Here is a 288,358-nt window from a genome sequence, read left to right as displayed (position 1 = left end):
ACTGTGCCATTAAGTTGGCAATTAATAAATATATGTTGATTGATTGATGACTACAGATACACAATAATCTGCTGGCCCTTGGACTTCTTGGTTGCCATTACGAGCATGTCCATCAATCACAATTTCTACCCAAGGTAGAGGATCCTGTCTAACTACCCAAGAGAAGGCAATTCTGCATCTCCCTCCACCTCACCTCATAGTCTGGGATCTTATGCAATATGAGGGAAAGAAAGGGATAAGCATTTATTAAACACCTATTATACCAAGCATTTTAGAAATATTATCTCATTAGCTAATATTAAAAAAAAAAACTCCCTAATTTTATGCCATTACTGACTCATACTTATTTGTCAAGACTTTCAGACCTCTGACTCTCTCTCTGTCACTGTTCCACAAAATCAATCCTGTCCAGTCTTGCATTTGTATAAGTTGTTTTTTCTACTTAAGGAAATTATCTGGCACTATCTATCTCTACTCAGTCTTGTTTCTAAATGCCTAATTCTTCAAGGTCATGCTTGCCAAGGTCATGTTTGAATTTGAATGTAATTCTCTAAAAAAATAGTCACTCTGTTCAATTTGTTGTCACCAACAAATTTATGGGCCTCTTTCATTAGCCAGATTATCATTTAAAAAGGGAAGGAGAAAAAGAAGGAAAATAATAATAAAAATAAAATAATTAACCCTCACTTTCTTAATCTCTAACCTCTTTACCTCTATTCAATATTTTTCTATTTAAAGGTAAAGAATTGTAGGGATTGGAAATGGTGCCAGTTTAAATTAGGCAGGCTCTTGAATTTTTAATTTTTTTTTCAATTAACAAGAATTTATTTTTTCTCTCCACCTCCATAGCACTATAAACAACAATAACATCTGATATGTGTTACTAGGGCTATCCTCCTGCATGTAGCATGGGAATGTCATTGGGGGTGTCAAAAAGAAGCCGAATGATTTTCAGGTTTTAATGTAATTTCTTGACCTTATAATTATGGAATTAGCTACAATATTTCTTGGGATTTTCCTTTTGGGATTTCTTTTAGGAGGTGATTGATGGATTCTTTCAATGATTATTTTGCTCTCTGGTTCTAGTATATCATGGTTATTTTTTTTTGATGATTTCTTTAAAAAATGCTGTTCAGGATCTGTTTTTCTGATCATGGCTTTCAGGTATTCCAACAATTTTTAAGTTGTTTTTCCTGAATCTATTTTCCAGATTGGTTGCTTTTCCAATGAGGTATTTTACCTTTTTTCTATTTTTCCGACCTTTCCTACAATCCTTCTAAGCTACTATGAATTGGAAAATTGTTTCATTTCATCTCTTTGTAGGCACTATTTTTCCATATTCTGTTCAGAGACTTGATTTCTTGTTGTTTCTGATGGAAACTGGGTAGAGCTAAAGGCTTCTCTCCACTTTCTTGGCTCTTTCCCTTTAATGTAATTTTGAATGATTTTTCATTATTGGAGGAAAGACTGACATAAAATTTTATATCCAGGTCTTTACTCCTTTCCCATCAAATACCAGTTCCACAATGAACACATAGAGAAGAATCAAGAAACCCAAATGGGGAGAAAAATAGAAATATTAGAAATAATATGTAGGAGACAATACACAGTAAAGGAATTTCTTCTATTGGAAGTGAGGTAATTTAATTCAACTTGAGAGAGTCCTAGGTCTCCCCCAAAGTTAATCAAAACTTTGGAAGTTCACCCAAGTTTCTCACGTAGCAAGCTGAGGACAGGGACCTAATGGAAGCTGCCAGCTCCTCTAATTTTGTCTTCTTCCCAGTCTTATTCACCCTTCAGCAAGTTGAAATGAGGTTGTCATCTTCTATCTTCTCTTTGGAACTATAAACCAAAAGTACCTGAAGCAATTGAAGCATCTAAAGCATAAAGAACCCAAAGAAGAGAACATTGTACACAGTAACATGATTATGTGATGGACAACTTTGATGGACTTAGCTCTTTTCAACAATGTGGTGATTTAAGCCAATTCCAATAGAGTTGTGATGGAAAATGTCATCCACAGAGAGAGAATTAAGGAGACTGAATGTGGATTGAAGTGTTATGGGCCAGAACTTGAAACAAGGTACTAAGTGGAATTGAGGAGACAATGATTAAATCTAGTTTAGCATTGATTTGATCTTACAAGAAATAATGATGTCCTAGTGATATAATGATTGGTGTATACTCAAAATGGAACATATAAGGAGGAGCTGTCAGGGCCAGGAAGGACAAGCGCACTAGAAGCTCAGAGCCTCAGCCAGGATTCAGTCAAGGAGATTCACAAGCCAGAGAAGGCAGCTTAAGCTCTCGGAACCAAGACTACAGAAGGCCTCTAAGAAAAGCTAGCTGAGCCCCAAGTGAAGGAGACAAGACTTTGAAGGAGACAATAAAGATTTGGAGTTTAACTCCTGGCTGCATTTGGGGTGATTACACTGAACTGAAACTAAGGCTGCCTCCAGAAGCCCCCCAAGAAACCTGCTCCCAGAGAACATTATATTTTAGAGAAAAACATTACATTTAAGCATAGCATTTTTACCTTTGTTATTGTTGTTATTCTGTTTTTTTGAAAATCACAGCTTTTTAATCTGCTTAAACCCAATGGCAGAAAAAAACAAAGAGGGCAAAGGCCCCCTCCCTCAAGAATTTTGTTAAGAAAACAGGTCTTTGGTATCCTTTAATTGGAGAAATAAAGTTTCCTGCCCACCCCTCTACCTTCACAATGAAAATATTCCATAAAAGTAAAATTTGCATACATATGCATGACTCCCCCCCCCCCATATACACACACCAATCCCCTCATGCCTCCATATACACAAAGGATCATTTCTATTTCTGAATTTTGTAAAAAGAAAAAATATATAAAAAATCCAAACAGTGGCAAATACATGAGATGACAAAACCCAGTTACGCTTACAATGTCAGTTAACTCATAATTTTAAAAAGGGGGTAAGGAGGAGTTTTTCTAATTGGCATTAGGAGTTTTATTATTTTAAGCTGGCAAAGGCCTGGTTATAAAATAAATCCAACTGAATATTTTGCTGAATCACCAAAGTATGCAAAAGAATTCATGAGGTGCACAGAAAATGGAAAAGGGTGGTTCACTTTCTGGGATCAACATAGAACATTTGAAATTCCCTTCACTGAATCCCTTCCTGGCCTGGCTTGTTTGTCCTTCCCTGCTCTAATCTAAAAAGAGAATCTTCTGATGAAAGGGAATATGAGCAGCATTAACAACAGCAGAGACAGCTCTAAATTAAGTGGAAGGAAACCAGAGCTGCTGCTGCAGTCAACAGCTACAGGACAGTCTGTCTTAGTGGCTCGAATTTTTTGTTTTTTGTTTGCTTGTTTGTTTTTCTTTCTTGGGGCTTCTTCCCTTTTGATCTGATTTTTCTTGTACAACATGACAAATATGTTTGTTATGAAAATATGTTTTTTAAAAAAGAGTTACCTGAAGAGACTGAAAGCTTAAAAAAATCATAAGCTCTTCTCTCTCATGTTTTATCACGTAAACATAGGGCACTGATCCTGTACCAAGGGACTTTGGGACTGTAGTTACATATGAAATATGCATACAAACAAAACATATTCCTGTATTGGCCATGTAAAAAATGTGTGTCTCTTTCTGCATATTGAGTCCATCCTCTCTCTGGAAAAAGATGGGTAGCATTCTTCACCATTAGTCTTCTGAAATTGTGGTTAGTTGTTGCATATATCAGAGTTCTTAAGTCTTTCAAAATAGTTTATCTTTATATTATTTCTCTTCCTGTATAAATTGTCCCCCTGAATATATTCACTTCACTCTGCATCAGTTCATGCAAATTTTTCCAGGTTTCTTCCTTGGGAACCAACACATTCATCATTTCTTAAGGCACATTGATATTCCATTCCATTGGTATATCATAATTTGTTTATCCATTTTTCAGCTGATAGACACCATTTTAGATTCTAATTACTTTTCTTCTTTCATTGATCAGTTGGAGATAGAGTTAAACAAATAGAATAAAATAAAATAAAATAGAAATATTTAAGTGAAGAAAGAAAGAAAAATCCCTGTAACAAATATGCATAGTAAAGCAAAACAGATTTACAAATGAACCCTTGAATTTGTAGAGAATTATCTTAAAAAGAAATTCTGGCATAAGGGTTGGACTATCCCTCCAAAGTAAGCCAAGGAAAATTCATGCTTCTAGGTGATAAGTGTTGTGGCTGAAATTAGGGTAAACTAAGACACAAAAATCTGAGCATGTTCAATTTATTAGCAAAGTATGGATTTAGCAAATAATAGGATCTCAGCTTCTCCAGCAAAGCTAAGATTCTGAATGAAGGGAAGAGCTCTCTTTTATAGTTTTGGAAACACAGAATATAGGAAGGTTAGTATCATAGATGGAAGAAAAGATTATTAGATGGAAATTAGAAATAAGTGCTAACAACAACTTCTTCCTTTCCTCCTATGATTAAAAAGTGTTCATTGTTTGAGTCCAGCTGCATCTACAAGGTGTTCTAGAGATAGCAACCCAGGCTTCTTTGACTAATAAACCAGATATCCTTGAAGTATAGTTTGGTGGTGTAAAGATACTAGACTAGACTTTCTGGTTCTATTTGCTTCTTTCAATAGTAACAGATTTTCTTGACACAAGAATTGAATAATGATTAATAGGAGAACTAGATTTCTAAATTTAACTCATCACAGGTCAGATAATTTCTGAACAAAGTTCAGATTGTCCAAAGAATCATGACAGGCAGTTGCAGGACAAAATCAATTAACTATAAATTAAAAGTCACAGAATCAATTTGATTATTTTACTAACCAGGTCCTAACTATGGCTGGAATAATTAGAGAAGTGCAAAAAGTGAATGGCATCCATCACACTAATAAGAAAAAAACCCATGTTCCTTCTCATGAGAAAGCTTATTCCTTCAGAAACTTAAAGCAACTCTTCTTTTCAAGAAAAAAGCAACAACAAAAACAACCATGAATTTTCTAACATTAACTATTCTCCCATTCACCTCTACTTTGGATTCACTCAGTTTATTTCCTTTTCATCTTTATACTATTCATCTCTTCATCTGCATCCTCTCACCTAGTGATTTCATCCATAGAATGAAAGAAATGGAATAAACCTTGGAGGTCATCTTAGAGGTCTATCATTTTACAGATCTCTGATGCCAGTTTCTCAGGTCTAGAATGAAAAGGGATCTTAGAAGTCACCTAGATCTACTTTTCATTTTATTAATAAGGAAGCTGAGATCTAAGAATATTCGGTGATCTTCCCAACTTCTCACAAGAAATAAGTATCAGAGATAGTGCTCTTTCCATTGAAAACTGAGTACTCATCATCACCATCATCATCAATTGATTCCCTGCCAAAATATTTCTCTTTTCATTCACTTTTTTTTGTTTTTTTTCCCTCTCGTGGTTTTCCCCTTTTGTTCTGATTTTTTTTCTCCCAACAAGATTCATGAAGAAATGTGTATTTTAAAAATTAATATACATGTATAACAAGAAAAAACAAAACAATTAATTTAAAATATATTTCTCTTTTCTCAACTACCACTACCATCCTAGATCAGTAAGTGAACTTGCCTGGACTATTGCAATATCCTTACCTCTAGTCTGTCCCTTCTCCCATCTATCCATCACTACTAGTGAAATAATCTTCCACATGCATAGATTTAATCATATCATTCTCCTACCAAAAAGTCTTCAAGGGTTCTCAGTACTTTGAGAATAAACTGTTTAGCCTGACATTCAAAGCACTCCATGATCTGGCACCAGTACTCTTTCTAGCTTTATTTCACACTAATTTTCTTAAGCTTTTGTTATTTGGGATTTTTTTTCTCTATCACAAATGTCATTTATTAATGAAATTAAAAGCACGATCACCAGGGATGGTCACTATGGGGAGAAAAGGGGTAGAACAGGGCTCAAACTCTGATGAAGGGGAGTCACATTAGTCTTTTTGAAAGGCACCTGAGTAGAATGTGGACAGAGCATTTAGCCTAGAATTTGCAAGCCTTAGATACTTACTAAGCAACCCTGGACAAGTCATTTAATCTGTCTGCCTCAGTTTCCTAGATTGTAAAATGGAGAACCTCATAGGGTTGTTGTGAGGATTAAATAAGATAATATTTGTAAAGTGTTTAACTTAGTGTCTGGCACATAGTAGGTGCTTAATAAATGCTTCTTTTCTTTCTTTATCCTTGTATCCTTTCTTTATGTTTGGGTTAAACTATTCTAATGCTGTCCAGCCCTCTTTGCCTTCGTGTCATTATCTCAAGGCTTAGAATGAATCCCATCCTTTGTAACCCCTCTCTTCTTTCAAGATACAAGTCAAATATTATCTCTTCCAAGAAGCCTTCCCTGATTCCCCCAGTTAGAAATCATCTTTTCTCTCCTCAGCTTTTATATTATATTTATATTATATCACTCTGCTTGGACCTCTTCTATTTATTCAATCATACTTTATAACTATCTGAGGAGGTATCAAATCCTTTCTACTACATTGCAAATTCTTGAAAGCAAAGTCTCTGATACATATTTTTTTCTGAAATTTTAAATTTTTATTCACATGGTTCTACTTTTGTAAAACCTTCATTCCCCAATATATCCTACTTTCTTCCTTTCCCCAGGGAGTCATTCTTTGCAACAAAGAATTTTTTTTAAAAGACCTAAAAAAGAGCATTCTAAAAAACCTGAATCGACATATCATATGCAATGTTGTAGACCCATAGTCTTCCACCAAACTTGATCATTATTACACAGTACAAGGATTTTTTTTTCTTCCCATCCTTTTCTCAGTATTTCTTATTCATTTAATCCTTGTGGTTTAGTAATAGGTCCCTAGGTGGCGCAGTAGATATATCACTGTGCCTGAGAACAGTCTAAACCTAGCCTCAAACACTTACTAGCTGTGTGACTTTGGTCAACTCATTTAACCTGTTTGCCTCAGTTTTCCAATCTATAAAATGGGGATAATAATAGTTCCTATCTCCAAGGGTTATTATGAGGAACAAATGAGATGATAATTTTACAGGGCTTAGTACAGTCTCTATAGTACAGTAAGTGCTATATAAATGTTAGTATTTATTATTATACCACTATATTTATATACCTTGGTTTTTTAAAGACACTTTTCCTTTCATTTTATTTCTTGATTTATTTCTTGATTCTTATAAATGACATTTGTGATAGACAAAAAAATCCCAAACAACAAAAGCCTAAGAAAATGAGTGTGAAATAAAGCTGGAAAGGGTACTGGGTGCCAGATCATGGGGTGCTTTGAATGCCAGGCTAAATAGTTTATTCTCAAATTTCTTGATATTTCAATGATAAAAGAAATCATTGTGATTTTTCCCTTTTTTCTGATTTTTCTTTCACAACATGACTAATACAGAAATATGTTTAAAATAATTGTATATATCAGATTGCTTGCTGTCTTGGGGAGGGGGAGGTGAGATAGAGAGAAAAGAAAATTTGGATTCAAGATCTTACAAAAATGACTTGAAAACTATCTTTAGATGTAATTGGAAAAATAAAATGCTATTGAATGAAAAATAATAATAAAACCTGACTACAGGTAATAAAAATTGTACTGCATGTAATAGGCATTTAATAAATGTTTGTTAAACCAAAAGGAATAGACTCTATTTTGCTTTTTTCATCTACATAATGACAATACCTAAAAGCTAATCACAATATAGAGCAGGTAGGCCCAGTGGAGAGAACAATGGGCCTAGAAGACCTGAGTTTGAATTTGGTCTTGGATACTTAATATCTGTGTGACTTTGGGCAAATCACTTAAGCCTGTTTGCCTATTTCCTCATCTGTAAAATGGACTGAAGAAGGAAATGGGAGATCACTGTAGTATTTTTGCCAAGAAAATCCCAAAGGGGTCTCGAAAAGTTGGACCCAACTGAAAAGAAAGAACACCACTAACAACAAATCATAGTATTTTTTGCTCCTTCCTTACCTTGAAAAGCTGGTATATGATGAATGAAATGTTACTAGGGTGAAGTTTTGTGAGCATCTAGGTGAAAAACAGCTAACTAAATGATACAATGAGTAGAATACTGAGCCTGGAGTTGGGAAAGTCTGTGTTCAAATATAGTCTCAGATATTTATTAACTGTGTAATTCTGAATAAGTTCCTTAGCCTCTATTTTCCTCAGTTCCCCCAACAATATAATGGGAATAATAATAGCATCTGCCTGTTGTGAAGATCAAATGAGGAAATGTTTGTAAAGCTCTTAATACAATGCCTGGCACATAACAGATGTTTAATGAATTCTTGTCTCTTCTCTCCCTTGGATAAATCACTTTGTCCTCCTGTTCATCCTCTAGTTCCTTCTCCTAGAAAATAATCTCGAAGGCTCTCTTAAAGTCTGGTTCTTGGTCAATAGGAAGATAGTTATTCCTATTGTAGCATAACTTTCCACATCACGATTTTGATGTATTGTGGGTCAGCATTAGAAAAAAATGGAAATTTGGGAGTTTTGTAGAAACCGCAGATGTCATGTGAAGGGCAGCAGATGACACAGAAAAAAAAATTTTTTTTCATTTAACACTGACCAACACATAGCCTGTGACCAAATACTAAACCAAATTTTACAGTAAGTTACTGTGAACGCCCCATAATAGAAAAAGGAAAGTAAAATCAGACCTTTTCTGATATGAAGAGAAAGTCAAAAATTTTTGCATGGTTTTTCCAGGATGCCATGTTCCTAACCCCCACAATGTGGAAATGATAATTACATAAGAGTGAGTGACAGAGAGGCTGCAGATTTCTGGTTATAGGACATCGGAAGGGTTGGCTGTAATTTCAGGATCGAGGTCAGAAAAGATTAGTGATCGCTAGAGTGAATCTGGTTTTTGATCTGAGATATGGCTCAAACCTCACAATGTCATTTCCCCCAAACAGCCCTGTACATCAAGAGCTGTGACTTGCAAGTAGCCAAAAACAATGAGGAACATCATACCAACCAGAGCAGTTCCAGTCGCCTCATTGTCCGCAGAGGACAGCCCTTCACCATCATCCTCCACCTGCTCTACCCACAGGCTCGAGGATTCTTTAAGGTTTTAAAGAAGGTTGCCCTTGTGGCTGAAACAGGTAAGTAATCTTGTCCGAAGCTGAACACATTTCCCAAGAGGCTGTGAAATATTGCCCTTTATTGTCATTTAGAGGCAGCTAGTTGGTGCAATAGATAGAGTATTGGTCTTGTAATAAGGAAGACCTTGAGTTCAAATCTAGACTCGGATATTAGCTCTGTGACTCTAGACAGAAGAAAACGGCAAACCACTCCAGGATTTTTGCCAAGAAAACCCCAAATGGGGTCATGAAAAGTGAGACATGACCGAAATGGCTGTAACTTCCTGACTCAAAGCCCAATACTGTACTCTGTGCTATGTATTATACCTCTCATAGCGATAGTAAAATAAATTAAGACATTCTCAAGTTTTTATAGCCCTTATTATCTGGGTTTGCTCTATCAGCACTGATATGAAAACATATTTTTATTTTATTTTATTTTTTATTTATGTATTTTAAATTTATTTTTAAATAATAACTTTTTATTTTCAAAATATATGCAAAAATAGTTTTCAACATTTATCCTTGCAAAATCTTTTGTTCCAGAATTTTCTCCCTTCCTTCCCCCCATCTCCTCCTCTAGACAGCAAGTAATCCAATATATGTTAAACATGAGCAAATCTTCTATACATATTTCCACATTTATCAAGATATATATTTTTTAAGCAGACCTGATGTAGTGAAGAAACTTCCACTACCAAAATGGATCGAGAATTGCTCTAAAAAAAAAGTCTGTGAGAGCTGCCTGGAAAGCCTAAGAGATAATTTGTTCAAAGTCAAAGAGTGACACTGATTCTGGCTCTCTACTCACTTTGATTGTGGTTTTCTACTCACTTTATTATGCTGCCTGGCCAATGGGAAGATTTTTTCTTTTCTTCTGGTCCAGTTTTAACAAAATAATAATTGTAAAGGGCCTGGGACAGAGGAAGTCCTAAATAACTATCAACTATTATTATTGCTATTATTATATGTACATAAATATATATTATATATTATTATAAGCTTGTAAGCATCCCACCTGAGGATTTTTAGAGGCAATCAGGATTAATTTAAGTCTTGCCCAGAGTCACACAGCTCATAAGTGTCTAAGGTCACATTTGAACTCAAGTCTTCCTAACTCCAGAGCCAAAGCCTATCCATCGCACCATCTAGTTGCTCTGTATATTTAATATTTGTAAATATAAGTATATTTGAACACACATCTCTCTGCGCCTCACGTCCCCAGGATTCACGCTCCTAAACTTTTTATCACTGTGTTCTTCTCGCTCTGGGTTACCACCAAAGTTACCGAGTGCCAGACTGAGCATTTTATGTCACTTCAGGAAAGCAGCCTTCCGTGACAAACAGGACAAAAATCAAATTCCCAGTCACCAGCCAAGGTAACCCTAAATGCTGGAGTGCGACCATAGAAGACAGAGACTTAGAGACCTGGACCATATCGGTGACCACACCTGCTGACGCCATCATTGGTCACTACTCCCTCCTGCTTCAGCTCTCCCAAAAGACTCAGTTCCCCCTGGGCCACTTCACACTACTCTTTAATCCCTGGGAACGAGGTAAGTTCTAACAGGGCATTGGGATATGGGCCCAGAGGACTTGCTCCTGGTCCACAGGCTACCAGGTAGCACCGGAGATGGAGGCCTAGGTCTGAAATCAGAAAGCCCTGAGTTCATTAGCTAAATGACCCTGGTCTCTTAATCTGTCTGCTTCAGTTTCTTTATGAGACAAATGGAGATGATAATAGCATTTGTATTCCAGAGTTGGTCTTAGTTCCCTCAATGGTAAAATGGAGCTAAAACATAATAACAACTATTTCTCAATTATTTATCCTGGAGATAAAAATGAGATAATATTTGTAAAGTGCTAAGGCACTGGGTCTGGCACATAGTAGGCACTTAATAAATACTTGTTGCCTTCTTTCCTAATCTCTGTTCTCAAGTAATTTGTATTCTATTGAAGAGACATGAAGAAATCTTATTCAGTTCTGTCAGATATGTCTGACTCTTCATAGCTTCAGTTGGGATTTTCTTAGTAAAGATACTGGATCAGTCTGCCATTTTCTTCTCTAGCTCATTTTACAGATGAGGAAACTGAGGCAACAGGGTAACAGGGAAAAGTGACTTGCCCAGGGTCACACAGCCAGTTACTGTCTGAGGATGGATTTGAACTCAGGTTTTCCTGATTCTGGGTCTCCACTAGGCCATTTAGCTACCCCTTGAACAAATCTAAGTATATACATAATAATCAGAATAGATACAATATAAATGTGAGTCAGTTAGGAAGGGCACAACTACTTGGCAGGATCAGGAAGGTCAAACACATTGGATTGTTAGGATCTGCCTCCAGGAGTTTTTTCCTGTCTGCAATTGGAAGTGTGTGTTTGGGTGTCAGCATTTTATTAATTTTTCTATCTGCAATGTAATTAAGATAATTGCTTTCAAAAATGCATTATAGATTCCAGAGACATATAAACTTCTTTTGGGTACTGAATCATAAGTCATCTGTCTTCATTAACTTATGGATGTTTGGAATGGCATCTTGACCTCAGCAGGAAAATTTAATCAAGATAATACACAAAGGGGTTTCTTGATTTTAAGCCCAGAACATTAAAAAAAAAAAAAAAAAAAAAAAAGACTCATAGTCCATACTGAAAGGATGCCGCTATGTGGCTAAAATGAGTTTCTACAATGATATATCACGATCTTTTTTTCTGGAGGATCCCAGATTTCAGGAGCACTTTCAAACCTTGACTTGAGGTTATTCTGAGAGTTGTTAGGCTATCTTTATAGAAGATACCTAGAATGAAGGGACTGAAGACATGGGTCTAGAAAGGAGTTAGAGACTCTGGGCAACTAGAAATCAGTTTGAGGAAATGTTTTATACTGCCCTAGTTCAGAACTTCTTGGCAAATAGAATAGCTACCTTAATAAACACCCATATATTTTTCTTAAGTTCTCCAACCTATCCTTTCAGGTTGGAAGACCTGGAACTCAGAGTAGAAGAAATATGTGTTCTAGATCAAATTAGAACCTCCTGAGTAAAAGAACTCTGGCTCTCATTTCTCTCCTACCTCAAAGGCATATACATTCCTTTTCCCCTCCCTCCTTCCTTCTAGTCATCCTAGGGCAGGAGAAGAATATAATGAGTTTCTCAGGATCCTACTCAGGTACTATTCTTTTTCCCCTGAAAAACTTTTGTATCACAATCTTTCACAACAAAGAAAACAGGAAGGAAGAAGGGAAGGAAGGAAAAGAAAAAAATAAGAAAGAATAGTCCCTGATTTCAATGAGGGGGATGATAGGTAATACAAGATAAATAAATACAGAGGGGATGAAAGGACATCTCAGAAGAAATGGCACCAGTAGCTAAAGGGATGCAGGAGAGGTCCTTGAGGAGATAGATGCTCCTTGAACTGAAGTGTTAAGGAAACAAAGGATTCTAAAAGTCAAAGGTTGAGAGTGAGCACTCAAGACATGGGGAGCAACTGGTGCAAATTAGATGGAGTATTATGTTCTAGAAAAAACAAGCAGGTCAATATTGCTAGACATTAGAATATGTGAAAGAAATATAATGTAAGAAATCAGAAAGTCTGGAAGGACCCAAGTTGTGAAGAACTTTATATGCCAAATAAAGGAATTCATATTTGATCTTAGAGGGAAATGGGAACCACTGAAGCTTGCAGGAAGCAGGGAGATGACATGATCGGACCTACACTTAGAAAATAAATGAAATAGGGATTATAGATAAACAAAAAAAAAGAAAAGAAACTTTTTTTGAATGCACAGAAGCAAGTCAATCAGTCAACCAAGATATATTTATTATTACTTTGTCAGGCACTGTGCTAAGTGCTAGCATACAAAAAGAAGTAAAAAATAGTTCCAGTCCTCAAATAGCTTATGGTCTAATTGGGGAGATAACATGAAAACAAATAAATACAAAGCAAGCTATTTACAAGATTAACAGGAAATAATTAACAGAGGAAAGGCACTGGAAGTAAGATAGGTTGAAAAGGGCTTCCTGGAGAAAAGTGAGATTTTAGTTGGGACTTAAAGGAAGCCAGAGAGGTCAGTAGTAAGACTAGAGGAGGGAGAATGTGCTTTGTATTCACCTCAGGCACTGGGGACAGCCAGAGAAAATGTCTAGACCTGAGGGATGGAATGTCTTATTTTTGGAATAATCCGAACAGAAGGAAGGCCAGAAAGAATTGCAGAAAAGTAGGATCGTTTTCAAAGTTACAAATTAAATAATAGTGATATACAATTTCATGAACAATCTCCTTTTTCTATTCTTCTGTGTATGAGGAGTGCCAATTTTATTTGGTGTTTTTAAGTTCAGAATTTTAAAAAAACTTTAAATAACAGAGATGGTGGAATAAGGAGAGATGAGGTAGAAAGATCCATTAGAAGACTATTGAAATAGTCTGGCTAAGAATTAATAAGGGTCTAAAAGCTGTGATGATAACTGTGTGAGGGGAAATGAGACATAATTAAAAGAGATGTGTTTATATAGAGAGATTTTTAAAGATTTTTTGGGGAAGGATTTTTGAGAAAATTTCTTACTTAGTACAAGTGTACATCAATCAAAAACAGATTCTATAAAATGAAAATATAACTTTAAACAATCTTTCTAAAGATAGAGATATTTACCTATTCCAATAAATAGGACCAAATTAGGTAACAAATCATTACTTTTCCCAGGATCATGTTGGGTTTACATGACACAAAATCAGGTGGCCTACCAGCTTTAAATCCCAAATATGAGGATGAAAAAAAAGGGATAAAAAAGATATGGCCAGATTATACTATACTCACCAAAAAGATAATGGATATCTTGTATATCTCTTTTTTATATCCTTCCCATTTCTTTCAATCCTGTCAAGTCACTTGGTAAGAGTCCAGTTAAAATTATCTTTTTCTTTACTGTCTTGTGTACCTAGTATTATTAGGTCAAAGAATATGCATGAATTTATAGCCCAACGGGCACAGATCATATCTTTTGATTATTTATCAATTGGGACATGGCTCTTATTTTTTATAAATTTGTGTCAGTTCTCTCTCTGTTTGAGAAGTAACCCTTATCAGAGAAACTTGCTTTGAAATTCTTTTTTACAATTTCTATTGCTAACTATATTTCCCCTCATTTCTTTCTCTCTTCTTTCACCCTGTTCCTCCTCAAACGTGTTTTGCTACTGATCGTTCCCTTCTTCAAAAAGAGCTGTCTTTTCACCCTCCCCCCTTCTCATATCCCATTCCCCTCCTATTATCTTGTAGGGTAAGATAGATTTCTATACTTCTATTGAGTAGGTAAGTTATTTCCTCCTTGAGCCAATTCTGATGAGAGTTATGGTTCACTCATTCACCCTTTACTCCCTTCTTCCCCTCCACTGTTAAAGCTTTTTCTTGCAAAAGTATCCATTTTCAAGAATCAAGAAAGTCCTGCTCTATTAATAATAGAAAGATGCAAAGTCCATTGCTGTCCTTTTTTCCTGAGATCTACTATTTTAACTGTAGTTAAAAGAATTAAAAGAAAGTAGGTATGGGAATGAAGAGATATTATTTTCTCTTCTCTCCAAATCCTCAGAAGGTGTAAACTTTTAATTATGATGTTAGAAGCTTTATAACATCCTTAGCATCTTCCCCTGCTCTCTGTCAAAGAAAGGAGACCCACATAGCCTGGTTATTGTGGATAAAAGTGGTCATTGAATGGTAAGAGTGAGTGTTCTCCTTTTCCCCAGGGCTGGAAAGACCTCTACTGACACTGGTTTTTTTCCCCTGAGCACATAGAGGTCATGGCATTGAGAATAACTCTGGGAATCCCATGAGCTTTGATCTTGCTCACTTACCTTTCTAGAGGATGCAGTATTCCTGGAGAATGAGGCACAACGCAGAGAATATTTGCTGAACCAGAATGGCCTCATCTACCTGGGCACATCCGAATGCATCCAACCTCAGCCTTGGGACTTTGGCCAGGTACAGGGACTCAGGGTAGGATGGATGGGGCATTGGGTTGCAAATCTCAGTGTCCATTTCAGAGATGGAAGTTCCAATTTCCTTGGCCTTATGGGACTTTAAAAAAAAGTCTTTCAAACAAAATATATAAACGATTGCAAAAATTACAAATATAGAGGTACTGTAATATAGAAATACAAACACACAGAGATATGTATGCTTATGGATGTGTATCCATACATCTACATGGGCTCTTAGGGAGTGCTGAAATAGAATGAGTATCTCAGTAGGTCATCCTTTTCCTCTGAATTAATGGACAAACATCTGTGAGAGCATGAAGAAGGAGGAAGAAGAACAGGACCTGGGGAGAGTTCTTAATTGGTAAGAGAGGGAGAAGAAGAGAGAAGAGAGGAAAAAGATTCTGGAGAAGGGTCAAGTGAAAGATACTTCAGATTTGGAGTCTATTTTACAAATGACTCACTTAAGGATCATTTAAGACCTTGACATATCTTCCTGTATTGCACTTACAGTTTGATACCAATGTTATTGATCTCAGCCTGAGGTTACAGGAAGTCGATAAGGAAGTCGATCAGTGGAATAATCCTGTACATGTGGCTCGGGTACTGGGAGTCTTGGTAAGTGAATGGTATGGAGAAGTACTCTGTATGTGTGTCTGTTTATCTGTCTGTGTATGTCTATTTCTACGTCTCTATTTAGAGGCTCCATTTGTATAATTACAAAATAAATATATAGTACTTAGATAAGGGAAGGCACTAGTAGTTGTGGAATGGGGGAGTGATAACAGGGAAGATCAGAAAATGTTTCACGTAAAAAAAGATGGTAGTAAGCTTTGTATCTCACTTTACAGGGCTCTATATACAGTAGGCATTTAATAAATGTTGATGATTCACCTTGGAAATAAGGGGGAAAAAAACAATCCGGTTTTAAGTTCCTAGTTTTTAATCCCACAACCTTTTAATCCATTTTTCTCCTAAAGGTCAGGGCACTTGCAAAGTGTCTGTCTTTGATATTTGCTATTTACGTATTTATAATGATTTGATTTTTAAATTGTACTTAAGAGTCTAAGAGGTCAGGGTTATCTATAATAGCATTTCTTATAGATTCTCCTGGTGCTTTCCTCAGTCTATCAAAAACCCATTGAGAAGAATGACATTTTTCATGAGTAAATCTGATCACCTCAATGAAGGGATGGATCAGGGAAGAAAGGACACAGAAAGGACACAGAAGTGGCTTGTTATAAAACAGGAGAGGAGAAAGAAGAAGGGGAAGAAGCAGAACAGAGATGAAGAGAGAGGAAAAAAGAGGAAAGACTGAGAAGAGAGGGGGAAAGGTGAAGAGAAAAAATGAGGAAAAAAAGAGAAAAATTAAAGCAGTTTTTAGAGGGCACCTAAACTTGCAAGGACCTTTTCAAATATCACTTCCATATGGCTCAGGATCTTTCCCACTGAGGTGCCCTAGGAGATCCATATTAACATCTCATTCTCTTTTCCAATTCCCCAACAGCTAAATAACAGAAAGGAGAAGAGTATTCTAACTACACGTGAAACACAGGATTCAGAGGATGAGAAATTTTTGTATAAACGCCGAGGGAGCTTGCCCATCCTCTGGCACTGGCTCACTGGCCAAGGGAGGCAGGTGCCCGCTGGGCAGGCCTGGGTATTGGCAGCTGTCACCTGCTCAGGTAAAAGTCACTTCCTATGCCTATCTCCCAGAACTTTTTAGCTTCACTGCTTTTCTATGCTTTGAAAGAAATACTCTTCCCTTCTCTTCACAATATTATGTCTTCCTTTGAACACATTGAAACATTACCTTAACCCTACTGTTCCTCAAGGTTCATTTTATTTGAATTTTCCCTATGTCTCTACCTATGAAGATGCATGGATCCATATGTCCATAGGCATACATATCTAAGTATATATATATATATATATGTGTGTGTGTGTGTGTGTGTGTGTGTGTGTGAATGTATTTAAGTACCTATAAGTATCTATATTATGTTACAGTGCCTCTATATTTATTATTTTTGCATTCTTTAAATACCATATTTTTAAAATTTTTAAAAGGCTTTAAAAACATTTATTTTTTTGTTATTACATTTTGAATTCCAAGTTGTCTCCCTCCTTCTCAACATTGCATTAAAGGCCAAAATAGATGGATAAATATAAATACACACACACATACACACACACACACACATATATATGTATATATATATATATATATATATATATTTCCATCAATGTCTAGAAGTAGATTGCATTTTCCTTCATAAATCCTTTGTATTTGATTGATTTGAATGTTTATATTACTCAGAATAAGAGCAGCTAGAGTCCAGAAGATTCATCTTCATGAGTTCAAATCAACCTCATACTTACTAGTTGTGTAACCCTGGGCAAGTCATTTAACTCTGTTTACCTCATTTTCCTCATATGCAAAATGAGCTGCAAAAGGAAATGGAAAACTCCAATATCTTTGCCAAGAAAATCCCCAAATGAGGTCACAAAGAGTCAGACATGACTGAAATAACTAAACAATGGCAAATTAGCTTATCATTTACAGTTGCTCTTGGAATAATATTGTTGTTACTATATAAACATTCTCTTGGTTCTTGTTGTTTCATTCTACATTATTTCATTCAAGTCTTTCCATTTTTTTAAACTATGGTGAATAATTTTACTAATTATTAAATTATATATATATATATACATATCTATATATGTATGACTTTCTAAGGCAGATTAATTACAAAATCAGTGATGGTTATAATAACATAATTTAAAATCAGTGTCCCCAATATCAGCATTGTCACATTATCCATAGACCTCCAATTCTTCTATTTAAAATTTTTTATGGACCAAATTCAGATATAGCCACCAAAATATATTTATCTTACTGATCCAGCCTAAAATTCTACTCATTTTTTAAGCAAGACAATATAAAGTAGAAGGAACATATATAAGTAAAATCCACAGCTAAGTCTAACCCCCATTTTAGTTAATGTCACCAATCTTTATTACTGTGTCTTTTCAAAAAGCAATTTAACAAATAAAAAGAAGTAAATTGGTTTCTCTTATACCTTATAAGAAACTTTCCAGTATAGCATGACTTAAAAACAGGTCCCAAAATAGGAGAAGGGAAAATAAATTACACAGATAATGTATGAAGCAGAAAATGATGTGCTAGAGCTAAAATGCACCATCCATTAGAGATCAACTGATCCAACTCCCTTATTTGACAGATAAAATAATTGATATCTAAAGAGGAGAAGCAAATTTTTTATGCTACATATTATTCTAGCTTCTAATTATAGGATGTAGGCTTTCTTACTCTAGGGCCAATTCTTTTTTTTTTTTTTTTTAATTATAGTTTTTTATTTACAAGTTATATGCATGGGTAATTTTACAGCATTGACAACTGCCAAACCTTTTGTTCCAATTTTTCCCCTCCTTTCCCCTATCCCCTCCTCCCAATGGCAGGCTGACCAATACATGTTAAGTATGTTAAAGCATATATGTCCTAACAGTTATTTTGCTGTGCAAAAAGAATTAGACTCTGAAATATTGTACAATTAGCCTGTGAAGGAAATCAAAAATACAGGCGGACAAAAATAGAGGGATTGGGAATTCTGTGTAATAGTTCTTAGACATCTTCCAGAGTTCTTTCCCAGGATGTAGCTGGTTCAGTTCCTTACTGCTCCATTGGAACTGATTTGGTTCATCTCATTGATGAGGATGGCCAACAGGTCCATCAGAATTGATCATCATATAGTATTGTTGTTGAAGTATATAATGATCTCCTGGTCCTGCTCATTTCACTTAGCATCAGTTCATGTAAGTCTCTCCAGGCCTTTCTGAAATCATCCTGCTGGTCATTTCTTACATAATATTCCATAATATTCATATACCACAATTTATTCAGCCATTCTCCAATTTATGGGCATCCACTCAGTTTCCAGTTTCTGGCCACTACAAAGATATCTGCCACAAACATTCGTGCACATACAGGTCCCTTTCCTCATATTTTTCTAAAACCAACCTGCTTGTCAATTCTTATAACACAATAGTATTCTAGCATTACTATACGCCACAAACTTGTTTAGCTCTTCCCCAACTGAAGGGCATCCCCTCAAATTCTAGTTCTTTGCTACCACAAAAAGAGTTGCTATAAAAAATTTAGAATATATAGGATTTTTTTCCTTTTCACTGATCACTTTGAGAAACAGACCTAATAGTAGTATTGCTATATCAAAGGATATATGCAGTTTTATAACTCTTGGGGCATAATTCCTTATTTCAAAGCCTTATATGTTCTTTTATTAAGTGTTACTTTTGCTCAATTAGTATTGGAATTTCTTGAAGGTGGGGACTATATCTTTTTCTTCCATTGTGATTTCCATACTATTTACTATGGTGCTCTGTACAGATGTAGAGTGTAATAAATATTCTTCACTATGCTGTCATAGGCCCAGACTTATCCACTGTCTCCTTCTCCTATACAGTGCTAAGGTCCCTAGGTATTCCTGCCCGCGTTATCACAATCTATGATTCAGCCCAGGACACAAAAGGAGCTTTGACTGTAAATGAATATTATGATCAGAATGGGCTTCCCACCGGAGAGCACAAAGGAAGCCGAATCTGGTGAGGAAACCCCAGAGTGGAAGGGTAGGATATGGGATAGAGACTGATTTAAGCTGAAGGGGTACATACAAATAAACAGAACATCCAGAGCCATCTATACCACCTCCTCTCATCATCATTATTATCGTGAGAGGGAGTGTCCACAGACACATATTCAAGGGGTAGAGGCAAATGAGACAACCACCCATGTGGTAGCCAGTCAGCAAGCCCTTATTAAGTGCTTACTGTGTAGTAGGGACTATGTTTAAGTGCCGGGGATACAAAGAAAGGCAAAAACAAGATGTCTAAAAACAACCAATCTCCAGCCTCCTTCCTGAATTTGTACAGCAATCCTGCTACATTCGATTTCTTCTTTATTAAAGGTATATTTTGATGACTGAAGATATATATATATATATATATATATATATAAGGATATTAGGATATAATATGATATAAAGAAAATTCTGGGTTCTCAAAGGCCAGGGCATAAAGACCAAAAGCTCCGATAGGTCCTACAAAACTGCAAAAGCCTTGTATTTATTATGTAGACATCAACCTAAGTTCAGAAAGTTCATTTCCAAAAAGTTGGCCACCAGGTGCTTACTCTTTTTATTAAGAAAAAGAACAAGAAGAACAAGAACAAGAATGAGAAGGAGATGGAGAAGATAGAAGAGGAAATGAAGAAGAAGAATAAGAAAGAGAAGGAGAGGAGGAAAAGAGGAGAGGAAGGAGAAGTAGGAAGAAGAAAAAGAAGAGGAGGAGAAGGAGGAAGAAGCAGAGGAGAAGAAGGAGGAGATGGAGGAAGATAAGCAAGAAGAGGAGTGGAGGAGGGGGATGAGGAGGGGGATGGGGAGTGGGAGGAGGAGGAGGGAGAGGAGAAGAAGAGAGAAGGTGATGATGATGATGATCAATCTCCTGAGGTTTAGCAAAACTTGGATCTACATTGGTGGATAGAATACTCTGACTGACAAAATCAGGGCTTACTTCAATATTGAAGCTTCCTTAATCTAAAACCTTTTTAAGCACTCCTTCTCCACTTCAGTTTTTCCCTTTTCCTATTCATAGCATCTTCCAAGTTTCAACTGAATGTTGGATGGCAAGACCTGATCTACCCCCAGGTTACGGAGGATGGCAGATTGTGGACTCAAGCCTTCAGAAAGAAGGTGGAGCTAATGGTAAGAATGGAAATCTAGTGAAGAATGAGGAAGGGATACAGGGAATAAGACCCGGTGAAATTATCTGTGAAGTCCTTGATTTCTTGGGCCACCATCTTGAGAATTCTTATAATCTACTGTGTGGCACATCACCTCTTGATCAGAGCAAAAAAGTTGGTGTTTCTCATTAGCCCTACCCCCAAAGGTTTATAATGATCTTCATTTGACCTTCCCTAAAACCTCCAATTTCAGAAACTCTATTCTCAATTCTCACCCTGATCCTGGGAGAGAAAAAATGATGGCCAGAAACCAAGACTGGAGGGGAAAGAGGAACAGGATATGGGGAAAGTCAAGGAGACTTCTGTTACTTTGGGGAAGCTCTTGTCATTGGGTTGGGAGGGGACAGAAATTTTCTCTAACCTGACCCATTTTTCTTTCAGTCTTTTTGACATGTGACCTAGTTCCAGTTAAGGCAATCAAGGAAGGGGTTCTGGAGCTGAGCCCAGGGGCACCAGCCCTTTTTGCCTCACTCAATGCTTCCTGTGCAGTCTGGTTGAGGCACGAGGATGGGACAGTGGTTCGAGCTGATGCAAGTCCCAAATACGTAGGCAACAACATCAGTACCAAGGGGGTCGGAGGGGATCGTTGTGAAGACATCACCCAAAATTACAAATACCATGAAGGTACAAAGCCAGGAAAGGAAGGACCAAGACTTTGCTGAGATCCCACATTGTCTTTGAGGGGAAATATTAGAGGGAATCTTTGTAATGACATAATGCTTCAAGGTTTGCAAAGAGTTTTATATATATATTATCTCCTTTAATCTGAAAAAAAAAGGAATAGGATGAAAGGCAGTTATAAATTGAATTTCTAGTGTAGTAGCACAGAGGATAGAGTGCTAGGTCTGGAATACCAAAGTTCAAATCCAGCCTCAGACACTTCCTTGCTGTGTGAACCTGGGCAAGTCACTTAGTTCTGTTCGCCTCCGTTTCCTCAACTAAAAAATGAGCTGGAAAAGGAAATGGCAAACCACTCCAGTATCTTTGCCAAGAAAAGAGTCAGATGTGTCTGAAACAACTAAACAATAATGACCATAAAAAAATGGAGGTATTCTCTGGAAGGAATGAAGCTACTTTCAGTGTAACTTTCTCTCCCATCCTGAGAAACATGCTTTAAACATGAATGATCTAATTGCTTTACCATTTATAAAGAGTTTTCCTTCCAGACTTGATAAGGAAACTGAAATGATGTACCAGTAGTCATATAGTGAACTCTTATACTAGGCACCCTAATGGTAACTATGCTGGTGTTCTATGAAGATGTACTGAATCTTAAAAAATACTCTAAGGAAAAACTAGGAACAATGGGCAGAAACTATAGGGAGGTAGATATCAGCACAACTTAAGATTAAACTTTCTAATAATTATAGCTATTTCAAAATAGAATGAGTTGCTTTAAAAGGCAGAGAGAGTTGTCACTTTGAGAAGTCTTCAGAAAAAGGCTTCAAGTAGATGACTACTTGTTGGCAATGTAAGGGGAAACATCATTCAGGGTTAGAGAAGAACAAATGGCTTCTGGAGTCTACTTCAATGGACAATTTTGTGATATTTATGATATTTAAAAGGCCATTCTTTGACTTAGAAAGCTACATTCTAGATCCTCAATGTGAACCACTTTGATTGGCCTGCCTTTATTATATCAAACAGTAGCACTCTGAAGAAGAGCCTTTGTAACACTAGAGTCTGAACAGATTTAAAACCTCAAAGTCTCAATTCACATCTTTTACTCAACAACAACTGTTTTTCCATTGGAAGGCATCTAGGATGATATAAGAACATCTAATCCAGTGGTTATCAACTTGGGGTCTGTGGACTAGTAAGATTTCTATTAATTAGCAGATTTGTAAAGGTCCCCAAATTTGAATAAAAGAAAAAATATTTTGACAATTATATTTCAATATAATTGTTTTCTTCTATAATCCTATATATTTTATTTTATGCATTTAAAAACATTATTCTGAGAACTGGCTCATAGTCTTCACTAGGTTGCCAAAGGTTAGCTATCACACACACACACACACACACACACACACACACACACACACACACGTTAAGAACTCCTGATCCAACCTCTAAAGATTGAGAAGTGAGTTTTCTATATTTTTCATCTTTTAGGATCACCACAAAAAGAGGAATTATTGGAGAAAGTCTGGAGAGAGAGTGCTGAACCTGGACAGGCCAATGGGTTCCCCTTTAGTCCTGAGACATGGGGTCCTCTACACATGCTACTGCATTCCTCCAGCTCCATGCCTTTGGATGGAGATGTTGAGTTGTCAGTGACATTCTTTAATTACACTAATGAGGAGAAGACTGTGGAGCTGGTAATAGGGATCCTAGCCATGGACTACAATGGAATCACCATTACCCAGCTCTACAAAAAGAATTTATTACTTACAATTCAAGAAAATGAAGGTAAAACACAATCCCATACTGCTCAAGCACAATGTCCTTTGGCTTCCCTTGCAATAGGAGCAAAAGCCTCAGAAAAAGTTTTGGCAGGTCATTGAAATCCTGGTCAGATAGCTCTGTTTTCGCCTATTTAGCTGGCTACTTCCACAGAAGAAACTTAAACATAACCTCAATTACCCCCAAAGAATCACCACATTCAGTCCCAATCAAGCTGAGGGAGCTCACTTCAATAATTTTATTAGGCTAACAGCAATTTAATCATCTTGTAGCTGTGCATCTTTTTTAAAAGGGTCTTCCTCCAACTTTTCACTCTCTTCCTTTGATCTCTACTCCTCTTGTATTTCAGTTAGGACCATCAATACCAGCCTGCCTTCCTCCCATTTTGTGCAAAGCTCTCCTGAGATCAATATCCTGAGACTGACAGCTGTGGCAACCCATACAGATTCTGAGATTAGCTACTTTGCTCAACGGGACATGGTCATCTGTAAACCACAGCTCACCATCGAGGTTAGGCGTTATTCCTTACTTAAATTACTGACCTGAATTACTTTCCTGAATTACCTGAATTATTCTCTTCCATCAAATCATAGACCTACATCAGGAGATAGCACGTGGCTCTTTCAGGGAAAAGCAGAATGAGCAGAGTGCTTCAGAGTCATTTACTCTAATAGTTAAGAGACCCTATTTACAAGCAGGTTTTCCTGCTATATTCATGAGATATTTATGTTATCTCCCAGAGAGAGCGCCATCTTACCATCTAAACTCTAGACTTCTATCTTCATCAATTGTGAAGGTTTTCTTTTTTAAAAATTTCTTTCATTTTCAAGTCCAAGTTCTCTCCCTCCCAGCCATAAAGGTAAGAAAAATGTATCATGCGAAATAATTTCCCTCATTACCTAGTTACTTAGGAAGGAAGAAAAGAAAGGAGGGAGGGAAGGAGGGAAGGAGGGAAGGAGGGAGGGAAGGAAGGAAGGAAGGAAGGAAGGAAGGAAGGAAGGAAGGAAGGAAGGAAGGAAGGAAGGAAGTTAGTTTCAATCTGTATTCTAAGTCCATCAGTTTTCTATCAGGATGTGGATAACAGGGTGGGAAGGAAGCATGTTTCATCTTTAGTGAAAGTCATCTTCAGTTATAGACAACAGATGCTGGTCCTGTGCCGATTTCTTGTCTCCTTGCATGGTCTCTGCCCTTGAGCTCAGGCTGGGATCAGGGTTCAGACTGTAACTGAGGCTGAAGCTGGGAGGGTATATGGAGGCTGAGAGCATTGCATCAATGTGGAGAAGGAGTAACTTGAGTTCTCTCTAGTTCTTTACTTACAGTCACTGCCTTGTGACTTGTCCCTGACACTTGCCAAGCCTGCCCTCGGTGGGTGTGACAGGTTCTCTTTCTCCCCACAGGTGCCAGAGAAGGTAAGGCTGTATGAACCAGTCACAGTCTACATCTATGTTCAGAATAAGTTGGACTCACCCATGGAAGATTGTATGATCACAATGTTTGGAAGAGGACTCATTTACAGAGAGAGGGTCTACAGGTAAAAGGCTGCTAAGAGAAGGGTGACTGTCTTTTTCTTCCAGCTAATCAAAAACAATCAAGTCTCCAAGAGCAAGAGGAGATTTAGGACTGGTTACCAATAGGTATGACTCATGAGAATATAGCCCAAATATCTTCCAGTTATTTTATTCTTTAATTTTCTTGTTCATTCATTCCTTATCTATGTTTCTTTAAATGTTGAGTATCCCTACCTCACCCTAGTTTTGGAGGGATACACACTTAGCAGCATGGGAGCTTTGCTCTGTTCCACCTCCGCCTTAGGCAGACTCATCCCTCCTTAGGCAATCCAGTGCCCCCACTCCCCCCTCCCCACCCCCACCCCCACCCCCGCTTCTGGGGGCTTACCATATTAATGCTGAACTTGGTACAGAGCAGGCCCATGCCAACAGGCTGGGCCTTTCACTTTCTCTTTTACTGGAAAGTAAACTTGATGTTCCAGGTCACAAATAGGACCCAGCACATCTCCATAGATATACTTTGGACTTAGATGAGGCCATCTTGCTTGTGCCCTCACTCCGCCTTCTTCCCCATTGCAAGAAAGTCGTCAAGGGCTATTACTGTTGGTGTGAGAAGGGAGATGGGGGCCAGTGTTTTGACATTGAGATTGGTGGGGGATAACACAATATCATTGTTCCATGAAAACAAGAGTTTGGTTTCAGCAAGTGAACACTACATAGCAGAATTTTTTAAACTAAAACTAAAACGTAAGAATTTAAGAACAGCATGGGGGGCAGTTAGGAGCTGGCCTCAAGAACAGAAGGACCCGAGTTTAAAACCAGGTGTAAACTGACCATATGACCCTGGCTTGAACACTTAAAACATTCAATGCTCCAAGAGACTCTCTAATTTCAGGGAAGGTGTTGATTTCTCTCAGTAGAAAGAAAAATGAAATCATAGGTCTGAATCAAAAACAAATAACTGACATCATAGATCATTTTAAGGATGGATAAAACAATCTGTATTTCTGTCTCATTTGAACGTTCCCACAATTCTCTGAGGTACTAAGCCATAGTGAAAAAACAGATAGCCAGGAAGATCTGGGTTCAATGGGCATGTCACTTAACCCCTCTGTGTCCTAGTCGAGGCAACTCTTTCTAACTGCAAGTTGTAGAGATGTCACCCTCTCTCTTTTATATATGTATGTGTAGAGAGAAGTGGGGAAAGACAGAATCGTCAGAGACAGAGTAACAAAGAGAGATCCTCCAAAGCAGGCTGAATTGAAAGAATTTATTAAGCATCTACTATATAGCAGACACTGTGCTAAACGCTTTACAAATCTCATTTGGTCTTCATAACAATCCAGAGAGGTAGGTCCTATTATCCCCATTTTATAGTTGAGGAAACTAAGATGGACAGAAATTAAGTGATTGGCCTGTAGCTGGAAAGTATCTAAGCATGAATTTGAATTCAGATCTCTGATTCCCAAATTTTCCCAGTTTGACTAGCTACCTAAGAAAAATCAGTCTAAAAAAAAGCAACCTACTTTTTTGCTTAATTGCTATTCTTGTAAATTTCAGATTAGGTTCTGTCTGGCCTGGAGACTCTCTCTACCACCAGATCCAGTTTACTCCAACCCAGATAGGGCTCCAAAGACTCACTGTGGAAGTGGATTGCAATATGTTCCAGAATCTAATAGGTTACAAGAGTATCAATGTGGTAACGCCTCTATCTCCAGCTTAAGTTTGCAAGATGGATCTTTCTGCCTCTAATTATCCACAGGCCCAGAATCCCGAGCTAGAGATAAGCATTGAGGAGAGAGACACATTGCTTAAAATAAAGTCTAACATATCAAATTCTCAAATGTCTGAATGTCATTTCAGAGTGGGAAGGAAGATGCTTCTTTCAACTCAAATCACTCCTAACCCTACAGTACAAAGAGAATAGACCCAATAGGGATGAATATAGGAGACCAAACTACATGTAGACACTGAACACAGCACTAATTAGCTATTTTCTTATATATTTTTAACCTGGTGCTTTACAACTTTCAAAACAAAGATAATATTAATAATGACAGCTAGCATTTATGTTACATTTACTATGTTAAGGCACTATGTTAAGCACTTTACTATCATTATCATTCTCAATCTTCCTGAGAGAAGAGGAGAAAGGAAGATAAAGGAGAGGAAAGGGGGGAAGAGGAAAGAGGTATTGGAGGAGAGATTCAAATCGGTCAATTTTACACATTTGGCAAAACAAATACATCTCAAGGAATATTTTAAATTACCATCCCCAAACTAGATTGGGTGCTAATTTACCCATGTATCACTATTGCTCTTGACCATTATCACAAACAATACATATAAATTGTATGCAAAGTAATAACATTCATACTGTACTTTTTAAAGTGCTTTAAACATACTTTTTTGTCTAGCAAGAAGTCTATGAGGTGGATGCTCTTTATCATCTCCATTTTCCAGATGGGAAGACAGGCTCAGGAAAGTTGACTTTGCCAGGGTCACTTTGGGTTCCACAGTTACCGTCTAGTACATAGAACTAAGAAAAGTAGAAATAATCAAATGTATAGGAAATGGACCATGGAGAAGCCATAAAGGACATGATTGTTTACATTCGTTCAGCGTTCTGACAATGCATCTTCATTTCTTTTTCTGAACTTTATTCTTCTTGCTTGAACTTAGTTCTTGAAAAGGACTATCCTTACCTAAAAGCAGGTAGGTGCTGCAGTAGATAAAGTGCCAGGCCTGGAGTCAGGAAGACCTTAATTCAAATTTGGCCTCAACACTTATTAGCTGTGTGACATCACTGGGGAAATCACTTAGCCCTGTTGGCCTCAGTTTCCTCATCTGTAAAATGAGCTGGGGAAGGAAATGACAAACCACTCCAGGATCTCTGCCAAGCAGAGTCCAAGTGGGATCCAAAGAGTTGGACATGACTGAACTCACTGAACTACTCTTATCTAAACTTGTTGAGAATACTAAAAGGCCTTAAGCAACCTTTTAAATAAAAAGAGAAATTTTAAGTAATGTTGAGCTTTAACACCTTAAAACCACACTAAGACTTTTGAAACACCCTGTCAATACATACCTGTCAATGTTTCATATTTAAATTTTTCCCTGGGTTTGTTAACAAGTCAAAATAGCAGATTGGTTTACAGTATGAAAACATAAAGGGATGGAGTGGAAGCTGTAAGGAGTTTTTCCAAGACATAAAGCAATGCTGCTGAAATCACTCCATGTTTACCTCTCAAGAAAATGCAATAAACAAAGATTCAAATTTACACATAGAAGCTTCCAAGTCCCTCTCGTACATTCCAAAGTTTTTGGTTTACAAACATTTGGCCTACAATCATATGGAGCAGTTTTCTATAATAGAGCAGATTGTAATACTAATGGTTACAATTCTCCCTTACTTTCAAGTTCACAAGGTACACTGTATATATACTGTCATTAAACCCTGTGAGGCAGACCCTGCCAAGCAGTTACCCCATTTTCTAAGGAGACCAGCTCAGATGGTGTTGAGTAACTCATTTCTGGTATTAGGGATTGAAAGAATGAGAGACAAAAGCACTTCATGAAATCTCTGTTCAACAAAGCAGACCCAGCTCCAGCCAACTAATTGTCAGCCTTGACACAGCAAAGTTCCAGAGTGGCAAAAGAATCCTAGCCATCTACTGTAATGTCAAGTTCTGTCCCAAAGCCTGGCAATAGGGAGAAGTCCTTGGTTCTCTAAGGCTACAGCCAGAAGAACACAGGCTCTGACATCGAAGTTAGTCCTGGCTCAGAAAATGACTGTTGTCCAAAGACTAGCCAAGCTAAGTTTGGAAAAAACACACACTTTCTTTTTTGGGGCTGGGGATACAAAGCAGGGGTGTAGAGGCAGTACACCAGAGTACAGAAGGGTCGCCATCTGCATCAGCAAATGAAGTACACATGCACATCAAGTCCTAGGTCTTCTGTGGCACTAGTTACAGTGAATGGTGGCTCCATTAAGAGCTCAATACAGCAGAGCAATTGAAGTGCTTTGGATAAAGGTGTCAGCGTGCTCTGATTTTACATGGAAGAAAAATATAAACTCCTTGGAAGCAAGGACCTGCTTCATCTTTTTTTTAATCTGTATTCTCAGGGCCTAGAATAGCGCTTGGCATACAGCAGGCACTTAATAAATACTTGTTGACTGATGTTATAGGAGAACTGCCATTACAAACCCAGTGTCACCTCCAGAAACAAGCAAAACCATTTTATTGTATATAAAGAATATACAGGATAAAGCTCTTCAGGAATCCAAGTGGCATAAGTAGGAGCACATATAATCATCTTTTGTTTCTGTCCATAAAAAGTATCTCACTCAATGGCTTGCACACATTTAAGAGTTTTGGTTACTCAATGGCTTTTTGGACACAGCCTTCCGTGAGCACAGTCTACAGTTCTCCTGATCCTGGAGGCTTGCTGGCTCCCCCATAACAGCTGACATCAGAGCCTGGTTGGGGCACCATGAGAGAAAAAAGGCTCAAAGTTCACCCTGGGTAAGGTTCTTGATTTTATCCATATTGTGATCAATGGCACTCGAGAGAAACTGGATCCAGTTTTCTTCTTCATGGGGACACACATGACTGGCCCTGAAGAGTGTGGAGAGAGGAAGAAATTGAATTCATAGTAGTTTTAAGGGATAGCCTACCCTTAAATAACCTTTCCTAAACACTTTTTTGGGGAAGCAAAACGCCAAATAGGCTCACAATAGCACAGCTTTTATGCACAGTTCAAGCCTACCATTAACTGTTCACAGAAATTAAAGATATGTAGTTGAAAGAAGATGGCTTCAAACCCTCCCACATATTCTAAGAGGGTTTTGGAAATTCATACTTACTTTGTGATTTCAAGAACCTTTTTTAGCACAGATGCAAGTTTTGCAGCCTGTAAATGAAAAGCAGAGAAACAGTTCATTCTCTCAGCAGAAAAGAAAAGTAGAGTGAAGGGAGATATATATATATATAGGAGTGAGTCAAGTCACAAAGGGTCAGCCTTGCTTCATCTTAGGTCCCCAATTCGGTACAGCCAGGAATACATGCACGGCTGTCAGGTGAGGTGACTAGTATTCTCTCATTTTTCCATTAACACACAGAATTTTCACAAGCACCAATAGCAAGGTAACATGATATGACCACATATAACAAATTCTATACATTTTAAAGCTACTAAAGAATTAGAAGAAAATTAAGAAATAAGCAGGTACAAAGATTTTTTAAATTATATGAAAATTTTAAAATAATTCAACATTTGTAAAGTAATTTTGTGAACTTAAGATAATGACAATTTCACTCTTCTAACAATAGCCATTAGCAACTATAATTATGTGTGTGGAGAGAACAAGAAAACTCAATTCTTCCTTCCATTTTTAGAAATATAGTCAAAATATAGCTTTTGAAAATCTTAGCTTATAGCTTAGAATTTATCAGAAATTCTCTTTCAGAGTACTTTATTTCTCTTCAGAATATTTATTTCTGTCTAGTCAAGTAAAAAATAGATGACCAAGTGCCAAAAGAGCCAATGCTTATGAATGTTCCTGAAGCAGCATGCAATTCAAACTCTTTCCCCTCTCCTAACTGGCCTCCTGAATACAATAAAGCTTTTTGGAAAGGCCAGGATTATTTTAAATGCAGACTTTGCTGTCTCTAGTACTTTTTTGAAAATGACTTTTGTAATTTTCTTTTTAATTGAGAACTTAATGATCATTTACAAACATTAACATTTTAACGTACAAAGAATAAAATAAGGATTATATAAAAAACTGTAACTTGTTATGTAGTATGTTTTTTTTTCTTGACCAATAATCAAGTTGGGTTTATGAAAAAGAAATCTGCACTCAATTTGTTAACAGTTTTCTTTTCAATTTTCAAACTGGAAACCTATGCTGGGAGGAGCTACTGATACCTGCTAGTCATGAACCAACACCCTGCCCCTTTGATAAAACCCTACAGAGAATAGCTGTTCCTCCAGCATAAATACTTACATTGAGTCGCACAGACATCCGATTCAAAGGTGGATACATGCTCAAAGCCAACTCATCCACACTAGATGCAGAAAAAAAGAAGAGGAATCATTAAGGGCAAAACTGAAAACATAGGGACAAGCCCCAAAGGGTGACTGGTAAACAAACCCTCTTACAATAGCTTAGTCAGGAGGCTTTTCCTCTCAATCTCTTGACTCTTATCTAAAAACACAAACATATGAGAATTCTTTCAGAACTCCCAGTAAGATGCAACTAAGCTCAAAACAAATATCAAACATATAGTATGTGCCAGCAATCTATTTGTATATGAATGTAAATGAAATATTTCATTTGCATTTTAGAGGAAAAGTGTTTGATTCACTACAGAAATGGGAGATGACATTCCAAGCAGAATCCAGGGTGCTAATGTTTCCCTAAATCAAATTACATTCATATATTCATTCAACAAATATCTATTACACTCAGGAAAGGAAGATGGGTGAAGACCACTGACCTATAACTTCAATAATACAGGGCAAATGGAGGCTGATGCGGGAGTTGCCCCAAACACACAAACATAAGTGACTTGTGGAGGGCCACAAAGCTAATACATATCATAGTGAGCTATATGTATTCAGTTCTTCATGATTCCAAGGCCAGCGTTCTACCCATTAAGCCAAACTGTCTATTAGGGAGATGGATACACAAATGACTGCAAAATTCATAAAGATTTAAACTTAGTGCTAAAACAGCATTTCTCAAATCAGTTTAGTTATAGAAGACTCTTTGTTTCCTTAGTTATTGCCAGGTGATGAGGCACTTATGTGATATGCTGAAAAAAACACTGAAGACATTGCAGTACAATAAAGATATTAGTATATTAACAGAATTTATAAATGATGGTTCCAGGAATCCAGAATATTCTCAGGATAAAAAGGAGTTGGAGAAATTCAAAGAGGGAAACTAAGACTATTTTGAAACACTGTTATGTGTAATCAATGTTTTTCTGATATATACAAAATTTCCTCTTTAAAACCATCAAGATTTCCCCACAGCACATTGATTCACAATATTTGAAATGACAAAAATCCTTGGAACAATCTGGAAAATGCCATATTATGGGAGTTCAGAGGAAGGAAAGGATCTGTTTTGGGAAAGAGAGGGAAAAAGAGATTCTGAGAAAGTTTCATAGAAGAATAGAAGTCTGAGTAGGCCAAGAAGGCAAAGTGACAGGTTAGAGTCTTTTAGGGAATAAGAACAGCACAAACAAAAGCAAGGGGATGTAGTTTGCAGATTTAAAAACCAGCAAATAGCTGAATTTAAGCTAGAGTCTAATTTGTGTTAAGAAGATTGGCACAGAGAGAGTGAAGAGATGGAGAGGATAATAGAAGATGAATAAGTCAATTATCTCAAGCTGAAGACTTACCTAGGGCTGATTTCATTGGAAATGTCTACAATGTCATCTAGCTGGGCAACCTGATCCACCACAATTGTCTTCCCATGGGTTTCCACCGAAGACCTTACTTTCTTGAGACAAGCTTTAGAGGCTTTCATCAGTCCCATACATGGGGCTAAGAGCTGCTGGTCTTCTTCTGACCAATATGTGTCCCTATTACCCCGAGATCCCAATTCATCATCTTCCAAGATGTCACTGTAAGGATCTCCATTGTCCCCCTGTGCCTGGAAGACAATATTTTTAAATTTGGACACCCAACTATCATATTAAATTTAAATTTTCAGAGGAAAAAGCACCTGGTTCTCTTGGTTCAACCCACCCACAGAGAGCCAAACTTATCTCTAGTCATTATCAAAATAAACAAACAAAAAAAAACCCCCAAACTCCTCAAACTGCTGTCTACTCTATGATGTCACAAATTTAACCAATTATGCTATTGTCAAATTCACAAACTAAGTTTCAGTAAATGACCTAGTAGAAAAAGTACTAGATCAAAATTCTGGCTTTACCATTCACTAGCTACACAACTCTAGGCATCTCATTTAATCTTTCTGCGCCTCGGTTTCTTGATCCATGAAATGGGTATAGTTATGTTATTTATCTTTTTATTAAAAAAAAAATTATTGTGAGGATCAAATGAGATAATGAAGTACTATTAACCTGTTGTTATAATTAGTGATAAGGAAATTAGGTCATAAATTAAGCAAACACAGATAACATAGGCAACAGAATGAAAACAGGATTAAGATTAATTCAGTTAATGTTTAGGAAATAGCCTCACTTTGAAGCTATATGATTTACATTCATCTATTAACCACAAGGTTATTTTCCAATGACTTGGCAGGGATGCTGAACCCCCTTACCTGCTCCATTTCCTCAAGTGCATCCTTCACTACCCTCAGATATGAAGCCAGCATTAAAAGGGTTGCTGCTTTGTTATCTATGACCAGAATTAAGAGAAACCCAAATTAGAGGAACAACCCAATGAATTATCATCTTATTAAGGACAACCAGTGATAATTTCTCCAATTGTAGCAGCTATAAGGAGAGGATAAATGGTTCAGTGTCATTAACTGGTCAGTGACAATACCATGTTTGAAAGCTTGGTGCTCTTAACTCTCCTTTCTCTCGCTTCTTATAAGGTACCAGGTAACATGATTTTCCACACCTTTCCCTTAATCTCTAGCCCTACCTTGGTTACTCTAGTTGTCATTTAGTCATATCCAATTTGTGTCTAACTCTTCGTATCTAGTAAAAATCCAGTGGATTGAGGCAAATGGGTTAAGTGCCCAGAGTCACACAGCTAGTTAAGCATCTGAGACAGGATTTGAATTTGGGTCTTCTTGACTCCAGGCCCGGTACGCTTACATCTCATGAGTCACCCAAGCTTATCACTTCACTAGTCTAATAACAGATCTCCCCCTCCCCAATTTTGTCCTTCATACTGCCGCTAGCATCATCTTTCTTAGGCTTAGATCTGGTTTTGTCTTTTCCGACTCAACAATCCTCTGTAGCTCATTAATACAAATGGGATGAATGCCAAACTCTGCCCTTGGCATTCTCAGACTTAAGACTATTTGGTACCAGCCTCTCCTTTCTAGTCTTCTCCCACAATGCTTCTCTGCACACAATCTCCACTAGCTAAACTGAACTGTTTGCCGTCTGTCCCTTTTCACAGCCCTTGCTTTCCTGTTTCTCTTCTTTTTTTCTTGTTATTCAACTATGCTGGGAACACCTTCCCTGCCCTCCTTTGCATATAAATTCCTGTCCCTTCTTTAAAGCCCATCTCAAATGCCATCTTCTCTGGGAAAATTTCCCTAATCTCCCAGCCCTCTTCACTTTGTTTCTCTTATGTGCTTGTCATATTAATATGGGGATGTTAGATGTATCTCATGTCATTAATTATAATTCTAAATTCTAAGAAGACTAGAGTCCTGTTTTGTGTAATCTTTAACTTTTCCTCAGAATCAAATAAAAAAGTTTATACATAGTAGCTATTTAACAAAAGATTATTGAATTTGAATATAAAACTCTTTTGACTGATAAATACTTTTTTTGATATCAAAATAAAGGTCTTTCTCATCCCCAAGAAGAGCTGAAATGTTTAAAGAAAGACACATTTGAAAACCACTTGTTTTAGCCGAATGTCCCATCAGAAACATTTATTCTATTTAATGGCTATTTCAGCAGTGCTCCTGACATCATCAATGAGTAAAACTAAGTACATGTAACCCTAATCCTCAACAAATATAAAAATTCCCTAATGAAATCTGAATAGAAGGGAGAAGGTACTTTGGGGCAAGAAGAAAGGAAATGATAATTGAGAAGACAGATATAATACCAATTTTCCTTTTTCTAATTTTTGCAGTGATGGCTAATTATTTAAAATTCTAATACTTGTTTTAAATCTGGGATACATTAGGAATGCTACAGAAATGGAAGTGATATGTAAAAAGTAAAAATTCCCTCTCATACAGCTGAAAACAATCAACACACTCACCTTTTGGTAGGTGAGACACCTGGTCACAGGTTTCCCAGATACTGCCAGTTGATATGAGATACTCATGTGATATGCTTTAGAGAAAAAACAATGAGGATATCAATAATTCTAATCCTATCTTCTAAAAAGCATCCTTCCTGCCTGTCCCATCCTGATGCCCAAAAGGAGACTCACAGGGTTTTCATTCCTCCCCAAGTGACAACCAGAACCAGGTCATTACCATTGAGGTCGAGCTTTAACAATCACCTCCGCAAGCTGGGCCATTCCCTCCACTACATCCACAACAGTATCTCGAACCATTTTTCGCAATGTGATACCTGCAACCAAAACCAAGCTTTAAGCATCCTGGAGGTCTTTCAGGGAGAAATCATTTTCCTCTACATGAAAGTCTACATGCTGCAAGATACTGGGCAGTACCTATGCTGCCCATATGGCATGCCTTGTCCTTTCTACTATTCATCAATCTTCATTAATTTGGTATTTTTCTGTTTATAGAAGTGGTAGTGTTGTGTCCAAAAGGAGATCTGGCAAAAGAATCTTAAAAGAGTTTTTACTCATTCATTCAAAAATTTTATCTTGAGTAGGCAAAGCAGGTTACCTTGGTCTTTGGGAAGCCAGTAGTATGCAGAAACCTCTGCCAACACAGCATTCTGGATACTTTCACAGAGTATTCTGCAGTCCTACAAAAAAGAGATCCATTCCGAAATGAAAAATTAAAAGTGATATGATGAAAAAAAGAGCAAAGGTTCACATTAACTTCACAGTCATTTAACAAGCATTTACTGATCACCTATCATATACTAAGGTTTGGACATTGGACACCCATTCACCCCCATAGACAAAATATCTTGTATGGAAAAGAAATTGTTAACACCATTCCTGAATGCTGGTGCCTACTCTGGACTGCACATACCAAATTCTGAATGGCACATTAAACTTAAATCTGAAGATGACTAGAATGGACCTAATATTTCTTTTGTCTAATTTCCCACAATGAGTCTTCGGTGATTTCCTCTTCTTAATTCTATACTACACACACTTAATTCAGGGCAATAATTCTTTCACATTAGCACCCAGTGCATACTAAGTTTGCTAATCAGAGTAAAATATTTAATTCTTTCTCCCCTCCTCCATTTACTTAACATATTATATTGCATTTCAAGAACACATACCAAATCTATTTTGTAAGCTCCTACAAGTAAAGCAATTCAAATGAAAGAAGTTATAAACTTCTAGAAACTTATATATTAAAACAAATAATGATTAGAATACAAGCCAGTGCAGCAGCGTGTATGCACACACACACCCTCGCACTGTATATGGAGATGTGACATTAGAACAGACTGTCAACAAAATCCTATTTTTAATTTCCACCCCAAAATGAAGAAAAGCACTGCCATGAGTATCTAGGGAAAATAACATTATATTGTCTTTAGGATTTTACCAGTACACCATAAAGGGTTTTCTAAAAGAATAGCTAATTTTTTGGGGGGAAACCCAACTACTACTACCTTGTATTTATAGTCTGCTTTTTTCCCAAAGAACTTAAGTACTTTCATGGACATCATCTCAACTTACCCCTGGTATGACTGGAACATACATACAAGCTCATCATGATGTGCAGGGGAGGTGAAAGTGGAAAAAACCCATATTGTTTCTTGACATTAGTGTATAAAAATTTGCTTTCGTGGAAATGAAAAAGAGGGGAAAGGCAGGGAAAACTTGTGGGTAACCTTACCCCAGAATTTGGTACTTGGCTCTGGCACTCTGCTATCTTTGGTTTTAGAGAAAAGAACTGAAAGCAATGGGTGAAAGCAGAGGCTGAGTGGGCACAGCACCAGAACCACCCACGACAGACCCACCTCTGGGGAAGGCAGGGGAGGTCTTGCGAAGGCCAGGCTCAGCTTCGTGGCTTCCTGGGACACCACCAGGGCCCTCTGCCCTAGGGGAAAGAAAGGGTCAATGGAGTGGGGGCAGCGCGGAAAGAGCAACTGGCGCCGATAAGGCCGCATTAGTTGGGGCTGCTCCCCGGCCGATAACCCCGTAGGCACCCCATCCTCTAGCACTATCAGGACACATTTCTCATCCCTGGGACGCTCCCATCAAAACAGACGCTCCGCTCCACCCCAGACACCGGGGAGAAGGACCAGACTCGGTTTCCCCGCCGGTCGGTGGGTCTGTCAGTGTCGCGGGGATGAACGATCGGCAAGGGGATCTTCCCGATTCCAGAGGCGGGGCTCCCCAAACGTCAGGGGAGAATCTCACTCACCGAGCTTGTCCCAAAATCTGTGGGCATCGAACACCTCCGTGGTCTCCCTGGCCTCGCCATCTGCGGGGACACGGGGCAGGCCGTGAGAGAGGGAGGGAAACGAAGACCCTTCCCTCTTCACTCCAGCCCCGGCTCCCTCCCGTCGCGGAAGCGACCCCACTCCCGGCCCGCGTCCTCACCCCGCACCCGCGGCAGTAAGGAGCGCAGCGTCTCGATGAGCCTCCGCAGCTGCGCCATGGGGTCCTCTGGGCTCGGTCCCGCCGCCCCAAGATCCATCGCGTCGAGCTCCGAGACACCAGCAGCCACACAGTCGACGTTCGGGGAGAACGCCTTCAACTTCCGGAAGCCAAATGCTGGATTTCCGGCGGCTCTCTGCCCGCTTCCGGCAACAGATTGAGAAGGCGGCACTGCTGCGGGCCGTGGGAAGGCAGTCCGCCCCCTGCCGGGCGTGTCTGGGGCGCCAGGTGACCAATGTTTGCACTCCCTCCCCTTTTGCCTCCCGCCCCCTGGCCGAAATACTGCTCTGGACCTCAAACACTTTATCCATTTATTTGATTAGTTTAAAACAACCCCACCACTGGAGGCAGAGACGCTACAAAACCTGAAATTCAATCAAACCATCAACAATCCACGTGGGGCGAGCGCCAGGCAGGAGGCCGGGTCCTAGATTCGGGGGTCCGGAGTCCGGCACCACCTTCCAACAAGCCTCCAATACGGGAAGCGCCCTCCCCATGGGGCATTTTCATTCCACCAAGTTCAATTCGTCCCTTTGCTTCAGTGGGGAATAAGCAGCAAGAATCGGCAATCACAGCGTTAATTAGGGGCCGATTTTTGAAGGTTCATTCAGAGAGGCAGCATGTAGCCCACCAAATGCGGCTCAAGGCTCCAAGCATCAGGGCCAACCGACCTTCTCATCCGCTTCGGACGCAGCTCCTCCGGGCGGCCTCCCCAGAGGGCAGCTGGGACCCCAAAGCGCCGGCGGGGGCGGCGTCAGTAGAGGGCCCAAGCTCTTCGCCGCTGCACTTCGGTCATTGGCTCTGGGAGCTCATAAAGTTTTTGAGTTCCACTGAGAAGGGTCTGAGTTCACTGGGGTTCAGGATCCACGCCCAACGAACAAGAATCGGGATAAACAGCGTCAACCAGGCATACATGGGGGAGAAGAGAAGGGCCACGGTGCCATAGGCCTTCCCGAGCAAATAACAGCTACCAATTTGGCATGCATAGAATAGCAGCATGAGGATATGGACAGGTAGAACCTTGTGGTATCTTCCCTTGAAGTGAGAGGAAAAGATGTAACCCTGGCACCGCAGCAATAAGGTCCAGCACAGATAGATCAAAAGGGGTATATTAAAAAGCAATATCTAGGAAAGGAAACATAACAATTGTCAGCACATGGCAAATCGCTGATAAGGGTGGAATTTAGCCAATATATGAATTCAAAACCAACTCTCTATGGGCACCTCCTCTTATTTGAAAGAATTTTCATTGAGGATGGAGCCCTGGCCTTCACCATGCTTACTCTGCCACCAAGGAGTCTTTACACCTTGTGCAAGCCACCCAAATGTACCGAGTCCGAGTTTCTTCATCAATAAAAGAGGAATATTATTAATCCTGCCTACTTTTCAAGGTTGGTGACTTATCAAAGGAGATTTAGGGACCGGTGCTTTGTGAACTAGAAAATTCTTTCAAACAAGATTTTATTTTCATCATCATGTTTCATGAAATATCTGAAATCATCAAGGCAACTAAACCAAGATAATTTTCATTCATCCAACAGTACATATTCTAAGCAGCAAGGAATGTATATTAGAATTGAGAGAATTTAAATGCCTGCTATGCGCAAGGTACTGTGCCAGGTTCGATACAGGATAAAAAAATAAAATTCTCAAAAGCTCTCAAGGAGTTTGCATTCTCCTGAGAAAGGTGGATAAAGAGAGACCTTGTTTAGGAGGGGGCAATCCCTCAAGTAATCTCTCTTCACTTCTATGTGGTGGATGAGCTTAGGTATGTTAAAAGAAAGTACAAAAAGCAAGTCAGAGGAAGAAAAGTTCCTCTGCTTTCAGGATAATTTTTCTGGATAAGCTTTATATGTTGCTTGGTGTTTGGCTTCAGCAACTTTCATAAGCATTTATGTTTGAATATCTAGTGGCTCTTATTATCTAAGAGCCATTAGATCTCTTTTTCTTATTCAATAACCAGTAAAGAGAATACAGAAAAAGGGAAGTTAATAATGCAACTAAAGAACCAGTAATTCACTGTTCTGTAAGAAATGACCAACAGGATGATTTCAGAAAGGCCTGGAGAGACTTACACGAACTGATGCTGAGTGAAATGAGCAGGACCAGGAGATCATTATATACTTCAACAACAATACTAGATGATGACCAGTCCTGATGGATCAGGCCATCCTCAGCAACAAGATCAACCAAATCATTTCTAATGGAGCAGTAATGAACTGAACTAACTATACCCAGAAAAAGAACTCTGGGAGATGACTAAAAACCATTACATTGAATTCCCAGTCCCTATATTTATGCACACCTGCATCTTTGATTTCCTTCACAAGCTAATTGTACAATAATTCAGAGTCTGATTCTTTTTGTACAGCAAAATAATGTTGTGGTCATGTATACTTATTGTGTATCTAAGTTATATTTTAATATATTTAACATCTACTGGTCATCCTGCCATTTAGGGGAGGGGGTGGGGGGGGGGTAAGAGGTGAAAAATTGGAACAAGAGGTTTGGCAATTGTTAATGCTGTAAAGTTACCCATGTATATATATCCCTGTAAATTAAAGGCTATTAAAAAAAAAAAAAAAAAAAAAAAAAAAAAAGAACCAGTAATTCTTGATCTGTGGTAAATGCTTTCTTCTCTGGAGCATATGTATCTTTTCTGTTTGTTTTTTTGCTGAAGCAATCGGTGTTAAATGTCTGAGACCACATTTGAGCTCGGGTCCTCCTGACTTCAGGGCTGGTGCTCTATCCACTTCACCACCTAGCTGCCCCACATGTGTTATCTTTAAATACTTTCTTTATAGATGTAAAGCTTCACTCTGAGTAAATGAAAATGCTATAATGATCCCAGACAACAGATAATGAGATATACTTCTGTTTTCAGAGAGGTAGAGGACAACAAAAAAAAAAAAATGGAAAAAATGGAATATTTGCATACATCACCAGCCATAGTCACTATAATGGGTTTGAGTTTTTGCATTTTGGGGGTTTTGTAGTTTGGTTTGGTTTTGAGGATTTTTGCTAAACTATTTCCCCTTGTTACAAGAGAGTTGTATTCTGGACTAGCATGGTAGAGTATATCCAAGACTTTTAGGCATGTAAAAACAAAAGATTCTAATAAGTTATTTTAAAATAATTGTGAAAATAATTACACATCATAAATAGGTGCTCCATAAATGTTGCAGGTTTTCAGCACAATATAACCCATATTCAACCACTAACCTCAATGTAACTTCTATCTCACAGATTTCCAAATAAAATTTAACTTTTATAATTTCTCAATTTAAACATATGCATAAATTATGTTTCTTAGTCTAAACATATAGTACCTTCTTTTCAGTGATAGTGGCACCGGACTAAATAAGGAAGCAATTGAGAGAATTAAGCAGAACTAAGGATAGAGGATTATGCCCAGGATCAGAAGACCTGAGTTCAAATCTCATCTCAACCGTTTACTAAGTGAACCCTGCACAAATCATTTAACCTCTCTCAGTTTCCCCAACTATAAAATGGGCATTAGAACAGCACCTAATTTGAAAGGTTGTTGTGAGGATCAAGTGAAATATCAGTCAAGTATATAGCATAGTGCCTGGCACATAGTAGGTTCATAATAAATGTTCATTCTTTTTTCCTGGCAAAGTAGTTGGGTTTTTTTTTTGTTGTTGTTGTTTTTTTTGGGGGGCCAAGAGGAATCTTTGCACATTGAATGTTAAACTGACAATATTACAAAAAGAGTTGGAGATTTATACAAAGGCAATTTGTCATTAAGAACACCCACACTTATTGTGAGTTCAAGATCTGATATGTTTTGAAGTCAGTACACATGTGTAATAGACAAGTTTTATTTGCTTTACTATGTGGGGTAAGTAAAATTTATATTAAAGATTTTTTTTCTTTATTTGCTGTTTGCAATATAACATCCATAATTTTGGGGCACACCTAGCAAAACTCACAACACATCCTTTGAGAAACATTTAATTACAATAATGTAAAAGCAATCACAACAAAAAAGAAATTAAACACTATATAATTATAATCATCAAGCATGAAGAAAGGAGAAAGTGTGCCTCCCTTCCTTCTTTATAGAAGTAGGGGACAATATTCTGTAAAAGTAGGGGATATACTACTAGATTCAACTGATATATCAATTAGTTTTGTAAAACTGATTCTTTTTCTTCTTATTTATTGTTTCTAATAGGTAGGGTTATTAGCTAGGCAGAGGAGGAGAGAGGAAATTTAGAAATGAAGATCACAGAAATAATATTTTAAGTTCTTTTTAAAGAAAACATTAAATAAATATGTAGGTCAAGTATTATTATGACCATAATTTCACTTGCCTATCTAAAAATTAAATTTTGTGAATAAAAAAAGAGGTCATTGAAGAGGGCCAGCATGCTATAAGAAGTAAATACCCTCATAACAATCTGATGACGGGGACTGATGAAAAAAGAAGATGAATTACATCTTGGGATGTTATTGGTCAAGGAGAATAGAGAAAATTTAGTATTATAAGATTCTATCAACTCTCCTCAAGAGTAAAAGAACAGAGTCTTTGCTTATGCACACCCAACTGTGACCTCATACATCATCTTATCCACCAATGGGGGCTTTTAAGAAAGTTAAGGTGCTTCCTTCTTGTTACATAAGCTATGCCAGAATGAATATACATGGGTAACTTCAGCTAGATTCAGGCTATAAAGTTTAAATCCAGTACTGGCTTCTGCAAATAATTGTTTTTCAGATCTTTCTAGCTGGCATGTTTTTCGGTGAAAGTTTCAGTCAGTATCATTATTAACCTAATGTTTTCATTCTTGGATGTATTATTCTTTTTTTTCTGAGCAGTAATAAGTTTGGGCTACATTTTGTTCAAAAGGGAAAATATTCTCTGTATGTCTTCCTCACCATTTGTCTTATATATAATAAAGTCAGAAATCTCATAAATATGTCAAATTATGTCTCATTTTAATCCCAGCTCCAATTTACAGTACTTATTATTCTAGTTTTTTCTTTTATATTAAAAATCATATCTTTTATTGGAAGAAAATTTTTTCATGGAAAAATGATTCCTAAATTTTAACCCATGACTCTTACCTGAATAATTCCAATTATAAATGTCATACTGCCTTGAAAGAATTTCCCATCAACAAATATCCCAAAGGAAAAGCAGCAGCCCATTTTACCATCAACAATTTCACCAATAAACCACGGTCCTGAAAAGGACAATAGATAGGAAGGAAGAAGAATAAGTGACATTCAGTTACTCCTAAATATCATTTAGATGAACAACGAAGAAAAGAAACAACAGATTCCTATATTGAAGTAATTTATCAATCAGCTGTCTAGATCCAGAAGGACCATGGACTCATTCATTATTAGATCTCAGACTAGCATATCTGTGAGGTGATATGAAACATTTTGTGACTTCTTTTCCCATATGACTCTTTAATTTAATGCTTTCTTTTAGGTGGCTAACTTCTTCAGTTCGTAGCTACCCCTAAATATGCTCTGTATGCTTCAGACTTATTATTTTCCAGGAAAAATTTTTTTTGAATAATGAGCTTAATATGATAATCATTTATCTAATTTACCTTATAGCTCACTTATCTAATATTAAAGAGGTCTCTATGATCCATCTTAAATAGTGGTTCATGATCCTATATGGGGTCTCGCAACTAGATATGGAGATAGTGAAATTATGATTTATTATTAGTAAATATTTGATATATATTTATTTTATAGACCTGTATGTCTGGGGTCACAAAAAAGTTTCTTAGATGATTAGGGGGTCACAAATAGAAAAAAATTTAGATGCTCTGTTCTATAGGATAATTGCTGAACTTTCCAGATTGGTTAAATTTGCCCCATAAGTACAAAAATAACTTATTTGTTAAAATAAATATTTCTGAAATACATTGAATTAGTTATTATAAATTAATCTTTTTGATGACTATTTTTATGTATTTCTATTATAGCATAATATTTTCAAGTTTTATTGATGCAGGTGGAGCTCATCTTTTTCTTTCATGTAATTCCCCAAAAATGTTTTTTTTCTAGTGGATGGCAATTCTATTTGCTTTTTGTTAGTTGTTTTTTTTTCCTCTCTATATTCTGCCTTGTATCTTCCCATGAGCCTCAAAAGGGCTAAAGGAAAATAAGTTCTCGTTATCTCTTTAGTTATCTAGTTATCTCTAGTTACCTCTTTAGTTATCTCTTTAGTCTTCACATAGTCTTCTCAAGAAGAAAACATTAGTAATGGAAAGTAATACCTGCTGGCTAGGAAAAGTAGCTTTTTCAAAAGCACATATAATCTCTGCAGATTTACTTTTGTGTAATCTCCAGTGGAAATATCTTACCCTAAAAAAAGTTTGTCTTTTTATTTCCTAGCTTTGACAAAAGGAATAATTTGTAGATAACATTCTCTATCTTTATATTGTTTCTTCCTCCTTTTCTTTAGTTTCTTTTCATATCCTTAGCTCTAAATAATCAGATTTGCTTCTCAGTGTTGATGTGAAAAAGGGACCTGGACAATGTCATCCCTCCCATTCATTCTTTTGAGAAATTCAGAGTGGAAGAGTTTGCCCCCAGAAAGGTTTTCCTAATGGATACTTTATATGGCTCTTACACATGATAGGGCCATACACTAAACAATTTTTTTAACCATACCTACTTTCTTCTTCTCATGTCGAAGCAGAAGAGGAAACAAGTTGCAAAGTAAAAAAAAAGTTTGCAAAAATTGCAAATTGTATCACATAGTAGGCACTTTGTATGTGTATGTGTGTGTGTGTGTATGTATATATATTTGTGAAATGTATTAATCTGTTTTTGAAAATAGTCACCAAGCAACGTGGCAGACCTAAGTGGGACTTGAAGAATTATTTTGTTCACACACAATGACTTTTTTAAAGCCCTGAAAAGGGTAGTAATTCCAGTGCCTCCCTATTACTGTCAGTATCAAATATGAAGTCTTGTTTGCCTTTTAAAACCCTTCACCACTTGTCCTCTTCCAATCTTTCCAATCTTATTATATTTGACTCCCCATCATCTACATACAGTCCAGCAGCTTTTCTGGCACACTTGTAGTTCCAAAGGTACTTCACACCTTTACTCTGGCAGGCTCCCAGTCCTGAAATATTCTCTGCTACTTTTCTTTCACCTCTTAACCTCATTGGGTTCCTTTAAGACAGCTCAAATCCTGTTTTCTATAGGCCTTGACTTAACTGGCCTGCTCAGCTGTTAGTACTTTTCCCTCTAAGATTTTTCCTCTACTTTATACACAGTATTTATGGGTTGACTTCTCTATTAGAATATAAACTCCTTGAGAGTAGGGACCATGTTTTTTGCCTTTCTTTTCATTCCCAACAGATAGTGCAGTGCCTGGGATATAGTAAGAGCTTAATAAATGCTTGTTGACTGATTACTTAAAAGATAATTTACAGGATTTCATTTTATTGACCTCAGTTTCTTATTATCTGGGCTTGTTGTTTAGATGGTACCCATAGGTCAATATAAAGCTTATTTGCTGTTTGGATTTTACACAAATCAGTTCTTAGACTGTTCGTTCAATATCCTTAATATGCCTTAAGGTCAAGTGTCCTAAACATTTTAGGCAATAAGTAAGTAGTGCAATGAATAAAGTACTGGACCTGTAGTCCAGAAAAATCTCAGTTCAAATCCAGCTTTAGACACTCACTAGCTGTGGGGCAAAAGGCAAGTCACTTAATCTCTTTTGTCTCAGTTTCCTCATATATAAAATGAACATAATAATAGCAACGACCTCCTAGGATTGTTGGGAGGACCAAATGAGATAATATTTGTAAAATACTTAGCTTAGAGCCTCTTGGCAGCCAGTAGGCACTATGTAAATACTAGCTACTGCTATTATTACTATTAGGGAACAGCCCATATACTAAGACCATTATCCCAGGAAATGGCTTGTAAAGATAAACATATATGACTTATTAAACTTTATAATAGGCAATTGTTAATGCTGTAAAGTTACCCATGCATATATCCTGTAAATAAAAGGCTATTAAATAAAAAAATAAATAAACTTTATAATAGATGTTGAGAATTTTACTTAAATACCTTTTCCATCATAATCTGTATAAGCATATTGAAAATTTTTCTAAAACTTCTGGTATACTAGTAGGCTACTTACCCAAAGCTGTATAGGAATTCAGAAACAATAAAATATAGTAAAAGATGTCCGTTTTGCTCAAGATATGAAAGGAAAATGAGGTCATATTTACAAATCCTGGAGTTCCTAAACAGAGTAATTTGAAAAATCCAGTAAAAATGAAGCTTAATTCAATTTCTTTAAAAATCTCTTCTAAAACACAGGTGTTAAATTCAAATAGAAATGGATCTCTGCAAATTGCATATTGGTTTAGAAAAACACAAGTTAACTTTATTTCTGTGATGTATTTTTGTTTTGTTAAACATTTCTCAGTTATGTTCTAATTTGATTTGGGCAAGTTTGATATCTCTGTTCTAGAAGAATATAGTCTCTAAAGATTTCTGCTCTGTATTTTTGTTTTAATAAGATCATCAAATGTGTCATGAAATACTTCTTGTTGCCTCTGGAAATGTAAAAGAATCCACTTCAATCACTCCTTTATTTCCCTACCCAAGTGTGAGCCATCCTTTCATTTTTTTGCATTATGGTTTCAATTGTAGTGATTATATCAAGATTGAGATGATTTAGTCATTCCAGTAGTTATGTGTCCTCAGTCAATGGACAAGGCCCTCACATTTCAGAAGACCAATATAGCTAAGTTAATATTTATAGACAGTCTAAAAAGTGTGTGATTCTTAGTACATTTTTATATTTTCTTCCACCACTGTGACACCATTACTACAAAGACATGGAAGGGAGAAGCACAGGGTTGAGGGCAATCTTATATTATTCTTTACCAAGTAAAGCACTACATAAGCAGTATGAAGGATATCAACCAGAAACTAAACCTATCATGTCCTACGAGCGAGGATAACCAAAGGGCAACTCTCATGCTCTATTGGTATTCCTGCAATGTCAAGGGATCTACAGGAAGACCCGAGAACACTGTTCAGAGTCCTATGTAGGATTTCTGGCAGGGCAAGAAACTAAATTCTACTCGGCAAATAATAGGGAGATACTAAAGATTTGTGAAGAGAAGATTGATATGTCATATCTATGTATAAAAAAGATAAGTTGGGTAATGTGACAAGTGAAAAGGGGAAAGAAGAAATGGAAAAGTATTTAGGCTTAAAAAAGGAATTTCTAGCAATTTCAATGACCTCTTTTTAATTAACACAACAAAACTTTTAACAATTGTTCTTGATCTTTAGTTGAAAAGAACAAGTCTTACATAAAATTTTTCAGGAGTAGGCTAATTAAAAGGCTTAAAGACTGCATAGCAGTACTTCTCATCCCTTAGTGACATCAATTAGTTACTCATTCACCTAGATGAGGTTTGCAAACAAAGCGGGCTCACTACTAAAGAAATGAAATATCAGTATCAGTTAGGAGCATATTTATAACTGGAAAAAAATTTGAAAAGTCATACAACCACTGCTTCATTTTACAGATGAGGAAACTGAAATGTTAAGATTACACAATCTTTAAAAAAATTTTTTTTATTAAGTGCATTTTAATAAATTGGTTTTATTTGTTATCAAATGGTTTTTATTTTGATTGTGCCTGTCTACTAATGGGTTTTGATACACAAAAATGAAGAATTTTTCCCTTTGATCAAATGTGATGACTTGCTTATAAAAATATAAGCATGTAGAGGATTGGCAGATTAGACTTTTCCTGAATAACCAGTTAACTTTGCAAATATAGCAATTAGGCTCAATTAAGGAAGCATTTATTATACAGCTATCAAGTGAAAAGTACTATTCTAGCTCTGGAGGTAAAAGATTAAAAAAAACTCCAAAACCCTTGCCCCCCAAAAGCTTACATTCTCCTGGAATGAAACAATATGTAAAGAGATAATATAAATATACTTAAAATGAAGAAAATCATTTATTAAAAATCAGACTTGAACAAATGGAAAGAATGACTCAAGACATCAAGAATCAGTCAAGCAAAACCAAAAAAAAAAGAAAAGCAAAAATTGATCTAATTAAAAGAGATAAGGAAGGACACTATATCTTGCTAACGGGTAGCATAGATAATGAAGCTATATCCATATATGCACCAAGTGGTATAGCATCTAAATTCCTAAAAGAGAAGTTAATAGAGCTGCAAGAAGAAATAGACAGCAAAACTATAATGGGGGAGATCTCAACCTTGCACTTTCAGAATTAGATAAATCAAACCCCAAAACAAATAAGAAAGACGTTAAAGAGGTAAACAGAATATTAGAAAAGTTAGGTATGATAGATCTTTGGAGAAAACTGAATGGATCCAGAAAGGAGTACATTTTCTTCTCAGCAGTTCATGGAACCTATACAAAAACTGACCATATATTAGAACATAAAGACTTCAAATTCAAATGCAGAAAGGCAGAAATAGTAAATGCATTCTTTTCAGATCATGATGCAATAAAAACTACATTCAGCAAAAAGCTAGGGGAAAATAGACCAAAAAGTAATTGGAAACTAAATAATCTCATCCTAAAGAATGAATGGGTGAAACAGCAAAGCACAGACACAATAATTTCATCCAAGAGAATGAAAATAATAAGACAACATACCAAAATTTGTGGGATGCAGCCAAAGCGGTAATAAGGGGAAATTTTATATCTCTAGAGACTTACTTGAATAAAATAGAGAAAGAGAAAATCAATGAATTGGGCTTGCAACTTAAAAAGCTAGAAAAAGAGCAAATTAATACTAAACTTGAAATTCTTAAATTAAAAGAAATTAATAAAATTTTAAGTAAAAAAAACTATTGAATTAATAAAATTAAGAGTTGGTTTTATGAAAAAACTAACAAAACAGATAAACCTTTGGTAAATTTAATTAGAAAAAGTTAAGAGGAAAATCAAATTGTTAGCCTTAAAAATGAAAAGGGAGAACTCGCCACTAATGAAGAAGAAATTAGAGCAATAATTAGGAATTACTTTGCCCAACTTTATGCCAATAAATTTGATAACCTAAGTGAAATGGATGACTACCTTCAAAAATATAGGCTGCCTAGGTTAACAGAAGAGGAAGTAAATTGCTTAAATAGTCCCATTTTAGAAAAAGAAATAGAACAAGCTATTAATCAACTCCCTAAGAAAAAAATCCCCAGGACCAGATGGATTTACATGTGAATTCTACCACACATTTAAAGAACAATTAACTCCAAGGTTATATAAACTATTTGAAAAAATAGGGAAATTCCTTTTATGACACAAATATGGTACTGATATGTAAACCAGGTAGGTTGAAAACAGAGAAAAAAAATTATAGACCAATCTCCCTAATGAATATTGATGCAAAAATTTTAAATAAAATATTAGCAAAAAGATTACAGAAAATCATCCCAAGGATAATACATCATTATCAAGTAGGATTTATACCAGGAATGCAGGGCTGGTTCAATATTAGGAAAACTATTAGCATAACTGACTATATCAATAACCAAATTAACAAAAACCATATGATTATCTCAATAGATGCAGAAAAAGCATTTGATAAAATCCAACATCCATTCCTATTAAAAACACTTGAGAGTATAGGAATAAATGGACTTTTCCTTAAAATAGTCAGTAGCATCTATTTAAAACCGTCAATAAGCAGCATATGTAATGGGGATAAACTATAACCATTGCCAATAAGATCAGGAGTGAAACAAGGTTGCCCACTATCACCATTACTATTCAATATCATATTAGAAATGCTAGCTTCAGCAATAAGAGTTGAGAAAGAGATTAAAGAATTAAGAGTAGGTAATGAGAAAATCAAATTATCACTCTTTGCAGATGATATGATGGAATACTTAGAGGCCCCAGAGATTCTACTAAAAAGCTATTAGAAATAATCCACACCTTTAGCAAAGTTGCAGAATACAAAATAAACCCACATAAATCACCAGCATTCAGATGACAATACTACCTCCTAAACTTCTATTTATTTAGTGGTATACTAATCAGACTCCCAAAAAACTATTTTAATGACCTAGGGGAAAAAAAATTTATCTGGAAGAACAAAAGGTCAAGACTTTCAAGGGAACTAATGAAAAAAAAAACAAATGAAGGTGGCCTACCTGTATCAGATCTAAAACTATATTATAAAGCAGCACTCACCAAAACCATTTGGTACTGGCTAAGAAACAGACTTGTTGATCAGTGGACTAGGTTAGGTTCACAGGACAAAATAGTCAATAACTATAATAATCTAATGTTTGACAAACCCAAAGACCCCAGCTTTTGGGATAAGAATTCACTGTTTGACAAAAGCTGCTGGGAAAACTGGAAATCAGTATGGCAGAAATTAGGCATTGACCCATACTTAACACCATACACCAAGATAAGGTCAAAATGGGTTCATGATCTAGGCATAAAGAATGAGATTATAAATAAATTAGAGGAACATAGGATAGCTTACCTCTCAGACTTCTTCAGGAAGAAGGAATTTGTGACCAAAAAAGAACTAAAGATCATTATTGATCACCAAATAGAAAATTTTGATTATATCAAATTAAAAAGGTTTTGCACAAACAAAACTAATGCAAACAAGATTAGAAGGGAAGCAATAAACTGGGAAAACATTTTTACAGTCAAAAGTTCTGATAAAGGCCTCATTTCCAAAATATATAGAGAATTGACTCTATAAGAAATCAAGCCATTCTCCAATTGATAAATAGCCAAAGGATATGAACAGACAACTTTCAGATAAAAAAATGGAAACTATTTCTAGCCATATGAAAAGATGCTCCAAATCATTATTAATCAGAGAAATGCAAATTAAAGCAACTCTGAGACTACACATCTCTCAGATTGGCTAGGATGACAGGAAAAGATAATGATGAATGTTGGAGGGAATGTGGGAAAACTGGGACACTGATACAATGTTGGTGGAACTGTGAACAGATCCAACCATTCTGGAGAGCAATTTGGAACTATGTTCAAAAAGTTATCAAACTGTACATACCCTTTGATCCAACAGTGTTACTACTGGGCTTATATCCCAAAGAGATCTTAAAGAAGGGAAAGGGACCTGTGTGTGCAAAAATGTTAGTGGCAGCCCTTTTTGTAGTGGCTAGAAACTGGAAATTGAATGGATGTCTATCAAGTGAAGAATGGCTGAATAAATTGTGGTGCATGAATGTTATGGAATATTATTGTTTTATAAGAAATGAACAGCAGGATAAATACAGAAAGGCTTGGAGATTTATACATGAACTGATGCTAAATGAAATGAGCAGAACCAGGAGATTGTTATACACTTCAACAATAATAGCATATGATGATCAATTCTGATGGACATGAATTTCTTCAACAATGAGAAGATCCAAATCAGTTACAATTGATCTGTAATGAACAGAACCAGCTACACCCAGAGAAAGAACACTGGGAAATGAGTATGGACCACAACATGACATTTCCACTCTTTGTTGTTTGCCTGAATTTTTGTTTTTTTTCTCAGGTTCTTTTTACCTTCTTTCTAAATCCTATCTTTTTTGTGCAGCAAGATAACTGTATAAATATGTGTACATATATTGTATTTAATATATACTTTAACATATTTAACATGTATGGGACTACCTGCCATCTAGGGGATGGGTGGAGGGAAGGAGGGGAAAAGTTGGAACAGAAGTTTTTGCAAGGTTCAATGCTGAAAAATTACCCATGCATATGTTTTGTATATAAAAAGTTATAATAAATAAATAGTGTATAAAAAGTATTTCAAGTGTATATGGAGCATAATAAAAACTAGGATGAAGAATGACTTCATTTAAGTAGTAATGCTTGAGCTTTTAACAGATCAATATATACTGAGAGGCATAAAGTTTAGAAAGGAGAAACACTCCAAGAATAGTGAAAACCTATTATGAGGGTACAGAGGTAGGAGATGGAATGTTATTTACAGAAATTCAGCAAAAAATCAGTTTGGCAAGAACAGAAAATACATGAGAAAGATTAATGTGAAATCAGTCTAGAATAGAGATCATTACTGATCACAAAATAGAAAATTTCGACTATACCAAACTGAAAAGTTTTTGTACAAACAAAACCAATGCAGACAAGATTAGAAGGGAAGCAATAAACTGGGAAAATATTTTTACAGTCAAAGGTTCTGATAAAGGCCTCATTTCCAAAATATATAGAGAATTAACTCTAATTTATAAAAAATCAAGCCATTCTCCAATTGAAAAATGGTCAAAGGATATGAACAGACAATTCTCAGATGAAGAAATTGAAACTATTTCTAGTCATATGAAAAGATGCTCCAAGTCATTATTAATCAGAGAAATGCAAATTAAGACAACTCTAAGATACCACTACACACCTGTCAGATTGGCTAAGATGACAGGAAAAAATAATGATGATTGTTGGAGGGGATGCGGGAAAACTGGGACATTGATGCATTGTTGGTGGAGTTGTGAACGAATCCAACCATTTTGGAGAGTAGTTTGGAACTATGCTCAAAAAGTTATCAAACTGTGCATACCCTTTGATTCAGCAGTGTTACTACTGGGCTTATATCCCAAAGAGATTATAAAGAAGGGAAAGGGACCTGTATGTGCACGAATGTTTGTGGCAGCCCGCTTTATAGTGGCTAGAAACTGGAAACTGAGCGGATGCCCATCAGTTGGAGAATGGCTGAATAAATTGTGGTATATGAATATTATAGAATATTATTGTTCTGTAAGAAATGACCAACAGGATGATTTCAGAAAGGCCTGGAGAGACTTACACGAACTGATGCTGAGTGAAATGAGCAGGACCAGGAATCATTATATACTTCAACAACAATACTATATGATGACCAGTTCTGATGGACCTGGCCATCCTCAGCAATGAGATCAACCACATCATTTCCAATGGAGAAGTAATGAATTGAACCAGCTACGCCCAGAGAAAGAACTCTGGGAGATGACTAAAAACCATTACATTGAATTCCCAATCCCTATATTTATGCCCACCTGCATTTTTGATTTCCTTCACAAGCTAATTGTACAATATTTCAGAGTCTGATTCTTTTTGTACAGCAAAATAACGGTTTGGTCATGTATACTTATTGTGTATCTAATTAATATTTTAATATATTTAACATTTACTGGTCATCCTGCCATCTGGGGGAAGGGGTGGGGGGTAAGAGGTGAAAAATTGGAACGAGGTTTGGCAATTGTTAATGCTGTAAACTTACCCATACATATAACCTGTAAATAAAAGGCTATTAAATAAAATAAATAAATAAATAAAAAATCAAAATCAAAATCAAAAGAAAAAAAAAAAAAGAAAAAAAAGAAATCAGTCTAGAATGATGACCTGGAGCAAGATTGTAGAAGACTTTAAATGCTAGAAGTTTATGTTTTTTTCCTGGAAATAGTAAGCCACTGAAACTTCTGGAGTAGAGGAATTACATGATTAGAAGTGTGCTTCAGAAATATCAACTTAACAGCTGACTAAAGAATAGCTTGGAGAGGAGGGACACTGAAAACAGGGAAACCAATTTTCAGACTATTACAGTAGTTCAAGTGATAGAAAAAGGCATGAACTAAGCTGGTGCGTATGTGAGTAAAGAGGCAAGAATAAACAGGAGAGGTGAAAAAAGATATATAGGAAAAAATCAACATACTTTGGCAATGTAATCAAGTCATTTTTTCAAAAACAGTTTACCTAATATTTACATTAAATAATTTTAGTTAAGTTGGATTTTAAAAATTGTTATGATTCTATAATCTTTAAATTGTGGCTCTATTGCCAGCAAACAAAAAAACTGGAAAACTTTCCTCAAGGCAAAGTGTTTTATAATAAGATAGCAGTTAAAAGGAAAAAACTAAAACTCTTAAGGGCTCATACCAAGATAGAATATATTAAAATTTATTATTTTATAATACAGTTAGCATTAAATTTACTTATTTGTAAAATAGAGATAATAATAGCACCCACTTCATGTAGATATGTAAAGTTCTTGACAAATCCTACCATGTTATGTGTTAATTTTTTTAATGATCATTTTTCATTTAAACAAGTATTTAAAAATAAAGGCTTCTTGGTGCCAAAATTTTATAGTTTTGTAAAAGAAGAAGTAAATCTTACCTTTCAGTTCTAATTTCTTGCTGTATCTGAATATAATGAGAAGGAGTTGTGGGGTCATTACAATCAGAACAAAAATGATTCGGGCCTACAAAAAAGCGTATTATTAATATTTATTACTTATGTTCTATAAATTCAAATTGGGGCAGATACATATTTTTAATATTTCAAATGGAAAGAGCACCTTTTTTATAACTAAAGAAATTAGCATAGTCAGAAAAAAAACATCCTCCCATCACAAGAAAAATTTCAATAAGTTTCAATATTAAAATTTATAATACTTCAATCCTTTTCAGGACTAACCCACTATGAAGTACTCTCTCCCTCTTCATAACATCTTCCCTTTAATGGCATTTCCGCCTTCAAATATATAACTTTGGTTAATCTGCTAAACTCCTCTAAATATTTAACCTGCCAGTCAACAGCATACTTAGGCTTCATGGTATATTTCTTTAATGGATTCTTCCAAATCCTTTCCTTGGAAACCTTATTCTTCTCCCAAATCTATTTCATATCTACCATTTCTGATGCCTATTTTATCCCTTTATTTTATCTGTAACTCTTGACTTTCAATAGGGGAGAGGCATTAGAGATGGGCATGTAATGTGATATAGTCTATGCTCTACTATACAATATAGTGTGGCGGTATAGTTTATGCTATTCAATGGTTCATTTAATTTAAATGACTATTAAAAAGTTAAAAGTAGGGAGTAAATTTAAGGAAAAATCAGTGAGGCATATAAATAAAAAGTAGCAATAAAACTTATGCAGTTAATCGATTTTCTATTGTTATTCTATTCCCAATTACAAAGCTCACAAAGTAGTTCACTTTAAGCTGGATTAAGAGAGTTTGGAGTTTTTGTTTTATTTTTCTTTAAATGAGATTCCTTGAAAGCAAATAATATGTATATTTGAGGTAGAGACAATATTTATGTCAACAAATATATACTTAAAAATTGATTACTTAACTGATCTGGAGTCTGCATATACAATACAAAAAACTTCAATATTAAAAATCCTTCATCTAAGCCAATACTACCTAAAATTCCTAGAATTTATGACACTTAAAACCAGGAAACATTATCATTACACTCAGCATTTGTGAAGATAAATAGTCCTGCATAGTTTGTAGGGTGCTTTCACATTTATTCTACTTGACTGTCACAATTCCATTGTGTTTATTCCAAGCATTCCTTGTCAGTTTGTCTATTTCAAATTTAAAGCATTGTCAGAGTATTTTATTCACTCTTATTTAAGATAAGTTTTCTTCTTTTATGTCATCTTTCCAATTTCACTGGTATAATAGTGACCTTTTTTAGATACTTAAAATTAAGTTGCAAAATTCTTCATCATTATAAACAGACATACATAAAAACATACGACACATTTGATTGAATATACCTACCACAATATAGTGATCAGTTAGGAGAATGAACGATTGCATAAAATTAAATTTAGTATGAATGTTTCCTTTTATAGAAAATTTGTGCTCAACATTTTTAAACCTTCCAGTGGAATCCTAGATAAAAAAAAAAAATAGATCACCTTTCACACATTTAGCATACTTTAAAATGCATTAAAATATATATAAGAAATTTTCTCACATAAGCAGTAATAGTTTTCACTGAATCTCTTAAGTTTCTTCTTTTATTCCTTTATCTTTTTTGAAACAAATTCAAACAGTGGTTCCTATATTGTGTGCTACTTAATTTCTAGCTTAAATTTTATTGTTTAAAAATTTAGTGGGAATATCTTTAAAACAGGCATGAAAATAGCTTCTGATTTAGTAAAAGGAAGTAGTCTAAAGATCTAGAACCTACTATGTTTCCAGGAACACTGCAGGCATTCAATTAATGTTAAAAGAATGAACTGTTCATGTATGGATATACAAAGGTATGAAGAGGTAAAATTCAGTTTTGAATACTACATTAAGTTTTAACTTATCAATACTTTATGTCAAAAGGTGGGGATTCTTCCATTGTTGTTTCAAAGGGCTAATAACCTTATTACACATGATTTCATATATCCTTGAATAAGGATATATAAGCAAAGTAGACAAAAGTCTCTTTTTTGTGTCAACTTAAAAAAATTTTTTTTAAACAGTATTACTTTAACATCTTTTTCTTTTTAAATTCTAAATTCCAAATTCTCTTTTTTTTTTCTTTCTCATTCCAACCCCTCCTATCCCATTGATAAGGCAGGCTGTATCATGTTAAATATGTTTCCACATTAGTCATATCACCAAAAAAGCAAGAAAAATAAAGAATGTAAGAAAACCATGCTTCAATTTGCAATGAATTCATCAGTTTTTTTCTCTGGCAGTAGGTAGCATTTTTCATCATGATTTCTTTTGTATTATTTTAGGTCAATATTATACTAAGTCACAATTGATCACAAATACATTATTATTACTGTTTTCAATAATCTCCTGATTCTGCTCACTTTGTTTTGCATCAATTCATAAGTCTTGCCAAGTGTTTCTGAAACCATCCCTCTCAAATTTCTTATGGTAAAATAGTATTCCATCATAATCATACAGATTGATAGTGCTACATGGTTATGTATGCATGTATATATGTAATAATCCATTCTTGATGTGAATAGGTTTTCAAAACTACAAGCCCTCCTCTCCATCTGTGTCTCTTCCTCCTCTGCACCTCATTTGTATAATACAATTAATATTTTTACCTTTTCCTAGACATTTTGCTTTTTAAAGGCCATATCCTACTCAACTCTGCCCCAATCTTTCTTAAACAGATGGTATACATTTCCATGTAAAAAAACAATTTGTACATGTTAAGTTCCTTGACATTAATCTTTGATATTGGCTCTTATATGTTAAATTTTCCATTAAGTTCAGGTTTGGTTGAGACAAAATCCTGAAAATCTGCTAATTCATTGAATGTCTACTTTTTTCCATTCATCATGGATAATTTTGCTAGATATGATATTTTTGGGCACAGGCTTATTAGTTCTTTTGATTGCTGGCATATGATTCCAGAATTTATGGTCTTTTATTGCGGCTGCTAACTGTTAAAAAATTCTAATTGTAGCAAGTTTAAATTTTTTTTTGCTTGTTTGTTTAATTGTAAAATTTTCTCTTTGATTTAGGGGTTTTGAAATTTGGTGATAATATTCTTATGTGTTTTTTCAGAAAGGATATCTCTGAGGTGTTGATCAGTGGATTATTTCTATTTCTACTTTCCCCTCAATGTTCTATCAGTCCAGGACAATTTTCTTGGATTATTTCTTGCATTATTGAGTCAATTCTTTTTTTGGACAATTTCAGATTGTCCAATTATTCTTATATTTTCTCTTCTTGATCTGTTCTCTAAATTTGTTGTTTTTCTTATGTTTCAAATTCTGTTCTATTTTTTCATTCTTTATATTTTGTCTTGTTATTTCTGGGTCTCTTATAGCTTCACTTGTCCAATTCTAATTTTCAAAGAATTATTTTCTTCTCTAAGACTCTGTATCTCTTTTTCTAATTGGGTAACTTAAAAAAAAATAAGAAGTACTAGTGTAAGCACTTCTAATCCTGTGGTTGGGAGATGGATGGTGCTTCTAGCTTCACTTGGGCTCTCCCCTCTGACCTGGTACCACAAACCAAAAGCTCCACCCTCCCGCAGAGTCCCTGCCCACTGCTTCTGTACTCACGTGGTGTCCTGGTCCTTTTGGCCCAGGGCTCTATCTGGGCAGGAGTGCTGGGCCTGGCATTTTTAATCAGACTCTTGACTTCCCAGCCTGTCTAGAAGGTATAAGTTCCAAACCCAACTAGTCCCAGGGCTTCTGAAGGCCATTTTGGTAGAGATAGCCTGGAAGTGTTTGCCCTACACACTAATTAATCCCCAGATTGAGGTCTTTCTTTGGGTCTTCTTGGGTAGATTCCAAGAGGGTCAGATCCCTGTTATGCACCTTGAGGTGCAAATTTGCTGTTTGTGGGGGAAATCTGGAGACCCTGAAATTTACTGACCTACTCTACCATCTTTCCAGAATCCTCCTCAAGAGTTGTTTTAATTGGCATTTTTCTAATCAGTAATGATTTAGAGCATTTTTTCATATGCTATACATAGCTTTAATTTTTTCTCCTGAAAACTTCTGTTAATATCCCTTGACAATTTACCAAATGAAGAATATTTTTTAAAATAAATTTAATTCAGGTCTCTATATATCTAAGAAAAGAGACTTTTATCAATTTAATTTTTCTATATTATTTCATTGTTATTGGTACTTTTCAGCAAAATATAGTTTCCCTATCTCTTTTAATTAGGTGTATTTTTACTTTTGCTTTTTCTGAAAGCATGATTACTTTGTTATTATTCAGTTTTGTCAGCTGTGTCCAAATCTCCACGACACAATTTAGGATTTTCTTGGAAAAGCTATTGGAGGAAGCCAAGACAACCAGGGTTAAGTGACTTGCCCAGGATCACACAGCTACTGAGTGTCTGGGATTACACTGGAACCCGTGAAAATGAGTCTTCCTGATTCCAAGCCGGGCACTCTATTTGTTATGTCACTTACCTATATAATGACTACTACCTTTGCCTTTTTTATTTTAGCTGAAGCATAGCAGATTCTGCTTAAGCCTTTTTATTTTTTTTTCCTCAAAAGTAGTTTATTTTTTCCAAATAAATGTAAAGATAGATTTTTTTTACTTGCCCACTTTTTCCTAAATAATATATTTTTTCAAATACACATAAAAATAATTTTTAGCATTTTAAGTTTTGTATACCAAAATTTTCTCTTTCCATTAGGTAGCAAGCAATCTTCTATAGGTTAAAAATGTACAATCCTCTTTAACACATTTCCATATGTCATGTTGTACAAGAAAAATCAGACTAAAACAGAAAAAACACTAGAAAGAAAAAGCAAGCAAACAAAAAACCCAAAAAGAATCAGTCTCCACAGTTCTCTCTCTGGATGTGGATGGCATTTTCCATCTCAAGTCTTTTGGAATTGTCTTGGATTATCACAATACTAAGAAGAGCTAAAGTCTGTCATAATTGACCATCACATAATCTTGCCAGCACTTTAATTTAAATCTCTGTATGTGTTTCTGTTTCAAGAGTATCTCTTTTGGATTCTGGTTTCTAATTGATTCTGCTGTGTGATTATTTTATGAATGAGCACATCACATTCACAGTTATAATTATTTATTGTATTTCCCTTTATCCTATTTTCTTCTCTTATCTTTCTCTTTTTATCCTGTCCCTCCTCAAAAGTTTGACCACTGCCTCCCTTTAATCTACCCTCTTTTTTGTCACCTCCCTCCACCATTCCTTGTCTCCTCACTTTCCAATTTCCCTACTAGGTAAGATAGATCTCTTTACCCAATTGAGTATGTATAAATATTTATCCCACTTTGAAATATGAGAATGAGGCTCAAGCGTTGCCAACCACCAACATTCCTTTCCCCCCTTTACCTTGTGCACATTTTCTGTGAGAAAATCTTCTCCATTCTATTTCTCCTTTTCCCCTTCTCCTAGTGCATACCTCTATCATAGGCCTTCATTTTTTAAAGAAACATCTCAACATAAATGATTCACAGGTTTACCCTGTCTATATAAAGTCCTTCTAAATATCCCTCTAAATGATAAAGTTCTCAGAAATTGCATGTATCATCTTTCCATATAAGAATCTAAACAGTTTAATTTTATTGAGTCTCTTATGAATACTCTTTCATGTTTACCTTTTTAGATTTCTCTTGAGTCTTTTACTAGAATGCCAAATTTTCTATTCAGCTCTGGTCTTTTCATCAAGATTTTTTTTTTTTTTTTTTTTTGCTGAGGCATTTGGGGTTAAGTGACTTGCCCAGGGTCACACAGCTAAGGAAGTATTAAGTATCTGAGGCTGGATTTGAACTCAGGTCTTCCTGACTTCAGGGCCAGCACTCTTATCCATTGTACCATTTAACTGCCCTAAGAATCCTTAAAGAATTCTTAAAAATTCTTTTTTTTTTCATTAAATATCCCTCCCCTCACCCCCAAAGGATTATACTGTTTTGCTGGGTAGATTATTCTTGGGTGTAATCCTAGCTCCCTAGCCTTCCAGAATATCTTATTATAAACCTTCAATTCCTTTAACATGGAAAATGTTAAAATCCCGTGTGATCCTCTTTGTAGTTCCCAGATATCTGAATTGTTTTTTTATGGCTGTTTGCAATATTTTCTCCTTGACCTTGAAATTCTAGAATTTTACTATAATATTCCTGGGAGTTTTCATTTTGAGGTCTCTTTCAGGAAGTGATCAGTGCATTCTTTCCATTTCTATTTTACTCTCTGGTTTAAGATACTGGGGCAGTTTTCCTTTATGATTTCTTGAAATATGATATCTAGGCTCCTTTTTGATCATGGCTTTCAGATAATTTTCATAATTTTCTTATATCATTCTCATTTGTTTTCCCAATTTTTCCTCTACTATACTTCTCTCTTTAACTCTTTCAATAATTCTTGTTGAACTTGTATCCAGTTAGCACTTTTCTTTAAGGCTTTGGTTGTAAGACTTTACAAATTGTTGTCTTCTTCTACACTTGTGTCTTGTCTTCCCTGCCTTTATGATAAGTTTTTTTATGGTTAAGTTCTTTTTTGCTGTTTTTTGCTTATCTTCTTAGCCCATTTCTTGACTTTGAACTTTATGGTAAATTTTAGATTTACTCACCTCAGGGAGAAGGGTTACTGTCCCAAGGTTTAAGCATTTTCATGTTGTTATTTTCAGAGTTAATTCTGGGGGGTCTTCAATTTCTCAGTGCCTCCACAGTGGGATGATTCAGATCCTGTCTTTGCCTAGGAGGGGCCCTACTCCTCTGCAGCCACAAACACAGATACTCTTCCCTGACTTAGAACTGTGGCCAAGATCCCTGATCCTTTGTGACTTATCACAAGCCTAGAGCTGGGATTTGGGAAAGGAGGATGGGCAAGAGAGTGGCCAGCCAAGAATCCCCTGTAATCTCTTTCTGATGAATTGCCTGACCCCCTTAGTAACTGAGAACTCCCCAAACTGCTGCTGCTGCCACTGTTACTCTGCTTCCAGGACCCACCCGGTGCCGTTGTCATACTCGGGCTGGCTCCCCCTTCATGGCATGGACCTCACTTGCTGACCTCCCAAGTTATTTTAAGCTAAAAAAATCCCATTCCAACCCCTTGCTAGTTTTGCTACTCTACAATCTGATCTAAGGTATTATTTTAAAGCTGTTTGAAAGGGAATGTTGCAAGATCCAGCTGCATTGTTGCCTGAACTCTACCTCTTGGCAATAAGCTTTCAACGCTGGCAAACTCAAACTGAGTCACTGAGAAGGGATTGTGAGAAACAAGAGCCTGGTAGGATGGGTCAGGGAGATGGTGGTGTAATGATCAATGTTCTGGGGCTCCTGGATGTCTATCTTTTGTCTGAGTACATACATATCTGAAAGTTCTGGAGTCGTCCTTAAATATGGGTACTATGCAACTCAAGAACCAAGACAGACTCACTACTGTGAAGAGTACTACATACATGTTGAAGATTTCTGTTCCAAGTTCAGCATCAAATTTTGCTGACAGTATGAATTTTCTCATCCCTTAGCATTCCAGGGGAACCACCAGGATAAGATAATTATCATAGCAACCCTTAGTTAATTAAAAATTAGCCTTTTAGAACCCTTGAAGATCTGAAACAGTTTTGAGACCACCAAATAAGTCTCTCAAAAAAGTAGTAATAAAAAACGAGAACTTAGACAAACAACAATGGAATCCACTGTACCTTCTGAAGAATTACTCTAATAAATCAACGTGATATACCATTAGAGTTTAGTTATATTAATTAACCAATTAAAATAGTTAACAAATTGCGAGGCAAAAAAACAAACCCAGGAATATATGAACACAATCATAAAACACTTTTCATACAAATAAGATCTGAACTGAAAAAATAATAATTAGCAGGCTAAGCTAATTTAATAAAAAGATCAATTCTCTCCAAATTAATTTATTCAGTACCATACTAATAAAACTAACAAAAAATAAATTAATAAAGCTAGGAAAAAATAACAAAACTCATCAGGAAGGACAAAAGGGCAAGAATATCAAGGGAATTAATGCAAAAAGAATATAAAGGAAAATGGTCTAGCCATAATTCGATCTCAAATGACAATTCAAAATGGTAATCATCAAACTAATTTGGTATTGACTAAGAAACAGAGTGGTGGATTACTGGAATACATTAGGTACATAATACACAGTAGGTAATGACCATAGTAATCTAGTATTTGAAAATATGGTAATCTCAGTTTTAAGGACAAGAGCTTACTATGGGATTGCAACTGCTAGGAAAATTGAAAAGCAGTTTGGCAGAAAGTAGGCAAACATCAACATCTCACCATATAACAAGATAAGATCAAAACAGATACGTGATTTTGACATAAAGAATGATACCATAAGCAAATTAGGGGAGCATGAAATAGTTTACCTGTCAAGTCTGTGGAGAAAGGAAGAATTTATGGCCAAACAAGATATAGAGAACATTATGAAATGCAAAATGGATTATTTTAATTACATTAAATTGAAAAAGTTTCACACAAACAAAACCATGAAGACTAGAAGGAAAGGAGAAAACTATGGGAAGAGGGATTTATAGAAAGTGTCTCTCATAAAGGTCCCATTCTCAAATATATAAAGAATTGAGTCAAATTTACAAAAATGAGTCATTCCTCAATTAATAAATGATCAAAACATATGATCAGTTTTTAGATGAATAAATCAAAGCTACTTACAATCATATAAAAAATGTTCTAAATCACTATTTTTTTTTTTTTGAAAAGCAAGTGTAGCCACATAAATGATACTTTATTTTGCTTACCAGTCATGAGTATTAAAGGATTCTTTGCCAGCAATTAGATGTTTTATTGCATGGTTATTTATATGAAAGAATAGAAATATAGCATTGATAAAATACTAAACAAAATTGAAACAGCTTATTTTTTATGGGGCTTTACACAACATTGTCTCATTTTAGCCAAACAACCATCATGGTTCTATAGAAATAAATATTCTCCATTTTAAAAGGAGTTACCTGGGGTTTAAGATGTTTTTCCTTCTTTTCTTTCTCACAATGTCAACATCACTTTTGATTTACAGACTTTGTATTGCATATATAAGATGTACATGTTCAAGAAGGTGTAAATATTCATAGAAAATATATTAGATGTCTTAAATTCTTCAGAGTACATTCATAATTGCATAATGATGCTAGCATAGTGTGATGATTACTTTGTGATTACATGTTCATTGACAGAGCCTCAGAGTGCATCTAGACATTGACTTTCTTCAGAAAGCCTTCCCCCCCTTTTTTCTGAAAATACTCTCTTTCTATAAATATTCCTAGAATTCTTTTCTTGAATATTTCCTTGGCCCCACTACATTTCCTATGCTATTTGTTAGTGCAGGTATCAGTCCATTAAAAAAAAAATTATCATCTCCCTGAGGGAAGACTCTTACTTTTCATCATCTTGTTCTCCTCCCCCTCCTCCTCCCCTTCCTCCTTATTCTCTTCCTCCTCCACCTTCTCCTCTTCTTCATCCTACTTCTCCTCTTCTTCCTCCTCCTCTTCTCTCTCCTTCCCTCCCTCCCTCCTTCCTTCTCCCTTTTTTTCCTCTCTCTCTCATTCTTTCTCTCTGTTTCTCTGCCTCTTTCTCACTCTCTGTTTCTCTCTCTGTCTCTGTCTCTGTCTCTCTCTCTCTCTTCACCCTTCCTCTTCTCTCCTCTTCCCTCTCCTCCCCTTTCTTCTTCCCTTTCTCTGTACTTTCCTCTCACTGGCCAATAATTCTCAAGAAATTTATTCTTGTTAGTTTTTTCCCCTTTTCAGTACATAATCTCTAAGTATTTCATTTATTTTTTTTTTCACAATTTCTGCCACCATCTAAATCACTATTAATTAGAAAAACATAAATGAAAACAACTGGGTCAAAATCCTGGGTGTCAATCTCTGGACATGGAGGAGCAGGCCAGAGTTTTTTGCCCAAGTAGAGCAGGGCAAAGAGGAAGAACTGACAACTTACATGGCCTTAGAAGTATCTTTAAATACAGTTGCACAAGCCCCTAAAGCTTAGGATAATGCACCCTCCACCTTGGAAACAGAACCTCACTTTGACAGAGTTAAAAGTAAAGAAACAGAATGGAAAAAAACACCAAAAAAAATTTTATGACCATAGGAACTTACTACGGTCACAAGGAAGAGCAAAATACAACTCAGAAGAAGATTTTAAAAAGTCCAATCTCCAATATCCAAAAATGCCAAGGAAAATATGAATGGGTGTAATAACATGGAAGGACTCAAAAAGGATTTTAAAAATAATATGAGAGAGATGAAAGAAAAATTGGGAAGAGAAATGAAAGCAATGCAAGAAAATCATGTAAAAGTACTCAACAGGTACCTAAGAAAATAATACCTTAAAAAACAGAATAGGTCAGATGAAAAAAAGTCAATGTGGAGAACAATGACTTAAAAAGTAGAATTGGCTAAATGGAAAAAGAGGCACAAAAATTTAAAGAAGGAAAAAAAAACTCCTTAAAAAGTAGAACTGGCTGCAACCAATATTAGAAGGGAAGCAGAAAACTGGGGAAGAAATTTTATAGCCAGTGGTTAGAGTTGTGAAATGATCCAACCATTCTGGAGAGCAATTTGGAACTATCCCTAAAGGGCTATCAAACTGTGCATACCCTTTGATCCAGCAGTATTACTGCTGGGCTTATATCCCAAAGAGATCTTAAAGGAGGGAATGGAACCCACATGTGCAAAAATGTTTATGGCAGCCTTCTTTGTAGTGGCAAGAAACTGGAAACTGAATAGATACCCCTCAACTGGAGAATAGCTGAATAAGTTATGATATATGAATGTAATGAAATATTATTGTTCTATAAGAAATGATCAGCAGGATGATTTCAGAAAGCCCTGGAGAGACTTACATGAATGATGCTAAGTGAAATAAACAGAACATTGTAGGAAAACAATGTAAGATTATGTGATAATTAATTGTGATGGACTTTGCTCTTTTCTACCATAAGGTTATCCAATACAATTCCAATGAACTTGTGATGCCATCTGCATCCAGAGAAAGATATGGGGACTGAATATGGTTCAAATAAAGAATAATATTTTCACTTTTGTTATTGTTTGTTTGTTTGTTTGTTTTCCTTTCTCTTCTTCTTTCCCTTTTGATCTGATTATTATTGTGCAGCATGATGAATATGGAAATATGTTTAGAAGAACTGTATATGTGAAACCTATATTGGATTGCTTGCTATCTTGGAGAAGAGGAAGGGAGGGAGTGTGGAAAAAACTTGAACAAATGGTTTTACAAAGGTGAATGTTAAAAACTAACTTTGCATGAATTTAGAAAAATAAAGTACTATTTTAAAAAATAGGCCAACTGAAAAAGAGCAACATTTCATGGAAGAAAATAATTTCTTAATGAGAAATCAAGAAACAATAAAATGGAGCCAAAAGTATGAAAAAATAGAAGCCAACACGAAATATTTTATTGGGAAAACAAATGACATGGAAATTAGATCCAGGAGAGAGAATTTTAAAACTATTGAACGATTGGCTAACATGATAGGAAAAGATGATGATAAATGTTGGAAAGAATGTGGAAAAACTGGGACACTAATACATTGTTGGTGGAGTTGTAAAATGATCCAAGCATTCTGAAAAGCAATTTGGAACTATGTCCAAAGAGCTACAAAATGTTATATATCCTTTGATCCAATAATGCTACTACCTCATCTGTAAGGAAATCATAAAGGAGGGAAAAGATCTACATGTACAAAAATATTTTTAACAGCTCTTTTTTATGATGGCAAAGAACTAGAAAATGAGTAGATGCTCATCAATTGGGGAATGTTTGAATAAGGTATAGTATTTGAAAGTAATGGAATATTATTAGTCTATAAAAATGATAAGCTGATTTTAAAATGTTTAATAACTTTTTATTTTTTAAAATACATGTAATGATAGTTTTCAACATTCACCCCTGCAAAACTTTGTATTCCAAATTTTTCTCCCTCCCTCTGCCAGACAGCAAGCAATTCAACATAAGTTAAACATGTTTAAGTCTTCTAAATATTTCCACATTTATCATGCTGCATAAGAAAAATTAGATTAAAAAGAAAAAAATAAGAAAGACAAGAACAAGCAAGCACACAACAATAAAAAAAGGTGAAAATACTATGTTGTGATCCATATTCAGTCCCCATCATCTTCTCTGGATGTATATGGCTCTCTCTATCACAAGTCTATTGGAACTGGTCTGAATGATCTCATTGTTGAAAAGATCCACATCCATCACAGCTGATCATCACATAATGTTCTTATTGCTGTGTACAATGTCCTCTTGAGTCTGCTCACTTTTATTTAGCATCAGTTCATGAAGGTCTCTTCAGGCCTCTCTGAAATCATCCTGCTGATAATTTCTTATCAGAACAATATTCCATAACATTCATATCTGCATTTCTCTAATCATTTGAAGCAGTTTTTTCACATGACTTGAAATGCTTTCAATTTCCTTGTCTGAATATTGTCTATTCAGATCCTTTAATCACTTATCAATTGGAGGATGGCTGAATGAGCTAATTTTTAAAAGGCCTTGAAATATCTATACAAACTGATGCTGATCAAAACAAGCAGAACCAGGAATACAATTGTACATAGTAACAGCAAAATTGTGTAATGATCAACTATGAAAGACTTGGTTCTTCTCAGTAGTTCAGTGGTCCAAGGCAATCCCAATAAACTGTGGATAGAAAATACCATCTACATCCAGAGAAAGAACTATGGAGACTGAAATGTAAATCAACACATACTATGTTTACTTCTTTTTTCTTTTTTTCCTCTTGTGGTTTTTCTTTTTTTCTCTGATTTTTCTCTCTCAACATGATTCATAAAGAAATATTTATTTTTAAAATTAATGTACATGTATAACCAGAAAAAAAATTTAATAAGTAAAAATTTTAAAAAGTATTAAACTACCTGAATGACATGAACTAAAAAAGAGCCCAGTTATCTTTCAAGAAATTATCAGCAAAGAAAACTGACCTAATATTCTTAAACTAGAGGGTGAAATAGAAATTGAAAGAATCCATCAATCATCTCCTGAAAGAGATCTCAAAATGAAAACTCTTAGGAATATTGTAGTCAAATTCCAGACTTCTTAAGTCAAGAAGAGAATATTACAAGCAGCCAGAAAGAAACAATTCAAGTAGAATGGAACCACAGTCAAAATAACACAAGATTTAGCAGTTTCTATATTAAATTTTAAGAGGGCTTAGAATATGAATTCTTTATTCTGAAGGACAAAGGAGTTGGGATTACAGCCAAGAATCACCTACCCAGCAAAACAGCATAATCCTTCAAGGGAAAAAAATGGATAGTTAATGAAATAGATGACTTTCAAGCATTCTTGATGAAAGGACCAGATTTGAATAGAAAATATGACTTTCAAATACAAGATTCAAAGGAAGCATAAAAAAATTAAACAGCATAACAGATTTAATAAGATTAAACTGTTTACATTCCTACATGGGAAGATGATACTTGTAACTCATGAAAACTTGCTCATTAATAGAGCAGTTATTAGTATATACAGACAGAGGACACAGATAGGGATTGAATATGAAGGGATAATATCTAAAACAATAAAATTAATGGGTAAGAAAGAGGAATGCACTGGGAAAAAGAGAAGGGGAGGTGTAAAATGGGGTAAATTATCTCACATATAAGGCAAGAAGAAACTTCTAAAGCAGAAGGGAAATTGGGGGAGATCTGAAGAGGAGTGAGTGATCCTTATTCCACTCATTAGAACTGGCTCAAAGAGGGAATAACATAAAAGTGTGATAGAAGAGAAGGCAGATTGGGGGAGGAAGTAGTCAGAAGCAAAACACTTTTGAGGGGGAACAGGGTAAAAGAAAGAGAGAGAGAGAAATAAAAGGAAAGAGAGGAAGAGAGATGAGGAAGAATAAGATAGAGAAATACATTCAGCAATCATAATTGAAAAAAAATTTGAAGCAACTTTCTCTGATGTAGGCAAGTATTTCTTATTTCTTAAGTATGTAGAGAACTGAATCAAATTTATACAAATGGGAGTCATTTCCCAATTGATAAATGAAGAAGAGATATCAACAGTTTTTAAATGAATAAAAGCTATCTCTAGCCATATGACAAAGTGTTCTGAATTGTTAATGATTGAAAGAATGCAAATTGAAACAATTAGGAGGTACTACTTTATGCATATTAGACTGGCTAATAGGACAGAAAAAGAGAATGACAAATGTTGAAGGGGATGTGGGGAAAATGAGACATTAATGCATTGTTGGTGAAGGTATGAACTGATAACCATTCTTGAGAATAATTTGAGGACTTCCGGCGAAGATGGTAGAGAGGAGGCACACAGCTGTGTAAGCTCCACATTTTCTCTCAGAATCCATCTCATTACAAGCCTCTGAATTAATGCCTGACTGGAAAAAAAACCCACAAACAGTTACCAAGAGAAGACATCCTTAAGATTTGCCAGGAAAGGTCTGTTTTTGCTCGAGGGCGGGACGGTTTTAGATCGGGCACAGGCTGAGGGCAGCAGCAGCAAGAGCTGGACAGGCAGCTCATAGATGAGCAGACCGGAGGGAGTTGGGGTGTGATCTCAGCCATCTCTGCGGGGAGAGCTTCACTACAGGATTGGATACTTTGCTCTGGCAGCAAGTCAGTAGCCCAGCAGAGAAGCTAAAAGCACGGGGGTGGGGAGGGGAGGGTGGGGGTGGTGGTGGTGAAGAATACAACCCCAAACAGCTGGAGTTCCTTGAGACCGGCCACCCCTCCCCCACAGCGTCTCAGCACGCTCTCAGAGTCTCAGAGCGAAGGCACAGCACAGTCCTGGTAGTGCCTCGCTGCTGCCCCCTCAGTCTGTAGAGGAAACTTGGTAACACCACCCAGCCCCTCCCCCTAAAAAGCAGACTCCATTTGTGGGGTTTTTTTTCCTTTTTTTTCTTTGCTAGTTTGTCTCTGATTCTTCTCTGACAAAATGAGCAAAAAGTTAAAAAGGACTTTAACGATTGACAGCTTTTATACAGACAGAGAACAGACTCTAAACCCTGAGGATACTAAAAACAGATTATCTTCAGGTGAATCCCCACAGGAGGAGATCATCTGTTCCTCAGCACAGATGAATCTCATAGAAGAAATTAAAAAGGCTCTCACAAGAGAGCTAGAAGAAAAACGGAAAAAGGAGAGGGAGGCTTGGCAAGAGAGACTGGAGAAGTCATTCCACTCATTTAACGACAGAGTGGATAAAGAAAACAAATCCTTGAAAAATAGGATTAGTGAACTGGAAACAGAAAATAGCTCTCTAAAGAATAAAATTGGCGAAATGGAAAAACATTCCATAGAGAACAAATTGGACAATTAGAAAAAAATATAAAAAAAGTCAGTGAAGAAAACACTTCATTGAAAATAAGAATAGAACAAATAGAATTGAATGATTCGAGGAGACAAGAAGAATCAGTCAAGCAAGACCAAAAAAACCAAACAATGGAGAAAAATGTGAAATATCTTCTGGGGAAAACAACAGACCTGGAAAACAGGTCTAGGAGAGACAATCTGAGAATCATTGGGCTCCCCAGAAAAAACAATGAAAAAAAAGAGCCTGGACACTTTTTCCGGAAATTATCAAAGGGAACTGGGAAGCTAGAAACAGAGGGTAAAATAGAATTGCAAGGATTCCCCGACCCCACTGAAAGGGATCCAAAAAAAACAGCAAAAATATAGTGGCCAAAATGCCAAACCCTCAAACAGAAAAAAATATTCCAAGCGGCTAGAAAAACCCAATTAAATATAGAGGGCCAAAGGATCACCCAAGATCTAGCACATCCACATTAAAAAGTCAAGGGCCTGGAAATGAATTTCAAGGCAGATCCAGTATGCAACAAAAAATAACTTACCCAGCCAGAATGAGCATCTTTTCAGGAAGAAGATGGTCAAACAAATAAGTGAATTTACCTATTTTGGGTGAAAAACCGAACTTAACAAGGTTTGATCTGCAAATAAGAACCCAAGAAAAACCTAAAAAGGTAAAAAGAAATCTTGGGAACTATATTTCCTGCTGTAAAGATTTAAAAAATACATGTACCTTTTATACCTTGTTTAAAAAATGGAAAGGACATTGTATGAAAAAGGGTAAAGTGGGGGACATATCTCCGAGGCAAAGGAAACCTATTATATCTGAGAAAGAAAAGAGGGGATGAATATAGTGGGATTTTACTGCCAAAGAATTGACTTTAAGAAAAAAATGTTAGACATATTCAATATATGGTGAAATTCTCCCATCTCATTGAAAGGTGAGAAGGAAAAGTGAAAAGGGAAGGAATAAAAAGCAGAAGGAATACAGAAACTGAGGGGGAAAGGAAGAACGGGAGGAACCTAAGGTGGGGGAGGAGGTATACAAAAGGAGGGTGTGAGAAGCAAGGGGCTCAAAATTTAATACAAAGGGGGGGTGGGGGAAAGAAGGGAGAAAAAGCATAAATAGGGGTTAACAAGATGGCAAGAATCAAATTGGTAATTTTAACCATAAATGTGAACGGGTAAACCCCCCATAAAGGAAATATCAGGGAATGGATTAAAACCAGAATCCTACAATATTTGTTTACAGGAAACACACCTGAACAGGGAGATACATGCAGAATAAATAAAAGGATGGAGCAAAATCTATTGTTAGGTGAAGTAAAAGAGGGGAGCCATCCTGATCCAGATCAACAAAACAAAAAATTATCTAATTAAAAGAAAGGAAGGCATTATATCTTGCCCAAAGGGGAAAAATAAGCAATATCAATTTTATACATATATCCAAGTTTAGCATCTAAATGCTTAAAAGAAAATTAAGAGAACTGCAAGAAGAAATAGATAGCAAACATAATAGTGGGAACCTCAACCTGCCCTCAGAATTAGAAACCCAATCCAAAATAAATAAGAAAAAGTCAAAGAGGTAAACAGAATACTAGAAAAGTTAGATATGATAGACCCTGAGAAACAAAATGGAGACAAGAAAGGAGTAACTTTCTTTTCAGGTTCATGGAACCTATCAAAAATAGACCTATATGACATAAAAACCCCAAACTCAAAATGCAGTAAGGCAGAAATAGGAATGCATCCTTTTCAGACCAATGCAATAAAAAATTACACTCAACAAAAAAGGGGAAATGAAAAAAATAATTGAAACTAAATAATCTCATAAAAGAATATTGGGTAAAAGCCAATCATAACATAAAATCTTTACCAAAAAATGACAATAATGAGACATCATATCAAAATGTGGGATGCAGCCAAAGCGGTAATAAAAATTTTAATTCTAGAGGCTTCTTGCATAAAGTAGAGAAAAGAAGGTCAACAAATTGGGCTTACAACTAAAATCTAAAAAGGAACAAATTAAAACCCCCAGTCAAACACTAAACTTGAAATTCTAAAAAAAAGGAGAGATCAATAAAAGGTAAAAAAAAACTATTGAATTAATTAATAAAAACCAAGAGTTGGTCTTATGAAAAACCAACAAAAATAGGCAAACCCTTAGTAAATCTGATTAAAAAAGGAAAGAGGAAAATCAAATTGTTAGTCTTAAAATGAAAAGGGAGAACTACTAATGAAGAGGGAAATTAAAATAATTAGGAATTACTTTCCCAACTTTATGGTAAATTCAACAACAAATGAAATGGAAGAATACCTTCAAAAAAAGCCCAAATTAAGAGAGGAAGAAGTAAAATCCTAAAAGTCCCATCTTAGAAAAAGAAATAAAAAGTATTAACCAACTCCCTAAGAAAAAATCCCCAGGACCAGATGGATTTAATGGAATTCACCAAACATTTAAAGAACAATTAACCCTTAATTATATAAACTATTTGAAAAATAGGGACTGAAGGACCACAAACTCCTTTTAACACAGACATGGTACTGATACCCAAACCAGGTAGACTGAAAAACAGGAAAAGAAAATTATAGACCAACTTCTAATGAATATCGATTCTAAAATCTTAAAAAAATATTAGCAAAAAGATTACAGAAAATCATCCACAGGATAATACACTATGATCAAGTAGGATTTATACCAGGAATGCAGGGCTGGTTCAATATTAGAAAAATATTAGATAATTGACTATATCAATAACAAACAACAAAACCATATGATCATCTCAATAGATGCAGAAAAAAGCTTTGATAAAATCCAACATCCATTCCTAATAAAAACACTTGAGAGTATGGAATAAAATGGACTTTTTCTTAAAAAAATAGACACATATTTAAAAACCATCAGTAAGCATCATATGCAATGGGGAAAACTGGAATCTTTCCCAGTAAGATCTGGAGGAAGGTTGCCCACTGTCACCATTATTATTCAATATTGTATTAGAAACTAGCCTTGGCAATAAGAGTCGAGAAAAATTAAAGGAATTAGAATAGGCAGTGAAAAAACTATCACTCTTTGCAGATGAATGATGGTATACTTAAGAACCCTAGAGATTCTACAAAAAGCTATTAGAAATAATCTATAACTTTAAAAGTTGGGGTTATAAAATAAACCCCAAAATCCTCAGCATTTTTATACATCACCAACAAAATCCAACAAAGAGATACAAAAAGAAATTCCATTCAGAATAACTTCAAGCATAAAATATTAATCTATCTACCAAAGGAAAGTCAGGAATTAATGAGCTAAATTACAAAAACTTTCCAAAAAATAAAGTCAGATTAAAACAATTGAAAAATATCAATCCCTGGATAGGCCGAAAGAAAATAAAAAGATGACAATATCCAACAATCTATTTATTTAGCATACCAATCAGACTTCCAAGAAAATATTTTAATGATCTAGAAAAAATAACAACAAAATTCAATGGAATAATAAAAGGTCAAGAATCCAAAAAGAATTAATGAAAAAAAAATCAAATGAAGGTGGCCTAGCTTACGATCTAAAACTATATTATAAAGAGCAGTCACCAAAACCATTTGGATTGGCTAAGAAATAGATTGTTGATCAGGGAACAGGTTAGGTTACAAGACAGTAGTATATAGCAATTTTGGACAAACCCAAAAAATCCTCACTTTTGGGATAAGAATTTTTTTGACAAAAACTGCTGGGATAACTGGTTATATGGAGAAATTAGGCTGGACCCAACTTAACACCAATACCAAGATAAGATAAAATGGGTCCAGATTTAGACATAAAGAAGAGATTATAAACAAATTGAGGAACATAGGATAGTTTATCTTCGACTTGTGGAAGAGGAAGAAATTTGGACTAAAAAACAGAGACCATTATTGATCACAAAATAGAAAATTTTGTTACATCAAATTAAAAAGCTTCTGTACAAACAAAACTAATTAAAAAGATTAGAAGGGAAGCAAAAACTAAAAATTTCACAGTTAAAGGTTCTGATAAAGGCCCATTTCCAAAATATAGAGAAACTGACTAATTTATAAGAAACCAAGCCATTCTCCAATTGATAAATGGTCAAAGGATATGAAAATTTTCAGATGATGAAATTGAAATCATTACCATATAGAAAAGAGTGCTCCAAATCATTATTAATCAGAGAAATGAAAATTAAGACAACTCTGAGATACCACTACACCCTTCGATTGGCCAAGATGACAGGAAAAAAATGATGAGTGTTGAGGGGTGCGGGAAAACTAACTGATACATTTGGGGGAGCTGTGGAAAATCCAACCATTCTGGGAACCAATCTGAATTATGCCCAAAAAGTTAGCAACTTGTACCCTTTGATCCACAGTGTTTTGGGCTTTATACCCCAAGGGATACTAAAGAAGGAAAGGACCTGTATGTGCCAAATTTGTAGCCCTGTTTGTAGTGGTTGGAACGGAAACTGAGTGGATGCCCATCAATTGGAGAATGGTTTAAATTGTGGTATATGAATGTTATGGAATATTATTGTTCTGTGAAATGACCAGCAAGATGAATAAAGAGAAGTTGGAGAATTTGAACTGATGCAAGTGAAATGAGCAGAACCAAAGACTATATCTAACAACGATACTGTATGAAGATGTAATCTGATGGAAGTGGATTTCTTTGCAAAGAGACCTAATTCGTTTCAATTGATCAATGATGGACAGAAGCATACACCCAAAGCAAAAACACTGGGAAATGAATGTAAATGTTTATTTTTGTTTTTTTCCCGGTTATTTCTACCTTCTGAATCCAATTCTCCCTGTGCAAAAAAACTGTTTGATCTGCCACATACATTGTATCTAGGATATACTAGGATATATTCAACATATATAGGGATTTGCCATCTAGGGAGGGGGTGGGGGTGGAGGGAAAAACGAACAGAAGTGAGTGCAAGGGATAATGTTGTAAAAAAAATTACCCTGACATGGATTCTGTCAAAAAAAAGTTACTATAATTAAAAAAAAAAAAAAAAAAAGAGAATAATTTGAAACTATGCCTAAAGGGCTACGAAATCATACTGACCTAGCAATGGCACTATTAGGCATATATAAGAAATGATGAACAGGATGCTCTCAGATAAACCTGGAAAAACTACTTGAACTAATGCAAAATGAAATTACTATGTATAAAGAAACAGCAATTGTAAGATGATCAGCTATTAATAACTTAGCTCTTTCTTTTTTTTTTTTTTGCTGAGGCAATTGGGGTTAAATGACTTGCCCAGGGTCACACAGCTAGGAAGTATTAAGTATCTGAAGCCAGATTTGAAGCCAGGTTCTCCTGAGTTCAGTGCTGGTGGTCTGTCCACTGTGCCACCTAACTGCCCCTGACTTAGCTATTTCAGTACAATGATACAAGACAATTCTGAAGGATTTAACAATGAAAAATGCTATCCATACCCAGAGAAAGAACTTATGGTGTCTCAATATAGATTAAAGCATACTTTTTTAAGCGTTATTTTTCTTAAAATTTTTTGGTCTGTTTTCTTTCATAAAATGACTAATATGGAAATGTTTTATATGATTATACATGTAAAACTATATTAAACTGCTTTTCTCCTCAATGATGGGCATGGGGAAGGGAGAAGGGAGAAAAGTTAGAACTCAAAGTTTTAAAAATAAGTGTTAAAAATTGTTTTTAAGTGCAATTAAGGAAATAGATACCAAATAAAATTTTTTAAAGTTCAGTTGCTTAGCCTTCACTTCACTTTTATGAATGGAAAATGGCCAAAAAGTAAGTTTATTTCAAAGAGTTTTTGAAGAAATCAAACTTGTAGGAGAATGACATATATATTCAGCTCAATGACCCACACCATCTGTAGCTATAGCTATTGCAACAAAATAAAAACAAAAAATGTATATTATGTTGAATGTCACCTCTATGAGACAAAGCTCTTTTATTCTCAGTATGTTCTGAGAAAACAAGAAAAAACAATACTATCTATCATAAAGACATGCATTAAAAATTGTTTCAAAGAGCTGAAGGTCAAAGTACTGAGAGTATTTATTTATTTAATTTTTATCCAAACAGTCCTTTCCTAATGATGCCAGATAACTGAGACTTACTGTATTATATTCTGGGTGCACCCTGTCAGATTGGCTAAGATGACAGGAAAAAATAATGATGAATGTTGGAGGGAATGTGGGAAAACTGGGACACTGATGCATTGTTGGTGGAGTTGTGAACAAATCCAACCATTCTGGAAAGCAATCTGGAATTATGCCCAAAAAGTTATCAAACTGTGTATACCCTTTGATCCAGCAGTGCTACTACTGGCTTATACCCCAAAGAGATTATAAAGAAGGGAAAGGGACCTGTATGTGCCAAAATGTTTGTGGCAGCCCTGTTTGTAGTGGCTAGAAACTGGAAAATGAATGGATGCCCATCAATTGGAGAATCATTGGGTAAATTGTGGTATATGAATGTTATGGAATCTTATTGTTCTGTAAGAAATGACCAACAAGATGATAAAGTGAGGCTTGGAGAGACTTACATGAACTGATGCTAAGTGAAATGAGCAGAACCAGGAGATCATTATATACTTCAACAACGATACTGTATGAGGATGTATTCTGATGGAAATGGATTTCTTCAACAAAAAGATCTAATTCAGTTCCAATTGATCAATGATGGACAGAAGCAGCTACACCCAAAGAAAGAACACTGGGACAAACTATCTGCATTTTTGTTTTTCTTCCTGGGTTATTTTTACCTTCTGAATCCAATTCTTCCTGTGCAACAAGAAAACTGTTCGGTTCTGCACACACATATTGTATCTAGGATATACTGTGACATATTTAACATATATAGGACTGCTTGCCATCTGAGGGAGGGGGTCGAGGGAGGGAGGGGAAAAGTCAGAACAGAAGTGAGTGCAAGGGATAATGTTGTAAAAAGTTACCCAGGCATGAGTTCTGTCAATAAAAAGTTATAATTATTAAAAAAAAAATTTAAATTAAATTTTAAAAATATTCTGGGTGCACTATAGATTTTTTTTGGTGGTATCTATCATTTACCGAGCTGTTTTTATAAGAAAATGTGTTCTGAGTTTCAGATGGCCATCTTAAAAACAAAGTTTATGAACTCATTCACCAATCAGAGATTGCCTATTATTGAATCTTTTAAATGATTGCTAACTTCTAGAGTCTACTAATTCAAAATTATTACTAGCAGTCACCCAAAAGGTAGATAGGATGTTATTAGGACTGTTCATCAGTGATATAATAACCATGATCTGGAAAAACATTTCTAAAAGAAAAAGAATTGTAACCAGTGATTTTCCAAGAAAATTCTTTTCTTATTTTTTCTATCTCTTTTATTTGCTCCTTTTCTAACACATCCCCTATCCCATCTGTCTATTCATTTCTAGTTTAGATTGCAAAGAGATGAGAAAGGTATCTTTAGATTACAAAAAATTTCCACAAAGCAAAACCTTCTCTGATTTCCTCTTTTTTTCCCCCAGTATTCAGTTTAGAGCTGACTAAAAGTTACCATAGAAGCATCTTCTTAAAATGTTTTAAAATGCAAAAAATAAAAAAATAAATAAATAAAATGCATAGGGTTATAAAGAAAATACTATTGCACTAAAATATAATTATCAAAGTATTTTTAAAAAACAAGTTAGACAAGGATGCAAGACAATTCCAAAAGACCCATTAAAAAAATGCTATTCACCTCCAGAGAGAGCACTAATGAATTCTGAGTACTGAATGAAGTATACTTCTTTTACTTTATTTTTCTTGGAGGAGGGGGAAGAGAAAAAAGGGATGTATTTTTTTTTGCAATATGACTAACATAGAAATATCTTTTGCATAACTTTACATATGTAATCATTATTTTATTGTTTGCTTTTTCAACGAGTGGGGGAAGGGATAAGAGAAAAAGAATTTATAATTCAAGATTTTTGAAAATGAATGTTAAATTTTCCATCTTGTAATTAGGAATTATGTAACAAAGGAAGTAAAAATATCTTTTTAAAAACCCCACAAAATACAAGTTCATGGACGCCCAAGTTAAGCCTCTAGTTTTTCCCGTGTGTTTCTCTTCAAGACAAAATGAACATGATATATAAAAAGACTGATGATAAAATAATTTTTCCCCCTTTAATGAGAAAATTTCCAAAGTATACTTAAAAGTAGATTCAGTCCAAACTACTAGCTTAAGCATGTTTATGGTGCAAATTAAGAAAAAACAAAGACCTTACCTGAACATTTACCTCTATCTTACTGTATTCTTCACTATAGTTTCTAGGATTCCACTTCAGTATGAAAATAGGACCAGACAGATGAACAGCATTCCCCAAATAAACATCATTAATCTTAACAGAGACAGTGGTAATGGAGGATGGTGAGAAGGCCAAGATTCTAAAATGAGAATATGCATAAATATATGATTTTTTTAAATTTAAGTTTCTTTTTATTAGAAAAGGTATACTTTGATATGGGTACATTGAAAAAGCACAGTTGAGAAAACTAGTTTTGTTTTTCTGTTTTCTAAGAAAAATAGAATTGGTTTCCTTTGGACAAAGTTGAATTGCTAAGAAAGCTGAATCAAATGCTACTGGGGGCCTTGAAGATGAAAACTAACTTCTGACATTCTTTCTAGCTCAATGTCTATGATCCTATAATTCAAATCTTGAGTTGCCTCTAAAATTAGGTGGGTGGTCAAAGGAGGGAAAATGGAGTCAAGAAGATCTAAGTTCAAATCTTCAACCTCAGATAGTATGTGTTTATGGGCAAATCACTTAATCCTATCTGCCTCAGTGTCCTCATCTATAAAATGAACAACTGAAACTATAAAACAACAAAAACAGCAACAAAGTAAAGGAAGAATGACCCTGACAATCAGTTTTATCCTAAAGAAGAGCTGGTTCTTTTAATCCTTCTTTTGAAGCTTTTAGTACATAGCCTAAGCTATCTTTTTGATATATAGCTATACTTTTGATAACATATTGTAAATTGATTTGCCATTGGAGGGTTCATGGTCTAAAGAAAAAAGAATGGACTTAGCAAATAAGTTATTTCACTAACTGGGACCTCAATGTAACCTCAGTGAATTTTGTGACTATTTTATCTTTACATTTCATGTTGCATAGCAACACCTTTTTGATAGCAAAATTATAAACAAAATAGGTGTCTGATTGGATAATAGTTGGGAAAAAATAGGTCTATAACTAAAATATTTCACTGTAATAAATGGAAAATAAGAGATTTACATGAGAAAATTTGAATGAACTAATGTAAAATCAAAGAGAACAGAACCAGAACAAGATACACAATGACTGTAAATGATGTGAATGAAAGGTACACTAAAACTATTCAACCCTGAGTAATTGGCCCTGAAGGTGTGAAAGTACTTCTCTGCCCCAAGTAGAGAAATAAGGATTATAATTGGTTTTGCTTTGTTGTATGGGAAAGAACTCATCTGGATAGGAATGGAGTGGATTGAAACAACTGTAACGTAAAAAATAAAAGTGTCTGGAGGAAAAAAAAAATTTAAAGGTCTTTGCCTTACAAGGTTTTCAGAGTTTGAATCTGTCTCTACAACAATTCATTATCTTTCTTCTGTCTAACTGCTTTTCTTTTCCCTCATATAGGTGAAGTCTTATTTACTATACAGCATTGTTGTTTAGAATAGAATTTAATGTTGGTCCTTGGTTTTTTTGTTTGTTTGTTTGTTTGTTTTTTTTACTGTAGGGGAGTTCCTTAAAGAAAACAGATTACTATGATGACACATACCTCTTTGCTTTGAACAAAGGCATGCTCAAAGTCAGACTCATTTATTCTATTGTTTCTTTTTTTTTCAGAACGACTTTTCTTTGCTACAGTGCTAATTATGGGGTCATGAGAAGTGGTAGATCCAGAAATGACAGGTGAAAATAAAACATCAACAAAAAACTATTTCCAAATTTTAAAAAAATGTTTCTATAAGTAGTACGAATAAGAAATTTTAAGTCACAAATAAAACTTTCTGTTTTATGACTTGTTCTAGGATTTTCAGTTAAGTCCTCTTAGAAATATTTTATTTAGCCAAGTAATTTCACACTGGTTTCTGGTTTGAATACATCAAAATGTTGCCCTATATAATTCCAGATATGTATGTTACTCAGATTAAAATATGAATTATCTCTCTCTAGAGAATTATTACCAATGTCCTATATCCTATGAATTTTTATTATTTCTTACAAGAAAGGGCTAAGGAGGATGGGGAGTCAGTGAGAACTGACAATGATATAAAGAATATCAATAAAATATATTTTTAAAGTATATATTTTATCCCTAAAATGTTCAGAGAAACTCCGCTAGGAAATTGATACAATGAGAAATGTTTATTAAAATTTGTATTTAATTGTTAAATCAATATTTGCCATTGGGATCAAATGTTCCAATCAAAAAATAATAAAAAGTCACTTTTTTAAAAATAGTATTTTTATTATATTCAGCTAGTAAATCCAGTCTCATCACAGCAAGGTTTGTATTCTACTTTCTGAATAAAGAAAAAAGTTATTCACTCTATGAAATGTGAGATAAAAGAATAACTGAGTGGATTTGAATAAATCTTAAAAATTGCCAGAGTCCAAGGAACTGGAAACTAAGTGGATGTCCATCAGTTGGGGAATGGCTGAATAAGTTATTTTATGTAAATGTAATGGAATATTACTGTTTTGTAAGAAAAAATCAGCAGGATGATTTCAGAGAGGCCTGGAGAGACTTACATGAACTGATGTGAATGAAGTGAGTAGAGAACATTGTACAGAGCAACAAGATTGTGATAACCAACTGTGAGGGACTTGGCTCTTTTCAGCAATGAGGTGATTTAGGCCACTTCCAATAGACTTGTTTTGATAAGAATTATCTGCATCCAGAGAGAGGACTATGGGGACTGAATGTGGATCACAACATAGTATTTTCACCTGTTTTGGTTTTGCTTGCTTGCTTGTTTCTTTCTTTTTGATTTGATTTTTGTTGTGCAGCATGATAAATGTAGAAACACATTTAGAAGAATTGCACATGTTTAACCTATATTGGATTACTTGCTGTCTAGGAGAGGGAAAGAGGGAAGGGAAGGAGAAAAATTTGGAACACAAGGTTTTGCAAGGGTTACTGCTGAAATGAATCTTTGTATGTATTTTTTAGTTTTTTTTTAAAATACTGAATATATTTTAATTTTTTTAAATGTGTCATCTATGTATAACAATTCTCTTTTAATCAGAATATTTTATTATAATGCACTACTCCTAAACAACAGCTATTCTAGATCACTGTGAATGAGAGAAATGAACTATGTATCTTTCCATGTATTTTGAAAAATAAAAAGCTATTATAAAAAAAAAATTGCCATAGCCAGGTTCTTCTTTAGCTAAAAGATCAATGACTTACTTGACTTCAGAAAAGGCTATAATGATCCCTCTTAGTACTGGGTATCACAGAGACAACTAACTCTCCTCTTGATGCCTTCATAAAGGTAAAAAGCACAAGCTAGATCCCTACTGCCTTAGCAGCAGCTCTTTGCGCTTCTTATGATTTTGAGTTCTTCCCTCTTCAACTCAGGACACTGCCCTGAGATCTTCCTCTTTTCTGCACTTCAGGTATTAACCAATACAATTACCACATAGCTGATCTTTAAAAAGCACTTTCCTGGGTGCAGTGAGAAAGTGAGAAAAGACAGGCACTATCCCTCAAACCCTCAAACTCTGAAAGCAGATCTCAAGAGTATTGAGTTAGTAGCAGCATCCATCCCATCAACATCTCTTAAAGGTTTGTTAGGAAGAGTTGAAGAACACTTAACACTTATTAGCTGTATGAGCCTGCATAAGTCACTTAACTACAAATATCTTGACCAAAAAAAAAAAAAAAAAAAAAAAAAAGAGTAGCTGGAGAAGCTAATTGTAGTTGACTGATAGATTATTATTGCAGTGTAAGAAATGAGAAATATAAGGAATTTAGAGAAACAAGGAAAGATAAGACTTGTATTAACTGATATGGGGAGAAGTAAACAGAACCACGAGAACAACAAACATAACAACTACAATTAATATAAAGAAAAACAACATTAAAAAATATATTTGAATTCAACTTGAATGAAATGAAATGAACATCTGAGACCTAGAAAACGAAGATGAAATGAAATTCCCAATTTCAACAAAGTAATGTTGCATATATCAGAGATAGTTTTTGCTTAAAGGTTTTTCTTCACTATCAATAAGGGCTGGAAGGAATGTGGTTAAACATGGAAATAACTGTGGTATTTAAAAATGGCATCAACTGTTTATTTAAATCATTATTTCTAATAATTTTAATAATAAATTAACAAACTATTTGATTAATAAATTAATATTTTAATAATATTAAATTATCTATTTTAATTATTTTAAATAATTATTTATTCTAATTAATAAAATAAATATTTTGGTGATAATTATTTAAGTAATTTAAAGAATTATTTTAATAAATGAAATCATTTAATATTTAGAATTTAATAATAAAATAATTGATATCCATTTTAATGAAATAGTTAAATTAGAATTTTATTTAATAATAATAAATAATAATTTAGTTGTCAAATTATTAAAACATAATTTTGCCAATGTTTTTGTCAAATCTTCAGAGATTCAAGAATGCTATTACCTACAACTACTTTCCAATGTAAAAAGAAATTATATTGGGAGAAGAAAAATGAGGCTAAAGGAGCAATCAAAAGTACCATGGAAAAAGAGGAAGACAGGCAGACCAGTGGGTAGTGCACATAAATCATTAAAACTTGTCAAGAGAATCTAAGTTTAAATTTGACCTCAGATATGTACTAACTGTATGACCCTAGACAATTCACTTAATTCCTGTCTCCCCCCAAAAAAAGTTCCACAGGAAAAAAATCAACTAAAATAATCAATTAGAAATGTGAAAACTTAAGAGAAAAAAATTTTTTTAATTAAGGAAGAAAATTTGATTATTTATACCTCCTTTCCCAATGCTATCCAGCAAAGGCCATTAATAACTAAACACAAAATTTAATCCTTACATATTAATTTAAAGCTTAATGGAAAAGATAAGAAAATCCTTAGATGTTGTTCATGTTGCCTAGGAAAATAAAGTCAACCTTGGAAAATAAAGTACTCATGGGGAAGTTCATTCCCAATGGCTTATTCCTTTAAGTACTAATCTGAAAAAAAATTCAAGATTTTTCTGTACCTGATGTGTGTAGAGTGTTGAAGTTTCTCTAATGGTTCATGGACAGAGCTGCTATAGAGAAATGATTTGGGGTTTGTGATAAGAACCACTGGCCATTGACCAAAAATCAAATCTGTAAAGCTAAAGAGATCATGGTCAAAAGCAAAGATCCGGTACCTGAAAGTCAAAGATTAAAAAGGTAATTTAGTTATATGAGATTACTGATAGAGAATTTTTATAATGAGCAAAGGTTAAAAATAACAATTTACAACATCAAGATTTTAAAATGAATGTCATTTTTTGTCTTTCTTTCCTTCTTACTTAATTCTAAATCGTCATACTTCATTTGGTCTGGACCAAGACTGTCAATTTCTTTTAACTTAAACTACTATGAATCAGTTGGTACTTTAAAAGCTATCTGAAATCACCAGAGAGTAAAAAAATAGCACTACAACAGTCAGTTTCCCAGAAATTACTTCAGTGGCAACATCACCAGATTAACATCTCTAGTTTATTAGTCTCAATTCCATCACCAGGAATGTGACTTTGAATTAATCATGGAAACTCTCTGGCCCACTTTTCTCTCTATAAAATCAAGGGATGACCCCTAGATGACCTATAAGTCCTTTCTATGTCTGAAATTTTAGAAATCTGTTAACAAAGTTTAAGCTCTCACTGATGCTATTGAATATTTTAAACCATTTGCCTGATTTAAAGTCAAAGTACATACATTTAATAAATTCAACTTAAAACTTTAAAAATTAAGTAATTCAGTGAAAAAAACTTCAGAGCTTGAAATTAAGAGGAACAGGGTTAAATCTTGGCACTGCAGTGGCACCTTAAATAAGCCAACAAATCCTTCACTGTCATAATTTCCTCATGTATAAAATTAGGGACCTGGTCCTGATGATCTCTACAATCTAACATCTGCAATTCTGTAATTTCACATAAATCACTAAAACTTGTTCATCTAATTTGATTTCCCAAATATATTAGAATTTTTAAAATTTATTTTTAAACTGACAAATATAAACTATTCAAAATTACTTATAATTAAATTTTCCTCAATGTTAACTCTTTAATTATTTTTATTCCCTTTTGTTCTATTTCCTTTCTATATACTTCAGCCATTTTAATAAAATATATAGTCAATGTATATATTTTTCTTGATTTTGCTTTCTTTTGGTTGCATCATTTCCTGTTTTTCCATATTTTCTTACATCATTTTAATAATATGAAAACATTCTATTAAATTAAACACCATAATTGTTGAGACATTTTACAATATTAAGACAAGTAGATTACTTTCACCTATCATGTACTATAAACATCATTAAAGAGTTCTTTTTTTATAACATTCTTGGAGTAAATATTCCAGTAACAAGATTATTGAGTCACAGGATATAATCACGTTTGTAACTCTTATTGTAAACTGTCAAAATGGGGAAATTGGAGTATTTTAAAATACTACTAGCAGCAAATTAATGTGCCACTTGCCCCACGTTATCTTACCATTTTTATTTATTGTCAACAAGTTGACAAGTTGAAGGTACCTTCATTAATTAAGGTAGCTTAATTAACATCAATTAATTTATTAATGATGTTAAGTTTGTATTTTTCTTATGAACTGTATATTTACAGCTCTTAACCATTTATTCATTAAAGACTGAGTACTGACCTTTTGACGTTGAATTTGTTCCAAATAAGTTATGAACATCAGGATTCTATCTGCTATATTTATCAAAGAGATTTTTCCTCCCAATCCACTGTTTTTTTTCCTTTGTAGTCAAACCTACCTCCTTGATTCCCCATTTTTGTTACATTAAACATACACCAATTTATTTCCCTTCCATGTTTGTGAAATATCTTATCTTCTTCTAACTTATTTATACTTTTATCTCACTGACTTAATTAGAATTTATGATATATGGTGAAGGGAATATAGGTCTTAACTGTTTTGTTTTGTTTTGTTTTTTTTGGGGGGGGGAAACTGGTTTTGTTTTGCCATATTACAATTCAGTTTTTCTAATGTCATTTATTAAATGAATATTGTATCCCCTAGATTTGCTACCTATCTGATTATCATACACTAATATTTTGTATATATGTGATTCAATATCTGGTTTCTTTATTCACTCCATTTATCATTTTGTTTTTGTCATTACTTTCGATTAATGCCAGATAAATGACAATTACAGTTTTCTAATGTTTTGAAAAGTCCCAAAGGATAAGTACCCCTCTTCCCAGCTTTCTCCTCAAAGTTTCCTGATACTTTTGACTTCTCTATTTTATTATCATTTAATCCAACATCACACAAGTACTACAATTGATATTATATGAAGACCATAAATTATTTTGAGAAACATTAGTATTTTTACCATAAACATTCAAACTACGTACAAAGAATGTCACTTTAATTTTTTAGCTTTTGTCATACTTTTAAATTATGTTCATTAGGATAGAGCACCAGCTCTGAAGTCAGGAGGAGCTGAGTTCAAATCTGGTCTCAAAACACAGTGTTACTTCCTGGCTATGTGACCCTGGGCAAGTCATTTAACCCCAATTGCCTCAAAAAAAAATTATGTTCATTAAAGGTCTCATTTCAGAGTATGTTAATAACCAAGTATGTGATACTTTATAAATTATATATATATATATATTTATATTTATTTATTTATTTATAGTAGTTCTTTTTTACCTTTACTTGAAGTTTATAATAGTACTGTTAAATTCTATAGGTTATTTTATATTTCTTTACCATATTGAATTTCTTTCTTATCTCCACTGATATTTTTGTTGCATCCTTAAATTTTCTAGATAACTATCATGTTTAAATAATTTAATCTATTTATTACCAATGTTATTTTAATTTCTTATTACCTTCCTGAGATTGCTAATATGTTTTGAACAATGTTAAAAAGCATTGGCAAAATCTTTATGTTGTGGCTATTTTCACTAAGGAAATATAATTTTTCTTTATGTTAGTTACTGGGTTTAAAGAAAAATTCCATGTCTATTCTTTCTAATATTTTAACATGAATGAGTATTTTATCAAAGACCTTTTCTCAATCTAATAAGATCATATGAGAATGAATACTTTGTATTTGATATATTGAAATTAATTTTCCTAATGCTGTCATTTTAAAGTATCATCCACTTATCTATGATTTTTAAAAGTGAATTTGCTTAAATAACTGTATGGATATGTATACATATATTGTATTTAATATGTACTTTAACATATTTCATATGTATTTGTCTACCTGCCATTTGGGGGAGGGGATGGGGGGGAAAGAGGGGAAAAATTGGAACAAAAGGTTTTGCAATTATCAATGCTGAAAAATTACCCATGCATATATCTTGTGAATAAAAAGCTATAATAAAAAAGTGAATCTGCTTGCATATTTTAATATATATCCAGCTTATTAATATATAATGGGAATACATTCTCATTTATAGAATCAGCCCATAATTTTGTTATTTACAACACTATCTTATTAAATGTAATATTTTAAGAGTTAAGTAAAATTTGTTGTTGTTACATACTATCTTACTAGCTCAATGCTCAAAGAAATTCTCAACTTCTTTATGGAACACAATAATTATGTAATTATTTTAAAACTTGTTATTGTTACATTACAAATGCTTATAAGGGACAGCAGACAAAAGCCTGGCCATCAGAAACTTTAAATTCAACTACTTCCTCTGACACATATAAGCAATGTGTTCCTCAAGCAGCTTAACCCTTCAATGCCTCAGACTATTTGCTAAGAATTAAAGTTACAGATGAGATGCACATGTGATCTGCACCAGTGGAGAAATATAATACTGAAACCACAAATTTGAACAAATAAATAAAAGTTCATAAAATCCTATTCCTTTAAAAATAGAAACGCTGACAAGAACCCAGGGAGGAACACTTTGGCTTATTGAAGAACTTGATAATACACATCAAAACATATCTTCTTGTTAAGGAAAGGGAAATATTATAGAGGAATCAGTCAGAGTAATCTAACAGTATTGACACCCACCACCCAGAGCCTCAAGAATTGTATAAAGTCTAAAAACCATTACATTAAATTCCCAATCCCTATATTTATGCACACATGCATTTTTGATTTCCTTCACAAGCTAATTGTACAATAATTCAGAGCCTGATTCTTTTTGTACAGCAAAATAATGTTTTGGTCATGTATACTTATTGTGTATCTAAGTTATATTTTAATATATTTAACATCTACTGGTCATCCTGCCATCTAGGGGAGGGGGTGGAGGGGGGGGTAAGAGGTGAAAAATTGGAACAAGAGGTTTGGCAATTGTTAATGCTGTAAAGTTACCCATGTATATATCCTGTAAATAAAAGGCTATTAAATTTAAAAAAAAAAAAAAAAAAAAAAAAAAAGAATTGTATAAAATCTTAGAATAATTATAGATTTAAGATTCTTCCTGGGATGCCATATCCAGAGTAACCACAGGATCAAGCCAGTGCCCAGATCTGTAGCCATTTTTCATCTTCTAAAACTTAAAAAATGAGTATTAGATTAGCTGTGCAGTGGAGCAGAATAAGTTTCAAAACCAACTACTAATAGCTGCTGATGTTGGAAGGCAGTAGACACTCTTTATAAAAACTTTGTTCTGTACCACAAAATATTTCTCTCTATAGAGATCAGTTACCTATTTTTAATAGAGTGCTTTTTTATGTAGACAGAAATGGAGACAAATAAGTACATTAATTTGTTGCTGGCAGAACTGTGAATTACTCCAGTCAAAATTTAAATTTTGCAAAAAAAACCTAAAAGAATTATTCATTATTTTTGACCAAGTGATCCTACCAATAGTTTTTTGCCTTGAGGAAATTAATAACAAGAAAGATACCTGTACAAAAATATTCATAGTAGTACTACTTATGACAGCAAAAAAGTAGAGTTGTATGCTCAACAATTAAGAAAATAACTAAAAGATCATGGTATAAGAATACAATGTAATATATCACTACACAAAAGAGAATGACAAATATAAAATGTGGGAAGAATCATGAAATATAGGTAGACTTTAATAAATGATGCAGAGTGATCACACCAAATTCAATATACACTATTTTTTAATTATGTGAATAAAAACAACTAAAACAACAATACTTAGATTAAAAAAAAATTAGACTATGTTGGTATCAATCCCCAACTTTTAAGAAATTGAAAATACTTAATTGTAAAACTGCAAATACTATCACTCATATTTTTAATGGTTTAATTTTAATTAAATTAATTTAATTTTAATGGTTTTGAGGAATTGTAAAAACTCAGTTTGGAAATATGCTTAGGTTTTTTGTGTAATACATCAAAACAATTCATCAACAAACATTTTAATACATTTATATCTTCAACTAAAGTAGCTTTATCCTAATATTTTATCATCTATGCCTAAAGATAAATAAACTGAGTGATCAAAACCCCATATTCCGAATTCTTACCCAACCTGCAGCCTACTAGAAGACTGATATCAAGTCCAGGATAAAACAAAATAGTCTCTTCCATGGTTATCTCACCTCCTGTTTTCCTTCCAGTCTCCTAACTCCAGTTCCAGAGTGCCCTTCGGGTGTCGAGTGTGCAAAACAGGCATCATTCCACCAAGTAAATGGAGATGGCCACAAAGATAAGCTATGGCAGAACTAAATGATAAAAATTTTAAAAATTTATAGGCTAAGTTAAGACACAATATCTTAGTATGATCCCACAGAATAATAGAATAAAAAGGTTATCAAACCTAGACATTAATTTTGGATTTAGAAGTTCTGCCTCACCTCATTAATGAACGTATTCCTGGAACTGGAGAGATGATAGTAGATGTTGTATAATGTCCAAACCAAATAGTATGATTGCTATATCTAGTCTGCTCAGTCAGTAAAAGAAGTTCCTTCATTTGCTTCTGAAAGGGTATGGAAATCACAGGATCTTTCATTAGTGCCCAAGTTGAAATATGACCTAGTTAATATATAATTTTCTTTGAAGTTTTATTAATGTTGATAACAAACTGAATTTACATAAAGTTTATATTTTTCTAAGTGTTTTTCTGTATAGGAAACTTATACAGTCTTAACCACAAATTTGTAAAATAAATAAGTTATTACAAAAATTTTACAAAGAAGGAAATATAAAATTATGACTTGTCTAAGATTTAAAAAAATAACTCAGTGACCCTGAAGAAAAAAAGAATCTGGTTATCCTGTTTAATCTACTTCACTATCTTCCTAAAACATATAAAAAGCTTTTTAAAATAAAATGATTATCTTTATAAGACCGAAATATGGGGGCAGTTGTCCATAAATAGTTTTGTCAATACTTATAAAGTCAATAAAAACTAAAACTTCATTAAGGTGCCAGAGAAGGTATACCTGTGGTTCAAATCTAAATATTTTTAATATAGCAAATCATTCATTTTCTCTAGGTCATAGCAAATATAAGTTTTATAGCAAAATTTTATCTAGAGCTATTTAATGACAAATAAACCAGGATTTGATTTCAGTTATTCTCAAATGTGATCACTACACAAATTTAGTGCAGTAGTAGTTGATAGCTAACATTGTTGTTTTGTATTTTTTTTTAAATGCTTTAACTATTTGCTTAACTTAAAATATGGGCCACAAGTAGAAAGTGGCAATGGCGGGCGGGGGAGTTAGACATATGAGAAAGCATACAAAACTGGAATCCTGTTAGAAGATGTCAGGAAAAAGAGGCTCCTTGCCCCTGAAATACTGACATTGGGGGTGTGTGTGGTATGAGGGAGAGGGCTGGAGGGCAGGGAGCCAGGGAAATAGGATAAGGAGTATAATAATGAGGGTTGAAATCAAGACACACACAGCCTTGTCACTAGCTTATCACAGCAAATCAATAATGTTTATTAAGCACTTATACACTATGTACTGTATTATAAACAGTTCCTGCTATAACCAGAGTGAAAATTCAAGAACCCATTAATAAAATCACATATATTTAGTACACCTCAAGAGGATCTAATATACTACAGCCAGTTTAAAAAAGTACACTATAAAGAGAATTAAGATTTTTACCATACCTCATTTAACATTCCAAAGAAATTAAAGGGTTTCTTGGGTCCTGGGGTGAGAGTAGCATCCACATATATGAAAGAATAATTTCCAAAGGGGGTCTTATGGATGTAATGCATAGAGCCATGCCTACGTAAGGCAGAGTATTTCCTACGGAAATAAGATAGGGATGTTTTCAGTGTAATCTGAAAAGAATGGAATTTAAATTTTCACTGTGAGATCACTCTAGATTTCACTTTCTAAGTGAATTTCTAAGAATTAATTTTGCATCTAACAGAAAAGGAACTAAAATGAATTCTAAAAATTGTCTGAAGTGACTTTTTACATTTTCTATGTAAATATTACTTTGAAATAAAATGCCAAACCCACAATATGTATCGCATATCTTGTGATTAACAAATATACAATGCTTGTTTTTGTTTAGCTACTTTTCAGTCACGTCCAACTCTTCATGAGTTGGTTTTTTTTTTAAGGTTTTTTTTTGACAGAAATACACACAGTTTGCCATTTCCTTCTCTAGTTCATTTTGCAAATGACAAAACTGAGGCAAACAGAATTAAATGATTTGTCCAGGATGACAGTTAGTGTCTGAGGCCAGATTTGAATTCATGAAGAGGAGTCTTCCTAACTCCAGGTCTGGCACTCTGGTACACCATGCAGAGGAAGTCTATCTTCACTTCTCATACATACTAGAATACAAACAATGTGGTGGAGATATAATTGATTATTCCAGCATGCTTTCACTTTATAATTTTTTTCTTGTTATTAGTGAACTTAAAAAAAAAAAAAGCATTCCATGATGTTCTGAACATCCTGTTGATAACAGAGAAGACATGATTCCTGCCCTCCAGAACTTATTATTCTAAAAAAACAAAACAAACAAAAACAAACAAACAAGATTAGGATAGTAAATGTCCTTTGCTGAAAGTCAAAATTTCAGCAACAAATTCAGCAATTTGGCCAACATTCCTTAACTTTCTACCATGATCATAATCTCTACTGTTCAATCCTGATCTCTCAAAGTGATATAGTGAAAACCCAGGGTTCACAAATGCTGTACCAGTGGGATGCAAGCTTTAAAAGCTTTTGAATAAAGGTCTGAAACAGATGAGCTTTTCTGTTATCAAAGGACCATTCTATTTAAGTTTGAAAAAACTTGAATGTTGGCTACCTGATGACAAAATTTTTCAATACCCAGCAATTCATGAAGGCCATTTTCTAGAGCACAGAAGAAATGGTAATCCTTAATGGTGGAGAGAATACCCACATTGACAAAAATCACAGATCCTTGAAATATCTGAGGCAGTATGAACATTACTGGGCTAAATATTGAGGAAATGGAAGTTTAATTATGATTTGTGCCCTCACAGTCTAGTATAGTCTAGTAGTGGAGGGATTTGATACAAATAACAATACAAAATGTCTCATGATAAATGTATTAGGAAATAACAAAAATGTGAGTGTTATGTGAGGACTAAGAAGGAAAAGATGATTTTGGAGGAAGAGAAGATATTCTAAGCATAAAGAGTAATGGGTGAGGAAGCAAAGGGGAAAGGAGAAAAATACAGAATATGTAAGGGGAAAAGTGCAATTTGGCTATTTGGCTACAGTATGGAAAGAAAAGCAAATATGAGGTAAGACTGGAAAGAAAAGATGGTACTTGATTACAGAGGGCCTTGAATGTCAAGCAAAGAAATATCAACATAATTTGTCAGACAAAAGACAGATACTGAGGATTTTTGAATCGAATAGCAACATGACCCGGTCATGTTCCCGTGATTCATGTCTGAATGACCATGGTCTCTCTATCATTTGGAGCAAGGACAAAGTCCAGGTAGAAAAGTTCATCATAAACAGAACAGTTAGCCGTATGTCTGAGGAGGACAAATACAACTGGCAGGCCATAGCTTACTCTTGGATATCCCTAACATTTGAACAGTCAAGTATCAGAAAACAATTTGGAATATATATGAGAAAAGTAACTAAACTATTCATATCATTTGACCAGGAGACCCATTCCACAACTATGCATGTATTTCAAGGAAGTCAGACAGAAACAAAAGTCGTATATGTACTAAAATATAGCGGTACTTTTTGTGATAGTAAAAAAAAAATTGGAAAGGTGGATAATCAATTGGGGAAAAATTCAACAAACTGTGGTGTCTGAATATATTGCACTGTTATTGCATCATAAGAGAAAATGAATTTAAGGAATTCAGAAAAAACAATATACATTATTTCAATAATGCAAATAAAGAGAATACTAAGTTGAAGTCAAATTCTGTGCAACTTGAATGACCAATACCAGAAAAGAACTAAAAGAATCTCTTTTTCCATGGAGAGAAGGACTCTCTCTTTAGCTCAGAGAGATGCTAAAAGTACAAAATATTGCATTTGATGCTGTGCCTTTTGGTTTTACTTAATCTTTTTTCTTTGTTTCAAGTTAAAATGGGTAGAATGGGATGGAATTGGAATATATCAAGAATGATTATGATATTAAAAAAAAGCATAAAACTTTTTAAAATTAAAAATATAATTGTGTTATAAAACAGATTAAATAGTATATATCTTTCAGTGACTAGTTTCTATGTTTTCAGATTGCATATAACGATTCCTATGTGTAAGGGGTGTGTGTGTGTGTGTATGTGTGTGTGTGTGTGTGTATGCATGCATGTATGGGTGCATTTTTTATTTTATTTTTGACTGCTTTCTTCAGAGTTTAGGTAAGCATTTTCATCTTGAGATCTATGATGCTAGTGATTTTTAAAAAATCTTTTGACAAATGTGTTTCAGCATGATTGGTTTCCTTTGCAATCCTGCATATTTTAGTTTATGCATTAAAAACATTCAAGAAGGGGTCCATAAGCTTCACTATAATTCCAAAGGGTCCCTAAAAACACAAAAATGATTTAAGAATCTTTACTCTATGGTATTTTATTCAGCAAACTTTATTTCTGTTTGTCAAATAACAAGATTATTCCTCTTCCTTTTGTAAATGGAAATTCCAAGCAAGAGATCTTCTATTTAAAAAGGTTCTGTAAAAAATTACACGTTTAACCTATATTGGATTACATGCTGTGGGGGAAGAAAAATCTGAAATACAAGATTTTGCAAGGATGAATGTTGAAAACTATCTTTGCATGTATTTTGAAAATAGAAAGCTATTATTTAATTTTTTTAAAAAAACTGCCTTCAAAGCAAGAATTGAAAAAAGAAAGGTTCTGTCAAAAAGTAATAACTGCTTATATCTAGGTGGTGTCAGTTCATTAAGCATTTTCCTCAGATCAATTTCATGAGAAGTCACTGAAGTATTAAAATGTTCATTTTATATAAGAAGTCTGAGTTTTAGAAAAATGAAGTAACTTGCCTGAAGTCACATAGTTAGAAAGTAGCAAAAATGGGATTCCTGCTAAGGTCTTCAAAAACTTTGGGAAATACTTTATTTAACAACATATAAGGAAAAAGAACAAAGAGAATTTCTAAAACTTGAAATTTATATCCTTTCCCATTGCTATTCCCATATGCTATCCCATATCCTATACATAGATCCTATGAAACATAACCTAACATAAATATATTACTTCAGATATTGTCAGTAATGTTAGAAAACTATTTTTTAAAGCAAAATATAATTTAAACAAAGGCAGCACATTACACTGCCTCTTATCCCTAACATTTTTTAGATCTCTTCTTTAGGCTTTTTTGACCATTTTGGTCTTCATTACAATTTTTATTAATTACATTAAAGGCTTATTATATTTTCATTGTTATTCCCAAGAATTTCATGATCTCTTATTTGCTGTCCCTCACACTTGTTCAGATACTTCACTATAGAATATGAAACCAGAGATTAAAATAGAGAATTTCTATGTCTATAAATATTTGCATGGCACATATTCTGAATAAGAAATATTCAGATGTGTATTTCTACATCATCTCTGTGTTTGTGAATATATATGTATGTGTTTGTTTATTTATGCAAGTATATATACATATAGACAGGCAAGGATATCTTGATATAATACAAAAAATAAATTTTTGACACATTGGAGGATAGAAAATAAAATTTTTCATTTAAAAAAATATAAATGCAAGAAATCCTTGTAAGTTATCTTTGTTTTTACATTTTCCTTCAACCCCAGTATCCAGTTAATCCTATCAACTGCTCAAAATGTTTCTTTGTTCTATTCCTGCTTCCACTACCCTCACTCAAGTCCTCATCAAATCATGCCTAAATTATCATTGTAGCCTTCTAACCAGTTTCTCTGGTTCTGATCTTTCTTCCTAACATTGCTATCTGATGAATCTTTATAAAACATTATTTTTGTCATGCTACTTTCTGCTCAGAACCTGCAAGACTTATTGACTGTAACAATAGCCAAACTCCTCTGCTAAGCATCAACATCATCCATAATTTGATCCCACTCTTAACTAATATTAATTCCTAGAAACCTTCTAGATTTGCCTTAGGGTCCTCAATTGTAAAATGGGGATAATGATAGCTAAGTAGATGCTATTATTATCACCAGACTTGTAAAGACCAAATGAAATAAAACCTGTAAAGTACTATATTCTGGAACATAGAAATTATGTAAATACTAGCTTTTATTATTATCATTAGAAAGGTACATTAATCCTAATTTAGAGTAGAGCTCTAAATTGTCCAACTATTCTAGAAATTAAACTAGAATTATGTGAGGAAAGGACTAACTCTTTATACCTAGCAACCTCTATGCTGAGCACATACCCCAAGAATATATTACAGAAAGGTCTACATATAACAATGTATGTTACAAAATATTCAGAGAAGCACTTTTTGTTGTAGTAAAAAGCTGGATCAAAAAGTTATCAAACTGTGCATACCCTTTGACCCAGCAGTGTTACTACTGGGATTATATCCCAAAGAGATTATAAAGAAGGGAAAGGGACCTGTATGTGCATGAATGTTTGTGGCAGCCCTTTTTGTAGTGGCTAAAAACTGGAAACTGAATGGATGTCCATCAGTTGGAGAATGGCTGAATAAATTGTGGTATATGAATATTATGGAATATTACTGTTCTGTAAGAAATGACCAACAGGATAATTTCATGAAGGCCTGGAGAGACTTACACGAACTGATGCTGAGTGAAATGAGCAGGACCAGGAGATCATTATATACTTCAACAACAATACTATATGATGACCAGTTCTGATGGACCAGGCCATCCTCAGCAACGAGATCAACCAAATCATTTCTAATGGAGCAGTAATGAACTGAACTAGCTATGCCCAGAAAAAGAACTCTGGGAGATGACTAAAAACCATTACAATGAATTCCCAATCCCTATATTTATGCACACCTACATTTTTGATTTCCTTTACAAGCTAATTGTACAATATTTCAGAGTCTGATTCTTTTTGTACAGCAAAATAACGTTTTGGTCAGGTATACTTATTGTGTATCTAATTTATATTTTAATATATTTAACATCTACTGGTCATCCTGCCATATAGGGGAGGGGGTGGGGGGGTAAGAGGTGAAAAATTGGAACAAGAGGTTTGGCAATTGTTAATGCTGTAAAGTTACCCATGTATATATCCTGTAAATAAAAGGCTATTAAAAAAAAAACAACTTTAAAGAAAATGAAAAAAAAAACATTATTTTTGTCATGCTACTTTCTGCTCAGAACCTGCAAGACTTATTGACTGTAACAATAGCCAAACTCCTCTGCTAAGCATCAACATCATCCATAATTTGATCCCACTCTTAACTAAAATTAATTCCTAGAAACCTTCTAGATTTGCCTTAGGGTCCTCAATTGTAAAATGGGGATAATGATAGCTAAGTAGGTGCTATTATTATCACAAGACTTGTAAAGACCAAATGAAATAAAACCTGTAAAGTACTATATTCTGGAACATAGAAATTATGTAAATACTAGCTTTTATTATTATCATTAGAAAGGTACATTAATCCTAATTTAGAGTAGAGCTCTAAATTGTCCAACTATTCTAGAAATTAAACTAGAATTATGTGAGGAAAGGACTAACTCTTTATACCTAGCAACCTCTATGCTGAGCACATACCCCAAGACTATATTACAGAAAGGTCTACATATAACAATGTATGTTACAAAATATTCAGAGAAGCACTTTTTGTTGTAGTAAAAAGCTGGATCAAAAAGTTATCAAACTGTGCATACCCTTTGACCCAGCAGTGTTACTTCTGGACTTATATCCCAAAGAGATCTTAAAGGAGAGAAAAGGACCTGTATGTGCAAAAATATTTGTGGCAGCCCTTTTTGTAGTAGCTAGAAACTGGAAACTGAGTGGATGCCCATCAATTGGAGAATAGCTGAATAAATTGTGGAATATGAATGTTATGGAATATTACTGTTCTGTAAGAAATGACCAGCAGGATGATTTCAGAAAGGTTTGGAGAGACTTACATGAACTGATGTTGAGTGAAATGAGCAGGACCAGGAGATCATTATATACTTCAACAACAACTCTATATGGTAATCAATTCTGATGGACATGGCCCTCTTCAACAATGAGATGAAACAAATCAGCTCCAATAGAACAGTAATGAATTGAACCAGCTACACCCAGCGAAAGAACTCAGGGAAATGAATGTGAACCACTACATAGAATTCCCAATCCCTCTATTTTTGTCCGTCTGCATTTTTGATTTCCTTCACAGATTAATTGTACACTATTTCAAAGTCCAATTCTTTTTGTGCAGCAAAATAACTGTATGGACATGTATACATATATTGTATTAAACATATTCTTTAACATATTTAACAAGTATTGGTCTACCTGCCATCTGAGGGAGGGTGTGGAGGAAGGAGGGGAAAAATTGGAACAAAAGGTTTTGCAACTTCAATGCTGAAAAATTACCCATGCATATATCTTGTAAATAAAAAGCTATAATAAACAAACAAACAAACAAACAAATAAATAAAGAGCTGGAAACAAAATGGGTGAATACCAATTGGGTAATGGCTGAACAAACTGTGGTATATGAATGTAATGAAATGTTACTTCATTAATAATGAAATTAATAAGGAAGTCGGAAGAAACAAAGGTATAAGAAATAATGCAAAGTAAAGAAACCAGAACCTAAAGAATAATCAACACAAAAATGACAATTATATAAACAATAACAAGATTAAAATGCAATCATACAAATGAATTTTAATGAACAATCTATGTACTGGAAAATTGTTAAGGGATTACACTTTCTTTTTCTCAATAGAGAGGTGGGGATTATGGGTAGGGGTTATCTGATATATAATATCAGATGTGGTCTCTGGAGCCAGTGATTTGGGGGTTCTTTGTTTTTTGTTTAAAGGAAGAATTTCATGGAGAAGAAACAGGTATAAGGAAAAATGACTGGTATAAAAATATAGATAACAATAAAACTTTTAAGAAAATAAAATTGGAGCAGCTAGATGAAACAATGGATAGAGCACCAGCCCCCAAGTCAGAAGGACCTGAGGTCATATCTAGCCTCAGATCTTAATACTTCTTAGCTTTGTGACCCTGGGAAAGTCACTTAACTCCAAATGCTTTAAGGAGGAGATGGGGAGAAAAAAATGAATACAAGCTTTTGTCTTAGTAAAGACAATCTCCATATCACTTTTGATATGCACATCTGTTCTTCAACATCTTCATGCTTTCCCCTTTTTGTCTAATGGGGAAGCAGTTCATATCTATTCATCAAAGCTTAGTTCAAATTCTTTGAAAAGATTCCCCATTAATGTTCACACTGATCCCTTAAGGTCCCTTCTATCATTTCCTAAAGCATTTATACCTTGTATGATATAATTGAGTACTAGAGCATACATTTTCTTATATATTTTTTGATATTTTCTTAAGCATGGTTTATTTCCTCAATTGGATTGCAAGTTCCTCTTATGTCCTTCGCAGGGCCTACTCCAATGTTGAGCACAAAAGTCAAACTCAATGAATATTTAGTATTTTGGTTCATGGATGCAAGATAATACTACTGTTAATGTGACAGTAGTGAATCAATGTGAATGTATTAAAAAAATCCCTAATCCAGGAAAATAAGAGAAATGATTAGCTAAAGAAATGTTGTTGAAAGGCAATGGTGCTTAAAAAAATCTATAGTGTATAAAATTATAATATGGAAACAGTAAACATAAGATTATTTAAAAAAAAAAATTTAATGAAAACAACTGAATGGAAACTCTCTGCTCTCTGCTTTTCTTATAGTCATAAAAAAACTCTCCTCTTTTATTAGTACAAAAGGCTCTCTTATCTGGATATAAAAAGTACATTTGTCAATCAATGCTTCCCCATTCATATTCCCTTAGTATCCCCAGTGCTTGGCATAAGACCTGGAATATGACAGGCATTCAATACATTTTTGTTGATTGATTATTTTCTCCAAATTGACTTTACTTTTCCCAAATCATTGTCCATATATAGTGACAAGTCTATCTCCAGTTCGTTTCAGTACCTGTAATAATTGTGGCTACTCTCCAGACTTGGAATGTTGAATGAATCTATAGGGGAGGAAAAAAAATCAAAACAAAACAAAAAAACTCATACAAAGGTTAATGATCAGATAAAAATTATTATTATAGCTCTATAAGCATGTTATACAATAGAATGCCAGTCACTCAACTAAGAAATTAATGAAGATGGTATTTTGTTACAAGGTAACAAAAGATCTGAAAAACTCTGAACTGAATATAAGTAATATGAAAGTTTTATTAACAAATAAGACATTTCATTGACTAAGGAATAATGAATGTTTATAATTACTATTTTGAATAAGCTAATATAGACTTTTAAAAAGTCTGACATTTGTTTTTGGTGGAGGGAGAGAATTCAATTTTTTTTTCCTTATTACATTTCATTAATCACATACTTAGGATAAATATAGTTTTTCTGAACTGCAGATCATTTATAGCCACAATAAATGCTTTCTATTTATAAAGCACTTACTAAGTAATGGAATATTGGGAATTTATCATCTCCCTATTTGACATATGAAGAAACTGTGAGTTAGATGGGTTAGAATGGGTTAGAATAGATTGTAGATGCTTTGCAAATCCATTTGGGAAAGTTGTGACTTCATAGAAACTAGACACTTGATTTCCTTGCCAAAACTATTTACTTGTGTCCTCTGGGAATCTATTAAATCTTCATTAACCTTGAGAATAGGCTGAAAAATCCAATTGAGGCCAACAATGAAAATTAATCTAGTAAGTCTCAGGTTCACTTTTAACAACCCTCCTGCCAAATGAAGGAACAGTCTTCAAAACCTCTTGAGAGAAACAAACTCAGCCCTCTTAACTAGTGGGAATAGTTCACAAGACCTAGAAGAAATTACACAATTTTGTTCTAACAAACACTCTTTAGCGCTGAATGTTTTCAGAGTTTCCAAAAGGATGAAGCACAAAATTTTCATAAACTCATTTCTAGGGGAATGGCCCTTGGATCTGAAAAGACCCAAGAAATGTATAAATTAAGAAGAAAAAAAGCATAGTGCAATATTTATTTTTATCAAGATATTTTAGCATGGAACCTATGAAAAAAAAGGCAATGACCTTTTTTTGTTTGTCACAAATTCATTATGGGGTTATATGAAAGAATAGATGAAATACAGTTCCAGCTCTCAAGAAATTCCTTATCTAAGAAGGAAATATATTGAATACATAGGAATAAAGAGCCCAAAAGGACCTCTGAGGTCAGCAATTCAGCCTAACTATAAATATGCTCATATTCATATTTATGTATATTCAGGTACATTTCTATTGTAATTTTAAAGGACAATTCAAATTATTTTATTACATAAGAATCTGTTTTTATTAAATATTATTTGCAGTAAATGACTCAATTTTTGGCCTGAAAATATTTGCTACATAGATTTATTATTTACATACAGCAGATGCTTTATAAGAGCTATCTGTAAATAGAATATTATATCATCAAACAGATAGTTATGCATTTCATCTAATAAAATAATCTTATTGATTCCTAAACTGTTAGAACTGCAAAGGCCCACAGAAATCAACTAGTCCAATGCCCTCATTTTAGAGATTAACAGTAAACTGAAGTTTAGTCTTTCCCAAATTCATATGCTTAAGTTGGAACTTCACTTCATTCTTTTGATTTCACTTAAAGGGTATGTGATACCTCTATTATTATAAAGGATAGTTGTTATAGATATACACTCATTAACAAGAGAAGAATAAATTATACTAATATAAATACCTCAACTGGCCAAATTAAAGCAAATAATCTTTTAAAAGGTCACAGATTTTTTTTTTTTAGGGAAGTTTATATGAAAATATCTTAATTTGCCATAATGGCCCCATATAAGAACAGTCACTAAAACAATTTCATCCCATATAATGGTTTTAAAATAGAGAACTACATTTTCACATCATTAGGATTATCAAATCCCTTAGTGACTAACAATGTCATATAGATTTTGAGTACATATTCTGTTATATTTCACACAACTAGACTTGACCTTTTAGCACTCATGTAAGTCATGTAAGAATGACTGATTTTATAAAATACTTCAATTTTAATAGGACTAGAAAACACAAACTCCAGGTGAAATGTTAGCTTCTATAATACCCAAATGTTGGCTCTCTCTTACCATGATTTCCTCTGATATCTAGCCATTTGGTTTTTTCTGTGACCCTAGTTCTCTTCAGGACATTTTGATAAGTTTGCCATTCTGTTTCAAACTGCCTGGATCCCCAACGATCACTTTTTAGGCCATCTGTGAGGTCACCTGAAAGTATATCAAAAAAGTTATATCTCATTTTAAAATAATAGAAGGTTAGGCAAATAATGTCCATTTTATGATAAACAGGATTGAGGTACCCACCTACCTGACAAGGACTGCATTCAAAACAACACACTAAAATAGGGAAATTTTTTCAGGAGAGGTTTTATTTATAAAGTCATAAATTATTTGTTTTACATATATAGGAAATGGATCTTCAACTGCAGTGATATAAATTCCTCAAATGAGGAAACTCCCTCTACCAATGTAGAGTAGCACTTTATCTGCAACATTTATTCTTAGGGAACTGTCTAGGGCATTTGTTGTAATTGAATTATTTCAGTACATGATCCCATTTAGTTTTCTTGGCAGAGATATTGGATTGGCTGGCCATTTTCTTCTCTAGCTCATTTTAGAGATGAGGAAACAGAGGCAGACAGGATTAACTGATGACTTGCCCAGGGTCATTCAACTAGTAAGTATCTGAGGTCAGATTTGCACTCAGGTCTTCCTATCTCAGGGGTGGTGCTCTGAGAAGTTAAATGACAAAAGTTTAGTATGTAGAGAAAGAGAGATTTGAGACTAGGTTTTCCTGGCTCCCATGCCAGCCTCCACTTTGGTTACCTTACATATGTCTCTCCGGGGCACTAGCTCAAGAAAACCCCAACCATCCTCTTTAACAACCTTGCCAAATACCTTACAGTACCCATAACTCAGAACAGAACTTTATAACCTTTTTTGTCATGAATTGAGTTAGCAATCTGCTGGAACCCAGAGACTCCCTTCTCAGGCTACTATTTTTAAATGCATAAAAGACATAGAGTTACAAAAGAAACCAGTTATACTGAAATGCAATTGTCAAAATATCTTTTAAGAAAAAGTTAACACATTCTAAATTAAGCTGATTCTAGAGGATTTTCTATCCTGGAACTCCACTGTCCTGCTTGATGACTGGCTCTAATGCCTATTACATCTGTCCTTGTTTTCTTCACTCCCATCCATTTCTTTTCATTTTCAGAAGCAAGAACAATGAGCAATTGTTACTGTCATATTTATGATTTCAGTAATTTACTCTTCCCTATGTCTCCATTAGAAAGCAAGCTCCTTAACAATAAAATCTGTCTTTGCTTTTATATTTGTAATAGCAAACACAACACAATGCTAACTTTTTCAATCATTATAATAACTAACATTTATATAGCAGTTGGCAAAGTATTTAATCCTCATTTAATAGGAAGTAGGCACTATTATTATTTTCATTTTGTGAATATGGAAACTGAGGCAGACAAGTTAAGTGTCTTGCCAGAGCCATATAGTTTAGTGTATGGGACAAGATGTGAATTCAGGTCTTCCCAATTCTGAATTCAGAACAAAAAAACAACTGAATTTTTAAAAATAATAAAACTAGTATAGATAAGTACCAGATATTTCCATCAAAGGATCTACCTTAGGGGACATTAGTCAGGTTTCCTAAGAGTACCCCTTCGGTGAAAATATTCACCTTCAAATGCCTATTCCAATAAAGGGTTTAGGATTATATTATTTGAGTCAGTCACCCAGACAGCATTTCTTTTCAACCAGTTTTTAACAAGCACCTACTATGTGACAGGCATAGAACTAAGAGATTAACTGGTTGAATCAGTCACAGAAACTAAAAGATCAGCTAACAAAGTCTTAAATCAGACATTTGAACCTTCAACAGTTTAGAAAGAAAATTGTGGGATAATAGAAAGTTACCTTCTAAAAACCATATTCTTGCTCTACATTCAGTTCATTTATTCAACAAATGTAAAATTTGTCATGGTCACCATGTATAGAGAACTACTCTAAGGAAAATACAAAATTTGGATAGGATTAATCCCTGCTTTATAAAGTTTACTGTGTAATGGGGATAAGACATAAATAGAGATAATACATAATGTCTATTAAAATTAAGGTAATTCTAGCTCCTTTATCTTAGATTCAGAAAAAAAAAAAAAGTCAGATACCAAAAACAGCATAAATGCACAAGAGTCTATATGTATTATGTTTGTCATTTTCTTATATTATCTGCGAGGTGATCTCTAAGTATACCAAAAAATCCTATCTCATTCTAAAATAAATTCCAGATGGTTAATAGACAAGTTAGTTGCATTTTGTCTTTATCAATTATAATATTTTCTTATCATTAAGCTTTTCATTATAATATAGAAGTTCTAAATTTCCCAAGTGAAACGTTGTAAATACACATATTTCAGGTTCTTTAATTTTGCTGGTGAGGCTGTTCCCTCTAATAGATACTATGCATTATCTGTGTTTATCATAATCCCAGATAGTAAACCCTCTACAAATTTTCAAAAACATTGTTTAATTCCAAATTCTCTCTCTTCTCCACCCATTGGGAAGGCAACCCATTATAAATGTGAAGTCTTGCAAAACATATTCCACAACAGCCCTCTCTACAATTTAATGGTGGAACAGATTTAACTAATGATGATGGTATCACCCCACATCAACCATAGAACACCTGTCCTTTTCATCATGAGTTGCCTTCGATGTTGATACACCTCGGGAGGACCTAATGCAATAGACCTTATTTATGAGGCTGGTGTGGCCTCGGAGGCCGAGGCGAGCTGAGATGCGCTTCCCGGCCCAGCATGGCCAAAGGCAGAGAAGCAGAGCATTCCACGCCCCCCAAAGTGGGGAGTCACCGCTTACCCGTGGCTAAGACGACGTCAGGCTGTATGATATCGACGGTTTCCGAACAGAACTTCTCCAAGTCTTTGGCTCGGCCTGGATCAAAGAACTTGCTGATATGGAGGTCCGAGATCTGCAAAGCGGTGGTTAAATATGAACGGGAGCCCGTCTGGGAGGGGAACCACGTCGGGTCCGGCAGGTGAACGAGCCGGAGATTGCAAGGCCTCCGCTGGGCTCAGTTCCCTTCTCGGCTCCCTTCTCTGCCGGGCTGGCAGCCGAGACACCTCCCTCTGCCCGCCCTCCTCACCTGCAAGCCCCAGAAGATGTTGGTGGCCTCGTCCCCGGGCGCCGGGAAGGGCCTGTGTAAGACTTGGGGCCGTACGGGCCTCGGCGAGGACATGCCCACCAAGCCATAGTGTTCGAGCAGCACGGCCGCCACCGCCGCCACTGCCAGCCCGGCCACCACCTTGACCGCCAAGCCCACGGACATCCAGCCTCCACTCAGCTCAGACAGCTAGGGATCCCCCGGGAGCCGCTCTGCCACGCACTTCCGGGACTCTATGATCCCCCGGGCTGGCGCTGGACCGAAGTCCGCGGCCCCGCCCGTCGCCGCAGCGCTGAGGCCTGCCCTGCCCCAGAACTTAGTCCTACACTGAGAAGAAGCCTCTGAGGCCGACGTCTAGAACTTGTTAGTAGGGCAGGATGTGATTTAGTCCCAAAGACAGAAGCGGAAACCTAAGCAGAAAGGAATCCCTGAAGCCACATAGTCCGTTTTACAAGAAAACTGAGGGAAGGGAGATGACTTCTTCAGGTCACAGATCTAGAACAGAGATCTAGATCTGGAGAAAACCTGAGGCCTTTTAGTCCAATTGCAGATAAGGGGAGTGAGGTGATTCACCCAGATAGTTGATATAGGCAACAGGGCGTTATAGGACCATAGATCCTATATATATATATATATATAGAGAGAGAGAGAGAGAGAGAGAGAGAGAGAGAGAGAGAGAGAACTCAAAAACCTTTATATATATATAGGTTTTTGAGGTATATATATATATATACCTCAAAAACCAACTTAGTTCAATCGTATTTTAGAGATTAAAAAACTATAGCATAGAAAGGGGAAGCATTCGCCCAAGATCATAGAGATAGGGTCCTCAGACTCCAGCCAGAACCTTCTCCGGGATGTCCCAGTGGAACAAAGCCCATTTTCTCCCTCCTAACCAAGAATTGTTGAACATTTGTGAAATTCCAACAGCTGCCACTTTGGACCTGTGACATCTTCCCCCAAATAAAAAAATTTTAAAGTACAATTTTCCAAACTCATTTTTCAAGTGCAATTTTCTTAAGTGGGGGAGTATCGTAGATGTAGAGCTGGAAATCCCTTCATTTTTTGTAGTTCAGTCCTAACTCTTCATGACCCCAGCTGGGTTTTTCTTGATAGAGATCCTGGAAAGGTGCACCATTTCTTCATCTAATTCATTTTTACAGATGAAGAACTGAAGCAAATGGTACTAAGTGACTTGTCCAAGGACACACAATTAATGTCTGAGGTCATATTCCAATTCAGGCCTTCCTAACTCCAGGCACAGTGCTCTATCCATTGAGTTATCTGGCTAACCAAAAATCGGGTATACTTGGTTTGATTCTGGGTGCTACATCTTAGGAAAAACATTGATAAGTTGTAGAGTGCTCAGATCATGACATCCGGGATGTGAAGGACTCAGATATCATTTCATATGAAGATCAGTTTAGTGAGGTAGGAATATTTAGCTTGGAGAAGACTTAGTAGGGGCAGGACAGATTGAAGGATTTTTACCTAGGAAGGAAATAGAATGACTCTGCTTGGCTTCAGAGAGAGCAAAAAGAGGCAAGTTTAGTTTAATTTAAATTTCCTAAAAATTAGAACTACACAAATGTAGAATTAGTTGTCTCTAGAGGTAATGGACTTTTTAATCAAAAGTCTTGAAGCAAAAGTTAAATGAAGATGGCACTGTGGAGTCAATTCTTTAACATATATGGATTTTAAAAGATTCTTTCCAACTTCAAAATCCTGCAATTCTGTGGTATCACTCAGGGAAATCAAGAGACATCAGAATCATTATTGCACACTAGCCCTCAATCAAATGTTATGATTTCAGAAATGCTTGGAAAGACTTATATGAACTGTCTTTCTACTAATCTACCAACAGACCTACATATCAAAATTTGTCATCTATAGAACAAAAATAGGCTACTTCTATTTCTCAAAACCACTCCTTTTGTTAGATCTGAACTCTGACTAGCAGTACAGGTTCACCAGAGCAGTGATCCCCTTAGAGTTCTGAGAAAAATCTTAAGGGATTAGAATTTTTCTCCAGTACCATCACTCTCAAGTCTCCATCCAGTGTGGTGATGCCAGTATGATCTCTAGTTACCATGGCACCAATGTCAATTGCTAGTCAAAATTTCCCCATTGTACTATATAATGAAACAAATCAGCTCCAATAGAACAATAATGAATTGAACCAGCTACACTCAGCGAAAGAACTCAGGGAAATGAATGTGAACCACTACATAGAATTCCCAATCCCTCTATTTTTGTCCACCTGCATTCTTGATTCCCTTCACAGCTTAATTGTACACTATTTCAAAGTCCGATTCTTTTTGTGCAGCAAAATAACTGTATGGACATGTATACATATATTGTATTTAATTTATACTTTAACATATTTAACATGTATTGGTCAACCCACCATCTGGGGGAGAGGGTGGGAGGGGAAGGAGGGGAAAAACTGGAACAAAAGGTTTTGCAATTGTCAATGCTGAAAAATTACCCATGCATATATCTTGTAAATAAAAAGCTATTAAAAAATTTCCCCATTGTTATTTAACTAGTAATATTCTAAATTTAAACACCAAAAAAAGTATTTTCATATATATGTATGTATATACACACATGCACACATATATACACATTTATATATGAACAAAAAAACCCAATATCCATATTATTGCTTGCTTAAAAAATAGTATTTGGTAAATTCCACATCTTACTTTCAAAACTATCCTAGGTCTGTGCTTCCTTCTGAATTTCCTGTACTTTCATTAAAATGTTTCCATGGTTCTCTTTAAATTGACTATTGGCAACCCTCTTTTTCCTCCCTTTCACCCAAGCTGAAAATCTGAGAGAAGGGAAGAAAAACTTTATAAGAAATAAATATAAAGGAATCCACACAATGGCCATATCCAAAAATGTATGTCTTTTTCCATACCACAAATCTACTACTTCTTTTCAGGAAATGGATAACATGCTTCCTTATATATCCTTAGAGATAGTTTGTCAATATTGATCAGAGTTCTTGAGACTTTCAAAGCTATTTTTTTCTTTATAATATTGTTTTCCTTATATACATTAATCTCTGGTTCACAGTATACAGGGTTCTCTATAACCATATCTTTATTCATTTCTTACAATGTAATTATTCTACTACATTCATATACCACAATTTCCTCAGCTATTACCTTATTGAAAACACTCCCTAGAAAACTAGATTCTAGTTCTTTGCTTTTATTATTTCCCCCTTTTAATCCTGCCCTTGGCCCATGAATCAGGAAGTTAATTCTCCATGAAGCTATTCTCTGTTGTTTTGTCTCTTATTGCTTTTTCCCATGCTATTTGGTTGAGTTTGATATATTTATTCACCATACTGTGTGTTCCAATTTCCTTTTGTCCATTTCAGATGAGTGAAATTCATATGATATTCACTTTCCCCACCCTTTCTTCTAATGTTTGTAACCTCTTCTTCTTAGGAAAAATGTTCTTCATGAGAATATAAGAACTTCTCTCTCATTGTGAAAAATAGCAAGTTCTACCTCCTTGTTGCTGCCTTCTACCCTAGCACATTTGTTTTGTTCTTTGTTTTCCCTCTTTGTACCCTTAGAACCAGACCAGTCTGCTTCCCTGATAATACAATAATAATAACAGCTAGCATTACTATAGCACTTTAAAGCTTACAAAGTACTTAATATACATTATCTCCTTTGATACTTTTTACATTGACCCTATTATGTGAGTGCTATTAGTCTACTCATTTTTAACTAAGTTAACTAAAACTGATAGGTTAAATGACATCTCCAGGGAACTTTTGAAAAACAAATTTAGTTAAATCAGCAGGATGATTTAAAAAAGGCTTGGAGAGACTTACATGAACTGATGCTAAGGGAGTAGAACCAAGAAAACATCATACACAGCAACAAAATTATATAATGATCAATTCTGACGGACATGGCTCTTTTCTTTCTTTCTTTTTTTTTTTCTTTAATTATAGCTTTTTATTTACAAGATTTAGGCATGGGTAACTTTTTGGCATTGACAGTTGAAAATCCTTTTGTTCCAACTTTTTCCCTTCTTCCTCCCACCCCTTCCCCCAGATGGCAGGTTGACCAATATATGTTAAATATGTTAAAGTATAAGTTAAATACTATATATATATATATATATATATATATATATACACACACGTCCAAACAGTTATTTTGCTGTACAAAAAGAGTCGGGCTTTGAAATAGTGTACAATTAGCCTGTGAAGAAAATCAAAAATGCAGGCGGACAAAAATAGAGGGATTGGGAATTCAATGTAGTGGTTCATAGTCATCTCCCAGAGTTTTTTCCCTGGGTATAGCTGGTTCAGTTCATTACTGGAACTGATTTGGTTTATCTCATTGTTGAAGAGGGCCACGTCCATCAGAATTGATCATCATATAGTATTGTTGTTGAAGTATATAATGATCTCTTGGTCCTGCTCATTTCACTCAGCATCAGTTTATGTAAGTCTCTCCAGGCCTTTCTGAAATCGTCCTGCTGGTCATTTCTTACAGAACAATAATATCCTATAACATTCATATACTACAATTTATTCAGCCATTCTCCAACTGATGGGCATCCATTCAGTTTCCAGTTTCTAGCCACTACAAAAAGGGCTGCCACAAACATTCGTGCACATACTGGTCCCTTTCCCTTCTTTAGTATCTCTTTGGGGTATAAGCCCAGTAGAAACACTGCTGGATCAAAGGGTATGCACAGTTTGATAACTTTTTGGGCATAGTTCCAAATTGCTCTCCAAAATGGTTGTATGTATTTACAATTCCACCAACATTGTATCAGTGTCCCAGTTTTCCCACATCCTCTCCAACATTCCTCATTATCTTTCCCTGTCATTCTAGCTGATCTGACAGGTATGTAGTGGTATCTCAGAGTTGTCTTAATTTGCATTTCTCTGATTAATAATGACTTGGAGAATCTTTTCATATGGCTAGAAATAGTTTCAATTTCTTCATCTGAGAATTGTCTGTTCATATCCTTTAACCATTTATCAATTGGAGAATGGCTTGATTTCTTATAAATTAGAGTCAATTCTCTATATATTTTGGAAATGAGGTCTTTATCAGAACCTTTGACTGTAAAAATGTTTTCCCATTTTATTGCTTCCTTTCTAATCTTGTCTGCATTAGTTTTGTTGGTACAAAAACTTTTCAATTTGATATAATCAAATTTTTCTATTTTTTGATCAATAATGACCTCTAGTTCTTCTTTGGTCATAAATTCCTTCCTCTTCCAGAGGTCTGAGAGGCAAACTATCCTATGTTCTTCCAATTTATTTATAATCTCATTCTTTATGCCTAAGTCATGAACCCATTTTGACCTTATCTTGGTGTGCAGTGTTAAGTGTGGGTCAATGCAGACATGGCTCTTTTCAACAATGAGATGATTCAAGCCAATTCCAATAGACTTATGATGGAAAAAGCCATCTGTATCCAGAAAGAAGACAGTCAGAACTGAATCACAACATATTTTTTTCACCTTTTTTGTTGTTTTCTTGTTTTTTTCTCATTTTTTCTTTTTGATGTAATTTTTCTTGTGCAGCATGATAAATATGTATAGAAGAAACGCACATATTTAACATATATTGGATTACTTGCTATATCAGGGAGGGGAAGTGAAGGCAGGGAGAAAAATTGGGAACACAAGGTTTTGCAAGGGTGAATATTGAAAACTATCTTTGCATGTATTTTGAAAATAAAAAGCTATTATTTTAAAAAAAAATGTTTATTGTAAACATTCAATCTAAGAATAGAATTCTATGTTTAATCAACTTTCCACTTATGCATGTTTTTATAAGAAAGGATTTCAATAATCTTAGTGTATAAAAATTAGGGAATTATCAGGTATATTAGAAAGAGAACTTGATTGGACATTAGAAAGTATCAATCAATTAGTGAGCATTTATGAGTATGAGGCAGCTAGGTGGCTCATTGAATAGAGCATGGGTTGGAGTTAAGAGAGATTTGAGTACAAATATGGTCTCAGACCCTCGCCAAATCATTTAACCTGTTTGGTCTAATCTAATTCACTAGACCACTCCCATATCTTTGCTAAGAAAATCTTAGACTGAGTCATAAAGAGTTGGATACCACTTGAAAAACAATAACCAAGAAACTGATTTTTAGTAATTTAGTAATCCGTACTGTCTTGTTAACTGTTGTTTCTTATGTGTTAATTTTGCCTTTCCAGTTCCAATTCTTCAAGTTTAAGATCAGGGAACAATGTCTAATTCTCTTATTATGAAAGGATAATGAGAGAGCTGAAATCAGAATGGGTGTGGCAGTTGCCACTCCAGCCTAAGTCTCTATCAATGGCAACAGGAACCAGTGCAGGACCAGTGCTATTGACCTGGGGAGGTAAGGAGTCCCAAAAGAAAGGCCAGATTGAGAGGATATTCAAATATTGGAATCTATCTGCAAAACAGAGGTAAAAGGCACTATTTCTACCTGCATTACCCTTGCCTTTCTGTTTAAACTGCAAGCTTCAGAGCTGAGAGACTATGACTACATGTATTTTCTTGCCACCCTCTATTCCCCAATCCCCTTTTCATAAACTGTTGCATTGCTCTCTGGGGCCTTTATCAGGCTCCTAAAAAAGTTAACTGGGAGAAGTTTCAGGAAACATCTGAGCAGTGACTTTTCATATAGTGAATGGTTAACAAATTTTCTTGAAATTTTGCTTTGCCTAATAAATCATATGGCTACAGTAAATTGAGTTGCTATATCTATATATGTTACATATTTGTAGAAATTATATATATATATATATACACACACACACTCAATCAACTTGTATAAATTATTTATATATATTTAATAGAAGTATATTGTTATTAATATAAATTATACTATTTATGTAAAATATATAAATGTATATATAATTTGATTAAGGGGTTATAAATTGTGTTCTTTATAAATATAAGATAAATATAAATTATATGATAGTCATATAAAATATATACATATATAGCAAATTACATGTATACATATAAATTAACAGGAAAGTATTCTTTCAGGTTAAGTGCTAGAGTCACAGATTCTCCTATTTTAAAATATTCCCTTTTAAAAAATTCAATATTATTTTATTTTTCCAATTACACGTAAAGATAGTTTTCAACATTCATTTCTGTAAGATTTTGAGTTCCAAATTTTTCCCCTCTCTCCCTTATCTCTTCCTTCCCCAAGCAATCTGATATAGATAACTATATATATATATATACAATCATTTTAAACATATTTCCATATTAATCATTTTGTGAAAGAAAAATCAGAACAAAAGGGAAAACCCATGAGAAAGAAAAAGGAAACAAATGAAAAAAATGAAATAGTATGCTTCTATCTGCATTCTTCATAAGTTTCTCTCCCAATGCAGATGGCATTTTTTACCTGAAGTCTATGGAATGTATTCCTAGAAGAGCCAAGTCTATCATAGTTGATCAAACCATTACTATATATAATGTTCTCCTTGCTTTGCTCAGTATAAGTTAATATAAGTCTTTCCTGGCTTTTTTGGAATCAGCCTGCTCATCATTTCTTATAGAACAATAATATTCCATGACATTCATATACCATAACTTATTCAGCCATTCCCCAGTTGATGGCATCTATCTACACATTTTCCAATTCTTTGCCACCACAAAAGGTGCTGCTATAAACATTTTTGCATATGTGGACTTTAAAATATTCTTGAGTAATAATACATAATTTTCTAGTTTAAATTCAGAATCTGATGAGTGCAGTTGTGAAAAATCCTACAAACTCAATGTAGTAGGAGAAGTAGTCTGAGCATTTGAAAGCTGAGCATCCTATGGTAAGCAAATGGGGACATTGCACTATTTTTTGGAAGGCTAAGTCCAAGCAATTCTGATTATATTATTTGAGTAGTTGCTTGAATATGGTGCTATTTGATGAAAAACTTAAGACATTGTACTTCCTTTCTGGGTAATTGATAAAATAACATTTGGCTTTCTCATAGATTTAAGAAAGGAAAGATCTAAACTACAGTGGATTTTGTGACCTAGTACAATGTTTTACACAGGGTATATAAAAAGTATTGCATACAATATATACTTGTAAACAATACATGTTATACCACTCTGAAATTAATGAAATTCTTACCAAAGACCTGGGAAACAAAAGGGACATTAAAACTACAGAGTATAGACACTGGAGAGGAACCACATAGATGGAAAAAACCCCATTCAAATCACCTCCAAAACATTTTTATGTCAAGGTACTACTCCAAAACTGACATCAAATCCTATGCATGTGACTTAACCTCTCTGAGATACAGATTTCACATCTATAAAATTAGGAGGTGGGATTAGATGGCCTCTAAAATCTCTTAAACTTCCAAATTTTATGATTTTAAAATATTATCAAAAGTTCATTTGTCCATAATGGGCAGTAGTGATGGGTTAGAAAGAGATTAAGAAGAGAGTAAGAGGAAAGAAAGTAGAAGTACCTATTGTATAAGGCATTTTCAAGGATGTTAGCCACAAAGAATAGCAACAAGGTAGAAGGATAATGAGAATTTTTTTTTTTTTTTAGGATAAAAAGAAATGAGCACGTAGGCAAAAAGGAATAAATCAGTAGACATGGAGAAATTGAAAATAAATGATAGAATAGTGACACGGGGGACAATCTGTTGGAGGAGATGATAATGGAATTGTTTATACAGGGATGGGAGAATTTAGCTTTGATAAGGAGCAGAGCCACCTCTTCATGTGACATAGAGGAAAGTGGAAGGAGGCATTTGAGTGATAAGAGATGATGGCCTCAGTTTTTTCTGTAAAATATGAGTAGTTCTCAGGTAAGGGAGGGAGGAAGGGGAAATCAAGGGAAGCTTGAGGAAGAACAAAAAGGTTTGGAAAATCTACTGTGGAGAGTGGGATAGTGAGTTGATAAAGGCACTAGGATTGTTAAGCAGTAGTGGGGGCTTAATTGTACAACATAAATCTGCAGTAGATCCTAAAAGAACAATTACATGATTTTGTTCAGATTAGACTACAAACACATTTGAAATGTCAATGAACAATGTATCATACAATTCACATTAATTCTCACAGCTGTTTTTTTCATTGATAAACAAGCCTGGGGTTCTGGGTAATCACACATTGGGCAATTGCCTAAACTCCTTCATGGCTAAGGAATGTTCAATGCCAATCCCCACTCAATTTTTTCTCCTTCACCTAGATAGTAACTCAACAGTATATTTATCTATGTGATGTGTGCCTGTCTACATGTGTTATTTCAATATGGCTCAAAGAAAACATGAACAGATATCTCTAGAATCTGGTTCATCCCTTTCATGGAAGACTGTAAATTTCTGCCCCGAGGAAAGCATGAGAAGACCCATAATAGGTGATTTCTCTTTCCTTTATATGTATCCAAGGTAGGTAATAGACTAAAATTATACCCTGTTTGCCCTCTCTAAATATTATCAAGTAAACACATTTTAGAAGAAAACAAATAGAAATAAAAACAAATTATATAGATGAAAATATGTCCCTACAGAAGTGAATAAGTTCTTTTGATGGAAATGAGATATGATTTCAGGTCAACTAAAAGGGAGGCCCAATTTCATTCAAGGGAAACTCTCCAAAGTCTAGAGAAGCAAGCTAAAAATAGGACATACTGAAAAGCCAGCTTCTCTTATATGTTTGAAACTTCAAAAAGTCTCTGGAGTTTGTCCGAAACGCCATTGTTTTTTCCTTTTAGAAGCTCTGGCACCAAACCTGTCTCTCAGTTTTCAACCAAGTTAGCATTCTTCACACCATTTAAGAATTAGGTATTCCTTGGCAAATACAGTAGTACACAAATGTTCTATGCATAGTTAAAAGAGCCCAGTTACAAGTTCAATCCCACAAATTCATATCTAATACAAAGGAGTATTGGTGAGAGAGAATAAAATTTTATCTCAGGGTTGCTGTAAATATAATCTATGACTGAAGGCCCCTAAAGACTGAGCTCACACAGACTAACTACCTGAGTACTGGCCCAGAAGAATAATTTTCTTTATGTTCCATTATGCCAATACCTGGAATATATTATAGGAAATCTCCAAAAATAGTTTAACTATATTGCTTATCAAGATTTTCATAAACATGAGTCCTTCCCTCTTGAATAACATTCTGGGTAACAATCTGGGTATCAAGACTCCACAAAAAATGCAAAAGGCACAAAAGATTTCCAGAAGCCCATAAATAGGTATAAAGACCACACAAGAGACTTAAAGAGTTGAAAGACTCATAAGCAGATAAAGAAAACATATAAGGTACCAGATAGGTCAAAAACTTTTCCCCAAGGCAATTATATTTGGGGACTAGTAGGCAAGCAACATTATCTCCTAGTGGACCTATGTTATTCAAATCACTTACTTTATTTTTATTTTTTGCTGAGGCAATTGGGGTTAAGTGACTTGCCCAGAGTCACAAGCTAGAAAGTGTTAAGTGTCTGAGGCCACATTTGAACTCAGGTCCTCCTGACTTCAGGTCTGGTTCTCTATCCATTGCAGCACCTAGTTGCCCCTAAGTCATTTACTTTAATAGCAAGAATGATAAGATCTGTATCTAAATCCAGATAGTAAAAGCGTTCTACTGGGATTTCAGTTTCTAAACCTTGTAGTATACATAAGCAAGCTTCTTTCTCCAAGAGACATTCTTGAGCATTTTCTCTCTGTTATTGTTTAATTGCTTTCAGTTACGTCTGAGTCTTCATGGTCTCAGTTGGGGTCTTTCTTGGCAAAGATACTAGAATATTTTGCCATTTTCTTTTCCAACTTATTTTACAGACAAGGAAACTGAGGCAAGCAGAGGCAAGTGACTTGTTCAGGGTCCCATAGCTAATGTCTGCCAGATTGGAACTGAGGAAGATGAGTCTTCCTAACTCCAGGCCTGACATTCTATCTACTGTGCCACCTATTTTCCCTCTAAAGGGACTAATTCCTTAACTCCTGAATTTGAGAGCTTTTGAATTTAAAGGAAAACTCACAAAGTTGCTACTATCCAAGAGATCTTCCTTTTCTGGTCAGGCAAATGTATTCTGATTTAAGTCTGTAAATTGCCTAATACAAAGGTTGATGTTCAGGAATATTGCCCATGAATTATCTTCTTGGGTCCAGTGGTCTGGCATCTATTTATTTCTTCCATCTGATTCTCTGAGAACTCTAATATTGATTGCTCTGGCTAATGCCAACACATGACCTGGAAAATTTTACGCTCAGATATCTAGTCTCCTAATTTGTTAGAGTCCAGCTCCTCCTGTAGTGAGATGAAGAGTATGATAATTAGGAGACCAGGTAAAAGAATTCAGTTAGAACTTTTCAATTTTATTAATTAGGTTCATGAATATATATACCTTAAATGGTTATAGGTTTGATACAAATTCTTATAGTCTAACAAAATCTACTATGATGTAAATCATTAAACCCCTTAAGCCCCAAATCTTGATTATTTAAAAAAATCAATCAATATCAATCAATATCTTCCACAAAGCTTCCTATAGAAGGTTTTGTATTACATCCTGACCAGGAAAATAAGTTATCAGAAGCTCTTTGTGTAGTCACAAGACATTTGTTCCAGGAAGGATAAGTTACTTCTTGCCATAAATTTCGATTTTTCTTAGGACATGATGGAAAACTAGGTTTAGAAATATTTTCATCATTATTTGTGTAATGAATATACAACTTAGATATATACCACCACCATATTCCCCCCACATTTTCCACATCCTTTTTGTTTTGATGTACCAGCTTTTGACAGACATAAACAAGGTTATCATTCCTTTCCATAATATCATTCTCTTCTCTATAAAAACATATAGGTTTCCTGATTATAACTGCCTATGTAACATTAATAACAGTCTTTGGTTCTTGCATATAAGACTTCTGCACTCTTCCTAAGAGCTTTGAATTTGTAGTTAATACAGATGTCAATTTATCTGCCCATGTAACTACTCGAAGTATTGGAGGATATGGTACAACATGCATATATTTTTTTTTTGTTCTCCAGCCACTTGAATAGTCAATAATGTGAACAAAGTAAGTAAAGTTTTTTCTCCTTTAGCTCTCCTGTGCCTCCTAGGTCACTGTTTCCAGTTTCTCTTCTCCTTTCTCTTTCTTCCAGGCTGGATTCCCAGCTATTGCATTTGAAGTGTCAATAAATTTACAGGGTCACAGGAATCTCTCTGATAACAAGATAGGTTTTTCAGCATTATCTGAGAAAACACAAGCATAGCCTCGTCCCCAAGTTAATAATTTATCTGGACCATTCCATTTTCCAGTTTTAGGGTCTTTCCACATTACTGGTGTTCTTTTTGCCATGTCATATTTTTGCTTTAGAAATTTAAATTGTTTTTCTGCTGGTGTAATACCATATGAATCAGATATTAAGAAGTTTAAAGTATACAATGCTATTGTTAATCGTCTGTTAATCCTTCTTTCCCCTTTTTGTTTTTCTAAAAATGTCTTTAGGTCTCTGTTTTAGTTCCACAATGGCCTGGCCAGTAGGATTGTAAGGTATTCCGGTCACATGCTGAATATGGAATGATGGACAAAATTTTTTGAAAACAATACTAGTATAAGCAGGGCCGTTATCTGTCTTTATCACATGTGGAATTCTCAAAACAGAAAAACAAAATAGTAAATGATTGATAACCATAACTGTGGATTCCCCTGTATGTCAGGTAACAAGTGTCAATGAAGAGAAAGTATCTACAATGACATGAATATACTTAAGTCTCCCAAAAGAAGGATAATGTGTACATCCATTTGCCATAAATCAAGAGGGACCAAGCCTCGGGGATTTCTAGCAACAGGTTTCAAAGAAAGTAAATACAATGAGTGCAAGATCGAACTATTTGTCTTGCTTGTTCTTTAGAGATATTGAATGGGTGAGGCAGCTTTTATGCAGATTGATGAAATTGTGAGAGTTTTTGGCCTCAAAAAGAGACAGTTAGTAAAGACGGTTGTGTTAGAAAATCAGCAACAGCATTCCCTGTTGTTATATCTCCTGGAAAGTCAGTATGTGAGAATATATGTGTACAGAAAAAAAGGTGCTTTCCTATTTCTTATGACATGTTGCAATTGCTCAAACAATTGATAAACCCAGTAAGTTGCTAGAAAACCTTATTTGGGCTGTTTTTATATTATTTATCACATACACAGCATATTTGCTATCAGAAAAAATATTAAGAGGTTCTTGTGTTGTGCCACAGTTCTCTTTTATTGTCCTGAGTTTCCCTAATTGTTCTGCCTCAGTTTCCCTCATTGTTCTGCCTCAATTTCTCTAATTGTTCTGCCTCAATCCCCTTAATTGCAAACCCCCCGCCCCCTCCAGTTCATGAAGACTGATATAACTCAGAGCTATTTGCTTTAAGGTTATAAATCGTCAATGTGTAAACTCAGAAAGGGTAACTCCAGACTTTGTGTCTGGAGTCCAACACTTTCTTAACTCCCAGGTTGTTAGAATTTATGGTCCTACCCCCCAACCTGTCAAAGCCGAGTTGATGGTTCCTGCCTGGAGATTCCCGGATCACCAGAGTTTGGACTCCACCCACCCCCACCCACCCCCCCAACCCCTCGCCTTTGTTTAGTTACTGTGTATAAATATGTCATTGAGAACTCACATTGACTGCTGGATGCTGGCTGGAGAATGGATTCTTGGAGATGATAGCCTCATTCAGCCCTGGGACCAAATCATAGATCCATTTGATCCCAGTATATTTCTCTAATCTCTTCCTTGCTCAGTTTCTCTGGCATTACACTTGAACAATATGTAATGTAGTAATAATTGCATATAACTCATTTTGCTGTGTTGATTCAAATGGAGTGTGAATAATATGTTTAGTATTGGGCGGTGTATATATAAGGAAGCTAGTTTTTTTCTTAGTAGCATCTGTAAATACCATAACTGCATCAGTGATTGGATTTATTTGCGGAAATATCCATTGATACTTAGCCATGAATTGATACTTTGAGTAACTAGCTTATCTCTTCTAATTTCTATTTTTTGTGGCCTTATTAGTGTTTTTTCAATTATCTGTCCCAAATATGAATATGGTGGGACTAATTGTGCTTTCTCTGGAGCTTTTGAGATCTAGATTTGGGGTACCTAAATGAAATTAGGGTTTAGTTGAGGTCCAATGTCAGGTTTAGGGTACAGGGAGTCAAACGGAGCTCCCCTGCAACCCCCTTGGATTCGGCGCAAGGATACAGAGGTAAGTGAGATCTAGTAGCTGCCGGAGTTCCCAAGAAAGGCATTTATTGGCCCGAGAGCTAGATTGATAAAAGAGGTTTATTATTGGATTTGGAAGTAAGGAGATAGGTGAAGTAAAGATAAAAAGGGCACCAGACAGAGGGTCCAGTGGACAGAGGATGCTCACATGGCTAGCATGTTTGGAATCTCTGCAAAGAGGGGCTCCCAGCGTCTCCCTTTTATAATGGGAGATTTAGCTCAAGGGGCTTTTGTGTGTAGCCCCAAAGTTGGCTCAGATCCGGGTGGGGCTGGGACAGGTCTGGATCTTCTATTGGAATTCAAAGGGACCAGGATTTGTGAGTTAAAGGGTAATTACATTCAATAGGAGGGGATGGAAATCTAGAAAGGAATCTTTCTCACATCAGAGCTATCTTTAATCCTTATTTTTCAAAGCCTCCTTTGTGTCCCTTAATACTTGTTGTGCAATATTCTGATCATAATGTGCACACAAAAGGTCATCCATATAATGTACGATATATGCTTCTTTATATTTAGCTCTAATAGGAACTATAATTTCTGCCATATATTGTTGACACATAGTGGGACTGTTTTTAATGCTCTGTGGAAGAATTTTCCCTTGAAATCTCAAGTAAGGTTCTTTCAAATTTGTAGATGGTAATGAGAATGCAAAGTAAGGACAGTCTTCAGTTCTCAAAGGAATGGAATAAAAACAGTCTTTAATATCAATGATCCATATTTGTCATTCACTAGGAATCATATTGGGTGAGAGAATTCCTGGTTGTAAGATGTCCATCGATTCCATTCTATTATTAATATGCCTTAAATCAGTTAACATTCTCCATTTTCCTGATTTCTTTTTTATTGCAAATATGGATGAGTTCTAAGGGCTATTTGACTGTTCTATATGACCAGTCTGTAATTGTTCTTTAATAATTTCCCGAAGGGCCTCTAATTTTTATTTGTTAGGGGCCACTGATCAATCCATATGGGTGGCCATTCTTTCCATTTGATTTTAGGTACTTGTATTTTCTGATCAGTGACCCCTATGAAATTCTGTATGACGACATTCATTCCTTTTAACAAATCCTTCCCCCATAAATTAATAAGGAGTGGCTGAAAGATATAAGGTTTGAACCATTCTTCTTTATTCTCTTTTCTCCAAACTAACCATTTGGCACTTTGTTCTGGCATTTGTATATCACCTATGCCTTGTAAAGGTGTGTGTACCTCTATCTTAGGCCATGTCTGTGACCAGAAGCATTGTGATATGACTGATTTATCAACCTCTGTGTCCACTAACCCTTCAAATATTTTCCTTTCTATTTTTAGTTTTAAAATTGGCCTGGAATCAGTTATAGGTTGCATCCAGAATGCCTCTTTTCCTGTGCTTCCAAAACCTTCACCACCCCTAATTTTTTAATATTCTTTTTCTATTTTTAATAAAGTAGTATTAGTAACTGTGCTATCCTCTCCCCTTTTTTAAATTGAGATATTCTGGTGAGGAGCAGCATAGCAAAGGATATATATTTCCCCTAGAGAATCAGCATGCACTACTCCAGGCACAACTATAAGCCCTAGCAAAGATTGTGAGCTACGACTTATAATAAGCTCTAGTGTACCTGCTGGAAGTGGACCTAGAACACCCATAAAGAGAAAGTACATTCCCATATCATCAGTAATTCAGTGTGAGACCAAAGACGATAAGTCTAAACCAGCACTTCCTGGGGTAGCATGCATTAAATCCTGCACTGTCAATAAGTGTGATTCAAAGTGCTGTTCCAGGGCACCATTTGATGGGGAACAAGAGAGAGTGCAGCTTCTATTGTTTGACCCGGCCAGAGCTGACCCAGGGAGCAGTTTTCCTGTCTCTGTTCACCTTCCTAGTATACTATGAGTAGCACTCTGATGCCCAGTGTTTCCTTTTTTGCATTTTGAACATAAAGTCGAAGGTCTATTTGCCAAATTATGATGAGATTCAGCTTTTGGAACAGTGCAATTTTTCTTTATGTGACCGGATTGCCCAGAATTATAGCATCTATGAGAATTTGAGGGTTTTTGAAATCATGACTTTTCCCTATCTAATACAGCAGCCATGATTGCTGCTTGAAAAGTAGAGGTTCCTACATTCTGACATTTCTGAATCATCTCTACTAAAATCATTTTTGGCTTCCCCCTTTCTAAAGCTTTTTTGCAATCATTGTTCATTGTTCGAATTTTCAAAAGCAAGTTGCCTCAATAAAATTTGAGTGCTCCCTCATCATTAACAGAATGTTGAATGGCCATTGTTAAGCGATTTACAAAATCAGCAAAAGGTTCATCTGATTTCTGCATAGTTTTTGTATATGATGTACCCCTATCAAGTTTTCCTGGTATTTTTAACCATGCTGCTCTAGCTACTTTCATTACCTGTTCATAAGTTATAAGTTCATAATTAAATTGATCCCTTAATTGATTATATACCCCTGTTCTAGTAAGCATTTCCAAAGAAATTCTGACTCCTGTACAATCATTGATTCTAGCCTGTTCTTGACATTTCTCAAAAAAATGCTGCCTTCCATATTAAATAGTCTCCTCTATCTAGAATGGTTTTTGCTAGTAAACACCAGTCTAAAGGTGTCAGAGAAGTTTGTGAGATTGAGTCCAACAGAACATGGATATATGGACTATTGGAATCATAGATGTTTGCAGCCTGCACAATTCCTTCAATAGCTTGAAATCTAGAGATTGATATTCTCTTATATTTAGATTCAAATTATTAGGATCAGGAACCTCAACAACTGGAAAGACTAACTGCATTTCAATCGGGATATCTTCTTTTTCTTTAGCTTCCTTAATAGCTTCCTCAACTAGCCCTATGGGTTCAGAGGATTTTGGCTTCTCTAGCTTTGTATTTGCAAGAAAGATCCGAACAAGAAGCCAGGGAGAGGGAGAGAGGTTCTGATTTTTCCTTCTTTTTATCATTTATTTTTTCCACAACTGTTTTCATTTCTTCTTCCTCCAGAGTATTGGTAGAAGAATCTACTTTAAGGATATTTTTTATGTAAAGAAACTATATCTGATGGTTGAAAGCATATTTTAAAAATATTCCAGATAGAAAATACAGAAATTGGAAGACCTCCTGGTCCTTTTTCTTTTAGATAATCTCCCATGTCTTTTCCTACCTTGTCCCATTTTTCTAAATCAATTGTTCCTTCTTGAGGAAACCAGGGACAGCATATTTTCTCAGATTCCCAGAAATCTTGTAACTGTACTGTGCTAATTAACAATCCTTTTTCCTTAACTAATTTTTTCAATACTTTCAGATAGTATTCTCTATCTCGGTTGCCTGACTGATTTTGCCCCATTCTAATTCAATATGTTGCACTGTATCAGCCAGACAAGAATCAATTTTATACATTTTATCTTATTATATATTGCTATATGATATCTGATATCTTATGTTCAATATTTGTCTGATATTTGATATCTTCCTCCTATATCAGCCTAGTGATGAACTATCTCTAATAACTTATATCAGCCAGACAAGAATCAATCTCATACATTTTATCTTATTATATATTGCTATATGATATCTGATATCTTATGTTCAATATTTGTCTGATATTTGATATCTTCCTTCTATGTCAGCCTAGTGATGAACTATCTCTAATAACTTATTTCTAGTGATAAAGTGCCTGTTGGTGATCACCTTTTCCCCCCACTTTATCTTTACTTCTTTTTACTTAATTTCCTCCTTTACCTGAAAATATGCATATCTAAAGAGGGCACTCTTCCACAGAAGCTCTGCCCACTTGTGAACCATATAAATAAGGTTCTATCCCTGTTTCGAGACCACCACAGTCGGAGCCAGTTCCTCTAGTGAGATGAAGAATGTGATAATCAGGAGGCCAGGTGAAAGAATTCAATTAGAATTCTTCAATTTTATTGATCAGGACCACGAATATATATATATACCTTAAATGCTTAAAGGTCTGATACAAAGTACACTCTATTAAAATTCCTATAGTCTAACAAAATCTACTATGATGTAAACTATTAAACTCCTTAAGCCCTGAATCTTGATTATTTAGAAAAGCAAATAGTTGAGATACACATCAGTGTAAAATTTATTATATCATTATCTCAGGTACCCTTCTTCCAAATGCTTTTAGTCACTCATTAGAATCCCATTTTATAGTATTATCAAGCATGTTTCTGCTATTAAGAAAAGAGATGTTGGTGAGCCAAGTTACGATAAGATTTAAGACCTGGAATGGATTCTTACATCCTGGCCCTCTACACTAATTATGTTCAAGAAGCTGTGACTTGAAAGGGAACTGGTAAAGCCTATGTGTTTCTGTCCCAAGGTAGGTATTATCAATTCAGGGGAGTAGAGAGAGGGAATTGTGTATGTGTGTGTGTATATATATATATATATATATATATATATATATATATATACACACACCTTGTCTATGTTTATATATATATAACCCTCATTCAGAAGACAGGTCTATTGCTTTCTGATCTGAACAGAGAAAGATATATAGGAATACAAAAAAGAGCCAAGCTGCTCTACTAGCTCACTTTTTTTTAGATTCTTATTAAAATGTGTCTATTTCAGATGATTCAATCCTCCTGAGTCTGAAGCCAGCCAATGATTTTTTTAGGCAGTTTCAGCTACTATAAACTGTTATGAGAATTTTTTTGTTTCCTTTTATTATTTGGGATTAAAGACCATTCCTCCTGCAAATTTTGGTTATTATTAACCTCATTTGACCAAAACCTGGGAAAATTTAGTAAAGAGCCTTAAACATTCTTTAGATAAAAAGCTAAAGAATCTTAACCGTCTCTGCATCCTTGGCCACATGTAAATCTTCCTCCTCCTCAATCAGTTTATTTGTGAATCTTCTAAATGTAGTTTTATTTATAACCTGATTTAGTTTACCTATTCAGTTTATTTTGATGAAGTTTGTTTTCTGAGAGGATACATGATATAATGACTGTTTCACTACTTTTGTTCAACTCTCATGACATTGAAGGAGATATGAAATTATGGAGCTCTCTCTTCTTCTTTAACTTTAATGACCTAAGTAAGATTAATATATAATATTGCTATATGTAAATGGTTATTTCTCTATTACTCTGATGTAATTTTACATATGAGAAGCCTTGTTAGAATCCTCATGATTGTTCAGGTTTTCTGAGACTTGAAACTATCTTTAAGCATAATAATAAAACCCAGGTTTTTACCTTAAAAATGTCTGTTGTGGTAAATACATGTTTGGTAGCAGTTATCCACCACATGAACTAGGAGAGGAGATATTTCTCCCAAACCAAAGACAGGCAAAATCAAAGAAGAGCTGTCTGTGGCTTTTAAACAAGGTTCCAAGGTAAATGGACACAATTGGGCTGTTTCGGGTCAATCCTTTTACTCTTTAATTGGAAAGAAACAGAATAGAAATAATATTGCACTAGATATAGGTTCAAATCTTTACTCTGTTATTACTTTTGTGACCCTAAGCAAGTCATATAATCAATTGAATCTTAATTCCTCATAAGCAAAATGAACAGGTTAAACTAGATAACCTTCAATGTCTTTTCCAATTCTTTATTTGTGGTTCCTATGATTTCTAAACAGTTCTATGCCATTTCCTACGTTTGCTTCGGCTTTTCTCTTCTCTCAAACTCCTTTTACTGCTTTCCTCCCCATTCCTCTTAACAAGAACACTTTGCCTAAGAAGTTCACTGAAAAAAAATAAGATTTATCTATAGGGAACACCCTCTCCTTAATTCTGCACTTCAAATCACGTTCACATCATCCCCCATTCTTTTGCACCAATATTGGAGGATGAGGTGGCTTTTCTTCTTGCCCAGAACACACCCAAGGAGAGGAAAAATGCTGATCTTTTTCCTCCAGGAGTTTGTTCATCATTCCTTCTCCTTCCATAATTTTCAAACTGAATTCACTGATTCCTCTTCTGCAGCCTGCAAAACTTTCTAGATCTATATTCTTAAAAAAACAAAAAAACAAACAAACAAAAAAAAAAAAACTTAACCCTACCACTCTCTCAAGCTGTTATTCTATATCTCTTCTTTCTTCACAGCCAAATTCCTACAAGTTGTTTATGTTGATTGCCTCCACTTCTCAACTTACACTCATTTCTCAACCCCTTGTAATTTGTCTCCTATACATACCCAGTACTCCACTGTCTTTAAGGTCTCTTGTGAAATCAATTTCTTTCAAGGATTTGATGCTATTGACCATCTCCCCGCTGTGTTGTCTTTCTTTCCTGGGTGTTCATGAAACTGTTTCATACCAATTAGTTTCTTCTCAGGCTTTAACTGACCCTTCAGTTAGGTTCTCTCATCTTTTTCTACATTCTTACATGATCTGATCAGCTTTAAAGGTATTGTATTAAAATGACTTATAGAATGACAAAAAGATAATAGTCACTTGACATTCATTCACTAGGCCAATATAAAAAGGTACTATCTATTTTCAGTCCTCCTTGTTACTTCTACTCAAACGTTTATGAGTTAGACTGGTTATATTAGACCCTTAAGCAACTGGTCAGGATGAAGGTTTTCAAGGTCTGGGAGAACTCTGACTCTGGCCCATCCTTGTTTCCTAAAGGTGTTCTGGTAGTCAAATGCTTCTATTAGATCAATTCAACATTCATCTCTTGTCCCCAACCCCAAATTCTAACTTAATTATGCATATGTGAGCCAGCAAAACCCCATTGTTTAGATATGGTATTATGAACAGAGTAAAACATCCGTGCCTTTTTACAACACACATTTATGTATTTTTTTTCATACTTTTTAAAAAAAGGCAATCAGGTCTAAGGAACTTGCCCAGGGTCACACAGCTAATTAAATTTCTGAGGCTTGATTTGATCTCAGTCTTCCTGATTCCAGGGCTAGTGCTCTACTTGCTGCACCATTTAACTGCCCCTATTTTTCCCATACTTTTCAAAGTGCTTTTATATACTTTATCCCATTTGACCTGAGAAATCATTTAGAGGATACAAGACTTTCCATGGGAGATAAATATTAACAGTTAAAGAGGAATGGTAATATAGCAAATATATTTTAGAAATTCTGAGAAAAAGTTTCAGGGGAAGTCCTGTGATTAAAAAGGCTTATGTATGTCAATGAATGTTTCAGCAGATCTGCATTTCTAATTAATTCTGACTGCTCCAATTTATTGTTATAATCCTGGGCATTTGAGAATGCTACTAAACTTTGTTAATCATGATTCAATTTATAGAGTGATTCACTTGTAAAACAGGGATAAGCTTGTCATTTACAAAGCTGTGGTGAGCCAAAGCTAATAAAAATAGTTTTTTGAAGATAAAAGGAGCAAAGGAAGTGAAACAAGTGCAACTCATGCAGTGCTAATTTAAATTAGGCCAAACAGCACCTTAATCTTGTTAAAAGACAAAAAAAAAAAAAAAAAAAAAAAAAAATCTCCATCATCTTATATATCTGTGTATTTGTTTTTATGTGTTTCATGGTCAATACAATGCATAGCATATTTTCAGTTAACACTGTGAATTTAATAAATAGCATTGATATCTTGCCTTCAAATAACCAGAGATGGAAATGTTTTCCCTGTTACCATCCAGTTCATTACCTCAATCAATCCATTATTGTTATGGGCCAGAACTTGAAACATGATGCTAAGTCAGTGGAATTGATAGAGACAATAGTTATCTAATTTAGCATGGTGCTTAACAGTTCTCTAATTCAGTACATGTACTTAGTACTTACTATAGTTCTACAAGATTCACACCTTTGATAAGAGACCATATATGCTAGGAACCTCAGCCAGGATTCAATCAGGGAGATTCAGAAGCCAGAGAAGGCAGGCGGGAGGTCAAGCTCTCAGAACCAAGGCCAGACTGAAAGGCTCTCCAGAAAGCTGCCCAGCCCTAGGAAGAAGATAATAAAGGATCTGGACTATAAAAAAGCTAACTGGGCCACAGGAAAGGAGACAAGACTTGGAAAGAGACAATAAAGGATTTGGACTTTAACCCCTGGCTGCACTTGTGGTGATTACTGAACTGAAAGGAAGACTGCCTCCAGAGACCCCAAGAAAACCCCAACAAGAGAAGATTACATTTTAGAGAAGAATATTACACATTATCTCCACTTTTTGTCTAACAGGGCATATGGCATCAATGAACATGTGTTGTTAGCTTTAGCTAACTAAAACTTACAACTTTGATACCATGACCAATTATTTAACAAATAATTATCAAGAACTTCTGTTCCTCATAACTGAGGTAGGTTGTTGTGGAAGGGCCAAAAATATGTATAAAATACTCTTTCCCTCAAGAAACTTCCAAACTAATGAAGTAGCAATGTATATGAACTGAAATATGTGATATATGATGAGCAATCCTTAATGGAGAATTTCCTATATCAAAGTTATTCTATGACTTTTTACAGAAAATGTGTAAATAGATTTTCATTTAGTTTTCACCAAAAATATGTATGAATATATAGATCTATATAAATATATACATATATGTACACACATACACATATATACATGTATCTATGTATTTATTCCATTTTAATAGGTTGACTCAAACTGAACCAAAACAAGCAAACAAAAGGGACCACCTTTAAAGTATATGCTGTCTTGAAAATCATTAATTACATAGGTGACATACTACCCAAATGCAATAGATAAGTTTCAAGGAAGGTTTTTGGCCTCTGTTTGTGTATACAATGCAACGAAGAGATTAGAGAATGTTATAGGTCCCTTTCACTGTAACATTCTATGAACCTCTTGAGACCTCCTTTCTTGCAGGGAAACTTCATTATGGAGAAAATAATATTTGAGCAGAATACAGAAAGGTAAGCAGAACCGTGATGGGGTAAACGGTGTTAGAGGTACAGAGCTAGAATGAACAAATGTTAGAAAATTATTTGGTCAAGTTACGAAGAAGACAAGAAGTTATTCAAGAAGCATTCCATCACCTCTTACTATCTTCATTTCGATGTCTTCATTTAAGATGAGCATTACTTTCTACTTTGCTACAACTAGAATTGTGGAATTTTAAAACTGCACCATTTCAAATCTTATTTTCAGCAATTTCAGTGTTTCTTATAAACAATAAGACAATATGGCTAACCCCTGAAAGTCAGGATGGCAAAGAAGAAAAAAAACACCGGAGAAGGACGGGGTAGTCAGGACCTGGATATGACTCCTACTCCTTACAGTAATATATGAGCCACTTACTCTGCTAGATTCAAATCAACAATGTTGGCTCCACGCAGACCTGGAGATACCAAGATGACTCTCGCCCCCCTCCCAGAGCTGGCAGTCTAGTAGAAAGGATGAGATATACACAAATAACGCCAAGAACTAAGAGAATGCTAAGGAACTATACGAATGTTCAACCAGCCACTACGCAAGATTCATGCTTTCTTTTGCAAACGTTTCTAGACTTCATGGATTTAGGATTTAGATTTATTTTGCCCTTCCAAAAGCCTAAGTATGGCAGGTAGCACAGCAGCCTTGGGAATCAGGAAGCCATTCAAGTCCTTTCTTATCCATCCTATTTAGATTAGTCTTATGAACATGACGACATACGATACTCGCAACCCTGTAAGGAGAGTTCTATTATTATTCCCCAGTTTAGAGATGAGGAAAAAAGGCACGCAGGCTTACGTAAGTGAATGCCCTTGGCCGCCCAGGGCGTCAGGGTTTGAAACGGGATTTGAACTCGGGTCTTGGTGACTGCCATTTCGCACTCTATCCTACTTATTAAGTTAAAGAGGAGTGGCTTATCTCCACCCGCTGGGAGGAGTTTCCGCTCTAGGAGTTTCTCGCCTACCAAAATCGCAAGTCCCGACCGACCCAGGAGAAACATCCTGCCAAGACAAAGTACCTCCCAGATGCAAATGGTCAACTTCCTGTCTAGGCCGCCGCGTGTAGGAATGGGTCCCGCAGGGTGCGGGGATTAAGGGGTGTGGTGGGGTTTTCTTTTGTTCAGGTTTTATTACGATCCACCTGGAGAAAAACTGATCTAGTTGCTTAAACGTTACGGACCTCGGTTCCCTCATCTACAAAAGAAAGGGAGGCTGAACATAGGTTCTCATCCTCCCTTTAAACTGTTTTCCGATGCACGGCGCAGCCTCTGCGGAAGTTCGCGTTCTACCTTTCTTCCTATACCCTTCCAGAAAGCAGAACTCCAGGGGATGGGGATGCTGAGGGGCGGGGGAGGGGAACTTCTCCAGTCGCCTCGCCCAAACGTTCAAAACACTAGAAAAGGTAGGGTTCTGGCCGCTCCAGGAAGTGACGTTAATGCCAGGGACGCAAACCGGAACTTGCTCTCCGGCTCTGCGTCAACTCCTGCCACAGAGACCCTCTCAGGGGGTGTCGCAAAAGTGTCGCCCAGCCCAAGTCCGTTCGGCTCCTGACTGGCTTCGGGTCGTCTACTCTTGTGGGTCGGCAATTGCGGGTGTCAGTCGGCCGCAAAATGGAGGACCTCGGACTCTGGGAGGCGGACCGGACTGGAGACCGAACTGGCATTCCCGGGAGCGAGTCCCCGCCGAGTGCTCAGGAACTTGCCACGGTGAGAGGCTTTTTCATGGATCCTCTTTGTCGTTGCCCCCCTTCTCGGGGCAAGGACCCGTGGCCGGGGAAATGCGTTGCCCAGCTAGACTGGGAGGGGGGGTGCGGTGTGGAGTGCGGCGTGTCGGGGGGGGGGAAACCCGGCCCCGCACCCAAGGGGGAGCCAGAGCGCCGACGCGGCTTCGGCTGCTGTCACGGGAGGACCAACTGAGCTGAGCCAGGCGGGGGGAGGCTGGGAGCGCGTCTGGGAGCTCCGGCGCGGGCATTGGGCTAGCTCTGGGAGGGAGCTCTGCGGCGCCGCGTTAAACTCCCTCCACTTCAAAAGTATTCATTGAATAGAACCTTGTTGTGTGCCCAACAGCGTGCCCACGCCGAGGTGCAAGATTAACCCTAAAACTGCTCCCTCCAGCAGCTTATCCTTGGGGCAAACTGTCTTTCTGTATCTGTCAGGCTGACAGCCTGTCTATTTATCTCTTTCTGGTGTAAGCTCTTTGAGAGCCCAGAATGCCTTTCGCTTCGTTTTCTATCCCCAGCGCTTAGCGCGGTGCCTGGCGCATAGTAGGGACCTGACAAACGTTTGTGTTTTTAAAACTATTTTTATATATTGGATATTATAATATGTATATAGGTACATAACTAAGTATATCTTATTGGAGCAGCCAGGTGGCAGTAGTTAAAAGTCCCGAGTCTGGAGTCAAGAGAAGCTGAATTCAATTATTACCTCAAGACACTAGTAGGGACCCACGGGGCAAGTCACTTAACTTCTGCCTGCCCGTAGTTTCCTCACCTGTAAAATGAAGATAGTAATAACACCTCCCTCTCAGAGCTGCTGTGAGGATCAAATGAGATGTTTGTAAAGGGCTTAGCTCAGTGCCTGGCACTTAGTAGGCTCTGTATAAATGTTAGCTGTTATTGTGTGCATGTGTGTGTATGTGTGTAGATATACATGTATATATCATGTATATATATATACACATATTTAGTCATGTATACTCAGACCTGTGTATACATATATTTGTATAGACACATACATATTTACTTAAATGTAGACACAGAACATAAGCAACTTTTATTTATGTGTGTGCATGTAGTCACCCCTGTACATGCATACAGCTTTGTGTTGGCATGGAATATTTACACGTATGTAACCCATGTGGCTTACATGTTTACCTACACAGACATATATGGTTATATTGCATTGATGTATATTTATTATATGCTATCATGTTTTAATAATTTAAAACTACCTTACAATTTGTGACACTATATATATGTGTGTCAATGTATGTAGACATTTACATTGTTAATCTGCATGTTTATATACATTTATATATGTACACACATTTACATGCACACATTTCTATAGCTTTAAAAGTGTGTGCACAGAAAGTACACACACACACACATATATATATACTGCCTCTCAGAAGTCATAGTGCAGTTTTAAGCATTTAAAGCTTAGATAATATAGGGATAGAGGATAGGATTGGCCTTGGTATAGCAAATAAGGAAATCCCCTCTTCCAATGTAGGTTGTCACCTATTTTAAGACGCGGAATTACCTTGCCTTTGACACTAGATTGACCAGAGAAGGTAAAAGATTAAGTAGTTAGGATAATATCTAGGTTGTGAGCCCAGGGGTCTTGAAAAATTAGAGTTGACAAATGCTCCAAGAGAGTAAGTATCTTGCCCAGGCCATAAACTAATAATATATGTCAGAGTTTGGACTTGAACCCAGGTTTTCCTGACTTTGAGGTCAATTCTTTATTTGCTACAAATTGCTACCTCTTCAGCATAATATTATACAGGGTAATTTCTGTAGGGGAAAGAGCACCAACAACTGAGGAAAACCAGGAGAGATTAGAAATGACTTCGAGTTCTAGGAAGTGGTACCAGAACTGAGCTTTGAAGGAAACTAGGGATTTCCCTAGGTAGAGATGAGGAAACACAGTACTGGGTCAGTGTTTGAGAGCTAGTGAGAGACCAATAGAGTTTCCCATTGATGATTTGAGTCACATTTTGAAAACCTGGCGTTCGTTTTGATCAGCTGATTTTTTTTTTTTTCTGCATTAATCTGTAAAATTCAGATAGCTCTTCATGATTCAGCTGTGTAGGCATGGCCTTTGATAAGTGGCATTTTTAGTGCACCACTTGGCTCACTGAAGTATATTTTATTTAATAGTACATTACTACTTCCTTTGTTCAAGCATTCCTTCATCGCCACAACTGAAAGTGGTCTGTCCTTCCTCAAATTTTCTGAGTACTTTGTTTGAATCTCTCTTTTGTCACTCTACTTTGTATCTTGTATTAACTTAACTGTGTTAAGTTTTACCCCATATCCCTTTCCCCATATATAGTGTATGCTTCTTGAGGATAATGTCTCCAGTGCACTTGCATGTTAGTTGATAAGCCTTTTTTTTAAATACCTACTATGTGTCCATGCCAAGAATTTGGGGATATAAAGAAAAGCAAAAGACAGTACTAGTCCTTCGGGAGCTAAATGCTTTATGTTTGTTGAATTAAATTGAGCTTGTTAAAAAGTGAACCTGTACATTTTAGGAATAGAAAGACTTTCTTTTGGAAGTATTGTATATTCTGGATATGGAAAATAATGTCTTTGGAGAAAGAATTTAGAAAATTTTAATGCAAAGAAAGTTGTGGGATTAAATATTTTTATTGTGTAGCCTCCAAGAGAACTAAAAAGATTGAGTTAAAAGTTAGTAGCATCACATCTGGTCTTAGACACTTAATGCGTCCTAGCTGTGTGACCCTGGACAAGTCACTTAACTCCAATTGCCTCAGGGGGGAAAAAAAGTCAGTAGCAACATTTTATACTATACTTATTCTATGAAATAGAATTACTCTTATCAGTTATCAGCAAAAGAAAACTGTGTATCTCCTGGTAATGTGTACTCTTACCCAGAGTGGAACCAGCAGTAATGCTATTAGATATTATGATTTAGGCAGCAGGTAGAGTTGGAAAATTGTTTTATAAGAGTAAAGACTTCCAAATCTCTTGGGATTGTGTAATTTGAGGATGTATTACTACTGTTGCTAATTCTATGACAATGAATTTTTTTTTGGCCTCTGATAATGACTGAGATTTGGGGGCATACTTGTTTCTACTTTGGATCATAGAGGTAGGGATTTGTGTTGAGGTTTTATTGGTTAGTACAATTCTCAAAGCAGGAAACTCTCTGCAACTTTTTTAGAGAACTGCCTAGAACACTGAGAAATTAAATGGCTTGCCTGTGATCACCCAGCTAGCCAGTATTTGTCAAAGGACTTAAACCCACCTCTTTCTAGCAACTTTTAGGTAGTGAAGATTCCTGTCAGAGTTATATGGTGGAAATAGAGCTAGATTTGAAGTTAGAAGACCTGGTTTTTAATGCCGACTTTTGAGACTTATTGTGAAATATTTTATAATTTATTTTTAGCTTTTATAATTACGGACTTGAAAAACATCCACAGACATGAGCATGCTCATAAACAAAGAATAAATTGTATGTTAATCTGCAAATCTATTACAGCTTTTTTTTTTTTAAGAATATATAACAAATTAAAGACATGAATTCCAAACCTGCTTTATGTGGCTCTCTCTGTAAACTTCCCTTTCTCTTTTCTGCATTAAAAAAAAAAAAATTGTTTATACTTGTGTGATCATGGGCAACTCATTAATTTTCTGACTCTAAATTTTCTTGACTGCAAAATGAGTATAGGAATAGCCTTATTATTCTCATCACAGTGTTATTGTGAGAAAAGTTAATTGTAAACATTAAAGAGATATGTACATTTGAATTATTAGACTTGTATTCTAAAAGATAAGGAGGGATCCCAACCTTAATGGTCATTCTGACCCCTCTTTTTACAAGTAAGAAAAATGAATCCAAGAGATATTAAATGAATATCCAACATAGAGGTTTTGTTGTAGTTGTTCAGTTATCAGTCTCATCTAACTCTTCATGACTCCATTTGGGGATTTTCTTGGCAAAGATACTAGAATAGTTTGTCATTTATAGATGAGGAACCTGAAGGAAACCGGATTAAATGACTTGTCCAGAATCGCATAACTATAGTGAGTGTTTGAGGCTAGTTTTGAACTCAGGAAAATGAGTCTTCCTCACTTCAGACCTGTAACTATCTACTGTGCCACTTAGCTGCCTTAACATTCAGGTAATTTATTTTAGTAACATTTATTAAGTACCCACTATGTGCCAGGCACTGTGCTAAGCTCTGGATAATTATTAATTACTTTATTTACTAATACTTTAAGGTTTTCAAAGTGCTTTGCATTATCTTATTTAATTGTCAAAACTCTGTGAAGTAGGTGCTGTTATTATCTCCATTTTATAGATGAGGAAACAGACTGAGGGAGGTTAAATGACTTGTTTAGAGACATACAGCTAATAAAGCCTGAGTTAGGACTTCAAATGAGGTCTTCCTAACTACAGATTCAGCCCTCTAGCCACCATACTATTTACTTGTTCTCAACTAGGAGAGCCACTGATGCCCATCTTTTCTCTTCTTGGTTTAGTGCCTTAGCAATCAGATTTGTTTATATATCCTTGTTTACATATCTGTGAACATGTTTTAACTTTAGGTAGAATGTAAGTTCCTTGAAGGCAATTGTCTATTTTTTTTTTAATCTTTTTTCTCTTGTGCCTACATATTGAATAAGTGTTTTTTGACTAATTATATGTGGGGCACAGGGAAATATAAGTATATAGAGAACATATCCTGCAGTTCATTAAACTTACAGTTTAATAAAAAGCTTACAGTTAAATTAGATAAGGGGAGAAAGTTAAAACATATATAGATCTATAGTATTTATATATACATATACATACATATATATATAAACATACATATACACACATGTATATACATTATAGGTACAGTAATATATATATATATAACATAGATACACACATGTGTGTATGTAATATGCAAATGTGTGCCTGTGTATATATTTATATGTATTCGTGTTATGTAAATATAAATATAAATATTAATTAAGAAAGAATTTGATAGTGCAAAAGAAAGGCAAAGTTGTGAGATTTTTGAAATGAGATAGATCACTTTATGATTATTAATATCAAGTGAGGCACAAAACAAGGAAATGAAGGCTTAATATCTTTAATGGATGGGATTCAGTTTATGCATTGAAGTCATTTATGATACAAGGGTTCTTATTCTTTTTTGCCTCATGAATTCTTTAATAATGTATGTAAATGAAAAGAATACATAGGATAGCAAAGGAAATTAATTATATTGAAATACAATTATCAAAATATGTATTAAAAACCAGTCCATGGGCTTCAAATTAAGAACACCTACTGTAAATGGTAAAAGCTAGTGAGTAAGGAACTTCTAATAAACACATACTGTTGATTAAATGGGGTAATATCTCACAAAAATACAACTTCAGATTCATTTTGATCTTCTAGGTAACAGAAGAATGTGAGTCTATTTGAGATAATGGGTTAAGAGAGTGAGTAAAGTTGAGGACCAAAAGATCCTGTAACTTATTTTTTTGTTAGCTTATTCTTTTTACCCCCTAAAAAATATTGCTCCCTGAAAAAGGGATCAGTCTCTATAGTTGTCCCAATATGTAACAGCATCTCTTATCTAACGTGGCTATGACATGTAAAATAATGCTTTAAGCTATAACAATGAGATAATACAGTAAAATCCCACTAATCTAGACTATAGTAACTTGGAACTAGTAATGAGTGAGTACAAGGTTTTTCACAGTAGAGGCCAAGATTTATTTAGTGAATCCATTCAAGACTTGAATGAGTTTGACAGGTAGAAGAGTAGAGTTTTAAGTACTTTAAAATATTTTAAAATATTTGACTTACAAATTTTATTATATTGTATGTGAAGGCTTTTAAAACTCTTAAATGAGACCTTTTTTATGTTAAAGTAATCCGATAGTCATGTGTTTTTTGGCATTGAAAATGATGGATACCACTGTTCAGTCTATATTTCAAACAATTACAGAGCCCTCTACAAATGTTTCCATAACTAATAGAAATACTAAGGTAAAAACTCAAGTCTTATTCCCAGGAAATTCAATGCAACACACATTTATTGAGTGTCAGTTATGTTAAGGGTACTGTGCTTAGAAAAGAAATACCTATTCTTCAGTGACTGTAGCAAAGGAGAGAACAAGAAATTACAGTTTTAGGTTAGGATTTTAGGTTAGTAGGGGATGGGAGTAAATATTGAGCCAATACTAAAGTAATTGAGAAAATTAATAGAATGACTGCTAGGTAATTAGATTGCAGCAATAAAAATTAGAAGGGGAAGTAATTGAAATAAATCCATTACATGGACCTTAGAAGATGGTGGGAAGGAAGGAGATGTAGAATAAATTGTATAGAAATGGCACTAGAGAATAATATGCTTATTATTCCTCCTAAATTGTAGAGGTCAGGGAAAATGAGAGAAATAGACTTCAGTAAATTTGGTTACAAAGTCATAGTGTCCTAAAAATAAAACAAAAACTTGTAAAAACTACAAAACAATATAGCTGAAATTAGTTTTAGACTAACATCTCTCACCATATGCCAATATATTCCAAGATAAGCTCTAAATGGATACCTTTCTGAAAGGTCATATTGTAAACAGACTAGAGGAACAAAGAAAGAAATACCTTACATAGGTATAGGTAAGGGAAAACCAAAGAAGATAAAATGAATGATTTTTGTTAAATAATGTTTTCTTTTTTGGAAAAGTCAAGTGAAAAATGTTCACTATATGTAAGGCATTATGATAAGCATTATACATGCAAATTAATAATAGGATTGTCCCTAATCTCAAAGAACAACAGTATAATAGAGGAGCCCTCAAGCAAACAATTCTGTACAAACAAGATATATATAGGATAACTGGGAAGCATTAGTATTAAGTAAGACAAGGAAAGACTATTTGCAGAATGTAGGGTTTAAATTGACACTTGAGAGAAGCCACTGAGGGGAAAAAGGAGGGAAAGCATTCCAAGTGTGAAAGACAGTCAGTGAAATGGCACACATTTGGGAGATGAAATGTCATGTTCATAAACCAGTAGACAGTCTATGTTACTTATTATAGACTGGATCATAGAGTAAGTACATGGAAGAGAGTAATAGTATAGGGGATTGGAAAGTCATGAAGAGTTTTACTATCCAAATAGAATGTTATATTTAATCTTGGAGATATTAGAGAGCCTCTAGAGTTTATTAGTTAAGGGAGTGACACGGTCAGACCTATGCTTTGATAATGAGTAGAGGGGAGATTGTAACAAGGAGAGACAAGTCAAGGAGACTAGCTAGCAGGCTACTGTAATAGTGCAGTGGTGAGGCAGTGAGAATATGTATATTAAGAAGAAGAGTGTGAAGAAAGTAGCAGAGATTGCAGAGAGATCATGGAGGTGGGGACTGATATTTTGCATTAGATTTGGCAATTAAAAGATCATTGGCAACTTTGGAGAGAGCAATTTAGGATGAATAATGAGGACAGAAGTCAGACTATAGAGAGTCAGAATGAGGAGCTTCCTGAGAGAACTAGTTAACTCTGAGTGCAAATTGAAGTATAATTTTTTTCACTTTATTTTTCTTGTGTGTGTGTTTTTTTTTTTTTTTGGTCAACATGACTAAGATGTACCTTCACATGTACAATTTATATCATATTTCTTGAGTTCTCAATGGGTGGAGGAGGGGTTGGTGAAAGGGAAAGAATTTGGCACTCAAATTTTTTTAAAAAAAAAAGAGTTTTAAAATAATTTTTTTTTTAAAAAGTAAGAAGAAAGCAAGTGGAGGAAATTGAAGGAAACTGCTGATTGTAGACCGCCTTCATAAGAAGTTTAGCTGCAAAAGGGAGCATAGGACAGTAAGTAGCAGCAATGAATAGATCAAGTGAGGGTTTTCTTGAAGATAGGAAAGAGATGGACTTGTTTGTAGGCATTAGGAAGAAACCGAAGATTAATGAGAGAATGGGGATAATAGAAGGTGTTACCTTACAGAGAAAATGGTTTGGAATAATTTGTACTGGTAGAGTGATTTGCCTTTGCATGTGAAACAGGAGTGAGGAGGGAGGGACAAGATAGTGATCTCAGGGGTGAGGGACAGAATTTGATGTGAGTTGAGGAAAAAAGAAGAGAGAGAACTCTTTTTTATGTTGACAAAGTTAATTCAGCTAAAATTAGAAGGATAATAGTTATCTGGAAAAAAAATTTATGCCGCATTTTTTTTCTTAGAAATGTATCATATCCAAAATATATAAAAAGTGAATTAAATATATAAGAACAAGAATTTCAACTGATAAACCCAGTTGATAAGATATATATGTATACATACCTACATACATTATACATATATATGTATATATATTCTCAGTTGATCTCCCCAGTTGATAAATGTTTAAAGAATACAAAACATTCAGTTTTCTTAGGAAGAAATCTAATCTATTAATAATATGTGAAAAAATGTCCCAAATCACTTACTGATTACAGAAAGGCAAATTAAAACAACTCTGAGATTCTTTCACAGATTGCCCCCAAAGGCAAAGATAACAAAAAAAGGAATGACAGTTGTTTGAGTAACTTTTTTGGGAAAAAAAATCCCAATGTATTATAGATAGATTCGTGAACTGTCTATGAACTATCCTTCTGAAAAGCAATTTGGAAATTTTCCTCAAAAAAAATCACTTAACTGTGCAAGCCTTTTTTTTTTTTTTTTTTTTTAAATTCAGTTTACTGTATTTTCAGGTCCACATTGTTTTCCTTCCACTTTCAACTCTCTGCTTTGACAATACAAAAAAAAAAAAAAAAAAAAAAGCCATACCTCCCCATTATTATATGCAGTCAAGCAAAACAAATTCGGCCATATTTTTTGTATTGCTGTTTTTTTCGCCTATTTTTTTGCTTCAATCTATAGTGTAGAAGAAATAATAATAATTGTTTATATACCACTTTATGATTTGCAAAGCTCTTTAAAAAGATTTAGGAAGATTTTTTGACCTTCATAACAACTCTTTGAGGTAGGTGCTATTATTATTTTCATTTTATAGCTAAGTATACTAAGAAGTTAAGTTACTTGCCTAAGATCACTATATTATTAAGTATCTGAGGACTTTCAAAGGAAATTCCAAATAAAGTGGATATTTTACATAATAGAATATAATATACATAGACATTTTAGAGAGAAAAAGAACATTGTATATGAAACTAGGTTTCTAATATATTCAATTTGCTTTTCTTTTAAAATAGAGAATTTCAACATGTAATTTTTTTTTTAATAGCTTTTTATTGACAACATATGCATGGGTAATTTTTTCAACATTGTCTCTTGCACTCACTTCTGTTCCAACTTTTACCTTCTCTCCCTCCACCACCTCCCCTAGATGTCAGGCAGGCTCATACATGTTAAACATGTTAAAGCATATCTTAAATACAATATATGTGTATAGATCCGTACAGTTGTCTTATTGCACAAGAAAAATCAGATTCAGAAGGTAAAAATAACCTGGGAAGAAAAATAAAAATGCAAATAGTTCACATTTCCCAGTGTTCTTTCTCTGGGTGTACATAATTGATCAATTAGAACTGAATTGGATCTTTTCATTGTCAAAGGTATCCACTTCCATCAGAATATATCCTCATATAGTATTGTTATTGAAGTGTATAATGATCTCTTAGTTCTGCTCATTTCACTTAGCATCAGTTCATGTAAGACTCTCCAAGCCTCTCTATATTCATTCTGCTGGTCATTTCTTACAGTACAATAATATTCCATAACATTCATATACCACAATTTACCCAACCATTTTCCAATTGATGGACATCCACTCAATTTCCAGTTTCTAGTCACTACAAAAAGAGCTGCCACAAACATTTTGGCACACACATAACAAGTCCCTTTCCCTTCTTTAATATCTCTTTGGGATATAAGCCCAGTAGTAACACTGCTGGATCAAAGGGTATGCACAGTTTGATAACTTTTTGAGCATAGTTCCAAATTGTTCTCCAGAATGGTTAGATCTGTTCACAATTCCAACAACAACAACATGTAACTTTCAAAGCTATCCTGGCTCTCGGATTCATTTTGACTTTCTGTGTTATTTTTGTTTCTCATCATTAAAAAAAAAAAAAAAAAAACAACTCCAATGACCCTATTTTCTTTTTTTTCTTGGGCTACTCTTATTCCAAGTCTTGCTGAGTCCTTTTCCTTTTCCTACCCATTCCCCATAAGGGAAAAAAAGTCCTTGGAACAAATATGCAAATCTGCAAAACAGATTCTCATATTTTCCATGTCTGAAAATGCCTATCCTACTTTGTATCTTGAGGCTATTACCTTTCTGTTTTAGAAGGTCTTATATAACATTTGAGAAATACATTATAATCACAGGCTACATAAGGGCTAAAGTGATCTGAAAGTCTTTTCTGAGACTACTCCTGGGAGTAGACCAGAAGCATAAAAAATAGCACTTTGTGTCCTAAGCAGAAGGAAGATATTATAATTAAAAGTTTTTTTTTTCAAGTGTTCCCAAACTTGCATATAAAACCCTGGAACAGAGCTGAGAATATATCTTTTTGTCTCCTTGGGGATGAGGAAAATGCCTGGAATGTTTGGGAATATAAATGATATGAGAACTTGTAATATAAGTTGGCTGTATATCAGCAGTTTTCCCTTGACCCTCAGTGCTAAGAAAAGATTTGGTTCTGTTTTATGATTATTGAAACATATTTCTATCCCAAATAAAAACATACACACCAATTCACGTAACTAACATTAATTGATCTCATCAAATACATAATTTTTTTATTCTTTAATTTGTTCATTCTTTCAGAACACATTGTAGTACTGTAATCTTATCCTTAGTGACACTATTCACTTGTTTTGAATAAATCTCTTTGGAAAATATGATAATAATAGTTTTGCCTATAGGAGAATTAAAGGGAAAAAACCCTTCTTTTGTTGTTGTTTCAGTTGTATCTGTCTCTGAGATCTCATTTTGGATTTTCTTGGCAAAGATACTAGAGTAGTCTGCCATTTCCATCTCCAGCTCATTAAGGAACTGAGGGAAGCAGGGTTTAGTGATTTGTCCAGGGTCACACAGCTAGTGCATGTCTGAGACCAGATTTGAATTCAGGAAGATCAATCTTTCTGACTCCAGGCCCAACATTTTATCCACTGTGCTGTAATGTTCTGGTTAACTTTCTGGAGGTCTTTGGACCAGCCTTTGTTTCAGCTGAGTAATCATCACAAGAATAGCCAGGGATAAAGTCCAAATTCTTTATTGTTAACTTCACAGTCTGTCTCCTTGCCTGGGCCCCAGGCTAACTTTCTGGAGGTCCCAGTGCCTTGGTCCCAGTGGGGAAAGCAGGAGGAGAGCCTCCAGGAGCCTGATCAAAGATGGAATGTCTCTCCTTGGCTCTGAGACCTTGAGCTCCAGCCTCCAGTCCTCTGTCTTCTCTAAGTCAGACCCTGAGTCTTCCCCTAGGTCTGACTCTTGACCTCTTAAATACTCTATTACAATTAAATCCATTCATTATACTGAGTATAAGTCAATCATTATATCACTAGGGAACTATTATTTGTTGTAAGATTATTTCAGTCATACTGAACTAGAGAATTGATAATCACCATGCTAAACTAAATAACCATTGTCTTATCAGTTCCACTGAGTTAACACTTTGTTATAAGAATTTCTTCAGAATTCTGGCCCTTTACACTGTGCCACATAGCTGCCTAAAACTTGTTTTAGGAGATTTTTAAATCTCCTAATAATAAAATAAAATGGTATTTTAAAATACCATTAGTACGCTAAGGTAGGTAACCAAATACTAAATTGTTTGTAATAAAACAGCTGCTCTATTTCATTGATCATAAGACATCAAATCTTTTCTTAGCACTTCTTTGAGATTATGTATGTAAAGCAAATGCTAAAATGGATTTGTGATTTCATTGATTAGAAAGTCTCTCCAAGAGTACAGATCAAGAGGCAGTTAGTGCAATGGATAAGAGTATATGCCCTCAAGTCAGGAGGACCTGAGTTCAAATCTGGCCTCAAACACTTAACACTTCCCAGCTGTGTGACCCTAGGCAAGTCACTTAACCCCGATTGCCTCAGGAAAAAAAAAAAGTACAAATCAAAACTCCTGTATATTTGCTCATCATGTATAGCTCTTATTCATATTCTTCTATAAGTTTGGCACACTGGGATCATCCAAAGTGCTGGAGGCCTTCTGTCATGTTTGCTGATGTAGCAATGATGCCATTGGAATATTCTTGCTACCTGACCTATCTTCCTATCATACAACTCCATGATGACATCTTTTACTCCGTTCTTCAGAGTTTATTTGTTTTTATTTTGTAGCATCTCACAATTGTCATGCCATCTCATTGTCTTCAGAGGGATAATAATGCTTAGTTCTCTGTATTCCATGACTTGCTACTATAAAGCAATACTGATAGAATGTTGATATTAAAAAATATGGGTCTTCACTTTAACAGGAAGCTTAGAGTAAACATATAAATATTAATTCTATCATTATTATTACTTTTTTCAAATTGATCTTTATTTTTTTTTTCAGTTAACAGGCATTTTTCTCCATCTCTTCCTCCCCCACTTAAAAAAAAATCAAAATTTTTTTTCCTGAATAAATTAATTTTTAAATTTTATTTTTCCAAAAACATGTCAGAATAATTTTGTTCTTCTCTTATTTCCCCTCTCCCCAAGACAGATAGTAATCTGATATAGGTTAAATATGTAAGATTCTTTTAAGCATATCTCCATATTCTTCATGTTGCATAAGAAAAAGCAGACCAAAAGGGGGGAAAAACACATGAGAAAGAAAGCGCAAACATACCAAAAAAGGTGAAAATAGTATGTTTCAATCCATATTCCGTCTCCATAGTTCTGTCTGGATGTGGGTTTCATTTTCCATCCCAAGTCTATTGAAATTGCTTTGAATTATTGCATTGTTGAGAAGAACCGAGTCTATTACAGCTGGTCATCACATAGTCTTGATTCTATGTATAGTTTCCTCTTAGTTTTGCTCACTTTACTCAGCATCAGTTCATGTAAGTCTTAACAGGCTTTTCTGTATCAGCCTGCTTATCATTTCTTATAGAACAATATTCTATTACATTCATTTATCATAATTTATTCAGCCATTCCCCAATTGATGGACTTCCACTCAATTTCTAGTTCCTTGTCATTACAAAAAAAGTTGCTATAAATATTTTCTCACATATTCAAAAATGTTTGTAGCACCTCTTTTTGTGGTGGCAAGGAATTGAAAAATAACTAGAAGTCCATCAATTGGGGAATGGCTGAATAAATATGGTATATAAATGGAATAGAATACTATTATTCTATAAGAAATAATGAGCAGGCTGATTTCAGAAAAGCCTGAAAAGACTTACATGAACTGATGCTGAGTGAAGTGGACATAATCAGGAGAATCTAGTAACAGTAAGATTGTGTGATGTTCAGCTATGATAGACTTGGCTCTTCTCAACATTGTGGTGATCCAAAGCAGTTCCAATAGACTTGGGATGGAAAATGTCATCTGCATCCAGAGGGAGAACTATGAAGACTGCATGTGGATCAAAGCATACTGTTTTCACTTTTGTTGTTTATATTTTTGCTTTTTTTCCTCATAATTTTTCAACTTCTTGTTCTCATTTTTCTCTCGCCGTATCACAAATATGGAAATATATTTTAAATGATTGTAAATGTATAACCTATATCAGTTTGCATACTTTCTTGGGAGAGAGTGGGGATAAGAGAGAGAGGGAGAAAACATTTGTAACACCAAATCTTTTTTTTTCTTTTCTTTTTTTTAATTATAACTTTTTATTGACAGTACATATGCATGGGTAATTTTTTACATTATCCCTTGCGATTACTTCTGTTCCGACTTTTCCCTTCCCTCTCTCCACCCCCTCCCCTAGATGGCAAGCAGTCTTATACATGTTAAATATGTTATAGTATATCCTAGATACAATATATGTGTGTAGAACTGAACAGTTCTCTTGTACAGAAGAATTGGATTCAGAAGGTAAAAATAACCTGAGAAGAAAAAGAAAAATACAAACCGTTCACACTCATTTCCCAGTGTTCCTTGTCTGACTGTAGCTGATTCTGTCCATCATTAATCAATTGGAACTGAATTAGATCTTCTTTTTGTTGAAGGTATCTATTTCCATTGGAATACATCCTCATACAGTATTGTTATTGAAGTATATAATGATCTTCTGGTTCTGCTAATTTTACTCAGCATCAGTTCATGTTAAGTCTTTCCAAGCCTCTCTGACGAGTATTAGCTGTCTATCTTGGATTTATATTAGCTTCAAATTTTATAATGCAGCCTAGTGTAGTGAATAGAAAATTGGCCTATAGGCAAGAAAACCTGAGTTTAGTTACTGCCTTTGTGTAATTCTGAGCAAGTCTTTTTAACTTTTCAGTGCTCTATATAACTCTAAAAATAGAAGTTATAGACTAGCCTTCATGGTTTATGCAGATGAAATCATAGACCTAATCTTATGTCATCTTCTACATAGATTCTTTTAAATCCTGACTCTATCATCCTAAGTGTTAGCTGCACATCCTGACTTTGAGTTAGCTGCAGATAACTTAAGGATTTCTTCTTCTTCTTTTTCTTCTTCTTCTTCTTTTTTTTTTTTTTTAAATCTAAGTCACTGACAAAATTGTAAAATAGCACAGAACCAGGGAGAGTGTCTGGTTGTATTCTAATAGATACTTTTCCTCAAATTGACTTGGGTCTATTAATGACTATATTCAATTAATTTTGAATCGACTTAACCATATTGCAATCTAGTGTTCATCTTTCTGGAACTGGGACCACAGTAATTTAAACTCTGATCAATGCAGTAATTTATGGTTATTTTCAAGGGCTTAAAGGTAAATTATGCCTCCTACATCTCAGTAGGGAGATGTTAGATTATGGATACAGAATAGGGCATATATTATCAGATATAGCAAATGTATCTACTTAATTAATTGAACTTCTTTTGGTAGGAGTGGCAACTTCTTTTGGAGGAAGAGTGAATTGTAATAGCAATGTGAAAAATACATATTATTAAACTTCTAAAGTGAATAATGAAATAATAAATCAGTCTTGGAAAGATTTGGTTGCCTTTCTACCATAAGGAGGTGAGAATAGTTACAAGAAAGACTTTAAGGATGTGAATGTCTTTTCATCTTTGGATGGTTATTCCTGGCACTGCAAAGATAATAAATGGAAGGTATATTTAAGGTATTCCTTACATCCTTAGTTTCAGTTCCAGAAATTCACATGGCTTAACATAACTTTAGATGAGTTATAAATGCTTAATTCTGCTACTATAGATTTATTTTTCAAAGTTTATTTTATTACAACCAAGTCAGTATGCTTGATATAGTAACAAAACTATTTTATATTCAAAGTAGTAAGATTGTTCAATCATGCAGGTCTCCTTCTTTCAAATGTATGTAGAGTCTCTCTATATATTTATTACTTTTATGTAGCTATTTTCACATTTTTTCTTCTATTAGATTATGAGCTCCTTGAGAACAGGACTGTCTTTTGCTTTCATTGTATCCCCAGCACTTAGAACTGTATTTGGCTTATAGTTGTAGGTCTTAATAAATATTTTTTGATTAATTACAAAAATCCTGACCCCAGTCTTAGGAAAGCATAAACCTTAAAAAACATCAGTTACTTAAGGATTTATGGCATTTATGTACCTTGAATTAAAAGTAATAAATAGGATTTCATATAAAGAAAAACTAGTATGTGCACTCAGTAAAACCTCAGTAAATAATCTCACTTCAGACTGTGCTTAGCAAGTCAATTAATATCTCAAAAGTCTCAGTGTCCTCATCGTAAATTGAGGATAATACTTGTGCCATATACTTCAAAAACTATAAAGTATACAAATGTGTTATTTAACTTTTTTCCTGGAAAAATAATGGAAAAAATGAGACATTAGTAAAATCTAGAATCACAAAGTTGGAAGACTAGTCATCTAATCTTCATTTAAGCAGGAATATTCTATACAATATCTCTGTTAAAGGATCATGCAGCAAGCTTTCTTTTGAAGACCTATAGAAATAGTAAAGTTTACTATCTTTTTAAGGAAACCTATTCCACTTGAGATTACCTACACATTGATATCAAATTATTGAGCACCATTTTGGGGAGACTTGTCATTCAACTTGTGAGCTCATTTAACTATCACTAGTTTATCTCCTCTATCCACAAGAACATTGTGAAAAACTGTTAAATTTTATCAGTATTCTTTGACAGTGAAACAGTAAAGCAAGAACAGGTATTAAAATCTGATCATCCAGGAAAGAATGGGAAAAAAGAGGGAAGTGACAAGAAATAGCATTTTTACATAATACTCCTTAGGTTCCCAAACAATTACTGTGATTGAGCACAGCTGTTTTAGGGATGTTACAGGAATTTCTTTATTGATCATAGCCATCTTGTTGAAGGAAAGCGGAAATTTGTGTTTAAGAAAACCTCCAAAAACGTGGAAAAATTGGGATACTACGACATGATTGGTAGAGTTGTGAAGTGATCTAACCATTCTGGAGAACAATTTGGAACTATGATCAAAGGGCTGTCAAATTGCATGCCTTTTGACCGAGTAATACCCCTACTGGATTTGTATTCCAAAGAGATTTTTTTTTTTTTTTTTTTTAAAGCAAAAGGACATATCTTTTAAAGTATATTTATAATAGTTGGGGCAGTTAGATGGTGCAGTGGATAGAGCACCAGCCCTGAATTCAGGAGGATCTGAGTTCAAATCTGGCCTCAGACACTTAATACCTCCTACCTGTGTGACCCTGGGAAAGTCACTTAACCCCAGTTGCTTCAAGAAAAAAAAAAGAATATTTATAGTAGTTCTTTTGGTGGTGGCAAAGATTTAGAAATCGTGGGGATGGTCATCTGTTGGGCAACCATTCCGATTGTACAAATTGTGGTATATGAATGTGATGGAATACTATGTAATACTATTGGGCTATAAGAAATGACAATTTCTCAAAAAATGAGAAATTATATGAACTGATGCAATGTGAAGTAAGCAAAACCAAAACCATTGTACATAGCAACAATATTATTATAATAGGGATCAGCCTTGAATGACTTAGCTATTCTGAGCAATACAGTGATGTAAAACAGTTCCAAAGGACTTATGGTTAAAAAAAAAAAATACTATCCATCTCCAGAGAATTGAGTCTAAATGCATTTTGAAGCATAATTTTAAAAAGTTTTTTTTGTCTCTATTTTCTCTTCTAACATGGCTAGTATAGAAATATGTCTTACCTGACAGCACATATATAATCTGTATCAAATTGTTTGCCTTCTCAAGAAGGGAAGGAGAGAATTTAGAACTAAAAATTAAAATTTTTTAAAAAAAATAATAGTTTTTTATTCAAAATACATGCAAGGATAGTTTTCAGTATTCACCCTTGCAAAACCATGTGTTCTAAATTTTTCTTCCTTCCTTCCCCACTTCTTCCTCTAGACAGCAAGTAATCCACTGTAGATTAAACATGTACAATTCTTTTATATATTTTTTTATCTTTATCATGCTGCACAAGAAAAATCAGAAAAGGGGGGAAAAGGAAAAAACAAAAAAACAGAAAGCAAGCAAACAACAAAAAAAGGTGAAAAAAACTATGTTGTGATCCACATTCAGTCCTGACAGTCCTCTTTCTGGATGCAGATGGCTCTCTCTCTCACAAGTCTATTGGAACTGACTTATATCACCTGATTGTTGAAAAGAGTCACATCCATCACAGTTGATTATCATATAATCTTGTTGTTGCAGTGTATAGTGTTCTCTTGGTTCTACTTACTTCACTTAGCCTCAGTTCTGAAATCAGCCAAAGTGATCTTGTTTTAAAAAAGAGATATGGACAGTTCCAATGATCTTGTGATGAAGAGAACCATCTATACCCAGAGAGAGGATTGTGGGAACTGAGTGTGGATCACAACAGACCATTTTCACTCTTTTTGTTGTAGTTTGTTTGCATTTTTTTTCTCATTTTTTTCCTGATTTGATTTGATTTTTCTTGTGCAGCAAGATAATTGTAAAAATATGTATGTATATATTGGATTTAACATATATTTCTATCATGTTTAACATATATTGACCTACTCGCCATATGGGGGAAGAAGCAAAGGAAGGAGGGGAAATTAGAACATAAGTTCTGCAAGGGTTAATGTTGAAGAATTATCTATGCATATATTTTGAAAAATAAAAAGCTTTAATAAAGAAAAGAAAGGTGTGGGGAGCAAATCTTTTTTTTAGTGTTTTTTACAGTTTTTTGGTTTTGTTTTGTTTTGTTTTTACAGAATTTTATAGAATCACCTATAGCTATCTCATATAACAAGTAGTATTTATTTTTATTTTTTGCTGAGGTAATTGGAGTTAAGTGACTTGCCCAGAGTCACACAGCTAGGAAATTTTAAGTGTCGGAGGTCAAATATGAACTCAGGTCCTCCTGACTTAAGGGCTGGTACTCTATCTACTGTGCCACCTAGCTATCTCACAAATAGTAGTTTTTTAAAGACCAAAAAAAAAAAAAAAAAAAAAAAAAAAAGGAGAAAAAAATCAGCACAACTCATCAATACATTGAAAAAGTCTTAAAGCATGTGCAATGTGCAACCTTCCACCTCCATGAAGAGTGGGTTAGGAGGTCCTCTTGTGTCTCTTCAAATGGAGAGTAACTAAGTAATAATTGCCAAGAAAGTATGGTTTTAGTGTTCTTGTTAATGCCAGTTGACATCTACGTAGATAGAAAATGCAAGTTGTCTTCCCACTGGAGGAGAAAGTGAATAGATAGAAAAACAGTGTTCCCCAGGTTATTAAGGGAAGAAATCTTCCTTAAAAAATGAATTGCTTTAAACGTAAAAGAAAAAAATTCCCCCCAAAGAGGATGTCAGGTAGAAGATGTAATAGAAGGGAAAAAGAGGTAGAATTGCATACTGGAAAGAGAAGTGATTTACAATCAGAAGATCTGAGTTCAAAAACATCTCTGCTATTTACTATCTATGTGACCTCAACAATTTTCCTCATCTCTAAAATGAGAGGATTTGGTATTTCAGTCCAGGAAGGATGGTCCTCTTTCCCCTGGGAGATGAGGAAAGGAAAAGATAGATGCACCAGAAAAACTGATCATGTGCACTCATCCGTGAGTACATCCTCATACACGAAAGGAATTCTATCTCACCTTGTATGTATACATACTCATGATTGTTGTATTCAGATTGCTTCTAGGAACTGCTAACTCTGTTACTGCATTTGAGTAGGCTCCAGATACTTTTGCCCAAGTAGACTATGCCTGGGAGCTCTTTTTCTTCTGTTCAGGTCCTACAAAAATCTTTTTTTTCCTTTCAACCTTGCTGCCATTTTAATATCATAGGATTTAAATATAATCCAGATAAATTGTCATTTTTGCCAATCTGGGTGTGAGCTTAAACCTCATAGTTGTTTTAATTTTAACTTCTTAATGTTTTGAAGTATTCTTTCCAATGAATGTTCATCAAGCATTTTTTCTTTGATTTTAGAGGAGGCTGAGTATTATAGGGTATCCTATGATACTTTTTCAGATTAAGTAGAATTATACTTCATTTAATTTTGTCTTTAGAGTCTTAAGTAACATATTTCAAGATATAAATTATTTTACTCTTATTTTCTTGCAGTGGTGGCATCAGCAAGTTGATTTTCATTCTGCCTTTTTATACTATTTGGCACAAACTGTACCAGACATTTACTTTGATGAAATAGATCCAGAATTGGAAAAACAAGAGGAAGTTGCTCAGTTGATGATATTAACTCCATTGGAATGGTACTTATTTAAAGAAGATCCAGCTATTTCTTTAGAGAAATTGAAACAAAGTGGAGCATTTCAGCTTTGTGGGAAAGTTTTCAAAAGCGGGGAGACAACATATTCTTGTAGGTAAGAACTGGAAACTAATAGAATTAGTATATTTGTAATTTCTATGTTTTTTTCTGTGTACCTTTTTTAAAATTTTATTTAGGTTCATTATCAACTCAAGGCTCTTTATAAAACCTTGTCATTTTGTTTAATGGGTTTGTTCTTTTCAGCACTTGTTAATGGTCTGTGAATTATAGAATATTTGTTAGATTCTCACTCCCAGTTATCCACATCCCAGCCACCATCATATTTTCTTTCTCTGTTGTTTTAAGAACTAAGCCATATTTTTTTCCCTCTTCCAAAAAGAGAATAGGGAAAATAGGAGAAACTTTGTTTTCAACTGTATAGTGAGGACTGGGTACTGGGGGAGGGAGGAATGAAGAAATATGTAAAGACCAGGAAATGGGAACAGCTTTAACTACCAGGGCTCTTTCTGAGAACTGTCCACCTATAGCCATCAGATGTGGAGAGTTTTTCTTAGTTATCTACTTGGAACTTGAGACTCTTTTGGCTATAGAACTTGAGTTTTAGCTTTTTTTTTCCTTTTCTCGTCTAAAAACTAGCATGAGGTTTCAAATATTTTATTTACTTAAGGACAGATTAGTTTTATTTTCTGTTTTATTATAGAAATTTCTTCAAAGGAAACATGAAAAAATATATTTGATTAGATTTTTACAAAATATTTAGAAAAGAAAAAAGTTTATCAGAACAGCTTGCTTTTGGAGTTAGGCAAAATTACTGTGTTGTATAGTAAGCTTCATTCAGATTCTTGAGTATTTGGAGTTTAATAGAAATCACAGGACTGTTAAAGAACTCTGGAAATACTATTTTAGTTCAATTCCTTCATTTTATAGGTGATGAAACTGAAGCATAGAAAGGTTAAGTTGAGTCAAAGTTACTGGATTTTCACAAAATGTTATATACTAATGTACTAATGATTAGATAAGACTTCTTTTGGAAAGGTTTTAGTGATTTTGTATTTTATCTTTCAAAAATTATATGTCAGTGCTTGTCTTTTGGAGCATCGTGTAGCAATTTTCCATAGAGTAGGATTAGTTGAAGGTAAATAATAATTTCTTTGAAGAATGAATCTGCCAATTTAATTTATTTTGATACTATTTAGGAGAATAAAATCAGTGTGTTGAGAAAAAAGAATTTGTTAGAATGTTTAGTTTTTCAAGTAATTAAATCATACATCTTTAGAGTTGGAAGAGACCTTAAAAAAAATCTTGTCCATTCTTCAATTTATAGCAAAGAAAGCTGTAGAAAGGTTAAGTGAAACGTCCAGGGTCAGAAGTTAGTGTTTTCTTTTTTTCCCCTGTTACAGCAATTTCAAAATAATTTCCCTAGATTTCAAAATAATTTTTGCTTAGTTTTTAAAACCTACTTTTAAATTTTTTAGAAAGTTCACATCTTTCCCAAATAATAACTTTAAAAAGCATTTAGTAAATAAATTTTTAAAATAGTAAAATATTCTGTAGGGTGGGTGGGTGGGGTTGTTTTTTGTTTTTCACCGAAAATATTAAGATGATTTATTTTAAAGTTATTATTTTGAGTAAGTATCGAAGTAAGGCTAGCACTATGGAATTCCTTTATTAGTGAATTATTTTTTATAGGATGTTGGAACAGCAGGTAATTTTCTCAGTTGGACAGGAATATTCTGATGTTTTAGGTCAGGACAGAAATTAGCCACACAAATCACATAATATAAGGTGAAACTATTAAGTAGTCACAGATTTTCTTTCTTCTTCTTTTTTTTTTTTAAATAAAAGAATCATTTAAAAAAAAAAAAAAAACCTACATCCAAGTGAGAAGTTTTCAACTATATGCTTTTCTAGTCAAGGTACCCTTGTTCAGAATATTTTTGGAATTTTTTTGCATTCATCTTTGGAACCAGTTTGTGAGTAAACAAGAATGTAAGTTTCATTACTTTATAGTCATATCCATCATTCTTTTCCTACCTCATGCAAGTAGTAGTATTCAATTTGCTCACTGTATTATTTACCAGACTTAGCACTAAATATTTTTTTATCTGTTTATAAAAATCAACTCTATCCTAAAAGGTATGCAAATTTGCCAGTAGTGGGGATATTCTGCTTCTTGCCTTCTCTGCCCTGCTCCCACCCCCCAAAAAAAGAAAAAATGCCATTACCTCAGAGGGAACAGTAACATATAGTAGAAAGCTCATTGGATTTTGAGGATCTAGCTTTTAGTCCTGGCTGCACTATTGACTCTGTAATCTTGGGCAGATTTTATAATCTCAGTGAATTTTAGTTTCTTTATCTGTAAAATAGACATTAAAAATAAGCTACACAGGGATGTTAGAAGGAAAGTGATTTGTAAACTGAACTGTACCATATATAAATTTAAACTATACCCTATATAAATATAAACTATATTTATTGAAGGCAAATACATTAATTTTTGTACTTAAGCATGGTATGTTTCTTTAAAAATTAGCCTGTTATTTTATGATCTGTGTAGATCTGTACTTGAAATGATAGTGATCTGAAATTTAGAGTGACTAACTTGAAATCTCTCCTTTAGGGACTGTGCAATTGACCCAACATGTGTCCTCTGCATGAACTGTTTCCAGAACAGTGTTCACAAAAATCATCGTTATAAGGTTTGGTTGAATTTTAAAATTTCTTTGGTTCTTTGACTTTTAAAGACTAAAGATTTGGAGTAAAATTTTGACCTTGTTTTATATGTCTAATTGATATTTTTTGATGATTAATATTTTTCTTTTCAACAAAAGTGTTAAGATAATTTGAGAAGTATATATTTATTGACTTAGAAGAATTTTAGAGCTGGAAGGGATCTTAGGCATTAGCTTGAGGAGGTAAAAAATTTTTGGGGTGGGGGTTTTCATCTCTAAACAAAGTGATCAAGGAAATATACTTCCTAAATCTTCCATTTCTTAAGATATTATAATTCAGATAAATAATACCTGGGACATAAAGAGGAAATGAGGGAATTAGATCGTCACCGACAAAATAGTGGCATACCATTTGAGGCCCCCCACTTGACTATTATCAGCTATAGGTGGTAAGACATATAGGTAACGAGTAAAGACTCCTTTGGATAGCATATTTTACATAACTTTCTAATTTCCTTTAAACAACAAAGATTCCAAATAGAAGGATATACATATAATATTTTTCTACTGTCAATACAGAAATGTTGGACTTAAAGAGTTCTGGAACTCACTTTTTTTATTGATAAAATGAGAAGTAGATTATTTCTAAGATCCCTTTTAATTCTAAATCAATGATGAAACTGATGATGAATATCCCCAGAATAGCTTTTTTTTTTTTTTTTTTTACTTTTGTTTCTGTCCTTTATTACTTGTCGATCTTGGGCAGAGCCCTTCATCACTCTGTGCCTTAGGTTTTTTCAACACATCTGTTAAATGAGGGGGTTGGATTGATGACTTTTAAAGTTCCTTCCAGCTCTAAATCTCCCATCTTATATTTCCTCTTGTTTTTTTTTTTGTTCATTTGCTTTAGAGTTTTAATTAATCAGGAACCAAACAGATAGGATTTTCCCCTCCTTTTAGGCATTATAAGAAAACAAGTTGATGAAAGGGACTTATTTAAAAATGCAGTAACCAGTATATTATATCTTGGAAGTATATATGCTTTTCACAGCCTTTTCTCCCCCCTCTTCCCCCCCCCCCCTCCCATTCTTTCAATGTATTATTGTTCTTTTCATGTCTGGCTTCATCACCAGTCTTGTTCATACTTTTTTCCATGCCTCATATATGATATTCTGTCACTTATCTTTGTATCCTTGCAAAGACTGGCATCCATTCCTGAAATGTATTTCTTCTTTATCACTATGTCTTAGAACTAGTTTCCTTCAAAGGTTAGCTCACATAACCACCTTATAAATGAACCCTTTTCTGATCTTTGCAGCAGTGTTAAAAATGTCTACCAAAATTACCCTGTATTTTTAAAAAATTTACACATACACACATACATACACATGAAAACAACAAAGATATGTTATTTTCCCCAGTAGAGTTTTTTATTTCTTGTGGGAAAGAATTGTTTCATTTTTGTCTTTGTGTTCCTTGTATCTAGTACACTTGGTGCATGTGTGCTTAATAAGCCTTAATTAATTGCAGTATTTATAATATTGGATAATGGGAGCTGATATTTGTAATCATGAAATATAGTATGATGCTTAATTGGCAAAGAAAAATTCAATTATCTTTAGTATGTTATATTTTAAGGATGGGAAAACAGACTCAATGCATTTTAAAAATGTTTTACTAGTGAGGTTTAAAAAAAAATCAATTGAATGTTTAGTTATATTAGCCAGAATATTCCATTTTTTAAGCATGCCCATTTGAAATTTTTGTTCTATAAAGTAAATTTGTCCTATTTGTATTTCTGCTTTTCTCTGTTATTATAGTTAATAGAAAAAGTGTAAAAGCAAAAAAGAAAAAAACACTTTTTAAAAATTGCCCTTTTAAAGCCTAAAATTATAGGGCCCATGTTTTTTTTTTTTTTTTTTTTTAAGTATTTAGAAATACATATAAGGACCATTATATTTGAAATATTTTTTTGAATTATTTTGTTTATCCTTGTCTTTTAATGTGTCTTAGTTTTAATAAAACCACATTCTTATTTTTTTGTTTAGATGCATACTTCTACTGGAGGAGGGTTTTGTGACTGTGGCGACACAGAAGCATGGAAAACTGGCCCATTTTGTACAAACCATGAACCTAGAACAGTGAGGTCTAATGAGGTAAGATTAATATTTAAAATAGAATCATGTGGATGTGGCTCTTTTCAACAATGAGATGATTCTGGCCAATTCCAGTGATCTTGTAATGAAGAGAGCCATCTACCCCCAGAGAGAGAACTATGGGAACTGAGGGTGGATCATGACATAGCATTTTCACTCTTTTTGTTTTGGTTTGCTTGATTTTATTTTCTTTGTAATTTTTTTTTAATCTGATTTTTCCTGTGCAACAAGATAATTGTATAAATATGTATGCATATATTAGATTTAACATTTTTGCCATGTTTAACATATATTGGATTACTTGCCATCTAGGGGAGGTGGCAGGGAGACAGGGGAAGAGAAATTGGAAAACGAGTTTTTCAAGGGTCAGTGTTGAACAATCAAACTTGCATGTTTTGAAAATTAAAAACTTCATTTAAAAAAAATAAAATAGAATCATATCCAAGTCTTTAAGTTGGGTGGAGATTTGGCTAAAAAATTTATTTTCAGGATCATATATTTATAGCTAGAAAGGATCAATTATTTAATTCTCCCTTTTATAAGTGAATAAACTGGGCCCAGACTTGTTAAATGACAATATAAATTCAGTGACTCAGGTAAGACTGAGCTTAACTCTTCCTTACTTCAAATCCAGCACTTTATTTCATTCAGGTGCCATTGACTTTCATGAGGCACACAGACTTTTTGCTTCTAATTGAATTCAATGAAAATGCCATTTCTAGCAATTACTATTTTAAGTCTAGAGAATTATTAGAAATGAAGTAGAAATTATGAATATGTGGTGTAGTTGGTAGAATACTTTATTTGGAGCTGGGCAAACTTCTACTAAGGGGGAGGAAGAAGCAAATGATGTAAGAGACTTGAGAGTAGGAAAGATTTGGATCAACAACTTTTTTCTTTTTCTTTATTCTCTTTTTGACAATGTCATTCACTTCCACAATTATAAATACTACTTCTGTGTTAATGATTTCCAAATTTCTCTCCAGTCTTAAGGTCACTTGTGGACTTCAGACACTTTTCTCTACCTAGAAATGGGTATCCACGTGTTACTACCCTCTCAAATATTTGAATCTCCTAGTTTTTCAACTCCCTTAGCTTCTACTAGCTAGTAATACACAGAGATGGTCATACCCATGACCTTATTGTTACTCATAAGTGTTCTACTTCTTTGATTGGGAACCCTTAAAATTACACTGATCAAAGTCTCCCCTATCTTAAAAAAACATGCACTGGGACCCTACCATCTTCTCAAGGAGATCCTTCTTTCCCCTCTTTTCTAGCCAGATCCCTAGAAAAAGTTCTCTATATTCATTGTCTCTACTTCCTCACCTTTCATTTCTCAAATTATAGAATTTGACTTCCACCCTCATCATTAATTGAAATTTCTTCCTTAAAAATTACTGGAAAACTCTCTTTTTTAAAAAATGTACTTTTATTGATATCTTTTGTTTTTATATCACCTAAACTTCCTTTTCCACCTTCCATGGAAGGAATGTTCTCTTTGGTTTGGTTTTCCTGGGAGTCTCTGGGAGCAGCCTTCATTTCAGTTCAGTAATCACCACACAAGTAGACAGGATCCTTTAATTCCTTCCATGGAAGGAATGTTCTCTTTGGTTTGGTTTTCCTGGGAGTCTCTGGGAGCAGCCTTCATTTCAGTTCAGTAATCACCACACAAGTAGTCCAGATCCTTTATTGTCTCCTTTCCTGGGGCCCATTTAGCTTTCTTAGAGGCCTAATCTCTCTCCTTGGTTCCAAGAGCTTAAGTTCCTGAATCTCTCCTAATCTAAGGGTTTGTGCTTCAGCCTCTAGCCACCACAAAGGTGAATGATGGAATGAATCTGTCGCAGCCTTCGAGAGCTTCTAGTGAACTTGTCTTTTTTGGCCCTGAGAGCTTCTAGCTTATATGCTCTACACTAAATATAAATCAATCATTATATCACTAAGAAACCATTATTTGTTGTAGGATTGAATCAATGCTAAACTAGATTTAACCATTGTCTCCTCAATTCCACTTAGTACCTTGTTTCAAGTTCTGGCCCATAACACATGGAACCTTGCTATCTAACTCAAGAATTTTTTTAAAAAGGAAATAGAAGCAAGAAAACCAATCCGCATATCTGACCAATACATTGAAAACAATCTGAAAATAGATGCAGTTTCCCACGGTTTGAACCTCCTACTTTTGCAAAAGAGTAGATAGTGATGGTGTTTTTTCTTATATCTCTTCTTTGGGACTATGCTTTTTCTTTGTACTTCAGGTTGTTTAATGGTTGTTCTTTTTGTTTACGTTGACTACAACAATGTATATAAGAACATCTGGGTGGTACAGTGAATATACTGCCAGGTCTGGAGTCATGAAGACTCAACTTCTTAAGTTTAAAATCCCGCTTCAGACACTTTACTAGTGTGTGACCTTAGGCAAGTCACCTTAAACTGTTTGCCTCAGTTTCTTCCTCTATAAAATGAGTTGAAGAAGGAAAAGGCAAACTTGCTCCAATGTCTTTGCTAAGGAAACCCCAAATAGGGTCACAAAGCATAAAATATGACTGAAACAACTGAGAAACAACAACAGAGTCATTGTGTGTGTGTGTGTGTGTGTGTGTGTGTGTGTGTGTGTGTGTGTATATATATATATATATAGTTTTCTTTACTCTGCTTCTATATTAGTTTATAAAAGTCTTCTTGTCTCTGTCTTTCTCATATTTATGGTTTCTTACAGCACAGTAATATTCCTTTATGTTCATATATCATAATATCACATTGCTATAAATATTTTGGGGGGACTTTCTTTTTATTAATGATCACCTTAGGATGTATGCCTAAGTAGTAGATTCTCTGAGTTAATAGGTATAGACATTTTATTAACTGCCAAAGTTACCACTGATTTCTTAATTGCTAAATTTAATAGTTCTTTCTCAATCTATATTCTTCTCAACTTCTGAAGCAGTTGACAGTGCCCTTTCCTTCTGGTTGCTCTCTTCATTTTGGGTTTGTGTGACATTCTTCTCTCCAGGGTCTTTTCTACCTATCTTGTCATTCTTTCTCAATTTTCTTTGTTGGTCCATCATTCCTATTATATCCTCTATAGATATGTCCCAAGACTCTGTCCTCAGCCCTTTTCTCTCTCTCCACCTAGGGTTATTTATATAGGAGCCAATTAATTTTTTTAATGCTTTGTTAAGTATTTTAGGATAATTAATTTCCTTTGGCATCCTATGCATTTTATTTTGTCCTTGTATAAAAACATTATTCTCAGAAGGTATCTACAAGTTTCATTAGATAGCCAAAAGGGCCCATGATAAGAAAAAAAAATTAAGAACCCCAGCTTTACACTTTTGGTACCTTCATCAGTTCCCATGGTTGTAATTGTCATCTCTGCAGATGTTTCCCAAATTGATATATCTAGCCCTAGTTTAGGTCCTGAGGTAATCTAACGACCCTTTAAAACATATCCCTCAAATCTGTCCTTTTCTCTCTACTCACATGGCTACAACTCATTATAGGCTATAATGTTGTTTTTCTTGGACTTTATAAAAATGTCTTGATTAGTATTTCAGCCTCAATGGTCCACCAATCCAGTCCATCTTCCACACAACTATTGAAATGATTTCCCAAAGTGCACGTCTGGCTAAATTTACCTACCCCTTGGGTCCCAATTGCTTTTAGTATCAAATATGATTTTCTCTATTCTTCTTTCAAGGCCCTTTACAGTCTGACTCCAACCATGTAGTATATTATCCCATTCTCATAGTCTGAAATTTAGCCTAATTGATTCACATATGGCAACCCATCTTCTTTAGAACTCTTTGACAGGTCCTATGTCTGTCTTTCTATCTATCTATATTATATCTATATCTATATATCTGTATATATTTCCTCTTCAGCTTTGCCTTTTAGAATCCCTTGGTTTCTTCAAAATTTGGCTAAAACACCACTTTCTACATGACTCCTTGATCTTTTAAGCTGTTTATGGCCTCCTCTAAGCAAATTATCTTGCATTTAATTTTTAAATATTTTGTTTATACTTATGTACAGTCTTTTATCCTTTCCCAATACCAGTAGAATGTAAGTTCTTTACCTGCAAGAACCATTTCATCTTTTGTCTTTATATTCTCAATGCCTGACATATAGTAGGCACTTAGTAAATACTTGTTGATTGATTGCCTCTTCAGGAAAGAGCAATTGTCTTTAAATGCTGAGGAAAGAATAGAAATTAAAATATCACAGAGAATTTGGTGAGAGAATAGTTGACTTAGTAAGTAAATAGGTGGGTGAATTGTTAGCATGGTGACTATGCCCAAATGAAATTAATTAGTGTCACATATAATTCAATTAAAATTCAGCACTTAGTGACAGGTGAGCATGCTGGATTTTAAAACATCTATTTAAGCATACGGTGTATGGGGGGAATTGTGGAAGTTTATGGAAGTTGTATATGTTCAGAAGAGAAAGTGGCAGAAAATGCTGACTCTATGGGAATTCTTCTTTGTTTTCTATTCTTTATTATTTTAACTCTCAACCAAAAGTGTGTTAAGCAAAACAGACCTAATTATAATCTAGTGGACTCAGTTTGAAGAATTCCTAGAAAATGATATAATTCCATCATTTAAAAATGTTTAAAATGAGTAATCTTTTTTCTCCTCCATTGTATACATATTAGTAATAATATTTCTAACATGCCTTTTTGCAGAGTTCAGGTTGTCCTTTGAGTGAAGAGGTAATTGGCCAAGCTAAGAAGATATTCCCTACAGTGATAAAATACATGGTAGACATGACTGTTTGGGAAGAGGAAAAAGACCTGCCTACTCAACTCCAGATTAGGTATAGAATGTTATCATTATCTTCTATGAACTAATGGGGACCTCTTTTTCTTCCTAGTTACTTGCTCTTTGGCTTTTGACCTAGTAGTTATTTCTGGATAGCTTTCTCCTTCTACCTTTTTGTTTAATTTAAAACCATATTTGATTAGATCAGCAAGTCTCCTAGTAAGGAGATTCTCCATCCGTAGTCCAGGACCCAAAGAATGTTTATTAAGTACTAACTATGTGCCAGGCAATGTGATAAATACTGAGCATAAAAAGAAAGGCAAAAAACAGACTTTGTCATCAAAGAGTACTGAAGTACAGTAGATAAACCATTAAAAAAAAAAATTGGGAGAAAGGAGAGGGAAGGACAAGGCACCTAGGGAAGAGGATGAAAAAAGCATAAAGATTGGAATCAAGAATGGGTTACAGCTTTTCTGGCTTTTCTCCTGAAATACTAATCTGAGCAATCACCATTTGGGAGAAACAGGCCTCAGATATATTTTCTGCCCTTATACAGCTTACAGAGACCATTAAGCAATTTAGAACACACATACCAATATCTAAATGCAAGGTAGGAAAAAAAAAAGTGCAGTAAGAGAAACAAAAATATTCTAGTTAGAGAAAGAAGCAATTACTTTCACTTGGGGGGGGGGGGGGGGGGAGGGAAATAAGGTTTTCATTTCTCTCCTGCTGAGATATCTGCCTGAGCAGAGGCAAGATGTTCATCTTCCCCTTACCTATCTATTATAGCAAAAATCTGAAATTCACACCAGACCAAATAATGTTCAGGGAATCCAGTGAGTATCACAATTGACTTCTTCCATCCCAGAACTGCACAAAACTCAGCTAACAGCCTATTGATCGGAACCAGGAAAAGGTTAACAACAGAAATAAACAAGGTAGTAACCTTCCAGTGGAAGCAGAAAGGGACCGGAGACATTTGAGAGCCTAAAAGAAGATCACAAAAATGGAATACTCCCACAAGAAAGCCCCAGTGTGATTATAAAATAATGAGGCCTGTGGAAACATCAAAAATAGTGACAAACCTGGGTATATGAATGATATATGAAAGCTTCTTAGCCAGGGCACTACCAGGTCCCTAGTACCCTGTCTTGAGATACCAAAGAGAGCCCTAAAAATCTTGTGTTCTGAACTTTAAAGATGGGGACCCAGTACCATCTGGAGGAGATAAATACAAGTACCCTACTTAACTATGATAAAATCAAACATAGCAGACCACTTCACCCAAAAGCACATCAGGAATTGGAGTAAACCAAAAAAAAAGATACTTATCAGTATCAAAATTTTTGCAACTCTAGAGATCCTTAAGAAGACAACTCTAGTAATTTCAGACAGACTAAAAGGAAAAAACAGATTTTCCAGAAAGATTACAGAAATGCTTCAAAGAAATGAAGTAAAAATAAGGTATAAGCTTTAAAGGAAACAATTAGGAGAAAAATTAGTTTTGAAGAGAAAGTGGTAAATGGATTTGTTGAAAATTAGAATAAAAAGAAATCACTTCCTTCATAAGACATCATGAAATACTAAAACAAAATTGAAAAAAAATAGAAGAAAATGTAATCTATCTGCTATCAAAAACAACTGACCTGTAAAATAAGTCAATTAGAGATATTTTAAGAATTACTGGACTTCTTGAAAACTGTCACTAATAAAAGGCTAGACACTATATTTCAAGAAAAACATATTTCAACATTGCCCAAATCTATTAGAACCAGAAGGCAGAATGAAGATAGAAAGAATCCATTGTTCACTGAAAGAAACCCTCAAGGAAAAGTCCCATGAGTGTCAGTCAAAATTTAGCGCTCCTACATCAAAGGAAAATATAAGCCTCTAAAAAGAACCAGTTCAAATATCAAGGAATCACAGTCACCTAAGATCTGTCAGTTTCTACTACAAACAAGAGAAGATCTTGGTCTACAGCATTCCAGAAGGAGAAAGAGATAGGTTTACAATCAAGAACAACTTTCTCTGAAAATCTGAAGCAAAATTATACAGGAAAAAGTATGAGGAAACTGTCAAACATTCTTCATTAAGAGATCAGAGCTAAGGACAAACTTTAAAATATAAACACAAGAGACCATAAACTTAATAAAGTTTATTTATTTGAATAATTAGAAAGAACTTTATGATAAGATAATAATAGCCATAATAATAATTAACATTTAATTGCTCTTTAGGGCTTTATGAGAGAGGTACTATTTGTTATGCCCATTTTACAGATGAAGAAACTAAGACTGAGAGAAGTTAAGTGACTTGCTCATAGTTATATAACTATTATCTGTTGAAGGCAATATTGGAGCCCAGGTTTCCTGGTTCCAAATGGAGCAAGCACTCTTTATACTACACCAGCTGTATCAAGCTCAAATAGAAATATCTCTGAGGTTACATATTGACTTAGAAAACCATAATTTAGCATTATCTATGTTGTATTGTATTTTTATTTATTTTGTCAAACATTTCTCAGTTATATTCAATCTGGTTCAACTATGCTGGGAGTTTTGCTAGCCACAAGTTTGACATCTCTGCCCTTTACTAGCTAGATGCCTATGATATAGAGCTAACATTCCAGTGAGGAAGAAGAAATAAGTGGCTTTTTGTTTGTTTGTTTTAAGAGGACGACAAGGGAGGATAAAAGAAATTTACTAGTTAGTACAGAATGGAGGAAGAAGGGCTTGCTGATGCTGATAATTGGGGTAAGAAAAGTATACAGATGTATCAGATTAACTTTAGTCATATGAAGAAGAAAAAGGAGGGTTGAACCCATTTGCCTAATAAACAGTGTAAAAATGCAGCAAACTATGGGCAAACAAGTAGAAATGGGTTTGGAGGGGATGCTTAAGAGAAAGAATAATAACTATAAAAAAATAGCTATAAACATAAGAAATGAATAAAGGGACAGTTTCAGAGAATTTGGGGCAGTATGTGTTGCAGCAGAGTGAAACAGCAGAATTAGGAGAACAGTTTTACAAGGACAGCAATATTGTAAAGAAAAACAATTCTCTGATTTGCAAAATAATCAGCTGTGTGTCTAGAGCATTTGTGAGGAAGTATGTTATCCTCCTGATAGAGAAATGATGTACTCAGGATGTCAAAAGAGACATGCATTTTTGGACATGGCCACTTGTCTTTTTTTTTCTTGATGATGCTCATTTGTTATAGGATTTTGGCTTTTTAATTGGTGGGGAGGAAGTAATACTGATACCAGAAAAAAAAGGGTTATTGAAACAATTTTGAAATGTACAGAAGGGAAACACAAACAGGAGAGATTTAAAAGTAATGCAAGGATTTTAAAGATTTCATCAAAGAAGTGAAGGCCTCAAGTCTTAATATAGTTGCCTTCTAAACCTTCTCTATTCTTGGTTTATAAATTTTCAAGTTGCAGTGGGATGAGAATGAAGAGGAAGCTGGGAAAGTAGTAATATTGGTAAAACTACAGTGATAATGAGGTATTTTCATTTAAAAGGACATTAACTATTTGTAAACTAATAGAGACTACTTGTTAGACAATCTAAATGGGAGAATAAAAGCAAAAAGAATGAAGGATACTGTACAAATACCTAATGTAGGATAGGTGATAATGTCACTTAGCATTTATAACCTGACCCCCCACTTACCTTTCCAGCATTGTCATATATTCCTGTATATTCTTCTTCCTGTAGTCTGTACATCCAGCCAAATTGGCCTTCTTACTGTTCCTCACATATAACGTTCCTGGTCTTCTTGTCTTTTCCTTTGTTCTTACTGCTTCTTTTCTCACTTCCCTTTCTTAGAAATCCGTTCTAAGCTTCTGCTCAAGTACCACTTTCTAAATGAAGCCTTTCTTCATATCCCTCAGCTGTTGGTGCTCTCTATCCTCAAACTATCTTATCTTTATTTTGTATACATCCTTTATATATTTCTATATGTATATTCTTCAGTAGAAGGTGAACTTCTCAAGGGCAGGAACCATTTCATTTTTATTTTTGTATCTTTAGCACCCAGCATAATATCTGACATAATATTTTTAGGATCCAGATGTAGGGCTGGAAGGGACTTCAGAGACAATTCCAAATCCCTCATTTACAGATGAACCTGAAGGCCCATTGAAATTAAATGACTTTCTCAATATTTCACAGCTAGTAGACAACAGAGATGGGGTTTGAACCTAGATTCTCTGACTTCAGATGCAGTGTTCTTTATGCTACTTCACATTGCCATCCCATAGTTGACATTTAATAAATACTAGTTGATTGGTTGACTTAAATAAAAGGACTTATGAGGATAAGTCTAATAAAAGTAATCTTAACTGTAAATAATCAAATTTTCTTATATTTTATTTGTATATACATATGTCTAAAGTATTTTCCATGTTTTCCTTTGATTATCTGATTGTCTTAATTTTTCTTTATTAGGGAGAAAACTGAAAGATATTATTGTGTCCTTTTCAATGATGAACACCATTCTTATGACCATGTTATATATAGTCTACAGAAAGCCCTTAAATGTGAACTTACAGAAGCTCAATTGCATACCACTGCCATAGACAAAGAGGTTAGTGAAATGTTAGTCTGTTGCAATTAAATCGCCCTGTGTGTTAGTCAGCAGTCAATCCAATAGATATTTATTTAGCATTTACTAGCTTTATCATCCTTTCAATTTAATCTTATAATATTAACTCTTAGAATTAAGAAATATGAGAAAAATTTCACCAAATATTGTTGAGTTCTTTTGAATTGTCTGAGGTTTTGAATAATCTCACTCCCAGTTTTTTAAAATATTATTTTGATAATTAAAATGAATGTAACATTCAAGATTATATCTGTAGCAGATTTTAATGTAATGAAAAAGCAAATAAAGTAAACTTGCTATTGCTGTTTTGCTTTAGTTTATTTTCTTTAGTCTATGAAGTTCTTTAATTTTTGTTACCTAGATTACTTTCAATAAATTAGTATAGTAATTCTATTCAATATTAAGCATTCATTGTTTACTGTATATTCTAGTCACTAAATTCTAGGGGAGTTAAAAACACAGTAGATGACATAGCCCTGCTTTTGAGCTATTTCTAATCTGATTGGGGAAACATATATACATGAAAGATTTCAGTTTTCCTCATGTTATTCTCTATCAAAGGCATTTTAAACTAGAATGTTTAACATTTTTCCTCTTGTATTTCTGTTTTCCCTATGGAGGTAGTAAACAAAAGAATCAAAAGGCAATCCATAGAAAGGAAGAGAAGCAGCAAGGAATATTAAAACAGACAACATGTTAAATATAATCAGCTCTTGAGTAATCAAGAGTTGAACATATTGTATTTTACATAGTTGATAGATGTTAGAATCCTTACAAAGTGTTAACTCGTTAGAGTTGATAGAGACACCGCAGATAGCAATCATATTTCTTACTAACTTTTTAATATATGTTTTAAAGTCTTGTAGAGATGGATAATATAGGTGATATAAATTATTTCTTTTTATGTTATGTTTATTTATGCTGAAATACAATCAACTTTTCCCATGTAAATACTAAGGGACAGCATTGTCTTCTTTAAATGTGTATTATAAAATTTATGTAATTCTTTCTGAATCTTAAAGTATTATATGATTATGTTATCATTCTCAATTTTTATGATTTTATCTCCCAGATGGATATGAATGTAGAAATGCTATATCTAATTGTTTAAAAGCATTTAAACTCTTAATGACTGACTCTATCTTATAGGCAGGTGGTTACTTTATATTATAAGCTCTGGCCTACGCAGTAGAATGTGGTAACTAATTTAGTTAGTAACAGTTACTGACATTTGCAAATCCCAGATGCTAGCCTTAATAAGACTTTAAGAGAAATAATAAGAAATATTCTCCAGGATGTAAAAGTGCATCTTTTCTTGTGCCATTCCAGAGGTGGATAGAATAGTAAAAAGCCTGGAAATTATGCCATATAAAAATCAGTTTCAGGAACTGGGGCTATCTGATTCCTCTTTCATTTTTTAGCCCTTTATATATTTGAAGACTGTTATGTCTCTTACCATCTCCAAATCTTTTCATAAAGGAATAGTAATAGTCTGACATGGAAGTAAATTTTCAGTCAGTTGAGATCTTCCAAGTAGAGACTAACCATTTCCCTGGGTTGCTGAAGATGGGATGTGCACTTTGGATGGGGATGAACTGGATGACTTTTAAGGTTATTATCAACTCTAAGATTGGGTGAATTCTAGGTGGGGTGAGGATCAATATGCTGCTACACTTCAGTGACTTTTCATGGCCTCAAGTCTGTGAAGTTCAGGGAACTCTGGGCTCACTACTTAAATTCTTAGGCTTAACACATTATTTTCATAAAAGACACTACAAACTTAGACAAAGGTACAGTTGAGAACTTATTAACATCCTGAAGCCATAGGGTTAGAGAACTTTGGGTTATATAGCCACCAGCCTTCACTTCTTCTCAATTCTCAACATAGTAGAGATAAATTCATCTTTGGTCTAGGCTTCAGCAAGCAAGTTGTAATAATTCATAATTTGTTAGATCTTTAGTATCAGTGCACCTTAATGTTGATGTCATTCTGTTACTTAATAACCCTTCAAATTTTGTTTATAATTAGGGTCGTCGGGCTGTTAAACTAGGACCTAGTGTTCATTGTCGAGAAGCAAAGGAAAATATCAAGGTAACTGCTTTTAGAAAGATTTGAACATGCAAAGAGAATGAAGGGGCACAGTGGATAGAGCACCAGCCCTTAAGTCAGGAGGACCTGAGTTCAAATCTGGTTTCCGACACTTAACAGGTTCCTAGCTGTGTGACCCTAGGCAAGTCACTTAACCCCAATTGCCTCAACCAAAAAAAAAGAAAGAAAGAAAGAAAATGAGAGTTGTGTTGATAGAAGGGAAATTGAGAGTTGGGGCAAAGAAGAGGTAGTATAGGAGGGGGAACAAGATATGCCACAGAATAAAGTTGGTCATACAAACTAAGTCAAACTGATATGATCACTTCCTTCCAGGAGCTTGATGGGTCACTGTTAAACACATTCTGTTCTTCTTTCCCTACTGTCAATAATCTTCATGAACAGAAAATTGACATTAAAAGAAAGGAGTTCAATAAAGACGAAAAGCACTTGAGATAAATTTTAGATTAATTTCACAAATTATAAGATTCTATTGTTTAAGTTAAAGTCTAAAGATAGTTAAACTTAGTTTTGAGTTATGCTATAGATTTTCCTAACAATCTATTCTTTGTTTTTGGTAATTATTTCCTGTATCTCTAGTTTCATTCAGAAAATGTTTCTCAGCATCCACTTCATGTAGAGGTTCTACATGCTGATGTTATGGCTCATCAGAAATTTGCTTTACGTCTTGGCACTTGGTTAAACAAGCTTATGAGTTATTCAAGTAAGCATATATATTTCTTTATATTTTTTATAAACATTCTTGCCCATGGTTTTAAAATCTCATTTAATAGACTGTATTTGAAATTAAGGAGATCATATTGATCTATTTCCTTCTTTGTTAAGCTTTTGATATATTTTTGTATTTTTAATGGATTCTTAATTATTTTCTTAACTGGCTCTTAATCACTTAAAATAACACAGCCAGCCAATGCTTGATTATTAGTTTGACACTAGTAATTATTATAATATTCAAAGACAAGCTGGACTTTATGTTTTTGGAGAAGGATTGAGAAAAATGTGAATGTTTGCAATGATTTTTCTTTCCCAGGTGATTTTCGACAGATCTTCTGCCAGGCCTGCCTTCAAGAAGATGTTCCTGATGATCCCTGCCACATAAGCAGGCTAATGCTATGGGATGCAAAGCTTTATAAAGGTCAGTAGATCTTTTGACTTTGAAGAATAGCTATAATCCATTTTAACAAGGACTTCTCTCAGTGTTAAATTAAGTGACTTTGTTTTTTAAGATAAAGAGATTATTTAGTCATTTGTTAGTAGAAGGAGGTATTTTTTGGACCATGCTCAGTTTTCAAGCTTATATTTCTTTGAACTCAGTTTCTCTTTAGCTCCTCTGTTACATAATATATATTCATATGGTAGTGCCACCGTCATTAGATATTATTCAAGTTTCTCTTGAAAAATCTTAATGAGGGAGGAAAAAAATAAAGGAAAAGACAGAAGGAAAGGAGAATGATGGTAATAAAGTTAGAAAAAAAATAGAAGGGTCTATTCAAGTAAGCATATTCCTTCCCATATTTTTAATAAATCCACTTTTGTTGTATTACTATGAAATAATAGGAAAGCCTAAGTGAGGACATTAATACAAATTGAAGTGAAGTTATAGAAATGCTGGTATATGGAGAAAAGAAAAGTTTTGCATTTAAGGGGCAGCTAGTTGATGTAGTGGATAGAGCACCAGTCCTGAAGTCAGGAAGACCTGAGTTCAAATCTGGTCTCAGATATATAACCCTTCCTAGCTGTGTGACTCTGGGCAAGTCACTTGACTCCAATTGCCTCAGCAGAAAAAGAAAAGCTGCATTTTTGTCTTTATATTGACAATACTGAATTAATATTTTGGTGAATTTTGAGGTCTTAATAAACATGCTCATTATTTTTAAAATATCCTGGAAAATTTTTCTTTGCTTCTATCCTAATAAAATGTTATTTTTCACAGGTGCACGTAAGATACTTCATGAGTTGATCTTCAGCAGTTTTTTCATGGAAATAGAATATAAAAAACTCTTTGCCATGGAATTTGTGAAGGTAATTGTCTATTATTTATATCTGTGTGAAAATATTAATCTATGACTACCACTATGGTGATTTTTGTTTGTAAAAGAATAGAAATAGAAGTTTGGTGCTTATGAAAAGTTTGATTTTTATAATTTATTCTTAGTGCTTTCTTTCAACACCTGATAGTTTCATAGTTTCCTGTAGAGAACACAAACCATGCAAAAGGAGGACATACTATCCCATTTGTATAAATACTCATTCTGCTTAATCTCTTTCCCTTTATATTCATTAATGTATTGAGGCAGAAAATGAGTTAAGGAATGGTTTCAGTTTAAAGAGGAGGGAAAGTTATCTAGCTGAGAAACAACAATCAGATAAGGCACTATAGAAGTATACTTGTATTTTCAAGGATAAAATGAAAAGAGAAGCTTTAACTTATATCCTCCACTATTATGCTCTGATAGGTATGTTTTTATTGGTGTGGTTATTTCTTCCACTGATAGTTTTCCTCTTTCCATTCTTAAATCATCCACAAAGGATTTTACCCTCTTTATTTCTTACATTATTGCTTTTTTCACATGTTTATAACTTGTTTCCTCAACTAGATTTTGAGCTCCTTAAGGTTAGGGACTGGGTCTTACATTCCTTTTATCCTTCATAGTGCTTTACACATAGTAGGTGCTCAATAAATATTAGTTGGTTCTATTTTGATATTTAAGCTGTTCTGAGAGACTTCAAATTGATTCAAGAAAAAGTCAGTCTGATGTTGAAAGATGAAGGTAGAATTGAAGATTGTGGTAGACAGATATAGGGAATATGATGAAGTAAACCAGAATTACAAGTTGAAATTCTTACAAAAAGAACGAACTTACAATGAACCAGTCTATAACATGATCTATCACTGAGAATAAACTAGGATCTTTTGGGATACATCTTGGGTTTTGAGATTGATAGCAAAAAAGACAGTCATGTTTTCCTAAAGCATATCTCTTTTTTGCCATTGTCAGGCAGAATATTGAATACAAGTATGACCAGTATAATTTTTAGTTGAAGACTTGTCTACTCTAGAGGTGATATTTTTTGTCTCTAACACCATGGCTACGTCTTATAAATGAGAATTTAAAAAATAATAGTCCTCAAGTTCTAAGTCAATTTATGTAAAGATACTACTTAGAGATTGACCCCAAGAAGCTAGGTACATAGAAGTGCCTTTCCCTAGAATAACAGATTGACTTTGTTAGGTGTAAAGAGATGTTTTCTATCTTATAACTGTCTCTTACTATCTTCTTGCTTTCAAATGAGAGCCATTCTGAATATGAAGCCACAATCTGAATAATGTCTAACATATACATGGTGCATTACTTCTAATCATCAATTCTAGAGTCATCTGTTCTCAGTGAAGATATTCTTCATTTCACTAAATTCCCTTAAAAAAATTTTTTTTTAACAACATTCGGCAAACATGAAAAGGAAATCTCTTGTTTTCTGCTAAGTACTTCCTCAAATCCTAGAGGGATAAGGAGAGTTCTATCCAATCCTAGCTCTTTGAAGCTGCCTCTGGCCTATTTCATAGTTTTCAGATTTGTTGCTTTGGATCATTGAACTAATATTTATACATCTTTTTCAGGTTCTTGCAAAATGTTATTAATCAGCATAATATTTCTAGTAAATAGAGATTATGTTTAGTTTAGCCTTATAGATAAAGAACTTTGGGGTACATAAAGGGGATAGATAGGCCTGGGGATAGAATTCAAATTTCTTGATGTTTCTAATATTATTGTCTCTGTATATTAGTTAAATCCATGGATTTGAAAAGTTTCTAATAATAGTTTGTAATCAAGATTCTCTAAACATCTTTCAGTTTTATAAACCACTGCAGAAAGACTACATCAGTGATGATCATGATAGAAGTCTCTCTGTGACTGCATTATCAGTTCAGATGTTTACTGTCCCAACTCTGGTATGTACAGATTATGTTTTGTATCTATTCTTTGTTGTTTAGATTACATTTTCTTAATTATTTTTGCATTTCTAATTTATGTTTTCTTAATTATTAAGAAAGTTAAAGCAATCAATAAAATTGCTACTCAGTAGCAACCAAACAACATAAAGATCTCAATACAAAGTTTCCTGAAAATAGATGTGAGGAGTCTGTCAGAATCCACATAGCCATTCTGGACCCATATAGTTAAATAAGATCTGCTTTCTGAGTGAGGGAGTGTACATGTGTATGTTTGCATGTGTGGGTGTGTAAAATTATTTTTGTTAAATATTCTTTCTTGAACATTTTTTTGTTTTGTTTTGGAATAAGAAGTCAAGATAAGAGGGAAACTTGAAGATTTCCATTTATTTAAGATTATAGTACCTAGTCCCCTAAAATAGAGGGCTCTGTTTTCCTTGCTATCTTTTGAGGGATCAGCTCTGTTCTTACTATGTATTTTCAGTGGACTGGATAATAGTTTGAGGGAGCAGGACAGGAAACGTGATATAGTGGAAAGAATGTTGGATCTGAATTTAGTGGACCTGAATTCAAAAGCCTTTTTCTTTACTTGAGAAAGCCAGTTAACTTTTGGGTTTCAGAGGGGTTGGACCAGATGATTTCCACTTTTTCCTGCTTCTAAATCTTAATTCTACAATTATAAGCAAGAGTTGTAGTTCTTAAGCAGATGCTAATATAGTCAATTTTGAAAGGTATGTCTGTTATCTATACTGTTCCTTACATGAACACTGATAATGAGTATATATCCTGGTTCTCTTTTTGTTCCTTTCATAATGGGTTTTATGGTAGAGAATCTTACACTTGGTAAGGTTGAAGATTTTTAGGTTGAATGCGGACTTGGTTTTCTAAAATTTGCTGAATAAATAGTTGATGTACATATGAAGCCTTGATATTAAAGTCAGTATTATTGAAATACTGTATAGGCTCGTCATCTCATTGAAGAGCAGAATGTTATCTCTGTCATTACTGAAACACTGCTAGAAGTTTTACCAGAATACTTGGACAAGAACAACAAATTCAACTTCCAGGGTTACAGCCAGGACAAATTGGGAAGGGTATATGCAGTTATTTGTGACCTCAAGTAAGTTGATTTTGGGAAATGGTGTGGGTTATCTTTTAAGTAGTGTGTGTTCTTACTTTATTTCTCCCTTTGAGATAAGCCATGACTATATTTTGTTATAAAGGATTTTATTTGCAGAAGACTAAGAAACAAAGGATTGCTATGTATCCATGCCCATGTTTATCTAATTAGAATAATTTTGCCTTGTCAAAACCTACTTTCATTGTGCCTAAACCTCAGGTTGGATAGTAGGGAGAAATTCCTAGTCATAGAGTTGTGACCAAGGGAACTTTCCTTATGGCAACTGCAATTCTGAGTGATGTCCTATTGAATACTGGGAGACAAGGACAGGAACCCTTCTGATGCAAATGAGTTTTGAAAAACCCTTATGTAAAGTGGTTAAAACAACCTCACTTCTAAATTTGTGGACACTTTTGGTGTATTATCAAGGTGAGTATCAGGCTATAAAAAGGGTTTTCTCCTTCTCCAACACTTGGATATATGGAGTATGGAGCTTGGATCCAAGGGATTTCTTCCAAACTGATTTTGAAACAAACATTTAATCCCTTTGGACACTATTGAATTTGATCAGTGTTTATTCTGTATTCATGCTTTTCTCTTCAGGTGTTCTAATCAATAGGTAAGCAATGGTAGATAAATTGTGTATTTAAATATAAGAATAATGATTTTTCTTTTTAAAGGAAAGGGAAAAAAAGAAAAGAAGAAAATTAGGTTATATCTTCTTTTTTTGTTGTTGTCTTAGTGCCAAACTTTCTTTAAACAGTTTCTCTCCTGTTTCTTGTTATTTTTAAAGATAATATTTACAGATGATTTTATATTCTAAATCAGTATCATCCTTGACTACTATAAATATTATATTAAGGAGATAAAATGTTTGTTGACTGAGATAGTTTTTAGGCTCTTTTAGTCTTCTTTTTGTAGTAATTGCTTTACATTAAATAAACTTTGTTTAAAAATTGTGAGATGGTAGTTTGGTGATCCATTTTTTTCCCTTCAGTTTTTTTTTTTTGTTGTTGTTGTTGTTGTTGTTGTTTTGTTTTTTAAGCTCCAGCAGTTTGTTTAAATAGGTCTAGATCATTTTGGAGCTGCCTCAACTACATGCTCTGTCTTCTCACTTTTATTGTATTGAATATTAATTTTGATCTTTGCTTTGACAAATTTGACCATACGTTGCTGACTTGGAAATACCTTCCTCATTGATAATCAGAAATTTCTTGTTTTAGAATCTAAATCAATTGAGTTTTTTGTATAATTTAATGCATGTTATGTTTCACAGCTCCTGAACCTTTTAAAGTTTACAAGCTGTTTTTTATGTGATTTTTTTTAATTAAAATTTTTTTTCAAAATACATGCATAGATAATTTTCACTGTTCACCCTTGTAAAATCTTGTATTCCAAATTTTTTCCCCTCCTTTCCCCCATCCCCTTCCCTAGATGACAAGTAATCCAATCTATGTTAAACGTGTGCAATTCTTCTATACATATATCCACAATTATCATACTGCACAAGAAAAATCAGATCAAAAAGGAAAAAAATGAGAAAGAAAATGCAAGGAAACAATAACAAAAAGAGTGAAAATACTATGTTGTTATCCATACTCAGTTCCCACAGTCCTCTCTCTGGGTGCAGATGACTCTCTTCATTACAAGATCATTAAAACTGGCCTGATAATCTCATTGTTGAGAAGAGCCACAGCCATCAGAATTGATCATCATACAATCTTGTTGTTGCCATGTTTATAAGCTATATAGACTACAAGAATGTAGCTTCAGAATGGCCTTTGGTCCCTTTCTTTTCTTATTCCTGAACAAAATTTTACAGCACATACTGACTTTTACATTGAAGATTCAAAGCATTAAAGTTTTGAGTGTCTTAGAAGTTCCTTGAATCCAGGTGTCCTTATGAAGTTTTCCATAGAATTTCTGTCTCTTAACCTTCAGCAACAGAATCTGTATATAGATTGCAATTATATTAATAGCTAACTTTTTTTTACATGTATACCACAAGTCATTTGGTGATCAAGTATCCCATGAAATGATACCTCTTATCTATATGATAAAACCATCCCTGCCAACTCCTTTGTTTGTCTCTTTCTAGCAAATCTATACACCATCTCTCCATTTAGCAGGATATGGGTTTGGGTTATATTCAACCTAGAAATTCTGTATGGAAGCCCTTGTTAGGTTAGATCAGTTTTTAGCCCAGTTAAAGAGCCATAGCTGCCTCATAGTATATAGTATGTAAGTGTATTTTCTTCCTTGTTCTTCTGGATTGTCTCAGAGTACTCCTATTCACATCTAAGGTTTATCAACCAGAAAATAAATTGGCATATCCAAATCCCTTCAGGTTATCGTAATAAATGAGATGGTGTTTTTTGGTTGTTGTTGCTTTATTTAAATAAAGAATGTTAATGATAGCCTTTGTAACCCAGTGAACAATAAAATAATCCCTAAGTAGGTGAGTAATATATTTCTTTGTCTTTTGAAACAGATATGTTCTCATCAGTAAGCCTGCAATATGGTCAGAGAAATTAAAATTACAATTTCTTGAAGGTTTTCGATCATTCCTGAAGATTCTTGCATGCATGCAGGTACCATATTATCTCTGGTCATCATTAATGGAACACATAGAGAGGAATGATACTGAATCTATCTAAAATCATTGAAGTCCTTTTATCTTTGAGGATCATGTGTGATCCTCAAATTTTGTTTTGTTTTTTTTTTTCTTTTACTATGTAGGGAAAGAATGCTGACTCTTGAGTCAGACAATTTTGATTTTCATATCCTGTCCCTGATAATTGACTCTGGGCAAGTCACTTAACCTCCCATGACCTCAGTTTGCTCATCTCTAAAATGAGTGGCTTGGACTGGATGACCTCTGAGGTTTCTTTCAGCTGCAGACCCCTGATCCTATAAATATTTGTAATGATGTATGGTTTTTATTTTGAAGATAATTAAATGAAAAAGACAAACTAGAAATGTATAATGTGTGTATAAAATAGAATTTCCATTATGGAGTCACTTAATAGTTTTATTAGTATTTTAGTTTTTACCTCTTTATAAAATGAACCAGTCCTTTTTTTTTTTTTTTTTTAGTTCTCTAATTTATATAATGAAAGACATTTTTGTTATCCATTTTTCTGTTAAAAATTTTTTTTTTGATTGTGACAACATTGCCTTTTAAAAAAGGATTGTAGAAGACAGAACAACCATGCTTATATTTATATAAATACATATACCCACGCAAGCACATACACATGTATAGATGTAAAACTGTGTTTATATGTATCTGTCGCTATATTTTTAAAATGTGTGTGTGTGTGTGTGTGTGTGTGTGTGTGTGTGTGTGTGAATTTTTGGGTTTTATTCTCAGGGAATGGAAGAGATTAAAAGGCAAGTTGGGCAGCACATTGAAGTAGAGCCAGATTGGGAGGCTGCTATTGCTATTCAGATGCAGTTGAAGAACATTCTATTGATGTTTCAAGAATGGTGTGCTTCTGATGTAAGTAAAACTATGAGATTGTTTTACTCTTTTATGATTTTAATCAAGTTTTTCCCTTTTGGACTATCTGCCCTCTCTCTTTCCATCTCATAAAATCATACCCATCCTTTTAGGCACAGCTCAAATACCCCCTATTTCTTAACTCTTATTCTTATCCTGCTAGAAGTTGTTGCTGTTTCTATTCTTTAGCACTTAATTTGTATTGTTTATATGGCAATTAATAGATATTAACTTTGATTTATTATACTACCCATAAATGTGGTTACTTTTATTGTATTCTTAAGACAGTCCACACTGTGCTTTGTACATAATAAGAATTCTATAAATATATCAGTGATATTTACCCAGTTTCTAAGATTTGAAACCTGGTTTTTTTTTTTTTTTTTTAACCTGGTATTTTCTTTAATTTTGTCGTCTTTCTCACCTGTCATAGCCATTTGGTTACTAAGGCCTATGAGTTCTGCCTCCATGACCTCTCATATCCATTCCCTTTCTTTTTTGTCCTAGTGCCAGCATCCTAGTACAAAGTATCATTACTACTTACTTGGATTATTTATTTTATTACCCTCCTCAGAAGTCTTTTCTCTATTCTGTCAGCATTCTAATGATTTAATCTTATTACTTATTACTTCTCTACTCAGAAATTTTCATTGGTTCCCTATTGCCTGAATAAAGTTCACATTCTTTTACCTGGCTTTTAAGGTGTACTCCCATCACCACCTTTTTTTGTCATCACCCTGCCTTACAAGCCTTGAACTTGTAAGATTTTGCCTATGATATGATAACATATATAGAGAATCCTAGAGCATCAACTGAAAAATTACTAAAAACAATAAACAACTTTAGCAAAGTTGCAGAATATAAAATAAACCTACATAGATAGTTAGTATCTCTCCATCAAAGATTTTGAAGGGACCGCAGAAGCCATCTTGCCCAAGAGTATCCTCTAACTTATCCTATAAATAATCTCCCAACCTTTACTTCAGTATATCTTGGGAGACTGAATATTATCCAAAAGCAGATCATTCTATTTAATGATTAGGAAACTTTCTTAGGAGTAGTCCTAAATTTTCTTTGTTAAAACTTCTTTTCATTGCTACTTATTTAGTGCTCCATTGCCAGAAAGATCATATCGAGTTCCTCTTCCACTTAATAGCCTTTTGAATACTTGATAATGACTGATAGTGTCCTGGTAAGTGTTCTTTTTTCCAGGCAAAATATCCCCACCATCTTCAAGTGATCATCATATGTCACTTTCTCTAGGCCTGTTAATTGCCCCCTAATGTACTCCATGTACTTATAGCTGAGTATACTACCTTTTGTCTCTTGAATATGATCTGTCTTTTTTTTTTTTAAATTTTAAATAGTATTTTAATTTTCCAAAAGCATGTAAGGATAGTTTTCAATATTTATTTTTGTGAGACTGTGTTCCAAATTTTTATCCTCTTCCTCCTTTCCAAGACAGCACGTAATCTGATATGGGTTATATATGTGCAAGTCTTTTAAACATATTGTCATATTTGTTGTGTTATGCAAGAAAAATCAGACCAAAAGAGAAAAAAACCATGAGAAAGAAAACAACAACAAAAAAAGGTGAAAATACTATGCTTTGATCCATATTTGGTCTCTCTGGATACAGATGGCATTTTCCATCCCAAGTCTATTGGAATTGCTTTGAATCACTACATTGTTGAGAAAAACCAAGTCCATCACAGTTGGTCATCACATAATCTTGTTGCTACTGTATACAATGTTCTCTTGTTTCTACTCTCTTCACTCGGCATCAGTTCATGTAAGTCTTTTCCAGACTTTCTGAAATCAGCTTGCTCATCCTTTCTTGTAGAACAATTACATTCTATTACATATATCATATGTAATATATGTATATATAGAATATGTACATTGTATATTGTATTTATCATAATTTATTGAACCATACCCCAATTGATAAGCATCCACTAAATTTCTAGTTCTTTCATTGACTGTTGTGTCTCATGAACTTAACCTGCCACTTTGAATTTTTTTCCATTAATTCCCCTGAAATTCTCTACTTTTTGTTCTTCCAGATGAATTTTGTTATTATTTTTTCTTGCTCTACAAAGTAATTTTTGGCAGTTTGATTGCTATGGCACTGAATAAGTAGATTAATTTGGGTAGAATTGTCATTTTTATTGTATTAATCCAGCCTACCCTTGAGCAATTGATAGTCTTTGAGTTGTTTAGATCTGACTTTATTTGTCTGAAGAAGTTTTGTGATTGTGTTCATATAGTTCCTGGCTTTGTCTTGGCAGGTAGACTCCCATATGTTGAATATTGTCTACAGTGTTTTTTTTGTTTGTTTGTTTGTTTGTTTTGCTGAGGCAATTGGGGTTGACTTGATCAGGGTCACACAGCTAGGAAGTGATAAGTGTCTGAGGGCAGATTTGAATTCAGGCCCTCCTGATTTCAGCACTAGTGCTCTGTCTACTGTGCCACCTAGCTATCCTATTCTACAGTTATTTTAAATGGGATTTCTCTTTCTATCTCTTGCTGCTGGGCTTTATTGGTAACAAATAGAGATACCAACTATCCATGTAGGTTTATTTTATATTCTGCAACTTTGTTAAAGTTGTTTATTGTTTTTAGTAATTTTTCAGTTGATGCTCTAGGATTCTCTATATATGTTATCATATCATAGGCAAAGAGTGGTTTTATTTCCTCATTATTCTTAATTCCTTCCATTTCTTTCTTCTCTTATCACTAAAGCTAACATTTCTAGTATAATATTATATAATAGTGGTGACAATTCTTTTTCCTGTGTTTTATGCTCATGTCTTTTGAGATCTTTCATCAGTGAATTGTGTAGCTTAAATGCCCTCCATCTTCTTTGCCTGTTCTTCAGTTCTTGTACAATTGTTGAAGCTTGATTCAAATGCTGCCTTCTTCCAGGAGCTGTTTTCTCTGCTTCTTCTTTTGTCAATAAATATTTTTTACTTACCTCACAAAGTGCTTTGCTCTTTTGCTCTTTAATGAACTTTGTATATTTTTATTATTTGTATGTGTCATATTCCCCAGGTAGGTGGTTAAGACCTGTATCTTATCTACACTTTGTATTTTTCTCTTCCCAGATATCCTGCATAGTACTCTTTACACATGGTTGATATTTAGCAAATTTGTGCTGAACAAAATTAAATGACTGTCTTGTTAAATTCTTGTATTATTGTTTGTTTATAGGAAGACCTCTTATTAGTGGCTTATAAAGACTGTTATGAAGCTGTGATGAAGTGTACTTTAAATAACAATTCTTATGAAAAGTCTGTAATTTACTTGTATGGCCACACTTTGGAATGCAAGCCCTACAGAGTATCTATAGATCCTGTCAGCATACATTTGCCACTCTCTAGGACACTTGCTGGTGAGTATCTTTTCTGACTTGTTACATGGTCTTTGGTTTTTTATGTTCAAAGTTCCTCCTGCTTCCAGAATAGGTTTTTTTTTTTTAGAAAGCTTTTTTTTAAAACTCAAATTTAATTAATTTAATTCAGAATTTTAAATTCAAATTAATTTAATTTTTAATCCAAATGTCAGTCTAGGAGAATATTTTAGTTCTCTTTACTATAGAAGTTAAGCACAAGTATATGTCTATCTATCTATGCTTTAAATAACTGATCAATAATCTGATAAAAGAGGAAATAAGGATTTTGAAAATTCAGGACACTCACTTCCCCTCTTTATAGTTAATGCTCCCCTACTAGATGCTGTCTCCTCTTAAAATTTTATATAACTTTCTTTTTATAACTTTATAACTTTTTCTTTTTTTCTTTTTTTTTTTGTCTTTTGCATTCAGTTAGGTAGTTTCCTGAATTTATTAAGAACTTGAAGACCTTACAGTTTTAATGTTCTGACTTTTTATTTTACTTATTAATCTACTTCAATAAAATTGTATTGGACTTGATGGACTCAAAAAGGCATAATTATATTTTAAAGACATTGTTAAATAGCATTACTTAAACTATTTTGGATCAATAGACCATTTTAATTTAGCTGCTGGTCTTTTGGGATACTTGCCTCTGCTTAGATCATTCCCAGTATGGATTGGTTGATTTTTTTTATCCAGTCTTATTATTTCATCAGTGTATGGGACTTTTTTTTTAACTAATGGTCTTCCATTTAATGAATATTAGCAATTAGACATTCATGCTGAGATTCAGTGCAGGTGTGCTATAAATCATGTTTTGACTTTTTATACTGGTAACAACTAAAAACTAAGTGATTTTTCATTTTTTTTTTAAATAATAGCTTCTTATTTTCAAAATATATGCAAAGATAGTTTTCAACATTCACCTTTGCAAAACCTCATATTCCAAATTTTTCTCCCTCTCTCCTCTCTCACCCCTCCAGCTTTCCATCCACAGTAAAAAGCTCTCTTGTCTCGCACCAAATGTTGTGTGCCATATATTATTGCCTGCCAGTTCTATCTTGAGCCCCTTACTTTCTTTAGCTTCTTTAACAGATTGTAGACCATCTATAAGAATTTTTCACATTCTCCTTTTGAAAGTTACTGTTTTATTTTGGTATCTATGCACCTAAGCAAATTTAAACTGAAATAAAGACATGTTTACTCTTGATACTTCACACTGTCCATTTTCATCATCTTGTTACTAATGCCACATTGCTTCCCATGACTTAAAAAAATGTTTAAAATGATGGTAGGGTGCTTTAAAAAAAAAAAAAAACTTTCATAAACTGATGCAAAGTGAAGTAAACAGATTCAGGATAACATTGTACATAGTAACAGTAGTGTTGTATAATAATCAATTGTGAATGACTTAGCTTTCTCAACAACATAATGATCTAAGATAATTCTGAAGGATTCATGATGAAAAATGCTATCCCTTCAGAGAAAGAATTGATGCAGTCTACAGATAGAAGCATAATTTTGGGGGTTGCTTTTTAAATTTTGGGGAGGAGGGTTGGTTTTTTGGTGGTTCTTATTCTGTATTTTCTTTATCAATATGACCAATAAGCAAATTTTTTGCATGACTAACACATATATAACCTTCTTAATGTGTATGGTGGGATTGAGGGAGAGAATTAGGAACTCAACAATTTTTTAAATTATTGTTAAATTTTTTTTACATGTAATTGGAAAAAAATCAAATCAAAAAAAGTTTCCATTTGCCTTTGAGTCCTATATTCCTGTTTTCAGTCATTAATCTAATTGTAATATGTTTTTTTGTTTTTTTACTCATGATAGTTTGAAACCATATCCCTTTGTTTCTCTCCTGTCGCGTTCTGATTGTTTCACATCTGGCAATCTATACTTCTTTTGATTTAACCACATTATGTGACTGTTTTCAAGACAAAATATTGATCCTTTTCTATAACATGCAAATGATAACAGGAAATCTTCCCACTTATTCTTCCCCCCTACCCCTGCCTGAGGCAATTGGGGTTAAATGACTTGCCCAAGGTCACGTAACTAGGAACTGTTAAGTGTCTGGGACCAGATTTGAACTCAGGTCCTCCTGATTTCAAGGCTGGTGCTCTATCCACCTAGCTCTGTCCCCCCACTTATTCTTTTTTTTTTTTTTTTTTTTAAATTTAATAGCCTTTTTTACAGGATATATACATGGGTAACTTTACAGCATTAACAATTGCCAAACCTCTTGTTCCAATTTTTCACCTCTTACCCCCCCACCCCCTCCCCTAAATGGCAGGATGACCAGTAGATGTTAAATATATTAAAATATAACTTAGATACATAATAAGTATACATGACCAAAACATTATTTTGCTGTACAAAAAGAATCAGACTCTGAATTATTGTACAATTAGCTTGTGAAGGAAATCAAAAATGCAGGTGTGCATAAATATAGGGGGTTGGGAATTCAATGTAATGGTTTTTAGTCATCCCCCAGAGTTCTTTTTCTGGGTATAGCTGGTTCAGTTCATTACTGCTCCATTAGAAATGATTTGGTTGATCTTGTTGCTGAGGATGGCCTGATCCATCAGAACTGGTCATCATCTAGTATTGTTGTTGAAGTATATAATGATCTCCTGGTCCTGCTCATTTCACTCAGCATCAGTTCGTGTAAGTCTCTCCAGGCCTTTCTGAAATCATCCTGTTGGTCATTTCTTACAGAACAGTAATATTCCATAATTTTCATATACCACAATTTATTCAGCCATTCTCCAACTGATGGACATCCATTCAGTTTCCAGTTTCTAGCCACTACAAAAAGGGCTGCCACAAACATTCGTGCACATACAGGTCCCTTTCCCTTCTTTATAATCTCTTTGGGATATAATCCCAGTAGTAACACTGCTGGATCAAAGGGTATGCACAGTTTGATAACTTTCCCCCACTTATTCTTAATGTCACATTCTTTTGTATCAACATTCTTACTCACCTTAATAAGAAAGTTTTTGTCTTTAAAACTTTTATTTGGTAAATTTAACCTACATGGTTGGGTTAAATTTAGAATGAGCTCTATATTTTCTATATAATGTATAAGCATATTTATTGTATACATATCTATCTAGTTATTTATTCAGTACGAATTGTCTTTGAGTGCTATCCAGTTATAAATTATAATTAATAGCAGAGTGATATAATGAGTGCTGACTTTGGACTTAGAAAACCCAAGTTCACATTTCCCCTCAGCTACCTGCCACCTGCATGACCATGAAGAAGTTCTTTTTCCTCTCTGGACTTCAGTATTCAAATAATATAATCAAATCAGAGGAGGTTGATTTTGATAGTCTTTATAATAGTCTTATCTAGCTCTAAATCTTTTATACTTATACTGGTATTTACTAATGATCTTGATTAAAAATGAAGTCAGAAATTGGAAATAAATCTTATCTTTAAAAAGCAAACTTTTTAAAGGGTTACCTCATCATTGAGAAGGTATCAAGTTGACTTGAGCAATATTGGTTGGATTTTGTTAAACCCCATTTCTCTTTCATATTTTAGGTCTTCATGTACGTTTAAGTAAGATTGGAGCCTTTTCAAGACTGCATGAATTTGTGCCTTCAGTAAGTATTTGCTCTAAGTGTTGATTTTTCTTATCTTCCATTTCTCAACATTTCCTAGTTGATGAATAGTAAAGGATATTATGAAGAAATAGTCAAAAAAGAAAAAAAAAACAAGATACTCTGAAAATCCACTTAAAAGTCTCACTTAGAAAATTATCCTTGAGACATGTTGAAATTACAATAGAATTTTGTAGCTAGAATTTACCTGAAAAATCTTTAGTTCAACTTACTCATTTTAAAGATGAGAAAGTTGAAACCTAGAGAAGTCCATTGAGTTACTCAGAATCATAAGCCAATTGGTAACAAAATTAAAGCTAGAATCCAAGTTTTCCTTTCTGGTCCAGTGCTCTTTTTATGTCATAAAATATTTAAATCATTACTTTTTGTATGAGCTGTCAGGTTACTTGTATGGCATATTTCCAGGTTTAAATTTTTTTTTTTTATAAAAATGTACATTTTATACTTAAAATTTTTTCTCTTGTGAGCATGCCTTACCATGTATTAAAGGATAATATCAGAGCAAGGCAAGTTCTTCTGCCACCTCTCCTCCAATATTGTCTCCCATTTTTTCCCAGTAAAGCTATTCTAGGCCTATAGACAACAATAGCAGAAGATGTAAATAGGTTATCTCTGCTCCCAGTGGAGTTATCTCTACCCTAAATCACTTGATACCTGTTAGTAGTATCACTGTAGTTCCAAAACATACAGGCTTGTCTCTATAGTTTAATCTACTTAAATTAAAATACTAATCTTGTGTGCTGTTTACCTTTAGGAAGATTTTCAAGTAGAGTTGCTGGTGGAATATCCCTTGCGTTGTCTGGTTCTGGTTGCCCAAGTTGGGGCTGATATGTGGCGAAGAAATGGTCTTTCCTTAATTAGTCAGGTACATTAAAGCCTACTCTTCACATTTATGAATCTGAACAGTCACTGAACCTCTTCCATTAAGTGAGTCTACATGTGCAGTGAGATTAACCCTCAAGCAATAAATGGGGTCTGTTTTTGAAACCTTTCTTGATCAGTAATATCTGCTAGAGCAGTAATATCTGCTCTACTGTCGTAGTTTTCAAGAAGCTTTGCCCGCAACATGAAGAAGGATCAGGCTGTGATTTTAGTGGTGGATAATTTTACATATTGAATTCATTAATTCAATAAGCATGCATTAATTACCTGTTTTGTGCCATGTATATTAAGGTCTAAAATAACTCCATAATACACATATCATTTGTTTTTATTTGTTTAGTTATATATTTTTTTGAAGATAGCTAGGTGGGAGAGAACATGTTTTATCTTAACTAATGATTTCCCCAGAGGTAGCACTCTATACAGAAGAACTCCTTAAGAACTGTTTTCTGATTGGCAACAGATCACAATTTTTATATTCAAAGTTGTCTCTTTACAATCTATTTATCTCACACTCTTAATGATCTCTCTTCATTATAAAAGGGAAAGAAAAATTTTGACAGCTGGTCCTTAGGTAGAACTAGAGTCATGGATAAGCATTGGAGATTCATGAACCGCAAAGAAAAGAGCAAGAGCACTGAGATTTATCCACTACTACAATTTCTCTTAACTTGTTATTGTCCATAGATAATTTCTAGATTTGTTATTGGTATTCACTCATTCAGCCCTGTCCAACTCTGTCCATGTGATTTCCAATCCTGTCCATGTGATTTTCTTGCCAAAGATACTAGAGTGTTTTTCTATTTTCTTCTCCAATTTCCAGATTAATAAGAATTGTTTGTTGTTGTAATTAACCTTAATTACAATTTCTTCCATTTAAATCTATTTACTCATTTTTACCTTGTTAGGTATTTTATTATCAAGATGTTAAATGCAGAGAGGAGATGTATGATAAAGATATCATCATGCTTCAGGTAGTTAATCTCTTTCTAATTATAACTGGTATTTGTTGCCTTATTAGTCTTCAAAATCTTCTCTACTTAAGCTACTGTAGTTTCTTAATTTTATCAGCTTTTATTTCATTGATATATATGTATTTGGTAGAATAATAATGAAAATTGCTGCTGGATAATCTTGCACTAGCTTCTTTTGTAATTTTCCTGATCGTTATATGAAAACCAAATTACAATTATTAACAGATGAGTAATTTTATGGTTGTGTATGCTTCATATTACACAGATTGGCGCATCTTTGATGGATCCCAACAATTTCTTGTTATTGATACTTCAGAGATATGAACTTGTTGATGCTTTTAGGAAGCTTGTTCCCACCAAGGACCAGGTAAGTAGCAGAATAGGATAGGTTAATTCATTCCATTAATGTCAATGTTGAGCTTTTTTTAAAAAATTAATTATATATTGTATTTATTTGCTACATTTGAATATACACTTTTAATACATAAAGTACACTCCAACCATTGCTGACAACCCTGAGTCCAGAGCTACTTTTTCTTCTAAGCAGGGAAGGAAGAAAGTTTTAGTAGAGGAAAGGAGTTAAAGTTAGGTAGAATTAATTTCAATATTGAATTTTTAAATAGAAAGTTAATAATATATGGGGTACATCCTTAGCCTTTTGAGTTTGGTTATATTTGCCCTAGTGCTATAGTCAGAGTCTGGAAATATGGAAATAAATGAGCCATTGAACTGATCCAATATGACATTTTCCTTTTTCTTATATTCTGATGTAACTGACTTATTCTTTTTAAAAATTCTATAGGATTTGATTAAACAATATAATGCACTAATAGAAGAAATGCTTCAGCTCTTCATCTACATTGTGGGTAAGAATCTGGAGGTAACAAGATTAAAACAAATATTTTTGAAATAAGAATTTTGTTGCTTTTTGAAGGTTTAGAAGAATTAATGAGGCTATTACAATTTTATCTAGTTCATTCTCCTAATGCAATGTATAACACTAATTTTAACATAAATTGTGACTAAAAAAGCCACTGACAGAAAGCATAGGATGTATAGATTTGCCTTTGGTTGCTTGATTGACTTAGAAGCATCTGTTAGATTGATGATACTTTGTCTTGGATGGGGCAAAACTTAGATGAAGAAAACCTGCAGATCCAGTGTTGTCAGCTTTTTAGGCATGGGAATATAGTGAAAGTATGTAGAAATAAGATAGTAGTTCAGCTTATATTTTCATTGTTTTCTATCAAAGTGACATGAAAGTGTTGAACGTTTTTTTCACACATAATGATCAGAGAGAACAAAACTATGTTCATTGGTATTCTTAATCATTTACATTAACAGGAATGAGTTGGCAGGTTTTGAATTTAAAACTCAAGGACAGTTTCTTTATTTGGCAACTTAGGTAGAACAGAAAACACTACATATAAACATTAGAAGACCAATTCAAGTCTCAGGTGATCTCTGCTGATAAGCTCTGTGACCTGGGCCAAGGCATGTGATCTCTCTGAACCTCAGTGACCTCATCTAGAAAATGAGAATACTTACTTGTCTTGTCCCTTTGGCAGTGGTTGCATGGATCAAATGAAATAAAATATATGAAGTGATATATAAAACTCATATACATGTGAGCTGTTATTAATACCTGATCTATTTCAAATACCCATTTGCTAGATAATCATATTTCAACAGATGATATAGTTAAGCTGTTGTCACTTTTTAAATAAGAAGTAAACATTTTGTTTGGTCTTTAGAAGTATGCATACATTCTCATCCTCAAACCACAAATTCTATAGGCATTGCTGATTGAAGTTAAGAAATTAGTAAATCCCAAAGGAAAAGTACAGAAATGTCATAGAATATTTAAAATATAAAGTTAGGCATTTAAGGTGTTTTTAGGTTCACAATACTGCCAATCTATTAAGCCTTTAGAAATTGCTACGGTACTACTTCACTCCTGTTAGATTGGTTAGTAGGCCAGAGGAGGAAAATGATAAATCTAGGAGGGAATGTGGGAAAACTGAGACATTAATACATTGTTGGTGGAATTGTGAACTGATTCAGCCATTTTGTAGAGCAGTTTGGAACTATGCCCAAAGGATTATAAATAAAAAAAGAAAGAAAGAAAAAGGACCTATGTTTGTAAAAATAATTATATTAGCTCATTTCTCAGTGCAGAGTTGGAAATTAAGGGGATGTCCATCAGTTGGGGAATAGCTGAATGAATTATGGTATGTGATTATGATGGAATACTATTCTATAAGAAATGATGAGCAGTATGCTTTCTGGAAAACCTGGAAGGTCCTCCATGAGCTTACAAAGTGAAATATACTGTGTACAAAGCAATAGCCATGTTGTGGGCTGATCAGCTGTGAATGACTTTACTTTTCTCAGAAATACAAGGATCTAAGATTACTCTGAAGGACTTATGATTTAAAAAAAAAATGGTATCCATACTCACAGAAAGAAATGATTTTGTTTTAATACAGATTGAAGCATGCTTTTAAAAAAAATCTTTAGGAATTGCCTTGCCTTTTCTTTATTTTTTTTTTATTAAAGCTTTTTATTTTTCAAAACATATGCATGGACAATTCTTCAACATTAGCCCTTTTATATTTTTATTTATTTAACTGAATATTTCCCAATTTCTCTAATTTAGCTCCATATATTTTAAGCCTCCATGCCCATGCAGTTGCTAACTAGTTTGTTATCTTGCATTGGTAAGGGAAACTTCTTTACCTGCAGTACCCAAAACCAGTTAATTAGAGGTCTGGGCAGCCTTCTTCATCCTCCTCCCCCAGAAAACCAAAAAATTATTTGAAATGTGAACAATAAAAGACATTATATTCTTAGGTATAAGTTCATTTTGGTGGCCAAAATCTCGAAGAGTTGGCATTATAAAAGACAGTTTATTAATAATGTTAATGAAAGACTCCTAGAATAAGGGTCAGAAATGTAGCTGATCACTCTCATGGTAACACTTTAAGAAGCTTCCTCCTCTCCCTGTTCGTCTTTTCTCCTCCTCTCCCACCTCCCCTCTCACCATGGTTTTCAGTTGCTTTGTTTGTAAAATGAAGAGATTGGTTTGGAGAAACTCTAAGGGACTTTAGTTCAGCAAAAATTTACTAGGTATTTCCTGATGTAGAAAACATCATCCATGTCCTTATGGAGATTATAAACTAGTAACAAAAGGATGTGGCAGCAAATAATTGGAAACAAAAGTGAAGACAGGCATAATATGGTAAGTGTTGTGGAAGAATTGAAATAAAGTTTGTAGGAAGACAGAATAGAAAGCTGGCATTTCAATAGAGTAAGCAATTATATTTGTTATCTAAGCCAAGTTTATAGTCATGGTACTTGGTATTGATTATACTGTGATAATGGCAGGCAGGCCTTTCCACCTGCTACAACTTGTGTATTAGGTATTTAAATATTTTTCAGCTAAAAATCTCAGTTCCTTTACTGGGCAATCTTATCTCATGTTGGATGTTTAGGCTATCGATATTGGGAGCAGTTAAGTAACTTGGGAAGGGTTATTCTTCAGGATTACTTAGTCTGGTAGAAATTAGGAGTTTCATGGAAGGACAAATGATTGACTTTAGAGTTTCAGTTTATTTAATATTTTTCTACATTACGTTTAAAACAATTTTTTTGTTTGTTTTTAAAACTTTCAGATTCTCTCACTTATACCTACCTCCAAACCCCCTTAATAAAGCACATGTGAAGTTCTGAACATTTCCATAAAAATCATGTCACAGAAAACATTTTTCCCCTGAAAACAAAACAAAACAAACCCCCTCACCCCACTAAAAATAAACTTGAGAGGGAATGCTTCAATCTCTATTCAGACACAATCATTTCTTTCTCTATGTATGGATAGGATTATTCATCATAAGTTCTTCATAGTACTAGAACATTTTAAGATTTACTTTGTTATTTTTTCAAAATAATGCAAAAATAGTTTTCAACATTCAACAAAACCTTGTGTTCCAAATTCTTCTTCTTTCCCTTCCTCCCCCCTCCCCTAAATAGCAATTGTAACCTAATATAGGTTAAACATATGCCTTTGTTAAGATCTACTGTAGAGGAAATTTCTGAATTGCAAAGGATCACTTTCGTGACAAGGGTAGGACTATCACAGTATCACCACAGAAATTTTAGTGTGTATTGCTAACGGTAGGATTTCCAGAAACTGAAACTGATATCTAGATGGCAATTGGAAGCATGAGAGGTTCCTTGTTACTGCTAAAAGGCTCATGATGATTGTGATGAAGCAGAATCTGGCTACATGGCTTCCTTTTTACAATATGGATTAGTGGAGTATAAACAAATATTATTCCAAGTTTAACAATACTAAGTTGTCCCTAATTTTTTTCCTGGTTATTGCTTAATACTAATGGTATCTTAATAAGTTCCTTTAAAAGTGGCTTTTAAAAAAGAATTGTCATTCCTTTTTTGATACAGGCAGACAAGGGGCAAATTATTGATTAGTGAAGGTTTGAAGAAGAAACAGTTTATTGATATCAACTATTCAGGTGCTCTGTGCCTGATTCAATTGACTAGTTTTTGTCATAATTAGAAATATCTTCTAATGTAGTTGAATAGACTTTGTAGTTTGAAGGATGGATGAATGGATAAGCAATTATTAAGTGCTTACTATCCTAGAGGGTTTAAATTTAGAGAAACTGCAAATATTTCTTATCTTTTACACAGCTATATACACAAGCTGAGATTTCACAAAATGCAATTTCTATAAGTCCCACATGAGCGATTATAATTTAAACAAATAGTATTGGTATTCTAATATTCATCATTCTTCATTTTTCTTTTGTTCTTATTAGGAGAGCGTTATGTGCCTGGAGTGGGTAACGTGGATAAAGAAGAGGTTATTATGCGGGAAATTATCCATTTACTTTGCATTGAGCCTATGCCTCATAGTATTATTGCCAAATCCTTACCAGAGAATGTGAGTAGGGTTCTCTCCTTCCCCCCCCCCCCTTCCCCCCAGCCCTTTAATTAAAAACGTTTTACTTTTTAGGTTCCCTGGTCCTTTGTTAGTTATAAAATTAAAGCTTCCTTAAAAAAGGGTTTTTCCTCAAATACTGTGATATATTTATCAGTTCTCCAAAAGTTTTACCACCATGTAATGGCTGCATTTTTGGACACAAATTCAAAATCTTCTGTTGAAGCTTGACAGAGTTGTGATCTCTACTGGTGAAGGGGATATTTAAACTAACAAAAATCAAGGCTCTTTCGGAATATTGAAAACATACATATCTTCAAATTGTAGTTCCAAAGAGTATTATTATTATAACCCATTATTAGTCTCATCAATTGTTGTACATATTTTATGTAACTTATCATTTAATAACATTTTAAAATTTATCAAGTACTTTCCTTTGTAAGAGTCCTGGGAGATAGTGTTGTGTCCTGCTTTCTAAAATTCCCAAGTTGAGGTGACAAAACATAAAATAGTTTTTCCTAGTGGAGAAGTGATGAGGCGGGACTACTGAGGATGGTGGGAAAATGGAGTCTGTTTATTCCAAGGACTTTCTCCTTTATATAATGTAACAAAAACAACTCTGAGCATGTAGGACCACATAAACAACTTGCTATGTAGTTTGCCACCTGGTATCACCCTTACCAATCTCAACACAGGTTGTCACTGCCCCCTGACTTCGCAGGAAGGTTGAAAGCCCTTAGGGGAGATGGGGAGCCGAACCAGGCATTGTTAGCAGGTTCCCCACTGACTGTGACCCTCTACAAAATAGATGGTTTAATTATATTCACTTTACAAATGAGAAAACTGAAATTTTATACTTGATCATTTGATTATAATTTCTAAAAAAAAAATCACGAGGTCAAACTTTACCAGAAGATTGATAGTATTGCTGTCAGAGACTGATGAGACTGTCGAAATTAATTAGGACAATTTGTCCAAAAAACTAAAAGTTAATTTCCTCTCTATTGTACTGCAGATTGACCTTTTATTATCACAGAGCAGTATAGTTTATTGACAGAGTTGTGAAGATTTCTGTCATGTAATATAAAAAAGAATGAAACCATATAAAAGCAAGTAACAAAAATATTATTTCCGCAGGAAAACAATGAAACTGGCTTAGAGAAAGTCATCAACAAAGTGGCCATATTTAAGTAAGTGCTTTGTCTTTAAAATTATTTTAAAAGTTAGTATGATCATTATTCATGTGCTTTGTAGAAGTTAAAAAATGCTTATGTGAACTTCTAGAATTGCACTCCTCCAAAATATTTATTTCCAAGTATACAACGAAGAATTTAAAAGTTAATTCAATATAATTAGAAACAGGGGAACTTTTTTTAATTATCCTTTAAAAAATTTTGTTGCAAAATATTGAGAAAAGGTATTTCTTAATTTGTATTAAAATCCTGGCAAAACCAAGTGATGCTAAGTCTTGGACACAGAGCACCAAAATTCTATAGCTATAATTTACCATGTGTAGAGAGCCTATCATTTCTTCATTACAACATTATTCCTTTGAATTTAAAACCTTTTTTCATGTTCAGACTCTCCTTTTCAAAAGTGAGGAGTATAAAAGCGATTTGCAGAGTTACTGGAAGGCAATTTCATTTGACTATGAATGATTTTGGAAGTGATAAAAGTGAACCCTTATAAGCATTCCTTATTATATAATCCATAGGCTCAATTTGACAATTCATTCTCTTTGGATGCTTTTAGTTCTAGGAATAGAGCTCTTATTATATAATAAAAAAGTAATTGGAGGGAGTTTAAAAACAGAACCTTACCTGAGAACATCTAAAGATAATTGAGTAATCATAAATTGTGATATTTAAACAAATTGTGATATTATAATTATGGTACATTTCTCCAGCATTTCCATGGTATCTTAAAAAAAAAATCTTGTCCCACAAAATATTATTTTGTTTAAAGAAAAAAACTAGGTATTGTTTGAAGTAGAAATATTTTTATTAATTAAAAATATTCTTTCTCTGGGTTTTTAAAACATATTTAATATTTTTAATTTATTTCAAATAAATGTATGCTCTCATACATTTATGAATGTTTTCTGGTTTATTTTTATGAAGAATTTATGATACAAACCTTAAAAACTATAAAATTAATTATGACTTTTGAAATATTTTAAGGAAAGTGTATAGATTTGATAAGTGGCATGGGGAAGAATGGAAGTTAGTTAGGGTGTGGAACATGGATGAAAAATCTATGGCTTATTTCCTCTCTTTTCTGTGTATATTTTCTCAGTGATCACTTCAAATTTCAAGCATTCAGTTATCTATCATTTCATGTAAGGCCTTTCTGAATTTCAATCCAAAACAAGATTTTTTCAACATTGATTCATATTTACCTACATACTGCCAATATCCCTTGGAATGTTCTTAACACCAATTGCCTTCTTCTGTCAGTGGATGTTTTTTTGTAACCAGGGTTTACTTCTGTGCAGTTATTCTTAAAGGGGACCTAATAAGCAAAGGAATGTTTTTCATGAATGAAGTCCAATTGAATGTCAGAATACTCATTAGAAGAAACTAAATGTTTATTGTATGTTAAGATTTTTAAGTACTAGAGAAGAAAACAAAATTTGACAGAGTTTTGGAACTGTATGTATGTATGTATGTGTATGTATGTATACATATATATGAGCTTGACTAACTAATAGACTAAAATATTAACTGCCTTTTGAAAGAAGTTTATGTTTTGCCTTCATTTTTTTGTCCTTCTGATTTGATCTCTGCTCTGCTATATATTCCCCGCTCTCATCTTCCCAGAATAACTTGCTGATCATACATAGCAAACACTTTTTTTCACCCAAAAGCCCAATAGGCATCTCTACACATGGACATCAACACATGGTCAATATAGAAATCACATTGCTTATACCCTTTGCAGCCATAGGTAGAGAAGCTTTATATAGTCTGTTAAAACAAAATTTGGATCTAACTGTGGCTCAGGTCATGAACTTCGTATTCCAAAATTCAGACTTAACTTGAAGAAAAGAGGGAAGACCAAAAGACTATATAATAAAGATTTAAATAACATCCCTTATGAATGTGAAGTGGAGGTAATGATTAAATTTAAGGATTAGATTTGATAGATAGTGTGCCTGAAGAATACTTCTGTGTTAGAGGTTCACAATATTGTTTGGAGGAAGCAATAAAAAACATTCCAAAGAAAAAGAAAAGCAAGAAAGCAAAATGACTGTCTAATGAGACTTACAAATAGCTGAGGAAAGAAGAAAGGGGAAAGGAGAAAAGGCAAAATACATTCAACTACATGTAGAATTCCAGAATTCTCATTTTTAGTGAGATAGAATAAGTCTATTGATTGAACAGGTATGGATAGGGTACAGTAGGCACTGCAGATCTCCTTACAGTTTCTCCAGAACCCATCTCCTTTTTGAACTTTACTTTCTTTATTGAGTAGATCAGTGTCATTCTAGTCACTCAGGTTCACAACCTTGGTGTCATAAGTAAAAGTTGCTAAATTTTGTTTACACTATCATATCTCTCAAATCTGTTCCTTTTTTTTTTTTTATTATAACCTTTTATTTTCAAAATACATACATGGGTCATTTTTGACATTCACCCTTACAAAACCCTGTGTTCTAATTTTTTCCCCTTCCTTTCCCCCCTTCCCTAGTTGGCAAATGATCCAATATATGTTAAACATATTTCCACAAATATACTGCACAAGAAAAATCTTGAAAGAAAGAAAAAGAGAAAGAAAACAAAATGCAAACAAACAAGAACAAAAAGAGTGAAAATACTATGTTGTAGTCCACACTTGGTTCCAACTGTTCTCTCTCGGGTAGATGGCTTTCTTCATCAAACACCATTGGAACTGGTCTGAATATCCCTTCCTTTCTGTTTACAATGCTACCAACCTGTTAAGGGTTTTATCATCTTATTTTCCCTCTATTTACCAATTTCTCCTCCACACAGGTGAAAGCTGTTAAAGTGATTTTCCTAAAGATCAGAATGCCATTCCCTTATTCACTTTACTCTAGTGGTTCCCTGTTATCTCTAGAAACAAATACTTTTTCCTTGTTTCTCTCATCTTTTAAAACTTTCTATCGTACATTGTACGATAGGTACTAAAACTCAGGTATTAAAACAATGTATAGCATAATTATTAGTATATTTTGTAACATAATTCATAAGTTAATAAATTTACACATATTGGGGTATGTACTCAAAATGTTTTTGTTGATCGGGGACATGATCAAAAAAATTTGGACTTCTGGTTTAATCAGTGAGCATTCATTTTATCAACTTCGTTTATCTTTGTATTGTTAAGCTGAATGTTTGAGTTGTTGTATGTCTCTTTTATAGGAGTCTTTGTAGTGTTCTAAGCTTTGATACAATCATCATAACATCATCTGCAAATAAGACCATTTGTACCAACATCATCATCATCTATTGAGAACCCCTTTTCTATTTTTTTTTCCTATTTTCTCTTTGAACCTTACTCTGAGCATCCAGACAATGACATTTTTCCTTAGGGAAATAATTTATTAATGTATTTTGTTTAGACACAGTAATCATCTCCCAATAGCTATCTTTTTGTTTTTATTTATAGTATATTTAAATAGGTCTGCATAATATTTAATATGGGTATGTTCCTCCTCGTACTCCCCCACAAAATAATAATGATATTAATTAGTAATTGTTGTTTGTCCTTAGTTCTTGAAGAGAACTATGACATCAGGGAGGTGATGCCATGATATGCAAGTCAGTTGGGTTTAAATAAAGGAGGGCTGTGCAAGGTCATCATTTTCCCCTCCAGAGCCATCTTCAGTCCATTGGCAAGATACAGATCAAGATGATTGGAGATGGCCCTGGATTCAGTGGGAGACCTTGGCCTTTTTAAGCTAAGGTCTTCAACAGGTCTCATTTTGACTGAGGCCACACCCATTAAGTGATTAAGGCTAGGTAGCAATTGAGGCAAAGAATCTTATGCTTTCACCTAATCAAAACAACAACAACAAACAAAACAACTAAATCAATAAATTTGGGAGGGGGCAAGCCTTCAAAGTTTCTGGCCAAAACAAAAATGACTGTTATTTACATTCAATTTAAGTCAATCAGGATTTAGATTTTTTTAAATTTTCTTTTCTCCTTTTTTCCTTCCCTCCCTGCTTTCCTTCTTCCCTCCTCTCTTCTCTTCCTCCCTCTTTTCCTTCTTTCCTCCTTTTTCCCTTCCTCCTTCATCTCTCTCTCTCTCTCTTTCTCCCTCTCTGTCTCTCTCTTCCTTCTCTCCTTCCCTCTCTCCTTTCTTCCCTCCTTTTCTCTTTCTGCCCACATAATGGTATTATACCTTTACCTATAAATGATCTTAAAAATATTTTTTCCTCTTTTGCACCTCTGAACCTTTCCAAGATATTTTGAGATTTACTGGCTAGATTTCTTAAGGACCAGGCCTTAAACCAACACAATAAACCAAGCTCCATTTGGTCAATTAATTAGTAATAATTAATAATATTCCTCTGACAGCTTCCCATCCTGTTTTATCCCTATCCATATCCATGTTTTAGTTCAACATTAGAGGGCCTACCCCAAGCTTACTGAAAATCTTCCTCTCCTTCTTTTCACATTGTATGTACACCAGTGGAACAGTTAGGCTTTTTATTGTTTATTCTGAATTTTGCTAGATGAAAAGCTCATCTTTTTTCCATTTACCATTTATGGTGACATTGTCTAGATTTTTATCCTTCCTCTGGTAGAATTTCCACTCATTGGATCCTAAATAGGTATTTCACATTTAGAGTAGCAGAAGAGTATTGTTGATAGGGGTATGCCCTTGACTGATAATTTCACTGGTGTAGGGCATTCACAGAGAGATGTCTTAAAGAAGGTGTATTTTCCATAATTTACAGTTTTAGAATGATAGTAGATAGAACACTGGGCTTAGTTAGAGTCAGGGAGATTCATCCTTCTGAGTTCAAATCTGGCCTCAGGTACTTAATAGCTGTATGACCATGGATACAAGTCACAACACTGTTTGATCCAGTTTCATCATTTGTAAAATGAGCTGGAAAAAGAAATGGAAAACCACTCCATTATATTTGCTAAGAAAACTCCAAATAGGTTCATAAGAGTTGGACATTATTGAAAAGTGACTGAAAAACTGTTGTAACAAATTTGCATATTTGCATATCCAAGCAAAGCAGATTTCTCTACTGTCTATGTCCAAAAAATATATAGTTCAGGCCTGAGTTCATCAACTCAGTAAGAAGTAGGTAACATACTTCTCTTTATGTCTTTGGAATCATGATTGGTTGTTGCATTTATCTTGGTTCTTCAGTCTTTCACAATTGGCTTTATAATGATGTATAAATTGTTCTAATTCAGATCACTTCATTCTAGATCAATTTATACAAGTCTTCCCAAGTTTCTCTGAAATCATCAATTTTAGCATAATAGTATTCCATTACATTCATATTCTGTGCATAATTCCTGTGGCTTTCTACTATAATAAAATATTATTTTTCTACCAAATAAACTAAATAGGATAAGATTGGGGGTTTTTATTTGTTTTTAGATCTTATGGTTTATGTTAATTTTCCAGTTTTTATTTTGTCTGAATAAGGCTTTTAAATATTACAGTTGAATATATTAGATTACTTGACATCTAGGAGTGGGGGTTGGGGGGACAGGGGAGGGGAAATTAGAACATGAGGTTAGTGGTAAAAAATTATCCTTGCATATGTTTTGAAAATAAAAAGTTTGAATAAAAAAATTCTTTGCAAATCTTAAAGGCACATTTTAAAAATTATATATATTAACAATTGATCTGCTTTTTAAAATTTTTTATTTTTTAGGAAACCAGGTGTATCAGGCCATGGAGTTTATGAGCTGAGGGAGGAATGCATGAAAGAATTCAATATGTTCTTTTATCACTACTCCAAAACACAGCACAGCAAGGTAGGAAATAATATCTAAAGGACAAGGAGGTAGGCATTACCATTTCTCTTCTTCTAAAGAAAATTGAACAAAGAATAAAAAGGGACCCCATCTTAGAAGAGGAGAAAGAACCCAAACATATTTGAAAAATAGTTTAACATATTTTCCAAATGAGTTTTGAGGTCATTGTTTGATTTTGTTTTCATCTGTTTTTTAATTATAAATTTAAAAATCATGGCCTGTTGCCTCAGATCACATTGACAGAATTAAAGGTAGTTTAAAAAAATTTAAAAAACAAAATTCTCCACAGTTACATTTTTAGATATTTTATTTTAAATTAATTTATTTTATCCATTTGTGTACATTATTCTACAAAGAAGAATTCTAAAAATAAAGTAGGACAGCTAGGTGGCACAATACATATAGTACCAGGCTTAGAGTCAGTCAGGCTCAACTTCCAAATCTACCTTTAGACATTAGCTCGTATATGATTCTGGGCAAGTCACTTAACCCTGTTACCTCAGTTCTTAATCTGTAAATTGAACTAGAAAAGGAAATGGCAACCCTAGTATCTTTACTAAGAAAATGCTGAAGTGACTGAACAACAACAATAATAATTAAGCTAGAAGACTGTTGGATACTGTTAGCAGCAGTGTTTCCAGCTCTTTTTTGAAGTCATAAATTCAGCAAGCAAAGCTGGAATGTTTTATGCTTACTTATATCAAGAACTAATAATTTGGTGAATTTATTATTGTAGTTGTTGTTATTCCATGCTTGGTTCTAGTAATGTAAGAACATTGAATGGGCATCAGTATTAATTTAGTAACTTTTATAATCACTAAATGGTACCAGTTGCAAACTATTTCCTGCAGGATGATTTTTCTTGCATTTCTAAGAAGAAATGCTATTCCTAGAAGTGAGATCCTAGAAAAACAAAATTCCTTTAATCCAAATTTCCTGCTACAGCTAAATTATGAAAGTTTTAAGTGCCTGTAACCTGACTTTAAAAAAAAAATTTTTTTTTTATCTCTTGCTTGTATATTATATAAATTTATCTATCCCCTAAATCCATCCCCTAAAAACTAACTCTCAAAAATTAAAAAAAAAAAAAAAAAAAAAGAGCAAGAGGGAAAAAATCAACAAAACTAATTAATACCTGGAAAAAATCTGAAATATAGACAGTGTTCCATACCCAAAGATTGCAGTTCCACTAATCCCATCTTTTCACACTCTGCCTTCCCCCCTCACTTCTAAGTAAAATAGAAATCCATCTTTTTAATGACATTAAACACTAATTGAACATACCAGAGATGATACAGGCAGAGAGACACTCAAGTCTCCTCTTCTTCTACCTGTTGTGACATAACAACTTATCACTAAGCTAGGAATGAAGTCTATATAAGAGGGCACTTCATGTTCTATTCTCTCCTGCTTGATACCCCTGCTCCCTCTCTAACCAGGACTCCAGTTTTAGGAATTGGGCAAGGTTTTCCCAAAGTTTTCTCAGAGCAACTAATAAAGGGTTGGAAAAATGCTATACTAAACCACTTTCTGACTCTTGAGGTTGACACAAACTTGTTGATTGTTGGGTCATTTTGATGGATCACAGTGGGTTGTCAAAATATGTGTGGCCTATTAATTTTTAACTGGTGGGCCTTATATATCAGTATTTATAATGTGATGGCATTAATTTAGTAATTTATCCAGAGCAGCACCTCTAGGTAAGACCTTAGAGGTCATTTTATCTCCCCCTCATTTTTTAAATGTGAAAAATGATTCAGAGAGACTTAAGAATCTAAAATGCCATAAGGTTTGTCATTCCTGTTTAAAATGAATTATTCTCTGTAGTTAGTATAATGTAATAAAAATGAATTTTCTTTTACAGGCTGAACATATGCAGAAGAAAAGGAAAAAACAAGAAAATAAGGATGAAGGTAAGAAATGAGATGGTAAATTGAACCAGCTTTATGCTTTAATGATAGCACAAGAATCTTTTTGATGAGTTGGCAGGGGGTGCTATTTTGGGCAGCTGGTAGGAAAAGGAAAATTTTTGTTTCTTGTTCATCTTATAAAATTTGGCTCACATCAGTGAGGGAGGGAGTTTTGAATGATCAAAGCAGTGGCTCATATCTTCTTTTTTCCTTTTAAAAATTTATGAGCTTAGATGTTTCCTTTATCACATACCCTTTGGAGCATGATTTGTTATTGTTTTGATCAGAATTCTCAAAGTTGTTTTAGTTTGTTGTTGTTGTTGTTTTTTTTAAGAATTCTTTGAATATCTCTCCTTGACCTGTTTTACAGATTAGTTGTTTATATTAGCAAGTATATTGTATTTTCTTTTACTTTGATTTTTTCCCCTAATATTTCTTGCTGTTTTATGGAATCATTGATTTCTGTTTTGTCCATTCCAATTTCCAAAGAGTCTGTTACTTGGATAAGATTTACCACTTTCTATTCAAAGCTATTTATTCTCCTTTCAATTTTTTCCTCCAGAACTTTTCTTTTTTTCATTTATTTTATTTTATTTCATCTAGGTATTCATCTAATCCCTGTGGGAAAATTCTTCTTCTTCTTCTTTTTTTTCTTTTTTGTATTGTGATTGTCACAGAATTACAATCTCCTTTTTTTAAGTTTCTAGATTTGCAATCATTTTTAACATTGATTATTGTCTTTTTTGCTTTACTCATTCTTTCATCTTTAGTTCCTAAATTAGGGATTTGTGCTAGGAGCAGGCCTTGTTCCCTGCCATACTTTTGGAGGGAGTAGTTATCCTTTTTTATTCTGATCTGGGCACTCACCTCTACTTTTTAAAGATAAGCTTCTTAGAATCTTTGAACTTCAGAACACTGGATCTTTAGTGTCCTTTTTATGGAGCCTGAGAACAGAGTGTTAAGATCTGGGTTGTCCCATCTGAACCTTGCCTTTCCCATAGCTTTTAAGATTGCTGCTATGAGCTTCTAAACACCTTGGAGCTCTATCAGAGGGGCTTTCTTCTCTAGCTTTATCTAAATACAGTTTTATAAGGCACATGCATCACTAACCAGTGGTCTGGTCACAGTGGGAAGCTACCATCTTCTTTGCCTGTAACACTGGTTTTACTGAGCTTGGGCCACTCAACTGGATTTCTTAATCATTATTCTTTCTTAAGGTATTTTCTTGCATAGGTGTATAGGGGGCATTCAGCTTCTCTTCATTCAGATATTATCTGACTCTAAAGGAGGCCTCTGTTTTCTAAAGCATGGATTCTTTTTTTGACATGGACTTGCTCTGACTTTTATATAGCAAAAACTTGCTTTTTTCCTTTTTGTCTTTATTTCATCTATATTTGTGAATCATGTAATGAAATAAATAGTTATTTACAATAGAAATTTACATATATGTGGCCTTGTTTCCACCAGCACTACCACCACCACCTCCTCCTGAATTTTGCCCTGCTTTCAGCAAGGTGGTTAACATTCTCAACTGTGATATCATGATATACATTCTCACAACCATATTGCGTAGAGCAGTGGAACTGGATAGTCATTTATGGACTGAAGCTATGATCCAGATGGTATGTATAATGGCAAGTTAGAGTCATAAGAAAAGTCCCTTAGTTCAGCTGTTTGCTTTCAGATAAGAATGCACTTAAATGATTTCAGCTGGTTATCTAGCTTAAAAACACCTAAAAGAGATTCAACAGTTTCCTTTAGTAGCACATTGTCATATTTAACAATTCCTACTCAGTTCCTTTTATTTATCGTCTCCTTAATATAGGATAAATTTTATCAGTCTTTGGGTTTAAGGACCTGTGTTCAAATTCTATATTTCTCCCTTTACTAGCTATGTGTGACTAGGAAAAACAAATTACATGTTACCTAAGCTTCCTTATCTTCAACCATAAGATGGATACTATAATAATTGGACCAACTTTCTTGCAGAATTGTGAGGAGAGTTCTTTGTAAATCTTAAAAGTGTTATCTAAATGTAAAATTTTTCGACTTGTACAAAGGGATTTAATTTTTCCTAAGAATTTCTGCCTTTAAAGGTATGAATAGTACATTTTTTATTTCTTTGAATTCCTCTTACATTTTGAAAAGTTACTGTACACTCTATAACTATCTGGTTATAACAAAACTCAGAAAGATAAATAATCACAAATAAATAAAAATTAGGAAGAAAAATCTTACAGGAAACTCTTATCCTGGAGTAGTTATCTGGCACAATGGATAGAGCACTGGCTCTGAAGTTAGGAGAATCTGAAATCAAATTCAACATCAGACACTTGATACTTATTAGTTGTGTGAGCCTAGTCAAGTCATTTAATCATAATTGCTTCACCAAAAACAAAAAATAAATCAAAAAAACCCTTATCCTTTAATCATTTGAACTAAACTAACACAAAAAAGACAAGCATTATCTTTCGGTGTTTCTAAGTCTCTGTCAAGGCTCACTACTTATGGTTTTCTTTTATTATAGTCAGTGTGAAAATAGTTATGGTTTTCCTCAACCCATTGTGTTTTCTCATATATAGGTCTTCCATATTTCCTGGCATTTATTTATATTTCTGGATCTTTCTTAATTTTTAAGAAATTTAACCAAAGATGTATGGTTCCAAAGTCTGTATTCTCTTTCTTGCTTCTTTAGGTATTTCATCTTCTTGCTCTGGGTTTACTCGAAGAGAAACAACAGCTCCAAAGAGCTCCTGAAGAAGAAGTGACATTTGACTTTTATTATAAGGCTTCACGTATGTATGGTTCTTATTTTTCAATGAAATTCTGATTTGTGAGTGAAATTTTAGGATTATAGTCTTATATATTATATTATAGACTTAGCCTTCTTTACCTGGGAAGATGTCTCTAGTTTTGTTACTATTGGCTTAATAATTTCTACTCATAGGAATCTCTGACTTTGGGTATTAGCAGAGCAGTAACTAGCCCTACCTGCACTTGAAGCAAATGTACTTGACTGGGACTAAGTTAGGGAGGCAAAGGAATGTGGTATGTGGCAACATTAGTACAGAGTACCTTCTGACTACAGTTGTGCTTGGTTGCCTGCTGTAGACCTCTTGGGAGTTGGAGAAATGTGGTCCAAGAGAAGAACACTACAGTATTGGCACTGAGAATAGTGATTCGTGTACTATAACATTATTAGTTAGTACAAATGTAGATATAGCATTCATTGGGGAAAGAAGAGTAGCACAGTTCTTTCTTCACCAATCAAAAGGAAGTATACCTTATTTCTACCCCAAGATGATTGTATCTTTGTGTGCAAAGACCTTTTGAGCCCTTGTTCAACAGTAAGAGTTGTGCATTTCATGGCTTGTCACTTTTTGTCAGAATATATCAGCTGTTGGCAGCACTTATTTCAGGATTAATAAATTGCCATTCACAGACTTAATGTTCTAATTGATATTTCATTATCATTATAGTAGGACAAGATCCTAGACTTGAGAAGATTACCAATTTTTAAGATATTTGCAAAAGGGCTTCCTAAAGTATAATTTAGTGCCTCTTTTTTAATGTTCAAGTAACTCTAGGTAACAAGAAGTTCATTCTATCATGCTGAAAAGGCTTCTAGTATAGACCCGGTAATGGGTTATAAATCTGTTGTCCAAAACTAGACTACCTAAATTTGACTAGAGTGACACCAAAGCATGTTTGCTCTTTCAGCCATAACCATTTACAAACAATAGAAAGACATAATGGAGATTCAGTCTATCAGTAAGAAAAATTACCCACATCAACAAAATAACAAAATCTTGTAGTAGCCATTGTGTAGAGCATTTGTGTTTTTGAATTAAACTTAAAATATTTCTGAAGCAACAATAATAGTGAATATATATTTTTAAAACTCTAATTTGGAACAAAATTATATAGGTCTAAGTTATAAAATTAAACAGGAAAGTTTTAAATTCATAACCTGAATAGTTTTCTTTTTTTTTAAGTTTTTTTTTAAACCACTGAAACACATTTTCAAGAAAGATGATAGGACTTTCTTTCAAAAAAGTGCTGAAAACCAAGAAACAGAATCTGACTTCTTTATTGAACCACTATTCATTAACTTGTAACCAGTGGATGAAGTTAAAAACAAAAGCATCTCTTATACTAAACTTCATAATGAAATTTTGATTATTTAGAGATATAACATAATTATCTGTGAATATAATCTCTCTTTTCTGCTTTTTTTATACTTATTTTTTATTCTCCCCTCCAGTAATGAATAAACAGAAAAAGAGAAAATGTGTTTTACATATTAGTCAGTTGTACTACATATTAACTTTGTTAAAAGATTTGGTAGAAGAAAAATGGAAGTGTTTAATTAACATGGATTTTTCATAGTAATTGCCAATAATTATAAAACTAAATTGATACACTTTTTATATTTTATTGTGAAAGTATTGTAAAATGTGCTTATTTTGTCCAATTCTACTTTTATTTCCTGAAAAAGGGCTGGCAAGTTCATCTGGGAATGTTCAGAATATACAAACACTTTTGGAAAAACTGAAAGGAATTCCCCAGTTGGAAGCTCAAAAGGACATGATTAGTTGGATACTACAGGTAGATAAGAAAAATAAAATAATTGTATCTTGAATGATACATAAATAAAATAAACCTATCTTGTTTTAGTTTTATTCTTTCCATAGCTATTGTTTTCTAACTTAAATTTGTTCCTTCTTCTCTGATGATAAATTTATGTTTTTTTCATTATCATTTATTTCTCTTGTTGACACCAAGTCGCATGAATTCTGATGTGTTTTTAAAAGGTATCTGTATATCTATATAAAGATCTACATATATATATAGATATATATTAAACAGAATCTTTGCCAGGCTATTTTTTTTTAGTGCCCAGTGTTAGAACAGAACAAAATATAATGAACCCTGTCTTTCTTAAGATAGAAAATTTTCTTTCTTTCTTTTTTCTTCTTTTCTTTTCTTTTTTTTTTTTTTTCCCCTGAGGTAATTAGGGATAAGTGACTTGCCCAGGGTCACACAGCCAGGAAGTATCAAGTGTCTGAGAGCAATTTTGAACTCAGATCCTCCTGACTTCAGGGCTGGTTCTCTATCCACTACGCCATCTAGCTGCCCCAAGAAAGAAAATTTTCAAATAGAAATCATCATCAAGAATTAAACCACAGTTTTGCTAAGTCTCAAGGTAGAGTACCAGGCCTAGTACCAGGAAGCCCTGAGTTCACATCCTGCCTCAGACACAAGTCCCTTAATCTTGTTTGCCTCAATTTCCTCATCTGTAAATTGAGGTAGAGAAGGAAATGGCAAACCACTCCAGTATTTCTGGGAGGTAGACATGAATGAAACAGCTAAACAGTATTTAGTATTTGAGCAAATGTTTCATTTCTTTGCTTTTCATTTTAGGAAGGTTATACTTGTTTTTCAGTTGTTTGATTATATCTAACTTGGTATGATAACCCTATGAATCAGACTGTCCATGGGCTTTTCTCTTGGCAAGATCATGGAATGGTTTGCCATTTCGTCCTCCAGTGGATTAAGACAAATAGAGGTTAAGTGACTTTACTTACTTAAGATTACACAGCTAGTAAGTGTCTGGGGCAAGATTTGAATTTAAATCTTCCTGATTCTGGTGTCAGTAATCTATTTGCTGAGCCTCCTATTATAACCTAGATGTCTCTTTTTGAGTTTGATCAGTGTAAGAGGATAATCAAATAAAAATAGCAGTGACCTTTGAAAGTACTTTTAAAATATTTTCCCAACTGCTCTGCAGAGGAGGTCCAAAAGTATAGTATATTGCATATATTTACAGATTTTTTTCAATGTTTTTGGTTTAGTGTACCAATATACACAGTATACAATGTAATTGGTTTAGTGAATATTTTTGTTTTTTAAAAAAATTCTTTATTTTAGAATATGGCTGTTAGGTATGGAAAGGAAAGTGGGATTACTTGGAGAAATCTAGCTGATAAGAAAACCAAAGTTATCAATAACATTTTCAAGAAAGAAAATGCTTCAAGTAGATTTCACAAAATCTCATATTTGCATAATATTTTCTATGAAAACTGATTAAGAAAGCCAAAAACTAAAGTAGAAAACTTATTTGCCTTTATGGAAAAAAGCCATGTAAGTTAATGATATAAATGGGGACATGTCCACAAGGAAGGTTAAGGTAATTTACTATGCTTATTTATGCCAATTAAATCTTTTCTTTATATTTCATTCTTTCTTCATAGATGTTTGACACAGTGAAACGATTGAGGGAAAAATCTAGTTTAACAGTAGCAACTGTATCTGGATCAGAACTTATCAAGAATGATGAGGTAATAAAACCAAGACAATGAGGGTCATTCCACCATAAAACTTCAATTTTTTCTCCCTTACCTTTAACATTATGAATCTTTTAAAGTCATTTGCTATTAAGTAATAACTACAGTTAAAAGTGATTATGGAGACTTTTTTTTTTCTCTTTTCTCATTTCTTCTATTGTTCTGTTATGCCTTATAATGCAGTACTTGGGAAAATTATTCATATTTTTTTTCCATAAGAATCAGAAAAGCTTGAAGTAAGAGCTATGTCCCAATAACATTTATGTAGGTTGCTTAGGTCTAATGTGTGCTGAGTCCAGTGAATTAAATTTACGTATCTTACATTTTGACTCAGTTGGGTTGACAATGATATTGATATTCATAAAGCTGTTTTTGAGGAAGATGATATTTTACTAATCAGTATAAAAAGGACTATGCTTAGACAGGATTAATAATTAGAGTAATATCAATGAATCCCTAGTAATTTTGTGAATTTCTTTTCTTAAAAAATTCTAGCTTTCAAAGTAAGAACTTTTAAATATTTTCAGTTTCCATCTTTTGATTTGTGACAAATAATTCAAAAAATTGTTTGAGTTGATGTTACTTTTTAATTATGCAACCGAGGTAAAGGCTTATCAATTTAAGTTCCCAAAGCGGAGAAAAACTGCTCCAGTAGCGACCCCTCAACACATCAGAAACAGGAAGGACAGGACTAGCATTTTGCCTCATAGATTAAGGGAATTAAGTTTTGATAGTATGACCCGATTTGTAAAATGCATTCAACTTTGTGAAAACATGTTTCAGCTGTATTTTCTGTTGTTTTTCTTTAAATTCAGAGTATGCAGGATAAAGAAAAGGCAGAACGCAAGAGAAAGGCGGAAGCTGCTAGGCTTCATCGTCAGAAAATCATGGCACAGATGTCAGCCTTACAAAGGAATTTCATTGAAACTCACAAACTATTATATGAGAATACCTTAGATCTACAAGGGAAAGAAAATTCCGTTGTAGAGGAAGAAAGGTAAGAAATGATCTTAACTCTATACTTTGATAAAAAAAAATTAAATACTTTGTAAAATATATTTCTCAATATGCATTATGAAATTGATGACTGTCAGAAGATATTGTAATCGGCATATTGTATATAGTCTTACCAAAGCATCAATACATTCTATCTATAAAGAAATATACTGATTTGGAAAACTTTTCTCCCATCTAATTAAGTCTGAAAATTCTTAGTAGTTTCTCTGATTTGGGAAAAAAAAAAAAAAGGAAATAGTATTTTAAGGTTTATGTAACTAAAAGTGATCATTCTTAATCATCTGATGTTCAGAAATTCTTTTTTTCCAGTCTTCATGAGCATCTGCTAATTTTCTACAAATTCTTTCTATCTGAAAAATACTGGCATTTAATACAGACACTGAATAACAAGTATTGACTCTGTGTCTTATTAACCACTGTAACAAATTTAGGAAAATAGGTGGCATACAAATAAAAATATAAAAACACTAGTAGTAGAAACAGACAGATTGTATATTGGAAAAGTACCATTAGTCAAAAGTTGAGAGGGACAGTGATTGACAAGTAAAAATTGTAGCCATTCAGTACCTGGGCAATCAATCAATCAAGAAGCACTTATGACATTTCTACTATGTGCTAATCCATGTGTTGGGGATAGAGAAAGGCAAAAACAGTCTCTCTTCTTATAGAATTTATATTCTAATAAGACAGATGTAAATAATGTTATATAAATCCAAAATAGCTGTTTACAACATACATACAGAGTAAATGTAAAGTCATCTGGAAGGGGTTATTAGGAAGGCTTACTGCAAGAAGGTGAGTTTTGATCTGAGTCTTGAAAGAAGCCAAGAATTCTCAGAGGAATAGTTGAGAAGGGAGAGCAAATTTCAGGTTTGGGGATCATTTGGTGCTAAATCACAGAGAAAAGAAAGAGGGTCTCATGTGAGAGGAATAATAAGTAGGCCATACATCTGGATCAAAGAATTCTTGGGACAGGGGAGTATGTGTCTGGGGATGTGTGTGGAGGGGGAGGGTTAATAAATACAGTATATGAAGATTAGAAAGGTAGAAAAAGTTCAGATTTTGAGGAATTTTAAATTCCAAACAGTGGACTTTATATTTGATCCTGAAGGTAACAAGGAGTCACTGGGATATTGAATATGGAAATGTGATATGATCAGATTTAGTCTTATTTTTTAGAAGCTGAAAAAGGATAGTCTTTGGTAGGGAGAGATTTGAGCTAGAGAAACCAATTAAAAGACGATTGCAACAGTCCAGGCAAGAGATATGATGGTCTTAAGTAGAGTGGTGTACAGAAAAAGAGCACAGAAAAAGGAAGAGATGGATGGATGGATTGACACATAGAAATAGTACTACTGGGTGGTTAAGTGAAAGTGGTATATTTGATAGTAATAGGGGAAAGTTTTCAGGAAATAGGAATTTCATTTGCATGTGCTTAAGACAACTTTTTGAAATGTATATAATTCACAACATCCAAGAAACAATTGGTGATGTGGGACAGGAGATTAGGAGAAAGATTCAGCACCATGATTGTTAGGGCTTCAATTATATATCTTCAAAAATACTTTTTTGGACAACTTGAATTTGTTCAAATGCAGTTGATATAGTAGGGAACTTTCAAGTTGCTTTATGTGTTATTTCTTACCTGAAAGAGAGCAAGAATTCAGAAAACTGCATTATTTCACACAAGCAGTAACCTTTCTGATACCCATTTGCACAAGAAAATTTCAGATAGTTTTCAAGGTAAAGTACTATATTTGTTGTGTATCTTCTGGTACAGTAAGAACAGTAGACAGAGTAGGATTGTTTTCCCTTTCCTCCTCAATTCCTTACCTTTTACCATAGCCTCTGATTTCCAGAAATGCCAGTATGCTCTACTTGTCCAAAGTGTTGCCAGTCTGGCTCTGTGGGAAACATGGTGTAGGCAGCAACAGCAAATAGCAAGAGATTGTGGACAATTTATTATGATATTAATGTAGTTCTTAATCATTTAACATGTATAAAACTATGCTATCCTTTTTTATTAGCTCTTCATCTGATGAAGTTTTTAAGTGTTGATAATCCTTAACCATATAATTTCTATAAGCTTTGTGGCTTTAGTTGTATGACTTTGCACAGCCTGGTGCTTTGGGGGAACACATGTCATATCAAAAGAATTGACTATCAGTGACAGAGAGTAAAGAAGAAGTAGATCTTAAATGTACTATGGAGGATATATTGGTAACTGGTTAGGTGTGATACATGAAAAAGAGAACTAAGTAATATTGTAATTCAAGTGGGTCAAGGGATCTCTTCATGAGATCTGAAGATTTAGTACTGAAAGGGATGCTTAAAGATTATCCATTACAACTTCTTCATTTTACAGATAGGGAATAAGTCCCAGATTGGCTAAGGGTACTTACTCAAAGCTATACATGTAGTATGTGTAGAGCAGAGATTCATACTAGGATCATTTTGTTTAGGAGTCTCTGATTCTTGCATTATTGAATGAAATTCAAGTAAACATTTTAAAATCTCTATTCATTTCTCTTGGTAGTATACCTATGACCATTGACTACTCTAGAATTGCATTGGGACCTAAACGTGGTCCTTCTCTTAGTGAAAAGGAAATGCTGACCTGTATTCTTTGTCAAGAGGAACAAGAAGTAAGATTAGAAAATGCTGCTATGGTTTTGTCAGCCTGTGTCCAGAAATCCAGTGCTTTAACACAGCAGAGAGGAAAGCCTCTGGAACTCTCAGGAGGTATGTATATTCCAAATCCTTCTAGGCTTATCTGTTTTTGTGTTCTCTTTATCTCTCTACACACACACACACACACACACACACAACTGCGCATGTTTTTTTCTTGTGGTTTTTCCCTTTTGTTCTGATTCTTCTTTTACAGCATGACTAATGTGAAAATACGTTTAATATGATTGTATATGTAAAAAACCTATATCAAATTGCTTGCCATCTTGGGAAAGGTTGAGGGAAGGGATGGAGGAAGAAAAAATGGAAATCAAAAATGTTATAAAAGCAAATGTTGAAAATTAATTTAAAAAAACAAAAACTTTGAAAAGTTAGGTTACTTAGCAAGGTTCACAGTCAGTGTGTATATGCCAGTCTGGCATGTAGTAGGCACTTAGTAAATAATGATTGATTGATTCACAACTACCTCTTTACTCATTGTCCATATAATGTCTTATAATGGTAGCTAGGTGGTGAGTCTGGAGTCAGAAAGATATGAGTTCAAATCCACTCTCAGATACTAGCTATTTGACCCTGACTTAGACTCTGTCTGTCTCAGTTTCCTCAACTGTAAAATAGGGATAATAGCAACGACTATCAGAATTGTTGTGAGGATCAAAGAAGAGAATATTTGTTAAAAAATGTTTAGCACAATGCCTGGCACATAGTAGGTAGAATGTAAATACTTATAATGATACTGTTTTAACTAATATTAGTTTTTCATGATTGGAAAAATTGGTTCATAGCTCTTATTTATGTCTTTCTCTACTAGAAATAACAGATCCACTCTTCATGGATCCTAACCTTGCATGTGGAACCCACACTGGCAGCTGTGGCCATGTCATGCATGCAATCTGCTGGCAAAAGTAAGTCCTTTTTTTTCATTTTGAAAATTTCCTAAAATTAAACTGAATTAAACTCATCATGTTTGTTGTCCCAAACTTCACATTTTCTTATATCTCTTCTTCCCCAGCCATACTTCTTTCTCTTCTTTTCCATTACTTTCTTTTACCTTTTTTCTATTGTTACTCACATATTCTTTCTGTGTTCTTTTACCTCTTTTTTTTCTTTATAGTTAGAAAATAACCATGTCCCTGTCTGTTGGGGATAAGATAAGAGTAGTAATAATGGAAATGATCAAGCAATAGATGTTAAGATTTCAAAGAACAAAAATAAGCAAATCTTTGGCATGAGATATACACATGAATATATGTGCATATATGATCATGTATATTCGGTCATATATATTTGTATATGTGTGTGTAAATCATAATTATATATAATTCATCTTGAGTCAAGAAGACCCAGGGGTAAGTCAGTTCTCCTAACAAGACTTGAAGAATAGTACTTAAGAAAGTTTGCTGCTCTATAAAAATAGACAGTTTCTATACCATAAGTTCCCAGAATGGATGAAATCACAAGTGTATATCAAAAAAAAAATTTTTTTTTTACACATGAATGTGTATGCTCACATACACATATACACATAGAGATTTACTCTACATATATAGTACAATTTTAATTATTTTTATTATGCCTCTTATTAGGGCCTGCTGATTTAGTGGATTTTGGGTTGGCCCTTGGGTCAGGAAGATATAGGATCAAATCCTGCCTTCCAGGTACCTACTAGTTCTTTGACTATAGGCAAATCACTTGACCTCCCAGTTCCTAGGTCACTCTCTAAGATTATAAATTACAAAGGTATTAGTATCTGCTGCATTGGAGAGGACTTTTCCATGTATTGATAAATCACAGTTTTATGTGCGTGTGTGTGTGTATGTGCAGATTGAAAAATTATAAACATAAATAGTGCCATATGATATATGTATTTTCATTTAAATTATCATATTTTCAAATGCCATAATATTTAAGCATGTCTATTCTATCTTAATTCTTAGCAGTTTTAATCACTGTTACTATTTGTGTTAGATAATCATCAATTTTGGGAATAGCTTCTGGAAAGTCACTTCCTTATGATTTTTCAATATTTCTTGTACTGACATTGAAAGGAAACAGAAATTTACATAAATAGCCAAACTATTTTAGAAATATCCCTGAGGAAAGTATTCCAAAGGCAGAAAAATAGGACAAGAGGATCCAAGTTTCATCTCTTCTGAGAAAGGAGAAATCCTAAAAAATTGCATTTTTCAACTGTTCTTAAGCAAAGTTTTTTTAACCTATGCAAAAGGCCTTTTCTAGCTTATTTATTTATTCTGATGACTCAAATCTAAAGAGAATAGACTTTGTATTATAAATCTATCTTCTGATTGTGGTAGGACAACACTGCAATAAATCTTCAGGCCTTTAAAATTTTTACTATCAGTTTCCCCTAAACAAGAAAGCCAACTTATTTCTGTTTTAATGGGCTAGTTCTTTGTATTTGCATTTTTAAGATACATTGTGAGGGAAGTAACTTTTAAAAGTACATCAGCAATTATTAGTAGAATGTGTAGGGGGGAAAAATACATCAATAATTATGAAGACCAGACATGTGGAAACACCTTAAGAAAATTTATTATCTTTAGCACGTCCTTAGATTTATTATGATTTATCAGATTTTTTGATATATCAAATTCTAGGTAATTGTACAATGTTAAATTAACCCTTTTCTTTTGAAATTTTGTAGGTACTTTGAAGCTATACAGATTAATTCTCGCCAGCGCCTTCATGTTGAGTTTTTTGACTTGGAGAATGGAGAATATCTTTGTCCTCTTTGCAAATCTTTGTGCAATACTGTGATTCCTATTGTTCCTTTACAAATACAAAAAATAAACAGGTATATTTTGTTTGTGTACTTAGTCTCATTTCCAAGCCTCTAGTACCTCTTAGTGATCACAATCTTATTTTGAGACCACGTGTCAGTTTTTCATTAATCAAAAAGTAATTACATTCTCTTCTCCTCCCACTGTGATTTTTAATGTTTACTTCAGTACTTTCCTATTAGATCCATTGTCTGATCAGCACGTGTAATTACTAATACTTGTAATCAGTAACTAATGCCAGTAATAATAACTGGTAGGGATTACAACCCATTCATGTGTAAAAATAATAAAAGTAATATAGAAATGTTCATAGCACTGTAAAGTTTGCAAAATACTTTACATGCCATTCTCTGACTTGGTCCCCACAACAACAAATATGATTACTTCCATTTTAACGGATAATAAAACCAAACCTGAGAGATTTGCTCAGACCCAGATGTCACACAGGAATAAGAGACAAGATTCAAGGCCAGGTCTTCCTGATTTCTGGATTCAGCTCACTATCCAATGGGATTTGCTGCTTCTCATGCAATTAAGAACAGTTCTTGTTATATTGTTTTGATAAGGAAGTGATGGACTCAGGATGCAGAATGAAATATATTTTTTATGTATGGCCAGTACAGGAATTTGTTTTGCTTGACTGTGCATATTTTTGACAAAAATTTTGTTTTTGTTTCCTTCTTTTTTTCTCTACTGTTGGGGGAAAGGAAAAAATAAGAGTGAATAGGATTTTTTTTAATTGAAGAAAAACTAAAACGTACAAAAGTTGCTTTTTTATGTCGTTTAAGAACTAGGATTTGATGCCAGATACTTACTTTGTGTGGTTTTGTCATCAGCTTTTCAGTGTGAATACTCTCATTTACCTTTTAGTATCACAGAGAGAAACCATAATATAGTAAAGGCTAATCTTTCTCAAATATCAGAGAAATATTTCTTTTTATGAAACATTTAAATTTTTTTAAAAAATATTTTCAGCTATATTCTCTACATCCCTTTGGAATCTCCTACCCTTTGGGGGCATCCTTCATTTAGAGACATGAATAAAATAAAATAATAGAGTTGAAATTACTTTTGAAAATTTTTGAAGTGCCTTCCAGGATGGCCACAAACAGGACTTCTTAAAATAGTAGCCATTAACTTGCTTCACACAAATTTTTTATAACTATCCGCTATCAAACTTATTTTCTTTTGTAATACTATATATTTTATTTTATTCACTTAAGAACATTATTCTGAAAAGCATCTATACTTTATTCATTTAGGTGGTAGGCATAATGGAACTAAGTTCCAAATGGCTTTTAAAGACAAATTTATTAAGACTTTTTTTAACTTCTAAAGTCGATAATTATATACTTTAACTTATTATTCTATAAGACATAGTATTTGTTCTAATCTTCCAATTCTTAAAAACGAATTGAATTAGTGATATTGATCATAAGTTCTACCAGAGCAGGTAGAATTTTTTTTTTTAACTGTATATTTTTAACATGTACCATAATATGAAAGTCAGGTGACAAACCTTCATGTAAATAAGATTGGAACATATAATTTAGGAAATAACTGAATTCAGGGCATAGGGGTATGGTAAAAGCAGAATTAGATTTAATCTATTTTTTTGTGTCTGTTTATGTGAAACCTCAAAAAATATAGTATATTGTAAGAGAAAAAGATGGTTTTAACTTACTGGTTTATATTTAATTTTCTGACAACAGAGAAACTTTCAGGTTAGATCTTGGTCTGTCAATCCTTATGTGTTTTTCTTCCCCTTTCATTTTATTTTGTTCTTATCTAGAAAAAAAATTTAGTTTTTCATCCATTTTTTTTTTAAAAAGCGATTATCCATGATTCTTCTTAATCTTTTTATTTATTATTAAGAATTGATTTCTCTTTAACTAAATTTATCATGCCCCATGGTCTGATATTTAAAATACTTTTTTCCATGTTCCATATACATAGTTCAAAAAAAGACCATCTTCATAGGTCACAGATGTTATAGTTGCTTAAGGAAACTTTATCTTTCATATCCCTTTAAGAGAAGATTCCAAATTTGGAGCATAATTATGAATGATAACTCTATATTTATAATAACTTTTTTCATTTTATTTTTTCAGTGAGAATGCAGAAGCTGTTGCTCAACTTTTATCCTTGTCACGGTGGATAGAAACTGTCATGGCCCGAATATCAGGTTACAATGTGAAAAATGCTAAAGGTTTGATTTATGTCTTATTTTCAGATAAATTGCATGAGAACTTAATTGTTAAAACGTTAGTTATGAAATTTGTTAGGAAAAATGGATGAATTCTCTAGCTACTTTTTCAGATATGATGTGCAAGTGCAAATGTTAGATTTTGCAAACGACAGGGCAATGTGAATTAAAACAGGTTTAATTTAAATTTAATAGAGTAACTAACTTGGAAGATAACTTTAATCTTTTTTTTACAATGAAAAACCATTTTGTTTTGTACTGCATGTATTTAGTTTTCAGAGACCAATATATGAAATGCAGTTTTTAAAAAATTAAAGAGATAACTTAGCTAATTCTATAAAAGGAAGGAAAGCAGATCTGTCTTTTCTAATCTAAAGAGGAAAAGAAAGATTGCTTAGTGGAATCAGGTAAATATTTTAATCACAATTTTGAACCATAACCTTCTCTCAGCTCTATTCTTAGACTTCTGGAATTTAATTCCTTAGTTTTCCAACTGTTTCTGTCTCCATGAATTTTAAATGTAGTGGCATTTTCCCTAGATATAATTAAATTCTAAATAAAATTTATACAGTTAATTTCCTCCAAAAAATTTGCCTTTTAAGAATATTAAAGGTGTGGTATTTTCTAAAAACTAGAGAAACTATAAACTTGATAGGTATATTTTTCATCTTGATGTTCAGTTCAACAGGTGTTGATTGATAGCCTCCATTGTGTTCAATTCTGCTGTTAAGGAAATAGAAAAAAAAATTCCATGACATAATTCTTTTGAAAATATTTGATTTATATGCCACTCATTAAAATAACAGTATTATGCATATAGACATACACATATGTAAAAAAATAGTCAAATGCAAAATTAGATGATTCTTGTGGATTTCAAAAAAACTCTTGATTAGTTTGGGCATTTAGGGAAAACTTCACAACGTAACTAAGATTTAATTTGGATTTTCAGAAATTGGTAGGGTTTGGATAGGTAATAGTGTGGACCATGAATGCCAGAATGGAGTTTGGACTTGATTCTCTAGTCAGTGGGGAGTCATTAAATTTTTGTAAGAAATGGACTGGAAGGATGGTTGTGATATTTTAAAGCTTAATTTGATGGTTTGAGGGGATGGATTGGAGACAAACCAGAAGGGAAAATACTTATTTGATTCCTAGTGTAAACTAAGCATGAAATTATATAGTCCAGGATAAGGGGAGTAAGTGAAAATATTGGGCACAATGTGTGTATTCTGCAATTACATATTGATTAATTAGTGTGACTAAATTAAGTCAAAGAGAAATTTTTCATTAAGAAGGATTGATCACTGATAGAGGAATAAACCCAAAATAACACTAAAGCCCTGAGAATTCATGATGATCAAGTGGTCAAGTTGCTAGGGGGAACCATTTTGAGGCAGAAAAAGTTGAGTTCAGTTTTATCTGTGTTAAGTTTGAGTGAGATATATGTATTTGGAAATGTAGACCTGCCACACTAATAAAAAGTCAGGAGTGGATATAAAGATTTGCAAGCCATCCAAATAGACAATTGAAGCAATAAGAATGGATGTACTCTTTGAAAAAAGAGATTATATTTAGAGAATAAATGACCAAAGCTCTAGAGCTCTGAGTTCTAGAGAATGCCCACATTTAGAAAATAAGAAGATGCAGAGGAAATAGAAGCAATGAGATAAAGGCATAGATTATGGAAAGAATAGCATCTAGGACTTCTTTGTTAAAACGAGTTTTTAAAAAGTAATCAAATTCTATTGATTACTTTTTAAAAAAGAAAATAAATGAAGACAGAGAAAAAAGTTAAGTCCAATAGGACTTAGCAAAAAGGAAGTAGTTGGTTTACCTTTAAGAGAACAATTGCTGTTGACAGAAAAATTATCTTTGGAGCTCATAAGTCTAATAAGCTCTTTGAGGCTAAAAACTGACATTGATCCAAACAAGAATTTCCATAATATTGGGCCCCTATTGTTTATATGCTGTTGTGAAGTTATTTAATTATCCATATAGAGAAAATCAAATGGATAAAGACTTCCTGTTATCCAGATTGTGACATGTAGATACATAAACAGCATAAAGAGTATCTGTATCTGATACAATATCTGCAAATGGACAGTGAGCTGAACTGAACATGCTCAGTTGCCTTTCAGAAATTATGAAGTTCTTTTAATTACTCTCAAATTTTAAGTATTTCAAGAAGTGCAAGTCCATTTAAAAAAATAACAGTATTATTCTAAAGTTTAGAATCGCCTAAAGATCAATACTCAAAAAAAATGTGATGTTTTATGGGGACAAAGGAACTTTTTGTCATTGATATTTGATAAAAAAAATTTTTTTTGTGTATTTCCTAAATAGATTTTCAGCTATTGCCATTTTAGTTGTTGGTATATTGGAAGCTCAACAGAAATTTGATTGCTTAATGATGACATGGGCCCTTTTCCTCGTTTTTTAGACATTCCTAATTGATAGGATAAGTGATCTTTTGCCAGATATTCCTCTTTACTACTCTTTTGTTATCTATTGTATTTAGATTTCAACACTCTTTTGGAAACATTACCACCATTTATTATTGTTATTATTATTATTATTTTACTAGTATGAAACTAAAGATGTAAAAGAAAGTTGACACTGAAAATTGGAGTTAACAGATAGTAAACAATTTGAGTAGATAAAAATCAGCTTGTGTACTGGACCAATTATCTTCTAAATAGTTAACATCCAAACTGACTTTTGTTTATCTAATGTAATAGTAATGTTTGTGTTCATGTTGTGACTGACATGGTAAGAATCTCCCAATCTATTTTGAGGAAATAGCTTATGCTTGCTTTACTGTAATAGAAATAGTAATCTATGCGTTAGTCATTATTTTTCTTTATTTCTATACTATAATTTCATTTGAGAAGTTGTTTTATATAGTGAGTAGAAAGAGCTTCTTCAGAGTCCTGAAGGTTTGGGTTCAAACCCAATCTCTAACATTTTAGTTGTAAATCATGACTCTCCTCTTAACCCTCTTAATGCTTCTGGAAGCTAAGATTATGCCAACTTGTATTAGTAGAGAGAGGAGTTTTCTCACTAGGAGTTTTATATTTGATGAAATTGCAGGTTCAAACAAAAAAGTAGTTTCACTTATTCTTTAATGTTTCAGTAAAGAAAATTCACATGTGATAAGCCATCAGAGACTTTAGGTAGGGAAAGATCAATAAATAGGGAATAAATTGGCATTCTATATTCTGATTGGCTCTTAAAACTCGATAGACTAGATCCCTCTTAAATTCTTTGATGATTTGGCATCTACTGTGTGTGTGACTTTGGAAATACCTAATTATTTCCTAATTTTTTTTTTAAATTTATTAATACTTTATAATTTCAGTATTTTTTAAAGCAACATTAAAACTTTTCAGAAAATGATAGGTTGGCATTTGGGATAAAATGAGAAGATGATTATAAAATGTATTACAATATCCCCTTAAGTCTTTGTCAGCCTAAGGAAATTTATTTGTGAGTTTTTTTTTTTTTTTTTTCCCTCTTTCCTCTTTTAAGGAGAGAAGCCAAAAGTTTCAGTCTTGGCCAATCAAGGAATGGGTGATACTACATTGGAGTTCCATTCTATATTGAATTTTGGAATTCAGCCTTCGTAAGTGTTTCAATATTTATCATATGTTTTTCAATATGAGCAAAATTGAAAGCTAATATTTGCCTTTTAGGAAATACTATATACATTTCTTTATTCTGTTTTTTAAAAACTACCTCCCCCATGGAATATTAAAAAAAAAAGAATATCAATAATAGCAGCTGACATGGATATAATACTTAAAAGGTGGTACTATATATTATTAGCCTCATTTTACAAATAAGGAACCTGAGACTCAGATTTTACATGTCTTGTGTATAGTCACAGAAAATAAGTGTCACATTTGAGCCCAATCCTCTTGTAACTTATTACATGCTTTCTCCAAAAATAACTAGTTGCATTTCTTTCTGTTTACATGGATAGGATCAAATGAGAAGCAATGTGGTTCGTTGAAATTTGTATTTGAATTTGGAATCAAAGAAGCCTCTTCCAAGTTCTGATGCCACAACTTACTTTTATGACGCTTCTTAATGTCTTTTTCTGTAAATTAAGGAGTTAAATGGATAACTTCTTAAGGTCCTTTCTGGCTCCAAATCTCTGTTTCCTCATGTTCTCCTTAGGCATTTAAAAAAAAAAAACTGCACTAGGAACCATAAAAAGCTTACGAGTTCAAATTATAGATCTCCTGCTGATTCACTATCACCTCAGACAAATCTCTTTGCCTTTGTGAATTTATCTGCAAAATGGGGATAATTAAACCTGCTGTGTATTTCAGATGTGAGGATAAAATGAAATATAAAAAGCTATTAGGTATTAAATGCAATTAAAAATTGGTCTCATATGACTAGTTCTCAAATAACACTGTGAGGTAAATAATATTATACTCATTTTACAGGTGAGAAACTGAGGATCAAAGATTTAATGATTTTCTTGTTTTTGTATAATTACCAGATGGGAGTCTTTTTTCTTTTTAAATAATAGATTTTTATTTTTCAAAATACATGCAAAGATATTTTTTAACATTCACTCTTGCAAAACCTTGTGTTGCAAATTTTTCTCCCTCTCTCTGCCCACCCTTTTCCCCTAGAGAATAAGTAATCCCAATATAGGTTAAATATGTACAATTCTTGTAAACATTTTCACATTTATTATACTGTACAAGAAAAATCAGATCAAAAGGGGAAAAAATGTGAAAGAAAAAAAGTAAATAAATAACAACTAAAAAAGATGAAAATACTATGCTGTGATCCACATTCAATATCCATATTCCTTATTCTGGATGTGGATGACTTTTTCCATCACAAGTTTATTGGAATTGCCCTGAATCATTTCATTGTTGAAAACAGCCAAATTCCAGATGGGATTCTTTCTGATGTTCTTTATCCTATTCTTTTCCAAATGTTCATTATCAGTGAAAGTCCAGAGAACCAGAAACTGCTAATTTAATATCAGTATAGAATGTGTAAACATTCCAGCATCTAATACTTACTAGAATCCTCTCCAAACCTAAATGTGAGCAGGTAACACATTTCTCCTTTTCCTTCAGTCTGACAGTCACTTTGCAATTAGGTCTCTGCACAGGGTTGACTTGCTATTGAATATGATAAACTGCTTGCTCTGGTATTAACAAATGCTATTATCATATTATTCTCTTTTTTTCTTAGAGACATATTATACTCTTAAGTTTTAGAACAAATATCTCTGTCTTTTCCATATTTATTTTTAAAAGGGCCTGCACCTGTAATTTCACAAAGAATAATAGGCTTTATTCTAAAAGTTAATTTCTTTCTATTTTAGAGCCTCTTGACTCCTCTCAGTAGGCAATACTTTCATTGATTCCCTAGCTTTAACTTATTTTTTTTTCTTTTCAGAGTCAAATTCTCTAGCAGCATAAAAGAGATGTTGATTCTCTTTGCCACAACAATTTATAGAGTTGTACTGAAGGTGCCTCCTGATGAAACTGATCCTCGGATTCCTGCAATGACCTGGGGCACCTGTGCTTTCACCATCCAGTCTATTGGTAATGTATATAAGGGAATTGCTTGATGGGTTAATTTGAACAGCTTCTTTTCAAAAAACTACCAAATATTTCTGATATGTCCCCCCCCAAAAAAAAAAAAAAAACTTTAAATATGTCTAAGGATTAGGTCAGGATATAGTGAGATGGATAACTTACATTTGCATAACACTTGAAGCTTTGCAAAGTGCTTTCCTTATTATAATCTTGTAGGGTAGGTAGCATAAATATTATGCCCATTTTACAAATAAAGAAATAGGCTCTTTGAATTATATATGTTAACAGTTATAAGCATCAGAGACAAGAATCAAACTTAGGAATTGACTGTGCAACATTATTTATCATTGTCTAAATTTGAGAAACTAGATGAATTTTTTGTCTGAATGGATTTGAAAGGAGAAAGCTTGATTTTGTATATCATTGTATTATATGTTATTCAAATATATGGTATTTAAATAAATGGTAAAAGTTTCAGTTCTGAATTATGAAAGGTTCCCTTTACTGATTGTAAAATAAGTAATTCTCCAGTCAAACTTAATGATCACTTCTGGAATATACTTTTTGAGGTTCTTTCCAGTTCTGAGATTTTTCTATTTCACTCATCCAATAGTTGGCATTTATATATTGTTTTAAAATTTAAAAACAGCTTACATATATTATATCATCTAATTCTCAAATAACACTGTGAGGTAAATAATATTATACTCATTTTACAGATGAGAAACTGAGGATCAGAGATTTAATGATTTTCTTGTTTTCATAGAACTACCAAGTGTTTGAGTTAGAATTTGAGTCTCATTCTTCTTGAATTATCATGATTGGGGAAAAAACTCTAGTACTAGAATCAGGATCTAGATTTGAATCCTGACTTATTTAGATAAAACATGTAACATCTCTGGGCTCCAGTTTCTTTATGTGTAAGTTCATAGAGGATGTAAATTTTTAATTGGATGGGACTTGAAAGTCAGATTTGCATGTGAATAAAGTAGCAGACTGACAAAAACCTGACCTGTATTGGAATCCTTGCTCATTTCCTAATCTGTAAAGTTAAGTTTAAAATGAGAGATTTTTAAAATATCTTCTTTCAGGTCTGAATCCTAATATCCTGTGAATCTATTGATCTTTGTGATTTATGTCCTTGAATTCTTACCTAGTTCTCCTCTTCTCCATGAATCAAATCTGACTCATAACTAGTTTTTCCTCCCTAGAATAGGTAGAATCTACTTCTCTGCTCTCATAATTATGGATACATCTGTGAACCTGACAACCTTGCTGTAGGACAACTGCAGTCTCATACTTACCAGTCACCTTACCTCTTAATATTTTGTCCATAATCACAATTTGTGTGTGTGTAATCATCATCCTTTATTTTCGACATCACTTGGCTCTCCCTGATAATATGGAAAGGAAAAATGTGTTCCTCTTGACTCTAGGATGGAGACTAACTGGTAGTTTGTACATACATGAATGTTACCACACGATGTACTGTAGAAAAACAAATGTAGCAAACTCTGAAGCACATTACCAAGTTCTCCTTCCTTTCTCTTCATGATTTTGAAGGACAATCAGCAGTATTTTCTCATCCTTTGGTATTTCTCCTAGCTAACTCTTTGGGTAATTACTGTATCAAACGGCTTATTTATGAGATGCTTATCTCGTAAGCTCTGCCTTTCTCATTTCAACTGGCTCATTTTAGTTATTTCTAAGCAGGTGTTTCTCAAGTCTATTTATCTAATCCTAATGTCTTTCTAGATCTCCAGTTCATTATCTCCAGTTGCCTTTTGGACATCTTGAATTAGATGTCTTGTAACTGTCTTAAATTCACCCTCCTCTCATCCTAATTTCCCCATTAATATCAAGAATACCACCATCACCCAAATTTTCAAGCAAGATGTCATCCACTATTCCTTACTCTTTCTTATCGAGCTTATTGCCAAGTCCTTTTGGTTCTGTTTTTGCAACATTTCTTGTTTATGACCTCTAATTACTTGCCACCACATTGGTGCAGGTATGTCCTGTCACCTCAGCACTGGATCCTAGTTCAGTAACCTTCTAGGTGGTTTCCCTGCCTTGTCTCTTTCTGTTTTAGGCCATCATCCTCTTAAATAATCTTCCTGAAGCACAGATTTGGCCATATCACCTCCTTATGTAATCAACTTCAGTGACTCCCTGTCCCTTTATCTTCAAAATTAAATTTAAAATCTTCTGTTTGGTATTCAAAACTCTGTATAACCTATTTCTCCCCTACATTTTTAGGCTTATTATATCTTTTACCCCTTGGGCCTCCTTCCCTTCCCCCTACTATGTAGTCTTTGATTTAGGAGACCCTGGCCTACTTGCACAAGACATTCCATTTCCTGAGTTGGGCATTTTCACTGCTTCCTCCCCCAGGCTTGGAGTGTTTTCCCTCTTCATTATATTCCCAGTCCTTGGCTCAGGGATTGGCTCACAGTGTTGTAGACTCAAATTGTTGCAGTTGCTTTTCAGATGCTCCCATCTGTTTCTGTGGCCACTGGGCTTTGTCTTCCTTGGAATAGAGGAGAGGTTAATTTAGTTAAAAGATAGAAAATACATAAAGCATTTTTATCAGGTTTCTAAATTTTTCTCTCCCCGACTACATATCTTTGTTTGAGCATAATATCTTACATGTAGTAAGTGTTAAATAAATTTTGATTTGAAGAACTATCATTGCTAATTACATAAACATCAGCATTTTGAGAACTCCTAAACTTTTTCAGAATATTTAGACTGTACATAAGCCGAGTTCAACTTTCCTTTACTTCTGTATGATAGAGTAGTTACTTGTCCTCAAAATTTCCATTGTTTTTCCCTCATCAACTGATTCCTCCATAATGTATAAAACCATATCCAAAAAAGCAGTTCTTATTAAATCTTTTTCTTTTTGGTAGATAAAATTATCATTCAGGCTTGTAGTATTTTTAAATTACCCTGATTTTGGCAGAGACAAAGCTTCAGCATAGAAGCCTTCGATACAGTAGCATGAATTTGTGCCCAGTTTACTTATAATTTCTTCTGTCGTGCTGATCACAACAATATTGTTTCTGTTTCTCCCTCCATTGAAATTAACCCAAAAGTTCTTTTTCATCATTTTCACCCATCCCACACCTGGCTTCTTAAATTGCCTCATAGGCTGTCCCATAAGCATCTCAAACTTATATCCATCACAGAACCTATATCTTCTCCCTTAAGAAGCCTCTCTTTTAAACTTCACTATTACTGTAAGGCATAACATATCCTTCTAGTCATTTTCATTCAGAACTTTAGTGTCATCTTCATCTCCTCAGTCTTATTCTCCTGCAATGCCAACCAGTTACCATATCTTTTTATTTTTCCAAATACATGCAAAAATAGTTTATAACATTCATCTTTGCAAAATTTTGTGTTTCAAATTTTTTCCCTCCCTTCTCTATCCCCCTCCCCTAGATAGCAAGCAATCCAATATAGGTTAAACATGCAATTCTTCTAAACACATTTCCATATTCTTTGTCCTGCAAAAGAAAAATCAGATCAAAAAGGGAAAAATAAAACACAAAAAAGAAAAAAAAAAAAAGCAGCAATAAAGGTGAAAATACATACTTTGATCCACATTGTCTCCATAGTTCTCTCTTGGATTTGGATGCCTTTTTCTATTCCTATTCTATTGGAATTGCCTTGAAACACCTGTTGAATGCTTTAAAACATTGTTGAAAAGAGCCAAGTCCATTACAGTTGATCTCATATAATCTTGTTCTCTTGGTTCTACTCACTTCTTATAACATCAGTTCATGTAAGTCTTTCCAGACTTTTTTGAAAAAAGTCTGTTCATCATTTCTTATGCAATAATAATGTTCTATTATATTCATATACCACAGCTTATTCAGCCATTTCCCAATTGTTGGGGAATTTTGTCAATTTTCAGTTCTTTGCCATTACAAAAAAAAAAAAAAGGTTGCTACAAAGATTTTTGCACATGAGTCCTTTTTTCCTTTTTTTTTTTTTTTAATTCTCTTTGGGATACACACCCAATAGAGCACTGCTGGATCAAAGAACATGTACAGTTTTATAGCCCTTTAGGCATAGTTCAAATTACTTTCCAGAATGATTGGATCATTTCACAACTCCACCAGCAATATATTAGTTTCCCAGTTTTCCTCACATCCCCTCCAACATTTATCATTATCTTTTCCTGTCATTTTAGCCAGTCTGAGAGGATGTATATTGGTACCTAAGACTTGTCTTAATTTACATTTCTCTAATCAATAGTGATTTAGAGCATTTTTTCATATGACAAGAAATGGCTTTAATTTCTTCATTTGAAAATTGTCTGTTCATATAATCTGACGTTTTGTCAGTGGGGAATCAGTTTCTGTTTCTTGTTTCTGTCTCTAAAATATTATTTAATGATGTCTTCTTTTACGTTCACATAAGCCCCACCCAAGTTTAGAGCCTAATTAGACTCTAACCTGGACTTTTGCAAAAGTGAATGTAAATTATTAAATTTATTAAATTCCAGTGGTTCCCTATTGCTTTTAGGAACAAGTATAAACTCCTCTTTTTAAATCTCTTAATAAGCTGGCCCCATCCTACCTTTCTAGGTTCCTTATATTTTACTCCCCTATTTATACTTTCATACTCTCTGCAGTTTAGCCTTACAGACTTGCTCTTCTGTTCTGCACATAGTATCACCATGGTCCATGTCTTAGCTTTGTTTTAGCTGTCTCCCATGCCTGCCTCTTAGAATCCTGATTCTCTTTATATTGCAACTCAAGCACTAACTTCTTTTTTTTTTTTTTTAACTGTTTATTTTGGGTTTTTTTTTTCTAATTAATCAGGTATCTTTATTTTTTCTCTCTCCCACTTTCCCTTATCTACTGGAATGTTTCATATTGGAAGAGGCAAGTATTCTTCTTGAATAGGAGTCTCACATTCCAGGCCAGCCTGCAGTTGCAAAACTCCTACCTGTAATTAAACCAGATTAAAATGTAATTATGAAACATTTAATAAAAGAAAGGAATAGACCATGCAATATAATATTGATTTGTGGTTTTCTAAGTTAATATAAATCTACCTCTATTTGAGTTTGAAACCAGTGCTCTAGAATTATGGTTGATCATTCCCTTGGCTAGAGTTTTTAAGTCTTTCACAATTGTTCTTTTTTTGTAATATTGATGTTAGAGTAAAAATTGTTCTTGTTTTGGTAACTTCTGGTCTTGCTAGCTACTAGTGCACTCTCTTCCCAAACTGCCCTGTATACTTTTATATACTTAAATGTGTGTATGTTGTCTCCACATTAGAATATAACCTAAATCCTTGAATGATGCTAGGTCACTTTTACTTCTATTTTTCTAACTTTTGCATTTAGTCTAGTATTAGGCACATGTTGTTCTTCATTCTTTTCAGTTGTATGAAACTCTTTGTGATTTCACTTGGGGGTTTTCTTGGCAAAGATATGGAAATGGTTTGCCATTTTCTTCTTTAGCTCATATTATAGATGAGAAAACTGAGGTAGATTGTGTTAAGTGACTTACCAAGATCATGCAGCTAATAAGTACCTGAGGCTGGATTTGAATTCTGGAAGATGAGTCCTCCTGATTCCAAGTCCAGTGCTCTATCCATCTAGTTGCCCACCTGGTACAGAGGAAGTACTTAAACATTGCTTACCATTCAATTGATATCCCAGAGTAAATTGAAGATTTATATGGTTCCTGAGGTTTCATCGTAAATCATACCTTCTCTGTAAGAAATATGATACAACAAATAAGTATCTCAGTATGTGAAAAACAATATTACTAAAACGATAATTAGAGGCTGAGTGGAAATTTTTGCAATCCAGATTTGGGAAGGGAAAATTAAGCTTATTAGTTTAGTATAGTATAGGCATCTAAGGGGCAAAATTGGTAGGCTGTTGGACCTGGAATCAAGAGGAACTAAATTTAAATCCTCCCTCAGATCTTTACTATGTATATGAATCTGGACAAGTCACTTACTCTTTGTCTTTTTTGATTTCCTCAACTGTTAAGGGGGGATAATACTTATAAGGTTTGTTTTGAAGATAAAATGGAATATTAGAAAAACACTTTGCAAACCATGAAGTACTATATAAATGCTAGTTATTCATATTGTTATCATTGTTATTATTATTACCTTTGAGTTACTTTGAATAAAGTACACTAGAAATGATATGGAAATTTAAAGCCATTATGTCCTGTTTTGAAACTGATAAATTCTAATTGGAATTTTAATAAACCATTTCATGAAACAGGAAGATGATAGGGAATGGTGATCAAAGTGCTAAATAAAATCACCTGTAAGAAAAAGATGCTGTGACTGTGATGGGGGAGGCTTTTGGGGGGAGGAGGAGTGGAATGAAGGAGTGGAGTAATCTGGAATGTTTATCTTTTCCAAGGCTGATCACTTAGCTATATTACAAAGCAGTCTTTGAAATTAAACTGCATAAATTATGTTACTACCTCTATTTAATCATTTGATACTCATTTATTTCGAAAATTGAGAAAATTTGCATGTGGTTTAGAATTGAAACTTTTGAAAGAAAGACATCAGACTATTATACTAAGAACAAACTGGTATGACTAGAACTGTCAGGGAGCCATACACAAAAAGTAATGGATTTTTGAATCTATAATTTTAATGCTTTTTTATTTATTTTTAAGACAACCTGCTAGAAGATGAAGGCAAACCTCTATTTGGAGCCCTTCAGAATAGACAGGTAATTACTAACTACATAGTATTTATTATTGTTCTCCTAAGTAGCATATTATTCATATTCTGTTTTTATAGGAATCCAGGGTAAATTCTGTGATTATTTTTAATCCTCATTAACTTCCTATTGTATGCTAGAAAACAAAACTAAAAAATATTCATTGGAATCTTATTGAAGAATAGATACTTACTTCCTAGCATATTTTTAAAACTGTCTTCATTTTAGAATTAGTTACTCATGGAATAGATTCCAGAGAATAATGTGCAATATTATTTCAAGTGATACTTGCTCATTTTAGTCCAAGTAATCAGTTTTCAGCAAGCTGGCCTTTGTTATCTCCTGGCTCCTTTGCATTATACTCCCCACCAAAATTCCAGCTTCCCAGTACTCTAGAGATTTGTGGGGTGGCAAGAGAGAGACCTTGAATCATTTTCATTCCCTGTAAACAAAACAATTTATTCCCTCATAGGGGGAGATAAAATTCTTCTGCTTCTACATAAACCTTTGTCCAGTGCCATTTCCCTCCTGTCTTCTTGGCAGGTAGCTTTGTAGCCTTCTTAATAGCAATTTTTTTTTGATAATCATGATCCTGAACTTGAGGATCCTTGCTTTTCCTAACAGTCATTACTCTGCTTTCTAAGAGAACATTCCACTTTAGCAGTGGAATGATTTAGAATTGAACATATATGAAAGTCATCCCTATTTTTAAAAATGTCTAACATTTTAAGCCTGCAAAACACTGTGGTACTATGAATGTGATCATGGGATGAGTGTAGATTTGTTCAATCCATATTTGGAGAAGGTAGAAATTTTATATAGTAGCTACTTTGTGTTGTTTGCATGTAGTATGGTAAAGAAGCCCAAAGCTAACAAAATCTTCATAAGTTTTTCAGTAAGTAAATGAATGAAAAGGCATTTATTAATAAGTACTTATAAATCGAAAAAGAGGAGATAATCCCTGCTCTTAAGCAGTTCATATACTCATGTTCTTAATTGAGGGACACAACTCATATAAAAGATTTCAGCTGAAAAGTGGGTTGAAAGCCCTAGAAGTGCAAGGGTTGGACAGATGAAAAGGCCCAGGGGTCTTTAGGGTGCATCCTTATGTTAAATGGCAGTGCCCATGGTGTCTATGAACCTTAAAGGCATAACAGCAGGATAGTTGCTAAGGCTTGATGTAATCCTCTATCTCATTTCAGTGTTTATGATTGAAAGACTCCTAGTTCATCCAAGTGTTCTTCCTATCTGGCTGCCCCAGTAAAGTCTGAGTGGCCCAAAGTCCTTGGGGGAAGGGTGATGGACATACAGGGGGAAGGGAAGGATGTATTTATTAGTGATTCTCTTTATCTGCATGTGATTGAGGTACCTGTTATATCTGTTCTGTCTGTCATCTTTTCTATCTACACACACACACACACACACACAAATATGTATTGTAAACAAGCCATTTTGCAATAAAAAAGTTACTGCTTAATTAATGTTAAGTATTTACATTTCCTTGAATTCCTTTTCAATCTCTTTAGTAATGGAGTATATCTTTTCTTTTATAGGTGTTTTTTAAATATCACTTAACTGTTTTAATATACATATTGAGTTTGCCTACTTGTCATTTTTAATAGTTACCTGTATTCCATCATATTACTGTCAGAATTGACTTAGCCATTCCTTTGTTGTATTGTTTCCAATTTCCCATTAATTTAACATCATTACTTTGAGTATTTTTATACAAATTAAAGCCTTTCTTTTTTGCCCCTTTTTTTCTTCTGATTTAGCACAGTGGCCTGAAAGCATTAGTACAGTTCGCTGTGGCACAGAGGATTACCTCTCCTCAGAGCTTGATACAGAAGCATCTAGTTCGTCTTCTATCAGGTAGTCTTTGAATTGCTATTGTCTCATTACATTTTCTGATGTACTTCAAGTGGTATAAAAATTGATTCATTAGAAAATAATATAGTCCAATTATTGAAGAAGATACTTAACAATATTAGTGTCTGTAGAGCCTGGCAAGAAGCAAGTGCTTATAATGAAGACCTAGTTCATGAAGAATTAGACATCTCCCCCAACTACCCATAAGCACCCTAAATGGAGATTTTTTGAGAACACTGCTTCTCTTAGTCTACTAATAACCTTTTAATGCATTTGTTTTTTGTTGTTGGGTTTTTTGTTTTTGTTTTTGCATTCTGTTAGGGCTCCTGACAACTACAGCTACTGATATTGTTTTCTCTTTTCAGTAGAAAAAAGTGTGTGTGAGTATGGGTGTGTTTTGAACGGGATTATGTGTAATTCTGTTTAAGATCCTAACATAGTTGATAAATCCAGTAGAACTAAATTAAGCCATCAATATGGCATGTACTTTGAATAGTTAGCTATATATACTTTCTGAGAAGCAAACTGGCAGGATCTGGACAATGCAGTAATGTATCACAAAAACGTACATGGTTCCAAATTGCTACAGAAGAAAAACAATCCCTATAATAAAGAAGAGATGCAGATTGTTGTTTCTTTTTAATCATCAAAATTTCCTTGAATACCTACTGTTTGTCCTTATTGTGGGAAGTGCCAAGGATAGAGGAATGTAAGCCACAGTTGTTTATCTTCAAAGGGCCCACAATTAATTTGGAACATTTACATAAAATGAGAAATTACACAAGCTACATTACAAAGTAGCATATATTAAGTATCAGATGAGAAATGCAGAAATTGTCATACTGTAGGATTTAGAAAAGAAAAGTCAGGGCAACAAAAGTCAGAAAAAGTAAAAAATTCTTTCCATCAAAAAGATTGGGTTACTTGAGGGGAGAAAAGAGAGAATTTCAGGCATAAAGATGGTTTAAAGACTGTCCAAGTTACATTTGCACATAAAGTTAATTTGTTTGGAGTTGTAGGTTTATGTAAATACGTGAAAAGAAATTTGGTAAAAAAGTGGTAATGAATGGTCTTGAAAGAAAATGAGAAATGTGTTCATCTTTTGAAGAGGAAAATTATTAAAGGTTGACTGGAAGGGAATAAAGCATGAAAAATTGTGGGTTAGTACAATAAAGCTGCGTGTTGTGTTTGGATCAGAAATGGTTTAGCATTGAGGGAGGAGATTAGCAAAGTTATCATTGCAGGAGTAAAAGCAGAAGTTATAGGCAACTGGTGGTCGGAACTGTGGTAGATGGAATGGAGGGGAGGAGATTAAGAAGGAGAAAATGTCAGAATTTTTTAAAAGAGTGATCAAAATGATTGGAGAATTTTAGAACTGATTATCTTGGAATACAATTGATATCTAATTGACAGTTAAATTCTCTAGTATAGGATGATTTGGAGAAGCTTAATTTCATAACTTTTTGAGTTTTAAATGACAGCAGGAGATCCTTAGGAATAGTTAGAGATATGGAACTAGAGTTCAAGTGATAGGTCACAGGTGGAGAAATCAATCTCAGTTAAACACACCATATAAACATGACAATCGAAGCAATCAAGGTAGAAGAGTTCTCCAAGAGAAAGTATAGAGAGTTGAACATGAAATGAAGGGTGACTATATTTGAAAATTTAGAAGTAGTCAAGGAAGTATGATTATAGAATATGACCAAGGGAGAGTGACTAAAGGGTTTTATAGTCAAGAAGGAGTCATGAGCCATATATCAAATACTGCTGAGATGTCAAAGAAGCTAAAGGCACAGAAAAGACTATTTGATTTATTACTAAAGAGTAATTTCATTAGTCTACTTGGAATGGAAGCCATATATACAGACTTCTTACTCCAGAAATTTAATGTAAAGAAGGCAAAAAATTTGACCATACCTAGGTCAAAGGATAAAGATTTTTCTTTCCATTTTTTTCTCTCTTTGCCAAAAGGTAGATTTATTTAGGAGAAGAGGTTGCAGACAAAACAAGAGAGATTAAAAAGATACCAGGAATGGCAAATATGAAATGGAATTGAGAAAGCAGTAGGATTATCATTATCAAGGAAAGGAGTTTAGAAGAATCCATTAAAGGAATATGCCACAGAGCCTGGGTATGCCATTGACTGGCAGATTAAATCCATAGAGGATTGTAGTAGACTAGCCAGAGTTAATTGTAGTAAGGAGAAAGATGCCATTAAAGGAAAGGCACTTATGAGAGAGAGAACAGTTTTTTAAAAATATTCACTTAATTTCCAAATGTTGTCCTCCCTCTTCCAAAACACTTATAACAAAGATTTTAAAAGAAAAAATAGTTCAGAAAATTAGCTGACACGTCAGTCATATCTGACATATATGGTTCTTCATAATCATAGTCTGAAAAAATAGATTGAGGTGCATGCATCTTCTCATTTCTTTTCAGGGACCATACTTGGTTATTATAATTATACAGCATTCATTTTTTTTAAAAGAATGGATTTTTATAAAAAGGAATTTTCACAGAAAAAGTGTTTGGGGTTTTTTTTGAATGTTTATTCAAAAAATCATACATTTTGCATACCACATCCAGCCATAACTGTATTTGGCTACATATAAACAAAGACTGGTAAATAAACATATATGCTTATGTATGTATGTATGTGTGTATTACTTTTTGATCAGACATGATTTCATCACCACACAGAGGTCCCAGTGATGAGTTTTCTCTCTAAATGCATCTATTCTACAATGCTGAGTCTTACAGAGGTATGTGGGACCAAGAAAAGATTATGGGATATGATCAAAATCATACCATCAGTATATGTCAAAGGCAAGATTTGAACCCAAGTTCTCCTTTCTTTGAGACTAATTTTATATTCAGTCTACTATGCTATCCATGTAGCATGATGTTTGCATGTGTATATACACTGTTTTATATATATATATATATATATATATATATATATATATATATATATATTATACATACATACACACACAGAAAATATTTATATATTTAGGTTTGTTTTTATAGAGAATTGTTTGTGAAAAACAGTGTGGTATGCTACGTAGGGTGACCCAAAGCAAGTCACTTAATCTTTCGGTGCTTCAGATAACATTATAAAACCCTATGGTGTAGATATGTAGGAGAGTTGCAAATCTATATTGGAAGGATGGGGTCCCCTTGTTCTAATCCATAGGTCTTTATTCCTTCCCCTATAAAATAATTATATTTTTACAAATATTGTTTTATAAATGCAAACATAAATTCATGTTTATATGTGTTTGAAATAACATAATTGGAGGATGTGGCAATATAGTCCTAGATAAGACAAAACTTTTCATTGATGCTGCAGAGAAAGGTCACAATTTAGGGGCATACAGTGCTGGTTTCATGATGGGCATTGTCTAGGTACCTAGAACATGCTTTTTTTTAGGAACTTAAACTCACTAGCACTTCTTTCCAGTCTGAGCTCACACAAGGAACTGACCTGGGTGCTGAAATCATATATTATACTCACAATATCTACAGTCAGCGTTTAGTAGGATGCAATGAGAAAGGACAAATATATACATGTATGTATATAATGTACGTGAATTACACAGGCTATGACACATAAGTGTGCAGGTATTTATATGTCATATCTTTTGTATATCCTACCAAAATCAAATGACACATACATGTTATTTGCATAATATTTGTGTCATATTTGTATAGTATTTACATCACAGAGGTTGTTGTTTATCCTTTATTCTCTTTGTTTTCTCCTTTTAAAGCTTTTTATTTTCAAAACATATACACGGATAATTTTTCAACATTGACCCTTGCATAGCCTAGAAAAAATGTTGAAAAGCTAAGAGACCACAGTGAATAAACAGTATAGAATAAAAAAAGACAAGGAAAAGTCTCAAGAAGAAAAGAAAGTAGACTGTGGTAATAACCACTTTATTTCTAGAAAAAAACACAGGAATACCACAAGATCCTCTTAAATCATAAAAAGTGAGAGAAAGAAAGGTCTTGCATCTATATGATTGGAAATAATATGGTTAAAGATTTCAAGAAGACAATTTTGAAAATAGACACTATAGAAAGAGATGGCAGAAAACCTCACCGAAGTAATAGATTCTCTGTTGAATAAAATACCTTAGAATGAAATAATTCATAAATGGAATACCAATAACAGATTTAAATAATATCTAAAATAGTAAAACTAGAAAATCTCAAATCTTTGCAAGCCAAAAGAACAGGGATAGAAGATAGAGCTTGGCATAACAATTTGAGAATTATTGGGCTCATAGAAGGAAAAAAAACAATCTCAATTTAATTGTAGACAACCATTTAAGAAAATTGCTTGAAAGTACTGTAAACAGAAGGCTGATTGTACACATTAGCAGAATCTATAGGACACTGACAAAGGAATCTTACTTTTATGTTATTTAGAAATGTAGTTGCCAAATTTGGTGCATTGGCATCAAAGAATGAATTTTATAAATGTCCCTAAAGAAACAGTTTATAGCAAAAGACATCGGCTAGGATTGGGCAATTACCTGTTATATGACAGGGTTATAAAGAATAAAGACTAAAACAAGCTGTCTTTGTTTTCAGGGTGCTCACAATCTAGTGCTGGTAGGATGGGACATATAGCCATGTATATTTGTAAATAAATACAAAATGCAAAGTAAATCAAGTGGAAGGATAGGACAAATTGAAGAAGAGAGCTTGCCTGAAGTAGGAAATGGTACTTAGGCTGCTCTGGAAGGAACCTATGGATTCTAAGAGATGGAGGTGAAAAGTCAGAAACAAAACAACAGCAATAAATAGAGTGCCATAAAATGAGAAACAGGGGAAGGTGGCCTGCACTCTAAATTACCTCCCTTGAAAAAACAAAAATAATGCCATTTTGAGAAAAGATGATTGTTCAGGAAGATCAGGAACAGCTGAAATTTAAGGAAGTAATTTATAACTGAATGCAAGTATTGACTAAAGGATGACCCCATGTTTATAAGAACTAAGGAAGTGATAAAGCTGCTATATTTTTTTCAGCTCAGGTCTTTAGGAAAACAAAAAGGTCAAAAAAAGAAACAGAATGAGATCAATTGGTGGATTGTAGAAAAAAATAGGAAGAGAAGTAAAATGATAATTCAAATTCAGGAATGCAAGTGAAAATTATTCAAAGAAAGAGAGGGAAAGTGAGAGAGACATAAAAGCCCTGGATAAAGACTTCTGGTTTTGCTACTTGTTGACTGTGTGACTTGGACAAATTACTTAAGTTTTCTGGGTCTCAGTTTCCTCATCTATAAAATAAAGTGATTGGAATAGAACAAGTTTGCAATCTCTTCAATCATTAAGTCTTCAATCAATTCTCTTCATTGAGCATTTATTAAATACCTACAGCAGGCCCTCTGGATACAAAAATTAAACAATCCCAAATCATATTCTACAAGGAGATACAGCATCAACTTAGAAAAAGAAATATAAAATGATGTCAACTAATGGGGAGAAGAAAATGACCAGTAAGAGGAGGCTTAAACAAATCTTCTTGGAGTAAGTAACACTTAATGGATTCTAAAAGGTGGAGTTGAGGAAGGAGAACATTCCAGGGTATTTGGAATAGTTATTCACAGATATGGAGGATGGAAGGTGGGGTGCACTGTACAAAGAATGACAAGTAGACTCTTACTTTTAAGTGTACGGTGTGTAAATGGAATTAATATGAGATATCCAGAAAGATCATTTAGATTCAATTTGTGAAAAAATTTAAATGCCAAATAGTAATATTTCTATTTCATCAAAGGCAATAGAGGAACTTTTGAAGTTGCTTGAACCTGAGGATTTATATAGTCACACCTTTTCAGAAATATCACTTTGGTACCTGTGTAGATGATGTCTGGAGGCAGGGATATTAATTAGGAGACAGCAATACCTACTAAGCAGTATAAGAAGAAAGGGAGAAGTCTGAGATTTTGTCGGTGGATAATGCAATATTGCAAATGCCTGAGTGAGAATTTCTGCTAGAACAAAATTCTGTGGAGGCTAGAGGGAATAAAATCAAGCATATAAGTAAAAAGAATAGCTAAAAAAACCAGGATTTTCCATTTTGTGTGACCAGAAGGACAGAGTGAGGGAGTGGTAAGACCATATGCTGTTTCCAGTGGAGCAGTAATGAACTGAACCAGCTATGCCCAGAGAAAGAACTCTGGGAGATGACTAAAAACCATTACATTGAATTCCCAATCCCTATATTTATGCCCACCTGCATTTTTGATTTCCTTCGCAAGCTAATTGTACAATATTTCAGAGTCTGATTCTTTTTGTACAGCAAAATAACGTTTTGGTCAGGTGTACTTATTGTGTATCTAATTTATATTTTAATGTACTTACCATCTACTGGTCATCCTGCCATCTGGGGGAGGGGGTGGGGGTTAAGAGGTAAAAAATTGGAACAAGAGGTTTGGCAATTGTTAATGCTGTAAAGTTACCCATGCATATATCCTGTAAATAAAAGGCTATTAAATAAAAAAAAATAAAAATTAAAAAAAATAAATAAAAAAAAAAAGACCATATGCTGCTGACAGAATTTAATCAATAAGGTATATGTATGGATGTATCGCCCAAATTTCACCTTGAATGTTCTGCTCCTTTACAGAAGTTTAAGGTATCTGGGAAGTGAAAGGCAGAGAGAGATGGCTGAAGCAAGGCCTCCACCAAATCCTATAGAGGCAACCTGAGTTTTTGTGTAGCTAGAACTAAGTAGCCATTCCACCAGAGAGATGAAAGATTCAAGAAAGAAGTGATGCTTGAATAAGGTGAATGAAGAAGGTAGTTTGAGGTAGAATCAGAAATAACAGGTGAAGAAGTTAACCTTGGAAAGAGGGCATATATCTTCTTCCATTGAAATAGGTGAGAAGATGAATGATGGATAAATGATTGAAAATAGTCCTTAAAATTTCAGTAGACTATCAGCACTCCAGCTTAGGATACAATTCCTTTATGGTTTAATGGGCAATATTTATCAATTATTTTTGCCAAAATTATTCAGCATGTACAAAATATAGCTAGGTTGTTCCTTTGTGACAGACATATGGTCCATTGCTGATTTTGTACTTAAAGCCATTGCAGGTTGTTGGGACTTGTCAAATTCATAATACTTTTGCATTGACTTGATAACTCAGATCACCTTGATGAGACAATTATTTAAAAATATAGATGATATTTTTGGAAATACATATAGAAGAATTGCACGTGTTTAACATACATTGGATCACTTGTCTATGGGAGGGGAGTAGGGGAAGAGAGGGAAAAAATTAGAACACAAAGTTTTGTAAGAGTGAATGTTGGAAATTATCCATATATGTATTTTGAAAACAAAAAGCTTTAATTTAAAATATATATATATATAAATGAAGAGAAGAAAACAAATATAAATTTATATAGCATCTACCATGTGCTAGGCACTGTACTAAATACTCCCCTATCCCCCAAATAACTCATTTGATCTTCACAACAATCTTTAAGAAATAGATGCTATTATCATACCTATTTTTCAGCTAAGGGAATTGAGACAAAGACTAATTGATGTACCTATGGTCACATGACACAAATGTCATGTAAGTATGTATACTTACTTGCTAGTAAGTATCTTGAGGTTACATTTGAACTTAGGTCTTCCTAATTCCAAACCTAACATTATCCACGGGCCACTAGTCCACTCAAAAATATAAACATTTTTAAATGTAGCTGGTGAGATCATTGAAATTTAGTGAAAGAAGAAAGGATTTAAGACTTAACAAAAATGGAATGGTTTTGAAATAGCAATGAGAAAAGTATGAAGGAGTCAATAAAAGATGAATAAAAATATTGCACAGCAAAAGTGTGAACACAAAAGTTAGATTTCTTTAACTTGTGGTTATGAAGAGGGGGCCCCAAAACTCTGTAAATCTTTAAAGGAGAAAATCTCTTTCAACTTTGCCTCAGTGAGAGACCCGCCCCAAGGACAAACAGTTTCATCCTTGTTATCTGGGTGGGGTGGGCTCAGTCCTGAAACTCATTGAATTCAATTCAAATTCCAGCCCCAAATCCCAAAGGGTTGCAGGGGAACTCCATTTGATTCCCTGAACCCCAAACCTGCCATTAGACCTCATTTAACTCCTTGACCACCAGAAACCCTAATTTCATTGGGGTTCCCCAAATCTAAATCTCATTGGTTAGATTAGCCTTTTCTTTGGCAATGTCTTAAGGGAAAATATAGCTAATTTATGAATTAGTCATCAGGCAAAATTGACTATACAAGGTAATAAATGGAGAGTAGAAATAAATAAAAGTATAGTGTATTGTTATTTTGAAAACATAATTAAGTGACAGCATATAGACTAGTAGAATACTAACATTTTTAATTAAGTGTCCTGATTTGACAGTGATCTGAATGTAACAATAGTGGACTATTGTGAAGAGAAGCAGCTTACTGAAATTGAATCCATCAGATAAGAGATTCAGACTAGCTAGGATTAAACATAAAAGCAGCAGACGACTTTCTTTCTTTCTTTTTTTTTTAAATTTTAATAGCCTTTTATTTACAGGTTATATGTATGGGTAACTTTTCAGCATTGACATTTGCCAAACCTCTTGTTCCAATTTTTCCCCTCCTTCCCCTCCCCCCTCCCCCAGATGGCAGGATGACCAATAGATGTTAAATATATTAAAATATAAATTAGGTACACAATAAGTATACATGACCAAACCGTTATTTTGCTGTATAAAAAGAATCAGACTCCGAAATATTGTACAATTAGCTTGTGAAGGAAATAAAAAATGCAGGTGGGCAAAAATATAGGGATTGGGAATTCAATGTAATGGTTCTTAGTCATCTCCCAGAGTTCTTTCTCTGGGCGTAGCTGGTTCAGTTCATTACTGCTCCATTGAAAATTATTTGGTTGATCTCATTGTTGAGGATGGCCAGGTCCATCAGAACTGGTCATCATATAGTATTGTTGTTGAAGTATATAATGATCTCCTGGCCCTGCTCGTTTCACTCAGCATCAGTTTATGTAAGTCTCTCCAGGCCTTTCTGAAATCACTCTGCTGATTGTTTCTTACAGAACAATAATATTCCATAACATTCATATACCACAATTTATTCAACCATTCTCCAATTGATGGGCATCCACTCAGTTTCCAGTTTCTGGCCACTACAAAGAGGGCTGCCACAAACATTCGTGCACATACAGGTCTCTTTCCCTTCTTTAAGATCTCTTTGGGATATAAGTCCAGTAGTAACACTGCTGGATCAAAGGGTATGCACAGTTTGATAACTTTTTGAGCACAGTTCCAAATTGCTCTCCAGAATGGCAGGATGTATAAACAATTTTACCAACAATGTATTAGTGTCCCTGTTTTCTCACATTCCCTCCAACATTCCGCATTATCTTTCCCTGTCATTCTAGCCAATCTGACAGGTGTGTAGTGGTATCTCAGAGTTGTCTTAATTTGCATTTCTCTGATTTCTAATGACTTGTAGCATCTTTTCATATGGCTAGAAATAATTTCAATTTCTTCATCTGAGAATTGTCTGTTCATATCCTTTGACCATTTATTAATTGGAGAATGGATTGATTAGCAGAAGAATTTCTGTTGATCAAGCTAGTCCTAGGATAAAAAAATGAAGCAAGAACATTGTAATTGAATGAACAAGTAGAAGACAGATGATAGAAAATTATTTTTATGTTGTTGTAGCTGTGTGTAGAAAGATTGACCAGCACAACATAGAAACAACATAAAGATATGTTTTTTAAAAGATGGATTTCAAATAGCTGCTGCCTTGATAAACAGATAAAATAGGTGACTTAGAATATGTGAGGTATATTATTTACTATTAGGTATACCAGTTGTAACAATTATTCTAAAATGCGCGCTGCAATATAATAATAAACCACTGAACCATATAATTGTAATTTAATACTAAAAATGAAGTGTAAATAGAAAAAAGTAAATAGATAACTTAAAGGTTAAAGAGAATCCTAGAAGGTTTAGCTATGCTAGAAACTAAGAAAATCAAAAATAAGAAAATAAATCTCCTGAAACATTATCCTCATAAAAAAACTAAAAAAAAAAAAATCTATGTATGTCCAAATTGGCTTCTCATTCTACGAGCTTACAAAACTATATCCTAATGTATAAAATGTTAGATTCTCTTGGTATGTTGGTTAGACCTTCTGCTGAATTGTTTTTTTTTTTTCTCTTTTCTTTCTCTTTTGTTTTTTGTTGGAAGAGTTGGCTTACTAGATAAGTGAATGGTTTATTCTGAAACAAAGGTAATGTAAAAACAGAAGTCAAGGAAATGTCCAATTAAAAGAATTTAAGATACAAAATCAAAGGAAGGGTAAATAAATATTTAAGGATTTGTGTGCCAGAAGTAATACCTAAATTTATAATGTCTCATCCTTTCCAGTTATACTACCCATGTTGTTTTTGCTATCTTCTACTCATCCCATCACTCAATAAAAATTTTCATTTATATCTTTTTATTCTTCATTTCTCTATATATATCTTTCTACTCTTCTCTATCCTATAATATATTCTTTTTTAAAAAGAAAGCAAAAAAAAAAAGGAGCAGTTTAGGAAAACTGAATTACATCAGTAAAATTATAATAGAACACAGTTGCAGTGTTCTACATATAAAATCTCCCACTTCTGCAAAGAACTGAAGGAAGTTAATGTTTGGTGATTTTGTTGGTTTTTTCTATTTACATTTTTATAGTTATTGTGTATCTTCTGTTTTCACTGTTCTGCTTCTTTCATCAGTGGTATCAAAATATAGTTAGAAACTATTTAAACTAGAATAAAAAGCCATTGATATATAAGGATCCAACAGGACTACATATTGTTAATGCTAATCTCTGTTCTCTTGTATTTTTATTTATTGTGTTAAATATTTCCCAGTTTAATCTGCTTTGTAATTGCTGCTCTCAGGCTATATGTTTGACACCTAAGTGATTCATCTGTTCATATAAGTCTTTCCATGCCTTTCTGAATTCATCTTGTTCATCATTTACTAGCACAGTAATATTTTGTTACATTCATGTAACATAATTTGTTTTTCCATTCTCAAATAGTTCACATTCTGACTTTCCTTTGTTTCCAGTTTTTGACTGTCACAAAAAGGTGTGCTTTGAATATTTAGTATTTATGTGACTTTTTTGCCACTCAAACATTCTTACTACTAAACTATTTTTTCTTATCTGAAACTGTGACCAGTATTTGCAAAGGAATTATCAGTCAACTGAGAAGTTGATAGCTTAGGGCTCCAAGGAAAAGAATGGACTAAGAAGGAGATAGCCTTGCGTAATTGGAAACTGGCCTTTTAATTTCAGAAATGTGCGTTCTTGTAAATATTTATCTCTTTCTGAAAGATTTGGTAAATCTCTATAAATTTTCCAAAGCTTTTTTGCTTCTTTTATATCAAACCTCTATAGTGATAGAACAGACTGAATTTTTTATGAATTTTTAATTTTGCATTCATGGCTCACACTTCTTAATTCTATTAATGTTATATTCCAGTTTCTGATTTCCTCTTGTGATTCTGAAATCCAGAGTTTATTATCAGACAACTCAGGCTTAGATTTTACCTATGTCACCTATCCCTGTGACTCTAGTCAAGTCATTTAAAGCTCTCAGTTTCCTCAACTATCTAATGAGGGGGTTAGATTGGGCGATCTCCCAGCTAGTAAATGTTTAATAGCCAGTTTTCTGGGGGCAATAACCTTTCACAAACTTATTTAATTTTCTTTTCTTTTTTGGCAACTTGTGTTTTTTCCCCTTATATTATAATAATTCTTTTACTCTTATGTTATTCAGGTCTGTTATTTAGATCTATATATTTTTCAGTGATTTGGATGATATCATGATTTTCAGCTATTTCTGCATTGCAAATAATTCTATTTGGTAAAAGTAAAATTATTACTGGTTACTTGCCTTGATTTGGGGGAGAGTAGAGAGCTTTTTCTATTATGTTCTATTGTGTGACCATACCAGTCATTTTTTAAATTGTTTATTCCTCCTCCTCCTCTTCCTCTTCCTCCTTCCTCTTCTTCTTTTCTTCTTTCTTCTTTCTTCCTTCCTTTCTTCTTTTTTCTTTCTTTGTTCTTCCTCCTCCTTTCTTCTTTTTTCTTTTAATTTTTTAAAATTCTGGTTTAGTTTCTTTCTGTGATTTTTAAACTTTTTTCTCCAAGTTCTTTTATTTGGCCTTGAGTTGTGTTTGTTTGTTTTATCAGTGCCAATTCTTACTTAATTTCTCTAAGTGTGCTATTTATCCATTTTGGATTACTTTTCAGGATGTCTGTCATACTTTTCCCCGTCTCTGTGGCTTCTGATATATTAGTTAACTTAGTTGTTCCATAGTATTGCTTTTTTAAAAGATCATTTTTCTCCCAAATACTTGTAAGGATAGTTTTCAACAATCACTTTTATAAAATTTTGAGTTCCAAATTTTTTTCCCTTTTTCCTTATTTCCCTTTCCCCAAGACAGCAAGCATTCTGATATGGGTTAAATATGTGTAATCCTTTTAAACATATTTACATATTTGTACAAGAAAAATCAGACCAAAAGAGGAAAGACCATGATAAAGAAAAATAAACCAACAAAAAAGGCAAAAATACTATGCTTCAATCTACATTCAGTCTCCGTTGTTCTTTCTCTGTATGAAAATGGCTCTTTCCCAAGTCTATTGAAATTGTCTTGAATCACCACATTGTTGAAAAGAGTCAAATCCATCATAGTTAATTATCACATAATTTGTTGTTACTGGGTACAGTGTTCTCTTAGTTCTACTCGCTTCACTTAACATCATTTCATGTAAGTCTCTTCAGGCCTTTCTGCATTCATCCTGCTCATCATTTCTTACACAACAATATTTCATTACATTCATATACCATAACTTATTCACCCATCAGTTGGGCATCCACTCAGTTTCCAGTTCCTTGACACCTCAAGAAGAGCTGCTACATTTTTGTACATGTGACTCTTTTTCCTTTTTTAGTGATCTTAACTAGATGATGAATGTTTTCAATCACGTGCAGTGATGAAGAGCACCTATGAAGCTATAGAGGGTTGTGTTCTATGTCAGTGATTGAAGTACAGCTCTTTGAATTAATAAAATACTAAGTTTCTGACATTAATTAAATGTGTTGTTGTTGTTGTTGTTGTAGTTATTCTTCCTAACCTGAAATCTGAAGATACACCTTGCCTTCTTTCTGTAGATCTGTTTCATGTTTTGGTAAGTAAAGACTGCCACTGCTTTATTCTACTCTTGCTTCACCAGTGTGAAAATGATGAGAGGTTCTTGAAGGTTGCTCCATTGAAGTAAAAGTCCTCATAGCTTCTTCCATATTGGAAAGTCTTCACATGTTTAGTTACTAGGTCTTCTGAAAGCAAACATGGTCTGCTGCTGTAAAAAAGAAAAATGCAAAATATCCCTCATATATGTGTATAACCTTCCCATTTTGTGACAAGGGTGACAGAAGATGCTAATAATCTTTTTAGGCAGTCTATAAATACTGACTTAGACTTTGGTATTTTAATTATGAAATTGTTTTGTCCGATGACCAGTAGTAATTGTTGTTAGTTTTAACATTCTCAGTGCAAACCAATTAAAAGCCAAAAAGAAGTTGCAACTGAATAAAAGGATGGCTCATAGACTTTAGTCTTAGACAGATGAATGAGCTAATATAGTTGGTTTTATTATGTGTCCAAAGATAATAAGAATTATCATTCTAGGAGAAATATGTTCATTTCGCATTGTAATATTTATGATAAATGTTTGCAAAAACTGTCATAAAAATGAGTGCAGCTTATGTACCAATATCTGTTGCAAAAGAAGACATAAAAATCCAATGCAAAACTTAGTAAGCCTTCTAAATTATAGCAGATAATTTGACTTTTGGTAAGTTCACTGCAGAGGTGGGTGCAAACAAAGATGGCAAAAAAAAAATTGAAAAATATAGTTAAGGAATTAAAAAAAACCAAAGTCTTACATACCACACAGAAGCTTTATGCTCTATATCTTGAAAGCTTTCTTTGAAAAAGAATCAGAAAGCCCAATACGTGGTATCAAATAATATGATAGAAAATGAATTTGATCATAATTTGACAAACAGAAAAAAAAATTTCTTAATTATATTGGAATCATCCTTGAATCACTTATTTGTGTACAGGTAGACCACTGGCTTATTAGATAAAAGCTCAAAATTCACATGAAAGAGAATGAGGGAGATTTAACATATAGTTAAAATAATTCCAGCCTATTGCATTTATATTAGCAATTGACACAGAATTACCAAATGGTTAGAGAAAGGATATTAATAAAAATTATGGTCATTTCATATAGACGTATTTGTAAATAGATGCTGTAATATTTCTGTATTGAGTTTCTGTAATGAGAAGACCAAGAAAGTCAAAAAACCATGTTAGCAAATAGTGGACTCTTTACCAACTACATAAATATGGTAACCAAAAGTAACACTGGTTTAAAAAGAAAAGTAAAGATATGTAAATTTTTATATGTTAATAGAATATTATGAACAGTACTACCTCATAAAACGGTGAAAAAGAGTCATAGAGGAGAAAAAAGTTTAGGGATGGCTTGGCACATTAATCTAACTAAACAAAGTGATCCTGATGGTTTTCGGAATTAAAATGGAAAGAAAACAACAAACGAAAGAAAGAAAAGATCTCCAAAATTTTTACAGCAAACTTTTCACTATTAAGGATGGAGAAGTCAATACATTTGTTTGGAATCCATCATCACAGTCAAGAATGTCCTTATGGGGGCAGCTAGTAGCGCAGTGGATAGAGTACCAGCCCTAAAGTCAGGGGGACTTGAGTTCAAATAAGGTCTCAGGCACTTAACACTCCCTGACTGTGTGACCCTGGGCAAGTCACTTAACCCCAATTGCCTCAGCAAAAAAGAATTAAAAAAAAAAAAGGAATGCTTATAAAGGGAAATAGAAACAACAATGAAAAAACAGTTGGGTAAAGCAGCCATTCTCAAAGTATCTGAAAGAAAGGAAAATACCAAAAGTATGAGAAAAATCTTGAATCTCATTACTAACAAAAAATGCTAACCAAGGAAACATCAGTAACTTCCAAAATCTATTTTTCCACCTATTTAAAGTTTTTATTAGAATAATTACCCACATAATCTTTACATTTTCATGTAGGCCACAGCCTTATCCTCAGACAATTGACTGAAAGATGGTAGAGAATACTAGAGTCTACTGTGCTTATTATTTTTTGCTTTTAAAAATCAGTTGATTTGGCCTTAAAAATCATTTGATTTGGCAGAGAACAACACCTTAAAGGCTATTCTCCAATAAAACATCTCCTATCTCTGTCAAAATCAAATACTCTGAAATATAACAACAGAAGTAATCTTGTTTGGTAACTTTCTAATTATTAATATTAAACAAGGAATAAAGTAGGGAAATATGTACCTGCCCTGTCAAGCAGATGATCCAGACCCCAAATCAAATAAGAATTATCTGTAGATCATAAGATCCTCTATATGCACTTGTTTGTAAATATCATTGTAATAAATGTAGCAAACATTGAAACATTCTTGAAGCTCCTAAATGAAACACAGTCACCTAAAAGAGTTCGATTTTAACTAGTCTTTAAAGAAAAAAACAACTAAACAAAATGTCTATTGGATAGATGATATAGTTATTCATCAATGTATATATATCCTATACATACACTAAAAATGGACAGTCATTTGGACTTAGAACTAAACAGAAAAGTGTGCTAGGAAAAACCCAAAATTCCAAAAATTTTTTAATGACATCAGATTTCTCCCAAAAATAAAGATCCATTGTTTTAATTCTTATTTCTGGTAAGGTTATATGATTGCAGGAAACAGAATGCTATATAGTTTTAAAAGAATTCAAATTCTGTGGATCATCCAGAGAACAGTAGAAAAGCTCCTTCCGCTGAAAGTGGTGATCATGAGTAGATTGTAATACGTCACAAAGAAAGAATCATAAAAAAGAGATCATGTAAAAGCATGTCATCTGAGACACATAAGATCAAAAAAGGAAATGGTTTGAAAATGAGAGGAATGGGTAACCCAGAAGGTCCATTGGTATCTTTGTGTTGTTAGGAGAAGTCAAAGATAACTCCTCCTTCCCCACTCCCATCCCTGCCCTTCATGTAGCAAACTTAAAGGAGGACCAGAATAAGAGACACAGAGGATAGATAAGCATAGATGAGTTGCTGCTTGTATCAGTGGATGAACTAATCCCATTAATAAGATCACATATTCAAGTTTTTTTTGAGTATTTGAGCAGTGAAAAGAGATTTAAATCTCTTTATTTTAAAAATATCTTTCATTTATTTTGACTAGGAGAATTCTGGGTCTTTGACTCAGTTAAATATATTATTCATTCATTTAACATTCAGTAAATATGTTAAGGACCTAATTTGTTATAGCACAATTAGTTCACTGTGGTAATCAGTAGGGAAAATACAAAATTAAGTTCTCATGGTTTGACTAGTTCTATATATTTTGTTTGTAAGCAATTGGAAGATTTCTTTGGATGTTGTCATTTAATTTGACTAAAGTATCTAAATTGATTTCACATGATGGTTTGTAAATTTGTGTATCAAGCATTTTCTAGCCTTTTTGAGACTTGACCCTAAAACAAAAAAGAAAAACATTTTTTGCTTGCCTTCAGGACAAGCATTGGATGACAGTTTGAACTGTCCTGGAGGGCAGGAACCCTCAAGGGATAAGGATCAGGTTCTATATACAAGCAAATTGCCAACATCCAAGGACTGATGCTGCCCTGCTATGCAGTCTTTGCAGGCTTTTCTATCTGAGGATCCCCATGCCTGTAATCGCTGGACAAAACTAAGTTTTCTCTAATCTCTAAAGCAGTTTCCTGTTCCCACTAAAACAGTCTAATTGAGGCTTTCATTTCAATTTGATTATTAAAAAGAGTACTAGACTCAGATTCCGGAACAGCCCGAGTTTGAATTTTACTTCTAATGCTAGCTCTGGGACCATGAGTATATCATGAAGCTTCTCTGAGCCTCAATTTCTTCATCTGTAAAGTGGGGGTAACAATAATGGATATATAGTGCCACTCATAGGATTGTTGTGAGTCTCAAATGAGAAAAGTGCTAAATCTCAAAGCTGTAATCTCCTATTAACATCACCCTTTCCTAAACTATTTCACCAGCCTCCTAACTAGTCTTACTATCTTGGTTTCTCTTATTTCTAATCCATCTGGCATAGTAATGCCCGATTTGTCTTCCTAAATCATAGTTTATTTTGTTCCTCCTTTGCTCAAAAATTTTTATGATTTAACCATGACTTTCCAATAACAATAGTAACTAACATTTATATAGGGATTTAAGCTTTGCAAAGTTTGCAAAACCCTCAAAGTTGTTGGTGTTGGTTATCCCCATTTTACAAATGAGGAAACTGAGGGAGATGAAGATTAAATGACTTGCCCAAATTGTTAGTAAGTACCCGAAGCAGGATTCAAACTCAGATTTTTCTGACTCCAAGTCTAGTGCTACACTACTTAGCTGATAAGTTAAGTCCAAAATACTTATCCTGGCATTTTTAGCTTTCCTCGCATTATGTGTTTTCATTTATTTTGTTAAAATATATTTGATATTGCCCAAATACAATTGTACTTTTCCACTTTTGTTTTTTTATCCTACTGTTGCTTCCATCACCTCTTGTTTTTGCTTGTCAAAATTCTATCCATTTCATCTAATGAGTTGTGAGTTCTTTTTTCTTCCGAAGTCATATAGTACTTTTTAAACTTTTCTTAGGTGGTGCAGTAGAAAGTGTAATGGATTCAAAATTAAGATCCAGAGTCCATTAGTCAGCAGGCACTTATTAAGTACTTAGTATGTTCCATATACTGTGCAAAGTGCTGGGGAATTGAATAAAAAGAAAGACATTTCCTGACCTTAAAGATCTTACCTGATAATAGAGCAGCAAGACAATACAAAGGCAAACCTGAAAACAAGATGGGGAGAGAGAAAGTGACAAAGTCTAGAGAGTCAGAAGCAAAACTGAGAGAGGAATTGAAGAATTAGATGACTTGGGTCCTTCTTTAACATGGAGCTGCCAACAGGAACTCATTGGGAGAATGTAGCTGTAAGAAAAGAGGGATATTAGAAGGTGAAAAGGTCACAGAGCCTGAGGGAAGTTCAGGATGAGAAGCAGCCAAAAGTGGGCGAAGTCCAATGTTGGGAGCAAAACTGAGAGAAAAGATTCACATTCTATTTCTTCCACTTACCTCTGTGATTTGAGGCAAGTCATTTATTTCTCCTATCATTTTCCACCTCCTTAAAAGTGAGGGGTTTTGATTAGATGGTTTCCAATGTTCTTTCCAGCACTAAATTTTACTGTGATCCTTTGATCTATATTCAATTGGTACATTCTACCATGTGTACAACTTCTTAAGAAAATGAATGTCTTAATCATCTGTGTATCAATGCGAAGGTTAGTCCAATTTTTAAAATATATTAGGTACTCAGTGAAATTGAATTAGGGAAGGAATCTGGCTTATTGGCTCTCTGTCCTTTTTGCCTGATCCTAGTACTCATTATTGCTGGCTTAACCTGTCACTTTGGAGAGTTGTCCTGATGGTGAGATGGGAGTTAACCTCTTTAATAGCTGCCTCCAATTTGGTGACAAGAACAACTTAACCTCTTATACCCACTGACATATCACTTGGTACTTTTCTGTGTAAGTGGTAGTAAAAGTTTGTGAAAATTTAAACAATGACAATCACTCTGGAACATTTTCATATAGTTGTGAGACTGATTTTGTTGGTCTTTACAGATATTGGTGTTAATTTTTTTTTTCCTTTCACAGGTGGGTGCTGTTTCATCTTTCCCATCTTTGTATTGGGATGATGCTGTTGCCTTGCAACCTTCATCTGTTAGCTCTTCTTACAACCACCTCTATCTCTTCCATTTGATCACAATGGCTCATGTATTCCAGATACTTCTCACCATAGAGACAGGTAAAGTTCCCTCCACTTTGGTGGCCATGTATGACATTCCTTTCCTCTATACTCACTTTTTTTCTCTCTTCATAGCACAGAGAATTAATTTTGCTTATGATAAGTCATCCTATATTTCTACAAGTTCTCAGTGATTTCTTTGGTGAAGGATCAGTCTTTTACTTTACTCTAATTGTGAGGGGAAAAGTAAACATGACTATAAGAAAATTATACAACTGAACTACCTGTCCTCATATCTCTGATACTGCCATAGATACATGTAGATAGTTTTTGGATTCTTAAAATTTCTCATTCCAGATACTACAGCTTCAATTTCTCCATAAGAATATTATCCTTAATATATTTCTCTTCACACTTTTAGTCATTTAACAGGCTTGCCAAAATTTGCTGCATTTAAGTAGGCTTTTGGGCATACTTACAGTGAATCTTTATTGTGCTTCTGCTTATGAGAAAGAAAGAATAAATGCCTTAGGAGAAATAGGGATAGACAAGAAGATAAGAGTATGTTGGCTTTTCAAGAAGGACTCAGAGAAAAATTGATCTCTATTGCTGATCCACTCATGGCTTTGGTACTATATCACAGATCCACTCAGCCTTCATATCCTTGTTCTTTCATTCCCTAAAAGGCCACTCATTGTTAAGAGATTGACTGAGATTCTTTAGCATTCTCCAAAGTAAACATTTCTTCCAACATTAATTAACAAGGATAACAAAGGCATCATTGGAGAAACAAAATTGAGAACATTATTTAAAACAAAACAAAACATGTCTTCATCTTCAAAGTTTAAAATCCTATCACTTTTTCTTTCCCACTGACAGATAATAAGCAAGAATGTGACTAGGGACCCTAGCGTATGGGCTATAATAATGTATAGCAAAGAATGGTAAGAAAATCAGGAAATTAGATGGAGCCAGATAGTCTTAGTAAAAAAAAAAAAGGGGGGGGGGGGTTCCTCCCAAATCTTTGTGAATTATTATATTGTTTGCTGATGACACCAAGCTCAAGGTATAGTAATAAGGATGGATACTTCTTTCAGAATGATCTCAGTTTCATGAGAAGTGATCTTATTTCATGAGAAATGAAATTTAATAAGTGTTACAGCAGAGTTATATAGCTTATGCAAATCATAAAAAGGATATAGTGTAGGAAATGTTTGTGATATAGAAAGAAATCAGTGGGAAATTCATGGTAAATAAAAAGGTAGATAATAACTCAATTTTTTCATTGTTTTGTGATTTATAAAATACCTTCCTCACAACAGCTTTGAACTGAGCAATCTATTTGCCATACAGCATGTAGAAAAATACTGGCAGGACATAATCAAAGTGCAATCCTAGACCAGTCACACAGCTGATTTGCTAGGAAATGACAACAGATAGACCAGCTTTTTTTTTTTTTTTTTTAGCAGATAGAGTTGGATCAGCAGTCTTTTGATAAATTTTTCATTAGACCATTATTAAATGCCTACTATATACAATTAAACTGTAACTTCTTATAGCTTTGCCACTCCTCCCATTCCCTTCCTCCCTTTTCTTCTCTCCTTCCCCCTCCTCTCCCCTTCCCTCCTCAGGTCTTATTTCTCCCATTAACCAGTAGAAGATATCCAGGAATTCTGTACCACTTGTGATTAATCACATAATACATTTTTGAACACATAATTTCTATGTGTTAGGGTCACTGAAGAAAACAAAGAGGAACAAGGCATTTGTACTCTTAGTTTATAGGTAACATAATATAACATAGTAGCTAACAACTAGAACTATAACAAATACTTTTCAGTGATCTCTGGATTGGTGTCCTGGACCAGAATTCCAGTTGCTCTGTCCTAGTTAAAACTTTGATAACAGTAGATAGGCTATAATAAGAACCAAATGAATAATAGACCAAAAGTGCTTTAGGACTTCATAGGAGACTGATTAGTATGATCCAAATTCTTCCAGAAAAATTAGTTAAAGGAGTTTAAACTCTGCCTAAAAGAAGGAGTAGTAATCCTATAAATGGTGAGGATGAAGTAGACCTATATGACAAGGATCAGAGCTATAAATAGCAGCCAGTTTTATAAGTGGGGCTTTGAAAATAAAACAGTATTTGAAGGTTATTAGTATAGAAAAGATGATTGCTTTAGATTGATCTTTTTAATCCTTGAATTCACATATAAATAACTACATTAAGATCATTTTTAAGTATATATTTGAAGGAAGGGTTACATTTATATGCCACATAATCTGATACTTCAGGGAACCATGATTTTGTTTGTTTATGTGTTCTCACATTCACTCCCTCTGTCTTCCTGGGGAAATAAAAATCATTATCTTCTTTTACAATGAACTTTTCTAACTTTGATGATGAGCTTCTCAGATCTAGTAAGGGACAAAATAAGGAGTCAAACCATAACAACTTCTGTGTACTTCAACAATGGAGCTTTGAGTTCTCCATTCTTGAATCTGGCTCCCAAGAGAGAGAATGGAACTGGAACAGGACTTTAGTCAGATAGTTCATACCTGTTTTATTTAGTTCAGAAAATATTTATTTGTCACCTCGTATATACACAATAGGCATTTGGGATACAGTGACAAAAACCGAGAAGTCATTCCTTTCAAGGGGGTTACTTTTTTGAGTAATGCAGCATGTGCACAAGTAAGAATACTATAATGAAAAAAGGCACTTTTCAGTTCAATAATCATTAAGTACCAATGAGATGGAAAGCACCATGCCAGGTGCTGGATATACTCAGACAAAAGCAATAGTATCCAGACCTGAAGCAACTTCCATTCTACCAGAAGAGAAAACATATTATAATCATAATACTTAACATTTATACAGTGCTTTAAAGTTTACTCAAAGCTTTACAAATACTTTCATTTGATCCTTTCAACAACCCTGGGAGATAAGTACTGTTACTCTCATTTTACAGATAGGGAACTTTAATAGAAAGTGTCTGACCAATTGACTTGCCCAGAGTCACACAGATAGTAAATAGATTTGAACTCGGGTCTATTTGTCTTTGTATCCAGCACTTTATCCACTGTACCTCTTTGCTCTTAACATGTAAACAGATAAGTAAATACAAAACCAATTGAAAAGGGTGAGAGCACTAGGGACAATCAGAAAGGGCTTCCCAAAGAGATTGTACTTGTTCTGATCCTTGAGGAAAGTTAAGGATTCCAATAGGCACAGTTTGATTACAGCATTCATTCAAGGTTTGGTGCCTTATGGAAAGATACAACAGTAAATTCTAGGAATGGCAGGTAGGCCAGTTGAGCTATAACAGAAAATGTCAAGGGAAATAGTGGGAAGTAAGTCTTCAATGATTAGCTGGTCTTTCTATTTCCTAGTAAATGGTTATCTATGATATTGTATTTGTAAACCAGCAGTTCTTAGTGTGTGGTCTAAAGGGATCCCTTAGATCCTTTCAAGGAGTCTACAAGATCAAAACTATTTTAATGATAATATCCATGACACTTTAAATTCTAATATGGTAAATATTAATAGGTATAACCTACATGAGGAAATGTTCCTTGAGATGGCCTTCATTAACTTTTAAGAGTATAAATGGATTCCAAGGCCAAAAACTTTGAGAATCACTGATACACACACACACACACACACACACACACACACACACACATAAAATCAAAGTTTAAAAGCAGAATATCTCATCTATGTGTACACACACATACATACATGAAAACATCTTAGACCTTCTTCCGTAACCCCTACTTTCATACATCTTATATCTGGTGACTTTCTGTCCTGTTACCACTATCTAAGTTCAGTCCTACATTACACCTTACCTATATTGCGTGGACTACATGTTCTCCAGTCTTAACAAATCTGTCATTTGTTATGTCAAAAACCTTCATTCCCCATTGTCCACCAAATGAAATCCAATTTCCTCATCATGTCTCTCAGGGCCTTCATTGATCTAATCCCAATCTATTGTTCCATCTGTATCACTTAAGCACTCCATGAATCTTATATTGGAGCCAAATTGAACAACTTCTCATTGCTGAAACATTGTTTACACATTCTTATCTCCATTGCTTTGATCACTGTTTTTTCCCCAACACCTAGAATTCTCTTTTCAAAGTCCAGCTCCCTTAACCATCTCTTTCATGGATCTTCTTTTCTTCTTTCCAAGTCCTGACAGTGGAAAGGAATTTCTCCTGTGAATTCTAATAGTACTTTATACCTTTTTTATTCTCTTATGTTCAGTTTTGTATTATAGGTTTTTGTAAGCATATCTTCTCTTATCCTCCCTCATTTTTTTCCTTTATTCATCCTTTTATATGTTACAGCTCCTAGCACAGTGTCTTGTATGTGGAAGGAGAAGGGAACAAGTATTTATTAAGTATCTACCATGTACAGGCATTGTGCTTTACAAATATTATTTCATTCCATCCTCTCAATAAACCTGGGGGTTAGATGCTGTTATTATCCATTTTACAATTAAGAAAACTGAGGCAGACATATTAAGTGACTTGTTCAAGGTCATATTACCTGTTAATGTCTGAGACTGGATTTGAATTCAGGTTTTCCTCATCTAAACCTAACACTATTCATAGCTATACTACCTTATAGTATACCTTACTAGTGGTATAACTTAAGTAAATTTCAAATGAAAAACTTAAAGAATACATAAATAATATGAGACGTTAAAACTTCATAAAACCCTTTATGTTCAATACTGCTTTGAGTATTGTGGACATTTTTGAGATCAGTCACGAAAGAGAGATATGGAATGCCCAGAAAGAATTCAGAAGAGAAACATAGAAAACTAAAAGCATGAGATAAAATATAAGAGGAAAAACTAAAGGAAATGGCATATTTTTCAGCCTAAAAACTTAAAGGCAATTTATAATTTTCAGGAATATGAAGCACTTTCATATGATTGGATTGGGTTGACAAGGGAGGTTGTGGAAACCCCTTCTCTGAAAGTTTTAAAAATTAAGATAGATTCTCATCTTTCTGGGATGGTTTAGGTATGGCCTTGCGTGAAGACAGGGGGATGACCTAAATGACCTCACAAAGTCCCTTCCAGCCCTATGATTCTAAGATTGAGCTTGGTGGCAGCAGCGGCAGGAGCAGCAATCTGCTTCCCCATTTGCAGGTTGAATTCCTACCAGCCTGGCTAAAATTCCTAGACACCCAGGGTAGGTAGATGACTGCTAATCTATGTGATTATTATGTTAATGGTCAACATTTATTAAACACCCATATTTGGCAAGGTCTTGTTCTAGCAAAGTTGACATAACAGTACTAATCTGCAGAATTAACCATTTGAAGTCAAAAGTCCCCTTTTGCATTTTTTTAAGGCAATATAAAGCATCTCAGCCCCATGGAACATAGGGTTTGAAATTTGTAACTGAGAAAGTTACAAATAAGTGAAATCATTTTATGGGTTATTTTCTTCACAGACAGCCTACCTACCCAGTTACAAGAAGAAAGTGAGGAGGCTCGTTCTGCATCTTCTCTTTACTCAGAAATTTCTCAGTATATTGGTGGGTAAGTAGCACTGAGTTTGTTCAAGAAAATTTTCAACCAAGAAAAGTGGGATCTTTTGGGAAAGATATACCCATCTAGCTAGGGTCTAGTAATTTGGGGTTAAAGAGAAGAGATCAGACAGAAAGCAAAAAATTTATTAGCATTCTAAGGAAGGCTTTTATCTCTTTGAGAGATAGGCTCCTAAAGAACGGGATTTATTATAAGTTTTCAAGCTCACTTTGACTCCACAGTCAATCAGCAGCGTTTTGCACTAACTTAGATAGGTAAGTAAAGCATTTCACAGGTCAAGGAGGGATGAAGAAAGAGGGGGATCAACTAGAGGAGAAAAGGGGAGTATTTGGGATGCAATTGGCAGAAGAAACCATTCTCTGTTAAAAGGCATGAGACTAAGGAAAATGAGCAAATACTTTAAAAATTATGAAAATAAAAGTCCTTTTAGATTATACTGCAAAGTTTCTTATCTGAGAATAAAATGTAGCCATATGTACATGATGACTGCATTGTTGAATTATTATAAAATATTATATTAATTTCTACAATATTCATTATATGAATAAAATTAATAATTATGAACATATATAAAATTGTACACCTTATAAATAATATGAATGTTTTATGTAATTTTATTATATTTATAAATTATTATATTTAATATTTGACTTTATTTGCCACTGATGAGTAAATATAAGGTCTATGATAACAATATGGTTTTATGAAATAAGGCCTCAGTGTATCATGTGAACAAATAACCCAAACTGTTTCTGAAAATAAAATGAACTTTGGGCTAACTTTTTTAAAAGGAATGTTACAGGAATATAGAAATTATTCTTTCAATTCTGTAACTCAAATGGTCATTTTATGGTTCTTCATTTAGCTACACACTTGGTCATTTTAGAGAAATCAAGACTAATTTAAGTAATGTAAGTAAAATATTTTGATACTACAGAAGTTTAAAGTATCACACTTCTACTTTATTCCTGTATATTTGCTGCCAGGCTTCCCCAGTCTTCCTTTTTTCTCTTACAACAGGGAAATAGCAAATAAGCCAAGAGAATAACGATTGATATTGTAACTACTTACTTGTATTGGTGTTTTATTATTTATATTTTTCTGATTTATTACTGGTGGGTAATACTTTCATATTCAAAGAATATGAGTCTTAAAGTCTAAAATGTGTTGCAGCATGAAATTCTTAATTGCTTTAATTTTTTTTAAACATAAAATTAAATGTTTTTTCATTTTGTAATGAATATAATTTCATAATAAAAAAAAGGACAGGAAGTAGGGGGAAGAATGGTTTCATTGCTATAGAAAATAGGGAAAGTTGTTAGAAATATTGTTTTCCCTCCCAGAAAATTATAGAACAAATTCTAAATAAACATATCTTGAACTTTTTTTTAGTCCTAAACAGTTACAAAATAAAACATAGGCAAAAATTCTGTGTTTTTGTTATTATTTTAAGAAAATGAAGAACAAGTTTAAGACCTTAGGATTACATTCTTTTCAGTATTTTGATCTGTACTCTTTTGAAATTTCTGTCCTGTAGATGTATCAGCTGTGATGTTCCTGGTTGGTATTTATGGGATTGTGTGAAGAAAGGCATTATCCCTTACCTTCGATGTGCTGCTTTATTTTTTCATTATTTGCTAAGAGTACCACCACCTGAAGAATTACTTTCAGGTAAAAAAGATAGTATTCTGTATTGGAAATAAACTAGAGAGTTTCCTCCTTCAAGTTCACGAATAGAAGCTATACAGTTTAATAAATAAAGTAGGAAAACCACTTTCCCATGGAAACAAACACAGTCTATTCTCATACTGTATACATAGATCAGCCCTGGCATTGAGCTAATGTTGTATCTTCAGATCTGTCAGAAATGATACCATAAAAAAAACTTCATATTCTCAAGTCACATCTTGGCCTGTTTAGAATAGTCCTTTCACATGTAAAATGTACACATGAAGACAGAACAGCTGCAGTTGGAAGCATGTTTCTATAAGATATGTATCATTTCTTCTTTGTTTGGCTGTGATGATAGATGGTATCAACAGAAAAGATGGCCTGATAACCCAATCCTCCATGTCTGGCCTAGTGAATGTATATTCTTTAACATAAAAGCAAGAATAAAGCCCATTTTAACTTAGAATAACACTCTGTTGGACTAAAGATTCCTGCTCTGCTGCCTCACAGCTGAACTTTTTGGGATCATCTGGTTTCAGATTCTTAGGCATCAGTTTTGCTTAGTACTTAAGAGTTTGGCTATTATTTTGATTGATCATATTACACATAGTTCATGTGTAATTTTAAGCTTTAAGGGATCTCAATAACTGGTCCCCTCTCATTTTATGATGAGGTAACTGAGGCCCAGAGATGTTTTAACTTCTCCAGCATCATCCAGATTCAAAGTAACAAAGTCAGGAATCTGTGAAACCTCTAAATAGGAAACCTTTAAATTCAAACCCAATGTTCTTTCTACAGGAACATACTACCCAGAACTAAGATTTGTTCTAACTTCACTTTCACTCCATTTTTATTAGGATTTTCTTCTGAGTTACCTCTTAACAAATAGTGGTTTTTGCACCTTGAGATATGAGTTTAGGAATCAGAAAACCCTCTAGGTTGTAAGTTTCCGCAAGCTTCAATCTTTTCTCATGACATATTAAATCAAAGGGACATATTAAATCAAAGGGGTGATTTTACCTCTTGATTAAAACCCTACTTTAGCCAACATATATGCCTTGTAACTCTTAAAATTATTGATGCAGTAAGTGGTTATTTTTCCTAGCAATTATGAATACACAAGATATTTCCTAATGTTTTGTTTTGTTCTTTCATATGATTTCACTGCACAGATGATGACTTATTTGTAAACTTCAGTTTTATGACGTTATAAAGGATATAAAATAGATAGAAACTCTAATAACAAGATCCCTAATATGGGATAATATGTTTACTAAACTTGTTTTTCTTCTCTTGCAGTCTGTGAGGAAGGTCAATTCAATGCACTCTGTAGCTATTTATCCTTACCCACCAATCTGTTCCTGCTTTTCCAAGAATATCGTGATACTATAAACCCCTTACTCCAGAGGTACTGAACAGGCAAAATAGCATTTTAACTGTGTTTTGGGATAATGCAGAACTTTAGAAATTTTGAAAGGCTGCTAGTTTATACCAACCAGGAAGTTAATTGCTTTCTCTCACTTACTTAAAAGAATATCAACTCTGCTAGCTTTGCTTTTGCCCATCCTCTCCTTTTATTTTCTTTCCTCTCTTTTTCATTCCCCTTTCCATTTTCTCCCCTCTCTCCCTTTTCTTCTTCTCTTCTTGCCCTACCTTTCTCTACTAGTCTTGCCCCTCTCTTCTTTTTCCCTTCTTTCTTCTCCTATATTCCACATTCCCTTATCCTGCAATCAGTGTGTAATGATTTATGTAGAGTATAATTGTTAGAGATTATATTAATTTTGTCAAAATTTTATTATTCTTATAATTTGGGACTGTTAAACTTGCTGTTATGTAAGTTTATTTAAGTATATTCTGTTTATTCCATTTCAACCTTTATAATCAAAATCCATGGCATAATAACATCATTATGACAATCCATGGCATAATAGCATAATAATGACAGTTACAGAAGAAAGGAATTAAAGGAAAATAAGATAAGAGATAAGATGTCAGATTATGAGAAATGGGATACAAAGAATAGGAGAAAAAAGCCATATTCTTTGGTTGTTGATTTTTAGTTGTGATATCATACTCACCTTTTTGTTGTTTTTGTTGGGGGGTGCGATTCTGCTATTCAGGTGGTGTTCTGATCCTGCCTTACAAAGCCTTTTGAAAGGAAAAAACACTGTGGTCAGGTGGGTTCTGCTTTTTCAACTTTTCTTCTCAAGTTTGAGTATTCTGAAGTAGTTATACCAGTTACTGTGTAGGTAGCTCAAGTACCTACCTAATTTTCTGCTCCTCTTTCCCACTTTGTGGATGTGGGTGTGTGTGGGGGTGTGTGTACATTTTTTTATTAATGTATGTCTCTTCTTTGCCTAAAATCTCACAACTCCTTGATCTCATCTCTCACTCTTCTCAGTAGAGAAGCTAGAATGTCACATATCTGATTTTTTACCACATTTCGCTCTTCTCCTATATTTCTTTATGTAAATGTTCCTATAAAGTATAAAACTTTAATCTGTCTCTTAGTGCCAACTACTTTGTTCTTGAGAAAGGCTTTTTCCTTACATAGCAAAGGTAAGGGAACAGAGTTACAAGGAAGCAAAGAACAAGGTAGGCTACTAAAAGAACTAGAACTAGCCAGAACACCCCATTTGGAGACTTAACCTGGAATTAACACCATACTTCACCCATCTCATTTTAATAAGTATCATCCAGAGCTTTACACTTTGTCCCCAGAACAGTACAAAGGCAAAACAAGATACACAGTCTAACAATAGATAATTAGGGAGATTTAAAAAAAAAAAAAAAAAAAAAGACAGTGTAAATTAAAATGTGCTATTGTGTGTCATAGACTTTTTTATTATAAGAATTTATTTGCTCCCTTCTGATAATCTTAATTCTCTTCCCTCACTCTAGTCTGTTTTAAGTTTGTACTTATATGAAATGTGATTTCTTATATTAAATGCTTAGATACCCCAGGAAAAGAAATAAATTGATAGAACTTCCAGAAGACTACAGCTATCTCCTAAACCAGGCTTCTCAATTCAGGTAAGAAGGAATTACTCAAAAATAATGATCATTTTTCCCTTCAGTCTTTTATTCTTTTAATTAAACAATTCTTATTTCTTCAGCTGATTCATGTAAAGTGCAATTTTCTCGTGTTCTTACCATCCTCTCAGTATGATCCAGCCTGTCATTGTGCATTCTAAAATATGGCACCCTTCCTGGACATAGTACACCAAATGGGGTCACTTTACTCAATATGGTTCTGTTGATGCAGTGTTATATTAGCGTGGGATTTTCTGGTTGCTCTATCATATGGCTGATTCATTAAACTCAAGGTCCACTAAAATCCCAGGGTCATACAACCAACAAGTATCAGAAGCAGGACTTGAACCTCCGTTCTTCCTGGCTTTCAAAAATAACCCCTCTGTTCATCACACTACACTACTCCTCAATCACAATAATAGTGCCTATCATTTTAAAGCACTTGAAGGACTGCAAAGTACATTATATATACTCTCTCATTTGATTTGATCAAAGTAGGATGGGGCTAGATTGTAAAGAATTTAAATGCAAAATAAAAGCATATATCTAATTTATGCTAAAGGTAATAGGGAGCTATTAGATTTTATTGAGTAAGATATAGGAAGCTATGTCAGACCTGCTCTTGGGAAAATCACTTTTGGTGACTGTGGAGGAGATAGATTGGAGTGTAGAGAGAAGTAGGACCTAGAGACTAATGAAGTCACTTCAATAGTACAGGTGAAAGGTGATGAGCGCCTGAACTCAAGAAAGTGGCTTTGTGAGTAAAAAAGGGGACATATTCAAAAATTATGGCAACTGATTGGATTTGTGGGGTGAGTGAAAGTGACAAGAAATTGAATATTACACTAAGGTTGTGATAGATTGTTTTTCAGGATATTTAGACCTAATTTATCCTATCATCAACAACTGGCCTATTTCCCCATTCAGCCTCACTTTTAAGTTTTATCATCATTCACTCTTCTTGCCAATTTTATAGATGTAAAGTGGTGCCTTAAAGTTATTTGTATTTGCGTTTCTCTTTTAGTGGACAGTTTAAACAATTTTTCAAATTGTTAACTAGCAATTTGTATTTCTTCCTTTCACAACTGTATACTCATGTCCCTTAGCCAATTTACTATTGAGGAATAAATACTATAGATTTGTATCAATTTGTTAGAGATTGCAGAAGTCACATTTTTTATCACATTTGCTAAAAATATTTTTCAGTTGCTTTCTGTTAAGAAAAATTTGGCTGTTAAGGAAAATTTTTGGATAATTAAATCCATAACTTTTGTCTCAGTAAATTTTTTTTTTCTTTCTACAACCAAAATAAATGTTACTCGGTTTGCATTTTACTACTAAATCTAATTAAATCATGAGGCTTCTATAAATTTAAAGTTTTTCTTCCAATGAAATTACCAAGAAACACTTTGATGAAAATTATTTGGCAGGTATTAGAGAAAAGAAGAGGAATGTTTTTCATTAGATATTGCCTGCTTTTTAAGAGCTTTATTTTTGGGAAATAGATGCATGATTTTATAAAACAAAGACTAAAAACATTGCATATTTTGTGTACTGTGACCTTTTTTCCTCAACTTTAGTTCAGTATTCTCTTTTACTTTGAAGGTGCCCAAGGTCTTCAGATGATGAACGAAAGCACCCGGTTCTGTGTCTCTTCTGTGGAACCATGTTGTGCTCTCAGAATATTTGCTGCCAAGAAATTGTGAATGGAGAAGAGGTTGGAGCCTGTATTTTTCATGCCATTCACTGTGGAGCTGGGGTCTGCATGTTTCTAAAGTAAGTAATGAGTTACTTACTTTTTTTTTTATGATGAATTTAGGGAATCTAGAATCCCTAAAGGAACCTAACAGTGGAAGATTGTGAGTGATTATGGATAATGATGTGAAGTTTGTATATTTGGGTTAGCATAAAAGTAAATTTTAGATTATCTTGAAAAATGTGCCAAATGACTATATTATTTGATGATTTTGTGGACAGTCTTGTAGATGTGTACTAAGATTTTGTTCATTATTTTTATAAAGCAAAATATAAAATAATCATTGTCTGCAAAATAACCAGGAAAACGAGAAATGCATTTTTGATTTAAAAAATTGTATATCAGCAAGTCAATAAGCACCTTTTTTCTTTCTTTTTTTTGGCTATATACATAATAGTACCTACTATGTTCCAGACATTAAATTAAGCTCTGGAGGATTCAGAGAAAGGCAAAAGATTGTTCCTTCTCTCAAAGAGCTCATAATCTAACAGGGGAGAGAGAGTATATGAACTATCATGTGGAAACAAGGTACATACAAGATTAAAAAAAAAAGTAAGTAACAGAGGGAAGACACTAGAATTAAGGGGGACCAGGGAAGGCTGGAACATGAAGTTTAGCTGGGACTTGAAGGAAGTTCTTATCTCTTTCCCTTTTAACCACCTAATATTACTACCTATTCTTTTTCAACTAAAAACTCATGTACCTAGAGCCAGTAAAAAGTATAGATCAAGAAGCTTAATAAATAAAAGACATATGATAGACAACAAGCCAACAGCAGCCCAGCTTTTTGGAAAAGAGAAAAGAAGACCATCCTTAAATGAAGGAGCTTGAGGGAGGAATGTGAAAAGGACAGGAGAGGGAGAAAATAGCTAATGCATTTGAAGGACTCTTTTCTTGGACACTTAACTTTTCTGGGCCTCAGTTAGTATTAGATAGCTTTTAATATAATATTATATATAATATAGATAATAGATATAGATATATATAGATATAATATATAATTAGATATAATAATATAGTATTAGATAACTTTTAAAGGTCTCTTTTAGCTCTTAAATTCCCTGGTTTTTTCATTTCCCAGTTCTCCCAATATAAATGTACTTTGCCTATACCAGAATTTTTCTGAACATGCCCATAGAATATGTGAGATTCAGACTTGGGAAGAATGTATGGATGTATAGAGATAGAAAAAAGGAACTAAAATTTGCATTACCTTGCTATTAAGTACTTAAAGAAACTATTATTTCATATAGTGAATGAAATTGGTGCAAAATTTAAAAACAAACAAACAACCCATCTCAACACCTAAAAAGATGATTTAATGAGTGCCTGTTTACTCCTTCCACCAATCATTACCTGGTAGTCATCCTGTAGTAATGAACCTTCCCAAACTTAGTCATTATTCCCCACACGAAAGCAATACTTCATTACCAGATTCATACTCAAAGATCTCCCAATTTTTCTAGGGCTTTCTTGTGGTTGTACTTGACTGATTCTTTAAGAACTTACCTTCAGACTAGCATAGTCTCTAATTCTTCTTTAAAACACAATACTGCATTGAAGAAGAACTTGTAACCAACTGTTTTTGTAATTCAGTTGCATAATTCAGTCAGTCAGTCTAGCATTGTGCTGACAACCCTGGGGATTCAGAGAAAGGCAGAAATATTGTCCCTTACCTCAAAGAACTCACATTCTCCATATACATAGAAAATATATTCAAAGTAGTTGATAGAAGGTTGATAGAAAGATGTCAGAGGGACACTAGTAATGAGGACTAGTAATGAGTTTCAAGTGGGAGAGAGTAGAGAGTAGGGAAAGAAGGTTTAATATCCTGACCAAGTTCTAAAGCCCAAGGACCAAATTTCTTATATAATATTTCACTGAGCTGGGACTTCTGCAGCTTGTATATCAACCAGCTTGTCCTTTGGCTCCTTAGTTTTAACCTCTCAGGCTTATTGTAAGGGTCAAATGGGATAGCACATGAAAAATACTTTAAGCATTGTAACTCTTTTTTTCCCAAGAAATCTTTTTCTTCCTCAAGTTTTCTGGCTCATCTCTAGTCATTACTTACTCCTACTCAAATTTATGTACACATTTTCTCCCATATACTATTAAGAATGAATACTTTTTGAGTACTTTCAGCATAAAGCATATGGGAAAGCATTATCCACACTAATGGTATGCACTACTTATAGGTAGTGAAGAAATAAAATTAATAGAATTTTTTGTGTTAAATTTGTGTAAACTATGGTCTGAATGCCAAATATGGTCAACTGTTTTTATACTGGCCATGATTTTTATATCTTAAAATACAATAAAACTTTTATTTTAAAAAGTAAAACCATTCTTAGCTTTCGGGGATCTACATTTGGCTTCACAATATTCTGACTCTTTGTTAGATAATAGTTAGAAAAGATAAACACTCCTCAACTTGAACCCCAATCTGATTAGAGATCAAAAGATTATTAAGATTTGTAGAGCATCTCTTAGAGATATTCCAGTTTCAGGTAGGACTTCCACCAGTCCTTTTTCCTCTGATATGTGCTGCCACTAGTTGTGAATCCATTTATCTTGGTCCTATGGGATCTTTACATTTTTATCCCAGTGACATAAACCTTTTTGCTTATGATATTCCATCTTTTATCTCATGCCTGGAATGCTCTTCCTTATCTCTGCCTGCTGATTTCCCTAGCTATCTTCAAGCCCCAGCTGAAATCCCACTTACTACAGGAAGTTTTTCCTGATCTCTCTTAATTCTAGGACCTTCCCTCTGAGGTTACTTTTAATTTATCCTTACTTGAACTTGTTTGTATATAGTTATTGGAATGTTGTCTTCCCTATTAGATTGTGAGCTCCTCAAAGGCAAAGAGTCTCTCCATCACTTGAACAAAATAGGTCACTTAATAAATGTTAAAGACTTATTGACTCACTGACTTTCCCATAACCTGGATTTTTTTTTTTAATAGCCTTTTATTTACAGGTTATATGTATGGGTAACTTTATAGCATTAACAATTGCCAAACCTCTTGTTCCAATTTTTCCCCTCTTTCTCCCCGCCCCCTCCCCCAGATGGCAGGATGACTAGTAGATGTTAAATATATTAAAATATAAATTAGATATACAATAAGTATAAACGACCAAACCGTTATTTTGCTGTACAAAAAGAATCGGACTCTGAAATATTGTACAATTAGCCTGTGAAGGAAATCAAAAATGCAGGTGGGCAAAAATATAGGGATTGGGAATTCAATGTAATGGGTTTTTAGTCATCTCCCAGAGTTCTTTTGCTGGGCGTAGCTGGTTCAGTTCATTACTGTTCCATTGAAAATGATTTGGTTGATCTCATTGCTGAGGATGGCCAAGTCCATCAGAATTGGTCATCATATAGTATTGTTGTTGAAGTATATAATGATCTCCTGGTCCTGCTCATTTCACTCAGCATCAGTTCGTGTAAGTCTCTCCAGGCCTTTCTGAAATCATCCTGCTGGTCATTTCTTATAGAACAATAATATTCCATAATATTCATATACCACAATTTATTCAGCCATTCTCCAACTGATGGACATCCATTCATTTTCCAGTTTCTAGGTACTACAAAGAGGGCTGCCACAAACATTCGTGCACATACAGGTCCCTTTCCCTTCTTTATGATCTCTTTGGGATATAAGCCCAGTAGTAACACTGCTGGATCAAAGGGTATGCACAGTTTGATAACTTTTTGAGCATAGTTCCAAATTGCTCTCCAAAATGGTTGGATGTATTCACAGTTCCACCAACAATGTATTAGTGTCCCTGTTTTCCCACATCCCTTCCAACATTCCACATTATCTTTCCCTGTCATTCTAGCCAGTCTGCATAACCTGGATTTCTAAACACATAATCTTAATAAAAACAATGATTCTTCTTTGATGGATTTGAATTTGGATATCTGTGCTTGTGGTTGTAATGGATAAAACTTCTCTTGGAATTACTTTGGCACGGCACGGTGCAGTGCTAGCACTGTTATTAAATGAATGATATTTTGTTCTTTCAGGATCAGGGAATGCAAAGTGGTTCTAATTGAAGGCAGGGCCAGAGGCTGCTTGTTTCCAGCCCCCTACCTGGATGAATATGGAGAAACAGATCCTGGGCTAAAGTAAGGACATTTGATGTCACAGAGTCACAGAGTAATGTTTTTCGATAATGATCTTTTTTGCCACATGTACACATTGAGATTGGATTTACCAACCTAACTCTGAACACAAAGAAAAAATATTAAGTTTGCAGACCTGTCCTATTAGTACTATTGACTTGTTCTTATACCACCTTCTGTTTCATGTAATATTTTAAATATTTTGCTACTGCTCCGATTATAAAAGTATGAATTAGTATATTTAAGTATTTTTAAATAGTGATCAAAAAATAATCATAGTTAAACACCATTGTAAAGACACAGTCTGATTTTTATTGTTATGCTAGAATTATGTTGTCCTTAATATGACTGAAAAAGAGAAGCCTAATAGTTCAAGTGGAAAATTAAAATTCCTTAAGTTATACTATTCTTTTTTTTAAAATCATAATGGTATTTGTTGTCCTGTAGAGTAGTAGATTTGGGGTTTTGAGGAAAGAAAACTGAAAGAATAGAATGTTACCAGATTATGAGGAAATTATTTAATGGTTGAGTGTATGTGGTCTCCTATTATTCTAGAAAGTATCTCCTGTTCTTCATTACTGGCAAGATCCAAGTCAAAGCCCTTTTGTGTTAGTTGCTCTGTAACAATTACTGTCAGAATCACAAGATGATTCATATGTAAATAACTGCTCCTCACCTCTCCATGCTGGTAAGACCAAATGAGGGCAGGGCAGTGTAAGCCTCCTCTGCTGAAAAGGATAACTTGCAGTTCCCAGTATCTCCCTGATCTAGGATCTCTCACTCATAGACTTGTGTTTTGGATTGTCAGAATTTAATCAGAGTGAGGTTTTTTTTCCCACTTGTCAAGTGTGAGTAAATATTTGTGCTATTCCCCCCCCCCCCCCCCCAAGTCTTGCTCTGATAACTATTTCAGTAAAATAAATATGTTAAGTCAGCAAGCATTTATTAAGTGCCCACTATGAGCCTAAGTGCTGGATCCAGAGACATCCCAAGATCTCAGACTATGTGGGCTGCCAGAAAGTATTGGAGGTTGTTTGACACTCAAGCTAACTAACATATATGTTCATTTCTTCTCCTATGAAGGAGGGGCAACCCACTGCATTTATCTCATGAGCGTTATCAGAAACTCCATTTGCTCTGGCAACAACATCGTATTATAGAAGAAATTGCACGGAGTCAAGAAACTAATCAGATCTTATTTGGATTCAACTGGCAGTTACTTTGAGTTCCAGTTCCACAGAAGAGTCACAGATGAAGGCAATAATGAAGACAAATCTGGAATTCTGGACACATTTAGGATGACTGAGGAGGGGTGGGGGGTGGGGTGGCAGTGGGGTCATTCCTCAGTTCCTGATTCACATCTTTCAATAAAATATCCCTTAATGGATTTTTACTTTCAATCAGCAAGCTTGATGCCTCAAGATAAAGCATATGCATACTTATATCAACGTGTCTCTGTTGTAGAACACTGAAGAAAATACTTGTGTGCCCTACAATTGTTTAAGATTCTGCTAATAGTTTAAGGAAATCGTTTTCCCCTTTAGAGCCTTCCCCTCTTCAATAATCATGCTAGAAATGGGAGGGCATTCCATTGTTCTGACTGCATATTTTGTGGCATTTTGGGGCAAAAACATCATCTAAGAAGCTGTTGGATTTTTTTTTTAAGTCTTTGTGACACCAGTCATCAAACTAGAGCTGCTAATTTTCATTATGACTGTTTCTGGTCTTTTGTCCTTGCTTAGCTCTAATCAACTGGACCATTATTTGTGTGGAAATGGCAGAAGAAAAGCAGCAGTGACAAGTTTACAATTGAACATCATAACCATATATTCAATCAGAAAAAGAATGATAGAGGACAAGAATTTTATTAGAATGGAGGGAAAATTCCAAAGAATAAAAGTTGCCATTTCTCTTCTGGGAAAATGCCCCAGATATGCCACTTGCTGCTACTACCAGAAGTTAAACTAATTCCCTGTTTAGTCAAAGTTGCCTTCTCTAATGCAGATTTTTTCTTAGAGTTTTTTTTTTCCTTGTAAAATCCTGAGAGTTAGAATTGTGTAGTCACCCTGATGTTACAATGAGTCTTAAAATCAATATCATGGACCCAGTCCTTTTTAAAACTGCACTTTCCATTTTCCAGGGCTTTGTTTCTAATAAAAGGTCACATCCTTTGTCCTCGTGCCATTATGTAACTGACAGAAATCTGCTCAGATCCTGGTGTTAAGTAGCCATAGAACCATAATAAACAGTTCCCCACTGAGCATAGAAATATTGGGCCAATTCTGTAGCAGTTTATGTCTTCCCAGAAGACTTGTAAATCTTCAATTCATCATATGTGTGCAGCCTTTCATAAACTCCAGTTGTATGACAGATACAGACAATGAAAAAAAGCCATTTGATCAACAGTCTGTTTCTGTGTCTTGCTATAACATGCAGTAATTGAGCCTCCTTGCTTTTAAATAATACTGCTCTTCAGAATCTGTCTATAGCTTTCTGGGTTCTTAGCCATAATTTTTATATCAAGGGAACTTGTTATGCAAAGCTTTAAGAAAAAGATAAATCGAAGCCCTCAAGTAGCTTCCATGTCTCCTGTAACTTAGGAGTCTGAAAGATCTATTCAGAGAATGTATTTTGACCTTAATGAGGACTGTCTTCCATTTATGTACGATGCTTTCTTACCTTTTTACTTCTCTATAAAGACAGGGAACTTAGAAGTATGTAAACCAGGTGTTGAGGATATACATTTGTATTTAGTTTTGTGTTTTGTTTTTTCTTTTGTTGAAAGAAAGGGAAGAAGAACCTTTCAGAGGTATCAGAATAATCATGACTGTCATACTTGAATAATTTTACAGCTTTGATTCTAAGCACTCAAAACATTCAGAAGATAACTCGACAATAGGAAACTTCTTGAATTATGGCAAGTTGGATGAGATTTGAAATGTTCAGTGCTCAGTTTAATAAATTCACTGATGTGGTGAAAGACACAGATTTCTTCCTTCTTGGTCTCGTCTACAGTTAGCAGGTTGCACTAAATATTTAGCTGGGATTTCTGCTGGGTGTCAGGCAACAGCAGCTAGCTGTTGACCTCCACCCTGATTCATGACCTATATAAATAATTTTACAAAGCAAAGGCAGATTCTTCAGAAGGAGAATTTCTTCCTGCTTTAGTAACCTTTTCCATTCAGTTCACAAACCCTGATGTTAAGCCATTGGGCTGCCAGAGGAACTTCCTGGCAGTGGCTAGTAAAATCTTGACTGCCAAAGAATATATCCCAAGAGATGAGCATATAGAGGCCTACTCACAACTTAGTGTTGGCACTTGTGTGCAGGCTCATTGTTCAGTGTTGATATCAAAAGAGAAATTTTTAATGTTAGAAACCTTCTAACAGTTTGCACTTGTATAGTGCAAGCACAGAAATGGTGCATTCAGAAGTCATGAACACACAGTCACTTTTTTTCCTATTGAATCAGGAACCTGTTCATGAGGATGCTCCTAAAGCATGTTTTTCTTATGACCGGAGAAAAGGGGCAAGAGATCTTTGAAGTAGGAAAAACATGTTTCTGTATAGTTAATTTATTATTCTAATATATGAGCTACAAGGTCATCCACTAATGGTCATTCTTCATTTCATAACCTACTATGCATTTTGGTTCACTGTGAGGATAATCTATGGTGATTGTAACATGTTCATGCCACTGATTCAGATTCCATCCAGATGAACGGAAGTTCAGAAGTTATTCAAAATGATGCATATATTGATATCTTTTATTGCAAAAATGTAAATTTAAGACTTGTATAATGTTCTTGTGCTTTTTGAAATAAATATTATATGTGTATATTTAAAAAGGAAATAAAAGTGACTTATACTCTTTGGGATTTTTATCTGAAATATAAAATTGGATATCAAAAAGGTCTTCTAGATCAAAGCTTCTTGAAATATGGGTCTCAACTCTATAATGGGGTCATATAACTGTGGGGTCACAAAAATTTAGCAACAGTAAAAGGTTTCTGAACACAATGACCAAAAATTAATTCAAAGTCAAATGCATAATGAATCTGGTGTTTCTGATAGTGTTGGCCTATGTTGCATCACAAAACTTCATTGCTGCCTCAGTTCTGAACATACATGTGTACTTTGTACTGAGTGTTGCCAGAAACACTTCAGCTCAGATATGAGATGGGGTTGCATAAAAATCTCTCAGGCAAAAAAAGAAAAGGATCATGAGTGGGAAAAGTTTAAGAAGCCCTGTTGTAGGTCAACCTTTTAGCCAGGTTTTTGAAGAGAATTTTCTTTTTAGCAAGGAAAATAGCATATTTATGCCATGACATGAATTTCTTTCCTTTTCCTGGCTTTTTAAAAGTTTTTTTTTTTTTGAAGTGTTCCCAAAAAATTCATTTTGAGTTTTGAAAAATCACTTTTCAAAAGTTAAAATTCTTGGGAGTAATAACACCTGAAACTATTATCAGCCCTTTATGAAGTAAAGGGCTTTACTTCATACTAAAAAATAAAGTTTGAAAACAAGTTTTAATTGGGGATTAAGGAAAAGAAAGGGAGTACAGAAAAACAGAAAGGAATTTCAAGAGAGGAGCCACCAATAGGGATTAACAATATGATAATATCAGTAAGGCAGAATTGATGAGTAAAAGTCTGCTCCATCATAATTGCTTATTAAGAGTCTTGTCTAGTCTACATTTTATACATTTGAGGTCCATCCAGTCTTATTCTTTTATAAAACATAAGAGAAGACTTGCTTCATTCACATATATTTATTGATGTTCTACTTTGTGTTATGTTCCATGAAAGAATAATTGAAAAAGGACTCCCCTTTATATACCTTTACCAATAAGAAAAGTGGCTATGTACCTGGTTTGAAAATTCATAGGCTGGGTGAAGACCTAGGAGAGTATATTGATAAACTCTTTCCAGTAGCCTAACTGTAGTGACATTATTTATTTGATTATGGTTTCAGAGCTGGAAATGAGCAGGAGAAGGGAAATGAGCAGAAAATAGAAAGTAAATGTAAAGTAAATCATGACTAACATGGTGGACCACGTTGAGGCACTCATCAATCATGACATTGGTAGGGCTATAGTAGGCAGGTCAGGAGGCCCTTTTGCCTTATCTAGGACATTGTGTTTAGAACTTAGCAGTGTTCTGAGTTGAACATTAGGGACTTCTCAGAATTTGTATCCTGGGTAGTTGGGTTACTCTCCAAAAGTGAGAATTGCCTTGATATACAGGTTTATCTTGGAGAGTCAGTTGTTTAATTGGCACCCCTTTCCAGAGCTAGTTTTGCAGGGCTATATCCTGGTTAAGTAGCTGGGTAGAGAACATTGGATCAGGGAATAACTTTCATGTAGAAATCCAAGCCCTTGGGCCGGAGCTGATTCCTCATTATAAAATGAAAGTTAAATCAGATCAGTGGTAATAGACTCAAATAGAAACAGGACATTAAACTATACATAAGGATCCTAGCAGGCTGCATATTGACTTAGAAAACCACACATTGATATTATGTTCTATTATGCTTATTTTGATAAATATTTCCTAATTATAGTTTAATGTTCTGGAATGTTGAGTCTGCAAGTTGTTGATTTTCATATTTCTGAACTATATGGCCTGTTAGGTCCCTTTGACCTTGAAAGATAATAATTTCTCTCTTTATATGTTTTCCCAATATTCTTACATCTCTTAGCTATTTTCCCCTCTCCCCACCATTAGAAATTAACTTTTACCTGTTCAAATCCATGAAGTGATGTGGTTTAAATTGTAATTTTGCTTTTATATTTCAGTAAGTTATTAAAATTCCTAAAAGATGTAGAAACTCAATTTTTCCTTGATGTTAGATACTAAGCTCTAAATACCTTAAAAGTACTTGAGCATGCGGTTATACCAGGCAATACAAACTAGAAAAGGGACATCATCCAGAGCATATTGAGGGTAGACTGGAAAGTGATTTTAACATTTAACAGCAGAAAAGACAAGTTCCCCACTGGAACTCACAATTAACCAGGAAAAATCTCACCATGAGGTGGGAGTAGGCTATTGACTGACAGGCCAAATCCATAGAGTTTAGCAACCTAAGAGTGAGGTAGCTATAAAAGGACAAAGTGGCGGGGGAAAGATGGGAAGAAAGACACCACAAGGCAGAATATTGTGGTGAGTTAACCCAAAAGGGTTTCAGCAGAGATAATGGGGATTACGGACTGATCTATAGGGGAAATTTAACCTCTGGAGTTTGACATCATAACTTGGCTTTCTGATTGGATACAGTAAAGTGGGATTACCCAAGACCTCCACAAGGGATGGGGCTAATCTCCATTAGTGCTCTTCTCTGCTTGCCTCAGGGAGTTATTGTAACAGTATTTCAGGCTTTCTCTGCCAACCCCTATTAGTGACCCAGGACCTCATCATCATTAGGCTGAAAAAAAAAAAGTCAAAACAAAGGAGTTTATAATTGATTTTAGAGGCAAATAGGAAGTCATTAGGTTTACTGAGCAGGACAATAATATGGTTGAGCTACACTTACCAAAAAATTACTTTGGCAATAATAACAGTGGCTTCTTTTACTTCAAAGAGACTCGTGCATTTTCCAATACATAGATTTACAGGTAGAAAGGACCTAAGAAGTCATCAAGTCCAATCCCCTCATTTTACAGATGAGGAAATGGATGCAGAGGAATTGTAATTTAGGTAGGCTCATACAGTAGCATGAGGCATGATTTGAACCTAGACCTTCCTAATTTTCAGTTCAGTGTTCTTTCTGCCATAGCACATTGGACTACAAAGGTTCAACCATTTAAAGATAACCCACAAGACTCAAACTCAGGCAAAGCTGGGGTAACTCTCAAAAAGGAGGCTGAGAAATCAGAAATGTGAATGAAGGAAGCATTCATTAAGTGTTTTATTCAATCATTTTTCAATTATGTCCAATTCTGAACAAGAGGTCTGGCAATTGTTAATGCTGTAAAGTTACCCATACATATAACCTGTAAATAAAAAGCTATTAAATAAAAAAAAATTATGTCCAATTCTTCATGACCCCAATTGAGGTTTTCTTGGCAAAGATAATGGAGTAATTTGCCATTTTCTTTTCCAGCTCATTTTATAGGTGAAAAAAACTGAGCCAAACAGGATTAAATAATTTGCCCAGTCACATATCTAGCAAGTGTTTGAGGTTAGATCTGAACTCAAAAAGTAAGTCTTACTTCAACCCTGGCACTCTTATCCATGGTTACACCTAAATGGCTCTATTATTCTGTACCAAACACTGTGATAAGTACTAGAAAGAATACAAAATACAAAGCTGTACCAAGCTTTTTTTTTTTTTTTTAAATAATAGCTTTTTATTTTTTCAAAATACAGGCAAAGATAGTTTTTAACATTCATACAACCTTGTGTTCCCAAATTTTCCTCCTCCCACCTCTTCTCTTAGATAGTAAATAACCCAATATAGGTTAACAGGTACAATTCTTCTAAACGTTTCCACATATATTGTGCAAGAAAAATTAGATCAAAAAGAAAAAAATTGAGAAAACAAACAACAATAATCCCCATAGTCCTGTCTCAGGATGCAGATCACAAATCACAAATCTATTGGAATTGGCCTGAATCACCTCATTGTTAAAAAAAGAGCCAATTAGGGCAGAATTGATCCTCACATAATCTTCTTGTTACTAGGTACAGTGTTCTTGTGATTCTGTTCTCCTCACTTGGCATCAATTTATGTAAGTCTCTCCAAGCCTTTCTGAAATCATCTTGCTGGTGTTTCTACTGGGCTTGTATCCCAAAGAGATCTTAAAGGAATCTTTAAAGGGAAAGGAACCCACATATGCAAAAATGTTTGTGGCAGCCCTTTTTGTAGTGGCAAGAAAATGGAAACTGAGTGGATTCCTCTCTGTTGGAGAATGGCTGAATAAGTTATGGTATATGAATGTTATGGAACATTATTGTTCTGTAAGAAACAATCAGCAGGATGATCTCAGAGAGGCCTGGAGAGACTTACATGAACTGATGACACAGCAACAAGAAGACTATACAATGATCAGTTCTGATGGACATGGCTCTCTTCAATGACATGATTCAAACCAGGTCCAGTTCTTCAGTGCTGAAGAGAGCCATCTGCACTCAGAGAGAAGACTGTGGGAACGGAGTATGAATCACAACATAGCATTCTCATTTTTTTTTGTTGTTTGCTTGCATTTTATTTTGCTTCTCTTTTCTGTGTGTGTGTCATGATCATTGTATAAATATGTATCATATATTGGATTTAAAAAAAGAAATTTGAAAATAAAAGCAGAGAAACAAACAAAAAAAGAAATCATCCTGCTGATCATTTCTTGCAGAACAATAATATTCTACGACATTCATATACCATAACTTATTCAGTCAGTCTCCAATTGATAGGCATCCACTTAAGTTTCCAATTCTTTGCTACCACAAAAAGAATTGATATAAACATTTTTTGCACATGTGGGTTCTTTTCCCTCCTTTATGATTTCCTTGGGATACAGACCCAATAATGACACTGCTGGATGAAAGGGTGTGCATAGTTTTATAGCCCTGTGGACATAGTTCCAAACCGCTCTCTAGAATGGTTGGATCAGTTCATAACTCCACCAATGATGTATCAGTGTCCCAATTTTCCCACATCCCCTCTGACATTTATCATTATCTTTTCCTGTCATCTTAGTCAATCTGAGTACCAGGTTTTATAGGAGTTAATGTTATAATGAGGGGGACAATTATACAGGAAAGAGGGGAGAAGTCTGAGAAGTCACAGGGATAGTGAGAGGAGTCCCAGGACAACTGTTAGATGCTGTTTTCAGGAATGGTATTATTGGTTTGATTGTTGTCTCTCCTCTGTTGAATAGTAATTATCTCTTTGAGAATACTCCTTGTTGGACCTGTATGTGCACGAATGTTTGTGGCAGCCCTCTTTGTAGTGGCTAGAAACTGGAAACTGAGTGGATGTCCATCAGTTGGAGAATGGCTGAATAAATTGTGGTATATGAATATTATGGAATATTACTGTTCTGTAAGAAATGACCAACAGGATGATTTCAGAAAGGCCTGGAGAGACTTACACGAACTGATGCTGAGTGAAATGAGCAGGACCAGGAGATCATTATATACTTCAACAACAATACTATATGATGACCAGTTCTGATGGACCAGGCCATCCTCAGCAACGAGATCAACCAAATCATTTCCAATGGAGCAGTAATGAACTGAACCAGCTACGCCCAGAGAAAGAACTCTGGGAGATGACTAAAAACCATTACATTGAATTCCCAATCCCTATATTCATGCCCACCTGCCTTTTTGATTTCCTTCACAAGCTAATTGTACAATATTTCAAAGTCTGATTCTTTTTGTACAGCAAAATAACGGTTTGGTCATGTATACTTATTGTGTATACCTTCACAAGCTAATTGTACAATATTTCAAAGTCTGATTCTTTTTGTACAGCAAAATAACGGTTTGGTCATGTATACTTGTTCTGTATCTAATTTATATTTTAATGTATTTAACATCTACTGGTCATCCTGCCATCTAGGGGAGGGGGTGGGGGGGGTAAGAGGTGAAAAATTGGAACAAGAGGTTTGGCAATTGTTAATGCTGTAAAGTTACCCATGCATATAACCTGTAAATAAAAGGCTATTAAATTAAAAAAGAAAAAAAGAAAAAAAAATCTTAAAACAACAACAACAACAAAAAAGAGAATACTCCTTGTTTAAGGAAAAACTCAGCTATACTGCTTTTGACTTCCTTCTCCCTTCCTTTTTCCCTCTACCCAGGTATCATTTGCTTGCCCATGCTGCTCCTTCCCTTCTCTAGTTATGAAACCTTGAGCCATAATTAAATTAGTTTTGCCATTGTTCCCGAATGACACCAAGTAACCTACTCTCCTATGGCCCCGTTCAACCATTCTTGTAATTTTCTCAACCAATGTGTCCCTAGTGACCACCACACTCCAATATATTCCTTCATTAGAATGTAATTTCCTTGAGGACAGGAACTGTTTTTGATTTTATATTTGTATTACCAGTATTTGGGACAGCTAGATGGCAAAGTGGATAGAGTGCCAAGCCTGAAATCAGGAAAACTCATTTTCCTGAGTTCAAATCTGGCCTCAGTAGCTGTATAACCCTGGGCAAGTTACTTAATCCTGTTTACTTCCGTTTCTTCATGTGTAAAATGAGCTGGAGAAGGACATGGCAAACCATTCCAATATCTTTGCCAAGCACCCCAAATGGCATCATGAAGAATCATACATGACTGAACAGCATCAACAGAAGTGTAGTGTTTGGCACAGAGTAAGCAGGGAATCAGTGTTGTTTCATTCCATTTGTTCTCAGGGCTGGGGCATGAAGATGACCAAAAATTTTAATAGCATATTGATCCTAATAGCCCAATATATACTGCATCCTAAAAAATAAGAAGCCTTGGAACTAGGTGTGTGTGTGTGTAGGCATATGGACATATGTTGTATATTGAAAAATACACAAAATAACCATGTTTTTAATGTTAATTTAGTTTGGGCTGTAGAATATGTTTCCTTGTTGGTTAGTAGTTTCATTCTTTGTACTTGTATCCCTAGTACCTAGTATATCATTTGTTGTTCAGTCGTGTTCAACTCCTCATGATTTCATTTAGGGTAGGAACTTAATAAATACCTGATTGACTAATTGATTGAAGCAGTGGGGCTGAGGAGATGTCATTCTTTGAGGATGATTGTAGAATGAGTAAGCTGGCATGGTTAGCAAATATACAGAAAGGCATTGAATTGGAGGAAGAAAGGGAAAACTATATGGAGTAATTGCTCTTTTCATACTTAGTAACCCACTCTAGCCTCAAAAAAGGTAGGCAAGGCAAAAATAAATAAACAAATGGTCAATCAAAACACAAATATTTGTACATGGTAAATCAAAAATTAGGAGTTGGGGAGAGTTTCAACAAAACACCTAGCATATATTACAAAGTTCTAAAGTTCTGCTTTATTCCAGAATGCTGGATGTATGGCTTCAGTGTGTCACTTAAGAATATTATCATCAACTGTTTGTAAAACAAAAGTGTGTTTTCCCATAAAAACTAAGAATAAATAGTTTACTTATTGGATTTATCAGTAATGATAAAGTGATTGAGAGGCCTCTAATGAGTCATACTTATTTCTGTATTTCAGCAGCTGTTTCAGTAGCTTAGCTCACTAATCCTTGGTTGGAGATTTAAAAACTTAAGCCCTTCCCTGGAAAGGCCAAAAGCACCTTCTCTTTATTCTGGAAACACAGCATATTGGGCCTGCAGAGCATGGTATCTGTATGCAAAGCCATTGACTAAAGAAATAACAAATTTAACAAGTGTTTAAGAAAATTAGAGATTCAATTAAAAAGTCAAGTGTACTAGAAATATGAATTATATTATAGGATTATAAATATAAGCCTAAAAAAAGATAGTCATTATCTTTCAGAAGCTTACCTTCTAATGGGGAAGTTAACACATAACAAGGAAGCTGAAATTCACAAAGCAAAGCATGGTATTTTCGCCTTTTGTTGATATAGTTTATATGCTTGTTTGTTTTTTTTTTCCTTGTGGTTTTTTTTCTCTTTCACTTTTTGATCTGATTTTTCTTACTGCAGCATGATGGATATGGAAATAGGTTTAGAAGAATTGCACTATTTAACTTTTATTGGGTGGCTTGCTTGTGGTAGGAGGGAGGGAGAAACATTTGTTACACAAAGTTTTGCAAAGTGAATGATGAAAACTCTGCGTATATTTGGGAAAATTAAAAACTACTAAAAAGGAAGCTGAGTAGAAAAGGGAAGGAAGGTGAGTGAGATAGGTGAAGCTTTCTCAAAAAGTCTATGACACTAGGCTTCAGTCATGAGGTCTGCAGAGCCTGAATATCAGGTCTTGGGCCCAGGTGGCAGGAAGTCCCATGATCTCTAGGCCTAGAGGTCTCTAAAGGCCAAGACCCTAGGTCAGTGACAGCAAGTGATGTGACCCACAGGAAGCAGACAACATTGGTGACCATTGGTCAATGATGGTTATTTCCTTTTAGTCTATCCAATGAAAAGGCTTGAGTCTTTTGCTATTTAACCACCTCTATTGCTTCTGGCTTGTCAGGTCAGGCACATGTTGAGACCTGAGATGCTTCCTGTGTGTTCTTGAGCCTCTCCCTGCAGGGATCACATAAATGCTTTCTCTGTACCTAATGATGTCTCTGATTAATTTGGGAAAGGGCATCTAGTACCAGTCCCATATAAAGGCTTGATAAAGTCTGGAGAATCAGGAATGCAGCCTAGAGAAGAAAGGCATGGTTGGCAGGGGCAGGGGGTCTTGATGGAACCAGCCAATCAGAGAGAGAGGCTAAAGGGGCGAAGGGTACTTCTAGTGGGTGAAGTCCATGGGTGAAGTGAACTTCCAAGATAAAAAAGTTTCTGAGGTGTGTAAGAGAAAATTTAGACAGAAGTCATCTTGGAAAGGAATGAAAGTAAAACTAATAACGTTTTCTGGCATATTTACTACAGGGATCTGTTCTTTCATGACTTTAGGTATCTTGGTTAATTCAGGTCACAACTTGCTATGCTATGACAGTCAAGTCAATGAGCATTTATTAAACTCCAGCTGTTGACAAGACACTATGCTAGGTTCTAAGTATACAGAGAGGTAAAAAAATCAGTTCCTGTTCTCAAGCTAGAGCAGCTAGATGGTGCAGTGGATAGCGTCCTGAGCATGGAGTCAGGAAGACTCATCTTCTGATTGAAATCTGGACTCCAACAGTTACTAGCTATGTCCCTCTTGGCAAGTCACTTAAAGCTTTTTGGTTCAGTTCTTCATCTGTAAAATGAGCTGGAAAAGGAAATGTCAAACCACTCCAATATCTTTGTCAAGAAAGCCCCACATAGGGACACGAAGAATTGGACATGACTGCAGTGACTGAATAACAGATTCTCAAGGAGCTTGCAGTTCAATGGACTTTGTAAACTATGTGACTTTTTTTTTCCCCTGAGGCAGTTAGGGTTAAATGACTTGCCCAGGGTCACACAGGTAGGACATGTTAAGTGTCTGAGGTCAAATTTGAACTCAGGTCCTCCTGACTACAGGGTTGATGCTGTATCCACTGTGCCACCTAGCTGCCCCTACTATATAACTTTTTAATAAATTATTAGCTCTTAAAATTTAGCCAAAATGATCCTCAAATGATAGCCTAGTCTGTTCCCTGCGCGCAAAACCTTTGAGAAAGAGTCCTAGATCTCACCCAATAAGGATATTCCCCACAATCTCTAACAGAGCAAGCTGTAGAAAGGGATATGATGGAGTCTGCCAGCTCTTTTCACATTGGCTTTTCCCTTCAGCAACATGAAGTGGATTTGATATCTCCCGTCTTCTCTCTCAAAGCTATAATCCAGAAATGCCCAAAGTGACTGCAAAATAGGAAGAGACTCCTGAAGAAAACCGAAGAGCTCTCCTCCATCCTGCTCCTGGCAACTTCTTACCCTTCATAGAAGCATAGGGCATGGAGATGCCAGTAAGGAGATAACACCACTACCAGATGAGCTTTAGGAGTAGAACAAGCAGAACAAGCTAGGTGCAAGGAGATGCCTATTTGAGAATGCAGGTCCATCTGCTTTGGGGAGGGCTTGCATGAAAGTGGAATGTTTTATTCTCCTTAAAATCACCAAGCTGCCATTTTACACTTTATCATTTCTAACAGAGTGAAGTTAGGGGGATGGAGGGAAACAGAGAAACAGAGAGAGTACATTTATTTTATTAAGGTTGCAAATAAAGAAGGAAGACAGACAGTCCCTGCTCTCAAAGACTTCACATTCTGTTGGGGGAGACAAACACACATAAGAAAGTTCTGTCCCAGGTCTAAAGAAGAGAAGTTAATTTGTCCCACAGAGTGGCAGTCTTTTGGGATTGGCCCCTTACCAGAGAGGACTTAACCTAAGGGTCAAAGTGGAGGAGGAATAACTGGTTCTTTTCAGTAGAGGCAGGAGGGGCACAAGGGTTTTGGCAGGAAGGAATCTCGGTAAAAGGTGGAGGAGGGAGAACAGCCTCTCTGGAGCAACAAAAACAGCAGGGTGTATTTTCATTTAAGGACAAAAAGGACGGAGGCAACAGACAAGAACTGTCTTATTACCTGAATTTATCACTTCTGGGTTATGGCTAGAGTAATTCTTCCTGTTCAAATATCATTTCTTCCACCAACAGCTTTTTTTGGTAAATGTGGAAACTGGTCTCTCCACAATCCCCAATTAGGTGCAGCTGGCTAGACAGAATGGACTTAAGAATTTTTTGGCCCCTAGTTATTACTTTAGATGTCCTTATTGAGGTTTGGCAACTCAGAGACAGTGGACACTTTGTCAACTTTTCCAAGGTTTTTGATGAAATTCAAATTGTACTTGACAGTTTCTACAAAGCTGTTTTCAAGGAGCCATCCATCAGAATCCAGTTCAGGTTTATCTAGAGGTACATTCTTTAGTGATGTTTGCAGGTATCGAACACCAGTGAGAACACAGAGCTACACAGAAATGAACAATTAGCAAATGCCGCACATTTTAAAAACAGTCCAACAAACTAAGACAATATCCATATTTAACAAGTGTCAAGTCACTAGTAAAATGAACCCACTCCTTCCCCATGTATGAATTTTTATATTTTTAATTCATGTCCTGGCATTAATAACAGGATGCACTTATTTCATTCTCAAGGCATTCTACATTTTTCTCCATTCTTCCTGTCCCCCGTTCATTCTCTCACAATCATCTTTTCTTGTTTATTTCCAGTGAATTCCACTCTTCTGACCACCAACTAATGCATAAAACTAATGAACTACTTTTTCTCACTTTTTTTCATCCATCTATTCAGTCCCACTCAGCCAATACTTACATTCTTTCTCACCCTTTCTATTCTTAGCTCTTTTTCATAGCTAGATAGAGCACTGGGCTTGAGTTTAAATCTAATCTACCCTCAGACAGTTACTAGTTGTTCAAGCAAGTAATTTAATCTCTGCCTCTGTCCCTATTTCCTCAACTGTAAAATGGGGATAATAATATTTACCTCACAGGGTTGTTATGAGGATCAAATGAGATAATATTTGTAAAGTTCTTAGTTCAGTGCTCCATCCTTCCTTCCTTCCTTCCTTTTCCTCCATTTTTATTCTCATTTTTCTATTTATTTTTTTTAAAAATTCTTCTTCTGTTTTTCTCACTTATTATATTTTTGTTTGAGTTTGTCCTGCATTTGACTTCCTCCTTATTTGTTTTCTCCCCCTTGTCATTTTTAACTTCTTTTTAAGCTCTGTTTATTATTTTTATCATTCTAGCCTTACAAATTATCCTTCATTTTCTTCTTCCTTTTGCCTGCGCAGCTATAACCCATAACTACCTGCTGCCTAAAATCAACATGACTACTTTGCTGATAGGAAGATAATTCTAAAACCTGAAAGTGGAGAAAGAACTAATGATTTAGGGATAGGAGGAGGAAAGGGGAAGAGAATATAAGCATTCATATATTATCTCCTATGTGCCAAGCGCTATACTAAACACAATGAATAGGTAAAGTATAACATATACAGATCCTGGGACGAATTAAGATGATCCACCTTATTGGGGTTCTAAATATCATTTTGGGGGACTAGAGCAAATTTTCTAGAAATTGTACTTACCTCAAATAACCAGATGTTAAGCACCACCAGTCCAATGAAACGCATGATGTGGGTATAGTAATCTAATAGGGCTTCTCGGCAGCCCCTCATCCAGACATTCAGCTCCTCAGTGAGAACGTCATAGTTGTAATGGGCAGTGTTGTTGGTCAGCTGGTGCTGGATACAGGGTCGTGGGGAGTTAGGGTTGCAGCAACTAAAAGGAACACCATCCACCAAGAACTTCCCATCAATATTATTCTTCAAACAGTAAGTTCTTATCCCAAAAGCTGGGATCTTTGGGTTAAGAACTTACTGTTTGATAAAAATTGCTGGGAAAATTGGAAACTAATATGGCAGAAACTAGGCATTGATCCATACTTAACGCCGTACACCAAGATAAGGTCAAAATGGGTTCATGACCTAGGCATAAAGAATGAAATTATTAATAAATTAGAGGAACATAGGATAGTTTACCTCTCAGACCTGTGGAAGGGGAAGGTCTTTATGACCAAAGCAGAACTAGAGATCATTACTGATCACAAAATAGAAAATTTCGATTATACCAAACTGAAAAGTTTTTGTACAAACAAAACTAATGCAGACAAGATTAGAAGGAAGCAATAAACTGGGAAAATATTTTACAGTCAAAGGTTCTGATAAAGGCCTCATTTCCAAAATATATAGAGAATTAACTCTAATTTATAAAAATCAAGCCATTCTCCAATTGAAAATGGTCAAAGGATATGAACAGACAATTCTCAGATGAAGAAATTGAAACTATTTCTAGTCATATGAAAAGATGCTCCAAGTCATTATTAATCAGAGAAATGCAAATTAAGACAACTCTAAGGTACTACTACACACCTGTCGATTGGCTAAGATGACAGGAAAAAATAATGATGATTGTTGGAGGGGATGTGGGAAAACTGGGACATTGATTCATTGTTGGTGGAGTTGTGAACAATCCAACCATTTTGAGAGTAGTTTGGAACTATGCTCAAAAGTTATCAAACTGTGCATACCCTTTGATCCAGCAGTGTTACTACTGGATTATATCCCAAAGAGATTATAAAGAAGGAAAGGACCTGTATGTGCACGAATGTTTGTGGCAGCCCTTTTGTAGTGGCTAGAAACTGGAAACTGAATGGATGTCCATCAGTTGGAGAATGGCTGAATAAATTGTGGTATATGAAAATTATGGAATATTACTGTTCTGTAAGAAATGACCAACAGGATGATTTCAGAAAGGCCTGAGAGACTTACACGAACTGATGCTAAGTGAAATGAGCAGGACCAGGAGATCATTATATACTTAACAACAATACTAGATGATGACCAGTCCTGATGGATCAGGCCATCCTCAGCAACGAGATCAACCAAATCATTTCTAATGGAGCAGTAATGAACTGAACTAGCTATACCCAGAAAAAGAACTCTGGGAGATGACTAAAACCACTAGATTGAATTCCCAGTCCCTATATTTATGCACACCTGCATCTTTGATTTCCTTCACAAGCTAATTGTACAATAATTCAGAGTCTGATTCTTTTTGTACAGCAAAATAATGTTGTGGTCATGTATACTTATTGTGTATCTAAGTTTTATTTTAATATATTTAACATCTACTGGTCATCCTGCCATTTAGGGGAGGGGGGGGTGGGGTAAGAGGTGAAAAATTGGAACAAGAGGTTTGGCAATTGTTAATGCTGTAAAGTTACCCATGTATATATATCCTGTAAATTAAAGGCTATTAAATAAAAAAAAAAAAAAAAAAAAAAAAATATTATTCTTCAGGCGACTAGAGTAAGAGAAATAGTGAGAAACAATAACCAGCATCAAGACAATTTTCAACCTCCGTGACTAGCTGGATATACCTATCCCCATTTCCTAAAGGAGATGGAGAGACCACAAATTCTCACTTACTCAATCTAGACAAGTGGAAAAAAGACCCAAGTTTTTCTTCTTCCCTTAGAAGTTGTGAGATTTGTCTATTTCAGGTACAGGTAACTCTGAACTATCTTCTCCCAGGAAGGACAGATCAAAAAATAAATACTACACCTATGTGGCATTGTGTCAGAAATGCAAGCTTTTGTCCAGAACGGTTATTTCTATTCTGCTTGCTGTATTAACTAAAATGTCTATTACTATAAAATAGATTAGTAAGTAAAGAGCTGGTCACCAAAACAGTGCACACCATGGGCCAGTTCCTCTACCTGACAACATAAGGATGACTGTTTTTGAGCAATTTGTGTTACTTGAGTGAAAGCCCTTGAGGTACATATATAATATTCAGAGAGGACATTAAAAAGAGACTCCCCTGGTCTGGAGACATGGGGAAGTCAGGGAATGTGCAGTCCTAACTCCTAACTCATATCTGTTCTCTTTTTCCTTTCTGCTGATGGTCAGGATGTCCACATTGAAGTGGATGGATTTTTACCTAGTTCCTTTTATCATGGACTCAGAATTATAGATTAAATGAATAATATGGAGTTAATCAGATAAAGTAATGTGCTCTGAGATCCTTCTATGTGAAGCAATATGGTTAGTGCATTTTTCCAGCTGAATGGAATGGTCATAAATGAAATATTATGACCAGTACTTTTTCTACAACCAATAATTTTTAGAGAAGAATAGAATTTCTTTCTGAATTTAATTTTTATAGAGTTCCATTTTAAATTATAGGCACTCTAGTTTTCTAAATGTCTGCTCTGTGGTGAGAGTCTCTATATATTCTAGAAAGAGATGAGACCTTGAGACATTGAATTTAGGATGAGAGAATCATAAATTTAGAGCTGAAAGAGATCTTAAGGATATTATCTCCAACCCATATGAAAAACTGAGACTGGAAGAGAGTAAATGAATAGTTGGCCTCAGCCATATGGCTAACTTTAAGATACAGAGCAAGTCACTTAACCTCTCAGCTTCAGTCTTCCTAGTTCCCAGATTGTTAAGAGAGTAAAATGAAATAATATTGTAAAACACTTTGAGTTATATAACTTATATGTGATATATAAATTAGATAAGTATTATATAAATGCTAGCTATTATTAATTCTAATGGCTTCCCTCTGTTAATTATTTCCCATTTAGCCTGGATATAGCTTGCTTTGTCTATATTTATTTGCATTCTGTCTTCCCCACCAGATTGTAAGCTCCTTGAGGAAAAGGGACTGCCTTTTGCCACTTTTTGTATTCCCATAGTTTAGCATAGTGCCTGCAACATAGTAGATACTTGATAAATGTTTATTATTATTGCCTGATTTATACAGGTAAGCAAGAGCATGTGACAGGAATTGAACACAAGTCTTTGCACCCCTAATCCCAACTACTCCAGTTATACTTCCACTGAACTGTCTTCTCTATCCTAGCTGCTCCCTTCTGGAACCAGCTTGTGTTCAGAAAGGAAATTGCACTCATAGAATTACTAAGAGAAGCCTGTTTCCCTCTCTGGACAAAGCCTTCTCCATCCTCAACAGGGATACTCACTCCATAACCTCCCTCGATGCCATGTTCAGGTACCGTGACGATATCCATTGGATCTCAAACCAGTCCCTGAAACTGTTGTTGCCACAGCACTGAAAGTGCATCTGTAGCATGTCAATGGTCTTCTTCAGGAAGCACCGTCCTGGGATATCTGTGTCCTTATAGAACTTGATGGCCTCTCTCAGACCCAGGTACAAAGACTCCTCTAGTTCCTTCCTTGTGGTGTAACACATAAATACACCTACAAGGAGGCAGAATGTGAAACAGAAGGCAAAGGCAATGTAGGGAAGCAAGACCAGGCGCCAGCGTCTGTACCTGTGCACATCAGAACAGTCATAACATATCTTCCCACCAAGAAAATTGATGACACAAGCAATGAGACCCACTGAGATGAGCATATTGGAGGTGGAACTGATCTCTCCCTTGGCCAGCACCTCAATTCGCTTCTTGATCTCGATCTTTAGGAAAAGACCGAGACTGAAAAGCACAATACCTGTCATCACAGACAACCAGTTGAGAAGCCACAGTATCTGGGCCAGCTTATTCCGTTTGTATTTAGTGAAGGTCACTTTTAGGACAGCCATGGTCTCACTGACATCAGAATAAAAATATCTTTGGAAGGGAGGACTTGTAAACAGGTTTGATTTCTGACACCGTGGAGCCCCTTGAGGAGAAGAAGCCTATAGAAGTAGGAGAAAAGTTTGATTATAGGTATTTATTATTTCTACATATTTTGTTAAACTCTATATACTGATATGGAGTCATCCTATCAAGATCCAGTTCCTGATTCCATCCCCCCACCATGAGGTTATATATAATTCCCCAAAGCTAGTAAGTATGAAATATGGAAAGAAAAGGATGGGCTGTTTCTACTGTACCTCTGCTGTTGTATGATAGGTGATTCTATGCAGAATGATTGCATATATTCTAAGTCAGAAAAAGTATAATGGTTACCTGAAGTTAAGACTTACCTACTTGTAAATTCCTGTTCTAAATGTTTTAAAAAATAGAATAATGCTGAATAGGTGAGAGAGTTTAGAGGAAAATTGTCTATTAATAGAGTTTGTCTGACTGGGTTCCAAAACCAGGGGCATTGTGCATCCTGACATAGGAAAAAAACTGATTTGTGTAAAATATTACACAATCCCTATCTGTGAAACAACTGGTCCCCCATCCATTTACCATGAGTATTCTGTTGATGAACACAGGATCTCTGTTTGATTGATCTTTGTAACTTTTCTAGAGCCTAGTACAGTGTTTTGTACATGGTAGATGTTTTACAGATCTTTGATTACAAATCATAAGGTGAGTCTTTTTGCAAACTGATTAGCTTTGAAAACTTAAAATGCACTATCAATGTCACTGTCATTTATATCTTGTACTGAAATCTGGATTTTCATTTACTATATATATGTATTATGAATGAATTAATAAATGAATACATAATTTTTGTTAAGCACTACTTGGTGCCAGACACTGTGCTGGAGTTTCATATAAGGTAAACAATACAGTCCCTGACCTCAACGAAAAAAAAACAACAAAAAACTTAAATGTTTGATTAGTGAAAGAGTAGAATGAATGAGTGAAATTAGGGATCTGTCCCTTCTATATTTACAAACTCAGGCCCAGATGATGTCCACTATCTTTGCTTTTTGTTTTTTTATTATATACATCACTTTAAAAAATATTTATAGCAAACATTTGTTTGATGAAATAAATAGGTTTATCTCCTGGGAAATATCTCTGGAACAAAACATCGGGGAAAAACCTTAGGATTCAGTAAAACAAGCACAATGTCCATTTTGGAGTCAAGTTTTCTATCTTGATGGATGACACTTTTTAGATAGCCAGACACTAAAAAGATTCTCTGTCATCCACTACAAAAACCAGATTAAGTGTTTCCCTACAACTGAAAAATATTTTCGTTGATTCTCAAGTCTCTCATTTTTTATTATTTAGTCTTTGATTAAATTGAAACACTACTACTTGCCTTACTAGTATACTTAATAATTTTCCCTGCTTCAACTATCTTCTTAATTATTGGCATACATTCTTTCCTTTGTTTTATCCTTTGGTTGTTTTCCTGGATAAGAAGTTCTTAATATTTTGTGTATGTATGCAAGTGTGTGTGTGCATATGTGTGTGTGTATCATGGATCCCTTTGGCAGCCCATCAAACTTAAAGACTCTTTTAAGGCTGTCTTAAAAAGCATAAAATAAGTTTACAAATAAACTATATAGAAATGATTACCAAAATAGGAACAAAACAAGTGGATGATTTGGGAATAAAGTTCAGGAGATAGAGCTGGAAATATAGTTTGTATAGAATTAATGAAACCTTGATAGCTGATGAAGTCATTCATTGAGAGAGTATAGAAAAGCAAACCCTGGATAGAGCTCTAGATTATACCCAGAGTTAATCAATGTGATGATGGCCCAGCAAAGGAGAGATTTGAAAAGGATAGTGACACAGGTAGATGAACCAAGAGCTGACAGTCCTGAAAGCCCAGAGAAGCACTGCTGAAATAATCTTCTAATTGATCTTCCTGCTTTGTCTCTCTCTACTGTACTCAGATACATTCAACTGAAAAAAAAATAGCAAAGAAAAACCCAAAACACTAATAACAACATTTATATAATACTTAAAGATATACAAGACACTTTACAAATATTACAAACAGTGCTGGGAGGTAGCTGCCTATTTTTTAGATGAGGAAACTGAAACTTTGAGAGGTCTCACAGCTGGTCAGTGTCAAGTCCAGCACTCTTTTTTTAATAATAGTTTTTTATCTTCAAAATATATGCAAAGAGTTTTCAACATTCACCCTTGCAAAACCTTGTGTTCCAAATCTTTTTCCCTTTCTTCTCTCTTTCTTCCTCTAGACAGCAAGCAATTTGATATAGTTTAAATATTCTTCTAAATTCTTCTAAATATATTTCCATATTCATCATTCTGTGTAAGAAAAAATCAAATCAAAAGAAAAAAAACACAAGGAAGAAAAAAAACAAGCAAATAATAACAACAAAAAAGTGTAAAATACTATACTTTAATCTACATTCACTCTCCATAGTTTTTTCTCTGGATGTGAATAGCTCATTCCATCACAAGTTTATTGGAATTGCCTTGAAAGAGACAACACTCTTACCTGGAATATAAAACTACATAAGTATCCCGATTTCTGTCTCCAGTTAAATTCATCCTTTATACCAATTGTGTCAGACTCGAGTAGAAACAGTAGAGAAGGATCTGTCAAAGTATATCAGCTTAGAAAACCACATATCAACATTATCTAGGTTGTACTTTATTTTCATTCATTTTGTTTTTTCAAATTCCATTTTATTCTGTTTCAGAGGCAACATGTGTTTAAGACCTCTGCCTTATTCATCTTCTTCTACCTCTCTCTCTTTGTCTCTCTCTGTCTCTGTATCTCTGTCTCTGTCTCTGTCTCTCTGTTTCTCTCTCTCTCTCTCTCTCTCTCTCTCTCTCTCTCTCTCTCTCTCTTCTCTCTCTCTCTCTCTCTCTCTCTCTCTCTCCCCTCTTTCTCACCCAGAGTCACATAGCCGGTAAATGTCTGAGGTCAGGTTTGAATTCATATCCTCCTAACTCCAGATCCAGTAATCTCTTCACTGTGCCACCTACCTGCCCACTTTCAGTCTTTTAATTTATAATGTTAAAAAATTTTAATCTTTTAATTTTTTTTCCTGACTCTTTCATCAATACTGTTTCCCAATTAACCTTTCTTTGCCTAACAAATACTGTACAAAAACTCCATATGTGACATTGAAAGATCTCAATCATGCACTAATCTACATTCCTAGCCTTGTTTTACAGCAAGTTCCTTCATTTACCCTGTTCCAATAACAATGATTATCTATTTCATCCTGTCGTTTTATACATATTGTCCCCCATGTAGACTAACCACTATTTATCTCTACCTATCTATATCCTTTTCTTCCCTCAAAGCTAAATACAACTTCCTCAATGAGGCTTTCCCAGAACCATAACTAGCAATTTTGGATCTTGGGGAAAACCTCACAAAACCTGCCTAAAGCAGGCTGCATAAAATGTACTTCAAATCAACTTATTAAGACAAAGTTAGAAGATGGTAAAGGCAAGCACTCACCTGAGGTCTCTCAAATTTCTCTCTAGGAACTATCTCAACAAATTTATAAAAAATGTTTTTATAAAAGTAAAATCAGATTTAAATAATTGGAGAAATATTAATTGTTCACGAGTACACAGGACCATTAAGATAAAAATGACAATTTCACTCAAACTAATTTATGTATTCAACATTATCCCATTAAATTACCAAAATAAGTTTTTACTGAATTAGAAAAAAAAATAACAAAATTCTTTTGAAAAAACAAAAAATCAAGAATATCAAAGGAAATAATGAGAAAAATGTAAAGGACAAGGTTTAGCAGTACCAGGTCTTAAACTATATTATGAGGCAGTGATTATAAAAACTATCTGATACTGATTAAGAAACAGAAAGGTAAATCGATGGAATAGACTAGACATACAATTTATAGCAGTAAATAAACATAATAACCTCATATTTGACAATTATAAAGATTTAAGATTTTGGCATAAGAATGCATTATTTGATAAAAAAAAAAAATGAATGGGAAATTTGGAAAGCAGTATGACAAAAACTGGTCATAGACCAATATCTTACACTATATTTACTAAGATAAGATCAAAATGCTTACATGACCTAGAGATAAAAAGAGATTTTAGAAGGACATTAGAAGAACATAGAACATATTATTTGTCAGACTTATGGTTAGGTGAACAATTTATGAATAAGCAAGAGTAAGAGAGCAAATGGTATAAAATGAATAATTTTGACTGCATTAAATTAAAAGATTTTGTATAAGTAAAGCAAATGTACCCAAGATCAGAAAGAAAGTAAAAAATGGAGGGAGGAAATTTATGGATAATTTATCAGATAAAGATCTCATATGTAAAATATACAAAGAACTTTGTCAAATCTACAAGAATACAAGTCATTCCCAATTGATAAATGATAAAAGGACATGAGCAAGCAGCTTTCCAATGAAAGCTAAATCATTACTGCTCAGAGAAATGCAAATTCAAAAAACTTTGGATATCATTTTATATCTACCAGATTGGCTAAAATGATGGAAAAAGAAAGTGTGTGGAAAAATTAGAACACTAATTCATTGCTGGTAGAGTTGTGAACTGGTCCAACTATTTTGTAGAGCAATCTGGAATTATGCCCAAAGAGTTAGTCGACCACCCTTTGACCTGGCAATACCTCTATTTGATCTATTTCAAAAGATGATTAGGGAAAAAAGAACCTTTATTTCTAAAATGTTGTGACAAAGAATGGCTGAACAAGTTGTGATATATGATTATGGTGGAATACTACTGTGCTATAAAAGTGTGCTATAAAAAGAAATTATAAGCTCAGTGATTTTAAAAAGGCATGGAAAGCCTTGCAAAAAACAATGGGGTGAAATAAGCAGAACCAAGAGAATATTGTATATAGTTAAAAATGACTCTGAGAGAATAAATTATTTTGATTATTACAAATACCCAAATTAAATATAAAGGACATATGAAAAAGAAACACTCTACATCCAAAGAACTGATAAACAGAAGTAGGTATAGAACAGTTTTACATAAGACAAATATATATATATATATATGTAAGTGCATGTGTTATGTGTGTGTATAATCTACTTGTGTCTAATGGTAGCCTTCTCTAGGGCTAGGGGAAGGGGAAGAGAAGAAAAAACATTGCATGATAATTCTGTTATATATTTGAAATGGATAGCAAGTTTTGCATAGTGGATTTGCATTTCATATGCAATCATCTTTTTTTATTACCCTATGTTATGGAAATGCTTGTTTTATTCCATAAATTAAAAATAAAACAACATTATAGAAGAAAAAAAATGAAACTTAAACATTTGGAAAACAGCTTTTATAGAAGAGGAGAATATGGTGGTGATGGTGACACTTACTCTTACTCTCCTAGAAATTGGCTCAAAGAGGGAATAATAAACAGACTCAGCTGGGTATAGAAATCTATCTTATCCTATAGGGAAGTAGAAGGGAAGGGCTGATAGAAGAAAGGGCAGGATGGGGAAAGTAGTGATCAGAAGCACAACACTCTTGAGGAGGGACAGAATAAAAGGGGAGAGAGAAGAAGTGGAAAAATAATACAGAGGAAAATCCACAGTAATTATAACTATGAAAAAAATTTACAGCAAGTTCCTCTCATAAAGCCCTTATTTCTCAGATATATAAAGAACTAAATCAAATGTATACAAACACAAGTTATTCCACTGTTGAGAAATGGTCAATCAAAGCTAACTATAGTCACATAAAAATGCTCTAAATCACTATTGATCAGAAAATTGTAAATTCAAAAAGCCCTGTGATACCTCTCCACATCAAATTAGATAATATGATAGAAAAGGAAAATGGCAAACACTGGAAGAAATGTGGGAAAACTGGTGGAGTTGTGAACTGATCCAACCATTGTGTAGAGCAATTTAGAACCACGCCCAATGGCTATAAAAGCATGCATATCCTTTGACCCAGCAATAACACTACTAGATCTATATCTCAAATAAATTTTAAAATTATCTTACAAATATTATAATATTAATATTACAATTAACATAATATAACTAATAAAATATAAATATTATTAAAATATTTATAGGAAAATTGGAATGTCAATCAATTGGAGAAGGTTGTGGTATATGACTTTGATGGAATATCATTCTGCTATAAGAAATGATGAGCAGGATGCTTTTAGAGAAATCTGGAGAAATTTACATGAACTGCTACAAGGCAATGTGAACATAAACAAGAGAACAGCAATTCTGTATGAGGATCAATTGTGAATGATTTAACTATTTTCAGCAATACAATGATCAAGATAATTCAAAGACTTAGGATGAAAAATACTATCCATTTCCAGAGAAAGAATTGATAGATCTAAATGTAGCTCAAAGCATACTTTTTTCATTTTTTTTTTTATTGTAGCTTTTTATTTACAAGATATATATGCATGGGTAATTTTTCAGCATTGACCCTTGCAAAACCTTCTGTTCCAACTTTTCCCCTCCTTCCCCCATCCTCTCCCCCAGATGGCAAGTAGAGCAATACATGTTAAATATGTCAAAGTATATGTTAAATACAATATATGTATACATAATGATACAGTTATTTTGCTGCACAAGAAATGATTTTATTTTTCTTGAGGGTTTTTTGGTCCGTGTTTTTTTTCTCGTTCTTTCACATGACTAATATGAAAATATGTTTTATATGATTGCACATATTTAATCTTTATCAAATTTCTTGCTTTCTTTTTTTTTTTTAATTTAATAGCCTTTTATTTACAGGATATATACATGGGTAACTTTACAGCATTAACAATTGCCAAACCTCTTGTTCCAATTTTTCACCTCTTACCCCCTCCCCTCCCCTAGATGGCAGGATGACCAGTAGATGTTAAATATATTAAAATATAAATTAGATACACAATAAGTATACCTGACCAAAACGTTATTTTGCTGTAGAAAAAGAATCAGACTCTGAAATATTGTACAATTAGCTTGTGAAGGAAATCAAAAATGAAATTTCTTGCTTTCTAAATGAAGGGAGAAACAAAAGAGGAAAAGAATTTGGAACTCAAAACAAAACTTAAAAAACATGTTAAAATTTGTTTTTTAAGTATAATTGGGAAAAAAATAAATTAAAAAAACAAAATGAAAAAAAGGGACAAATTTAGTTGGGTATGAGAATGACCCTGGGACACAAGTCTTCATGAGGAGATATTCTTCTGTTCCATGAAAGGTATAAGTAGAAGCAATTTCATAACCCCTACTTCCATACATGTTTTTTTTCTTAAAAGTTAATAAAACAAGTTTCCTCAGGGCCCAGAAAAGATGGTAAAGAAATTGGAAATAGTACCTGGACCCTTCCCCAGTATCCAACACCAAAGTGGGCTCAGGGGACCAGAGCAAGGCCAAGTATCAAAATCTCTGTAAATGGATAGGCTGGACTCCCAATTACCCAAAGTAAGGGTAGAATTTACACCTGGGATATGAATCTCTGAAATCTTTTCATTACAGTGGCTGAAAGTCAAGTGCAGAGATACATGTCAGTGGATGGGTAGTTTTTCCTGTGACCACTATGTGTGTGTTGAGGGAATGAAGAGACTGATAGGTCCTGAATTTGTTCTTTATAGGACAAGTCGTGCTTCGAGATGCTGGAGGAGGAGAGGATAATTATAATCAATCTTAGTGGAGTGGAAAGTGTTAAAAGTAATAAAAGTGAGCCAGCCAACAGGACAATGGAAAATTAAAGGAAAAAAGGTAATAAAACAATCCTTAAGACTTAATTTAACTTAGGAGACTAAAGTAATTTCGGCTATTGATATCAGTCTTTGCTCACCTGGGTACAGTCAATTGGAGCTCTAGAAGATCTCTGGATCTCTTCTTATTTTAACTAATCAATTTTGCTAAGCTCAATTATTTCAATGAAACTGCATGTGATTACTTTCAAGTGCCCTGGTACAAAGTCCTGAGGGCCTAATCCTAGTTCTTCTGATTCCCTCAGTTAAAAGTGATCTCTTCTTAAATGTCAGACCATTCTGATTTTTTTCTAAAGTCCTTAATCATTCTCTAATTTCTAATACAACTATGTGTGCACCACCTGTCTTTGCTCCTTGCTGGAAGATAAGCTCATTGAAGAAAGGAGATTCTATAAAGTCTTGCTCTTTAGTGAATGTTTGTCGAATTGAATTGTTCAGATAAGAGACAAACTAAAAAGAGTCATACATTACATCTTGGTATGGTCATGAAATAGGACGCTAATCATGAGTTTAAGGGACTAAGAATAAATATGACATCATTGTGGGATTCTATGACAGTCTATTAAACCCAGACAGGGAAGATGGATAAGGCCTTTTAATCAATTTACTGAAGCAATTTCAGATTTGGAATAGATGACAATAGGCCATTTAACTATTATGCTATCAGTTGCAGAAGAAACTCAGTTGACTAGAAATCATCAGGCAAATTTTTAGACTGTGCCTTTAAGGAGAGTATCCTTCCTTATATAAAAACAGGAAAATCAATCAACCCTCAGGGTAAATACACTTTTTTATTTGATTCTTTCTAAAGTGACAATGTTTTGGAGGAACAAGATAAATGTAAACTTAGGAGGAAGACATTATATCACAAGGTAATGCAATTTAAGCATTTATAATTCTTAAGGAAAAGAAAAGTAAATAAGATTAGGAGAATGAATTTTCAGAAAGTTTTTTTTTTAATATAAAGCTAAGTATAAGAGCAAGTTATAAGAATCAACCAGTTCTAAAGAGACCCTAAGGCTCATTGGATTAGAGACTCTCAAAGCTTTAAATGAACCTCTGAGATTTAGACTAAATTTTTACTGAAGTATTAATTCCCTTTACAATATATTCTTGACAAGAAGCTTTTCAAGCATCCTCCAATTGAAGACCTATTGTCTTGGAGAACTCAATCATTATAGCATTCCACTTTCAATCAGCTTTAATTGTTAGGAAATTCTTCCTTATATTGAATTAACTTCTATCCATCAGTTATAGAATATGAATACATAAAAGCTAGATATTGC

General features: G+C 34.3%; 5 protein-coding genes across 7 annotated transcripts in view; 2 read left to right on the top strand and 3 right to left on the bottom strand.

Moving 5' to 3' along the window:
• Positions 1–26,644, top strand: part of EPB42 (erythrocyte membrane protein band 4.2) — a 28,743-nt gene extending 2,099 nt beyond the window's left edge. Inside the window, exons 2-13 of the mRNA XM_012546751.3 lie at positions 8,918–9,106; positions 10,408–10,641; positions 14,936–15,054; positions 15,564–15,668; positions 16,558–16,735; positions 19,553–19,691; positions 20,739–20,848; positions 21,268–21,510; positions 23,002–23,298; positions 23,642–23,802; positions 24,690–24,823; positions 26,361–26,644. Coding sequence (XP_012402205.1) covers positions 8,918–9,106; positions 10,408–10,641; positions 14,936–15,054; positions 15,564–15,668; positions 16,558–16,735; positions 19,553–19,691; positions 20,739–20,848; positions 21,268–21,510; positions 23,002–23,298; positions 23,642–23,802; positions 24,690–24,823; positions 26,361–26,523 — 2,072 coding nt within the window. The 3' untranslated portion in view covers positions 26,524–26,644. The remainder of the gene's footprint in view (positions 1–8,917; positions 9,107–10,407; positions 10,642–14,935; positions 15,055–15,563; positions 15,669–16,557; positions 16,736–19,552; positions 19,692–20,738; positions 20,849–21,267; positions 21,511–23,001; positions 23,299–23,641; positions 23,803–24,689; positions 24,824–26,360) is intronic.
• A 2,370-nt stretch (positions 26,645–29,014) lies between these two features.
• On the bottom strand, positions 29,015–37,510 carry CCNDBP1 (cyclin D1 binding protein 1). Its single transcript, XM_031952176.1, has 11 exons — positions 37,194–37,510; positions 37,015–37,074; positions 36,608–36,687; positions 35,344–35,425; positions 34,966–35,062; positions 34,746–34,819; positions 33,109–33,185; positions 32,216–32,469; positions 30,811–30,871; positions 29,668–29,714; positions 29,015–29,419 (listed from the first exon to the last, which is right to left on the bottom strand). The coding sequence occupies exons 1-11, from the start codon at positions 37,288–37,290 to the stop codon at positions 29,311–29,313; spliced, it is 1,038 nt and encodes a 345-aa protein (XP_031808036.1). The 5' UTR covers positions 37,291–37,510; the 3' UTR covers positions 29,015–29,310.
• Positions 37,511–37,986: 476 nt separating this feature from the next.
• TMEM62 (transmembrane protein 62) lies at positions 37,987–103,200 on the bottom strand. 2 transcript variants are annotated; one of them, XM_003756075.4, is made up of 14 exons: positions 102,866–103,200; positions 102,580–102,691; positions 99,751–99,888; positions 97,594–97,639; positions 89,132–89,273; positions 87,861–87,985; positions 87,606–87,728; positions 82,082–82,237; positions 77,098–77,257; positions 54,834–54,947; positions 53,432–53,516; positions 45,409–45,513; positions 42,342–42,460; positions 37,987–38,375 (listed from the first exon to the last, which is right to left on the bottom strand). In XM_003756075.4, the coding sequence occupies exons 1-14, from the start codon at positions 103,046–103,048 to the stop codon at positions 38,043–38,045; spliced, it is 1,941 nt and encodes a 646-aa protein (XP_003756123.1). In that variant the 5' UTR covers positions 103,049–103,200; the 3' UTR covers positions 37,987–38,042. The 2 variants fall into 2 exon arrangements, with proteins under 2 accessions (XP_003756123.1, XP_031808035.1); XM_031952175.1 differs by lacking the exons at positions 97,594–97,639; positions 102,866–103,200 and having other exon boundaries at positions 102,580–102,666.
• A 24,061-nt stretch (positions 103,201–127,261) lies between these two features.
• On the top strand, positions 127,262–261,482 carry UBR1 (ubiquitin protein ligase E3 component n-recognin 1). 2 transcript variants are annotated; one of them, XM_012546625.3, is made up of 47 exons: positions 127,263–127,708; positions 147,418–147,674; positions 150,201–150,279; positions 152,301–152,408; positions 157,099–157,229; positions 161,626–161,764; positions 163,812–163,874; positions 164,469–164,592; positions 164,920–165,024; positions 165,823–165,911; positions 167,743–167,841; positions 168,804–168,961; positions 171,453–171,552; positions 172,335–172,463; positions 175,677–175,857; positions 179,422–179,483; positions 180,256–180,366; positions 181,292–181,357; positions 181,623–181,724; positions 182,160–182,223; positions 186,199–186,323; positions 187,458–187,510; positions 193,192–193,294; positions 195,159–195,207; positions 196,672–196,826; positions 197,900–197,999; positions 199,703–199,812; positions 201,459–201,545; positions 202,367–202,548; positions 205,105–205,310; positions 206,068–206,161; positions 207,922–208,071; positions 210,169–210,266; positions 213,795–213,888; positions 215,697–215,845; positions 222,514–222,569; positions 224,336–224,432; positions 237,630–237,697; positions 243,317–243,467; positions 248,886–248,973; positions 250,520–250,653; positions 251,953–252,061; positions 252,774–252,830; positions 253,609–253,686; positions 255,292–255,462; positions 259,476–259,577; positions 260,658–261,482. In XM_012546625.3, exons 1-47 carry the CDS (start codon positions 127,613–127,615, stop codon positions 260,797–260,799), a joined length of 5,271 nt encoding a protein of 1,756 aa, XP_012402079.1. In that variant the 5' UTR covers positions 127,263–127,612; the 3' UTR covers positions 260,800–261,482. The 2 variants fall into 2 exon arrangements, with proteins under 2 accessions (XP_023356580.1, XP_012402079.1); XM_023500812.2 differs by lacking the exons at positions 248,886–248,973; positions 250,520–250,653; positions 251,953–252,061; ... (3 more) ...; positions 259,476–259,577; positions 260,658–261,482 and adding an exon at positions 248,451–248,565 and having other exon boundaries at positions 127,262–127,708.
• Positions 261,483–273,842: 12,360 nt separating this feature from the next.
• LOC100919197 (photoreceptor outer segment membrane glycoprotein 2-like) lies at positions 273,843–279,294 on the bottom strand. Its single transcript, XM_031949508.1, has 3 exons — positions 278,714–279,294; positions 275,250–275,502; positions 273,843–274,103 (listed from the first exon to the last, which is right to left on the bottom strand). The coding sequence occupies exons 1-3, from the start codon at positions 279,292–279,294 to the stop codon at positions 273,897–273,899; spliced, it is 1,041 nt and encodes a 346-aa protein (XP_031805368.1). The 3' UTR covers positions 273,843–273,896.
• Between the last annotated feature and the right edge of the window lie 9,064 nt (positions 279,295–288,358).

The sequence above is a fragment of the Sarcophilus harrisii genome, chromosome 2 (assembly GCF_902635505.1).
Source record: "Sarcophilus harrisii chromosome 2, mSarHar1.11, whole genome shotgun sequence".
Taxonomy (NCBI): domain Eukaryota; kingdom Metazoa; phylum Chordata; class Mammalia; order Dasyuromorphia; family Dasyuridae; genus Sarcophilus; species Sarcophilus harrisii.
This window is presented reverse-complemented; position numbering and strand designations above follow the sequence as displayed.

Coding starts and splice junctions, on each gene's coding strand:
- TMEM62 (XM_003756075.4), bottom strand. CDS start 103,048: ATGTCCGTGGGCTTGGCGGTCAAGGTGGTGGCCGGGCTGGCAGTGGCG. Junction 87,986..89,131: donor TCTTTGGAATGTTAAATGAG/GTATGGTAAAAA, acceptor ATACCCTTTCAG/AAGCAAATGAAGGAACTTCT. Junction 45,514..53,431: donor CAAGAAATTAGAACTGAAAG/GTAAGATTTACT, acceptor TACTCTGTTTAG/GAACTCCAGGATTTGTAAAT.
- LOC100919197 (XM_031949508.1), bottom strand. CDS start 279,294: ATGGCTGTCCTAAAAGTGACCTTCACTAAATACAAACGGAATAAGCTG. Junction 275,503..278,713: donor GCATCGAGGGAGGTTATGGA/GTGAGTATCCCT, acceptor TTTTGGGATAAG/AACTTACTGTTTGAAGAATA. Junction 274,104..275,249: donor TTAACATCTGGTTATTTGAG/GTAAGTACAATT, acceptor ATTTCTGTGTAG/CTCTGTGTTCTCACTGGTGT.
- UBR1 (XM_012546625.3), top strand. CDS start 127,613: ATGGAGGACCTCGGACTCTGGGAGGCGGACCGGACTGGAGACCGAACT. Junction 179,484..180,255: donor TGCATGAATTTGTGCCTTCA/GTAAGTATTTGC, acceptor GTTTACCTTTAG/GAAGATTTTCAAGTAGAGTT. Junction 222,570..224,335: donor GAGCCCTTCAGAATAGACAG/GTAATTACTAAC, acceptor CTTCTGATTTAG/CACAGTGGCCTGAAAGCATT.
- CCNDBP1 (XM_031952176.1), bottom strand. CDS start 37,290: ATGGATCTTGGGGCGGCGGGACCGAGCCCAGAGGACCCCATGGCGCAG. Junction 32,470..33,108: donor CACTTGAGGAAATGGAGCAG/GTAAGGGGGTTC, acceptor ATTGTCTTCCAG/GCACAGGGGGACAATGGAGA. Junction 30,872..32,215: donor TCCAATGAAATCAGCCCTAG/GTAAGTCTTCAG, acceptor TTCTGCATCTAG/TGTGGATGAGTTGGCTTTGA.